Source organism: Opisthocomus hoazin, chromosome 8, assembly GCF_030867145.1.
Source record: "Opisthocomus hoazin isolate bOpiHoa1 chromosome 8, bOpiHoa1.hap1, whole genome shotgun sequence".
In the NCBI taxonomy this organism is placed as follows: Eukaryota; Metazoa; Chordata; class Aves; order Opisthocomiformes; family Opisthocomidae; genus Opisthocomus; species Opisthocomus hoazin.
The window spans coordinates 39,826,601-40,070,025 of record NC_134421.1 but is presented as its reverse complement, the minus strand read 5'-3'; the positions used below and the strand labels follow the sequence as shown (position 1 = coordinate 40,070,025).

General features: G+C 39.9%; 2 protein-coding genes across 6 annotated transcripts; one reads left to right on the top strand and one right to left on the bottom strand.

Annotated features, from left to right (window-relative positions):
- The first annotated feature begins 14,107 nt into the window (after positions 1-14,107).
- On the top strand, positions 14,108-239,722 carry TMEM117 (transmembrane protein 117). Of its 5 annotated transcripts, none has more exons than XM_075429093.1 (8): positions 14,108-14,183; positions 15,996-16,300; positions 49,653-49,785; positions 113,571-113,670; positions 160,610-160,707; positions 198,189-198,348; positions 230,074-230,203; positions 238,747-239,722. In XM_075429093.1, exons 2-8 carry the CDS (start codon positions 16,024-16,026, stop codon positions 239,385-239,387), a joined length of 1,539 nt encoding a protein of 512 aa, XP_075285208.1. In that variant the 5' UTR covers positions 14,108-14,183; positions 15,996-16,023; the 3' UTR covers positions 239,388-239,722. The 5 variants fall into 5 exon arrangements, with proteins under 5 accessions (XP_075285208.1, XP_075285212.1, XP_075285213.1 ...); XM_075429097.1 differs by lacking the exon at positions 238,747-239,722 and adding an exon at positions 237,319-238,739; XM_075429098.1 differs by lacking the exon at positions 238,747-239,722 and adding an exon at positions 218,253-218,310 and having other exon boundaries at positions 230,074-230,196.
- Positions 38,941-44,913, bottom strand: LOC104337506 (P2Y purinoceptor 1). The gene is made up of 2 exons (XM_075428334.1): positions 44,844-44,913; positions 38,941-39,962 (listed from the first exon to the last, which is right to left on the bottom strand). The coding sequence occupies exons 1-2, from the start codon at positions 44,911-44,913 to the stop codon at positions 38,941-38,943; spliced, it is 1,092 nt and encodes a 363-aa protein (XP_075284449.1).
- Positions 239,723-243,425: the final 3,703 nt, after the last annotated feature.

Sequence of the window (243,425 nt, the reverse complement as noted above, 5' to 3'; positions counted from 1 at the left end):
GGTCGGCTGGCGAGGAGCCCGGAGCTGGAGGGGCAGAGCCCAGAACCAACGGCGCGTTCAGCTCGGGCCCTTGCCCCTGGCACGGCAGTCTTTCTCCGTTCATTTTGTGTTACTTGTTGGCAGTGCATCAACACAAGTGGGGAAGGTTTCTCCTCTTTCAGCGTGGGTCAGCTCGTCTGCGTTGGCAAGGCACGGACCCAGGCAGGGAAAGGGGGTCCCTGCTGCTCAGTGGCCTGTCCACACGGCCGGAGGCTTTCGTACCTCTTCAACCCGCGCTGACAAAGTTTCCCTAAACTTTTAAAGGAGAGCCCTGCGTCAGGAGTTTCAGCAGGCTCTGAAGGCAGCTTTGCTTTGGCTAGCTGTCCTTCACAGGCACATCTGTCTGCAGGTTGAGAAGCACGGTCCTCTGACAACTAAGAGATGGCTGCTATCTCTTCTTTAAAATGGGCTTCTGTGTCCTGTAGTCAGCGTTTTTAATCTGCGCCGTGGTCTGGATTAGACTCCGCAGGCGAAATGTGCAGGCAACCATAGGTGTAACAGGGCTGCGGGCACTGAATGTCATGTCCTGGTGCTGGCGGTTCCTTCGGATTGCTGGAAGCCAGCAGGCGTTTGGTGGGGCACCACTCAACCCGAGAACATCAGAAACGCTGTAACAGGGCATACCAAGTACCCAGCCCAGTGGACCGTGCCGGAAGAGAAGAGTAAGGCAAGCACATGGTAATCCTTCCCTGACTCACCTTCCCGGCCTCCGGAGTACTGCAGCTCAGGAATTTCTGAAGTCAGCAGCATTGACAGATGCGAGTGCCTGCGCTTTGTCAGATCCCCAGTTAAAGAGGGGAGGGATTTAGTGTCCTGTTTGGGAAATGTGAAATAGCACTGCAGCTGTAATGCGTGAGCTCTGCTGCGTAACGCTAGTCCAGCAAGCGCAAAGTCGCTGTGGAGACACATCGCCAGCTAGTGAGCTGGGACCAGCTGTGAGGGCTGCAGCAGCCGGGGCAACAGAGAAGCTGCAGTTTACCTTTCTGCTAGCACGGAGGCTGAAAGAGACAGGGAATAGACTTCATGTGAAACCAAGAAGTGAGAGACAAGAGGTGCCTCCCAGGTCCCCAGAGGTCAGCTCTGGTTCCTCTATTATAAGCCTCCAAGAGCACAGAGGTTATAAAAAAAAAATAAAGCAACTACTGGAGAAGAGCTTTTCCAAGAGGAAAGGAGTACTATAGATCCAGCCAGAGTGGCAACCAAGGATGTGGTACTATCAAGATTAAATAATTTGAGCCTGAGCCTGCCACAGGTCCTGGGTTCTTGGTTTCTCTCCTGTGTTGGTGTTAGTGTTTGTAAAGGATGGATTTGCCTGAAAACTTACACAGGAGAAGGCAGTTTTCCTTGATAGACAGATGTCCTGAAAAGATAGATCAGTGTCTTGATCCAGTTATTCATGTGTCTCCAGGAGCACTACTATTGGCACAATGTGGTAATAAGGATGCGTAGCTAAGACTGTGGAAGTGTTCTTTCAATGGAAACCCATGCTTAGACTGAAAATACCAGAGTGGTATCATGTCTGTCACCATATTGAGATCGCCTTGACTATCTGAGGTCACATCGCATCGATTCCCACCAGTCTATCAAGAGGGCTCTAAAGCACAGAAGTGGGACCTGAACATCTGCTTCCTATGAAACAAGGTGGGTACACATTGACATTTTGCAACACCTTTTTGGCAAAAAGACAAACTGGAAGTCTTAACGTATTTTTCTAAAATCTCGGTATCACAAATATTTTCCTGTATTACACTGATGTTTGAGAAGAAGAGATGTTGCACAGAAACAAGCAAGTAAGGATTTTATGTCTATTGAAGATGCCTGAACTTCTGAATTGTACTGTGCTTCAGAGTCTTAATAAAATGTTTTTGATTATTAAACTCCTATCCCAATCATAAGAGTGTCAGGATAAGAATAGGGATGTTTATTTGTTACCATATGCATGAAGTAACTTTTTATTAGTTGTATTTTCTTCCCTGTACTTCAATTAATTTTTTTCCAGTATGCATTAGGTTTTGTATCTAACTAAGGCTGTGATTGTTTTCGTAGAGAGACCATATTGAAGTTTCACAAATTTTAGTAAGGTTCTTTTAACTGAATAACAAATTACATTAAAAAAAAGAGGAAATATTTTTAATAGACTTTGGTACAGGATTTTCTATGTGACTTCTGGTTCTTGTTTTCGTTTTCAGTGCCTTTATTGTCTCTCCCTATTCATTTACTTCTTCATTGATTTAACAATGCTCTATTCATTTACGCCAGTTTATTAAATGCTGTGGTTATAATCTCTATGGAATCCTCAGTTAATTGTATTCATAGTTCCATAGTGGTGTGCAAACATCTTCTCATGTTGTGATGTTGCCAGGAAGGCCTGTTCCAGCCTTGACTGTAATTGTCCACTTGTCGATGGAAATGCACGTATTTTTTTGCATACATTTTTTCTTACTGCAGTCCGTACACATCTTGAGGTGACACTTGAAACTCCAAACACATTTCCAACAGCTTAAGAGTGAAAACTTTTTTATTGGGCAATATTATGACTTTATTTTCTTGCTGTGGAGCTCCATTGCATGTAGATCTCGATCCTGACACTCTTCAAAGCTTCGGTTTAGATTATTCTTTTCCCCTCATCAGCATGTTCTCAAAAAACCCCGAATATTTTCATAAGATAATTATAGTATTAGAGAGTTAATCCATCAGCAAGATGAACTTTCTTCCATATAGAGTAAGAATGAATATCAACTGTTTTTTTCAGAAATATGTGATAACTTCATTTCTTCAACTCTGTTTGCTTCCGGTAATTTCCATTTCCATACACCCATAGGTAGCTAAACAGAGAAATTAGAAATGACACCACTGCTAGAGTCAGATTTGCTTATGACTTTGAGGATATGTGTGTGAAAGGTGTTCCTAGCAGAATGGGCTTGATTTCTGAGCATGCCAGTGTTACCTGTTTGTAAGTCCAGTGTAGCTCCAATCAACCAGCACACTATGTCAAATAAAAAGGTATAAATATAAATAAATAAATAAATAGATATTAATAAAAAGGTATTTCTTTGTGATAGCTAGAGCTTACGGACAGTCTGCTATTAAGAAACATTGCTATAAGAACTCATCGCTCTCTTGCCATTACAGCAAGTGGGTTTTATTACAGTGTGGACAGCTCTCACTTTCCATTCATCGGTCAGTCTTTATGGCGGTATGAGTAAATCTCTTTATTTCTTTATACTCTGAGGTATTTCTGTTTGTTTCTCGTAAATGAGCAAATAAATTATCTATCTCCTGTCTCTTCATAATCTGAGGGGCTTTTCTTTCTGGCTGCTTGAACAGCTGACACAATAAGCATTGTCTGTTGGTGGCCAGGAACATGCTAGACAGACAACTACTTTAAACTGAGTGACAATATAGTAGATAGAGAAGTTTGAGGTAGCCAGATTTTCCTAGCCACTGCCATAGACAAAAACAGATTTGCAGCAATAGGTCTTGCTACCCTAAAAGTTTTAGACAATTGATTCTTGTCATGTTTTGCTATGCTTTGATAATAAGAAGCAAGTGTCCTATGAAACAAACTGAAAAAACACAATTGGTGGGAATTCCCATATTTCTTACATCTTTCTGTTCTGTTCAGAGCTTTCAGACATTGTTTAGGAGTTGGTTCTGAATATGGATTGTTGATATCTTTGTCTATTTCTAGCCCTATTCTGATGCGGTAAGTCTGTAGATAGACACTAGACGTGGCATCTCTACACTCTCTAGGCACAGCACAACGGGTGATATGATGGTCAAATTGTTTCATGCTCTCAGTGATTTTTAAATTATAAAATTTCTCAAATGTTATTTGTTCTTTCATATAGTTACCCTAATAGTAGTGATTAACTAACATGTAAATACCACTGCAAAAGCATCATGCAAAATGACTTGTGATCCAGTCACCCTTTCAGCCGCTCTTTTCAGATTTTCTGTTCTGCCTCCATGGTGTGTTATCTGAATGCATTCTGAAGTGCATTAAACAGTACGACTGGTATCTCTGTGGTTCTCAATTTTGCCTTTTCTCTCCAGTGGGAAAAAATATTTTAATTATTTAAAACCTCTATGTTTGCTTTGTCAGTTATTGATGACAAGTTCCAAGAAGTTTCCTTGCGTGTAGAGCGCACAAGAGCTTTTTAGGAACCATCTTACATGATGTTCAAAGTGATTCTTGGGTCAAGAAAGCAAGAAAAACTGTAAAGACCTGGACGCCTCCCTTAGGCCTTTGGAATAGATTTATAAGTCACAATTTCCATTTTAAGCTCTCAGGACTAAGCTAGTGCATGTGTGCCTTCTTCCCAGACCATCGTATGCCTCACCATAAATACCAAGATTTTAAATTTGGCTGGGTTCTAGGGAAAGACTTTCTGGAAAATAGAAGCGGGATGTGATCTGCTCCAGTAGGCTAAGTGGCTAAATAGATGTACTAATTATTTATAGCAAGGTATATTACATTGCTGTAGCCCAGGTCAAAGATGATAACAAAGCTGCAACTGAAGCCATATTACTATCTTCATTCGACAGGAATGAAGTCTTCTTGCCACCAAGAAACAGCTCCACTCTAAATAACGCATACTAAAAATGAACATCTTGTATTGGAAAAATCACCAAGGCAAACATGAGCTGCTGTTTGTGTTCATGTAAAACCTTCCTCTGGATCTCAATGTAGAAAAATTGTTCCAATATCCATTTACTTTTGAAGAGGCTGGGTACATTGAATGTCTTTCAGCAGCCTCTTCTTTCACATTTTCATGTCAATTAGGGCTACTCTACCTCCCACTCCATTGGATTTGCTAGCTATTTCTTGATGAGAAAGAAAATGTGCTTGAGACTGTTTCAGTCCCATTTGGATGTTCATACTGACAGACCAGCACATGGTTACTGTAGAAGGACCCCTTTTAGAAAGCTAGTGAGTCGCGGCAGAGAGCAATGAAACACAATGCTGTCTAGATTTAGGGTAGACCTTACCTGCCAAGACTGGTAATTATGTCCTGCAGATGGCTGGCCAGTAGTCATGTCTGAGCATAAAGCAATATTTGAAGTTTGCATGATCTAATGAGCTGGTAGGTAGTTTTCAGTATTCTGGAAAGCAGTCATTTTCTTGAAGATTTCCTTCCTCAAATATTCCTGTTATTACAAACATTTAAAAAATAATAACAAGGCAGATACAGTGGTTAGGTGAAAAAGTGTATTGCAATAATTAGAGATTATACTTCCGTTTTGCCGAACAGGGAGGATATCATGACTCTACTGAAACCAGAAATAATTCTCTCACTGACTTTGGTACAGACAGGACTCTACCAGTAGGGAGTATGTGAACTGCTTTTAATGGCATATGATCTAGGATGATTAACTGGCGCAGCACTAGCACGGATCCAGTAATTTTCCTGGTGAACTCAGAAGAGAGATGCTGGGCAACATTCCTTTCATAGCTATTTCCACTTTCTTTTAATATTTTTTTTAGATGAGTGCATTGAGTCATTGTGAAATACCACCAGGTGAATCACCAGCACTATGCTGATTATGTGCAATTGTTTATCTTGTTTTCCATTACTACAGAGGTGGAGGTTCCTCTCTTAATGAGGTACAGTTAGTACAAACTAATGCCAGAGGAAGCAAACACGATTCTGGCCAAGGCATTGTTTGTACTCTGTGCTGAAGACACAAAGTCCTAAGTCACTTCCTCTCTTAATTAGAGTGGTCCAGAGCCTCTGGACCTTGCTAAGACTGTTTACATTGTAGCACAGGAGTATCAATGTTTGAAAATTTCAGTCTTTTGTCTTACATTTTCTTTGACATTTTTCCTATCCTTCCCGAGATCCCAGGTTCCTGCCTGTTTCTCCATAACATGTATGGCTGTGAACATATTAGATCTAACAGAATCATAAAATCACAGACTAGTTTGTGTTGGAAGGGAACTTTACAGGTCATCTAGTCCAACCCCCCTGCAATGAGCAGGGACATCTTCAACTAGATCAGGTTGCTCAGAGCCCTGTCCAACCTGCTCTTGAACGTTTCCAGGAATGGGGCATCTACCATCCCTCTGGGCAACCTGTTCCAGTGTTTCATCACCCTCACTATAAAAAATTTCTTCCTTATATCCGGTCTAAATCTACCCTCTTTTAGTTTAAAGCCATTACGCCTTGTTCTGTCACTAAAGGCCCTGCTAAAAAGTCTGTCCCCATCTTTGTTATAAGCCCCCTTCAAGTACTGAAAGGCCACAATAAGGTCTCCCTGGAGCCTCCTCTTCTCCAGGCTGAACAGCCCCAACTCTCTCAGCCTTTCCTCACAGCAGAGGTGCTCCAGCCCTCTGATCATATGTGACCATCCAACCAATTCCTCATCTGTCAAATATCAGGTTCCGTCTAATGGATCCTTGTGTGCTTCTCATTGCTGTTTTATGGTCCTATCCAAATTTCCAGAGAAATTAAGAAAAGGTTCAAACGGTTGTTTGGTAATTCCACTTTTTGATACAGGCATCATGAGGACAGCTAAGACCTTCTGAGAAATGTCGAAGCTGGAGTGAAAGAATGGGAGGACCTGGGACAAAGGATTCCTCCCACTCATGGGGTCCCACTGGCAGGAGAGGAATTCAGTCAGACAGGCTTTTCTCCTGAGTCACTCACACGTGACACCCAGTTTCTACCCATAAATTACTATTAAAAAATATTAGCAAGTAAACATGGGAAGTTTTAGTCCAAAAGGGCTCCATGAGGCCAATTAGGGATTTTATTCTGAGATGTGACAGAATAAAACTCTAACACTCTCTGTGCTTACTATTTAAATAGACAGAAATGTAGAAGAAGAGTAGGAGAAAGACTTGCAGTGAAACCTGAAGTAGCTGCATTGTTCCCTTCTACCATTTAAGACCGCTCTGTTTATGCTCAGCTCCTTGCACTTAGCTTCCAGCAGAACAAGACACTCACAAGCACGCAGAAACCCAGATGTATGCTATGTCTCAGCATAAGCTGAAGGTCTCCATTTTACTTCCAAAAGATTCTACAGTGCACTCACTGCTCTTCTTATAAATGAAAGGAACTTCAATAAACAAACAAAGGACATTTTGACCGCACTGTGCATTCTTACTTGTTCTCTCGGGCACTTATTCAAAGTGCCTGTCCATTTTCAATGGATTTCCAGCTGCTAAATAAATTATTACATTTATCATTGTAATTTTTTTTCTTTGTGTAACTATGCTTTGGCACAGTGCATTAGTGTGAACTAAAAATAACAAACCTTTGTCACAGGCTATTCTTTGGCCTTTGAAAAAATGTCTTTTTGCATAAGATATGGCATATTCCTATACCTGATGAGAAGAAGCTTTACAGAAAGGTAAAGCATAACTTGGTCTTCTCATCACTTGTCCGGAACTGAAAATATGACAGCAATAACCCTACTCTGTAGGCATAGCAGTACATATGTGATTATGTTATTACTTATCTTCAGACTATGATTAACTCTCTCATGTTTAATATTGGTGCACTCGATTATTTTCAGTGAGATTACAGTTCTGATTCACCGAGTGCTACCATTTGGACAGTTACATTGAAGATGTTATTTGGTGTAACTACCTTGTATTCCTGGGGTTTGATCCGTTGCTTGGACAAGCCACGCTTTGCACAAGACACCGGTATGTGTCTGCTTCAGCAGAGACAGATTTGCTCCTCCGTTATCTTCCCGCAGTGTGTGATGTGCCATAGCCTCTGCCAAGACACCCAGCGCAGCAGCCAGTGCCTCATAGCCCTCCCTGCCCTGGCTGCGTTTCTGTTCCCCTGATCCAGTCAGTTGTATATGACAGTGCACCATCAGCCCTCAGGCTCCTTTTAGTTGTATTAGATAACATACTCCAATTTCATCTATGCAGAGATTTGAAAATAAAGTCACTTAATTGTTTGAGCTATCATGCTGTGCTTGAGTTTAAAAGCAGTACTTTTGTCAAGATGCAAAATTTTGATGTCATGCTACACCTATTTTATTCTAATAGAAATAGGATGAAGACATAGGAAATTTATATGATGGCACAGTAAAGCCTTCAGAATTTTTTTTACAGAGAAAATGTGTTATTATACCGTAGTTATACAAAGTACAGTTGTTCGTTGCACTTTGGAAGAAGATCATGACATAGAGTACTTGAAAACACGAGACTTTTTTTAGCCCTGTGTTTTTTTCATGAGGTTAAGAAATTACCCCTCATTATTTTAAATCAAATTTTTCTTTAGTATCGAATAAACCAATAAAGCTTAAATTGTTTTCCTGTCAGATAGTAATCTGAGGCCTGCCTATATAAAAATAATATAATGGTTATAATGAACAAAACATGTGATGTTATATTTTTCGTATTAGAGTTCAGCAACATTAGAGTATGTTTTCCCAAAGACCTTCTGTTACCACTCACTATTTTTCTGCACTTTTGTCTTCCAGCTTTGCTCCTACCTTTCTGACATCTTCTTTACCGTTGCAGTAAACTTGGACGCTGTGGTTAAGCAGTATCCACGGAAGGCTGAACTCAGATTCCACTTTTTCTTAATCTGTGTTTTCTCTAATTCTGTATACGCAACTATCAATGTAGCTGCAAGCTGATTATTCCTTTCTTTTCCTGGTACAGAAGTCACATCTGGTTGTTCTATTGGTTGAAAGCATCCATATGGCCAGCAGATGCACTTAAAAGGTATTTAATTAGTGGTGTAAGTTCACCTCACTAGACAGTTCTTCAGTGGTTTTATCTAGGCTGGGTGTGGGCTGGTTGTCTGTTGAAATCAGTATGATTATTTGAAGTAGAACAATGCTTACTTGGAGTAAATTCAGTCTGGATGACCAGAAGTACTTAATTCAAGTTAAGGTTTGTTTATCATCTGATTATCATCTTCAAAACTTGCAGTACCACTTCTGCTTTAACCTCGGTAAGCCCTTTATCATTTGACTCCAGGACTGAAGTTCTGTTTCATGATATGTAAAAGGTCACTTGAAGTTCTGGCTCCACAGTTCTCCTATGGATTTTTATCCAAGTTCCATTAATACTGCAAAATTAGATATATGTATTAAATTCTGCTATTTGTGGTTTAATCTATCAACAATGGTAAACCACCACTGAACTTCACCTTGGTAAAGTAAAACTTGCTTGACAAGGATCAAAAAAACATATTAATCACCCAGATACCAAGATTCTGCTACCATTTTTAGCCAGAGCATCGTTTATATTTGTTAAAATCTATATCCAAGCTCTTTTTTCATTTTTTTCTACCTTACAGAAACAGCAGGTATGATTTGTTCCTATTCACATTTCATTTGGTTTAAAATGTTTTGGATTGTACCCAGCAAGTCAAACAGTCCAGAAGCTTAGCATCAGACATGTCCTCCTGCCGTTATATATGGTTTCTCTCATCTTAGGTAATTTGCAATCTCTTTCTTGTTTCATTGATGAAAAATGTTAAACAGAACCAGAAATAAGGCCCTTTATCGTGACTTGGAAGCCTATTAGTTCATCTGTGTATTGTGTATAATGTTGGTTTTGTGTCATTCTTTCATTGAAATGTCATTAGGCATCTGATCACATAAATACCTTGAGGAGTTCAGGCATATATCGGTGCTGACCTAACCAAACAAATGCATTATCTCTTAAAGTGACGCCAGAGCAGTTTTTCAAAGAACGTGTTCAGTCGGCTGATGCTATTGCTGGTTGTTCTTGCAGAGACGGAGGCACTGGTTAGGCCAAAATCAATGCTAAATCTGGTGAGCGCTCTGACTGACAGGGTGCGAGTGGAGGGGGGATTGCACGGCTGCACAGCCCGCACCACTGTCTGCCGTTTGGTTATTCCAGTTCTTCTCCCTTTCACTTCTTTCAGCAGTTGAGACCTGAACCTGCCTTCCCCATGTTGTTGCCCATGCTTGGTGTCAGTCTGGGAAGTCTATAATTAAATAGGTAATCCTATTTACCCTTTAAATATTGTTACAACATTAACTTTCTTCTATGAAATTTCCTCAGCGTTTCAGAAATTGTTAGGAAACAAATTTAATGATCAACATTGCTGTCTGTCATGTTTTTTATTTATTTTTCTAATAACTCTTCAGCCTGCCATTTAAAAATAAATGTTTGATTTAAATTGCTGCTGTTTACTGTCCTTTCATATTATTGATTTAATGGAAAGCATTTCAATGTTATATAATGTGAAAGCACTGTTTATGTTTTCCACATACGCAATGGAAACATTTATGCTGTGCCACACTCTTTTAAACAAATCTATTCTTCACATCTAGTAGTAAAGCAGTATGAATATTTGCAGTGTCATTGTCTCTGATTAATTTAACATTCTTACTTTCCATGGGATATATATTTTTGCTTTTTCTTTCTTCTAAGTTCTTAAATTACTTAACTCTTTAGTTATACACTAACTGTTGTCAGCTTTTGTTATTTTCTTCATTTGTTTCATGTTTTAATGTGCTGCTTTCTCTTCTTTTAGACAGTAAGAAACAAGTTGGGGGTGCAGCTAATGAATATCTTACGTGGTATAGCTGAGGTGGGTTGCCATAACCATGACTGTGAAATTTCAAAGGGGAAATCTTTTGTTCCAAGGAGCGTTTTTGTGAGTGTAGTGGGTCTGGCCTGGGATAGAGTTAACTTTTTTCATAGCAGTGATATTGTGCTCTGTTTTGGGTTTGTGGTTAAAGCAGCACTGAAAACACCGATGTTTTGGCTATTGCTGAGCAGTGCTTGTGCAGGGTCAAGGCTGTCTCTCTTTCCAACTCTGCCCACACTCCCATCCTGGTAACCAGGCTGGCGACAGGCAAGATGTTGGGAGGGGACGCAGCTAGAACAGCTGACCCCAGCTGACCAACAGGATACTCCATGCCATATGAGGACGAGAGGCAACGTCCTTAAGTTGCACCAGGGGAGGTTTAGATTGGGTATTAGGAAAAATTTCTTTACTGAAAGAGTGGTCAGGCATTGGAACAGGCTGCCTGGGGAGATGGTTGAGTCCCCATGCCTGGAGGTGTTCAAAAAATGCATAGACATTGCACTTTGGGATACAGTTTAGCAGTCATGGGGGTGTTGGGTTGACAGTTGGACTTCATGATCTTAGAGGTCTTTTCCAACCTTAATGATTCTATGATTCTATGACATCAAGCCCAGCACTAGCACAGGGTAGAGGAAAAGGGCAGGATGGTGTTGACTTCAAAGCTGCCTTTCAGAGACCGACCAGGCATTGGTCTGCTTGTGGGCCTTGGTGAGGGATTGCCTTAGCATTGCCTTTTTGTTTTTATCCTTATTTACTACATTTTATTAATTCAGACTTTTTTTTTTCCCCTCACTTATTAAGCCATCTTTATCTCGACCCATGAGTTTTTTCTCTTTTTTTCCTATCCTCTCCTCCTGCTGGGGAAGGAGGCAGGGGAGTTGAACTAGCAGCTGTGTGGGTGCGTATCTGGTGGCCAGGGTCAGCCCACAACAGCAGGATGGAAGAAAAATACATTAGGAGCACAGTCTCCGAGTAATGAGGTTTTGAGGTTTGAGGGAATGAAGTGGTTTTTTCCAAGCAGCCAGCCAGGGAAGAGGCATTTGTGCAACCACAGGTGAAATGGGAGGACAGGCTGAGAGAGCTGGGACTGTTTAACCTTCAGAAGAGGAGGCTCAAGGGAGAGGATCTTATCGATGTATCTAAAAGCCTGATAGTAGGGGTAAAGAAGGTGAAGCCAGACTCTTCTCAGAGGCAATGGGCACAAACTGAAACACGGGAAGTTCCATTTGACAGATGAAAAACCTTTTTTACAGTGAGGATGGTTGAACATTCGAACGGATTACCCAGAGAGGTTGTGGAGTCTCCAACCTTGGAGATACTCAAGACCAGCTGGACACAACGCTGCTCTGAGCATAGGCTGAACTAGAGGGTCGCCAGAGGTTGTGTCCAGCCTCAGCTATGATGTGATTCTGTGAAATTTTGTGAGTGTTACATGACCCACAGTTTTATGGATCAAGCAGCCGAGCACATAGTCAATATAGATAACATGGGGTATCAGAGAGCTTTCCCAGATGCATTTTTTTCCAATCTCCAGAATTATCTTTCGGTCCTGGATACACAGGATTTTATAATGAATTGCATTTTCTTTTTTTTTTGTTTTTGAATAGAGTGATGACACGAGTCTTTTTAGTTTGGACCTGCAGCCTTTTCACTGACGAAACTAGTACTTGTGCTTTGGCATAGAAAAGCAAAGAAACCTGTCTCCTAGTACAGCGTCATGATTTTGGAACATACTGTAGCTCAGCGCGTGTTCCTGCACCAGACAAAGCTGTCTGAGGCAGCAGAGCCTGGTGAGAGAACTTTCCAGTTACAGACTACTGTGCAGAAGGCTGATTCCTCATATTTGAGTGTAAAATGACTCTACAGAAATTGGTCCTGCAGTATTATACGTATATGGTTGGTTCAATACTCAGAGCTGTCTGCTGGAAACCAAGCGTAGAAGGATAGCCTGCACACAAGCGCAGTTTTATAGTGGGAGTGCTGGTAAAATAGTTTCATTCACAAGTATCAAAACTAGCATTTTGAGTTGACTCATTGCCCTGATTCAACCTGCTTTTTAGGTTCAACATACTGGTTTTACTGCTGGCCTGTTCAGTTGCTGACAATTTGGGAGATAAGAGTTTGTTTACAGTCTTCTGTTGCTGGCAGTTCCTGGTTTTCAGTGAGCAGGCCTGGTTGGTCTTGTCTGCTTAGATTATTTGTTAATTGTTGATATTCAGGTATGTGTATCATCAACTAAATCATGATGGCTTGATCAAATGAAAGGAATAGGAGTGGTCCAGCTTTTTTTTTTGCCTTTTTTTTTTTTACATATGAGTGAAATACTACACTTTTTGCAAAAATATTTGCTTTCTCTAAGAAAGCAATTTCAACATGAAATTTGGGAGAGGTATACGGCACACTTATGTTATTGGTTACTTTAACAGGAAAGCAGATCATTTTCATTCAATTGACTTAGTGGCTTCAAAAACTTGCTCACTGATTTATTATCTGAAAATAATGTGCGTGAACACCGTAGCTGTAGCATGGGTTTCCACCCGAGCCGAAGAGAATTTTTTTAGCGTGTAGGTGCATGAAGAGTGCGATCTCTTTTGTGGTGGGTGCTGCCTCCTCCTCTGTGGATTCTCATCTGTGGAACAGAAGGGGACTGATTTCTGCAAGCGTGCCAGCGCACAGAGAACTGTTGCGCGAAGAGGCAGTGCTGTTACTCTGTATTTCTATGCCCTCTCGTTGCACATGGTGATTTTTTGTCTCTGAATATTTTAAATTTGTTTACTGTAAAGATAGCTTGAGGGGCGTTAGTGCTAAATATTAATTGTTGCATCTTTCTACCTAAAATTGGGGGTCTCACAGGTTATTCCACTGAGAATTGCCCCCCCCGACACGAGGGCCTTCCCAACCCCTCCTGAGCGAGCTGGCTCTCCCTGCCAACCCTGCACTTTTGCTCTGGGGTAACGCGCCTACAGGTTCGCCCCGTGTTCCCCATATCCGTGATTTTCTACCGCTAATTTACTGAAGCCTGACCGGCGGGAACCGAGTGCGGCTCCGGTTTCCTTCACCTGCCCCGGGTGGGTAAGCCCCCGTGGCTCCCCGCCACCATTTTCCAGCGGGAATGAAGACACCGGCGGGAACAGCGCGCACGGGGCGCCGGTGGAGGGACAGGCAGCGGCAGGCAGCGACAGGCAGGGCGCCGGGCCCCTGCCGCAGCGGCACCGCCCGCGGCTGCCTCCGCGGCTGCGGCACTGCCGGGGCCGGCGCGGCCGCGCTCCCTCCCCCGGCGCTCGCCCGCGCCTGGCAGCGGGGCGGGGCGGGGCGGGGCGGGGCGGGGCGGGGCGGGGCGGGGCGGGGCGGGGCGGGGCGGGGCGGGGCGGGGCGGGGCGGGGCGGAGGGGAGGGCCGGGCCCCCCCACCCCGCCGCCGCCGCCGCCGCAGCTGCTCCCCTCTCCCCCGGGGCCGCCGGCGCCGCCGTCAGCGCCCGAGGGGCCGGGGGGCGCCGTGCCGGCCGCGGGCAGCTGCCGGGGCCGCCCGCTGCCGGGAGCCGCACCGCGGCAGGCGCCGGGCCGCGCCGCAGCAGCACCGCGCCCGCGGCGCCCGATCCCCCGTCGCGGTGAGTGAGGCGGGCGGACTGTGCGGGGGGGCGGCGGGCCGGGCGGACAGGTTGCGGTGGGCGCCCGGAGCGCGGCGTTCTGGTTGCCGCGGCTGGCGGCGGCGGGGCAAGGGCTTCCCGTCAGGCAGCGGCGCGGCGCTGCGCCTGCCACCGGGCGCCCGGCGGGTCCCGGGTCCCGGCCCGCTGCCTGCCGCCTCGGGGCTCCGGGCCCTCGGCGCAGCGAGCCGCTCGGCTCCGGGCCCGCAGGCCGGAGGAAGTGCCAGAACTTCTCCTCCCGGGAACGGGAACGTCGGGGAGCCGAGGGCATCCCGGTGGCGCTGGGGCGGTTTGGTCTCCCCCAGGCGCTGTTTTCTCTCAGGCTGCTGCGCCTGTGACCCTGCCTTTAAATTACTTGAACATAAAGTTTTCAAACGGCTGACGCTTCTTTGTGCATACTTTTTAACATGGGTTTTTTTTTTTTGCTTTTTCACATGTGCTTTATGCATGCATCATTAGACGTCACTGTTTTTTATTATTTGTTGAATGCGTTGCTTGGCTCTGCTGCCGGTTCTTGTATCCTTTGGATTTAATGGGTACAGGGCTTCTTGTAGTTTTACAACAGGAAATCAGATTATAGGGTTAAATAATGTTGAAGGGACTGCTTAAAGAGAGGTGCTGTCGTTCAAGCCGCTTGTAAGTTTGCAAAGTAATACTTGGAAGTCCAAGAAGGGATGAGTAATTGGTTTATTTAGGTCTTTTGATGCAGTTTGGGTTTGTTGTTTGTTTTTTTTTTCTCCTGCAGGGCATAGGACATTTACAAAAGTCTGTGCTGTTCGGTTAGGTGCACTGTATCCTTCAAGGATCCTGCTGCAATAAATAAGCAATATTATTAGATACCCTTTTCTTTTTTTCCCCCCTTCCTACACTCTGTGTCCCTTGAATAATTGCGGTGTTCCACAACACAAAGGCCTTCTATCTTTGTGAATACAAAGTGCTTCAACAGGATGAAACAGCTAATTTGTTGTGAATAAAAAAAAAAGACATCAAATGACAAACAACTGAAACGTTAACCATGCTCAGTTGCATTTTTCCATAGCAGCACTTTAGAAGTAGGGAGGTTTCAAAATCCAATTTTTGTATTCGTACAGAACAGTCTGTGCTCAGGGCATTCTCATTCTCTGGTTTTGAAAATACGCTTAATTATAGGTGTACTCCCTGAAGTCAATGAAAAGGTTTCCACAGGTTTGTCTGAGCTGCAAGTATTGTTTCGAACAACTTTTCCATGATGTTACTCCTTCATATAAATACAGGTTTCTGATGTAGCTTGTAAGCTTCCAGGAGGTGAGGCAGTAGAAGACCTCACTGGACTTATAGGAGAAGGACGGAATAAGCCCATAAGGAGAAAGATTCAATTTAGGCTTAGCATGAACATTTGTGAAATCTGTGTTGTGATTTTTTGGAATCTGTCTGGAAGGGCGCTCTGAATTTCATGTAGCTGGTGATGTGTTCCTACATGCTGTATTTTCATGCCTCATATGGAGCTGTACTTTTGAAGACGTAGTATAGAAGTGTTTGAGACTGAAAATCCTGTGCTTGTATATATATGTTTGCTTGTTGTTTTTACCTTGGAACAGGCAGAAGTTTTAGTTTTTCTCTACCTGCATCTAACAGTGTCTTTTGATTGGAACTTTTATTACTAATCAAGTCAGAAGAGTTAAAAATGAGTAATGACACTGTTACAGTGGTTTGATTTTTGTAATGTGCAGATACGTCCTAAGCTGTGAGAATTCTGGGTGTAAATATAACATTGTGCATTTCTGTCTTTACCTACAGGCAAAGAACAGTTCTGCAGTGTCTGAGGATGGATAAAGACTTCCGCTACTACTTCCAGCACCCGTGGTCTCGCTTAGTTGTGGCTTACTTAGTGATCTTCTTTAACTTCTTAATCTTTGCTGAGGACCCAGTATCTCACAGTCAGACGGAAGCCAATGTTATTGTTGTTGGTAATTGTTTCTCCTTTGTAACAAATAAATACCCTGAAGGAGGAGGCTGGAGATTTTTGAAGGTGCTTCTGTGGCTGCTTGCCATTCTCACAGGACTGATAGCTGGGAAATTTCTCTTCCATCAGCGCCTGTTTGGTAAGTTACCTGATGCACCTACCGGCTTCCCGGCGACGGCTTTCTGACTTCTCCTTTTAGCTTTCTGCTCATTGCAGTTTTGGAAGCTTTACTATCAGTTGCTTCAGCTGTTTAGAGCTCTGTAGAACTCGGTACATCAAAGCTTACATCACCGTGGAAATTAATGCTGTTTCTACTTGTGTGAGCATAATTCGCAATGGTTTCAGTCAAAAAAAGCTACAAATAGTGAAAGCTGACATGTCTGAAATACTTGAGAGGTCAGTGATTTTCAGTATTATAAAAACACTCCTTTGCATCCTCAGGACGATTTTTAGATGTCATTGTATAATTTTCTTGGCTATTTACAGAAAAGGCATTGTTCCTTGGGGCGGCAACACTACATGTCTTGTCAAAAGTCACATAAGTGGAAGCAGAGGCTGTTGTTGGTTTTAGCAGAGCTGTGCTGAGAAGCTCCCATGTGAAAAGGGGAATTCTAGAGAAGCAGGGCTGACTGACTGTCTAAGTAGAAGAGCAGGTCAGTGAAATGGAAAGCGTAGGAAATGGAAAAAAACATGACAGTAGAAAATGTTGAGTCTAAGGGCTCAAGGCTATCTCTAAGTTCTAGAGATAAGTAGAAATAATGGAAAAGATTACTTCACTCCCGCCAGCTGCACTGCTCTTTGAAACGTCTGATTCGAGGCGTGTCGTTGCTGGTCTGGATGGGCTAGTCCTGTATTTTTACCCTGGTAGGACTGCAGGATGGATGGTTACTGGAACACCTCGAAGCTCACGAGCGACAGGCCATTTCCTTAGTCTATCTCATTCTATTAAGATAGAGAGAGAGCCACTATTGTTTCAATAAATCAAATGTAAAGCTGTTACGTCAAGGAACGATCAAGAAAAGCCACATTAAGAGACTTCTCTTAATGCAGAGTTCTCTTGAAGCATGTATTCTGAAAGATAGTTGAGCATCTTGATGCCTATTCGGTGGACGTTTTACCTTAATGTAATAGTAAACGTAAAATATCCCCATAAAAAGGACATTTTACCTTAATTCCTGGGCTCTGGAACAAGCGCTGTCACAATAACGTTTTCAATTCTGGCTTCTGCAATTGAGGAGTGATTTTGTTAAATTGGAGAAGATCAGGGAAAAGTAATGAAACTGGTGATAAAAATTGGAAAATAAGCCAAGTAGTGAGAGGATTGAGAGGATAAAGGGAAGATTAGAGGGTGACTTGCTCAAATTTGTCTTGGAGGACAGAACCTTCAGTCCAGCAAATCTATTCCAAGGTCCGGTGCTTGAAAGTGGCAAATAGCCAGCGCTTTTTTTTTTTTTTTTTTTTTTTAGCTGAAAGGGTAGACAGTCAGTGGAACAAGTTATTACAGGATGCTGCTTCAGCTTCATCAAGACATAGGAGATTTTGGGAATATGTTCTAGGCTGGCTACAGAGTATTTATCTGCCTTCTATCTAGGTAGGTTATTATGATAATTCCTTCTGGATTTGTAAGTGTTTATCATAGATAGGATGTAGTTTAAAGTGTCTTGAATCAGCATTACTGCCAAAAGGAGAAGGTCTGCACAGCCTTCCGTGTCTGCTGCTTCGTGCTTTTGTGCAGTTGCTCAGTGAAACAAGATAGGGAACTTACGCACATTAGCAGTACCCATCTTTTGTTTCTGTGAAGATCATATCTCTGTTCGTAATGAAGTTTGTGGCAGCACAAAGAAAGGGTCAGCATTGGGAGGAAACCAGCAGGGAAAAGATTCCCACTCCTGATGGCAGTGCTGGCTTATGGATACTTATGGTTATGGTCTGGGTGACCGAGATGAGTGTAGATACAATCTGATTTGAGGCTAGTTGCTGCACGTTGAGTTTCATGGCAATTTAAGCGACAGTTCCACCCTCCTAACCCCAGCCACATGGTTTTGGTGCCTCCCTCGAGCCAGCGCTGCTGTTAGCATAACAGAGCAGCAAGCCAGCTCAGGCAGCCGATCCGTGGAAAACCAGCTGCTTCTGCTGTTGCCCACAGCATCTCCTTGAGCTGAGGCAATCGCTTGGGTGCCAGTGCTGGTGCGGTGGCCAAGGACGGCGCAGCCAAGCTGGCCGGGGCCCACGGCAGCCCTGCCCAGTGCTGTGGGACTGCACCCACGCAGCGTGCCGGTGGGGATGCGCCTGTCGCTCGTGATGCGCTGCGAGCAGATGGCAGCCGTGGCGTGACTGAGGATCTGGCTGTGCTGCTGGCTGACGTGGCTGTGCGAGCTGAGAACTAGCTAATGCGGGTGGCGATCGCATCGATGAGATGGTGGTGTGGGTTTGCGGCTTGAGGGCATCTCTGAGTCTCCAGAAGATTTGTACAGGCTGTACTGAAATCTTTCCTGCCAGTCGTTTGCCAGTATTTTAATGTCTACACTGCCTAGAAATCCCTCATTTTATTGAGATCTTCCTTGAGTATGCCCCCTGGATCTTCTGGCATTAAACACATTATGAATTCACCCCTGGATTATTTTTAATTTCCCTAGTTTTATCTTTTTAAGTAGCTGTTGATTCTGTCCTTTTTTTCTATTTAATCCTTCCCCCCCCCCCCCGTGTATGATTGTTTGGAACCATTCTGCTTTATAATCCTTATTCATTTATTCATATTTCTTTGCTGAATTCTGTTTGTAGAGGAAATTGCGACTGGTGTGTTGTTGTGGCCTCTGTATAACTTCACGCAGTCAGGAAACCAAATAGCACCAGTCAATCTTCCCCTGTCAGATCTTGGCTCGCAGTGTGTGCTGCAAATTGAAATTGAGAAGGATTAGTCTGCACATCTCACTTTAGATGAAGAGGAGTGGAGAGGATTTTCTTTCTCTGTGCCCTTCCTGCTCTTTTGTCCCTTGTCTTCTGTATTTCTTGCTGCTGAGTTTGCATACAAACTAGAAAAACAGCGTAGCTAGAACTACATTGTAATACAGTTTACCCTCTGCGACAGGCACTGTCTGATAGCCATGACTGCCATGAACTATAAAAACAATAGAATTAAATCCAAGCGTGTTATGTTTCTAGAAGTGAAGGAGAAGTGCTGGAAACAACATTTAGGTTTCATCTCTCTGGGTTATAGAGAGATAAGGGAGTTGGTAAACTGTATTGCTGAGAAGTAGAGACCTCGACTAGAGGACACGATGGGATGTTTTCTCTTGATAATATTCATTACAACCTTTGAACAGTAACCCCTTCAGGGACTTATTCAAGACACTGCTCGTGACTTACAAGAAGATTAGAAAACAATTGCATTTCTTGCTTTTCAGTCAAGAAATAACTTGCTTCATTTGATAAACATCTCCCGTGATAAATATTTCCAGGAAAACAGCCTTTATCTAGTACATTCTTTGTATCTTTATGGCATATGGTCAGAACAAATGGAATTTTAAAATTGCCTTTTGGCTGTTATCCGCTATATTCTTTTGATTCATCACCAAGCCTATCTTCTGTTTGGTTAGGTATTGTGTTCTGCCATGCTTTTTATTTTGCAATGGAAAATGAAAGGTCATAGGTGAATGTGGGAAGTTGGGGGAAGTAAAAAATAAAGATATATACCCCTGCTATTTTTTTGTTCTGCGTGAGAGAGTTACTTGAGGCAGGGAAAAGTGGTATCTTCTTTGCACTTACTTAGACATATCTTGATTGATATTCTGCTTTATTAAAAGCAGAAAGAGCTTACAAACTGACCCCATTTGATGACACTCTGCATTCAGAAAATGCATTCAAATCTTAAATCCCAGCTGAAAAGACGTTCCCAAATAAGCTCTTGCACATTTTTCGTATGGCTCTGGGATACTGTCTGGAAAATAACACGTATTTGGTGTGTAGAAGGTGTATGTTTTAATCAGCACCGTCTCAGAACTGCAACTCTGTATCCACTGTACTCCAACCTCAGGCACAAATTCTGAGTTCAGTGGGGGTTTTTTGGGCCCAAAGTTCAGACTGCGCATTTTGCATTGATATATATTTCATCTATCATGTAAATTTAAAATAATCTTTCATCTGAATAGACTTTTAGCAGTATGGATAAATGGGCAGTATACTTGGAGAAATAATTTCTTATTTTTCTCAGTCTAGCATCTTTACTTTGACTGTTTTCCACGTGTAATAGTCATTAGCTTATGCTGCATATCAGATACATAAATTTTTAAAAACATGCTTACTACAAAACGTGCCTGTGTCTACCTGCCCATTTTTCTGATTCTAGGTGATTATAAAGATGTATTAAAATCTGATTAAAAGCCTCTGATTACAGAGACTGGATTTTATTCAATTGCCAATGAGAGTGCCTGGATTTATATTTGTAAGTTCCTTTCTAAATGATGTGGATGGAAGCCAAATACTTAATATATTATTACAAATGATGGAAAACAAGGTATATTGAACTAAAGCCGTAGTTCTTAAAATAGGGGAATCATAATACTGCCAGTAAGTCAGAGCAATTGAGTAAATGTTGAATTTAATGGATTGCTCTTTTACAAGTGTTCACAGCCTGCAGTTTGTTTAGAGTTAAATGATAATCTGAGCTTCATAGACACTGGGGTGAATAAATAAAGCAGTCATTATAGGAATTGCACTGAGCTGTGCATACACAGTAATGTTGCAAATTTTTAAATGGACAGTAGTGCCATGATGGAAGCGATTTCGTGATAGACAGTTTCAAACAAAACACTCGCTGAGGACCTGTTGTCTGAAAGCGTCTCTCTTTGTCAAACATCGTATCTGAAAGGCTCTAAAAGATATTGCAAACCTATTATGAACAGACTCTTCAGTATCTTCTTTTATACAGAAAATTAAACTGTGTATCAACTGAAGCAGTGAATGCACACAGATTGCAAGAGGAAATTAGGCAGAATGGGATTTAGTCAGGATGATAGTGCATTACATAAGAAAAGTGAATCTGTTACGCGGCAAACAGATGTAAGGTAAATTCATACAATAGTACATACGTGATTAATTAGTATCCCGATATATTAGGGGTCACATTAATGTAAAATCGGGGCTGTGGTATTGCTGCTCATATTGCTGTGGCATATTATTGTCATAGTGGTGCTCATGCAATAGCTAATGAATCAAATGTGATCTGTTTTGCAAAAGAAAAAAAAAAGACATGATAAGATTTTTGCGTGGTTGTTTTTCAGCTAGATTGTTTCCCATTCTTGTTTGATACTAGCTGTGTGAACAGTTGTGCCACCATCTGTAGGAACAAGTGATGGGTGTATGGCAGTACTTGCATAAAATTCTAACCTGATTGATAGAGCATATTCTTTTTTGTTGTCAGCTCTGTACCTTACGTTGCAATAAGATCTGTCACTGAATAGCCAGCAATTTTGTTCCTGCCTTTTCTTTTCCATTGATGACTTCAGCCTAATAGAAAGTGACTAACGTGATAGCTGGTAAAAAAATACTGTCCTCAAGAGCCTGTTCAGTGTAAATTTCAAGAGCAATGATCAAGTTAGCACTGTTGAAGGCACTGAAGGTCTGCTGTGATTGCTCCACAGTCAATTCACCTCTTTTGTTTCCAGTAAAATGTTGAAGCAATACAATAAGGTTATTTTGGTCCTACAGAATGTGTGCCAAGGGGCCAATCTAACAGTTTGCTAATAATAACGCACAAATGGCCGTGAGCAAGCATTTCTGAGAGCCAGAATCCTCAACAAAAAAGCATGAAAAGGGAGAAGCTCACAGCTAGCCATGGAATGAGTGCAGGCTCATCAGATTCTAGCTCTGGCATGTTGCCAGTAATTAAGATGTCAGTTTAAAATAAACTTTACCTCATTCATGAGGGAGACCACAAGTGACCTTTCAAATATAAATGCAAAGCATGCTAGTGACCTCCTAATTTCTTCTTTTGCTCTTGTATTTTTCGGAGAGCTGTAACATCTGCTTCCTCTCTTCAGGCTCAATGTGAAGACTTCTGTCGCCTGCTCTTAAGGTTAGTTGTGGAATCAGTCTCATAGCGTGTTACCTCTGGGTGGTAGATTATAGAGTTTAGTTGGAGAGGTACAGACAGTAGCTGCAAAAAGATTGTTCTCTCTTCAGTGAAAGCTTTGATTCTACTGGAAACACGTATCCCATTTCCCAAGCAGCAGCATGAGACTGCAAGAAGAGCTACACGTGTTAGATTATCCGTAATGGGAAGGCTTTAGAGAATATTTAGCATCCAGTGACTGAAAACTAAAAATAAGTTCATTGCTACTTAATACTGATGTGTCAACTCTGTGTTTTGATCTTTTTTATGTGACTTTCAGATATTTCCTTCCATTTGAGACTGGGGTTGAGTTTGGAATGATGCCTGACACTTACAGGAATAATACGTCTCCATTCCCTGATTTCCAGAAATAGAAGTGAGCTTATTCCTAGCAGAAGCAGCCTGATGGGCATAGTGCAGGTGCAGCCTAGTTCACGGGCAAATTTCTTCTGTCCTTATTCCATACAGCAAGGAGAAAGAGAGGATGTTAGTGTGAAACAGCACCTCGCCATGTGCCCAATGGGGAGCCCCAAGGAGAACGTGAACTGCTTGGTCATGCCGTGTCCTTTCAGAGGTCCCCTTAGGCTGTCAGAGTGACGTGAAGGTCCTTCATGTACCAGACAACATTTCTCTTTGTGTGACTCTGCTGGTACTCCCAAGTTAGCCTGTGTGTCTGCCTTGTGAAGTCATAGATGTAGGGTTTTTTTAAAAATTCCAAAATGAAGAAAATCCCCCAACTTTCTGGGCTTTATAAAACTTTGAATACATTCTTAGCATTTAAGAACTGGTTGGCAAATAATAACTGTGGTTTATACATTTTTATAGATATTTTGCATATGGCAGAAATAAAATTAAAAAAAAGTACTCATTAACCAGAATGACTTTTGAGGAGGAGGGATCAGTAATTGTTCCTTATAAGACCAGCAGGGCAGTAACGCGCTATTTCTAAATGTGATTCCTGTGACAGACGAGGCACATAACCTCATTTTGGATGCGGAAAACAGTTCTTTGCTTTCTTCTTCCTCTCTTTTCGTCAGAAGGGGCAGTACACCTTCCCCACTAGGCAGCCCCTGCCAGGGGATGATGGCAGGAGCAGCAGACAGTTCTGCTTTGAGGATTAGGGCCACGAAGATGATCAGAGGGCTGGAGTACCTCTCCTACGAGGACAGGCTAAGAAAGTTGGGGCTGTTCAGCCTGGAGAAGAGAAGACTCCAGGGTGACCTTATAGCAGCCTTCCAGTACCTGCAGGGGGCCTACAGGAAGGAAGGAGAGGGACTTTTCACAAGGGTGTGTAGTGATAGGACAAGGGGGAACGGCTCTAAACTAAAAGAGGGCAGATTTAGATTAGATATTAGGAAGCAATTCTTCACCATGAGGGTGGTGGAACACTGGAACAGGTTGCCCAGAGAAGCTGTGAATGCCCCCTCCCTGGAAGTGTTCAAGGCTGGGTTGGATGGAGCTCTAAGCAACCTGGTCTAGTGGAAGATATCCCTGCTCATGGCAGGGGGGTTTGAAATAGGTGATCTTCAAGGTGCTTTCCAACCCTTACCATTCTATGATTCACACACTCCCTGGTGCCCCTGGGTGGGAAAGGAGTCTCCCAGGGACAGGCTAGGTGTCCAGGTAGAGGTAGCAGCAGAGCCTCAGGGCAAGGTGAGCTCAGGCAAGAACCGTACGTGTTCAGTAACTTACTGTAAGAAACAATGATCATGTGAAGCTTTTACAAACAAAGCACTTTTCATCCAGATTATCTCAAAGCTTCGTTCAGATGAAGCATTGTAATTTCCTTTGTTCTCTGAATAAGGTGAGATGTTTTTACCTGTCTGCCGTGTTTCGCTCCAGAGACAGCCGCATTTTAGTCCTAAGCGGGGTTGTTTCTGCCGTGTGTCACATACCTACGTTTTAGGAATGCTTTAACATTTAATCCACAAACACCCCTCAGTCTTTATTGCTCAAGCACCAGCATGTTATGGTTCCTTGGTGCCATTATGCAGGCCACACTGGAACTGACTTTCGCTTTGTGTAGTTATGCAGCAGCCCAAGCTCTGCAGCACTGCCTAGGAGCGGATGATTACATAGGTCTTTGGGAGCAAGACTACTCTTTTGACATTTTCAAGTAAAAATGCTGATGGTAATTTGACGGTGGTTATGATTCTGTTTTAATGACGACAGTGGTAATTAGAAAAACACTGGGTGTTTTCCTATTTGATATATATATATCCAAAAATGCTTAGCATGATTAAAGTGATGTCCTCCTTTAAGCTCAGCAAAGCAGGAATTTAAATTTTGTTAGATTATATATCCAAATAAAGAGGCAGAAAAATAATTTATTAAGACATGAGTTAAAAACTACAAGCTACAACTATGTTTTCGTGTTTTGCACGCTGCCTTATCTGCATTGATAGATGCATCTATCAATTAATCACCTGGAATGATAAAAAAAAGAATATCTTTGGCATACGCAAATCGGCCATTGAATAAGTTATAACAAAATACCTGATTTAGATGTGATTATCAGCTATTTATTATTATGATTTATAAGAAGTTAAAATATTACAAACTTAATGGGTTAAAGCAGTGATGCTTCTGGCTCAGTGTCTGACAGTAGCCCACTGTGGATGCTGAGATAAAGGTACAGGAATAGGAAAAACTGTACTGGTAACTCCCGGAATAGTTTCCCAGCCCCCAACAATTTGTTCAGAATTCAAACAAAAATATGTCTATTTTTAGCTGCCTTTGACAGTCATTATGAAGACAAATAATAAAGGTAGTAGTTAGCAGTAGTCTTCGTTCCTGCCTACCTGTTACTAAGAAGCAAATCCTGCTCAAATTTTCACATGTACTCATAAACCCCCAAATTTGCTGACTCCTTCATACTCCTACTTCTGTTAAGATATTGGGAAATTTGTTTTGGCCATTTGCCTGAAGTCTAGAAAAAATATAATGTTTAAAAAAAACCTGTTGGTTGAAAGGAGGCAGATTCTTCTGCTGAGGTCTTGCTGCCTTTTAAAATGCCTTGAATTCATCTTTCATCTACAGCACTGGAGTATGATCTTTCACAGCAGACAGCTGCTTAGGGCTTTGTGGGCTCAGTTATGCACATGCTAAATAATGTTTTCTATTTCTGGGACACTGATGCAATGTGTTTCTACTAAGAAGCACACTTTCATGTAATACTAAAGCAAAGAAGAAACTAAATCTATACAAGATTCAGCTGAAGTCAAGCATGCTAAACAAATAATGAAAAAAAGAATTGTGGTGGGGAGGGTGTAAAGAGATGAGGTAGGATCGAGGAAAATGTTCCTAGGGAGTCACAGCAGCAACAATATTTAATTTTAGTTTACTTGAGAAAAAGGGAGCAAGGCCTAAAAATTGAGATATCCCAGGTTTAATTAACAAAACCTCACAAATGTCCTAGCTTTCTTGCTAATCTGTGGTCACAGATGTAAGTGGCAAAAAATATGGATCTTAATTCACTCTTGACAGTGTAATGTGCTTTACGTACAGAAAGTGAAGGACAAACCGAAAACTAATTTTTTTATGTAGAGGTTCTGTGGAATTCCAGATTTGGGTAATTCAGGGTTTAGCACAGCATTCAATTTTGTATCACTTTCATATAGCAAATGAAAATGTAAAGACTTTGCAAATAGTTTTCTCCATGCCTGCCACTTTGCTTGATGTTCTTGATACATACCACCTTGGATTACTTTGAAGTGGTTTGGGGCTGTGCCTGTATCCCATGGCACCCAAAGGTGGAGCAATTTGTATCTAAATTAGAGGTCACTTCTGTATGACCTATCTGAATACAAAGAATAAAACAGGAGTACTGCTCTCTTGGGGATATCTACAGATTTCCATCTGTTAGGCTGCTGAAAAACCCAAACTTCTCTTGACACCGCGGTTCTGCTTGCTGCGCTAGTGGCACATACCAGCACGAATGCAGGCATGGGTGGTCTCTTGGAGTTGAAGGGGCTGCACTGCAGCACTGCTGCCTGCACACGGTGGGCCCATGACGTACCTGAAAAAGTCTTGCCCTCAGTGCTCTGCCAATACCCACGACCTCTAGAGACCCAAAACCCGGTTTGTCTCAAATGTTATGGTATTGTCATACATTGCTGCAAAACTCTCATTTGGCATTTGGTTTTGTGTCCTCTGGTGGTAATTTGTAAATTTTTAGTTTTTCTGTTTCCACTGATACTGTACAAGTTCCTCCCTGTAGATCAGCTACTTCAGACAAGACTGTTCCCCTGGAACAGTTACACCATTTGCTGCAAAGCACAGGTTCTGCACGCACCTTCTCCTCTGGGTAGTGCCCTGGAAATCAGGTTGGCACCTGATACAATTACATTAGAAGAGCAAAGCTGAGAGCAGGAATTTGCACATTAATTACATTGAGGTATATTCAGTGTAAGTGTATATTCAATCTCTCTTTTTAATTTTTACAGTTACAAACCTATCCCTCAAGGGACATGCCATAAAGCCGTCTTACACTATTTTGTCTTCATGTGGGAAGCCTGTTCCTAGCCATTTCCTTGCTGTGGTGTACTGTGGAAAGGTGAAGACCGCTTCCTCAGAGTGGGAAGAGTGTGTGTATTCCTAAGTATGTCAGTGTCCCCGAAATGTCTTTGGCACTATGAAAGGCACTATTCATTTTGTGACTGAATAATTCATGTTGTTTGAAAATGAACTTTATAACTAGACCTCTCAAGGAGTCTCAGTGGGTATTTTGTGATCATTGTAAATGCCTTAAGACAAAATTTATGGTTATTTTTCAATACATAGAAGATGTACTGAATGTAGTCTAACAAGATATTCCTAAAATAAATGCAACTTCAAAATGAGCAAAGACATTTTTCACCCTGTTGAAGAGGTTTGAATTTGTTACTCTGAGAGGGAAAGGATCTTCTTCTGAAAGAGCTGGAAATGTTCAGCAGCAAAACTGAGAAAGTGCTCCATAACTTCAAGGAAGCAAGTGCCATGTACTGTTTCTGCGTCTGTTCCTTGTTAAGACACTGGTGTCTCAAGATGGAGAGCTCTTTTTTGGCTATTTGAATATTAAGATGCTGTGCACTGCCACGCTGCACGTAAAGCATTCTGGACCTGAAAGCTGCATCATTGACATGTCTTTATTATTTCTCTTTCTCTTAGATGCTGAGCTGTATAAATTATTATCCATCTAAAAGGGGGACAGGCACACCTTTAGAGGTGGAATGCTTTTCTGTAGTAGCATCAGACGTCCCAGGAACAACCTTTTGCCATATTAACAAGTAGAGGTGGGTGGGAGAGGCTTTCATCCCAAACAGTTCACCAGCGCCTTTCTCCTTTGATTAGTTCAATTTTGATCATTCAGACCTGTACAGTGAATCAAACTCTATTTGGGTAGCCTGTAAGCTTAGTTAGCTTTGCCTCTTGCAACAGCCTCTGCACAGCGCTCCAGTGGAGGATTATACTGTGCTTGCTTCCCTTGTGACACTGAAATTTGGGAAAGGCCACGTGCGTGTCTCCTCCCCAGCAGGAAGCTTCTGGGGGGGCTGACCTTAGCTTTTAATGGTTTTAATAGTTTGAACTGCATGGTGAGTTTCTTCCTTCACCATCTCTCAGTGAAAATGGCCTTTCCAATGACTATTGTCTAAGCTAAAAGAGCTGATGAAATCCATGCTCTCAAAGTACACCGAAAGGTTGCATTCCTTAATGGCCACTTTTAGACTTTGTCCAAAGTTTACAGCTGAAGGAGTCAGAATCTTGCCTTAGCCAGTCAGTCCATCCTCATTTCCCCTTTTGCTTTCCCATTTCTCACCAAAATATTACCTAATCCTAGATGACAGAACTTAAAACTCTTCAGACGTCACGCAGGCTGAGGTTTTTTTATTAGAAAAACTGCAATTATTTCAACTCTCAGTTAAGGTTTTTACTGTATATGCGAGGAGCTTACAGAGGCAGCCTGTGTGTACCCAGGGGTTAATCAGGATGCCTTTCTGGATATCAAACTAGGTCTTAACTTGATTGAGGCTCATACAAGGTTGTATATGAGCTATGAATTATTGATCCTTCTATTTCCAGATGCAGTTTGGTGTCCTGATACTGTTGATGTGGAATTAATGTAGATTATGCTTGTGTCTGTATGGTGGTCTTAAGCCTTTTTTTAATGCTGGACCATCCTTCTGCCTGCAGACTTCAGAGAAGTGTGCGAATGTCTCTCTAGGGATGCATTCTGCCCTAAGTTACTCCAGGGATAGGTTTTTCTTAACCTTACAGAAACTGTGGCACTTCACAATGCGTCGGCTCCACCACAGTTTCCATGCCTCACCTTCCAGCAAAGCTGTGTCCTGTTCAGGTAGGATTCAGATTTGTCAAGAAAAAGAGTGATGACAGATCTGTTATTCTCATGCTGTGGTAATGGTTATGACATATGAGGTCCTGCTGTGTATAGCACGGGTGCTTGTTGCAAGTACAGTCTGTGTAAGCAACTGGCCAGAACCACAGTTATCAGGAAAATTAGCTTTAAGAAGCAATTCAGACAGAAATCATTATCTTTCAACAGAGGAGCACCTTCTAGTGGTATTGAATGAATGTGGCAGCTAGTTAAACAGTTATTTTCTCTAAATAATGAGACAGAAATGTGCTAGGCAAAAAACAGGAATGTATATTTCTGTACACTGTTTTTATGGTTATATTGATAATTCCTGTAAAGACAAAGGAAAAAAAACCAAGCCAGAGTAGGGAGAGCGTATATTTGAAAAAAATACAACATTTTTCAATTACAACACTTACTCTGCCAACCTATTAGCTTGCAAGTTTTTTATGCACTCACCGTTAAATAGTATTTTTATGTGTTCTACTGTGGAACATATCATCCTTTGGCTTTTTTTAGTAATGAACATTTCGGTTTATTATATATCTGATTTAGCTCCAAAGAAAATTTGCTGTGGAACTGTTATTTTGTCGAAAGTTCCACTGATTGTTAACACAGTTTCTCCATCCAGTTTATTTCTAGTAAAGATACATGTCTCAGTATCATATTTGCCATGGTTACATACTTCTGAAAATAGCATAGTATCAAATGATATAAAATTCAATTTTTCCAGAGTTACTACTAAATACAGTGGATATGGTAGTTTAGCTGATACTGTGGATTTCCACTCTTTTAATTTGTAACAATTGTAAATAATCTGAAATATTGTAAATAATTCATAACAAAAAGTAAATAATCCTTTTTGTGCACCATTCATAGAAATGAATGATGTGCTATTTCTAGAAAGGCAATATTAGGATTAATGAACCATGCTTAATATTGTGTCATTGCAGGAGTTTTGTTTTGTGCATTTGTGGAAGCCATTGGTATAAAACAGATATTCATACTCAGATTTTCATTGGGTTCCTTTGAATTTTGCAACTGTGTGAAAAAATGTCAAATATAAAAAGTCCAGTTTTCAGGTGGTTAAAAGAAGACATAACTATAGTTTTGCTTTTTAATTCTGTAAACATAATCCTGTGTTATGAAAGTAGGGAACTTGATCTATTTTTCCTGAAGAAATTTTTCAACATCTGGAAACTTCAGCCCAAAGTTGAAATAGGTCTTGTGAACATTTCAACCAGCAAAAGCTTATTCCGTATCGCTTGTTTTGATTGTGCCATTATGAAATAGGTTCGTTGAAATAACTAGCATTTTTGCATCCTCCATCCCATGGTAGGAGGCAAAGGGGTGGTAAGACAACTGGAAACCTGGGGCAAGGTTAATGGAGTTGGGGTTTTGTCATCTGCTTCTGTAACAGCGAGCACAATATTTTGCAAAATACTGCAAGCGCCACACAGCCCCGTTAGAAGTACGACTGCCTGACCCTGAGGCTGGTTTGGGTCTGGTAGAATAAGAATGAGCTTTCATGCAGTAAGGAATGCTAATGCTGATGCAGGACTCCCTTTTTGGTGCTCATCTAGACAAATGTCTGTCTGGACACGTGTGCAGATGCTAGTTGAGAATTCTATAGTGTATGAAACAATAGTTTACACCGAGTGTGAAAGCTCTGAGATCTAAGTGCGTTCCCCCCTGTTTCATTGTAGGCTGGAGAGCCGTCTTGGTTGTCGTTGGGATGTACTTCCTCTGGGTCCCAAGACATCGATTCTCCACTTGCCTTCTGTGTTTGAAACGCAAACACGCTCTGTGACCCCCGGGGTGCCTGTTGCGGAGGTTTAGTCATGGTGTCCAAAACAGACAGCATAGTTGCGAGTATTTATTGAAAACAAGAAATAAAACAAGACCCATGCTTAATCCGTACATGGTGAAATGAAATCAGAAAGCCATCCCTGGTCAGGGTTTCTGTTGTTGATACATATTTTACACCTCCAGTTAGAACTGGAGAGAGGGAACCTCCTGTATGTGAGCTCGCATCTACTGGGGCAGCCTAGAGAGTGGTGTACTCTGTTCTTGACCAGGAGGGAGGGAGTCTAGCTCTTTCTTTTTTTTTTTTCTTTTGAAGTATTAAAATGAGCATTGTTTCGCTTCCTTTGATACACAAATTCTTTTTGTTAGGACAGCTGCTCTCTCCTGTATTTGACTGACCAAGTGACTACTTTTTTTGCCTCAAGGAAATGTAAATCTCCGTGTTTTTTCTTGTGCTCTCTGCCAGTCTTTGATGGCTCAGCATGCAGGCTTCCTTTTGAGCCTGATGTTCTCCACACTGAGTCCCAGAGACAGTGTTGGTTGCCTTAGTCCCGTAGAAAATCTCCGGCAAAGCTTGTGGTCAGATATAAATCTCTTCTGAGTTCCAGTTCAGCACTGGGCTTAGTTGTGGGGGGCTGTTCTCTGTCGACCTCTGCTGCATGTGTTTGATAGAAAGGGGCACTGCTCATTCACATCAGACTGGAGGTTTATTATGCATATTGGCTATTATTTAAATATATTAAATTATTTACATATAAAACAGTGTTTATATTTTTATATGTTTATATTAAAGTCAGGTTTGTATTTTACTGTGCCATAATACTGCATTTTGGACCACTTACTGCAATGACAATTTGTAGACCTGTAGATGTTCCTGGATGGACGAAGATGAATTCTGCTTTGTTTTCTGACTCAAAAAATGGTTTATAAATGTTTATTTAAAAAGGCCGCATTATAGATTGTAAGCAACTCCATTTTTTGTTAAAAATAAGCTTGAGAATCAGTTTCACTGCAGTTTCAGAAGAAAAGAGCAAACAATTTGAAAAAAAATTGAAATAATTATTTTGGCAAGTCATTACAGAGTATCACTGAACTGATACTGAAAAAGAGAGATTACAGCACTGCCCTTCAGAGCTCAACAGCAGCTCTATATAGGATACAAGTACTGCTATGTTTCTTTTATCTACTGTGAAATTTGGATTCCAATGAATCCAAAGAAGGAAAATGTAGTTTCTGTTACACACCATATATAAGGTGATGAAACATTGTAGCTCTAAAAGGAGAAAAAGAGGAGGATCATGAAATTACTTTTATAGGTTTGGCAGTTAAAAAGCAGGTTTCTTAAAAATGCTGAGATTTCTTAAAGAATAAAGGGTGCAAAAATTAATTAATACCTACATGCCCTCTAACCAACTTTTCTTTTGTTATGCAGTAAGGGTATATGAAGAGAGGAAATTTTTTATCAGTCACGTTCATTTTATAACCTGGGTTACAGTGACATAGAATTAAAAAATCTGCACTTCAAGAACAAACGAGTTAGCATTTTCTATTGCTAACTCAGGGTTTAAAGTTGCTTCCCTACTAAAAAATATTCTAAAACATTATAGGAAATCAATATCTGTTTTTACAGGTTTTCCTTTTAACTGCATCAGCACAATTGTCTAAACCTGAAGTAATAACATCAATAAGAATAAAGTCTATAATTAAAATTATATGTTAAATCTCTATACTGGAAATTGACAGATGCAGAAAAATTCTGAATTAAGCCTGGCTACACACTGTAATTCTGGCATAGCTTTAAGTCTTCCCATATTACCTGCATTTTACAGCTTTTCTCATAACAGCAGCTCGAGGTATTGCATCTGGGTAATAGTAATGACATTGATGTAAAGCAAAGAGGGAGATGTGGTGCCTTTATGGATCTCCACAGCGTTCGGTACAGCAGATGGCACTGGCCATTGCCACCCTCCTCTCCATTGTCTTCGGGTAACCACTAAGCAAAAGAAAATGTCAGCCCTTTCCCTGCAGCCGCAGAAGTCCATTTTCCTGTTCTTATTCTTGTGTTAAAAGATGAATGTGCATTCTTACGAACATTTGTATTTCTGTTCTTTTTTCTTTGAGGAATAGCAAGCAGTCTCTAAGGACTATGTGGCGTTTTAGAGGAAGGGAGAATGCTCTGTGTTTCACCTGCATTTGCTCACCTGGGGTTTCTAGTTCACGCCAGGCCCCTGAGACCACCCAGGTCAGGTAAGACAGGCTGCACAAGAACTCCAGTGGAAAGATGTCTGGCTACTGATACCTGTCTGGTGACCGGCATTGGCTGAACTGGTGGGAAACTGGAGATCCTAGGTTCCTGTTGCCCTAGCACACGATGTACTTTGCGAGGACATCGCTCTTCTAGCTAGGTCGGTAGCTGAGACCTTGAATGTGTATCTTTTGTGACATTAGGCTGCGTTTCACCTTAGACTGCAAAAGCTGAGAACTGCAGTGCCCACTGACTGAGGTTCACCTTCCCTAGCCAGAGGAAGCCTCATCCATGCTGAAGAGGCAGGGCCTGAGCTGGTAAGAGGTGAGCTGGGAGAAGGCCCTGCCTCTGCGTGGGGGCCAGCATGTCCCATCACCTCTGACTGTGGGCCCCAGGCACAGCGTGAGGACGCTTGGCAGCCCTGAGACTCGGATGATTCTCTAAGGCAGGAGCAGAGGAGCCGTGTTTCCCTGCAAGGCAGGTGGGTGGACTTAGCCACATCATGTGTCTCCACTGGGGTTCCTCCAGCTGCAGAATCAGTCTGGGCGTACTTCTGCCTGAAGAGCTTCGGCTTCCACTGATGAAAGCAGTGCACAAAGGTGAAGTATTTTAACCGCCTTGTGGTACTGTTTGTCATAGCTGTTTGCCAAGTCAGGTGTTTCTGAGGTGTGGAAAAGAAAAACTTTGATATCAGAAGACATTAATTTGTGCATACTGAAGAGAAAACCAAACTTTCAGGAACATCTGAACTTTTTTGTTTTAAAAAGGTAAGCTCGTGTCTTAGTAAGTGAAAATTTCAGGTAGTTTGTCTGTGAGACAAAAGTATTGCAAAGACAAATGGAGAACAGTGGCTGTGTAAAGATGGCTTTCCTTACAAAGGCCAAAGCTTTCCCAGCATTGGGACATTTGTAGCAAAATTTACCTCTTCAACTTAGAAGTTATTGTTTTAACAATTTTTGCTTACAAAACAATGCTGAGTTTACAGCAGTAAATGTGAAAGTTGTTTCTCCGACCACAGCTGAGCACATGCGTAAACAGTCAAATCTTTCAGGCCATGGTCTATTTTTTATTAATCTAATGTATTACAAAGATGTCCATCACTGTAATATCTCAGAATCTAGATATGGTACATGAAAGCTACCCATACCTTGCAGTCAGTTTTGTAGACCAATACATTATTACAACATTCAATAATGTGTTCGAGCTCTTAACATTTTGGCATTTAATTGGATACCGTGTCCTCAGATTTAATCCAAAGATCTGTTAGAGACAAGTATTGCAACGTACTTGTCATAGTAGAAGATGTTGACTTTGGCTCTTAGTTGTTCAGTTTATTGTTCACTTATTGTAGCAAAATGGAATAAACTTATTTAATTTTATGTGTTTATGTCATTGTATCTGGGGAGTATTATAATAAAACATTTTAGGAGCATATGTTTCCAAATAAAAATATGACCAAGTAAATACGAACAGATGTCTTGTGCCTTTTAACTCTTATTCTGTGGAAAACCTATTATTTCAGTAGGACAACATTAGCATTAGTTCAGCCTAGTTGAACAAAAACACTTTAAAAAGGTGTGTTTAATTGATTATAGAATCACTTATGAACAGGCAAACAAATGTCTAGAAGCCTTGTCAGCTACTAGGGTGTATTCATAACTGAGTATCAGGGGAGACATGAATAGCGGAGGGTAAGAGAGGGAAGGGTTTTTGATGAGTTTTGTGTCCTGAATATGATTTTTGAAGATTACCTAGTGCCTTTAGACTTAGCCCAGCAGGCATGTTGTGCGAGATGCCCAGGCCGAGAGAATGGACAACAGAGGCACTGTGACACAGATACTTTTTGTAGTAATGTCCCCATCATATTTTTCCCTTCTGTTCTTCATTATTCGGGGTTGGTTGGGAATAATCTTTTCAGAAGCATAAGGTGGTTTCTTTGCTTTTCCTTCCTCTTTCTCTCTTATATGTGCAAGTACCTTGGGACCTCTGTTGTAGACGGCTTTATTGATAGAAAATTAATGAGATTTATATCCACAACAACCCTATGCAATGCACAAGAACCACATGCAACGCTATAGGCTGGGGGAGGAGTGGCTGGAGAACTGCACGGCGGAAAAGGACCTGGAGGTACTGGTCGACAGCTGGCTGGACATGAGCCAGCAGTGTGCCCAAGTGGCCAAGAGGGCCAACAGCATCCTGGCTTGTGTCAGGAACAGTGTGGCTAGCCAGAGGTGATTGTGCCCCTGTACTCGGCCCTGGTGAGGCCACACTACTGTGTGCAATTTTGGGCCCCTCACTACAAGAAAGACGTTGAGGTGCTGGAGCATGTCCAGAGAAGGGCAACAAGGCTGGTGAGGGGTCTAGAGCACAAGTCTTATGAGGAGCAGTTGAGGGAACTGGAGTTGTTTAGTCTGGAGAAGAGGAGGCTGAGGGGAGACCTTATTGCTCTTTGCAACTACCTGAGAGGAGGTTGCAGTGAGGCAGGTGTTGGTCTCTTCTCCCAAGTAACCAGCAATAGGACAAGAGGAAGCGGCCTCAAGTTGTGTCAGGGGAGGTTTAGATTGGGTATTAGGAAAAATTTCTTTACTGAAAGAGTGGTCAGGCATTGGATCACTGCCCAGGGAAGTGGTTGAGTCCCCGTCCCTGGAGGTGTTCAAAAAACGTGTAGATATGGCAGTTTGGGACATAGTTTAGTAGGCATGGTGGTGTTGGGTTGACAGTTGGACTTGATAATCTTAGAGGTCTTTTCCAACCTTAATGATTCTATGACTTTATGTCAGATTGCATCCTGCTACAGAAACAGACGTGGAGACAAAGATTTGCTTTTGTAACACAGTTTATTCCATATCTTTCTTTCAGTGGGACACAAAAAGGAGCAATGCAGAAAAATGGATTTTACTAGAGTTTCAGAGTCTGGTTTGTCCCTTGTTCTGCAGGTGAGCCCGTAACAGTGAACTGAGGAACTAGGACACCCATCTTACTCAGTCCTGCATAAGTGAACTAGAGGAGTCTCCAGGTTGCTCCTTCTTGTCCCCAGCGAAGCATTTAGAGCAGGGCTGCCATCCATGCTGCCTGGATCTCTTGCTGATATGCTTGGGGTCAGGGAGGGTCAAAGGGTACGCCGCAGATAGCAGTATCATTTTGATACGTACTATTTCATGGCAATTTTTACCTTCTGAGCTGGCTGAGATCTGGATTCTCACCTGCAACAGCAGGTCCCTGCCTGTTTGCTTCCCTGGTCCTTCCCTGGTCACTGGCACTGAACAGCAAGCGCTCCCTGATGCTCTCCCAGGCCCGGGATGGCAACTGCTGGTGTTGTTCCGACATGTGTGCCCTGGACCGTGCAGCTCTTTGGGAGGGCGATGCTGACAGAAAGTAAAAAGCATCTCATTTTGCATCTTCCGCTGTGAGTATACTGCATAGTTCACACTGAGAATATAAAGGTTGTTCAGTTAAATGTGTTTTATGTTTTGATTACCTGAGCAGAATGAAATTTTTTCCTAGCTTTTTTTTTGAGTCAGACTCTCCCATTGACTTTAAAGCATTTCCTTACTGTTGCCATAGTTTTGCTTTTTACACCCTGAAACAGACAGAGAAGCCCTAGACTTTGCTTGAGAATCTCTGCAATCTGCATTAATGCTGCTTGCAAAAAGCATTGCATGTGAATTGTGGAAAGTTTTTCTGTGAAGCTTTTTGGTTACTGTATTCATCTTGAGCTCACTGGAGGCTTTCAATCCAAGCTTTAATTGAAATTTTTAATTTTATTCTCGCCAACTTTGGGTGCTTGTGAGCACAGGCTGCATTCATAGGTGTTGTAAACGCAGCTCTTCAAGAGGAAACAATTCCAAAATTTTCCAAAATCAAGAAGTGTCTTTGATAGTGTTTTTCACAATTTTTTCTGAGGTCAGTGCTTCTTTCCTCATTAACAACAAAAGATCGTTCTGTTGACACTTGCTTAATATGTAATAGTAGCATTAACATCTATATAGTAGTTATTATACAGTGAGAATAAAATGATCTGTCTGAACAGAGGATCAACTGGTTTGCTATTAAAAATCTCTAGAAAATTTAGAGAAGCTGCTGGTCTAAGTCGTTGTTGTGTCTCCTGAAAGAGCTCACGTATTAGAAGCCCTGGCAGGTAAAATCTGAGAATCTCTACTTCCCAGAGGTGTGAAGTTATCTTTTCTAGCCCAGGACCACAGTGAGTTTTCATGTTTTAATTTTGTGTGTAGAAAAGTGCATTTTGATTTCACATTGAATTTTACCCAGCCTAAACACACATAAACTAACTTGCTGAAAAGCAGTACTGAGGTGGAGAAAGGAGAGAGAAACTACCTTTAAAGATAGATTGAAAGATAAAAAAGGCAAGTGTTTGATTTTGGAAATAGCTTAGTGTTTACAGTCTTGGGTGCAATCTGGTGGGATCAACAAAGTCATGTAGCCCAGAGCTTCACACTAATCTTCCTGTGCTATCATTTTTCATCCTGAAAGCACATTTGTCACTGAATGGCATTGACGTTGTTTCTGTATCAGTCTGATATGTAAGTGTAAGTTATAGTAGGTAATTGCTGATGGGTGCCCATTCATGGGTTAAAAAGATACACTTCTTAAGGAAGCCAATGCGTTGTTAATAACCCTGTCATGTTTCCAGCAGACAAGTCATGCATTAAAAAAAAAGTGAATGTTTTTCTTTTAAAATAAGAGAAATTGAAAGATTAAGAAAGTATCAAAGGAAAAAGACAGCACTTACAATGAGATGAGTACATAACTCCCCTGCACAGAACATAGGAAAGCAATTTTGCTACGAGATTCTGAGTTTGCTAGCAAATCCAAACACACGTAGTGTTTCATATTATCAGGACCTGGTTCTTCATTTCATCTCACAGTTATAGACAATTAAAAACCCATTGTTCTAGATATTATCTATACATATATATTTACTCAGTGCAATTGAAACATACAACAAGAGAGATTTAATATCCTCGTAGAATAGAATCATTTTCACATAAAGACGTGTGAGGACAAAGTTATATAGAAACTATGGAAATTAAAGAATTAAGACACTGTACAAAATATATTAAAAAGTACTTTGTCATTAGTAACTTCTGAAAACATGCTCACTGATACATGGGCTTTTGTAATTATTAAGGTAGTGTGTGGGACTTGGCAAGAAAGCAGGTCAGCAGGTGCTTGATTATGGAACATGATTATTTTGCTCATACAGTGCGTTGAAAGAACATGTATTTAATGACTCTTGAAGGTGGATGTTCTGATGACTGTGTATTGAGCTGTTTGAATGATTAAAATTCACTGTACACTAATTACCTTGAACTGTCCTGGAGCTGTGATGCTAAGACCCTAAATGAACAGGAGAAGGAGCACTCCTGTGTAGCAGCGTCTCTTACTCGCAGCTCAGTCACCTCTGTCTTTCAGAACTTTTCCTGTGCACACTTCTCCCTGTTGATGAGTTCAGAGTTTGTGGCAGAACCACATGCTCCCCTCAAGCAGAGCACTTACGAAAAAGAGCTGTAACTACCCGGGGTGGGGGGGACACCACTGGTGTCCCTTGCCTATGGGTTTGGAACCTGTGCTGCCTGGCGGAAGGCTTAACAGAGCTCTTCAGTCCTTGCTTGTTTGCTTCGTGAGCAGATTCACTCTGGCTCTGACTGTCCCCAGGGACTTTATCTTACTACTTATTTTTTGTTTGTTTGTTTTCGGAAATGTGCTGCTCTTATGAAGTTGCCCTGGCAGTGTCAGTGGAACTCCAGTGCGAGCAGCATTAAAATGAAGTACTTGTAGAAAGCCTCTCTGCAAATGCTTGAGAAGTTCAGCTGTAAGCATCATGATTGTTATGAATTGCACAATCCAGTCACAGTTGCAAACAGATGAAAATGTAATTAGCAGAAACTATAAGAAGGCTCCTCAACCCTGTGTGCTCTTAATCTTACTGTATTTTTCTGGCCAAGAATTAAGGTACCTACTTAAAACTTTTCTTGATTGTTCATTCTATCTTGCAAGTACATACAGGTTGGAAGTGCCATTTCACAATAAATTAAGGTATATTTATGACAAGAATATTTAAAATGCCAATTCTATAAAGCTAGGAGTTGCTAGTGTTTCTTTTCACAGTAAGTTTTACTCTGCATTGCTGTGTATTCTTGCTTGTTCAAGAGATTGCTGTACAATACAGGAGACTAAATTTTAAACGGGTCTGATGACACAAAGCCAGATGGGCAGTGGGAGGTGCGTGTCTTTGTAGACTGGTGTTTAAGTCATTGCTCTTGGGGACAGGGTGATATCCTTTACCCTTCCTGTCAGACAACAGCAGCACTGGTGTTTGGGATGACATTTTATACTTTTAATTCTTTGATAGAATGTCTTATTTGCTACCGTAAAAATGATTGGGTCAAGGCAACTGTTGATGCTGCAGATGATCTCTGTGACATTGTAAATGGCACGTAGTGTGCTTATGTTCCCACAGGGTGGTTGACAATTAATTTTGTAAATTAGTACCACTATCATCATAACGTGATAAGGTATGAAAGAAACAGCAAACACAATCATAGCGGCGGAAATCAGTAACAGAGGTCTAACGAGTCTGTTCCTTCTTTGCTGGCGTTTACTGAGTTCTAATAATGCTTTGAGAGTCAACATATAGCATGTAAAGATGACTGTGACTGGAATTAGGAATCGCAACACAATCTTGGAGAGCGTGAATGGTGCTGCAAATTGTAACAGTCCTGCAGTGCCATCCAGGGAGTCTGTGAGGCCGTATTGTCTTCCAGCTGCAACTGTGTAGTAGATCTCCGGCATTGACGCAATCACTATGAAGATCCATACTGCGATGGTACAGGACATGGCCTTTCCTTTGTCCCACCATGTTAATGAAGTGATAGGATGGACAGCACCTACATACCTGTCAAAACTGATGAGGGTCAGGAAATAGATGCTTCCATAGATATTAATACTAAAAAATAGTCTTATGATGTGATAAAATGCTTGATTGGAATAGGCATTTAACTTCTGGAGACTATAATACACTGAAAAAGGTGCCATGAGAGTCCAAGTCAAGTCACACAGTGCCAAATTGAAGAGAAATATGATATTGGTAGTCCATGTCTTCATGCAGTACACATAATGTCGTAGTGCAAGTATATTGCCTAGAAATCCCCCTAATAAAGTGAAAAGGCAAACCAGAATCAGCACATAACAGTACCACTCCATATTAGGATTTCTCTTGCAAATGAAAACAGTGCATGTGCCATTCATCATCTTTCCTTGGAGTATGCCTGAAGGGAAAAGAGAGACCAACAGCTTTTCAAATAAAAAATGAGTTAGATTAATTTAAAATTCAAAACTTTTAAGTTACATCCAGAATGTTTGAACCAGCAAAAGATTTCCGAATATGGTATGATGTACAAGCTTTCCTCTATCTGAAAAAAAGGTGAATTCCAAGTAGGTAACACTTAAAGCTTACTCCACAATGCCAGCACAGGCAGATCTTCATGAAGTATTATCCAAACCTTTATATTCATTCCTCTCTAATATTTAGTGTGATGTATGATAGATGAGAGAAAAAAAGCACGCACCCTCAGTAACAGCAGCATCCCCTTGCCCACCAGTGTATCTGTGTCTATCTTTGGAAGAAGCAGAGGAGAGGACGGAAGGATGGTGATTTCCCACGCTCATTGCATCCTTGCTTTGATTGCCTTGAGTCTCCAGACTGGACCTAGAGGCACGTGCAACGTGGGCAGCTGCACAGTGGGCTGTATCCAGCAGACAGCATCAACACAAATCAGGATGAAATCCTGCTTGTGGTGAGGGCCACAGCAACCTTTCTATCTAAAGCGCTAGACAAACTGCTGTTTTGCTTCTTTTTCTTTGACTTTATTCTGTAAATGAGTGTCCCAGGCTAAAAGCATTGTGCTTACGCTAGGGTTAGAGAGAATTCAGTTTGTCTCACTCATGGCCCAGTTTGTATCATTGCCCGTAGTGGAGTATCTAGAATGTAGGTCTGCAGTGTATTTTTCAAAGCCTGGTTTTAATGCTTGTAAAGTCTTAGGTTTAATCCTGATGATTTTGCACTCCTAACGAAAACAAAATAAAGGCTGGAATATTCTGCCAGAATGAGCTGTCACCAATTGCAGTTATGTTTCTACAACCTCTCTCCAAACAATGCGGCAGATGCCAAACTGTAAGGTCTGTCCAAGTAGGAGCTTTGTATGAGGGTCATCCAAGTAGCAGTTTATAGAGCAGAGTCCACTGCAGTGCTTGACAGGATGACAGGATAAAATTTTACTCAGTACAAACCACACTTTGAATGGAATAAATTACTTTTTCAAAATGTTATTGATTCCATGAAAATTTTCTAACATCTTCAACCATTAAGTTGATAGTAGTGGTTTGGAATGTAATGTTTTGCTTTCATGTCAACCTTAATATGACTTTTCCAAAGGTATGTTCACAGACACAGGTCAAAATATAACAAACACGAACTACAGTGAAGACCTGCTAAACAGAGACTGCATCGTTGTGCTTTCCAAATTTATGGTTCGCCCAGGCAGTGAACTAACAAAAAGCTAGTTGGGACTGTACTCAATGAAGTTAGGAAGGAAGGCTGTTTCTCTAGAAGCTCACTGACAAAAGCGGTCAAATGACTTTCCTGAAAGTGAATGTGGTCAGAAAGCCATCTGTTCTACTCACAGTGTATTTCACAGGTGGGGAATGTTTGCTCTCTAAATGCATTTTGTAAAGTATTGAAGGACTGTACTTTAACCTAGGGTAGCTGTACTCTTTCCCTACTCTTCTCCATAGCCTTTGTGGATATAAAAAATTACACAAACTTTGTGTAACCTTTTTCTTCAGCTGAATTTTGTAAGATACCCCTGTAAATTCTTTAAAATGTAGCCACCATGATAGGTACAATACAGTTAGTAACATTTTATTATAATGTGTTCAATTAAAAGGGATTTGAATATGTGTAGGAAAGTTATCTTTTCCTAAAGTCCTCTTGACTGGAGGTCATGTGCGCTTTGAATTAAATGGTTTTTGATACCTTTCTGTCTTCCTTTTCAATAATTATGAATGAAGGCAAGAAGCACTTAATTCCAAGTTGTGTTGGCGGTATAAATAAGCCCTGAAGCTGCTACAAACAGCATAGCCATAGCTGCATGAGGGAATTGTAGTGCTGGGTTCTTGATCGCATCACGCTCCTGGAAAAGGTCGACAGGTAGGTCTAAATGGAGAGAGGCAGACAGCTGTGCCACCTGCTCCACTTTGCTGTGTCTTGGCTGGATAAAGCCTGGATGTGTGGCCTTGTCACTGTGTTAGGGCAGTTACAGACCTGAACTAACAAATTGCCTGTCCCCTTCATCACCTTCAGTTTACTGGACTGCACTCAGAGTTGAGGTATATGAAGTTACTTAGGATGCTGGGGTGGACTGGAACTGCACAGCTGGATAAGGTGCATTTGGAGCTCAGAAAGTCGTTAGAAGATATGTCTGTCTTTCTGTAGGCATTTCCCATGTGTCTTCCTTGGGATTCATGTTTGGAATTTCTAAAATATTCTTACTGTCTCTTATTAATTCTTTATATTATAGTAGAGCTTAGAGGCTGTAACCAAGACTAGATTCTTGAAACAGTGTGCCTTGCAATTGGTGTGAGCGATGTACAGGGTGGATGCAGGGGAACCTGTGCAGAGATGAAAAGAACCTTTCCTGAGGTAACCTAATTAGCAAGAGAAGAACACAAGAGGTTTGACTGCCAACTTAATGCTGTAACAAGAACTCCTGGCCTGCCATCAGAAGAGTTTGAAGACTGTTCCACAGTCAGGACTCAGTTTCACTGCATGTGAGTAGACATAGTCAGCATGCCCTGCTATATCCTGAGGCCGCTGGAGCTACCCTGATGTCTAGTAGATCAGCATATGTGCTGTAATAATTTTCAGAAGTGACATGTTTTCTGTATCAGACAACAGCAAGTTTTCTGTCTACCGTCTTAGCACCAGCAGAATTACTCAAGCTATAGGATGTGACTAGATCATCTTCACAGTTCAAGTCCAAAATTTTGCATTTTGGTAGTTTAAGAAACTTGCGTCTTTTGAACATTACTGTGTTCACTTCTCAGTCCATGTATTCTTAAACAAAGCCAGCCAACACACATACACGCGTCTTAGCAGTGGCAGAATGAGCAACAGCACCATAGCATTATACTTGTCACAGATGAGGAGTTGCGTATGGTGTCAGTGCTGACTAAGAACAGACTTGCCAGACTTTGATGAAAGTAGGATTGGGCTTTCAAGGCTAAGAAATAATTCCCATTTATTGAGCTTAATTTTTCAGCTGAACAGTTTCAGCCATTAATGGAGATGACCATGAACATCAAATGGACAGAAAGAGCAATCACATGATGGGGCATCCAAAATTAAAGGAATACCTTTGATTTGATGAAAGGCTTGATATTAGAATACTAGACATATGCCTAGGAAAGGGTTGAAGTTTATGGACTCCATCACTCATAATTAAGACAAGAAAGCATGCTAAATTCATGGGTAAGAATTTTATGTTTCTCCTGTAAGAAGCAGACTAATGAATCCAACCATCTTATGGGCTGTGGGTCTTAAGATGCTAGAAGAGTTTTAATTTTTAAAAAACTGACCTGTTTGATTGACTCAGTTGTTGTACCTGCTTACTGGGTTGTCTGTTCTCTTGGACCTGAAAGAAATGTGGCTTAGGTCTGTGACCCTCTGACAATGAATATCTACAAGCTCCTCTGTTTTTGTGCCCGGCAGCATTTGCACACTGTTATGGAAAGTTGGGAGGGTTTCAGCTGATGAGCTGATTTACTGCCTGGTTTCCTGCAGAGCCCTAAATCCTGGAGTCTTTACTTCCATGTGTCCCCCTTGTACCTGTGATGTGGCCTCCAAAGCCTTGGAGTAGATAGACCTTGTTTCTGTGAAAAATTACTTTTGGAGGAAACTTATTCTGGAGCTAAGAAACATTGTGTCACTGAAAAGAATCTTGATTTGGGTATATAGCTAATTGTAGCTCACAGTTTATCAGTGGTAGTCATTCATATGGCATTTAACTTGTATGTGCAAAGTTCCATCAGGTTTAGCACGACTTTATTTAATAGATGTTTAATTTTGTATGTGTAAATATATCCTAGGAGCCATGTTCTTCCCTGTTATACCTGTGGGGTTTTTTTGACATTTTTAACAAGGTAATAGTAAGCAATTAATTTGGTCTGAAGTAAAGGATTAAGCTGAGTTAACAGCATATTATATGTAATTTTATTCCTTATCTTTGTATCTTTGCACCTCTTTACCCCTTGCTCCTTTTTGCTTGTTATTCTTTATAGTAGAAGTCCTGATTTTATGTTGACTGTTCTGTTTGTTGGCATTACTTTGAGAATTTTGTTTGCCTGTTCGCAACTGTGTTTGAATCTAGTGTAAATCTATGCCAGTTACCAGATAGGTTTTCCTCATTTCTAACTATTCATACACCAACATATTTCTGTTACATGGCCTCTCAAAGCGTACCCTTTTAGCTCATCTTATCAAATTAATACATCATTTTGCAGGTAATCCTGGGTTTTGTTATAAAAATACCAAGCATTATTTGCATAAAAATATGTACATTTTTTACTTTAATATCTGTTAGGTAATCATCTCATGCATTCCCTTTTTATGTTCAGCTGAATTGATATGAAAGGATATAATGCAATGTGAGTATTAAGCAGAACATTTCACATATTTTAGTTCAACTGCATTTAGCATATTACACATACTGGTACAATGGGAACAACAAGTAATATACAGCAGTATTTGTATACAATTAGGTAAGTAGACTGTGCTAATATCCAATTACTTTCTTCTTAATGACTCTATCTGTATTGTGATTAAGCTACTGTATCTTTCATTAAAAAATAGTGTTGCTGTGCTTGCTTGAGAGTTAATGAAGTCCTGTATGGCAAACATAAGATACAGTAGAAAGATAGGTAAGGTGTAAGAATAAGCTTACCAAAGACAATATTTGTGAAAAAGTACTTTAAAAAATATGAAATTTATACATGTGTGTATATATTAATCAGTGTGTAATAGCTAAATAGGGAAAATTATATTGCTTTGGAGAATGCAGGTGCAATTAGTACTTAATAAATCTTTCTCTTACCTGTTTTAGAAAAGTTGGAATTATCTATGTTACAGAAGTCTAGATAGCCGGCTGTGCTTTTCCTCTCCATTACTCTGGACTTTCTAAAATCACACCTTTGTTTTGCGAGGAGTGTTTTTAATCCAAGGTTTCAGTGACGTTCCGTATGCAATGGCAGCTCTTCAGAGAGCAGGTGTCAAACTGCGAGGGAGAGATCTTTTATAATTAAGCCCCTCCTCTCAGCAAGTCGGCATGAATTGCTATTGCCATAGCAGCCTCTGCTTCCTTTTTAGGGAAGGACAAACTTCTGCACATCACCGTCTAGACAGGCCTGGGACTGTCATTGTTTCCAGGGGTGAAAGAGAAGAAGAATATAGGGGCTTGGGGCATGTATGTGTGTGTTTGCACTATCGCTTCCCCCTTCTTCACTGCCAGAATCCTTGTTATTGCTGCCCTACTGCTGGACTGGTCCATGGACCTATGTTGCTCTCATCCCATCACAGGGCTTGGTTCACCCCACCTACATACCTATCACTTCTACTGCTCCACAGTTCCCACCTTGTTGCAAAATCCCCGCCCTGTCAGACAACTCCCGTCCTCCAACTCTGCTTACTTCAGAGCTCAAATCCTACCTACCACTTCAGCCTGTAGCCCAGGTCTGCTCCAGGTTCTTCAGTCTTCCTGCCCCAAACCTGCATCTCCAGTCTTCAGCGGCACAACACCGGTCCTGAGACCTTCCTGTTTCATTCCCTGAATGAACACCTATTTCTTACTCATTTCCCCCACGTTGCAGCTCCACCATGTGTCCAGCCCTAATCCATGCTGAAACTGGAGTTTTCATCCCATAGGTCCCCCTTTCCCACCCACTCTCCTGAGTATTGTATTGCTCCCAACCCAATCCCATCTCCTCACCAACCTATGCCAGAGCATCAGAGAGTCTGTTTCCCTTCTTCCAGCATAAAGTACCCATTTCTCCATCCTACAATTATGAAAGGCTTCATGCCCTCGAGTCCATTCAGGTCCATTCAAGAGCTCTGGCTTCCTAATCACATTTCCCAGCCCTTTGCAGTCTCCCTGTTTCCTTCTCACCAACCCGTACTGGAAACAGCACCTCGGTTCCCTCAGGTTTCTACTTTCGATTTTGCAGTTCAACTTCACCTCTCGGGGACTGCCTCCATCCCAGACCATTCCACTTCTCATTCTGCTATGTCACCTCTCTTGATACTTCCTGTCCAGCTCCTCATCTTTGTTCTGTTCTCCCTGTTTTGGTATCTTCTAGTACCTGACTGCACCGCCTCTTCATTAGATGCCGTCCTTCACCTTACTGCTTGAATTATTGTTTGTCTTCCTTACCCTGCTTGGCTTCTGCTGTGACACTGCCTGCCAAAAGAAACTTCCCATCTCTTGCACTGGTGGGGTTTTCAATACCCCAAACAATCAAAGAAAACATTAAAAAATCCACCTGGTTTTAGCAAAGAAAAATTCTGTCTGGAAAAATGATAGACCATCGATGGTAACCCGTGATAAAACAACGATACTCTGTTAGTTACAGGGGCATGCAAGTATGAGAGGTGGTGAGCTACACAAACTATCTACTAATATCAGTAGAGGTTAAAGGAGAGCTGCTAGAGGACAGAGATGTGAACGCAAAATGAGGTCAAGATGTCAAGAAGAGTATGAACACCTGGACTGAGGTGCATGACACTCATCCAGATGAGGAAGAACTAGTATGACTGAGCTTTAATAAGAAAGTGGTCGTTAGAAATTCTGGTGAGAAGAGATTAAGGGGCTGTACCAGGAGAAAAAAAACTCTAGACAGTAAATAAACAGTGTGCCAAAAGAGTTTAGAGATGAAAGACAAAGATGTGGTAGGGTATTCTTGCAGAAGCAAGTATAGAGGCTATTACAATGCTAAAAACCAGTAGATACGTTTGTTATAGGAAAGCAGAGGGCTGGATAAGACTGGGAGATTCAGAAGAGGAAAAGAGGGATGAGAGTAGACATAAAGAAATTCTGGAAATTGGATAGAATGAAATGGTATGGGCAGGTGGAAAGGGTAAAGGGCTACAGGAAGCAAAGAGGTGAGAAACTCCTGTGTTTATCATAATGAAGAAGAACAAAGAGAAAAAGGTAAGAGGAGAAGACACAGAAGGAAAGCTAGTCCAGGAAAAATACGTTTCTGAAGAAAACAAGACAGAAGTTTCACCCATCGCCAATAGTGAGAATAAGCAGAGCTTCTTTTCAAGTGCCAAGACATACCAGTATGCTTTGAAAATGGCATTCGCTGCAACTTAAAGTATAACACATCACATAATTGAAGTGCTTAGGTCTAGGAAAAGGACACAGTATAAGATTCTACACAGTGTCATAATTTGATTTCCTAATGCAATTGGGGAAGCGTATAATGCATGTCACGGGACCTACTTCAAATATTTCACGAGAAAAGCTTTCTTAGACATGAAAAGTAAAGTGATGTACAAGTCAGTAACATTTTTTAGCATTTGAAATGAATTGTAGTGGTCTGTAATCTTTCTTAACATGTCTGAAAATAACAGTAAGGTGGTGTTGCATTCTGTTTTTTTTTCCTTTGGACTTCATAGTGTGTACCATTTGAAAATAGAATACAGAAAAAATGTGCATAAGGAATTGAGATTTTTCTTTATGTATGAATGCTGAAAAAATATTAAGACTGTAGGAGGTTATTTTGTAATATTGCAGTGAGGCATCAGAACTCAGCATTTAACAAATTTTAGTTTAATAAACTGGTAGTTGATCAGTCTTTCTGGTGTTACCTTGGTAGTAAAAATGACCACTGTAGCAACTATATTGCTCTTAAACTTGTTAAATGTTATCTGTTGGTACAAAGCCCTTTTGAAGTCCCATCTGGGATGTTAGGTGTTGTTCTTGCTGGGAGTCAGGCACTGAAAAAAATATTTCTACACCTTTCCATGATCATTCACCCACTCCTATTTAGATCATTAATCACTGCAAATAAATAGCCTTTGAAAAAGCAGGAAACATTAAAACCAAATATAAACTAGAAAAGCAGAATGGAGAGAGTGTTGTATTGCAGTGAGACTTTTGGGGATAGGACAGTAAAATCAGTCTTGCTCTCATGAACTTGTAATGTCACATTTGTGAAATGGCAAGAACATTGCTATGAGAAACAATCATAGCTCAAATACTCCAGGGAATGCTTAGTTCTCTGTGATGCAGTGATAACTTTTGGCGTACATATCTGACTAGTGAAAGAATAGTAATTACATTGTAAGTATGGCTGTAAGCTCTGTTCTGTTTTGTTATACGAATTTTTTTTTTTGTGTTACCACTTACAGGCTTATTCAGTTTGTGGCCTTGTTGTGGTATAATGGAGCAAAAGTCTACATTGAAAGGAGAACAATATTATTCTTCACCTTTGTGGATCAAGGACTTGAGTGTAGAGTGTAAATGTTTTGTCCATGATGCCACAGGAGGTCTCTGGTAGAATTTAAAACTGATTTGCCCACACTGTTGGGTGAGGTCATCCCAGGTGAGCAGTTCAGTATTATTGGAGTCTAAGACTTTTTCAGTTTCCAGTGTTGGCATTAAATGACTGGCAGACAAGAACATGTGGCAGGCTTGTACTACCACACAAAATAGAGGAGCAATGAGATTGCACAATATGGTTATCTCAGTTTTACTTATTACTAGCCATGTATTTTTGTCTACTTTTGGCCTTAAGCAAGAGTTGTCTTTGACACTGATACGTGGAGTTTACCTCTAGTACAGGCAATTTCTTTCATCCTCAACTGGTGCTGCAGTCACCTTCTCAGAAGAGCACATCATCTCTTTTTCTCATGAGCCCAAATGTCCGGAGTCCCCCATTGTAATCCATGTTTGTGTTTTTCACAACCTAGACAAAAACGTATGATGAGATCACGATTATAATGTCCTATGATATTTGACCTGGTGCTGTCTGTAGTCAGTGGAAAGGGACAGGCAACCATCAAGACTAAATGGCTCTTTTGTTACTGATAAAGCAATAACTGGTAGTAAATAATGGTTCTCACACAGCCTGAGGTACTTAGGACATTTCAAAATTTATAAATAGACTGGTTTCTCAAAACATTGCTCAAATGCCACTAAAAAGCGGCTCTTGCCTTGAGCTCTAGACTAATTCCATGAGATTTTCCCTGCTATGGCATTTGTTTTGAAGTGTTGGGCTGTAATAGTTTCTAGGAAATGGGATGGTTTAGGCAGTTGCCCTCCCAGTCCATCACTCCTTCCCATTTTTGCACAGATTTGCCACGCTACTGTTTGTTGAAGTTCAAGGTCAGCAGACTGATGGAACTAGTTCAAATGAAAGAAAAAACGAAAAAAAGGTATATTTTCTTTTTTTTTAGATAGGTCAGTTCCCCACTGTTGTTCACTTGTGCATGGCTGCTCAGGTTACTGTGCCAGCGTGAGAGCAGAGTGGGTAGAGGTGTTAATGGCTGAAACAGGGAAACATCAAAAGCTGCTTAACCAGCATGTAGAATCACATGTAGTGTATGTAAAACCACAGATACATTTTGATCAGGTACCACAGACATGATGTGGAGCATTTCAGACCTCCACCTCAGCGGTCCTGATTGTAAGAGCCCAAACCAGTTTTTCATCAGTTTGCAGGAAGCAAGCTTGTAATTTTGTAGGAATGATGCCTGTGACAATAAATCTGCCCTCCCCACACACAGTGGAATAATTGGATATAAGAAGAAATACAGTTTAGTACTCTGTGTTGGTTTTGTTACCATGTAAGCATGTATTTACTGACGGACTAAAATATGCTTTCTTATAATATTCATACCACAGGTCAGTTGCTCCGTCTGAAAATGTTTCGAGAGGATCACGGATCTTGGATGACGATGTTCTTCAGTACCATCCTCTTCCTCTTCATTTTTTCTCACATTTATAATCTGTTCCTCATTATGGCAGGGAATATGAGGTGGGTTACAGAGTTTCTTTTTGTCTTTTTACTCTAGAATGTATTCTACTGGAAACTTTTAATATTATGCTGCTTCACAGTGAACCAGAGCTTACCAAAATGTAAACATGCTAGTATTCACCATCTTTTTTTATTCCTCTGCTTTCTGCATTTAGGTAGAACAGCAATTTAATTAGTTAATTAGCCAAGAGGATTAAAGTATCAGTTATAAGAAGTGGGATACTCCACTAATGATAGCAACTGGTACGTCAGGGTACTAATGAATATTATATCTTTTTTATTTAAAATTATTGCTGAACAAATTTGATTTGAAGTTAAGGCTGAGTAGTTTCAAGAGGAAAAATATTAGTGTTGTACGTACTGAGGAAATTCAGAGTTAAAAGAAATCAAATCATCCAAAATTGAAGAAATTCACACTCAAAACACAAATATTAAATTTATAGTATAATGTTATTTTGGTTATGCACAATAATATTTGCTGATCCAGTTTGTTAAATATATTTTTTAAAATCCATTTTTTTTCCCAAAAGTTTCTCTGACAGGGCAAAGTTATTGTTGGCTGAGGGATGAACAGCTGTCTTTTTATTATGTCTGAATTTGTTTTACATGGAGCTTTTAATATTAATTTTCTAGCTTAAGAAGACTTGCTTTCTCCTGTTATCTCAAAATTAACACCACTTTCAAGTGTTGATTTTCCTGAGAAAACCTACATTATTAGCTATCTAATACATACAAAATGAGTTCATTGGATGAAAATACAGTCATGTTGCTTATGAAAGGCAAGATAGCATCTGAAGAGTTTCTGGCAAGGAATAAGAAAACCAGTGTTCAACCATATGAGTTGAAGAACAATGCAAATAATTGAAAGACTTCTTCTTAGCAGAGTATCAGAGCCATACTGACAGCATCTGATGAAGAGTTATTTAATGGGCCCTAGTGTGGTGTGTTACAGATCTGAAGTGTGGCAATGAAAATAGGCAGTTCATAAAGTCCTGTTAACAAAGTGACATAAACTGAAAGGTGAGTAGGAGGCAGACTGGGTGTCACTGGATGAATGTAAACACAGACCAGCTGGGCTAATCATGAGATTGTGACATGAAGACTAAATGTATTCATTGGAGCAAGGCACGTAAAACAGCAGAGTTACCGAGTGTTTTAGGAAGTGATCATGATGATGATGTGGTAAATATGAATAGGTGCCCAATTAGAAGCAGAATAATCATCCCTGAAATAAGGAGGGTGAGAGCATTGCAGGTTTCTGGGTTCCCTTTTTACATAGTCGTACTATTACTGGTATTATACTAAGATTTATATTTGGTATTGCTAATGCTCCATAGACTATAACCAACTGTTAGAGCATTAACGATTTTGAAAGCTTGACTCATGTCTGGAAATCAGAATTCATTTGTCCTTGTCAACATTCCTGCTCCCCATGTCTATTACAAGCTTCCATTAGCTGCACTGAAGAGTTTGTGTGGCAAGCAGTATCCATGATCATGGAAATAGGCACAGCCTAGTACTAAAATAGCTGCTGTCAGTCAGTCTGCCCTCTTGCTTTCTGTGAGGTGAAGCCTGTCCTTTCCTGGAGCTTATGCCCCAGCCCTAGATTTGTTGTGATGGTTTTGGGAAGTGGGCCATGGCACACTCAGGAGTCGCACGACCTTTTTCGAAGTGGACTGAAGGCTTGTTACAGCCGTTTTGGGTGTCCATTCCAGCAAAAGGGCAGCAAGCAGATATGGAACAATTTCACTCTCAAACAGCACAATGTAAACCATCAGTCAAACACAGCCCTTGGATCAGTCCTCTCAAAGTTGGGGTAGAACAATGTGTAGTACTTTTCAAAGAGGATTTCTACAACAAACATCGTCAAGGCCTACAACTTCATGTTGCCATAATGAAGTGTTTCAAGGAGTGGATTATTTTTTCTTGAGCAAATGTAATCCTCACGAAGGCTATTTGCTTCATGGTTTATACTTCTGTGCAAAAAAACACCTCTGTCTACGCCTTTTGCGGCAGTGCTTTGCTGAAATGGCTGACACCAGGGAGACTGGCTTCCAGGACGAAGGTCAGAGTCTGCCTGCATGGAGGTTACAGTCTTTGTAGAGACAAGCTGACCTTCGTGTCTGTGGACTCTTATGAAACGCAAACGTCCAGAACACACTTCTTCCCAAGGGCTACGAAAGCCTTACAATTACTGTCTACAAGATAGAGTGGAAAAATGTTTTGTTTTGGTTTGGTTTTTTTTGCATGTGTTTGCTCCTTGCCTTGTCTCTGTTCAGCTTGCCCTGCGTGCTGGCAGGAGAGTGACTGACGAGTTTCTCTGTGTCCAGTGTTTGGTGTCATCAATGAAAGTCCCTTCGTGTCTGACGAGGAGGAGAGTCACGTCTTGCATGTGCGTGCCAGCATGGATGGTCACAGCAGAAGCAATGTTCTGCTGGGGGCTGGAGAAACCTGTGCCAGGAGTGCTGCAAATTTTGTGGCAGATTGGAACGTATCTTTTTATATTTAAAGTCCCTCTTCTTTTTTTGGTAACGTTTCCTTTTAGGGACTTCACAGTTTATGGCACCGCCACACTGTATGTTAGCTCATTGCTCTTGTAGTCAGAGCTGAACATCTGGTGAGGAAACATGTCTGGAAAGCAGTCAGAGTGTGGTCCGCAGCTATTACTTCTCACTGCTTCTCATCCCTGAAACCAGTAAGCAGAAGCCGAGCGGGGCACTGGGCCCACATCAGGCCAAATTTGTGAGACCGTCTGAAGGCCCAGCAGGGTTGAGGCATGGGCTTTGGGAGCGAGGTGTTTGGTCTAGCTAGTCCTTCTCCACAAGAAAGATGCGGAATAGAGAAGATAAATGTGAAAATGATCCAGAGGTGGGAAAGGTTCCGCCGTTACTCAGGTTGAGGTTTAGAGACGTGGAGAGTGTGGCAGGACAGAGCAGCAGCCATCTAGAGAGCAGGCCCAGTCAAGGGCGCTGTGAAAATAAGACAGAAAAAAGCTGTTCTTGAAAAACTCAAAGCAGCCGTAAGTAATGCTTTATACTCAAATGAGGAGAGAAGATGTGTTCTGGAATAGTTTTAATACTTGGGGAACAGTAAAACCAATTGTAGAGGATCAGAAAAAATACTGTCTTGTGTGATGTCAGGGGCTGAACTGTGCTGCGGGAATGAGACCATTGAATTTCCTTTGTAATCCAGAATTTTAAGTTTCTGAAGCAGCGAGAAGGGCACTGCTGATTAAATCTCCTTAATGGGTGTGTGTCGATGTTAAAGAGCGGTACGGCACATTGCGAGTGGGGCTCTGATACGGTGTGACGCGGTGTGACATGCGTTGGCCCAGGGATCTGCTGTTCACACTGCAAGTCCTGTGGTGGTCTTGTGCACACGAGCAGAAGGAAACGTCTGTCACGTTGCTGTCCATCACGCTTGCGCACGACGGTCCGTCGCACATGCACACAACGGTCCTCTGCACAGCAAGCCCAGGCAGCCTCGGAGAGAAGCTGGCTGCCATCTGAAGTGGCCCTTTGTGTCAGATCTGGCACTGTCACTTTGCCTGCTTCACGCTATTCTGTGTGCTCACATGGCTGGAAAAGATCCCTCCTGCCTTTATCCATCTTACAACAGATGTGGGAGACTGTTTGGAGGTCTTAGTTCATACTCAGAGCTATTTCCATCAACACAGGCCTGCATATAGTGAATAGAAGGTTTTTTCCATGATTATAGGCTATAAGAAGATAGTGGCCACTCTCTTGTGGTACTCAGCTTCTGCGTTGCAGGTTTCCCTTTTGCAGAAGTGTCTGTCAACTCCTGTCACTTCATCATAATGTTTTCTTTGACCAGTGCTCTGAAGAGGGGAAAACAGTTTGCTTGGAAGCTGAACCAGAGCATTGCCAGTGGTCACTGAGTGACGCCGAGAGGTGTGATCAGGAGACGTGATGATGAGCAGCGCCTGCACCCAGACATGCCCTGGGGTCCGGGCCTCTGCAGTGTGGCCAGGTGACCATCTGTCTGTGTGTCTGTCCAGGGAGGTTACTGCACAACCCCTCTGTGAACATTATGTGCCACTGGCTATGTCTGGGGCCCACCACCCAGTCTTGAACAGTGTGGTCCTGTTCGTACAGTCCTGGGCAGGAGATCATTCTCCAAGTACCTTAATGGTCTTTGGAGACGTGAATTGGGTCCTTTAAGTGCTTATAATACCTTGTGCTGTACATTATTAATAACACAGAGTTCCTGGACAAGACCAATAACTTGGGGCAAGGCCAAGGTTTCAGTTAGAAGCAGTAAAATTTAACAAGCAGGAGTGCTGTTGAACATTAGCAGCAAACTCAAACCTAGTATGTGCGAAAGTTGCTCAGAGCCCAGCATGCCCAGCATGCCAAAGTAAAGCCCTCAGAGGATTAAATGAGCAAATTGTTTTGCAGAGCAAAATTCTGGAAAGCTAGGATCAGCATCGCAGAGCTCGAAGAATTTCTTAAAACATTTTCAAAAGAGGAGTTCATGTAATGAATGGTGACAAGGACAATGTGAGAATAACGTAGAATTTTGTGATAATGTTTTATGGTATTGCATGGTTTAAAAAAAATAAAAGGACAAACCTCATCAGAACCCTCCTCTGCCTGCTGCTTGGAGGAGACTGGAGCAGTGTTGGGCTATTGAATTCTTAGGGCTTTCCTAGTGATTCCCAATTCACAGCATGCATATTCAATGAGATGCCAAGCTCCATGGTACTCTCCCATCCGAAGACCTTCCCTAGCTCCTCGTAACAGATACTCAATGCTACCTTGCCAGAGATCTGAGTTTTGCCCTTGCCTTGGGACTCATGGCCTTCATTTTTCAAAATATAGTGTGGCAATGGTATTCAGATCTTGGGTAGATGATCTGGCAACTTTTGTGTAGTGCCAGTGAGCATACTCAAGTTTTCTGACCCTTGCAGAAGATGCCTGGAAGGCCTGTCTCAGGGCATTCCAGTGGAACACGAGATACTGGTCTTGTACTTTGTCTCCTACATTTGGCTTTTTCTGATTGCTATTTTGGAGCTTGAGTTGAAAGACTGAAAACAGTAGATCAGGATTTCATTAAAAGTTAAGGGTTGTAATGTGCTGGTGAGAGCTGTTAGGACTTTGATGACTCTAGAATGATTTTGGCTTTCAAAGCACACACAGGTCTCTCTCAGTCAAAAAGCCAAAAGCAGTGTAAAGAGAGTAGTTCCCTCCTCAGCCTTTTATTATCTCTTGTGTGGCAGAGTGACCAAACCTGTAGATGTTTCCAGCGTCCTCTTCTTCCACATGCCCACAGCCACTGCTGAAGAACTGATCAGCGTCATCTTGATGCACTCTGTGTTTCAGTACCATGTGTCCCCATTGACCAATAGCATCCTGCATGCTGCAGGGCGTGCTGTTGGGCAGTTCCAGTGTGGTTGCACAGGAAAGGAGGCGCTTTTTTTCCTATTAAAGGTTCATTTAAATGTGCTTAGTATAAATCTGCTGTGTGGGTGTGTAAGGAAGGTTTCATAGTTTAAAAAGTGTGGATGCTGTGTCCAGGGCCCAGAGTTTTGACACTTCTCAACACTTCAGATCAAGGGCCTGTATGTAATTTGTAGTGCCTGTGTTACCTGCCCAGCAGCCTGGAGCCGTCTTGTAATCATAGAGGCCTGAATATAACTGAAAGAGCTAGTGTTCAGTATAAAGGCCTTGGTGTAATTAGAATAATAGGAGCTTGCTGATTTTACTTAGAAGAAGAATAAATATTTCCTTTAAATCGAGGAGCTGTCCTTGGAGGAGATAGGAACACTCTGAGAAGACTGCTTGGTAGTGCTTAGCTAGTTCTGGCCGGTTCTGGCTAAGAAGCAGTATCCAAAAGTAACCTATTCTTCATTATAATTCGTTATAATACTAAAAATCGTACCTCTTGGGGGAAAGATCCCCAGAGCCTTCCTCACTGAACATGCACAGTGTGAAAATGCTGACCAAGTATTATGCTAATGATGTAAGCAATCAGCGGCGTGGGACTGCCCTGTGGGCAGAAACTCATCGATAAGAAATGGTATATAGATTTATGTCTTTTGTAAATTGGGTATGCTAGTTTTATCTAGCATCCAAACTTCTACAACTTCGTAATAAATCAGTATCTTGTCTCAGTGTGGGAGATAGGTCATCGCACACCGGGGACGAACTCGCACTTTTGCGACAACAAGCTTACATCAAAGCACCATCTATTTTAGTCATAAATATTACCTGTACATGTGGTTCAGGCAGTATGTACTCTAACAGAGGTACTGCCTTGACAGCTAGCAAGTAACTCTGGCCACTGTTTGAAGTCCCATCTGGTTCCCAACCCAGTGGACTCTTGGAACAACGATGAACTTTGTGGTATCTGAGCAGGTAGGGTGAAGTGCAGGTGTTACCTGTCTTCTATCAAAGTACCTCTGAATACTTTTTTAGTAAGTCAGGGACTTGTGTGTTTATTTGTTGACAAAAGTAATTTAGATTCTTGAACTTCAGCAGCAATTCTGAGCTGTGTAACACCTAACAGATAGAGAACAGAGCTTATTTATTTAAGGCTGTATTTGAAAGATAAATGAAAGGAGGAAACCTTTTATTTTTTAATCAGATGGGAAAGCAGAGGATTGCAGAGGGATGGAAGAAGTATTCCTGGTGTTCATTCCTGGTGTGTGCTGGCCAGGCCCACGCGGTGGCAGCAAAGGGCCCATTTTAAAGGTAGAAAAGCCAAATCCAGTGGGAGTATATGGGGATCCTTCCTATCAAATTTTTCTCTGGATTTTTCTGTGCCACAAGCAAATTGACAGCCCTTAATTTATCGTATCTTTCTTTAAAGGAATTCTGGGTCTTGAACTGTCCAGGGATTGTCTCATATTTTTGTCGTTTATATGTGTAACATACTAAGATAATTGAAGTCAGTACCTACATGTGCTGAAGTTTTTCTAATTGTATTGCTTTTAAATGGAGAAGATATTGCCTAAAGGAAATCCATTCTTTCCTTTGGGAGCCTGCATCAGTAAATAATGCTTTGATATTTAAGATTGCAGTACAGTGATGTATTTTTCACATGACATCCAAGAATCAGAGTTGTGACTGCTTGTCTCACAGATGTCAGCTGTCTTGTCTTAGATGAAGTGATTTTCAATTGACCAGGGGATGTTCAGGTGCATCATTATTCAACATTGTCAAGTGTCGTTAAAATTGTAGACACAAACCATTTTCTCTTCTGATGCTAATTGTCACATTACTATAGCAATAATGCAAGTTATTGAGATTGTCTTCTTTGAGTGCTGAATGTGTCAGGAGAGGGTTTGTCGTGAATTTATTACCTGTGCTGTCAAAGGGTTTCAGTTATTCTTATAAAGCATCAGGAGAGAGTACCTCTTTCTGGTGTACTTCGGTCTTCTCTTATTGCTCTTTTCTTTCACGGAAAAAGTGTGAAATTACAACACCGTTTACATTAATAGCAGAAATTCCTTAGGAATAAAAAATATTCCTTTGATTAATTTTAATTAAGGTTCATTTTGAAGAGGACTCTGTTTAAGTGATTTAGTGAACTGGGACCCAATTACAATCTGCAGCTGACAGATACATATAAAGAGGGTTTGCATTTCGTTTAACAAGCTGAAACAGGGAAACAGCTATATACGTTTTTAAAAGCCACAATAATAGCTTCCTGTTAAAAATTTTACATTTATCCAAATTAATTACTGTTACTTTTCCTTTTCCCCAGTTGCAGCTACACAGAGATTATTGTGTCCCTTGAAATGTGTGTTTACTGAAGGCTTTATACCACATCTTATTCAGGATTCTGTGTTTTAGTTTTTTTGATTGCTTTTTAATGAGTCAAGGATTAGTCATCATTAGCATAATTTTTAGAGCAAGTTTTAGGAACAAACAGGAATGCATTTTCCTAACTACTGTTACTGTTCCACAGAACTGCAGCGTCCACAGTGAGTCTGTATTGGCCCTCCACACTACCTTCATAGCTGTGTTTCATGAGCTTTGTGTTGATGTATCCTTTGTATATATCTGTTTTAGTTATGTATTTATACCGTAGTTAAGCCATAAACCAGATCCTAAATTGTTGTTTTGGGTGTTTTTTGTGTTTCAAGTTCTTGGCTAGATGAAAGGACTTAATATTTGCCCCTACTCAGTTGGCAAAGATAATTGTGTTATACTGCAAGCTTTTGTGAACTGCTGGAAGAAAAGGTTCAAAATCCATAAGTCCTCTATGCCATTCTCAGAGACTAATCCTTCGGGGCCATCAGGAGTCTTTCACAAATAGTATGTGGAAAACAGGGACTCCCTTAGAATACGTACAGGTTCTAAACAGCGTAGGCTGTGACAGGCTTACACTATGTAAATGTGTATAGAGGCAGAAAGTTTAATACAGTCGCAAGAATTACAGATGTAAGATATTGCTCCAAGAATGCAGAGGGCTACAGTCTTTAAGTGGTCTTCAAGTGAGGCTTTTTATTGCAGGTTGTCGACCCAGCTGGGGTCCTAAGGCACAGGTGTCTATTGAGATCACATCAGCAAAAGAAACCATGTTTTCCAAGTCACTGTGACTGAAAAATCTCTTGAGCCACCATTAGAACTTGAAAATTAGAGTTTACTTAAAAATTTCCAAGCTAGTTCAAGGCGTTTCAGCTTTTATAGCTAATCTCACTCTGGTGAAAAAGTACCTCTTGGTTCCGTGTGCTAAATCTGCCATATTGTTTCTATCTTCTGTAAAGTAGACTTCAGCAAGCTTTTCCTTCTCATAAGCCAGGAAATGGCAAAACAAAGAAAATGCTTAGTTTGGATATAATTAAAAGATGATGATTCTGAAATCCCAGACCCTTTAAAGACTAAGAAATTCATTCCCCAAACCACACTCTTTGTGCAGAAAGAGGACAAATTAGGTCTTGCACATCACAGAACAACCAGCATAGAATTGTCATAGATCCCAGGGTGGATGAATGTGAACAGGATACCAAAGAGCTCCCTTATCCGTAAAGACATCCCAGGAGTAGCTTGTGGTCAGCAGCGTCAAAGGCTCCCAAAAAGACTGTGGTACAGAATATCACAGAATATCACAGAATAGTAGGGGTTGGAAGGGACCTCTGTGGGTCATCTAGTCCAACCCTCCTGCCGAAGCAGGGTCACCTACAGCAGGCTGCACAGGACCTTGTCCCGGCGGGTCTTGAATATCTCCAGAGAAGGAGACTCCACAACCTCCCTGGGCAGCCTGTTCCAGTGCTCCGTCACCCTCAGAGGGAAGAAATTCTTCCTCATGTTCAGACGGAACTTCCTGTGCCTCAGTTTGTGCCCATTGCCCCTTGTCCTGTCACTGGGCACCACTGAAAAGAGTCTGGCCCCATCCTCCTGACACCCACCCTTCAGATATTTGTAGGCATCTATAAGGTCCCCTCGCAGCCTTCTCTTCTTCAGGCTGAACAAGCCCAGTTCCCTCAACCTCTCCTCGTAGGGGAGATGCTCCAGTCCCCTCACCATCCTTGTAGCCCTCCGCTGGACTCTCTCCAGTAGCTCTTCATCTTTCTTGAACTGGGGAGCCCAGAACTGGACACAGTACTCCAGATGAGGCCTCACCAGGGCAGTGTAGAGGGGAAGAACCTCCCTCGTCCTGCTGGCCACACTGTTCTTGATGCACCCCAGGATTCCATTGGCTTTCTTGGCAGCCAGGGCACACTGCTGGCTCATGGTTAACCTGTCGTCCACCAGGACACCCAGGTCCCTCTCCGCAGAGCTGCTCTCCAGCAGGTCCACCCCAAGCCTGTACTGGTGCATGAGGTTGTTCCTCCCCAGGTGCAGGACCCTGCACTTGCCCTTGTTGAACCTCATCAGGTTCCTCTCTGCCCAGCTTTCCAGCCTATCCAGGTCACGCTGAATGGCAGCACAGCCTTCTTGTGTATCTACCACACCTCCCAGTTTGGTGTCATCAGCAAACTTGCTGAGGGTACATTCTAACTCTTCATCCAGGTCGTTGATGAAGAAGTTAAACAAGACTGGGCCCAGTACTGACCCCTGAGGGACACCACTAGTTACCAGCCTCCAACTAGACTCAGCGCCGCTGATGACAACCCTCTGAGTTCTGCCATTCAGCCAGTTCTCTATCCACTTCACCTACCACTCATCCAGTCCACACTTCCTCAGCTTCCCTAGGAGGATATCATGGGAGACTGTATCGAAAGCCTTGCTGAAGTCAAGGTAGACAACATCCACGGCTCTCCCTTCGTCTACCCAGCCAGTCATGTCATCGTAGAAAGCTATCAGATTGGTCAGGCATGATTTCCCCTTGGTGAATCCATGCTGACTACTCCTGATAACCTTCTTTTCTTCCACTTGCTCCAACAGAGTTGGAGCTCTGTTATCATGAAGTGTCCGTAATACAGATTGATCAGTTTGAGAGCAATGTTAATCACTTTGATAGAATGGCTGAAATTAATAGGAGTTTGTGGTGAAAAAGGAAAAACAAAATTATTCAAGTCGAAACATTTTCTTGTAAACTCTTTTAGGTAGCTTAGGACCAAAGGCCAGACCACAGAGATTCAGGTGACACAAATCAGTTCTGGAAGGAGTTCTTTGTCAAGGCACAGGCAGAGGATCCAGCTTGGGAGTTAGGTACTTGTCACAGGTGCTGCCTGAATTAGTCTCAGGTACTTGTAAGTGTTTAGGTAAGAACTATAGTTGTAGCGCTACTGTAAACCCCCCTTTCTCTAAGAGATTTTTTCCTACTGATAAAATTAATGACTCTTTTTAAGGTAGTCGCTGATCAGAGATGCCAGAGGGAAGAACTGTAAGTGCTGAACACAGCCAGATGTGTTAGCTAAGAGCAGCAAATACAAAGGATGCTGGAGTCTGTGGTGGGAAAAGCAAGTGAGAAGCCAAGGCATGTGCAGCACCGAAGGGGGTCATGCTCAAGGCCTGGGTTGGACAGAGGAGCAGGTAGCCGGGTGGCTGTAACATAGCTATCCTGTGGTGTTGCCATGGTGACACTGATGGGGCTTTCGGAATGTCTTAAGGCTGTACAGACTGATTCCCCTTTCCTCCTTTCAAATAAGTATCCTTTCCAGTGCTAGGGATAACTGACTAGATAGATTGAGCATAGCATAATGTAGTTAAACCGTATGCAAAAGTGAATGTGTGGTGCGGTTACATGTTTTGTATTTGTTACTGTTTTTTAAAAATTTTATGCTTGTTTAAAGTGAAAAAATTCCACAATTTGAAATATTCAAAACGTCAGTTTGTATGTTTGTGTGAACATGAAATTGTATATAAAAGAGTTCATGAAGGAACCTCTTCATTGTTTGATGGTATAGTGAAGTTGGCCATTTTTGGAGTGTTTCTGTTCGCATCACAAATACAATAACAAAGCAGATTTTTCCTCTGCCCATGCTGTGGGCACTCACTGAAATCTTTTTCTTCCTTTTTGAAGGCACAGGTAATGGCTACAACATTACTTTTTTTATTTCATACCACTCTGGATTGAAGTGACACGTAGACACTGAGAGTGTCTTTGCTTGATCATGCTATGACACTGTCACTGTGGTGTTGTCCATTAGGATTATGTGAAAATACCCTACTCCATCAGGCCTCTTGCCAGTTCAGGAACCCTAGCATTGCTACTGCCTGCGTGTCTTGTTTTTTTTGCCCATGACACACACGAGTTGAGTCTCTTGAGGACTGATAAGTGATCTTCTCTAACCCAGATTGTTGAGTTTCAAAGAGAGAAATAACCTGGGCTAACGTTAGTGGGTTACCCTGCGTCTGCAGCTCATGATGTGAGGCCATATGTCTATGGCTAATCCTGGTGTAGGAGGCTGGAAGTCCAAGGACACCTCCTGAGGCCTGTTAGGATATAGCCCTGTCAGGATGATCCGAGTAGAGTCTAGTGTCTTCTGGTATAGGAAATCAGGTCCTCAGGTCAGCTCTTCTCACCATGAACTAGGAAATCTGTAAAGCTGTAATCTGGACTATTAAGAGGTTTTTCCTTTGCCAGGGTTGAAACTAGAATAGGGGCATATATTCTGCAGGGCAATCTGAGGGTTTCCACTAGCTGAGGAGATGGTCCATTACTGTCTGTCTTTCTCCCGTTTGCTTTTAGCTCATGGGAGGACATTCAGATAAACACAAAGTTTTAATAAATAAGAATTTTATAATAAGCACTTCCATAAAAATCATTTTTTTAAGAAAGAAGGTGCTTCCTGGCACTTTTCATCCTACTTCATTTTGGCTGAAAACCCTGAAGATATCAAGTACCTGGAATGGAAAAACATGTAGCACAGCTGCCACCGTAGCAAGTCATTTGCTTGCTCTAGGTACTGCTGCTGTATTCCAGTTTTTTTATCATCCTGAGAGAACTGGGGAGTGGAGAGCCCACCTGTCCCTAGCATCTATGCCAGTAATGAGGTGGGTGGTAGCAGCAGATGGGTAGGCAGCCTCTTCCCTGTCCTTGTTTGGCTGATGGAGTGGAGGGTGCAGTTGTGATTGAGACTGCTGAGCATGAAAGCCGTGGCAGAGAAGAGAAAGCATTGGAAAATGCAGGAAGAAATTTTGTAGGTGCTCACTTTCCTCTGGCAGCAGCAGCAGCAGCAGCTGATGTGACTCAGACAAATTTGGCCCATGTTGTGCTTTCAGCTCCCAGAGGGTAACACCTGGGATAACAGTCTCTTACAGAGCCTTTCTGATGGCCCTGGGTGTTTTTAATGCCTCATGTTTGTGACTACTTGTGTGACTGGATTGAGCACCGGAGGTAGTCCTTGCCAGAGTATGGCCCTAATGCTGGGGGTTAAACTGCTCTTGCTAGAGACCGCGATCTAAATTATCTGTTTTCTTCATTTAGTAGTACAAGAGAATATGGAAGAAAATGAAAAACTAGGTTTACTTCCAGAGAAAATACAACTTGAGTTTATTTAAGCATTAATGGTTGCAGTCACCTCCAAAAGTACGTGCATTTGTAAAACATACTTTGTTGTCGTCTTGAAAAATCACTGCACAGACATTTTTATGGGAATGTCTGAGCTTAGCAAGTGATAATACATGTCTCCCCATTGCTTTGTCCGGTGTTATAACCATCAATCACCCTAAAACTACCACTGTAACAAAAATAAGTTGTCCATTTGCATAATATTTACCTGCATTTTTCAGTAATTGCATGTGTTCTCGGCCAGTTTAAAGGGAATCTATAAACGTGAGGTAAATAAAAGTGTGCTTTAACGATTAACCTGCAGGATTACTGCAGCTCTTTAAAACAGGGTATCTGGCTCACATGCAACACCTGTTTGTTACTATGTTTGTAACTCTACGAATCAGCAGATAGAGAGATGTGCTTGTACATGTGAACTGTTCAAAGTTTCATTCAATTTAACAGTAAGTTGACTACTTTTTTCTAATCTAGAAATTTTGTATTTGTCTTTAAAAATGTATGATTTTCACCCAAAGTAGTTTTAGTATTTTGATTTCAAAATGGAAACTGAACAGTTTTTGAGTTTTTAGAAAAAACGTATATTCCAGTAAAAGGAAAATGGTTGAATATCTACTTGTTTGATACAACCTTTTAATCTCCTTGGATATCACGGAGAGAGAGGAACTATTCATTTTAACAGACAGTAAAGGCTGCAAATTAAGATGGTAGAGCATTCCTGTTACTTGCATTATTTTAATTGATACTTACCTGAATTAATCTAAAATGAAACTAGCAGTATTTTTACTATGGACTTGGACCTGAATCCTTAGTCTTTTCTAAGCAATAATCATCGTATGGAAAAATCTTCATCTCTAGTTCCCCAACAGGAAAAAAAGAGAGTAAATTTGAGGAGGGAGGAGAAATTTTCAAGATCTGGTGAAGGAAATTTAGTCTACAAAAAATACTGAGGAGGTTAAAGGCTTTCTTGCTTTATTTATTGTCTTTTCTTGGTGGATTACTCAGGTACATTTGCTGTTTCTTCTCTCTGTGAGTCTTTGTGTCAAATCTTGAGTTCTTTAATCAGAAAAACCACTGGATGATCCAGGATTTTTGCTTGGCAATAGCTGGAACACTTTGCTTTCTTTTACTGGTAAACAACAAATAGTGTCTTAGAATTTCTTCAGCCTTCTTCACAGAAAGACATTTTAAGACTTTTTTCCACTACACTCATTTACAGGTTTTGAAGTGAATGTTTTTATTTGCTGTGCAGCAACAGTATGCAAAGCTTACTAGTGGTTTTTTATTTTTTTGTATTTGTGCCAAGACTGTGTATTATGTAATTTCAGCACCCAGAGGAACTTCACATTCGAATAAATAGTCAAAACACCAGTTACAGCAAATTGACACAATTATTATTTTGAATAAAACATTGAATGCTTGCTGTAAAAAGTTAATAATCAGTCCAAAATTCTCCAAGAATTCAAAGATTGTTTTGAGTAACATACAAATAACTACTTATGGCTGTACCAGATGGCAGAAAAAATTGCTAAATTAATGAAAAAAACTTTTTATAATCAATGTTCTCACAGCTTTCTCCATGTTACCATTGTTCAATTAAATTTAGTGTGAAAGCATTATAATTAACATGAAATTTTCAGTATGATTCAGATGAAAAGCAATTACATCCACTGAGATATTTACCTTGTCCATTCTGTAGGGGTATTCTGTGAAAGGAGGAATGGGCAATATATTTTAGAGTGCCTTGGTTGTGTTTGTTTGTGAATTGATACCTATGTATGTGTAGAGACAGAGGATTTTTAGTGATATACAGCTATTTCTGAAAAAATGAAAAGGCTCTTTTTTATTCTAAAGTTGTATACTTTTGCCTAAAGACGTTACTGGAAATCTATCATGTAAAGATATTTTTTCTCTTCTTTATTTTTTTTTTTTGTAAGTAGAGCTTTTAATGCAATTCACTAATTTAGGAATGAATGACCTTGAAAATATCTGAGCACAAAATTCCAAAATCACAAGCCAAAGTGGCATTCATATATGCATGCAAAAAGATTAATGTGTGTTAATGTACAAACATTTTCCAATGCAAAAATTTTCCATTAAAAGATTTCTTGCAGAAAATTCTTGAGTGTGATGCAGATAGATTAGAAATATTTTGCCTTTTACCAAAGCTCACCTAGCAAAGTGTAGGTTGGAAATTTATTTTTAGAGACGTTTTTACTGTAAAAAGAATCAGCATGACTGTGATGGAGAGCACTGCTGGTTGTAAAAGTTATAATGAAACATTGAAAATGGCACAGTTAGAACCTATCTAAATGGAAGCAACCTGTAAAAGGAATTGTGATAAAATGGCTTTCAGTGACACACACTCCGAAAAGTAGAGTGAAGATACACAGTAAGTTCTGCTTCTTTCAGGTGACCCATTGTATTCCCTCCAGTCTATCCAACACGTAATGGTATCCGAGAACATAAATTGATACTAGGTAGCAGCAGCATTTGACACCTACAATTAGTTCTCCGGTGATGAATAAATGATAATAGAATCAAAAGAACCTTTTTCTAGCATTAAAATGCTTGTAAGGCTGAGAAAGGGAATATTCCTTTAGCACTTAGCCGTCTGCACTGACAGGAGGATGACACAGAGCGCAGAGGGGGAACTTGCCAAGGGCTTTTGTTCTTGTCGTAGCGGAGCGAAGGCCAGTGCTGTGTGGACGCCCCGACGCCTCCCCGTACAGCAGCTCCACTCCTGAGCAGTGTGGCGGCAGTGGCAGAAACCTACGGTTTTGGGTCTGTGACCCCAGCTGTTAGTGACCTGCGTGTACTGTGCTGCTTGGGCTTAGTACTGAGGCTTGCAAGGCTGGCTCAGGGTCAGAAGAAAAGAAGCCTTACATTATAGACTTCAGAAACAAGCGTCACAAAAGCCTGGAAGTTTCCAGGGCTGAAAGTATTCCTCTTAGTCTCTGGTCAGAAGTAGCAATGTATAGGACTTGAGGCCGCAAAGGTGTATTTGGTCTTTTTGAGAGTTATATAGTTGAGAATTAAAAATGGCTTTCTCACAGAACTTACCTGCTGGAAGCATTCCATGCTGAAATGGTTTTCATATATGCATACAAAAAGGTGAACCTAAATTAGCATGGAAAAAATTACATGCAGCAAAAAATTCCTGCCAGTAAGTTGAAACCAAAATTCAATAAGCTAGAGCATAACACCACCATAGCCAATCCACCTATGGTCAATTCTTGTGACTCAGAAACACCCATCTTTTTAGATATTTCAGGTTTTTTTTTTTATTTCAAGCAAGAATCATCTACCTCTTCCAAGAAATGGAGAGTAAATCCTCAGTTCTTCTGTTGGCAGGGTTGATGAAGAAAACCTTATTTTTAATCTACTGCTGAAAGTATCCTGAGTCCAGAAGACAGGCCATACCCCAGGATATTTCCCCACAGTGGATATTAAGATCCAGGTTCTCCCTGTTCTGCTTTGCCTTATGTTGCAGCTGCATAAATGAAGTGATTCACAGGCAGTAAATAAGCAGAGTGCACACAGTGTCAGAGAGATTGCTTGAATTCTCTAGTGACGAACATTGCATATGATTGCATGTGCCAATCTGGCATTACTGGTTCCAGCTGCTTTTCGTTTTAAACTGAGAACAGAGTGAAAATGGCTGTAAATAAATATTTTTGGTTTTTATTTTTGTGTACTACAAGCTCATGCTAAAGAGTGATTTATACATTAAAAATTACAGTAGGCTGGGGTAGAAAATGTAAGGACCTCTGTGGTTCTTAACCTAGGTTTTCCAGTTCCACCTTTCCTCTCAGTAAATTCTTACTGTTTCAAAGAAAAACAGTGGTTGGGAAATGGGGAGGCTTCATGTCTCTTGAGGGTGCCCTGGGAACGTCTGAGGATCTGGTTGGAGATCCCAAAGTCCCTGTGGGAGGCTGGAGATCACCAGAGTAGTTGTTCATTTTAAAGCAGACTCCATGGCATTTGAACCAGCCTCTATTACAGTCACTGTCTTCTAGCTAGATTCTGTTCTGGAGGTAACAGTCTGATCTGAGAATTGCATGAGCGTCTCTAATACCATGATAAATCAGGACTGTTTCTACTGAAGTGCAGGGATTAGGATTTGTCTCTTAAAATGACCCTAACAATTGAGGAAAAGGAAAAGTCCTAGAAGTAAAATTAGAAAATATGCAAATTTTAGAATCAAGTAATAAATCAAAAGGAGTATTTTTTTATTATTATTTAAGGGCTTGGATACTCGTGCCAGTATGTCATCCTTCTGGCTCTATGCAGGAGCTGCGAACAGTCTCAGAATACCATAGGAGCGGGAAGAAGCAAATGGTGCTTCAGTAGAGCCCTTTCCTGGTTCTCCACAGTGGGCAGGAAATCCCACCACTTTTTATCAACAGCAGGTTGAGGAAATAAGTAATGCTGGCAGCAGTCCTGCACGTCTTTACAGAGCATGGTTTAGGGTGGTCAGCAGGATGCTTACACCACATGTATGCCACTTGCTAAAGAAAGTTTTTTGAGACAAAGAAACTGTGAGAGTGATACTCAGACTGTGGGCAGTTGTCCCACGTTCATGACACTTCTTGTTCCCTTGTGACACTTACAGGCAAAACTGTGTAGTTGTCAGAGTTATTAAGGGTTTTACTATGAACTTGAATAGAAACAGGCTTCCTCTCTAGATTGAAGGTTACTGCCTGTCACCCTCCTTTGCTGGATTAACATCAATATAGTTCCACATTAATTCATATTATTTATTGTATTTTATATTATTATACTATTTATATTTAATACTAATTTATATGCAGATGAAATCACAAATTATACCATACTAACATTTTGATTTCTCTGTTCAGTTCTTAATTTTAACCTTTATTTTCATTACCCTTTATATCATTATACAGTGAGCATCTTTTTTCTTAATGGAAACTTGACATTTAGTTGAACGTATACATCCGTGGAGCCGGTGAAGAACAACGTAGTATCAACTGTGAATGCCTCTTATCTATTGACTTATGTCAAGAGATAGGGGATTTTAAACAGAGCCCTACTTGGAGGAAAGATTTGAGTTTTCTCAGCTGTGGGTATTTTGTGGAGAGACTGAGTGAATCTGAAGGAACCGTGCACACAGTGAAGAGAGGCTATCCGCTGTCACATGTCAGAGGAAGACTGGGCTGGGAAAAGAAAGGCAGGGAAGGAGCTTTGCCTTGACCAAAGCAAAGGTCGGACTTCAGGTTTACAGGAGTAAGGGCACACTGGTGAAGATGGTTTGTTGCAGAATAGTTTAAACAGATCTTTTATCTTGTAAAGATCTGCAATTGTCTGGTGTTTTGTAGAAACAAAAGTGACTGTGGTTAAAAAATTCCTTGTGTGTAAGTCATCTTGTCCATTAAAGGTTATCAGAGAAGCTAAGTGTGCCTTGCTACAAAGAATGCAGTCATGAAGGAGTATTTAAGCAACACACTAAGTACATCAGGTTTTAGTGGGTTTTTGGAGGCTATGGTTTAAGAGGTCTTAAGCTGGCAAAATCTAGGTCTCAGGAAAGGAGTAAGAGAAAAGCAAGTGCCCGTCAGACAGTGTTCTTGAAAGACACAAACTTTGAAAAGTGACCCAGCTCTTTCCTAAACCATTTGGATTAAGAAAATTTGTGATAAACTGCATGTGTCTGTTTGGAGCTGACTGATGTCATCCGAGCAGAGAGCCTGGACTTCACATTTTATCTAACAGCCCAGCTTTTTGGGTCAGCCTAGGTCTGCCGCTGTTTGCTAGTGCTTTCTGATTCAATACAGACAGAATAGATTGCACACAGAAATAAGAAGTAGTGAAAGGTAGAAACCCGTTCTTTCTGTGGAGGCTGTTTGGGTCCTAATAAAAATATTAAATTAGTTTTTACTTTCTTCAGACTGGTTCCTGATCTCTACTTTTCAGGCTGGGAAATTCAATAACAAAAATACATTTTGTTCGTTCAATGTTAGAGAAATGCTGTTTTTTGGGGGCGCGTGGGGGTGTGGGACATCATGATGAGGAAAACCAGGTAGATAGATCACAGGTAGTGATGCCTGTAGTTTCTCTAGCGGTGATGTGGATTCATTTTGTACTGGTACAAAGCTGATGTTTCATCCAGGGATTTTTTTGCTTATGTGTATGGAGAACTATATTGAAATTACAAAATCAGCATTAAGGCAGCTAGAGGGCACTGTGGCTAAACATTTGTAATCTGCCTTTTAACGAGACCTGATTTACTTGCCAGACATGAGTTATAATTCAGAATTAACTATAGCTTTAAAGTTACCCCTCATGTCTTTTGTCGTTTCTAGAACACATCAAAATTACTATAAAAAAGCATTTGAAAGATATGCTGTTTGTGTCTTTCATAAGCTTTTGAATGAAGAGCCAAAAATATACAGAACAGGGTATTATTGAATTCCCACAAAAAAATATATTGACTATAAACTATATACATATTTACAGTACCATCTTCACATTTTCAGATGTTGAAATCTTCTATCCATTACTCACATTTGTCTAATTAATAAATAATTGTTAAGGGAAGTTGTTATCCATATGTTGTACTAGGATCTTTATGTGTGTAGATAAGTGACAGATGAGATATTCCTATATATGTCAAAAGTTGCTTCTCTGGTCAGGGATTCAGTGCAGTGCATAAAATGTTACTTTTTGACTTCGTTTGGTCTTTACTCTGAATGTTTGGGAAACTGAGTCAAACAAAAATGGTTTTCCGTGACCTGATCAGTTCCTTCACACATAACCAGCAATATTGCATCTGTGAAATGAGTCTCATGGAAATTTTACCCAAGAAAGATTCCAGACTTTGACTTACTGAGAATGGCAGCTTCTGAACACTCAAGGTTGGATTGAGGGTCAGATTTTGTTGTATAGATTTCCTCAAGGAATTCCTTAGCCCTCCTGTGACCTCATTTAAACCAGTAAAACAACCTATTGTGAATTGGTACTTGTGTGAGCAAAGTACACCGAGTCTGTCTGTAAGTAAACTCCTATGAATTAATAAGTCAGGTACCAGGTAACCCACTTCAAATCACAAGGTAATATTTGCTGGATATGTGCTACATGCATAGCTAATGGAGAAAATACATAGCCTTTACAAAATCTGTCTTTGATATATACAGAAAAATATCCTGAGATACTTAGGGCTATGGTGCAATTTAAAATAAGTGATTCAGAGTGCTAGCTTTTGTTTCCTATATAAAAATAGTGATAATCAAATGAAGTATTACGTTATTTATCACCATTCCAGAGTTCTTGGCTTAATATTTCATTAGGATGCAACATGGCTATGTATACGGTTCTTTAATGCAAAGTTTACATCAGACATGTCTGAATGCTTTTATCTACATAAATCATACCAATTAACTGCTGTTAATTACACCATCTATTTGATGGAATAATTTATTAATCCCACCTAATTTGGTGTGCGCTGGTAGCTATTCACAATTATGCAGTTCAGCTGGGATTAGTTTCATGCTGCGTGTTGCAGCTGCACCATGACTCAACTCCTCCCTTTTGTCTCTGTGCTGTTCAGGAAGGTGGCAAGATCAGTAACAGCTGAGCCAGTTATCAGTCTGGAGTTTATTGGTGGATTGAGTGCACACTCAAGGCAAAGATAAAATGATTTCTGCCCTTAGGGAGTGGCATTTTCCCTTTTCAGGCTGCTTATGATTGAGCCTATTGTTCCTGATTTTTGTCCGTGTTATTTTCCCATGTTGTTGAAAAATATCTGTCTGCACCTTTGTGGAAGCATGAAGTATATCCTGTAGAACATCTGAATTTGAGTAGGCTCGCAAACAGTAAATATAGATATTGAATTTTTGTCGCCCTACCAGTCGCTGTTCTACTTCTGTGAATATTGCACAAAATAGACTTTTAAAAATATTAATTGGAATCTACTGTGCTGACTTAAACAAATAGTTGCACTAAGTGTATTAAATTCATGATTTGTAAGATTTGTTACCAGTTTAACCTTCAGTACTTTTAATTAAAGGCAACTGATTTTTATCAGTTCAGTCTTTACTTTCAAGGAGAAAACTGCTATAATAAACCACCAAAAAGAAAGAAAAGTTTATTGGGGTAGGTATGAAAAAAATCAGATTGAGCTACTAGAATCCTTAGATTAAAGGGAAAATACCCAGGATAAGTGATTCCTCTCACTGAGACTCAGAGTCTCAATGTAGAAGTAACTCTCTGCATTTACACTTTGTCAATTCCAAGTTATGTTTGAGGCAACCAAACATACACTGGACCATTTTTATCTGTTTTCCCTTCCTCTGTCTGAAAGGAGACTTGTTTGGGTCCCTTCTGTCTTGTGGTATAAAGATCAAAGCTAGAGTAGCTCAGGTATTCCGTACAGTGTGTGTTTGGAGTCCTAGCAGTTCATTCTGCATAACACCTGTTTTATAAGTGTAATTTTGTATAATCTCAGAAGTCCACAGAGAACTGGTTTGTCTTTATTATTTAAGAAGATTAATGTAAACCAGGAGAAGTATTGCTCTGCACCAATGTTTTGTGACTGCTTAAACTGTGATTTCATGTGCATGTAATGAAACCTGAAAACTGCTTTTATTCGGATTGGTTGACAATCCTTTAAGCCCAGCGAGCAGTTTTGGTCCCTAGAATAATTCTTTGTCATTGTTGACAGTGTACTGTACATGTAGGTATTATAAGACCAAACACAGAGAAATGCCTTCTCTTGCACCTGTGTTTTCCTTGTCCATGCACTGTAGTCAAATAGGCAGTTAGAAAAGCAGGATGGATCCAAGTCTGATTTACACTGATAAAAGCCTGTTCTGGACAAGTGAAGACAGACAGGGACTGATTATGTGTCAGGCTGTATTTTTAATAAGGAAATGTTAGAAGAGGGTGATGTATGTCCAGTTCCCTGCTTCTCATGTACCTGACGTTTATGTGGGTACCAGTGGATGCACAGAGTTCTCACTATATGGCAGCCTGTGATTCAGACGAAACTTCTCCCTTAACCTGCTCTTAGGGACGAGCTTACTTCTCAGTCCTCCAAGCTTCGTCTGTGAAGATGATATTTGCCCTTTATCCCACCTTGCCTGCCTGTATATTGGGGGCCATTAAGCATCACCTAGCTCTGAACCTGAATGGGTTTGATAGGGCTCAGATATACTACCCCCGAGGCTCCTGCCCTCTCTTGGTAACAAGCACTAGGACATACACACTCCGCCATCTCATGGGGGAGAATCTGCAGCTCTAAAATCTGCTCGATCCGGAGAACTAAATACGTCAATGGACAGTGAATCTGCTGCTTCCTTTGGTAGGCTCTTCTGAGAACTGTTGTGCTGCTTTTCTGGTGCAAAAGTTTCCAGCTCTGACTCCTGATGTTTTTATGTGTTTCCATAATAGATTCTGTCCCCAGTGCTTTCTTTTTTTTCCGTGTGAAGTTGTGTGCATTCTGTGACCAGGTCACCTCTCAGTTCTATTTTAGTTAGTTAAACAGGCACATTTTAGAACTCACTGTATGTCTTTTCTCCAGTCTTTTTTTGACACAGTTTTTCAACATGCTTTAAAAATGTGGACTCCAGAACTGTATGCAGCATTTTGGTATCAATGCTTACCAGTGCTACGTGTAAAGGTAAAATGATTTATGTCCTTCTGCATAGTGCTGCTGTTATTGATGCAAATTACCTGCACATTTCCCTAAATCTTTTGGCTTGCATCCCTCCTCTAGTGAAGTCTGTCATTCACATCCACCCCTCAGTTAGCTAATATTGCTCCTGGTATAAGCAGGATATTAGACTGGTCTAATATACGCTTTGATGTTTCTCTCACTACCTGTGGATATTTCGAAAAGCACTGAAAAAAGCCCTGATTAATACTGCTTTACACCGAATTTTTGAGTATAAAGACCAGTGGTGGTGTTTCATTGTTTATTTCTGAAACTGCTCCCCCTATAGAGGCAATTGACCCTATGATGTGTAGTACCTGTTGCTGTTTATTCCTTTAGACATTTTCTGAGTACAGTGCTACTCTTGGAAATGCGCAGGAGAACCTACCTCACAGAGCTTATAGTGAAGGTTATGTTGGCAGCATCTAAGGCAATTGCCACATTGATAACCAATTACATTGCTCCAGAACAACTTCCCGCAGCCTGTGCTGACAACCTGAGTGAAACAGTGAGATATCTTGACACCACGTATATGAGGAGGTGGGTGGAAACTGTGACACTTAGCATTAACCCTTGTCACACCTAGAAGTATTGGAGCCATGTGAGATACTGAAAGAAAAGGTGTTTGGTGCACCTGGAATCCTTAGTGATTTGATTGGTTCCATCAGTGCTCATCCAACAGTTGGGTTTGCATTGGTGAATACCAGGATGTACCTCACACCGTGCAACTTAATTCCTTCTGTTTTTACTACGGCCAGAGCGACTTCCAGTTTAAACCTCTTCTGGCCTCTGTAACAGAGTGCCTGTGTTTTGGAGGAGAATGAGGGTTGTCTCAAGACACATGAATACATGGTATGTCACAGGCTTCCCCTGGAGCTTCAGGAAAGGGATGGGATACGGGAGCAGGGTGAAGAATGAACCTGGCAGGTTGCATAGATGAGTGCCATGGAGGCAGAGCTCCTTGTGACTCACTTTAATATATGATAGAGCAAATACTGATGTTAGTGCATTGCAAGTCAGTTGCCCTCAGTGCCCAGGTCTTGCAAGAACACCGTGTGGCACGGACAGGAGGTGGCAATAAGGTTTCTGTAGGAGGGGCTAAGTCAAAGTGCAGCCAGTAACACAAAGCTTAGAGAGGGTATTTGAATTCCGTATACTGGCACTGTGCGTGCTAGTAAGGAACTGCAGAGGTGGTGGTCACTTTTGGATTACAAGTATTTCTGTTATGATGGTTTGTTTCACATATAATTGTGCTTCCTTCATCCCTTGAGTTTCTGACCATCACAGTGTTTAGCTAAGGCCTTTTGAAGCCGTTTACAGTTACAGGAAACTACCTTGTTCCCTGCTGAGAGCATTTGTTCAATAGCAGCTGTTGGTTGGTTTAGTTTGGTTTGGTTTTCTTTGTTTATAGTAGACAGTACGTTTTCCTGTTTGCTCCATTATTAAATAAAAGTGATCATTACTAAACTCACTGAAAATTCAGTTTTCTGTCAGGTTTCTGATTGTCCTAAAACATACTTCTGATTAACAGTTCATGGGTTTTAACATATAGTATTTAGTGACATTTCTCCAAGTATCTTAAGAAGATATAGGGTAGACCTACCTTCTGGTCTGAAATCTCATGGAACACCATTGCCACCGTGCTGCATGGGGCAGCTAGGGCTGTGGGTTTTAGGCATTTTTGGATGTCACTAATAAAAGGTGTTAGTGAGGTACTGGCAAATAGATAATAACTAATATAGTTTGTTTCTGGATGAGGTAGTGGAAACATTACAAAAGATACACCTTCAGAAGAAGTATGTAAAATTTAACCTCTAACATCACACTAGACAGGCTGGCAGCTTCACAGATGGAGTATACTTTGAAAGAAACTAAATGATACTACAATGCAGAGTAGAGCTTTCCAAAATTTCTGAAAGAGTTCTGGAGAGCTGGGCCATGTAGTTCCTGGATTTTTGTCCATTTTACCAAGCATGCTTTGGAGAGGGAGTGTGTTGCTATAGTTGAAAAAGTTTTGTGGTGCAGTTTGAAAGCCAAACTAACTTAAAATTTCAACATAAAAATAAACTTTTGTGCACTTTTGCAGTTCCTGCTTTGTAATGTGCTTGGGGGAAACTGGGAAACCATAGCTGCAGAAGTCTGACATCCGTACTGGACAAGCTGGTGGGATCCATGAACTGTAAACAAATACGTTGTATTAAAGATGACTCTAAAAGATTCCTTCTGCAGAGAGAGGTCATGCCTTACAAAAATCTGTTAGAGTCTCTAAGGCATCACGGAATATGTAGACTAATAAATCCAGCTGGTGTAACTTGCTTGAATTGTCTTTCAACATATCTCTCTTCTAAGTCTTTCAAGAATCTTGGTTAGGATTAGAGTGAAGATGTTTTCAGAGGTGAACAGCTTGTTAAAAGCCAGGAGACAAAAGGTAGAAATAAATAGTCAGTTTTAAGAATAAAGGGAGATTATTAGTAATGTGTTAGAGGGTTCTGTGCTCATGTCTGTGCTGCTTGGTATTTGCAGAAGTATACCCGAAAGGAGGGTAAGGAGCGAATGGCAAAGTTTTTGGTAGTGCTGCATTATTCAGTGTAGCAAAAATGAAAGCTTGCTGCAAAGACCTAAAGAAGGATTTCACAACACCAAGTTAGTAGGCAACACTGTGGCAGATGACAAGCTATTGCCTCTCAAGGAACAGAGCTTGGAGTTCACATATGTAGTTGTATAAAAATGTCAGTGCAAAGGCAAGCAGAGGGCAAAGGAGAGAATGTAAGGAATTATTAGGAAGAGAGCAGAGAATAACAAACTTGGGTTTAGAACAAGGAACAGAAATCCCTGTGCCACTGTTCATGCCTGTAATGCTCCTGCATCTTGAATAATATACACGGTTCTGTTCCCCCTTCAGAACATAATATGGAGAACTCAAGCATACATAAAGAAGGGCAACAAGGATGATCAAAGGAACGCCTTCCATATAAGAAGCTGTTAGGTAGACTGGAGTCTATGAAAAGGTCTATAAAATCATGGTTGGCACAGAGAAAATGAACTAAGAATATTTTTTCACTGTTTCTTATGCTATAAAATTTAGGAAATATCAAATAATATCCAGTGGTAGGATGAAAACAAAAGGATGTACTTTTTTACACAACACATGCTGTGGAACTCATTGCCACAGAATATTGCAGATGCCTGTGTAGATGCAAAATTGATTCAGAAACTCATGGAACAAAAGTATATTGGAGTTTTTTACACAAAATGGTATCACCTTTGGCTGAGAAGGCACTTAAGCCTCAAGTTGCTGACAGCTGGGGGAGTCTGTGATGGTGAGCTATCACCAATAGCGTTTCCCTTTTCTAATACTTTCCTTGGTTGTCTGTCAGAGGTGAAATACTGGGACAGACAGATGTTTGATCTGGCAAAGTACAACCATTATTATATTCCTATTGATCTGGTTGCATAGGTTTCTTAAATATCAGCTCATAAAAACAGAGCCGTTTCAAAAAGTGTCATGTTCATATTAAGCCATATGAAATACATACTGAAGAGCATTACAGATCACATGCCCAGCATACTCATTCTACTGTTCTCTGAACAGAAAATTCATGCTTTTTGAGGCTTCCTCTAACTAATCGTCTCATGAAAGATAGAGATTATCTTCCAGATGTGTGAACAGCTGATAAGATCCTGAGTGATGACCTTAGAAATTTGGACATGCTTTGGAGCTGAAACAAAACTTATCAAGAAAGTAGAAAAAAAAAAAGTGAAAAGAAGTGAAAAAAAGTGAAAAGAAGTGAAGTTTCCTCTTTCATGATGCATGTATATAGACTTACAAATGGGAAGAATGGTTGGAAATGCTGGCCTGTGTTTGTTTACCCGTCTGAGATTCTGGTCTTGTGTCTAATTCTATTTGGAATTCTCTTTGTGTGCTGTTCTACTTGGAATAGTAGCATTTGATTCAGTATATATTATTTAAGAGTTGCAGCAAGTACAAGGCCTTCGTATCAACTAAATATCTGTCGGAGAATGAATATTTTCTCATTCTCACGATAACACATAGGACGGATTATAATGCAAAATATAAGAATGTTGCAAAAGAGCAAGTGAGATTATGAATTATTTAAGTGTTTTGTGCGAAACAGATGAAAGATTGGTGAATGCTGTATAAACATACTTAAGTTCTACCAGCAAGCTTATGAGTTGACTTCTATCAGGCTGTTTAATGTTTTTTATTATGAATTCTTGTCCTTTCGTTTAAAAGAGACTGTGGATGAAAGAAATACATGAAACATGGACATGAGAAAATGAAAATGGGAAGTATTTTGAAAGCCTTTTGTGGTAAAGAAGAGATAACATTGTAAATTCCTTGGGGTACACTGCGTGTTCTAGTTCTGTCCAAACCCTTCTGTTAACAAATCTATACTAGAGACAAACTGCGTATTTCATTCAGTCAGTCTCCAGTTCATTCACTCACTTCATACAGCATGTTTTAGACCCTGCACTTAGTATATTCAGTCAAATGTTTTCCCTACAGTCCTAAAATATTAGCTAAATAAGTCATCAGTAACCTGACCATAAAGAGTGACATCTTGTTATAAATACCCAAAGAAGGAAACATTTGAAACCTTGACAGGATAAATCACTCCTCTTAGTCTCTATGACACCCATGTATACATATGCGCGTGTGTCATGCAACATATCAAACATTCAAATTAGTTAATGTTAGTTAACATTAAATTAGTTCAGTATCTGTCCTCGTATTTGCAATTTTCATACTGTTTATCACCACAAGTGTACACATATTATGGTTTCCTTTTTACAAATCATGTAGATAACACATTTTTGTTGCATGTCACTAGAATAGTTTTGGTTTTGTCAGCAGACTGCTAAATGACAGTGAAGCATCTGCAGTGTGCATAAAGCAGCATCTTGTCATAGACTGCAGGTCCCGCGTGAGAACTTACAATGAGTACATTTAAAGTTGCAGCAATATAGCCTGAAAAACTGCGAACATTCATTCGATTGTGATGTGTGCATGTATTTCTTTTTGACATGCCTGTATGCATGTCAGTGTAACTCTTCCATGAAGATCAGTGACAGTATTATGAACTCCAGTTAGTGGCCCAACCTTTTACGTAGCTAAATGATGCTGGTTCGCAGAGAGAATATCAACAGTTCTGCCTTTTCTGTAGAACATGTAGAAAATTTGATGGTCTTGAAAGGCAGTATTTCAGTATCGCTAATAATGTGTACCTGTGCGTTCAGAAACACGTTGCTGAGTCTCAAGGATTTCCTGCGCAGGAGTAGGATGCAGGACAACAGATTAAATTTTAGCTACGTTCATGTAATGTAAATGCAGAGGATTAGTAAAATACTGCAGCAGTGCAGCTGAAATGAATGTGGTGGTGTTTTTTGTCCACTTATACCAGAAAGTCTGGAAGCTTTTTGCATGATACTTTTCTTAAAAAAACCACAGGTTTTAGAACTGAGGTGTGTGGGAGGCATCTCTCTTTACCGTCATAAATTCTACTGCATTACATTGGGTGGAATTCATAGACTTTTAAAGTCAGGGCATTTCCAAGGTTAATTGTTTTAACTGTTAAACATTCTGCCTTGTTTCTGCTTTGTGTTGTTTAACTTAATCTTTCCAGCATTTAATGTTGTTACTCGCTTTTTGGATGGATTTAAGAGCTCTCTACTACCAATAATCTCCCATGTAGGTACTTGTATAGTGTAACCAAGTCCCCTCTTAATCTTCGCTTTGATCAGATAGACACAGATTCCAGAGTCTGTCATTGGGAGGCAGGATTTGCAGTCCCCTGATTATCTAGTGGTTCCTGTATAAGTATTTTTCCTTTTTTATGGTGTTTTTCTTCAGAGCATCAGAACCCGAAACAGCACTCTGAAAATACACGTGCTGTCTGAAAATAGCTCCATAATTAGGAGTAATACCATCATTGCAGTCTTGATAGGTATTCCTCTGCTTATATTCCCAGGGATGTTGTTATCCATGCTGTAGTGCTGCATTGGGACCTTGTATTTTGTTAGTTGTAATGGTGCTTACAGTGTGCTTTCTCAGATGATATCCCTCGTTTTACAGATTAGCACTATTTTATTGAATATTACAATGTTATTTGAATGAACACAATGTAATAAATGATCCAGATGACATAGTTGTACCTGTGATTTGGGGTATAGCTCTATGTCATCTTCATCTGCAATTTTATTAACAGTAAACTTGTAGTGTATTCAGACCAGTGACAACTGATCTTGTAGGACACCAGGACAAATATGTACGGGACTGCATTTACAATGCAGAAGAATTCACTGCCTGTTCTGTTAGATCTCAATTTTGAAAATTTAGTTGGTTTTTGCATTCAGGCAACACGATGGCTTGGAAGGGTTGTATTCTGTTGCTGCTACACCTGCTGTATGTGTTTGAAAGATGGCCTCTAGTTGGTGGGAGTATGAAATCAGAATCTTTCAGAAGACTCACCTACATGAGTACTTTTTGGAATAATCACCCACATGAAGTCTAGTGTATGGTGCAAAGGTACGTTTCAGGTTGTTAGTGATAATCTGTGGAGTGAAATAATGATGAGGGAAAAGTCTTTGTCAGCCATTTCAAAATATGGATCCTATTTCTTTTGTGAAAAAGTTTACCCAGCTGCTTATGCATAAAATAACTTTTTCAAAGAGAATCAAATCCAATAGGCAGTATCCTTGCAGGTTGGTTGTGAAAGGTGCTGTCTTTCTTGGCTCTTCAAAAACTCACCTCTCCCATTGCTGAAATCAATGGAGCTAAGAAAATTTTTATTAGCTAAGGACCTGGCTTAGCCTATGTAATAAGTGTTGAATTCACTGGCTAGACTGACAATCAGATGTTTTGAAGCCAGCCTTTTGAGAAAAAAAAATAATTGTTGCCTTGGAGATATGTGTCTCTGCTCTATCATTCTTCCTCTTACTACCTCCAAAAATACTTCACTTGCTCTCCCAGAGTGGGTGAAGTTTCACAGAACATTAGGAGGAAAACAGAGCTGTCCTCTCCTAGGCACTGCACTGATGAAGATACCCTTTATCTGAGCGTTATGCTCCACTTTTCTAATCTTTCTTCTTGCCGTCTGTTTTTTTCAAACCCAGATGCCCTTACTGCAAAGCGTATTTTCTGACCCGAGCAATCATTAAACTTGTTTCCAGACATGTATTTTAACAATTTGGAGGTAAGCACCTGGCAACCTGTTGTTAGGGACCAAGTTCTGCATGATGTCCGGCCAAACTGACAGTAACAATTAAGCGATTTGACTGCTACCGTGGTACAGGAAGAACTATATTGGGAATTTTGTTTTCCTTTCAGTGGAACAGCAGTGACTGCTGAAGACTGCAGGCATGAAATACTTGTCTTGTAAGAGTGTTTTCTTCTTGCTACCATCTGTGAAAATTTGAAGCTTTAAACATTTGTCTCATGCATTTATGTGTGGGAGGTGTGATACTTTCAGTTTAATAAATGAGTCTTAGCTTGTTTACAATATATCAGAATTGACTATAATTTGGACAGTGTGCATCTGTTCTGGAAAATGTCTAGTGTACTTACTTTATAATGGAGTGTTGTAATGTTTATACTTGATTTCTCCTGCACAATGAACCATAATTAAAATTTAATTTGTAATCCTTTGGTAATACAATATGAAGCTGCTGTCAATTAATTGGAAGCAATTAATTCATTAGATAGAAATGAAAGTACCACAGGAACAATGGGCATAGATAGCAGAACAGTGAAAACATCTGTGGGAGACTGACAAGTGTAGTCCAAGTCTCCAGGACACAGATTTTCTTCAGCAGTATTAGTAAACCATTTGCTACAACCTTTTTTTAAAACCTGTTTTTGCTTTGTAAATTCCTCCTTGGAGTCTGACTTCATTTGTGCATGAGCTGCCATTGTGCATTTGGAAATCTCCTTCAGACTGATGAGCATTTGCTTTGGTTTGGCTGTTGCCCTGCCTTTCAGGGAGGCAGGCGCTTGAGGGAGGGTTCAGGGAAGGAGCAGGGACAGGCTAGCCGCTGAGTATTACTTGATATCCTGGTTAATTCAGGAAACATTTTTTTCATTCCTGGCTAGAGGTGAGTTTTCCAGCCTGGAAAATGGAAAAAGAGAGTCAAAGAGGGGAAGGAGCAGAGTCTGAGGAGCACCACCTCCTAGCAGTTAGGCAGGAAAGTCAAACAGAGGTAGCCAGACTACAGGGCTGTATGTCTGAGGACCAGGCAAGGCACAGATTCTTTGGATAGATCCGTTGCTCGCCACCTCAAGAGAGGAGGGGATTTAAGATGTTTCTAATATACTTAAGTAGTAGAGGACTTCATATGACTCACTTGGCATGCATTAAGTCTAGCTAATTTCTTAAATATGGAAACGATGGACTTTCTTCCTATGGTCTGACTCCTCTTCTGGGGCCACCTTGGAGCCACCAGTTATCGTCTCTTCTCCTTGTTGTCAATGTTGCAGCAAAAAAGAAGCTCACATCCGTTACCATCTATATGTTTTCCACAGGAACAATCTAAGTAATTGATGTGCTCTGGCCTGTGTTATCTTCAAGCGACCACTTTAATTGACACAGTCAAGAAGTACCTTGGTTAGTTGTGTTCCTGATTGCTACTTATTTGACGGAGTCTCTTTTTCTGCTTCCCCAAATCTGTTTGCATCTCCCAGAAGACCAGCTCTTAGGCTGGTTCTCTGTCCTGCTGTGCTTATCCATCACGGGCTCAACATAGCTCATGGGTGAGCCCTACCACTCCTGAAGAACTGGCTCTTACCGTGACATCCACTGTGAAAACTTAGCTTATGATATGGTATATATTTTTTGAGCTTGGATATCAAAACCTTTTCCTGTTGAAAGCCTAAATATATTCTAAAATAGCTTTGCCCAATTTCTCTTGTCAGGTCAAAATTCGCTCTTGCATGGAAAAGGCAAAGGGATGGAGTGTAATCTATTTCACAGCTAGATGCAGTCAAAGTGACAAGAATCGGCTCTGTGCTAAGCTAGGACTAACTGCTAACCTTCTCAAAAGGGCAAGATAAACACAGACTCATCATGCTTCCAGCTAGGCAAGAGGAACCTGTGCAGCCTATATCTATGTGTGCAAGTTATGTGGCAAAACAGGAGTGGATCTGTAGAGAAAAAAAAAAAACCCCAAACCCATGGTGCTGAGGGCTGAGGATCCTCGCTATATGGAGATTGGAGTGTCTGAGGGATTTACTTGAGCCTAGTTCTAGTCTGGTCCTGGTGTGAGCACAAGTGCTGCTGCAGGATCATAGAAGATGGGAGTTGAGTAGGAAGCTGGGACCTCAGTAGTGTGCAGCCTTCCCTTTCAATTTCGTATTTTTCATATTGCTTTCTATATTCCTCACCACTGGGAGGCAGCTTATGTCCAGGATCCAAACCAGTGCTATTCTGTAAGGCAGCCTTGAGAATGGTTTGTGTTGTGGACAAACAGATGCTTTGTGGAGAGATGTGGAACAACATCTGATCAGGTGCAATGAAAGCTTCAGTTTTGTTCTGTCTCAGGATAAATAGGGAAGCACATTGCTTCCAGGCCAGTAGGCTGGTTGTAGTATTTCATTTTCTGCGATTTCTCTGAAGTTCTGGTCATCACTAAAATGAGACATCTGTAGACCAGTGATTCTCTGGATGCAACACTGTAGAGGAGAAGTATGGGCTAAACTGAGATAACCGAGTTTTAATTCCTTTATAGTTACAGTGTGTATTTTTTATCAAAGTATCTTTTGCTCAATAGATGCACCAAGTTATGATTTCCTGTTGGCATTGTATACCAGAGGCCATTACAGCTTCAGAAGGACTATCTTGTACTGCTGTTCTTTTGGGACAAGAAGTTCTTTAGAAGGGAGAGTTGCTGGTGGAATTTGCTGTGGCTAAAATGTGCATAGTGGTACCACAGAGTGTTACAAAAACCTTCTGGGACTGTCTATACTTCAGACAAACAGTGGTTAGTTGCTCTATTAAATTTTCCAAAGTGTCCTTGGATGAAATTCTGTTGTACCAGGAGGAACATTAAGACATGAATAAATTACTTGTCAGTGTTGTTGCCAGCATATACATAAATAAAACACTGTTGCTATATGTCTGCTTTCACTGGGACCCAGCATCAACAAAAAGCTTCTGTGGTGATACTTTTTTTTTCCCACCACAGTTTAAACCTGTGTAGAGGGTCTTCTGAAAGTAACGTGCCATCACGTTTCTTATAGCTGTTTGCACACATCACAGGAGTTATTTTTTATTTAATTTTATGACCTACGAATATCTATCGTCTCATAAGAATATAAGAAAGGTTGTAATGTGTCAGAATGTCCATCTAACTTTTAGAAACATCTTATTTCTGACAGTGGTCAGACATCTGGGAAAGGAGCACAAGAGAAGGATACAGTGATGCTTCTTCAGGTATACCCTCACCTTTTCCACCAGTGCAGTGCTTAGACATTTTCTGACCCAGATGATGTATCTTTATAGTAATAGCCCTTAATGGACTTTCATACATGAATTTATAATACCCTTTTTCAAATTACCTACATTTTTTGCTACTATAGTACCCAGCAAGAAGAACTCTAGGTTTACATTATGCACTCTGTGCAAAATACTGACTTTTTTTAAGATCCTGATAATTTCATGGACTATTTCCTAGCTTTTGTGTTAGGCAACAGAATGAATAACCCTTTTATAATTGGGTCCTGTGTATGTCTTCTGCTGCTGTTTACTTTCTTTTCTCTGAAATGCCCAATTTAAGATTCAGAAATGGCATTACCTTCAGTGGTAGCCAGCAAACAGAAGTGAGGACTAGCTTGTTAAAAAAAAAAAAAAAAGCAGGGGAAGGACAAAGGCTGTCTTGAATTAATGACGTTATTGTTCATGTAGTGTCATCATCAGGTGAAATTTCAAATTACAGTGAAGGAAGAATTACATGAGAAAATGCAGATAAAATGGAATTTACTTTCTAAGGCATGCAAAAGAAAAAAAAAATCCGTAAGAGGAAATTCATAGACTAGGTAGATGAATTCCCTAAATTCTCACTGTCTGCATTTTCCTTCCTTTTGTTACATCTGCATGCAGGTAACTCCCTTAGAATTTCTTCTTGTTCCTTATGTATTAGTGCAGCAATACTAGACAGCATGTAAAAGAAAGCTAACTTTCTACTTACTGCCATTGAGAAAAGGATTGTTATTACACCCAGAGAGTAGTGAAGTGGAGCAAAGAGAATGATGCTTTTGTGTATCTCCTATATTCAGCCCTTGTTTCATCATGACTAAAATAGCATTATTCTATCTGCTGAACAACAGTGCTGTTTTGGCTCAAGAAGGAATGCTCCTATTGAAAACAATGCTTCAAATAATGTTTTGTCTGCTTTTCATCTATTGTACCGGTATATCTAACTCTTAATATACAAAGGCGACATACACTTAGGATTGTTGCTTCTTTTCAAAACACTTAAAAAACAATCTCTGTTTGTCAATAGAAAGGATGTTATTAAGGCTGTGGGACCAAAATTTGACCTGTTTCTTAGGGTTCATGTAGTGGAGATACCTACACTGAAAGCTTTTCCCCCACCTGCTTATATAATCACAGAGCATTCATTTTAAAGAATTTGATCTTGCTGTCTGCAGGTGAAACCAGTCAAGACAACAAGAAACCTTGATGAATAAATGACTTGAACTACAGTATAAGGCAGCGAAATTCAGGGGTAACACTGTGCTGCTGTTAACATTTTGAAACGGAAATAAACTGAAATAGTTCAGAGTGTGATGGACTAAAAATAGGCTATTATCTTTTATCAGATTGGTGATCAGTTCTGCTGAGATCAGTGGTTGCTCTGTGCAAGCACATCAAATGATGGAGTTTCATAACAAAGCATTAATTTTGCGTGGTATGTCCTCTCTTCAGAAGTCTTGCAACGTGACTTGAAGAGCTTTATTCTATCTGCTGTTCAGTAATGAAGGCTTTGAAAGGGACAGTCTGATTGAAAATGCTGCCATCTGCCTGCCTGTGGACCACTGAGAAAGAGAAAAGAAACAGCATGGTGAAGTTGGGATAGGAGACAGTATCTGTCTGTGGGTTTATAAATTCAGGAGAATTGTACATACAATTTTGGCATCAGCACTTGCAAAACTGGCGTAAAGCTAGAAAGCTTCCTGAGAAGCCACTTCAGACACTGAGAACTAGGAGAGTGAAAACTGGGTGAGACCAAGAGTGAAGAGAGGAGAAATGGAAGTAGCAGAGTATAAATATTTCCAAATGGGATTTCGTGTCGTAGAACGTCCTCATGTGTCCTTCTAGATACACGTGGAAACCCATGTACAAAGTATCTCATTTTCTGCCTTTAATTTCTTCTGTTTTGACCACTGGACCATAAAAAGAACAAGGTTAGCTCTGCTTATGGTTTCCTACTGACACCTTAATAATGAGACCTTACAGTGTCTTAATGTAATTCTAATCCCTTAATAAATAAACTGTGTTTGTTATAATAACAGTAATGCTCTTTAGCATTTACATAATTTCTTTAATCTGCAAGGAGATTTGCATTCATTATGTAGTTATATCTTCTGTCAGCCACTAGATCTACTGGAGAAAAGTGGCAGAGAACTTAAGTGACGTGTCTGTATTTACAAAAATTACTGCTTTCATGGGTGGGTTGAAACTCTTGAACTACTTGTTTTCAGCACTTCTGCAGGATGTCATCAAAAATATTTCCACTTTGCCATTTTTGAAGTCTTTCCCCAAATTTGTTCTGCATATGTTTCTGATTTCCCTGCAGCAGATTTTTCTTGAGATCTGCTGTCAAGATAACTGTAGCTAGAATTAGGTGGAAAATGCTCTGGCTCTTCAAGTCTGCTGCTTGACCAAAGACTGACCTACAGACGGACCCAGCAGGGGGAGAAAAACCCAACCAGCCCTCATAAATTTGTATTACAACTGGATAAAACTTTTATTTCAGAATTTTCTACAGCAAATGTGTTTTCTGCCAAATTAAAATTCTCAACAGGACAGTGTTTACTTTACTTTTTTTTTCATTTTTAAGGAAAGGTAGTGTGAAATGTTGGCTTTTAAAAGAGTTTTCCATTACTTGTTGCATGAATCTAAATCACTGTGGTGGTTTTAGGGATTATAGGAGGTATAGGTTGAATAACTTGTGTCTTCGTACTTCCCTGTTGCCAGTGCTCAACGGCCAGACTCTGCCTTTCATGATGTACTGCATCTTCTCTGGTAGAGGGATAGTCCACGGCACAGTGCAGGAGATGTGTCTGCAAAACTACATTTTGGAACTGAAAGCTTGCAGAATTCATCTTCCCTCAGAAAGTTTGGCCCAATTTCAGAGAAAAATGAGTATTGAAACAATGAATTTAGCAAAAAATTGAAAGTTCATTTTTTTGTCAGATTAAACATGCATATAAACTTAACCTTTTCTAGCTAATTCAGGATTTTTTTTCAGCCAGCTACCTGTTCTTCATTTTAATAAAAGACAAAACATAATATCCTTGGGAACCTTGAAATAAAGTACAGAGTATTTTAAATATTTGGCCTATATAGTATGGACTAGGAAACATATAATAATAGGATGTAGCACCTGTAACAACTTTTTTGCAAAATGTCTGCTTTATACGTTAGTAGTTGGAATGCATTCAGTTGCAAAGTGATTATATGGGAAGGAATAATTATAACGAATAATTATATAGGAATGAAAAATCTTTAACTCCTTATTGCAGGTTGTGCAAAAGAATATTCAGGGTCTGTACCCTTTGAACAAGTGAGAACAAGTGTTTTGTAGGCAAAAAGAACATCAAAGCAGCTGTAGGAAGATACAGCATGGCTTGTTAAAAGTAGACACAACCAGGAAACTGGGGTCAAGTTCAGCCCCTTAAACACTTCAGCAGCAGGACTACTCATCTTTAAGCTATAGACCATATATAAAATCAGACTTTTAAAGTGCTGTCAGATCAGCCATATAGGTAACATGTATAACCTATCAGTGATCTCTAGCAGGTACTTTTTACCCACTAACCAATAACTGCAGAATGTAAAAATCCTGAGACATGAGACACTATGGCAAGTTCCTAGGGAGATAACAAATAGAAAGTATATCTGCCGTACTCGGCAGGAACAAAGGCTTAATATTTTTAACCTGCTGCAAGCAGTGCAAACAGTTCATTAACACAGTTGCTTATATGAGGCATGTGTGTATTTTGTTCTTTATTAAGTTTTTTACTGGCAGTGGCTCTGAAACTAGACATTTATGTAAATAAAAATGTGGGGAAGATCTCTGGGTTACCTTATTTGCGTTACCAAAAAAATTGAACATGAGCTGGCAGTATGTGCTTGCAGTCCAGAAGGCCAACCATATCCTGGGCTGCATCAAGAGAAGCGTGGCCAGCAGGTCGAGGGAGGGGATTCTGTCCCTCTGCTCCGCTCTGGTGAGACCCCACCTGGAGTCCTGCACCCAGCTCTGGAGCCGCCAGCACAGGAAAGACATGGAGCTGTTGGAGTGGGTCCAGAGGGCAACAAAGATGATGTGAGGGCTGGAGCACCTCTGCTGTGAGGAAAGGCTGAGAGTTGGGGCTGTTCAGCCTGGAGAAGAGAAGGCTTCAGGGTGGACCTTATTATGGCCTTTCAATATATAAAGGAGGCTCATAAGAAAGACACAGAGAGACTTTTTACCAAGGCCTGTATTCACAGAACAAAGGTCAACAATTTTAAACTGAAAGAGAATGGAAGATAAAGAACAAATTTTTTATGATGCGGGTGGTGAGACACTGGAAGAGGTTGCCCAGAGAAGTTGTGGATGCCCCATCATTGGAAGAGTTTAAGGTCAGGATGGACAGAGCTTTTAGCAGCCTGATCTAGAGAAAGATGTGCTTGCCCATGGCAGGGGGGTTGGACTAGATGATCTTTAACGGTCCCTTCCAAGCCAAACCATTCCGTGGTTCTGTGATTCTCTGAAGTGTTCCCAAATGCCTAGTTACATCTGACCTTTGGCTTAGTTTTGCTCTTTTTCTTTGGATAGAGAAACCCAGGGCAGTCATTTACTGGAAGTTAAAAACTGCATAATCCCAAAGATACACGAATTCTTTTCTGTCATCAAAGTTAGTTTGGAATTGATAGAAATGTAAGCAACAACCTGAACTGTGCTGAGATAAACACATCAATTTCTACATCACATTCCGATGTAGAATTTGATTAGAACTGCACCTTTGTGCTAGTCTGTACAGAACCAATGTCTTTCTTTTTTCTGTGGCCTTAGGATTAATTTGAAATGCCTTCTGTTAAATTGCTCAACTACATTCAGTGCTTTTGTGAGAGCAAATGTCTGTCTACTAGGAGTTAAAGTAAATTATTTCTATTCATGTTTGTAACCTTGAAATGCTAGTGAGAATGTCAGCCCTTCTGATTTTGGCATTCTCTTGGGCAAGGCAAGTGATTCTAGCAGCATTATCTTATTTCTCTCTTGGCAGCTCCAGGTGATTTCCTTGGTCTATATCTGGGATATTAATTCTTAACAGAACTATTTTCTCCTCAGCCAGGCAGATTTGCAGTGTCAGCATCTCCTTGTTCACATTGTAGTACTGTAATCCACAATCTAAGCAGGCAAGATGAATGGTGGCATAAGGAGAAATAGAAAAAAACCAGAAGACTGAGATGACAGAACTAAGCAAGTAAATGAAAGGTATATATAAAGATTCAGGAATGAGAATGTGAGTAAGGAAATCGGATCATTTCCCCCACACTTATGTATTAATGACAGACAGAAATATGTACACAGTACCAATTACTGTAAAATGCTATAAAAGAAGGGAAATAAAAATGCAGTGACATCTTTGTTGTTTTTAGGTCTGAGTCAAAAATCTCAGAAGTATATGTGTTTAATTCTGAACTGTGAGGAATTACCATAAGTTAAATGTGCTGTGAAGTACTTTGCTGATGATGCTGTTGCAGTCGAGCAAATTCAGACATGTAATAGCCACAAATTTGTAGATATTTCATTCTTTATTTTATAGCAGTTTTCTTGAGCATTATTATTGGTTAAGCCTTCTTTATATGTTAATGCTTGTATTTGGTGAAATCAATCTCGGTGTAATTTAACAACAAGGTAATACGCACTGTTAATGACCACCATCTATCTCATCTCCAGATTCTTACTTTATTTCCTTGCTGGTTAATCACTATCATTAATGTATCCCAGTGAAATCAAATAAATGTGAAAGGTAGGATCAGCTCATCAGTGAATGTAAATCAGTGCAGTCCAGTTGATACCTGTGAGCTCACACCTATTTACAGCTTTCTGTAGTCTTGTGCAGAATTTCAGAATTACAGTTCAATACTTGATGTTCTTTTTGCGCCTGTTTGACTCATAAAGCTAACATGTAGCTGTAGTTCAATTAATAAGTGCAAAATACATTTGTGTATCAATGAATAATGTGAAGTTTTATTTTGAAACTGGCAATTCCAAATAGAACTACAGCTATACCTAACCATTTATTTAATAATTTATTCCACATCTACTTTTAGTAGTGAATCAACTGGGAACAAATACTGTTTCATAGTGATCTCTTGCATTTACTTACTGGTCTACTTCATGAAGTTATTTTGAAAGTAAATACTGAAAACTTGTGATAAATTTCACTGATATTCTGAATTTTGCAATTTTTTATTTTAGTCTTTGAGGTGGTCGAGAAGTAGGTAGTTTAGTGTCTGATTGATTAGATGAAAGCTTTTAGAATTGCACTTGTGAATTTAGCAGCCTGTATTCAACCTTAACCCTTTTTGTTCTAATTGGCTTTGCTGTTTGTTTTCAACTTACATGACCTTGAAAATGTAAGGAATACACTTAAAGGAGTACCAGCTGAGGTGAAACTGTGAGATGTTTAAATTTGTGAGTGCAAGGAACTATGCTGCTTTCCTTAGCTGATCCTATGCTTGCAACTTTTAGTTATGTTTGTCTTTTCTTCAAGCAAGTCTCTACATGGAAATCTTGACATCAATATGCGATGTTACATTCTACTTTGTTACAATTAATTACATCTAATTATTTTCTAATGATGAAATCTAATTATTTTATATGTTCCTAGCATGGTTACATGTTATGACTTGTTCTTAGTTTGTATTGTTTAGCTATGTGTATAAAGAATTATCCAGTTTCCTGATAGTAGTCCAGTCATCTGCCAAAGCAAATATGTGCCATTTGTCTTAGTAACTTTATATTCACTTTATGAGAAGCACTACAAACATCACACAAAATAGTGGAAAACTAGACCTGCAAATCTTGTAGTTTTATAACAATCATTTTAAAATCTTTCTGGTTGTCTGTATGTTCCCTTTGGATTTTATTCACCTTTCCTATGTGAATGTTGAAGATGCTCTGCAGACTGCATCACCTAAATCAACTGAGAAACATCTGCTGTGTAGTGACTGGTTAGAAAGGATCGCTGTTTCCCCAGAATTATTATGGTGCTTCCAAAGAACTTGGTTTTACTAGGATGCTCTTGTTCAGCAAACCACTTAGAAACATGCTTAATTTAAGTACAGACTTTCTGACACCGATAGCTTTAATAATATGCCTGAAAGTAAGTTTTCTGCTGTACCAGACTACAGGAGCCAGCATGCAGCAGAACTTATTACCGAAAGAAAAAAGATATTTCAGTACCTAGTTGCTAGTAAAATACCAAAATGCTCCCTTTCTTACTCTGGTAGCCACATAAATGTAGGGGCCAGTCATGTGTTTCAGTCCTTATGTGCTGCATCTTGTAATTGGAAATATCATTACATTGAATCCCTGCTGCATCATTTTGTCTCAGTACTTATTCTTAATTGTAGTTAATAAACCAATGGAAATACCGTAGTTCCTTGGATATTGTTTTTATGGATACTTCATGGTTGTGTTAAGATATTGAGTGTAGGTTTCTGAAATGTAAAGGTTACAGCACAGTTAAAAAGACAGTTATTTGAGAATTTCAAAACATTATGAAGCATATCTGAGATTTTGAACTCCCTGTCAGCAAAATTTCGATATTCCTCTAAGCAATTTGTGATTGTTGGAGACAGTAATACTTAAGTTTTGAACTTCTGTTTTGTTGTGCAAGGAATCGAATCTTAAATATTATTGAATCCTGTAACCTGATAGTTCTAAAAAAGCATCTTAAACTTTGAACTTATTTGTATGGTTGAGTTGATTTGAAGCTGTTAAATGGAGCTTCTAGAATTAATGACTATTGCCAGTTTGAAAGTAAATGATTCCCAATGGGACCTGTTTCATAGCTGGAATGGATCCAAGATACAAGCCCTCTGACAGAGTATACACATAAATCCCTAATCTCATCAAGCAGGTTATTTTAGGGAAGCCTAGCAGATTAGTAACATGATGCCGTGCAATTCCATTAATGAAATTGTGTCAGAATAAATTAATGAATAACATACTGATATTTCAGGCTTATTTTATGGCAATGTAATGCAGTTGTTTAAGAACTCATTGCACAAACCATGTTAACTGTTGTTGATTTTAAACAGTAACCCATGCAGTTACTACATTACTTGATCTTTCATTTTAACAGTATTATTGATTTGGTGAAAAGCAGAATTTAGAAAGCTCTTTTCCAATAAACTTGGCTGTATATGACTAAGGTTTCAGTCCTACTAGTGCAAGCACAGTGTGATTTCTGTACAAGATTGACTTAAAGGAACTTGTGTTTTCATTTGTGGTTTTGAGAAACATTAAATTTGATTCATAATAGCCCTTGTGTCCAAGGATGTTATAACAAAAGACTATTTGGGTAATATCAGTCTGAAATGAACTTAAATGCCTCTGTGTAGAAGTGTGTGATTTCTGTATCTACCTATATTAATTTGTACTTATTAATCCAATTTAATGTTTAGAATTGTAAAACAAATGAAAATGCACTATAGTCAACTTCATTAAGAAGACTGTTAAAAATATGTCAGGAAGAGGTGAGGGACCAATGCGAATGAACAGGAGTGACTTGTTCTTGTTTTCGGAAAGAACTGAAATAAAATCAGGCTTGGAATGTCTCACACACACTGATGTTTGAACGTAAGTGTGAACAGTATTCAAGTATTTAAATGTGTACTTGCCCCATTTTTGGTTTAACTTTACAAACCCACCCTTGGTGTGGAGTGTCTTTAGATTACTGTGTAAGTCATCTTCTTTATATTTCTCAACACGCTGAGAATGCTAAGACAGAAAGAGTTGGACCTCAGGAGAGGAGACAGTGACCAGCAGATCTTAAGCATGTCTGTTTCTAGACTCTGTAAACAAACAAAGTAAAAAGTCAAGGCTCTGAAATTCAGTGATAATGATATCTGCTACTAGTATTTGCATTCACTGTTTGGACTCTGGTGATTTATACTGCTTTAGATACCCTTTTCCATTGTTTTTTTTGTTACCACTGTGAGTTTCTCCTCCAGTCAGAGGAACGTGGTTCTAGGAAGCTCTTCTCCAATCAAAAGTTGAATCCTCATCTGCTTTAGTAAGAAGCATTTGTTTAAAAACAAAGCATGTTGGCTTACACCACCTACATTCTCAGAGGCAGCTTCACTTCACTACTTCACACTTTTACCTGCAGGATCTTAATTTTTGCAAAAATCCTGTGATGGGGGCTAGAAGTGTAGCAGATTGGTGTTCCGTTGTGGTGAAACTGTTGCCCCCACTTGCAGAGCCCATACTCCTCTTCTTGACTGAAATGACAGTGTGATCTGGGAAATTTGCAATCTATTATGCTAATTTTTTTTAGTTCTGGTCTGTTGTCCCAGCACTGACTTTTAAGAAATTTTTTCACCTTGTTCCCCAAAACTTCAATTTTTAAAGTTCCCAGCCCCCTTCTTGTTTGATGGCTTCATGACTGTAATCAAGAGATTTTTTTAACCATAAATCAGAATTGGGCTGGGTGAGGCTATTTGAGGCTTCTGGTTGCAGAAAGGAGAGAAACATCCACATTATGTATCTCTTAAATATGCATCTAAAAAACAGTGCAAAAAGGGGGAAAATTCTTTGATAACATTAGTGAGGCATGTGCGTGTATTGAACTTGTAAATGTGTTAGGAAGAGTGGCATCCTAGTCATTCTGTGATTTTGATCTGTCCATGCTACTTGTTTCCTTTGTCAGGCTGGATTTTGTCGGGAGACTAAGTTTGCAAGGGCTGTGGAACTAATTGTTTCAGGGACGCCACTTTGCTTCTTAATGTTTTCATCCAAATTGCAGCAATTGCCATAGAGCTTTTCACACCTCAGAAGCAATTTTGGTGGGACTGAGGTCAGCTATAATAATCTGTTTTTCTTTGTGGACTTTGAAGGAGGAAAGTAGACAAAATGGAAAGATGGAAGTGCGTCACTTTCTTTGCAGTTTTAGAAGAGAGATAGGTAACAGTATTTTATTTCAGCCTATAAGAAAGGGGCAGTCAATTTTAATAATAAAAAACACATAAACTCTCCTTCCTCCTACCTCTGATGAAAGAAATTGATCAATCAAAAGATTATCCAAAAGCAAAAATTTAAGGAGGAGAGCTTTAATTTTGCTCGTTAAGAAGAACAATGAATCCTTATATCTCAAAGATCCATCAAAACAAAAGCCTCTATTCATTTTCAGTTCTTATCTGTGTTATAGAGGTGCAAGTGCTTGCACAGGTATGTGCAGAGTACCTGAATAACACTGTAGACAGTTTCAACAGAATCAGCACATTCAAAAATGAGTACTTGTACCGGCAAAACACTCTGCTGCTGCTGCACTACTCCTGATAGAGCAATGCTAGCTTTTATTTGTGCATGGCAAGTATAATGTCATATACACTACGATGAATTTCACATGATTTTTTTAAACCTTGACCAGATTACGTAGTGTTGGAGCTTTTATACACAAAAAGGAATTTCTTCCCTGAAATAAGGAGATACAAATACAACATCATACAGATTCGATATGAAAATTCATGAGAATTCAAAAAACCCACAAAGCCTTAAGAATAGTTCGAAGCACAAAAAGCATGCTTTGTGGTTTGAGACTATTTGGTTTATACAAGAGTAGGTCAGGAAGAAACTGGATGAAGCCTTTAATTACTGAGATGGAAGATAAGGATTCTGGTAACAGAGTGTTTACGCAGAAGTGTAAAAGATGCAGTAGCTGAAAGCAGACTCTGGACAAATTCAGAGTAGGAATAAAGTGCAGATATTTCACAGTGAGATTAAGTGACCACTGGAAAAATTGGGTGACGTGTACATTCTGTGTATGCATGCTTAGACCACTGAAATAGAGATTTTCTGATGGACTCAACCTCAGCTAGAAGGAGTCCATTTCTACTAAGAATTACTACATAGAATTTTATGACCTGGATTATGCAAATCAGAATGGATTAATGTTTTTTACACTTTACAGCCTTTAAATCTGTGAATTCACAAGTAAGTACTCTGTTAAGCATCACATGCCTTACATTTTAATTGAAAATCAAATATTCTAGTCAAAACATTGTAAACAAATAATTTAAAAGTTGAAGTATGAAAGAAATTCACCTCAAATGGACAGCGTACTGGTAAGGGCAGAACTCTGTAGCAGTTATCGGCAAGAAAGTGGTAGTCAGAGCCTGAAAATCAACTGCAAAACTCAAGGTGAATGACCATTACTTTTTCTCCACTTCTCAAACTTAAAAACTATGAGTAGTTTCACTCCGTTAAGAAAAGACTGATGAGTGAGACTAGAGGCCACACTAAGTCTGAAATTACACATATACAAGAATTGCTCTCTTTCAGTATCACTTCTTTTTTTGGCACTTGCCATGCTAGTGTTTCATGGCTCTCATTCCAGTAAACAGTAGGCAACAGTGGTCTCTTACTCAGCCTGCTTTAAACATAAATTTCTTTCTGCAGCCTTGGGCATCAGCTCTTCAAAGAAATACCTATTAATGATGAAGGCCTCCCTGTCATGGCAAAAATCTCTTTCCAGTAAGAAAGCTCACTGCAGTGTCTCCGTTGGCCAAGAGAAGAGAGATTGATGACAAACTTTTTCATTACCATCTTTTCCTTACTGCTGATGCCTTCTGTATCAGGTCAGGTTCTTTTGCGGTATTGCAGGCCTGGCCAGAAGAACTTCAGGAGGAAGTATGTTCAATCTGACCATAGGGCTTATAATTATTTGAAAATGTCTCAGAAAAAGTAGTCAAGAATTCTTAATAAATAAATGAGGTTTTATCTTGCAGCAGTAAGAATGCAAATTGTCAGCATTCCAAATTTGGCCTGTCAAACCTGTGTCATCGTATATTACTTACCTTTATCATCTCTTGGGGAATTTATCCCCAGACTATCTGTGGGAACAAATGCTCCCAGTAACATAAAAGCCATTCCACTTTCTAGTCTCTCTCTGCCCTGGAGGTCATCTGAGAATATTTAAAGCTAATATTTGTTCCAAACTGGCATTGCTGGTGGCATCAAGAAAGTGGTACTCACTTGATTATTTTCTCCTTAAAGCAGTTAAAACACTGTGTGTCTCTACAGTTCATTAAGCTTTTAGAGAAATAGGATCAACTACTTAGTCGCATTCCAAAAGCAAACTTTTGTGTCTTCGTTGTTTTGAAGTAAACTGTTTGCTTTTGTTTAATGAGGAGACACTTCTACCATAAAATTTTCATAAGGGAAACATGATCTTTTTTAGTGAAAACAAATCCCTGATAAGAGAGTGCATCCAAAGCATAGCTGTTGTGTGTCTTGCCTGTCTGGCCAAATCATTTGGGGTTTTTTTACTTCCACATTGACTCAAAGAACAATCATCTGTGTTGTGACTAGATAAAATCTTGCTACTCATTTACCTAGTTTACTGTCATCCCTGTAAATAGTAATTATTGAATCACTGATTTCAGTGGAAAAATATTTGTTTCTCATGTTAAACGGATGAAAAGTCTTTAAAACTAGATTCTATATACCTAAAAGTGTCAGTAATTAAAAAATAATAGAGAAAAATAAAGCAGTACACTGCTACAGAGCTTATGTTTAATGAACATCTATTTTGCAGGTAAAAAGGCTCATTTCTATATTTTCTGTAAATAGATTTTCATTTGAGGTTTCAGTTTTGTCTCATGGTAGTCATATAACATTTTGTGAGAAATGGAAATGCTGAACCTTACGTGAGACGTACAGACAGAGATGCGTGTAGCGATAAGCTGACTGTTAGGACTGCGGTAAACAAAGGGCAATAAGAAAAGGGATATAAAACCCTCTTCTGATAGTGAGGCTGTTTCTCTGCCAGGCTGAAGGCATGATACCAGCAGAGTTCATGTACTTGTTTTCCAAACCCTAACTTATTCCTCGGTCTGGAAAAGGCCATATGGCTAGTGCTGTCTTCCCACCGCTACCTTTGCATAACAAGACAGCGCTGTACTTGCAGTTATAGCCAGCTATACTGAGTACAGTATGGATACAGGGCTGTGCCAGACATTGTTAAGCCTGCAACAGATTAGAGAGAACATGGGGTGAAACGGTATGTTGGAAAAGTAATGGAAATGTATCGTATCCACAGCACATGAAGAACCCAACTGTCCTGTGGAGGAGACCCGTATGTTCCTCATCTGTGGCATGATTCCTTTCAGTCCTGAGTGGTCTGCTTGTAAGAAAGAGTTTTCTTAGCCTGAGAAATGCTTCCTGACAATGTGATGAAGTAATGCCAAAGTCTTGTTTTCCTTTAAGGAAGTACAAAAAAAAAAAAAAATCACAAGTTACTCTGTTTCAACAGTCCATATAAAGACCAAAGTCAGCCCAGTGAAGATGCCTGCTTAACTATCCAAATGTATAGCCGTTTCTTTATCATTCTGTTAGTAAAACCTTATTTAACAATAAATCTTTGTAGGCTTTTCAGTCCAAAACCAGTTAACACATTTGTTTTTACTTAGCACTGTGTTTTTCTTTATGTAACACCATGATTACTGCCAAGATGAATGCAGTTTGTGTGAAATTTTCAAAAATTCAGTGCACTTTTTCATCAGTTCAGAAAGCTTATCAGAAAAAAACCTTAAAACTAAGCAAAATAGTACTTTTCTGGTGAAAAATGAAATAACTTTCACTTCAACTTTAACTAAGCAGAGTGTTTGTCTTTGTCTTTCCAAGTCTTGTCAGTTGAAATGTGTTTAAAGTAATTAAATTAGCAGAGAGTCGAGTAAACTTTCCTTTTTGAGTGCTTGCTGCTGTCAGTCTTCTTGAAATGGGTCATCCAATCTTCAAAAGAGGACAGGGATCTTTATACCGTTATCTTAATAAAACCCTAAATGGTTTCCCAAGTGCCATCTTCAGCACAGTGGTAGCTATCCTTCCTGCTGCTCCTCGCCTCTGACTCTGCAGTGGTTGTGGAGGTCTGAAACTTCAGCAACGCCCTGGGCTGTGCTCTACTTGTGAGGGACGATCTTGACTTCCTTCAGCCTGGTCAGGTTGAAATCAGCCCTGCCTTGAGCAGGAGTTTGGACTAGGTGATCTCCAGAGGTTTCTTGCAACCTAAATTATTCTGTGTTTTTGTAAGAAGTATACAAATATGGTAATACGTAAAATGCATTCTTTTGCTCTTACTTGTCTGATTTTTATTTGGAATAAAGAATCACCTGTAGAACAGTTGAATTCTGGTCAGAAAAGAGTAAAAAGCCATCAGCTTGAAGTGCTGGCAAATGACCACCCTCTAGTAGAACGAGAAATGTGAAAACTGGATGTGCGAAAGTGGAACTGGATTCCTGCAAGGGGCAGATCTCCTGCTGGCTCTGAGATACAGCCTTTGGGGAAGTTAAAGAGATGACTCAGTGTAATGCACAGTGTGCCTGTATGACCATTAAATCAAAAGGGACAGGGTCACAGTCCTTGCTTTTTTTTCTTATCTAGCAGAGGATTTTGTTTTCATTTGCAGTACAGAACAAGAAATGAATTTCAGTTCACAAATGTGACAGACTACTGACTGAACAGCCTTCAAATGAAGAGAAGAAAAGGTTCTTTAAACATTACAGGAGACAAATTCACAAACATGGGGATACTTTTTTAGGTTTTTTTGTAGATTGTCTGCATTATCCTGTTAATGTTAAGATTTCTCACTAAGTTGATACATTTATCATAAATCTAATTATATGACATTGTGAGCTTTGCAGTTCATAGATTTTGAACTGAAGACCTAAAGGTTGTAAAAATCCCAGACAGTGACTGAAAGTGGATGATATAAGGTTGATCTATAAATAGGAATACAGTACTTGTATCTAGATTAAGGTGAGTTGAACAAAAGCTGAAAATGGAATTTTACGGAGCTGTTGGTATTGGTTTTCTAAATAAGTAATGTTAGCAAATGAAAATCACTTTTCTTTTAAATTGTTGAGAGCTAAATATGTTGAATGCAGGTGCTGAGCATCTGTGAAAATTCTACCAGAAGTTTTGCGTTATGATTCATATTTCAAACGTTGCTTTAGTAATGTTTAAAGTAATATCAGGATGAAATCAGAGTACTGCTTTATCAGTTGTGAGCCTGTTTTGCTGCTATAAAGTCAGCATGAACAGAATCTATTGTGGAGGGTTGGCCTTGGCTGGCTGCCAGACCCCCACCCAGTCACTCTCTCACTCCCCCTCCTCAGCAGGACGGGGGAAGAAAACAAGATGGACAAGCTCATGGGCTGAGGTAAAGGCAGTTTAGTAAGAAAAGGAAAAGCTATGTGTGGAAAGGAAGCAAAAAAGAGGAAATTTATTCACCACTTCCCACCAGCAGGCAGATGTCCAGTGACTTCCCAGGAAGCAGGCCCTCAGTACACATAGCAGTTGCTTCAGAAGACAAACGCTGTAACCACGAATGTCCCTCCCTCCTCCTTTCTCCCCCCACTTTTATTGCTAAGTATGACATCATATAGTATGGAATACTCCTCGGGTCAGTTCAGGTCAGGTGTCTTGGCTGTGTCCCCTCCCAACCTCTTGCCCATCTCCAGCCCGCTGGCCTTTTGAGTGGTGAGTTGGAGAGACAGCCTTGATGCTGTGCGAGCACTGCTCAGCAATAGCCAAACACTGATGTGTTCTCAACACCATTGTAGCTACAAATGCAAAGCACAGCACTATATGCGGTGCTGTGAACAAAGTTAAGTCCATCCCAGCCAGACCTAATACCTATATCAAAAGGAGATGTGCAGCATTAAGTCTGATTTAATGCTGTGACTTGTCTTTAGATGCGTATCTTTTTTGTTCTTGTGTGAGCATTTGAAAAAGACAGTTGAAAAAACACAGTAGGTATTATATCTGACACATAGCTAGTGAAATATTTATTTTGAAAAGAAAGTTGTATTTAAATTTAAATTACAAATGGGATTTACAAGTTCTGAAATATGATAATTTAATCATACTCCACCTCTAGTCAGTAGTTCCTATTGATTAGGTGTCACTGTATTTTACTGCCTCTACCTTCATAGTGCTATGTCCATTACTGCTTGAAAGTGAGATTTTATTATCTTTATCTTCTTCTCTAAAAAACAAAATAGTGTTGTGCAAGGCTTAAAAGATATGTTTTTAACTGAAGAATTACGTTCTGTCTTGTCTGCTTCAGAGCAGGCACTTCTAACCATTCTCAAGTCCTCGGTTTGTTTCAGAATGCAGGGAGAATTTTTGCAGTGGTTTCTCCTGAGCAGAGAGAAGGGTTTATAATTGCTCTGCAGAGCCATCCAGCAACCTTCTATTTCTTCCGTTCATCAATGTAGAATATCAGTTTAATTACAAAATCTTCCACATAATAAGTAAGCTAAGGAAATACTTACTGTAAAACACACTGGCATTGTTCCTGAAACTTTGCGTGCATCCAATGTGAAGATCTCAATGTGAAGATCTCAAAGTATTCTTATTAATGACACTATTTGCTTCAGCTAGTAACGTGGATAACTTTCACAGGGTATAAAACTATTTCTGCATCAGATTATCGTTGAACAGTAGTGCTTTGAAATGTTTTCCACACTGAGCATCAGACAAAGATAGAACATTTACTCCATAGTTTATTTAATTCTGGTTATATATGTCTTGCTGACCATCTGTTCAACTTCAGATTTAACTTACTATTTTAATGAAATCTTATTTGCAGTTTACTCATTATTGTAAAGGTTTCTTACTGACAATGTTTTATCGTGTAATCTTTTACATTCTTTGGAAATGTCTTTTTCAACCTTATGTCTAAATAAAAGGTAAGTTTTTTCACTTAGAATGGTATTTTCCCAAACTGCATATTTTATCTTTAGTATCTCACTAGTTTTAGTTGTGGTTTGGGATGTGTCTAGACTTGCAAGGACATTTTATGGATGTTAGACCTTCAATTTAATGATCTAAACCGTGCCAGTCTTAAGACATAAAAATCCATATTTTATCATATCTCATAGTTTAAGAATCCAATAAAGATGGATTTAAAGTTAACCGACTACTTCTACGTTTAACTGAACTGAAATCTGCAGAAGATGATTCATCTGATTCAGAGATGTTCTTGCAAGTTAACCTTGGTAGGCAGCGTGAGTGTGTTATCAATACAGTTTTGGTCACAAATCTAAAAACACAGCACCATATGAACTGCTATAAAGAAAATTAACTCCGTCCCAGCCAGACCCAGTGCAGATGTCTAAGATAAGTCAGATTAATTACATCTGTAAAGTGCCTATTTTTCTCCATTGACTGTGGAGAGAAATGGAATCTTCTACAGGATCCTAGAATTGCCAGCTAAAACTGAGAATTTTTTTTCAAAGTCTGTAGTTAGGTGAGATGAAACCCAGTATTTGTAACTAACTGACCTTAAAAATGTAGCCAAAACCATCCAAGTTTAGTGTCTCAGTATCAAAATTGTGCGTGCACACATTTCTGCATTGTTTGATGACATGCTAGTCCTTTACTGTGGACAAATTAGGAGAATATTCTTTTCAAGGATGAAGTTCACACCACAATTTGTGTCTTTGCTCTATTTGTGTGTCTTAAAGTTGTACTACAAGTGATAGTGCCTGAGCAAACACTTCCAGTGTGTGGTTCTGACATATCTGTCTTCTGATAACTCATCTTCAAGTCATTGAAAGAAGACTGTATTATAAAACGGACAGTCTGCAATAGAGTTATGTTGATTTGAGGATAAAATCCTCAAACAATTTCTGACAATTTCCCCCATTTCTTTCAATGATAATTTTATTTAAAATGCCGAGTAGTGTAAAGGCAAGAAGATATAGCAGTCAGTACAATACGAAGCAAACTTATACCAGATCCAGTATTGGATGATGTCAGCCATCAGATGGTCAAGTAGTCATGATAAAGGTATTTGCTTTGTCAGCCAAAGAGTGGAATAATAATCTTCTCCCCTGCATTTTCCATGTGAAGGTCTCTGCCATCATTAATTGCCAGCTCTTGTCAGATGACTGGCCCTAGACCCAGTTGTTCTTTATATACCTTTTTCAAGTGATACAGTAAAGAAGCAATCTCTTCGATTTGTTAATTTGTACATTGCTTGAAGTCTAGTTCTTTTCCATCTGCTCTGCAATCTGCTGCTGATATTATATTATGAGAGAAGCCAACCAAATCCTCAGACCAGCTCCTGAGTTGTCATGCCTCGTTTTCCTTCCATTTCTTCTCAAAGGTATCTGTCGGCATGGTAGATCATTATTTTTTAACAGCTCCAGCAGTTTCTGTATCTCAGTCTGGTTTTATAGACTGCAGCAAGACTGGTATACACCAGTCATCTTCAACAGACACGAAACCAAACGTACATAACAGCAACATATTTCCTGTACTTTTGTACCTGTAAGTAGCTTTAATGAATAACTTTTTCATATGAGAGTTTGCTAATTTATTTTGGTTGAGGGACAGAGTATGTGCTATGTGTATACAGACTGTAGAACTTGGTTAACATTTTAGAACAAAACATTTGCAGAGGAAGTGTTTCAGAAGGATCTTATTTAGGATTCATTTGTGGCTGTATCAAATTGTAGTATCCATCTTCAGTCTGAATAAGCTCTTGGGTTTTTGGGCTGAATTACTGTTTCTGCTGGCATGGTTCTTTGAAAAGCCTAGTAAGGCTAATATTCTAATACCATATTCGGTCTTCATAAGACCCCTGTGCAGTTATTTGTGGCATTGCATGCTGATGTTCCAGGCTGGTATATGCTCTGAATTCCTTAACAAACTGCAGTTTCAGTCTCCTTTCATCTGCACACACCCTTATACAGCAAAGCATGTGTAAGCAGCAATAGGCAGTAAAATAACATTATAGAAAGCTTGGACCTGTTCCTTTCTTTGAAATTAAGATTGTAACTGAGTGCTTTTCAAAGAAGGAAGCACGTCTTTGTTTTTCCTCTTCCAGTAAAACTTTGTCTACAATGCTGAGATTCTAGATAGTTGAAACTTTACAAAAGGAGTAGCAACATATAGCTCCATGTAAACACTTTTCCTAAAAGAATTTGAGGATTGTGACCACATCCTTTCCATTCTGGGCTCTGACCTTTCTTCCTTTTCAAATATATTGTACTTGACATGTATTTCTGCATTTCTGTGTATGCTTATCTTGTCATTTCCCTTCCATCAACTATGTCAGTCCAGTTTCCCAGTTCTCCTACCCTTCTTCCTTCTTCTAAGTATTTTTTAATATTCTGCCTCCCCTATTGCGTATGATCTGATCTGGTTTTGGCTAATTGATGGTCTCCCTGTGGCCCTTGTCAAATTCAGCATTCAATAGCTTGGCATGCTGAGGGATCCCAGAACCCACTGGTGGAATCCATGGAGTAGGTGTGAGAGCCGTTAATGTTCATGGAGAAGTGACTGAGCAGAGATTCTCCAAGAGCCTTTGCTCCTCTTTTTTTTAGGCTTTGCCTATATACGACACAAAGGTCCTATAGGTAATAGAGTTTATATTTTAATTTAACTTTCCTTTTAGCATTTTGACTAATTCTGTCTCTGAATGTCAAAAAAATACCCTTATATTCTGCGTAAGCTATATATGTCTGTGTGTATGGTTAACTTTTGCATGATTTCTATTAATATAAAATACTTAACATTTGTCCTATTTCGTGGAGGATATTTAACAAATACTAAACTATGCAGTAATCTGGAGTTAAAAATGAAGTGTTGTCTTCCTTCTTCAAACTGTTCAGGGTGATGTATAGCAACATATACTTTATTTTATTGAACTCTAATGACAGGATAGGAAGAGGACAATCTACGCTGTTTGCGTAGAAGTATTCTGTGCCAGATCCTTGGCTGCTTTCGTACTGTGTTAAATGGAGGCCTTGGCATAAGCAAAAGAGACCACTTGAACTAGAAATCCAGAGCAGGCAATTGTAAAGTGCACTCATTCCCTAGTGCTCTTTTACATTTTGTTCAGACGTTTAAGTAATGTTAGCTTTACTTTTGATAAAGTATTTAGGTTTAAATAAAGAAGTTTAAATAAATGTGACTTAAACCAAACAATCTTTAAGTAGAAATAAGTCGTTGAACGATCTGATTTAATGCCAGTTAGCTCTGTTTAGCATGAGGGGTTGGACGGGTTAATCTCTTGAGTTTTCTTCCAAACTAATTTTTTTTCTGTGATTTTACCTGTTTTATTTAATTATTACTAGTTGCTTATTGGGTGAATCTTTCAATAATCTAATACTTAAAAAATCTTCATCTTATCCTCAAGCTTCCAGGAAGTCCAATCTCCTTTCTACTCATTCAACAAATATCCCACAAGCTCCAAGGCAGGTATTACTTACTCACTCTTCCATTTTTTTGGTAAATCTATACTTTTGTAATAGTAACAGGACTCTGCCCCACTATCCATCCATTCAGTCTCAAATGTTATCACCGAATGGTCTTGTTCCTGACTCATTCATTTCAAATATTACTTGTCTTTATAGAGAATGCTCCAGAGAAATAGAAATAAGAAATACTTATTTTAAAATAATCAGTTTAGTTGAATTGCCTGTTCTACAACCTTGACAATTCTGTAGTACTTTTCACAATTTTAACAAAGTCCCAGGTTGGTTTGAATAATTTAAAGTGGTCATTACGGGACATACGTGGTCTATTTTACTCATTCTCTCACAAAGTTGCTTACGTACTGTGGACTTGGTTCATAAGGAAACATGAGAAGTTTCTTGTGAAATAATAATATTTAAATAGAAAATGGAAAATTGGTAAATTGATTTTGATACTATTCAGATGTAATTAAGCCTTAAATTACCTTACTGTTGAAGGATGAAAGTTTTCATATCTGTAGTTAAGCTTTGAATCCTCTAAAGGAATCTGACCTTATTCTGTATTGTATTTTGAGGTAGAAATGTTTTTCTGAAAGAAAAAACTTGCACAATAAATGCTAATCCAAAGTCATTTAGACATGAAACATTTATTCAGTCTCCCAAGAATTTTTGCAGATTAGAAGGATTTCCTGTCCCAAACCAGCAAAAGAAATTAAAATAATGAAAATGCTCATGATATGCAGATTTGGGAAGAAAGCTGGAATGATCATAGAAATGGGTTAAAAAAATCAAGTTAAGTATTTCTAAGTGTAAGTAACTTAATTTCTAAATCAACCCAGAAGATTATTTTCAATTTGAGAACTGGCAAGTTTTTTGCATTTTGTAAATATGCTCATAATTTTAATTTTCCCCCCAATCTATTAAAAGCAGTATGTTCCTTCAAGTGATTGCAGGCTCTGCAGAACCTACCATTTTATAATAACAGCAAAATACTCCTGACCATTTTTCACTCCTGATAAGTTCAGAGAAAGAGACAGAGGTACCAGCAACACAGGCACTACAAGCACACAAGCCAAATCAAATCTCTTCATATATTAAGTAAGAGGTAATGTGAATGGATTTGAATTTGTCATTTAAAGCCTGTGTGTCAGGGAAATCACCTTCTAGCATATAAAGGATGTCTTCTCTGCCTGACAAGTTGCTGCAACAGAACTCTAGAAACAGAAATGTTGAAATTAAAATTTACCACACTGTACTGATGTAGTAAAAAAATAAAAAAATCATTTAAACCTATTTAACAGCAATTACACTCCTCCACCACACATTTACACACTTCAATGCAAATTGTTAGATTTCTCATGTCAGTCTCCACTGCTTTAAAAATGGGCATCCATATGCAGGTTGTATTCATCTGTATTTTGAATTAGTTCTCGAATTCAGACTCCGTCCAAGAGGTTCAAATATGGGTCCAACTTTTGCTGTCGTGAAGCATCTCACCTCATCCCAGTCACATTCCAGTGTGTTCCAGTGTTCAGTAAAACAGTAGAAGCCCCCTGGTACATACTGAAAGGAGAGTCCTTTGGCCACTCGTCATTTGGCTGCAGGGTGTCAGTGGTTCCTGAAAATAAAATATTGAGGGAAAGCACATGGTCCTTGCTTCACCCAATCACTACAGTAGACCCTTGAAATTCAAACTAATATTAGTCTTTATAAAGCCTTAATACATTATCATTAAATAAGGAAAAAATCTGATTTGCTTGTAAGAAATTATTTTTTAAAAAATAAACTTATAAGAAATTTTCACAGGTTTATTTTACATTATGGCTTTACAATTTTTTTCAGAGCCAGCTCAAATTCTTTTCAGTTATGACTGCTGAAAATCTGTCAACACAGATTCTGTGCTGGCATTTCTCTGTTCCATCAGTTCCAATTCATTAACTTACAACATGTTTGCTGTTTTCTGGCATTTAATTATTTTAATTTATTAAAAAAATTGTTTATCAATTGGTCAGGGAAATTTGATAAGTTAAAGAATGATTAATATGTAAAGTTGCATTATCTGTTAATACTTAGAAGTTTCTATAAAGTTTGCTAAAATATATTTCTGCTTCTGCTTTCTTAGTTGAGCTACTGCTTACAAGTAGAGATCGCTTGGTGATTTGTACCAACTGCAAATTGTTCTAATTTCCCCTTTCTGTACAGCAATAATACTGCAGTTACTAGTTTATTCAGCAGTGTAATAATGCATTTAAACTGAAACGGATAGAAAGAACAAAGGTTTTGCTGGAATTCACAGAAGTTTTAAATGTTATCAAAGCACTCGGTCAAAGTGGTAGAGTTCCAACCCCATCATTTAATTTTGTTTATATTCTGGCAATGGTATGAGCAGTTCTTTTTTTTTTTTTTTTTGTAAAGTGAACAGTTTTTTTTCTTGCAACTGTCAGTTCTGAGAATATTGTTGCACATCTGTCCTTATCCCTTCTCAGCTGTACTGAGACGTCAACACCGGGAATGGATGTCTGTAAGCCATGTCCCATTCTGAAGAGTTCAGCCAGTGCAGAATCATTCAATCCCACTCTTACCAGTATCTTGCCAAGTTTTAAAAACAAAGCAAGTACTTATTTAAAAGAAAATGTTTTACTGCGTCTCTCTCTTGCTAATTTACTAACTTCGCTTAATCTTTGCACATGCATTGCCTCTTCTATTCCCAAGGATCTGTTAATGTTATTTTAGTGTCTATTTTTAAAATGTCACTCGTCAAACAAATTATCTGTGTTTAAAAATAAGCAAACCTACAGCATTTAACAAAATGTTAAACATGCAAAAAAACCCCAAAACCAGTTTACAACTTTTTTCTAAATTTTAGAAACTCCAAGCATACATTTTTCTTCAATGTACATGTGCATAATTGAGCTTGCTGTTTAGCAACTTGTTGAAAATCAGCACTAGTTATCCTTCTCAGGATGCGTATGGCAAGGGCTGAGGCTGCAAACTTGTGTGTCTGCAGAGTGCGTTACAGTATGATGAGTCAAGATCCTCGTTAACCCCTCAGAACGGGTACGCCCAAGGCCACTTGTCCTATTTGTGTCCCTGGGCACCTGTGCTAGCATTTCAGACATTTATACTGTATAACTATTTTGATATCATAGTATATAGGCAAATGGAGTGAATCACATAAGGCATGTAATGTACCAGGTTGTACTACGGTCTTGTGAATTAGTTGCAGAATTTGACTAGCCTGTTAAAATAAATGCTAATAAGTGACACAGTTCTCTTAACTTGTTCGATTGTCCACTAAAACAATTTTCAATGAGCAATCCAGTTAACAGCAAGTAAATATCTTAATACTCTCCTGAAGTATCAAAAAGGCATGTAGGAGGCAACCCTTTATTTCATTGCTTCAGTAAATAAAGCTTATGTGGTGGCTATAGAGTTTAAGTGGAAGCATAAATAGCTACGTATAAACAGCTGCAGTGCTTGTGTCTGTATGAGTGTGTGGTGGGGGCTGGTAAGACTGTGCTGGGGATATTTGGATGAGCATTCATGTATTAGCACAATGGCATTAGAAGTGTTTCAGGCAACCTGTCCTTGGCTGAGTAGTTTAACCGTGATTTGCTGCAGAAAGATGCTAAATGCGCTCTGCAGCCTTTGTTTTTCTTTTGTTTGACTAAGCAGAATATACAGGTGAGGATACACATTTCACAAGAATAGCAAAAATCCTGGAAAATTTGGAAAAGATATCTCATGGATATAATAAATTTGAAACATCAGTTTGTTGTATTCTTTTCTCAGGCACCTTTTATGCTTTTCCCCAGACTGTCCTGTCTGTAGGAAGTGCTTTGCAGTGGAATCTGTAGGGGAAGTACAGCTTTTTCATCAGAGCACTTCCATAACGAAGGAGAAAGTTACTCACCCGAGAGGGGAGAAATCTGGCTTCGACTTCCAACTCAGCCGCTAGTTGCATCAGATTTTATTTATGTCATTTAAGGTTTGACTAAAAAAAAAATGTAGGTGTAGCAGATCCTGTCATTTAAACTCGCTGGGAGTATGTGCCAGCACTCACCGAAGTTTACCTTTAGCCTGAGGAGGCTGCATTTCTCCCACAGTGGAGATCTTCAACACTTTTGAATTTGCAGATCCCTATGATTTTCCTACTAGAGGTGCAGACTCTCACATCCCCTGGCAGTAGCCCTGCCATTATGAGTTGGCTTTTGCAAATCCTTTAGAAGTAAGCTGTTGACCCTTAGTGATGCCGTACATGAAAATCGTCTGTATTAACCTCCTGCTCTGGATTGCTGTCAAATCCATTGATTAGGGACACAGCCTAGGAAGACTAGCATCATTAGGCAAAAGTTAATCTGTATGAATACCACCTGGTCCCTAAAGAGAAGTCCAGACTACTGAACATCAAGTGCTGGAGGATTGTTGTCATAGGATCCACAAAAATCGACACAGGGAACAAGAAACTCCTACAATTTGCAATGAAGAAGACATGTTAAGAAAAGAAATCCATTTTAAATCCTATCCCAACTTACTTGAAGCACCTTAACTAGGACTGTATTTGTAATCTAATCCAAACTCCTGTCCTGACCAGTGGCACCCATTTCACTTCTCTGAAAGTGGAGAAAAGTGAATATCTGTCTTATGTATGAAAAATGGTATTTGTACAAGACATGGAATATACAGCTTCAGTTATCCCTTACGTAAAGGGGGCTGAAAACACACAACATTTCTCATCCTCCTGGAGAGTGTCATATACAAAAAAACCTACTGTCCTAATAGGAGTTGGTCCTCACTTTTTCTTTTCTTATTGAGAGGACAGTGAGACACAGTTCTCTAACTTTGAAAGGTGTTGAACCAGTGTCCCTTGGAATAGGGATTGGATCTCATGTGTTCCCTACCATTTAACTGAGCTGCATGCACCTTTTCTACATTAACAGACAGAAATGAAATTGCTGCATTTTTCAATGGGTCTTGTCTTCTAGGTGGGCTTGCAAAACACTTCACAGATGGAGCTCCGCAGGCAAAGCAAGTGGAGGAATAACCACTTTATGGATATCAATCAATATAGAATGTGAGCTAGAAGCCAAATAGCTTATTCCTGTGGAGAGTGAGCAGCTCCTGTACATGCCTAGCAGCAGAACTTTAAGTGGCTTGGGAGCTTTAAGAGCCAAGTCCCCAGAGTAAGTTAGCCAGCCCTCAGGCCTGCAGATTGATGAGGAGAGGTTTTCAGAATCACGGTTCTGTTGCCTGATTTCAAAAAAATGTGTACGAATAAGTTACCAACCAGCAATGCTCAGTTACAGCATCAATCCATCAGTCTCAGGTGTTCTGCTCTGTGCCATGGATCTGTCTCACTACGGCCAAGACATTTTTGCATCCTAGTTTTGTTGTATCTTGGAGCTTAGCCTGCTGAGCCTTCTGTGGCTGTTACCTCTTCGACGTCTCGTCAAGCGAACTCCCTGGTTCAGTGCCTCTTAATTCTCTCTGTTCTGGTGTCACAGAAAAAGTTTCATCCATACCTCTGAAGCGTGCACTGGAGATGGTTAGGGACAGTGTGACTAGCTGTTGTGCTCTCTGCACTGGCTGTAGGTAGCTATGCATTATGCTGTTCTCATCATGGTGTGCCAACTTAAGGACAGCAGGTCTTCTTGTCTCTGTGCATCTTCCAGTTCCCTGTGTCTCTGTCTTGGGTTTCTAGCAGTAGAGGGATAGCTTTTCAGCTGAGCAAAGTGCTGCCAAGTGTCTCATTCGCCATTCTGTTGCTTTAGAGAGACAAATATGGATCAGGAACTGTATCTGCAGTCTTTCATGTATGTTTTCAGTTATTCTGACACTCTGCCTCTGCTAAATTAAGAGTAATGGAAGCTTGTGGTGCCATGTCTGAACGCATACTTCTTTGCAGCCTGTGTGAACTCCCGTGATGTCACTTGTTGGCTGTTGTCAAGGCATATCACTTTGTCAGGTGCACCAAGGAAGATGAGTTGCTTATAGATAATCAGCTATTTAGGGTGAACGCCAGATAATAAAACTGCCTCAGAAAAGCACGTATCAGACTGCAGGACATGTACAGACTTTTTATCACTCAACAGAAAAGATAACTAGGCCTCCCCTCCTTTTCGAAGGGCCTAAAGTTACCACTCTCTGTGGGTACAGTTCTTGTAGACTCTGTGCAGAACATGCCCTGCATGCTGCGTGCCAGCCCAGTTCCTTGGATACTCTGGAGTGTTTAAAGAGCCAGCTGAAGTTTAGGTAAGATGCATCAAGGTCACTAAAATGGCATTAAAAGGCAACTGAAACCTCCCTAAAGTGTCTGTGCTCTCATTGCAGTCCATGGAGACCTAGGGTTCAGTTCAGATGCATCTGGGTTGTCAGATGTGTCACAAGCCTTACAGCAGATCCAGATCTCTTTGGATTATCATCTGTAGACCAGGATATGTCACAGCACCTGGAATTATTTAGTCACATAGGTTTAGCAATGCCTTTTGATACATGAACATGCTCTTTTGACATGCTAGCCATCCTGCAATAAGATAAGGCAAACAAATCCTTCACCCAGCACATCTACAGTAGCATAAGGACGAATCATGGTCTAATCTGCATTTACTATTCTGACCAGGCTCCACTGAGAGTTTGGATGCTTTGCTTACACTTAAATTTAAGTATCTAAATTCAAGCTGTGTGCCAGTTTTGGATTCCTGTGATGGTCAAGAAAACACCATCTCAGCATGGAGTTTCAGCCATCACTTTTATTCCAGTGACTAGAACTATGTTGGTAGCACCACAGTGGCTTGTACATCTTTGTCCAACTTAAAAATGTTCCATTTACTTTCAGACTGTGTTGTCATTTTGGCAGCTGCGAAAGTGTTATCCTTCTTTGAAAAAATGCTCTGATACCATCCTTTGAACAATTTCTCTGGGCTAGTACTGTTGTTTCTCACTTTCTGTACACGCTCTGCTGCTAATTCCAGAAAAGTGGTCAAATATATTGGGCTTGTACATCTTTTTACTGACTCACTGTTACCAACTTACCTTTTGCAACAACATGAATGTAGGCAGTGCCTTCTGACGAAGTTTTTTGAACTCTGTTTTGGAACTATCTGTCTCAAGTCTCTTTTGTCTTTTGGTTCCTCTGTTTTGTGCTATTCTCTCCAATTTGTGGTCTATCTTGCATAGGCTTTGGCCTGCGAAGAGCAGTTTCCCTGGCTTTGCAGTTTCCAGTTTTACTGTCAAAGGTTAATAGTGGGTTTGTCCCAAATCCCAATAGCAAACTTGTCCTTTATCTATAACATTCATAAGTATTGTCTCCTCAGCCTTTAATTATTTACACTTATCCTGTCGATTTCTGAAGAGCTTTTTACTCTGTTATGAGCTTTAACTGCTGCATTTTTGCACTCAATGTTTTCTTAGATGGTGCTATTCATGCAATATGAATGTACCTCGCTACAGAAGACAAGTATGGCAAAGCAAACAGTAGCCTTTTGACAAGCTATAGAAAATCTGGGCTGACCATGACAGTTAACTGGAACCCAACAGCTGTTACCCCTCCTGCAAGGTGCAGGCATGGGTCCTAGCCAGGAAGCAGAGTAACCAGTTAATGAAAACTGCTCTAATCACTAGCTAAAGCTAGAAACAAATGGGGATTTTTCGCAATAGCATGAATTTTTCTTTTGGTACTGTTAAAATATATATTGTGGTAACATCATCAGGCGAGCATGGCTTTTCTGAAAATGTCAGCTGCTCTCATTTACGTTTAAACTAAAACCTGAAAATTAAAAAAGGAGGTTTTTTTCATTGTTAGCAGCCAAAAATCCATATTTTTAAAAAGTCAATTTCTCATTGTGTTTTGAAATGAAAATAATACTGCAGAGAGCATAAAAGACACAGGATGTAATGCTAATGGTTAATAAAATAGCAGTGTATTTCATTACTGTTCCTAATAAGATAATGACAGTGGTAAAAATGTTTTTCCGGTTCCACAAAAAGTAGTAGCTATATTTTAATTAGTAAACGTAAAATAACATGTAAAGTAACTAAAATATGCACAGATTCTTAAGAGTTTCTTTATAATAATGTGCTATTTTAACTCTAACTGAAGGTGTGTCAATTTACGTGTTTAATTTAGGCATTAATTACTTACAGGCTATGATGCACAATTTGTACTAGTCTTCTTGGATGCTTTAATGTTTCAAATGTTCATGTTTCAAATTACAAAAAGGACTGTTGGAATGATCTGGTGATTTCAAGGCCTGTCTAAGTATTGCATCCAGTTTGTCCGATGTTATTATAAGCCTTCAGGTACTTTTAACATTCATAAAAACAAGTTTTTGGAATGGAGAATGTCAATTTCAGTGAGGAAAAAAAAAAAAGCTTGTGTCTGGTTTGGTATCTCTTCTACTTGTTAATACCTGCACTGAGGGATCGGTGCCCTCTTATTTGGATAGCCCGTGGTGTGTACACCAGCCTGCGGCGGGTGGCTGCGGCAGCCCCGCTGTATATGCCAGGACTATGGGAGTTACCCCAGGGGCCCGCTTTTCCGGAGTGCTGTGCACGTGGTCATTTGGTTTCTGTACACCGGTAATCATGTATAATGCATATAAGAATGTATAATGCATATGAGCAATGTGAATGAAAAAGGTGAGAAATGTGAATAAAAGGGGTAAGAGCTGTGGGGGTTTTGTATGTGTTTCACAGTGATGAAAAAGATAAAGATGTGCATTGCTTTTGGGGGCCAGTCCTTAAATCTGTCATTTATTGTCATGCCTTCTTTGTTAATGAGACACCTTTTAAGGAAGGCAGACTTGATAATTTTTGGCCTTCACAGGTGCTATAAGAGCAGCATATCCAAGATGCAGGGAAAAACGGAACTCTGAATGTTTCCCAGTTAGAAAGAGGTTGGGAGAATACATCTGGGAGGGGTGTTCTTGCCTGTTCTCACAGCCTTCCCTAGGTATCTGCTGGTGCCCTTGCTTGGAGACAGGGTGACTTTAGGCTGACCCACTATGGCTGGTCTTGTGTTCTTACACCCTTATATACAACACAGTGAATTTATAATATTGATGATCGTATTAACTATATGGAATGTAATTAAAAATAGCTTGGAAAAAAAAGTGGGGTTTTTTTCAATTCCAGCAGAAAATCTGAGCCAGCATTGATGTGGTGGTCAACAGATGAAAATAAAGGGGTGATATTTTTGTTAATGACATATTAGCTGAAAGGTCACGACATGCGTGTAACGAAAAGAGCAGTTAGGGTATGCCATTTTACATGTGTCATGAAACTATTTAATGACACTAATATTTCTACTCTAGAATGTATTAAATTGTATCTAAGAAATGATACAGTGCTGTGCATGGATTCAGGCTAGCAAGATCCTCTATCCTGATCAAATATTTGGGTTTTAATAGGACTTCCCCAGGAAGTGGGATCAGCTTGCACTGATGCAGTTGCAGGGATATGGTCTGTTAGCTCCTAGACATTACCACATTTGGTATATAATAATGGTAAGATTTGAATAATGGGTAACGCAATGTTCAAGGCAGTTTTTACATGCAACTAGGTCACTTGTGTGCAGCCTTAAATAGGCATAACATGATATAAGCAGTGCTTACAGGTATCTTGAAAACAAAGATGTCACTTTGGAAGTTAAAATATAACTGCTATCATTATTCAGTGTTTTCGCTCTTGAGGAGAGTCATCTCCTCTTAAACACTATAAAGTCTTTTAGAAAAAGATATGAGTTTATTAAAAGCTATGATTTTTTCATGATGGCTTTAACCCAGCACAAGTAACATCACCTTCTTAATTATCCTTATAGCATCTTGATGAACTTGAAAGTAGAGATCAGATTACTGCATGAGGTTTTAAGTCCTTTCTGTTGCATTATTTAAGCAGAATGGAAATGCTTCTTTTGGATTTAAGTAAAATGTAACTATGAAAATAAATTCTATAAATCAAGAAACAGTGACATCTCACTGAAATTCTGCAAAGCTTGCTTGCACTGTTGTGTTAAAAAACGTGGTTGTATAACTGGTGGAGTGAGAAGTCAAGTGGCTCAATTATCTTTTTAAAGAGAACTTAAAGATTTTCATTTTTCTTCATAAAGATTTTGCAAAGTCACCACTTCCAAGACTGTTGCAATTCCATTTGTTCACAGGAAGAGATAAGAAGTGTAAAATAGATTATATCTGCAGAAGCTGTACATAATCCTAAAGCCTTCGCCTATCGTTATTTTAGCACCTTCAAAAGAGACATGGGCTGTAAAATCAGATTCACATTTCCATTTCTAATTGGAATTGACCCATCCTGGTTCAGTACTGTGTCAAGACTCAGATAGAGCAGAAAAAGTGATTATGAAAGAAATGGGAAATCTTTCACAGCTAATCATAGATTTTGTCACTAAAGCAAGTTCTTTATAACTGCGTTAAGCAAACGTGTATAGGTTACAGTCTGTGTTCTTGTTTCCACAGTGCATACATTATAACAGACTTCATGGGTATCAGGAATGAAAATTTTATGAAGGTTGCTGCAGTTGGGACTTGGATGGGAGATTTTGTCACAGCATGGATGGTAAGAAACATAATATTACATTATAATGTAATATGTTGGTTTAATACTTTCTTGAAGTATTCAAGTATTTAAACTAGACAAGTAGAAAGTTAACAGAGGCAAAGCAGCATAATGGCAGGGTGTTTAATTAGCTGGGAGTCCGGAAAAGTTTCAGTTAAAATGTATCAGAGCAACAACTTCATTTCTTCTGCTGTGATTGGGAGTGTTGCCGTTGACTTTTGTGAGGACAGCACAGTGGCGCGTCTTTGCTATGAAATAACATCATTACTTGCTATGTGGTTGAAACAGTGAGTAGTGACTAGAGATAAACAAGTCTGATGCAAAGGATTAAAAAAGAAGAAAAAATAACTGAAAGATGTGATAAATAATGATAGAGATGAGAGAAAAAAGGCAAACCAGTTACACCTCAGACTTTGAAGGTAGTCTGTTTGAAGTGAAATGATCAGATTGAGTTTCTCTCTAATTTAGGATTTGGAAGAATAAAGTTTTACAGAAGATTAAATGCGTTTATGAAGCTGCTTTTCACTTGAATTACAGTTGTTATAAAGGTTCTCTGCTGAAATACGGGCAACCCAAAGATCAGCTTAGTGAAAGAGATCCAGAAAATGATAGCTAACTGGGAACAAAATGAAGCATGTGCACGTGTTTTTATTGTTCAGGAAAAGCATTTCTTACATACAAAGTGATAAAAAGTGAATTAATTTTCTTTTTTTTTTTAGTAAGTTTAGTGTAAGTAAGAATTTTAACAATTATGACTGTGACATTAGTAACTGAAGTGAGAATGACATTCATTTAAATTGGGAAAGGAAGTCCATGACTTTGAAGCTTGCAGAATAGGTTTTAATTAATCTAAATTAATTTTTTTCTAACGATTCACTGATACCTCTGTTTGTTTACTCAAAATAATCAAGATAATTTTAGAGGGATTCATTAACACAAGGAACATTGCCTGATGGTGAATGTTTATCACATATCACTTACACATGGACGGAAATTATTTCAGCACTGTGTGTAGCTAGTGACTGCAGTAATCTCTGATGTAAGCAAACAAGCCAAGGTGGATGAATTTTAGGACTGTGGTATGTGTTGGGAGAAAACACTATAGGAATAGTTTCAAGCAAGAATGACTGTAAAATGCTGCGAGTATAGTCTGTAAAACTGTAGGAATAGTCTTAGAAGGGTCATCTGAGTTTCTATCCTCCACGTAATTAGAACATACTGTACAACAGGCAGAAGGAAAAAAAAAGCATCAAGGATTTTTTCAGCATATTGTTCAGTATGTGTCAGTGGTTTGTCTGAGACAAATTATGCTCTGTGAAAAGGTGGCCATGAAAAGCAAGTATGGAGCAAGTGATCTGTACATATATTACAGTAAGGACATTGCAGAATTGGTGCATTGACTCATGTTGACAATTAATGTGGATTTCTTGTGAATCCGTAATAAAATTCGTGGGTAATTCTGAATATCTTTAGTTTAACCCTTTTTTTTTTAATGGGCTTCCACAGCTTCGTCCCACGGTGGGAGGAAAGATGATGCGTAAGCTGAATTGAGAGGGGTCATGTTCTGCATACATATGTGACTTAGTGCTCCAGTGACAGATTACATACAGGTTGCACTACATTAGTATAGTTTCATTTTTTCAGTCCCTCTTTTCTCATTTCCTTGAAAAAAACCTCTTACATGCAGCACTGTATAAAGCATGGAAATGGCTGGATTCAAGAGGCGTGAGAATCCTAATCCTTTTCTGTGTGCTCACAGCCCTCTCAGGTCTTTTCAGCGATGGAAGCAAAACTGGATTGTGCCACAGCAGATTCCAGTGGTGGACAGAGTTATCAGAGAAGAACGGGAGAGAGACTGGGAGAGACTGCGGAGGCAGTTTGGAAAGGGGAGGTGCTTTGCAAACTAGGGTGGTTCTGTTAGCTGTCAGGAAGAGCAGAGGACATGGGATTGGAGGGTCAATGTGGTTTAGGGCATGCTTTGATTGCAAGAGGAGAATTCAAGGTGTGGTGATTGGTGTTTAGATCCTCAGAGCGAAAGAGGATAGTGAGATTGCTTCTGCAATGCAAATCTCTAGGTAAAGTGTATGAATCAGTCAATGGAAATTACCGTGTTTAAGGGCAGCTGAGCCTGGCAACATCGAAAAAAGCTACGTCAGGCAGAGAGGTATTAGTAACAGAGGAGAGTGGACATGTACATTGGTGCATGTGCATGTACATTGGTGAAAACCTCCCCCTCAGCCTAAGTTTAGCAATCTTACTCTATATGAACAAAAATTATCATGTAGTTTACAATATCTGAATTTGTTTGACTTTCTGCATGTCAAGCCCAGCATGGAAATTGAAGGTTGTTGAGCCTGGAGAAGAGAAGACTCTGGGGAGACCTTATTACAGCCTTCCAGTACTTGAAGGGGGCTTGTAAGAAATACGGGGACAGGCTTTTTAGCAGGGCCTGTTGTAATAGGACAAGGGGTAATGGCTTTAAACTAAGGGAGGGTAGATTCACAGTAGATATGAGGAAGAAATTTTTTACAAAGAGGGTGCTGAAACACTGAACAGGTTGCCCAGAGAGGTGGTAGATGCCCCATCCCTGGAAACATTCAAGGTGAGGTTGGACGGGGCTCTGAGCAACCTGATGTAGTTGAAAATGTCCCTACTCATTGCAGGGAGGTTGGGCTAGATGACCTTTAAAGGTCCCTTCCAACCTAAACTAGTCTATGATTCTGTGATTCTATGAACTGATATCAAACTAACATGAGTCTTCTCTGGGATTATTATATTTTAAGAAGTTCTCCAATCCTTTTTGGAAACAGGAAGTAGAAACCAAACATGTAAAGGAACCGTTGCACATCTTCCTATTTGCAGCAGTGCTTATATTTTCTAGTCACAGAATCACAGAATGGTCGGGGTTGGAAGGGACCTCTGTGGATCATCGAGTCCAACCCCCCTGCCGAAGCAGGGTCATGTAGAGCAGGTTGCACAGGACCTCATCCAGGTGGGTTCTGAATATCTCCATAGAAGGAGAATCCACAACCTCTCTGGGCAACCTGTTCCAGTGCTCCATCACCCTCAGAGTAAAGTTCTTCCTCAAAGAAGTCACCCATCCTTAGACTGCAAAGAAGATGAAAAAGCAGATGTAGCCTTCAGTTCAGTGTATTTGAACCATACTGAAATTAAGATCTTATTCCCTATTTGATTGGAAACTTTGGAAATAAGGAAGAATAAAGCAGTACAGATGGGATTCCATTTTAAAAATGGCTAATCAATAAACAGTCATATTGCCTTAGTACAGCAAGGAGAGGCTTATTAAATCAGGGAAGTGATTGAAATGGGAAAATATGTTTTGGATTGCTGTTTGTTTTGGGTTTAAAAGGCGGAATTGAGCCTTCCACCTCAACACTTCCTAGCTCACTGACTAGTCTGGTGACAGGGTCTGACTCAATTCCTAATAAAATCAGCAATATGCTTTCCATTGTTAGTAGTGAGAATGGGACCATGCTATGGGTGCAGAGGAGCTTCTCCTTTATACCTTTGGGGAGAAACTTCTGCTACTAATAATCGTCTTTGCTGAAATCTGTAGTAAGTGTTAGATGTTCTAAATAAGTCTATGAAGAGGGGTTGTGTTCAGTACACTGTCTCTCTGCAGTTTTTCCTCTTTGAAGCCAGGGAAATATATTCTGCATCTGCTTTGACATGCTTTCCTGCTCTCATAAAATGTGCATTCTGTTCTCATGGAGAGTGCTTTTGAGGCAGACACCACGGGACTTGGCACAGTAGAATATCTTTGAAAAAAGGTTGGATTCCACCCAGACACACCTATAAACTAGCAATTATGGCCTGCTTCTGGAACAGTGTGAGCAGGCTGAGGAAGGGGCTGATTCCAGGGTAGAATCTCTGATGATTAGAGTCGGGTGGCCTCTGGACCCTCTCTTTAAAAATGAACAACCTGCTGCAACTGTGTTTTTGAGGAGGACGAAGTCCTAAGCATGTGTGGTGAGGCATGCTCTCAGAGTATACCTGCAGGGGTGGATTGCACTGAACATTGACACAGAGGGCAGAGTATAACCAGAGCCTCCTCTCTTCTTTACAGCCTCCTGGTGAGGTGAACAGCCTGCTATCCTCCTTCTTTCCAGGCACTGTTGGCTCTCAGACTGCCAAAACTCTTGTTCTCCACTTTAGGTGATGGCTTTGTGGACTCTCCAAAGATTACATATTCACCCTATGCTATGAATGATACTCGTACCATATTGCGAGATTTGCTTACCAACTGCCATTGCCATTTATATTAAAGACATATCCCTGCCTACAAGCCCTACGTACATGTGAAAGAGACTAAACAGTAGACGTTTGTTACATCTTGCTTAGACCTTGCTTGCTAGGATTATCAGAAGCTGAAGCAGTCAACTTCAGCCAGAGGCTAGCACTAATCTCTATGAATGTATCGGGGGCTGTTCCTCTTGACAAAGGATCGTGTTCCCATTGACCTTCCTTCTGAAAGGTAATTTAATTGAGATTCCCTTTTCCCTCGTTAGTTGCTGGAGGGAACTGAGAATATTTGAGAGATCACTGAGCAGCAGAGACTCCGCTGGCTCACATCATCAGAAACAATGATGAACTCAAGGGATGGTTTAGTTTATTAATCATCAAACTAGTATTTATCAAATCTGTATCAGCATGTTCTTTTTAACAAGAAGCCAAGAATTCTGGCTGCACTGTGCTTCAGCACAGTACTTGGCATAATGTCTTAGAATGTGAGATGAATCATTGTCACAGCTCCTGGCTGTTCTTTCTGACACCTTCACTTGACTTCGGTTTGACTCTTCCCTCGCTTTGAACCATGAAGACTCCCACGACCACTTCTGTCTTTCATCATCTTAGCAGAGGAATTAGTAGGAAGTTATGAAGTAGTGCATCCAGCGTAGTCTGGATGGAAGGGTGATAGGTCACCACTTGTTCCACTGACCCCTTATCCAGGACTGACACAGACACATCGTATCCACTTGGATGGATGGGTATGGATGTAGAGACCTTCTACCTAAGACTTCTTGTCAGGACATAGCATTGGAATTTCATAAGGTTATTACTGAGTGGTGAATCCATACCTTCCTTTCTTCATTAGTGGAACTGGATAATGACCTCCATATACACCATTTGCCTAGGCTTCTGTGAAGTTTCTCAGGGAAAAGAGTCACATCATAAGGAGATCATGCCTACACATCATGACATATAACTTGTGGTGGAATGCTTCTCCCCTTGATAAAGATCATCTGTTCTTCTGTGAGAAGGATTTTCTGTTCTCAGAGATTTTCAGTGCGAGCTGAAAAAGCTCCAGAAAATGTGCTTGTCTGGCCAAATGGACCAGGTTTTCAGTGTTATAATTCTGGAGGACAAATCTCACACCATTATGTGTTCTGGCTTTGCTAGTTGTGAAAGAAATAGATTGTGTTCTGTTCCTTTCCTTCACATTTCTTTATTAGGCTTTTTTTATCTTCATTCACTGGTGAAGGAGGCTTCTGTATTTTCCCATTTTGTGAGACTAACGTGTCTTACATGGCTGGTCACAGTGTAGCTAGTAGAGCGGCCTGTGGCTGGTTCATGAAGAATACTGTAGAGGGCTGAAGCCTGTCCACGTGATTCTGGATGCTGTTACCATCGATAGCTGACAGGTTTAAGTGAATGGTTACTGCCATGCAAGCACACGGTAAATCTGTAGACTCCTAAACCAGAACTTCTTTCTGTCATGTAGATCATGTTAGAACTCAGGGTACATCTGTAAGAACGTAACAGTTGTACCTGGTCAGACCAAAAATCCATCCAGCCTAGTATCCTGCCTCAAACTGTGACTATGGGGAGAAGGCTACCAGGAAACTAAGAACGAGCCAATCATATATGGTAGTGTCCTCTAATACTCTGTCCAGCTACATGCGGTTTTGTGTATATAATAACTTCTGATGGGTGTCTCTTCCCTGTTCTTGTTCAATCTCACGTTTAGCCCAATTACTTTTTTTAGCATCCACAGAATTATTTGGCAACAAATTCCAGAGGTCACCTCCTTTTGTTTGTTTTAACTTCTTTCCTACTAACATAATTTGATGCCTTTGGCTCTTTACTGAAGAGACAACAAACACTTCATCCCTGTACGCTTTCTCCCTGATGTTTATGATTTTGTAGACATCTATTGTAGTTAGCATAGTTTATCCCTTCTTCAGGCTGATGATCTCTAGCCTAGTAAGTTGTTGCTCATACACAAGCTGTTCCATGTATTTGATTATCTTTATTACCATTCTTTACAATTTCTCCAGTTTTGCTATGTCGTTCTTCATGGGGAAATCACAACTGCCCACAGTGTTCAAGGCGTGAATGAACTATGGGTTTTACAGTGATATAACAATATTCCTTTATTTTCTCTTCCTTTCCTAATAGTTCCTAACTTTCATGGTGGGTAGGCGTTGACAATATGGGGCACTAAAAGCGTGTTTTCATGGTACTATATTATCGTAACCTCAAGATCTTGCTCCTGAGCTATAATGATCAGCTGAGGGCCAATCGTTTCATAAATGATCCCAGAATTGTTTTGCCCCCGTACATCACTTTGCATTCATCTAGAAAGAATTTAATCTGTCATTTTATTGCCTAGAGACTTACTTCTGCGAGGACCTTTCTCAGTTCTTCACAGTCAGCAAGCCATCATCCTTATTACTGTGCATATCTTAATATCATTATAAAGCCTCACTGCTCACCTGTTTTTCCAGGTTGCTTAGGAATATGATGAACAACTGCATCCACTGCACAAATCCCTGTGGAACTCCACTAATGACCTCCCTCCATTGCAAGAGCTGTCTGGCTAACCTACTTACCTTCTGTTGCCTGTCTTCTAACCAGTTATTTATCAGCATAAAGACCTTCCCTAAAGCTCTGGCTGTTAAGTTTCCATAGAAGCCTTTGATAAGGGATATTTTTTTTTAGAAAATTCAGAGTAGGCTATTTCAACCACACTTCCTTTATCCATGTGATTTGTTGACCTCATTCAGTAATCCTGTTCAGAAGTATTCCCATGCCTGATATTTTCAGAGCCAGCCACTTAGCACTGTTTTCACAGCCTCAGTGTTTCCTGCTGCCATTAAAGAGGTGTTCAGAAAATGTTTGGTGGTCCTGAGAATGCTGTTTGCATGAAAGACAAAAAATCCCAGCTTGGGAGCTACAAATGTGTGGAACAGTATCAAGCCATCTTCATATGGTGTATCAGTGAAAGACAGTGAGCTTATTTCCTACCAGTTAAACTTTGCATGTTTATTTTACCCCATTTTCATTAATTTTCTCCGTTCTGTTCCCTCAACACCCCTTTGTCTTATGGCCTGGGTGCCATTTTGCAGGTGAACAAAAATGCAGTTGAAAATATTTTGGTTTGTATGTTCTTGCCCATAGCAGAAGGGCCAACAGAGCCTGAACATGGCTGTTAATGTTATCCTGAGGACAGAAACATCTCTGCTTGTGGTAAGACCTATATTCTGAATATGTGCCTGATTACATGTTTCAGAGAACATCAGCCATAGATACATAATCTTTCTTTCCTGAAAACTTAGTCTATGGATCTCTTAGGCTGAACAGGGAGAGCTATTTTCATAGTTAGGTGGAATTTTTGAATCATAATTTTGAACACAGGAACATGTGTCTGCTAGAGTCATTCATTGAATCTGGGCCCCTCTTGACCTTCTTGCTGAGAAACACCTTTTTTTCCCTTCCCTGCTATACAGGCAGGAGACACCATGTAATTGCTGTAGTTTGGGACAGAAGTGTTCAGTGGCCCCGAATGTATGGTTGCTTAGCTCTTCATTTTGGTCTTGCAAATGATGATGTGGTCTTTCTCCATAAATTGGAAGCATAATGGTCTAATGTATTGTACAGCGGAGGGTGAAGTAATGTAGCACGTGCATTATCCTTTAATAAATCCATCACTTGATATTATCTTCTGGTAGATACCTGGTACCTGTAGATTATCTATCTACTTCCTTCTTTATTCATTTTTGTAATAAGAACAGGTGTGTGCTTACTGCTATTAGAACATTTTTGACTGTTTGCAAGCTATTGGCAAGAATTTTAACGGTATTTGAAGATATTTACTTTTGACTGTTGCCATTGTGATCCTAAAAATGGCATTTATTTGTAGAACAGGAGAACAAGCTTTTGAATGATTTTGAAGCACATCCCTTGTGTCTATTAAGAGAGAAGGTTATTCTTGTCCTCCTTTGCTCTGAGACATAACCGTCTATGTCAACATCCTAGAGGAATGAAGGATTCATTGGTATTGTGCAGAAACTAGGTTGATTTTTCTTTCATCTCATAATGTGTTGTTAGGGCATGTTCAAACAAAGTGAGCAACATCGATGCTGCAAATACTATGATGCTGATGAAAATTGCAGGCACGCTAACTTATTGCAGTGCAAATAGATAGAAAATAAAATACTAATGTGACTAAAAAAATTTAATCTTCTTTTGTACAGGGAAGGACACCAGTATAAAAAAATATGCTGAAAGAAAACATAGCGTCATCATTAAAAATAATGCAGTTTCTGGATTTTTATATGTAACTTTTAAACTGAAAGAATAGCCACAAATGTTCACTCTTAAATTAATGTGAGTCTTGAAAAGTAATTCTTCTGTCCAGGAAATTCTGTTTAGAAAAGTGTAGTATATTGTTTTATTTCCAAGCAGTGAAGAGTCCACCATTTTGATGCACATTCCAATGTAGTTTGGAGAGTCAGGAGTCTTGAATGACTGACACCTTTTCTAACTTATGCCTCTGTCAAGGATTGGGTATGACAATTCAGATTATGATCGGTGTCAGTCTTCGTGATTGTTTCTGTTCCGCTGACGTATCAAATGACAAAATAAAACTGTAATTGAACTTGCAGTGGCATCTGAAATACTGTATAGCTAACAACTCTACTGTACTTCAGTAGTGGAAATGAAATTAAACTATGAAGCATGACGTGGAAGGAGCAAGATGGATGACACATGTTACTATACTTACTTGCCAGGACTGCACAGGAATGCGACTAATAACATCATCGATGGCAACTTGTTTCTTTCCATTCAGAGCAGCAGGCACAATGCCAGTTGCCCTTTTTGTTCAGCAGTGTTTCTTGTTTTGTTTTTCTTTCCTCTTCCTAAGGGCCAGTCCAGTTGCAGAGCCATTCTGTAGCTGGTGGTTCTGTCTCCGGGTGATAACCCACATGTAAATTCATTGACACAATGGCTGTTCATACATCCAGTCATACAAGAATGGCTAATTTTGTGTTTTCAGTTTTGTAGGGCCGAATGTGCTCACATCCTGGTCTGCTTCATGGCTGGAACTTAGTTACATAAGGTGGAGCGTGCCTGCTGTCATCTGAGTTCATCCAATCATCCCATCAAGTCAGATTGCACTATTATTTATTCATTGATTGGTGGTGTAGCCATCTGTTCATATGCTCTAGATTATAATTATCTGCTTTTTCAAGCTTGATCTTTTTTTATATTCCCCTGTTACCTTGTCATTTGAATTCTGACCAGACATTGCCAGAGGTGTTACTTCATCCCTGTCTGTTTCCCAGCCAGTGAGTTCCTTCAGCTCATTGTCACAGAGATATCTTTGTTGGTAACCATTTTCTGGGCTTTAAAGCATGCACTGGTATATCTAGCAGTAAAAGCCTCAGGATTTTTTTCTGAAGAAGGCCACAGCCAGCTCTACCTCAGAGCTCAAGAGTAAGAATTGGAAACCCCAAAGCTGAGCCCCAAAATTTAGCCTAGAGTTTCTCCAAATCACCCACTGACAGCTTTCTGTGACAAGCAAAAGTAGTTCTAAGAGTTCTTCTAGACACTTGGGAAATTTCCACCACTAATTTTTTTAAGGATTGTGAACTCATACACACATTTTTGTGACCTCGCATGCACATTTCCATACTGTCTGGATCCCTGTCTCAAAAAAGTAATGTCAGATCTTCTGCTTCTGGACCAGGCAGTGCAGCTGATGATGAATGGTCTTACTACAAAACCAGAGCTGTTCATGCTGGCTAGAGAGATTCTGTTTGTTATCAGAAAAGCAGCCCAGGTTCTCAGCTCTGTTCTCAGTCAGGTTCTTTACTCCATTTTTGATCTCAGTCCTGATGATGTGAGGTTTTGACTGGAGCCAGAAAGTCTGCAGGCGGTCAGTCAGTCAAGGTTCACCTGGTAGCAATCTTGACCAATAATCTTCTGTGGGTGAGCAATGAGTTTCTTCTACCCTACTGTAGTTAGTATTCTGGTGGAACTAATTAAAATGCTCTTGGTTGGAAGGAGCTAGTTCTCAGGGTGACTTGAACTGAGTGCTGAAGTCTCCTGTTGGCCCAGTGTTTCAGCCTTGTGACTTGTTCACTGCTGCAACTTTTGATGGAAGTAACTTTCTTGAATACTTCTTCAGTAAAGTATATGAGATACCATTATACACGGATGTTTCACTTCTCCAGTAGGGGTACTCTTTCTGGATATTGTACCTCTACAAAACAATCTTAAATTCTTTGGTTGAAGTTTCCAACTTGTATCCACAGTCAAAGAAATTAATATGTTTGTTGCTCCTTGCTTCATCTCATATCTTTGGGTTGAGCCAACAAGATGGATGTCTCTTTTTTAAGTTGACAACACCAGAAATCCCCACAATGTTTTTGAAGGATTGACAAACCCAAGAGGTTTGACCCGTTTGAGAGGCTTGCTGAGGCTGACCACGGTAACTGACCATGGTGACAGCAGGCTGCCTCTTACAAGATTGCTGTGGAGCTTCTTTCCATCGTTGGAGCACATTTCAATTACGGCTCAAGCTACATTCCAGCTGGAAATTGTCTCTGCTCCTAGCGTTGGCCAGATGACCATAAGGAGCTATCGTTTTTCTTTCATAAAGCTATATGCCATATACAGGTGTCCATAACTGATGTGTCAGTTAATTGCATAGTGTCACTGTTTCTGTATGTGCTACGATACTGCCCAGCCTCAACCACAGCCCGAGTAAACAAACATCCAAGGGTAAAAAGAGATTTTCTGGTAACTGGAGATCTTTAAGATGCTTGGGCCTTGTGTTCATTAATTTTCCATGTTTATTCTTGCCTCTCCTAGAACTGTTTCATCTTGTGTTCGCAGATGATGTAGATGTTATTTGAACGATATCTGGTTTTGGTGTCCCGCAGGCAAAGAGAAAGTAAATGGAGCTGTACTGATCAGCAGTGTGTCCCTTCAGAAGCATCTGCTCTTTTGCACTGCCATGCTCATGTAGCAATAGTAGAATTTCACATATGGACTGAATGTTTTGAATAGTCATGTGGCTGGTTATTAACCTGTTTTTAGAAGCTGCAGTTGTTTATATAAAAACAGCGCTTTGTCCAACAAGATTTACTTGTTCTAAAAAAGACTTAGTAGAACAGCAGAAATGTTAGTAAGTAGAGAGGATTGTAGTTACCCCCAGAAATGCAAAGAAGTTTCCATTAGTTTCTTGGTTGTTGGAAAAGGGAGATACATTTTTAGTGTCAGTTTTCTAATTAGCCAGAGTTAAAGACAACATATACATGTTACTTGTATGGACATTGTTCTTTCATAGTTCAGGGTGTAGGGTCACAGAAAAAGTCCAACTAAAAGTACACTGTTTAAACAAATTCAGGAATTCATTACTGGAGAATACCACTCATTCATCCTATGTACTGTCCTGCATCCTGCACTGGTTGGTGTGAGATGCTCACTGTGAAAGTTAATGCAGTGTCTTCAGACTCTGTAGGAGGGTGAAATAGACAGGAAGTAAAAGAGGATGAAGAAGTACATTTTCCGTTGAGCCTTCAACAGCTAGAACTCCAGCTGCTGTCAATGGGGGCCATGCAGGGTTTGTTTACTCCAGCTTCCTAGCTGATCAAAGCAAGGAAAAAGTTTCCTTCTGGGAAGGGACAGAGGCAAAAAGTAAATTGTGTAGGAACAAGGTGCGTCTATTCTTCACTGGAGTGAAGTTAAGTGGAGCAAGAGCAGAATGGAGGAGGCTCAGGAGGTTGTGAAACAGATGTTTACTGTTTAGATGCTACAGATTTTGTGTTGAATGCCCTGACACACACTGCATTCCTCCTGAGAATTTGGAACTCTGACTGGAAAAGTGAAGTGAATTATCTTTTCTTTTTTGATGATGTTTATTTTGTAATTTTCTGATATTGTAAAATTGAAACCAGTGCTATCTCTTGTGAGGACTTCTGGGATAACTCTTAGTGTATGATAAGATGCTGTGTTTGTTAATGCATTGCAGTTGATTTCACTATTAAAATACAGAAAGCTTATTTCTTACTTAATTGTAGTAGTGTTCTCTTATACCCTCCCAAACCCCTTAAAAACTAAATAATGCAAAAAGTAGATTCATCAGGCAAGTGAGAATTCTGCAAAAGTGGTCAAAAATCCATGGCACCTTGCAGGCAGGGAGCCTGCGTGAGCACAGCATGCCTCACAGATTTCGCTAGCCAGTGATGGTTCTGTGATGGCTTTTTCCATGTTACACATATGCCTGTGTGTAGGGTGTGAGGAATTGGGGTATTCCAGACAGAGGAGGAATGTGAGCTAGCAAGCCAAGACGTATCCACCTAGACAGTGGTATAGTGGTGTGCTTAGAAGTTAAGATCACTATCTTCTAACTGCGATGAACGTGAAACTGAGGCCTAGTACTTGCTTCCTTTTCATCTCAGATATACATGTGCATTTTATTCTGACAATAACGTTTCTTCTAATTCCAGAACAGTGATGATATCTGTTATGAAATCTCCAGTGTTCTGAGATGCTTTAAAAATGCATGAAGGATCATGTCAAATATTCATAGGAGCTATTCTCTTCTCCTAATGCTGTAGGTGAAAGATACAGCTCCATCTTTTTCAAAAGACAAGGTGTAAGGGAGAAGATACATTTTCCTGCAACTCAAATTTTGTCCCGTTGATTTGTTTTCTAGCTTCAATTAGCCATACAGTTATAAGTCAGTGAGACTCAGGTTCCTATACTTTCTTTTTATCATACTCTCCTTTGCTCTTTTTCATGTAGAGCGGTATTTGCTTCTTGACGGTATTTATGTAGCAGATCCTGGTATGTCCCGGTTACATGTATTTAGAAACTCAAGTTAGGGTACCATATAAATTAAAGTAACTATACAGCGATTCTGCATTCTGACATGATGTACTCCTTAGATATGGTGTGAATGAGTGGGTGTCAGAAGTGCTGCAGAAGTGGGACTCTAGAAATAACATGTTCTTACTGAAGATCTTTGAGTACAGATGGCAAATGTGTAAAGTGTTGGAGTCGGTAAGATGGACACTTCCTCTCTGGAACAGTCTGGTTCTGTATGAGATTGCAAGCACAAACCTTTTTCACTGACAAGCAGAAGAAAATAATTTTCTTGCTGGAACTGAAACTGAAGCCATTACCTCAATAAATCTGCCAAGATGTGCAATGGGAAGCTCTATAACGGAATGGGAAGAGATTTTTTGAGAAGTGTTAGAAGGAATATTGAACTGACCATGCAAATTCAGCTGAAGATCTTTAGTGGATTAAATATATGGTGAAATAAAACCTTCTGTATCCACAGGGAGAGATTAGCAGCAGATGGCAGTGGTACACAGCAAAGCATTTCTTTAATTCTGAATTCCTTCAGGGTCTGTAGGAGGAACTATTAGAAACTCTGTAAAGGGAAAAGAGGAAAGAAGGATGTTTTATTGTGAAAAAGCATATTACAGCACTCTTGCCTAACAAAATGATGTATAAAATCTGTACTTTTCTGTAAGGGAGAGCATGCTTGAAACGGGTAAACTAAGAAAGAAGAGACTATTGCTAGTCTTAAACTGCACTATTTTGAGGGATAAAAGTTCAGCTGAGAAACTTTATTGCAAGGTTGGAAGAAACTGCAGATGCATCTGGTGTCTGTTTCCCTCCTGTATAGACTTATGTCTTCCCTTTTTATGCTTTTCGTTTCACCTTCCCTAAAGTGTAATCATCATAACTGAAATTAGTGATAAATTCCTATTGTCTGGATTTCATCTCTCTTTGTAGAGAAAATGTGTTTAGGCTACGGTGAGAAATGGATGCTTTTAATGTCCAGGTTACCAGAATACCATTTATTTTGTGTGGAATTAAACCTGAAAATAAAAGAAGGTTATTCTCACAAAAGCTACAGTACCTTGAAAATGGTATTGACATAGGTCAGCTCAACCCACACATTCTGAAGATCAATACATCAGAAGAGCAATTAAGTAAGTGCTTGTGTAAATACAACATAGAATTAATTTTCCTGTGTGATACTGCATAATATATGAATTTGTTGCAATATGGTATGATAAGTCTTCTCTTAATCCACCTTGCTAAGAATGCTGCATCAAACTGAGTGAAGATACCTGACTTGTAAGTGAAATCACTAACTCTACCCTGTATCTATAGAAGTTGGCATTAAAGCTGAGCCTGAAATGGAGAAATCGTAGGAACTGTAAAACTTAGACTAATGATACTCTAGCCAGAAGGTTAGTTTTTCAATATCCATACTTGTGAGTGTGCTCAAGAAACACTGAAATTTCAACATGTTCAAACACAGTTTCTACAGAAAAAAATCAGATAGATCGGCTTCCAGAAGCTCTTTGTTGCTAAAGCTATAGTCTAACTTTGATGTAATTCTGCTGACTGCAGCAGACTTAAAATATGCAATTGCTTCTTAAAAACTGAGATATTAAAATAAGAAGTTTCAATGGATTTGAATTAAAATTCGTTATAAAACTTCATTTAACAAAAGGCACTCAGTAAGAGGAGACTGCTTTTGTCTTGGTCTCTTTTTATTGTTATTTTACATTACTTGAAATGGGAACTTGAAGTACTTTTTTTAAACAGAGAGATTGTAGAGTTTCACTTAAACTTTTGTAAGTGCCTTTAAAACCTCCATTAAAAAGCTATTTTTGTAATTTCTTACAGTACTACACTTCTCCAAATCACAAAAGAAATCACTGCCTCCTACACTGGCAATAATAAAAAAGGTTTTGCATTTTGCAGACATTAGGGATTGATCTGTATAGCAGCTCGTGGAGACAGGTATGCTAATATCTCCCTGTTTTACAATAGAGAACTGAAGCAAAAGAATAGGGAAGAGATTAAGCTTTTTGAGGCCAAATTAATCAGGCGTTACCCACAGCTTCTAATACTGACCTTTATATTAGTGTAAATGATGAGAAAAAGATTTATTTTGGGCAGCAGATTCTCAGTCCTTACATCTTGCATTTGAAAATGCTTTGGTGCTTGTCTGGGTCACATAGGGAATTGGTCATGGCCCTGAGACAAGAGGCTGCTCTCAGCTTTGTATTTGTCCCATCATTGTTTTCCTCAGATCTTGAAGTGAAATTGTTTTCTTTCTTCATCGATGGCAGTGTTCCAATGTAACTAAAAGATATCTGTCTCTGCAAAGATACTGAATAATTTGTTTTATGGACAATTGAAATGGCATGTATGTGCAGACACATAAAGTTAAGGAGCTGCTCTGGGTTTTTATTCTAGTTGGTGATTAAAGCATATTATAATGTTTCTCCTCAACTGTATGTAGATTAAGAGATGCTTCCAAGTGGTGGATGTCCTGGACGGTTCTTCCCTTTCTCCTGGCTTCAGCTGTGTATGAACCATAGAATACATGTTTTTTCTGTGAAGGTTTATTCTGTGCCCATTTCTGGACATCTCTGACCTGTCTTCTCTTCTGCTTTGCATTCCTTTTATGCTTGTGTAATTCTACCAAAATGATGGCGTTTATACTGATGTCTGCTTGTGGAGAACCAGGGCGTGTATTCTGGTTCTCCTAATTTGAAATTAGGTGGATCTTTGTGTAAATTTTTCACTCGTATGATGCCACAAGAATTAGGTTTACTACCCAACACCCCAATTTTGTAGTAAAAGAAACAACCTAAGTAGAGTTATTAGACAACGTAATCTACTTCATAATGGACAGAGCACTGTCAGAAGGATTATCAGAAAGAGGAGATGCAGATATAATTACATCAGTATACTACTGGCAAAGTTTTGGTGCTAGAGCAAGGTACAGCTCAAGTGACGACACTGAAGTGTTGAGTTAGGCAGGCCCATACTTCTCAGCCTGCAGACATATTTTGCACGCACTTCTTTTTACCTCTCATAGGCCTCCAGAACACCAACAGCAGATGAGGAACAGCTATTATATCCGTATGACTTCATACCGCCTAACAATAAAGTCCCAAGTTATCCATTTGCCACATGGTCTTCACTGTAGAAGAAGTGGGAAATGGAGATATTTGTGTTTTGCTTGGGTTAGCATTTGACCCAGAGAATGAAGGTAGGATTTGTGCAACCAAATGGTGGTTTGGTCACAGAAGTAGTATGATTTACATTCGGACAGCTACAGATTTTGACCTTTTAATCTGAGCTGATTTTCTGGGCTATCTTAATAACCAATGGAGAGAGAAAAGGCCTGCTAAGTCGTTGGAGTATAGTTGACATCTGAAATGATGCAAATGAACCATATTGTAAAGCCACTTACTTCTCTCTACTGGTAATAAAGCAGTTGTAGGGTGACTCAGATTTAAATGTTTACATTCAAGGTATTAAATTTATGTGTCTGGACACAGGGGATACAGAAATGCCAGAAGTTGTCCCAAAACCTAGCAGAGTTAAAGCACGGCAGTGTTTGCTGCCAAACATCCCTTGGGAACTAAGGAAGGTAAGGGAATACTTCTAGAGCGGCAAGGCTTTCCTGGTGAAACATTAAAAGAACTTCACATAAAGTCTGAGGCTCATGCAGCAGTGAATAAATTAAACCATAACACAAATAGAACATAAAGAATTCACATGCAACAGCAGTGTGAAATCAAGGATTGTGTGGACGGTAATGAGAACATGATTGTGTATCCTCCAGAACTTTAAATTTTACCTTGAAGTTAGCAAATCTGTTAAGAAGAAATGTTATTTATCTAAATTTCAAGACACATTTCAAAGAAGATCTCTGGGCATTTATAGATAAAAACATGTGTGCATCTTGATTTAGCCTATTTCCAAGGTTACCTTATTCTAGTTAGTAGATGAAGGGGCATTAAATGAGTTGAGGTAGTGTGAAAGGCCTCAATCAGCCACATGATGCTCCAAGCCAAATATTTGGGAATGACTTCAGAACATATGCCAACACTGGTTGACTGTACTTCTGTCAGGGCATACCTCTGGCATCTTGTCAGGTCAACTGTACGTCCTCTTTCAGTTTTGGAATAGCATAGAGATTTGGGAGCTGAAGATTTGGTACGGTGAGAGCTGCATGCCACTCTAATGTTGAAGGTTAAGTGCTGCTGCTCTGTTGGGTTATTGAAGGCTTGTTTGGTCCTCAGTGGAAAGAAGCCTTGTATTGCTAGAATGAAACCCGAGTTACTAACAAGTATTACAAAATTCCATTTTTTTGACACAAAGGGATAACATGGAGGGTTCTGGGAAGTTAGCTGTAATGTGGATTTAGTATTAAAAGCTCTGAAATCTAGCCATTAAACAATGGTGTCATAATCTGCTACCTCAGAAATTAGCTTTTTCCTCTTAGATTACTTTCTTCTAACTCATCCCCTGTCATTCAATTCAAACCGTAGCTGAAAAAAAGATTGTCCTTTCCTACTCTTATGTCTGTGTGTTGGCATTCTGGGATAATCCTATTGGTTCCCAAATATCTTTTGTTTCAAATTCTGCCTGTCTCCCTTCCTGCCATTCTCCTTCCTGTACACCACGCAGTGATATCTTAAACTCTTCAGATTACTTTCCACCTCTGTCATTTGTTCATTCCAAGTCTCTTGCCCAGTATTTTTAGACTGATCAGCCTCTTGGTACACATTGAACTCCAGTTCCTTCACGTGGAATTAAAAATCTGCCCACTTAATTTATGATGACTTCATTTCTTGTACTTCTGTGTTTTGTTTTCTCTGACATCTCTATGCTGTAAAAAAAGGCACTGACTGTCTTTCACTGGAAGGTTTTTTTTGCAACCTGTACAATGCTAAGGGTGTGCTGTAATAATAATTATAAACATTAGTGCTGGCGGAATTTTTTAGCATTAGCACGATTGCTTCTCTCTCCTCTTGTGTCGTGGGCAATGGAGTAAGTCCTGTACCCCAATGCATGTTGTTGTCTCTGTTGCAATGATGTAGTTTCTTTTGGTGCTCAGAGGGGACAGTGTACAAGCTTACAGCTCTCACTGGCACCAAGGACCGTGCTTGCTGTGCAGTACTGATGTATATTCTCTGATATCTATGTGCTCCTCTTCAGCCCAGGAGAGACCTCTCTGTCAAATGTGTCAATAAAATGTAAATGGTTGAATACCTTTCATTGAGGTTTTAATCAAAGTGGCCCACAGGACTCTGTAAAAGTAGCTGAAATTGGGAGATTGACAGGAACACAGCAGGAGCATGACCACAGCAATGCACTAGCCAGTTCTAATGGCTATAATTTCACAACACTATTAAAGAAAATTGCAGAAGACACAGTGGTCTGCGTTAACCCTATCTGTAACTGTTGTCTTTTACAGAGTTGCACAAGGTGGGACTTGGCGAATGTGGTCCTTTCTCTGCAATTAAACTGCATCTTTACACCTGCTATTAGATAGATGCACAGATGCTGACTGAAATCCATTGGCTTTAACACACTAATATATGGCAGACTTGTCAGAGAAAACTCAGATTGGCATTAGATACTGTGATTCATGAAATAAAATTAAGTACTAAAAATAGAATGCATTTCAGAATTAAGTGTACAATTGCTGCAAATGATCAGTTAATTTTTGGAAGAAGAGCAGATTGTATCACTTGTATTTAAATAAAAACAAATTCTAAAACATAGTAGTAGCACAGGAAAAATGTACTCACTACACTGCATTAGCTTGTCTACAATTCACAAATGATACTACCAGGCAGCGAAACAACACAGCTGCCTTACAGAAGCACTCAGTGTGCCATCCGTGTGGCTACAACTTGTGAACATCTGTGCAGTGTCCAGAGTATCAGCAATAGTACTGTAGGCACAGGTTAAAAGTACTGATGAAGTTAGAGTCAAGACATTTTTAAAAGAAGTGTGAAGACTGAATGAACACACACGTTTATACTAGTACAACTTCACCCTTATCAAAATTGGTTTGACAACATAAGAGTGATCATCCCCTAACTGATACACTTGTATTGGTATAAAAAGCAGCGTATAGATCAAGCCCACACACCAGGGAATGAGGAGGAGCCCCTTAAAAGTTTTAAGAGAGCTCCCGCTCCTTCTAGGCTGTAGTAATACTAGCGGCTGCTCCAGTTTCAGTTCACTTATAAACATTGAATCCAGCCCCCAGCATCATTTCACTGAGGTCACTTGAGATAAAAATTGAATTATTCATTGTGTTTTTAGAAGTTTTTGAACTTGAAATGTTGAAGAGTGCACAGTCTATTCTATGTAAAATACTGAATGACTTCAGAGAGCAATGTTGATTTTGCTCTTGGGGCTCTGCTGCTCTCCATAAAGCATTCAGGCAATGTTCTTGTAGTTTATGATGTCAGAAGTGTAATCCCTTGAGTGAATTGTATATATTTGTATTCATGCCAGGTCATCTTATTACCCTAAGGCTTATAGTCAGTCCAGTTGCTTCCACCAGCTGACAGGTTTTTAAAGTCTGGGCAGCACTTGTCTTCAGTAGCACCCATATCTCAGGTGAGGGTGAAGTCCCAGGCGTTAAATGTGACGTCATGATAGGATGAGGAGAAGAGTGTTAAAAGTTCAGGTCCATTCCATCTGATCCTAATAAATGTTTATGACAGCCTGAGCCCGCCCTTTTTCTTTCAGATGCTAACAGCTTTTGTAAAAGTGGGTATAATTTTTCTGAATCTGAATCTTTGTGTCGTTTTTAAAAAATACTCAAGAGGAATTTTTTCTATCCATCTCAAGCACTATACTGTTTAAAATAATACAGCACTTTTAAGCAGACTGCTTTGAATTTCCTATTGCTGTTGAGCAGTTCCCCAATGTAAAATAAAAGCACTTTATGGGAGAAGAAGAGAGAAGAGTCTCTGCTGATGGTAAGGACCATTGTCTTTCTAGGGAAACAACTTAAATTGTAATTACCTATAATTCTAATTCAACAAACAGGGAATTGAGAAAAATGACTTGAAACTCAGTTTTCAACGATTTTCATTGATCTCAATATAAATTACATTTGTGATAAATAGGCAGTCTTCTAGACATTTTTTCTAGTCTAGGAACAACACAATATGAGCAATTATGAAAGTATATTACTGATCTTATTATTTATGTCTATTTTGTATTTACGTCTGGCAATGATTATACACTGATTGCTGGTATCCAATCCATTCATCCATTTTTCCAGGTTTGGCTGAGCAGGGAGGAAACTTACTGGGGAAGGTAAGGTAAAGGTCTGAGAATTGCAGCTGGTGAGATTGAGTCATTTCCCTCTCTTCTGAGCGGTAGTGCTCTCACTGTGATTTAGCTTCTTTAAAGTTAGGTCTTCTGCATTGCCGAGCTGCTTCCCTTGGCTGACAGTTTCATTGTTCCAAAGGAACATAGCTGTCAGAGAAGGTCGTCGCTGCAGAGGGGGTGGCAGTCTCCCAGGTGCCTAAGGCCAGTGCCGCAGAGAGCTTTGAGGACTGCGGCACTGACCTGGACTCTGAAATCATGGGGGAGTTTGTGCAGAGACCAGTGTGGCAGGACGATGTGTTCATAGTGGCTTGTGTTGCTAAGCAGACTGGCAGCTGCTTTTTCTAACAGCGGGAGTTTTTTCACGTTAGATGTTTTTCATTCTTGGATACAATGAGATGCAGTAACCAAGCCTGGAGGTCATACACGTGTGGATCCTTGCTGCCAAGTCTGTGTCTGATAGATGCTGGAGAGAAGTATGTTTTTCAGTACTTCATCCAACAAAATGTTGGTGTTTAGTAAGGTGGCAGATTTTCTTCTGTCTTCATTTCGTTGTTGTCTTCATTGTGAGTGATTAGGAAGAAGTAGTGGTTTGACAGGATGAGGGAGTAGTTCTGGCACCCTGTGCATCCTGTACATCCTCAGGATACAGAGTTGCCATGCATACAGATTGAGCTTTATGCATTCCCCAGTTTGCTCATAGGGTGGCAGTTGTTGACTGGATGATTAAGAAGAATGCCCTGTTAAGAACTGCAGTTCAAAATTAGCTCCATATTCATGTCTACGTAACTAAGGAACGACAGCCCCTCTGCAGGCTGATGGCTTTCCTTGCTTCTCCAGTGTTTTCTTTAGGTTTTACTTTGCTTGAAAATAACAACAAAAAAGTGTTTCCACTGAGCTAATTGGTGCTTTAAGAAAAAAATGTTCGTATCCTTTTCCTAAATGTAAAAAGAGACTTGGTGCTCACAAGCGTATCTGACAGCTAGATGAACTGCTCTGTACAAACAGTTTTCATGTCATACTCTGGAAGTATTTTTACATAGAGCAGCTAACAAGACCTTGAAGGATTACTCAATATTGTGTTTCTATTGAGCCTGTATCGCCACATGCAGGCACTGAAAAAATGAAGAAAACCCGCTACCAGCACCACTAACGTTACTGTAGTATTTTGTGGATGTTCCTGCACTGGCTTATGTTGGTGGCAATAAGAAATTGCGTATTTTCAAGTATTTGTGCGCCTTACTGACTTTTATACACAGTCGAGCAACCCTTCATTCATCATACATGTGAAAACCAGGAGAGAGAATTATTTTGTGAAGAATGTTGGTCAGAAAGGGCTTGGAAATTGGAGGCAGAGAATCTGTCTCCTGCTGCTGTGTTTGGCATCCACCTTGCTAACTTAAGCACTTAACTGCGGCAGCTATGTGCAAAGCGTCACCACCTTTGTGCCTCTCCTCAGACAGAGGAAAGAGACTGCTACCAGCCTCTGTTCAGAGGGCAATTCAGTCTTTCCAAGGGCTGAGTGGTCTCTGAAGTTGTCTGCCTTTTCGTCTTAGTTATAGAGTTGTCAAACACAGCAGTTAAATTTTTGAAGTTATGTGGGAGAAATCAAGGCTCTTGCATGCATTATTGGTAAGAAGGAAAACATGCAAGAAGTACCAAAGTCTATCATTTTCCTTCTAAAAGAAGAGAATGCTGAGCATGCCTAAGAGGAGAATTAGCATGCACATGCCCTCACACTGTCTGCCATGGATGCTAGTTACTACAGGACAGGGCTGAACCCAGAAAAAGAAATAGATGGTTTGTACTTTTTTCTTTTCTTCTGATGTTAACCTCAGTCATTGCATGCTGTTTGGCTTCTCAGGTTAATCTCTCAGAAGCTAAGTAATTTAAATGCATGCACTGGAAAGAAACATTCTTTTTCACATCACATATTCCTTGTTCTTATACTGGTTGTTGTTAAATTATCTGAGAGCTTAAATACCCTTTGTGCTGTACAGATGTTGCAGTTTATTAGGACATCTCCGTATGTTTGTAGAATTAAGGAATACCTCGTTTTCATGTGCTGACTTTCTACACTAGCCAGACCCAACTGAAGAAAAAGAAGAGCTTTTATCATTGATCCAGACAGTTCTTTCATCCTTTCTACTGAGTGGAAACAATGTCATTATCCCTCCCAGAATTATAATCTTTTTTGTTATACCAGGGCAATTCTAGTTTAGTAATTTGCCTTGAGGTGATTGAAGAAAACCCTGACTGTTTGAGAATAGATACGTATCTGTTACAGTAGTAGGTGCCCACCTTCCTTCCTCCTTCCCTCCCTTCTTCCAGAGCTAGTACAAAGAATCACATTGGCTACTTGTGCCTTCACCAGCAGCAAGGTAGCTCTAAGCAAGTCAGAGTCCCATAATAGTCCCATAGCCTACCAAGGCCTGGAATGGGCAACCGACCACCAGAAGTGACACAAATCAAAGGGGATTGCTCTGGTTCCACCTGGGCCGTTAGACTGGCAAACTGGATCCATGATCAATTCTTTCTGTAAGAGGGAACGCTGTTGGCCTGATCGTGCAATGGGGTCGTGCAGAGCAAGTCTTCCAACAGTGCAACAACTTCTGTGAGTTCTCTGGTGGAACAGAACAATACTGGGCACTTTTATTTCCCGGTTCTTGAAGTTCAATTATAGGTTTTTATTTTAACATAAATGGAAACTTAGAAAGGAGTACAAGATTTGGCTTGTGTTGATAAGATGAACGTAATTGCTGTGCGTATAGTTTTCCTGAATTTACAGATCTGTGCAGTTAACCTTCTCAGACAAAGTATTTCTAGATGAGGTCTAATAGAGGTTGTCTATGCTGGTCTTAGAATACACGAATGCCCAGTGTTTTGATTGTATTAAAAATATCTGGAAAAAGTTGTTAGTCTGACAGGGAAGCTTCTAGGGCTTCTCCCAGGCTTAATTTAGTCCAAGAAGGTAACAGTTTTTAGGGAAAAAAAGGCTATTAGAAAACCTAAAATAAAAAGTTTGTATTTAATCTGCTAGAAATTATTAATATTTATTTAGAAACTGTTGAGATGTACTGTTTATTAGTACAGAAGAAACAGGCAGCTGATCATTTTTTTTCATCATTCAGTGTAGACACATGAAAGATAAAATGAAGTCTCATGTGAACCAAACCATTATTTTAATACTACTAATAATTACTGCCTGTGTTACTAACTAAAAGGTGTTACAAGTAATGCAGCATAGCAGCAAAATGTAGCATTTTGCCTTTGATCTGGTAATATGCCACGAGTATATTTTGAAAAACAGGAACATGGAAATAAGAAAACCTAGCCAGAACACAGCTTTGTGTGTTGAATGAGAGTTGTCAAGGTCACCTCATCAGATCATGGTGTCATGTTATATTTCTGCTGCATTCTCTTGGCTTTTCTAGAAAAGTAATGCTTGGAGACAATGAACTACAACTACTGAGGAGTTCAGTAATAAGCCCAGAAGAATAATAAAACTGTGTTTTAAGTCAGTAGCTTAAAGGAAACAGCTGTGCAAGAACAATGACTTTTGAAACAGAGTGTGTCTTGACAGAAGCTCAGATCCTGTATATTTCATCCTTGTTCATTTGTCAACATAAAAGCAACATAAAGTCTTGTGGGATTAAGTAAACTCTGTAGCTAAAAATATAGTTTGACACTTCTTCTAGACACATGACAAGCCTACACAAAGACTGTATTGGTATTCTTTTCAGCTGTAAAAGAATATGTTTTTAAGAGAGGGTGGATATTTTCATTGGATTTAGATTCAAGCAGTGTAGCGTTAGTACCTTCAAATAATTTTAGCCAGATGTTGTTACATCTTTCTTCTTAAGTTTTACAAATACAGATGGTAAGGAAATAATGTGTGAAATATTTCTAGATAGAACCCTTAATATTTGGGAACTATTTTGCAGTTAGTGTAATTTCTAAAACTGTTTATCTAATTTCTTAAATTGTGTGCCATAATTAGAATTGAATAATTTTCTTAATTTTGTTCTGTGGATGCAGAATTTTTGTCATTTTAAGTTATGCATTTCATACGTAGTTTCCAGCAACTTCATAGCATACCTGTTCCTAAATTGACCTTACCGTCCACACAGATGCTAGTTGTGCTATATGCGTTACATATTGTTCATGAGGAACAAGTGACAGACACCAAGAGTGTCAGATCTGTAATTTACATCAGACAGTTCTGGTGAGAGTGTAATAAACTGTGACAGGAAAGTCTGACTGCCTTGTGAAGCACCAGAATGCAAGAAGAACAGGGAAGTCTTTAGGTTAAACTTTGTTCTCTTTTAGGTAAGTATAAAATAATGATTCGTCTTGCCATGCATTCACATTGATGGGCTTGTTCTAAGGTTTACAGCTGTGTAATGGAGAGCAGAATTTAGCCCTTTCATCCTTTTTCATAGTAACTTTCCACTAATTTTGGCAAGACGATAATCCTGAGTCAGAACTGCTGTTAGCCTTCAGAAATGAGCAGAAGGTATTTTGGGATCCCTTGTGAATCATGAACTCCTTCATCTTTGTTTTGGTTTGGCAAACCCATTTCTATTGCCACTCATAGAACAGCTGAGGTTTTTGTTCCACGTCAAACATCACAAGGTTAACTTTGCAAAGGGCAGTTCCACGGAAATATATTATGCTTTTCATGCATGGGCAGCCTCTTGGATATGTGTCAGAAGTGTCTCACACCAGCTTATCCTCCAGTAGATATCTGAGTAGTCTCAAGACATACTTGCATTATGTATCGTATTTGCAGCATCTTGCTATTAACGTCCAAACAAAAAAGAAAAGAACTAAATCCTCAGCAAGCCACAACTAAACCTCATCAGTCCAAGTGTATGAACCTCACTGCTTCTAGAGGAGTGAGATATCTACAATGAGGTCTGCGTATTTATAGCTGGAACTACAACAGGTTGTGCCCCTTGCTTGGCTGGTTGATGGGAAGTTGCTATGATGATAATGCCTTGAGGACATGCGCAAACAACATTGATGTTTAACAGTCTGAATACTACAAGCGGAGTCAGAGCTTGAAGAGCTTTAGGAGCAGAACGGTGCAAATATGGTTTGAAGCTTTTACTGTCCTAAGTCTCAGACTAGGGATGGGCCAAGAAGTACTGTTATTTTAGAATCTTCTTTAAAATGCAAGTCACATTAGACTGTTTTTCATATGAAAGACAGACGTCATCTGTCTTCAAAGACTCCTCCAGAAAAAATAAAGCATGTCCAAAATGTGCCCATAATTTGATATTTACTGTGACAAAAAAAAAATGCTGAAATCTCCAGTATAGCAAACAGGCACAGCTGTCTGAGCAAGTTCATTTGAACTCAGATAGCTAGTGTCAAGTGGGTTGTGTTCATTTGCTTCCCTTAACATTTGTGTGGTTGGCATCATTTGTCTAGTTTTTTTTTGTATTGTACAGGAGCTACAGAACAGCATGTGCTTATTGCCGTGGCGATGTTGGGGTCAAACAAAAGTGTGGAAATTAACATGGCCATGGCCATGCAGAACTTTCTTAAGTGGCTTCTTCAGTCTTTTTCTACCATCCTTCAGCTGGAGATTACGTCCACACACACAAGTCAGCAGAACGGCTGACATGAACCCTCTCCATGCACTTCAGTGCAAAGTCAATGGGTTTAAAATGCTGCCAAAAGCTTCGTTATTTTGATCTGAGAAAGCTAACTGCAGATTTTAAACTACCCAATTTTATTCATAAGTGGAAAAGGTCACAGAGCAATATAAACCATGGGAATCTGCTGCTGGTCATGTCCCAACTGACAATTTAATCTCTTTCTAATCGTTGTACCATAACATTTATTGGTGGGTTTCTAATTTATAGTGCAATTGATAAGAAAGGAGTGTAGTCAGAAACGACAGGACTTATTTTCAAGATGGAATTTTGTTGCTATCACACTACTAACAGGAAAGAAAATTATCTATAAAACTTCTAGAAAACTGTGAAAATAATTATCATTAATGCATTTTCTCTGAAATGGAACACATTTGTACAAAGTACGCTAATAAAAATACTGTGATAAATAAGAAGCCAGAAACCTCTTGGATAGAAAAAATATGAAGAATCTAAAGTGTGATAGAAGAGAGGGGCTGAAAACAAGGTAATTTGGGGATTCATTCAAAGTGATTCAGGACAACTCAGAACTTCAGGTTAAAAAACCTTGCACTTAAACTAATCAAATAGCTAAGTGACAGTTACAAAACCAAGAAAGAGCAGGGACAAAATGTATTTTAACTGCATTTCAGTATCTTCCCACAACAGAATGAGAGACTGAGAGAGTTGGGGCTGTTCAGCCTGGAGAAGAGAAGGCTCTGGGGAGACCTTATCGCAGCCTTCCAGTACCTGAAGGGGGCCTGTAGGAAAGATGGGGAAAATATTTTCAGCAGGGCTTGTTGTGACAGAGCAAGGAGAAATGGCTTTAAACTAAGGGAGGGTAGATTTAGACTAGATATAAAGAAGAAATATTTTATGATGAGGGTGGTGAAACACTGGAACAGGTTGCCCAGAGAGGCAGTGGAGGCCCCATCCCTGGAAACATTCAAGGCCAAGTTGGATGGGGCTGTGAGCAGCCTGGTCTAGTGGAAGATGTCCTGCTCACCACAGGGGAGTTGGGCTAGATGACCTCTAAAGGTCTCTTCCAATCCAAAGCATTCTATGATTCTATAAAAGAATTTAGTAAGAGCAGCCATACATATGCCATCTGTGCTTATTGTGCATTCAGCTGTAAAATAGTTTGGATGTGTACATATCATATATTTAGGATGTCATATAAGAATTGTGACACATAAATGCCCTTTATGAATAGCAACCTTCAGAAATATCCTTTTCAGTTCTCTCACAGGAGAACTTTTGTGATGTTATGGCTAAAACCATATATGTGAATATGCCTTACTTGTTTCGCTTGGGCATACACTTAAACCTGATAGGAATACTTCCGTTTTGTACTGTAGCAACATTGCATCTTCAGCTCTGCTTCATTCTCCTTTTCTAGAAGCCCTTTCTCACTGCCCATTCTTGTTTCCTAGCATTTTGAAATTATTTTGTTGCTAATAATTACAGTGGAGTTGTGACAGTGTAGAGGCAATGCAGATTGCCAGAAAGCTTTTGCTTTCTCATTGACTCCCAAAGAACGCTTTTAGATCATTTAGTGTAACCAGAAGAATCAATGGAGAAGATCCCTCTGGAGTGATGGAACACAAAATTAATCCCTGAGCTTGTACAAAAAAAGTCTTGAGCCTTGAGATTATTTGTTTATTAATTAGATAATAGTATTTCATGATAGGAATGGGAAAATAGCCAATGAGACTAGTGTGTGAATGGCATGCTACTGGGAGGCAGGTGGCAAGCAGGAGGGTCATTCAGTAAGAGGGTGGTAGATAGTCCAGTATAACAGACCTCCCTGCCTTACAGCCTGGGGCAAGAGCTGAAGACTGACGTTATTGACTGCATTTGACTTCGGAGTCTGTAAACTGCTGCTCATACAGAAGCCTATGTGAAACTGGGACCTAAGTTCATTTTTCAGCCTGTTGGTTCCTGCCAGTCTGATCTTAAGAGCGCTCTGTTCAGGCCAGAAAGGCATATGCGTATTAAATATTTAATCCTATGTTTATGCATAGGATACGTACATAGACAAAAATGTCTGCAAAAATGCAAAACAAAGAATGCAAATGCACCTGTCATTTCTGTATAAACTTATTTTCCTGTACTACCATGAGACTTGTGACTATCACTATTAGTGCACTATTAAAAAATTCACCTTTAAAAATATACTGATCTCTAATGTCATTTTACAAATTTTAATCCCTCAAGTCATTTCTTTATCCAAAAGCCTATATCCCCCTTTTTCTGCTTGTAAGAGGGCTTAATATAAGTATCTCTGTGACACAGGAAATCAAACACTCATTTGCTGTTTTTATCCTATAGTGGTTGTTACACTGAAACAGCTAGCAAATTGTCATTTTTCTGATCATTTTCATCAATTCTATGCACCAGATTGCAAGTAACAGCTCCAAATACATCCTGTTTACCATCATTGGTAATTGCAAACATATTTTTTGAAATTGTGTAGTCAAAAATGGAAAAAAACAATTTTACTAAAAATGGCAGAAATGTTACTTTCCACTACTGACTGTGAGCGTTGTGTTGTGGTTAAAGAACTGAGACTGAAGAATGTGATTCTGCAGTCAGTCCTTCCGTTGCCTGATCATTAGCTTGCCTGCAAATTCAGTGTGTAAATTGTTTGCAGGATTGTCCCAGATCTTTCACAGCCTTATTTTTGTAGTGGAAATGATCGACAGTAGACACATTAGCGTGGAAAGCCAGGGATAGAAATCTTTACAACACAGGATTCAAGAGCTGTTCAAATTTACGTCCGACACTATTGGAACCCAAAAATTTCATAGTTTTTGGGATGGGTCTGGGCTTGGTGAAGACTCAGTGTCGGAGGTGCTCAACAGTGCCAATCACCTTCCTGTCTGTACTCCTAGTACAGAAGAAGCTCCAATGAATCAACATCTGATAGATCATCAATCAGAGCAAAGACAAAACTCAAGGGTCTCCTCATGCTAAGCTAAAGTTAATTGCTGTCTGCTGAATACAGGATTACAACATAGTTTAACCTGTTAGCCTGTTAGCTGTACTGAAGAATTCACATCACAAATCAGTTTAACTTCATTACATTTCGTTTGTCAATTGGAAAAAAACAGCAAGTGTCCAGCCCAATTCCAAATCCATAGTTGCAAACCCCAGCATAATAAGCATAAGGATGTGCAATGGATAGATGTCAGGCCTGGGTCAGAAGAACGAAAGCTGTGTTTTGTGGTACTACATCAAATTTAATATGTCTGCCTCTTAGGAGGCCAAGGCATTTCAGGTCAGCTGCCTGTGAGCCGAGGTTAAGACCATGCAGGTGGCATTGTAGACCACTGAGAAGACACACTGGTTTGTATCGATGCCAGTTGAGAGATTTCTTTACTGCATTGTGGACCAAAGGTGCTGAAAGACTCATGTAAAGTCTCTTCACATATTTATCAAATGAGATAGTAAAACTTACAAACTACTGAGCAATTATTGCATTGTTTCTCTACCAGACAGCAAAGAGATTCACATGACAGCTCTGGATTCTGTGTATTTTTAAGATAGCTTAATCATGAAAGTGACAAATGTAGAGACTACTGTAATTAGGAGTACTTTCATAATTGAGAACTTTCAGTAGTAGCTATTTTCTGCTTCCCTTGCAAGCATATGATTACACTGGGGTCTTAGACCTGAACTATCTGCTCCCAGAAACTGTCCTTTGTCTGTCTTGGCTTGGTTCTTGTCCTGTGGGCTGATCTTGAACAGTTCAGGAACGAATGGTCAATCTGAGATGTCCTAGGAAGTATTCTAATATCTAGCTTAAAGCGGTAGCTTTCTTCAATCTAGGATAATCTACCTGTCAGTGTCAGCCTTCATTTCTGCTGAAGGAAGTGTAACCAAGTACTTTGAAGCTCTGAACTGGATCTCCATTCTAACTATACATTAGTATGTTCATTTACTAAGCTTATTGCAACCTTGTGCTCTCATTTTTAGTATTTTATAATTTTCACATTTCTCTCTTGATGTCTTCCATCAATGTTGCTCTTTTTTGAGAACTTGTTTCAGTCATCTCTGTCTATTTTTTCGTTTGATTTTTCCAGCAAAAATGATCAGATTTTTCAAAGCTGATAAGGGCCTTTATTAAACTTTGGTTTTCTGTGCATAGGATTCAGGAGGTCCTATTACAAAGTAAAAATGCCTGTATTTACTGTATTTTTAGATGAGAAATACTTCATACTACACCTAAGGTCATACCAATTTTTGCTAATATAGAGCTGTAATCGTATTTCATTCTTCATCTGTTATAAAATGTTTTTGCCAATAAACACAAAGGAGCTGCAATTTTAGTAAAAGTGTTTACAGATATTACTGGTTTTCAAGCATATATAGATTTATGTTTATTTGTGTATGTAAATAAAGCCTAAAAATCCTGTTCCAATTTTTCAACCGACATGGGCATTTTCTAGAGATTCCTGTTTATGTGTCAAGATAAATCAGGGAATCTATATTCCAGCTTTATGCGTTACATGTATACCAAGCATCACCACTTATCACTTATAGTAGAAGTTTTACCGCATTAACTTTGCTAGATAGTAGTTACACCAGCAGTATACCTCCTAGGTTAATATGTACGTAGGTTAAAATGCAAGTGCATCAGCTCTAGCTTAGTTTTCCACCGACTGTCTGCACAATGTCACAGTGTTCTCATACAATCAAGCTACTCAGTCCTGGGCTGAGTAATTTTAAAATACAGTTTTCTGAGCAAGGACTTATGATTAACAATGAGAATTCAAAGGCATTGAAACTGGAGTCTAGGGACTGGTTCAAAGATGACCTATCATAGTCAAGGCAGGAAGGATGAGACTCTAGTAAAGCAGTAAGTACATATTTGATATAGAGGTGATGTAACAAATGTAAATTAACTGTAAATATGTATTTGCTTTAGCTATTGCAATAGTGGATATCCAGTAAATATAGCATCTTTATCTTTTCCCAGATAAAGTGAGTTATGTTGTCTCATACCCCTTGAGAATATGCAGGTATTGTTTGAGAACACAGATAATCTAATTGAATTTTTGCTTTCTCTTTACAGTTATAAGGCAAAGGTATGTATATAAGTCTTTATGCTTAGTCATTGGAGAGCTTTTTGTTTCTCATTTATCAATAAAAATTTCTAGAAGGTATTAAGACAATGTGATCTGGGCTCTGGAGGGGTGACTTATATTTTCCCCAAATATGGTGTTTCCCTCCTTGTGCTAAGAGAGCAAGGCAAAGAGCTAGAGCTCAGCCAAACGGTCTACTCAGAAAAGCCTAAATGATAATGCTCCTGGGTTATGTGAATGTCGTAAGGGAAACATATATGAACATAGACAGGATGAATGAGATAAAGGTGATTTGAAATCATACATTATAGCTTATTTAAGCATGTAAATATAATCTGCATTCATTTTCCTGAGAACTCTGGGGGAAAAAGCAGAATTACTTTGTCCAAAAAAACCCCCACCAAACACATGATCTGACTTAAGAGAAGGGGTGACTTAACAAAACAGTCAAAGAGAAGGGATAAATACAGTACTAAAACTAGTATTTTATTTTTTAGAGGCAAAAAGGTCAAAGCTTAAGGCAAAATAATTCTGTCTTGTTATATATTCGCCATGACATTATGCTAAATGTAAAACCGCTTAGCAGCTTCATTGGAAGCTTCTTACCAATGCTATTAGTACAGAATTTTGCAGTTATTGGAGATCATTCACTATTGCTTTGAAAAGAAAGAAAGAATTTAAGATACTGGTTATAAACCCTTCAAAAGTTATGGAATGAGAAATGGCAAAACCTAACTAAGATGTTGAGAAGTCAACTGGTTTTCAACTAAATGCCAGCCAGACAATTTTCAACAGAAGGTGCACAATCTTATGCAAAACACTGATTAAAATGCTTAATCAAGTAAGCCAACATAACAAACAAGACCAGCTGTAGAGCAAAGATTGTACCATATCAGCTGTGCACACAGTATGGCTCAGTGTTGAGAAATGTCCTCATGAAAAGTAATAATTGACCAAAAATTGTTGTTCAAAAGAGAATCTGATAATAATATCTACTTTACACCATGTTGATACAGCAGCATTTTTTAATTTATAACATCTGAACTTTTAAGAAAAGCAACTTTCCGTTTCATGTAAAGTTGGTCTCCTTTAAATTTTTCTCCTTTGTTCTTTTTTAAAAAATATATTGGCTTTCTCTACAATGTGTCTTATGAATATGTATAAGGTAAGACTATGTTTTAATGAGTGACCACTAGCTGACTTTATATGGCCTTATGTGTAGACAGTTGATAAAGAGTAAACATGTCAAACAAATGGCAAATAACTGTGCAACCGTGATCTAATGTTATTTGCTTTCTTCTAAATTATATCAATCCTGCTTCCCCATGGGATGAATGTTTGCAGATGTATAGTGATGCGTATGAAGCCAGGAAAGAAAACCTGAAAAAGTCTTGATTCTTTGTTTATATAAGAGACTCAATTTCAAATGAAAATATAGCACGGGCACAGACTTTATAATATAGCAGGCTGAATAACAACTGTATATTAAGGACTGTGTTCTCAAGTATGCTTAGAAGTAGAACAAATTTTCTTCCATTCTCTTTGAATGTTCTGTTTGCCCAGAGGTCCTGGCATTCTTTCATTCCTTATTGAACTAAAGCAACAAATAAAACAAGTTCTGCCTGCGCTCAGGTTATTAAGTATTTTGGTTAAGACTGCTATTTTCCATAGCCGAGTGGATGCAAGAAAGCAATGTTACTACCAATCATTTCTAGCCATCCTTGACTTCCCAGCCTGCAAAGTCAAGTTGGCTGTGGAACATCTTTCAGCACAAGTCCGGAAGGAAGTGTAAAGTCCTGTCCCTAGAGTTATAGCAATTTCTATCAGCTCTCATCTTGCTGTACCTCCTTGTCCAAAATACCCTCTAGCAACCCAACTAGTGCTTAAGAATTCTTCCCAAACAATTATCCCGTGTGTGTCTTCAATGTTCTTCCCAAACAAGGATCAGTATGAAACATTTTCAATTGTATCCATTAATGTTTAATAACCAGCTTTTCCCTTTGGTGTTTATTATACAAAAAGATATCAATATTCTCAGTTGTTAAAAATTGTAACATTTTGTCTTGACTCTGCAGTAGAAGGAATTTTATCTGAAAGCTGAAGTTTGGAGTTTTGTGTGACTATAAGTGTGTCTTATCTTCCACTTCATTTCAAGGCATCATATTTGGGGGGATGTCTTCAAAAACATAAACCTTAAAACAGGAATGCGAATAAAAGGAAACTTAATGATATTATGTTTCTTAATTTGGTATATCTGAGCTGAGCCAATCATGGCATTTTAAGGGAATAGCAATATCACTATGCTTGAAACCCTAAAGACCTCCAATATTATGATTCTTTAATAGAGACAACTAAAGTGATGATCTCAATTTTCTGAATAATTAATCCCCAAAGTTCCCTATTCAGGGAATAGGGACTTATTTCATTTTGTGTTCCTCTTTCAGCACTGAGAATACCTTGAACAATCCCAATACAGTTTAAGAGTAATCATTATTTCCCTGCTTTCTGAGAAGATCCTGCATTCCTTTTGTGCATTTTTGGATGGCTATTTTTCCATTTTCATTATAATTTGAGATGTTGAAAAAGTGACCACGAAATAGTGGAGTTCAAGATCCTTTGGGCAGTGAGGAGGGCACACAGCAAGCTCACTACCCTGGACTTCAGGAGGGCAGGCTTTGATCTCTTCAGGGATCTACTGGGTAGATTACCGTTGGATATAGCCCTGGAGGGAAGAGGGGCCCAAGAAAGCTGGATAATATTCAAGGATCACCTCCTCCAACCTCAGGAGCAATGCATCCTAACAAAGAGGAAGTCAGGTAAAACAGCCAGGAGGCCTGCATGGATGAACAAGGAGCTCAAACTCAAGCACAAAAAGGAAGCATACAGAGAGTGGAAGCAAGGCTAGGTAGCCTGGGAGGAATACAGAGAAACTGTCCAAGCAGCCAGGGATCAGGTTAGCAAAGCTAAAGCCTTGATAGAATTAAATCAGGCCAGGGATGTCAGGGGCAACCAGAAAAGCTTCTATAGGTAAGTCAGTAATAAAAGGAAAGCTAGGAAAAATGTGGGCCCTCTCCAGAAGGAAACAGGAGACCTGGTTACCCAGGATGTGGAGAAGGCTGAGGTACTCAATGACTTTTTTGCCTCAGTCTTCACCGGCAAGTGCTCCAGCCACATGGCCCAAGTCACAGAAGGCAAAGGCAGGGACTGGGAGAATGAAGAACTGCCCACTGTAGCAGAAGATGAGGTTTGAGACCATCCGAGGAACCTGAAGGTTCACAAATCCATGGGACATGGTGAGATGCATCTGTGGGTCCTGAGGGAACTGGTGGATGAAGTTGCCAAGCAACTATCCATCATATTTGAGAAGTCATGGTAGTCCGGTGAAGTTCCCAGTGACTGAAAAAGGGGAAACATAACCCCCATTTTTAAAAGGGGTAAAAAGAAAGACCCAGGGAACTACAGGCCAGTCAGTATCACCTCTGTGCCTGGCAAGATCATGGAGCAGATTCTCCTGGAAACTATTCTAAGGCACATGGAAAATAAGGAGGTGATTGGTGACAGCCAGCATGGCATCCCTAAGGGCAAATCATGCCTGACAAATCTCGTGGCCTTCTACAACAGGATTACTGTGTTGGTGGATAAGGGAAGAGCAATTGATGTCATCTACCTGGACTTGAGCAAAGCATTTGACACTGTCCCATATGACATCCTTGTCTCTAAATTGGAGAGACATCGATTTGATGGATGGACTGCTCGGTGGATAAGGAATGGGCTGGATGGTCACCCTCAAAGAGTTGCAATCAACAGCTTGATGTCCAAGTGGAGACCTGTGACAAGTGGCATTCCTCAGGGGTTGGTTTTGGGACCTTTGCTGTTTGACATCTTTGGTGGTGACATGGACAGTGGGATTGAGTGCACTTTCAGCAAGTTTGCTGACGACACCAAGCTGTGTGGTGCAGTCGGCACACTGGAGGGAAGGGATGACGTCCAGAGGGACCTTGACAGGCTTGTGAGGTGGGCCCATGTGAACTTCATGAAGTTCAACAAGGCCAAGTTCAAGGTTTTGCACATGCGTAGGGGCAATCCCAAGCACAAATACAGCGTGAGTGGAGAGTGGATTGAGGGAAGCCCTGAGAAGGACTTGGCAGTGCTGGTTGATGAGAAGCTCAACATCACCTGGCAGTGTGTGCTAACAACCCAGAAGGCCAACCGTATCCTGGACTGCATCAAGAGAACTGCAGCCAGCATGTCGAGGGGGCTGGTGAGACGCTGGAACTGGTTGCCCAGAGAAGTTGTGGATGGTCCATCATTGGACGAGTTTAAGGTCAGGCTGGAAGAGGCTTTGAGCAACCTGATCTAGGGAAAGGAGTCCCTGCACATGAGAGGGGGTTTGGAACTAGATGATCTGTAAGGTCGCTTCCAACCCAAACCATGTTATGATCTATGATTGTATGACTGTCTGAATTGTCTTAAAGAACACAATCTGACACAAAAGGTAGTTGGCTGACTTTATCAAAGAGAAACATTTGTTATTCAAATAGCAAGTGACTTTGCAACACAGTCTGGAGATTTTCCTCTGCTGAAGTGGAACTGGTACTAACCACTTTCCACTGAGTACCTTCCATGCACACTCTTTATTCTGGAAGTAAGACCAAAGTAGTTTATTTTAAAAGAGATTGGACAAAACTGTGACCATGCTTCCACTCAAGCAGAATTACATAGGAAATGTGGACAAATGGAAGGATTTCTAAATTGTTGATGGATTATGTTCTCAATGTGGTTGTAGCTTCAGTATAAAAGGGTAATTAAAAACAATTAATGAGGTTTCCCATAAATCTGGCAAAGGACCAGAAGCTGAGCAGAACATTCTTTTAGTTGTATAATCCCCTATAATATGATGAAGAAAATACTGTAAAGAGCCACGGGAAGTTTTCTCAGAAGTGCTTCATGAATTTTTGCGGTTTGTTTTCTGTTAACAGTTTCCATTTATGAGTTCGTATTTCTAGAAACTATGAGAATCTTGTTTTGTGCGGAATTCTTTGCATTCTCTGGAGTGAAAATATAGTCATGTAGTAGCTGTGTTTGCTATGCATGCAGAACAGAAAAGGTCATGTAAAGTAAGTTTCAAGTTCCAGTTTGCTTACTCTGAAACTATGGTTTCTCTGTACCAGTCGTCATAAAGAAGTGACGTGGTTTGAAACCACTCCGAGCTGTCAGTATATAACAGCTCTAAATCAACTGGAAAAGCAGCACGGTGTCAGCAGCATGGTGATGGATTTTCATGTAATTAGGCTCTTTGTTCTGGCAAAAGGAAGCAGGCAGGTGTCTCAGCAGAGTGGCCTGTGTGCCTCCTGCACGGCACTGGGGGCCTCTCAGTGTTCAGATGGTTCTCCTGTGTGGCTTACGTGCCTGGGTGTGAGAGAGTTGTGGAAGACAGAGGGTAAACATCAGAGCTTGAAATCATATCCTTCATTTTTATTTGAATTGATTAACTCATTTTTACCAGATTCTGTGTGATGTAGACACCAAACCAGATTTCTGAAAGATGTGCTTATGCTCCTTCTGTTTTCTCTAGTTAACATATGCTGTTGATCTAGAACACACTGTGTAAAGTAAAAATAATCCCAACAATCAAGTGGTAAAACACATCCATTATAACTCACATTCATTCAGCCTGCTCCACAGGATGCTTCCTTAGTAGTCATTAAGTGGAAATTAAATAGAAAAAGCATAAATTAAATAAATAGAAATAAATTAAATAGAAAAAGAAAAAGCAATGACCCAAATTCATTTGTAAAGTGCTATTGTTACAGATTATTGTCACAAATGTTTCTTCTTTCACTCCCTCACCTGCCGTAGAATCACCCTAATACTATGTCTTCACTGAAAGTTGCTGGGCTTCTCTCATCTATTAGCTCACCAAATATAATTAAAAAGTATTAGTGGGAAAGCGAAAGGCAAGTGAAAAGGCACCAAGTCGCATATGTGTTGTCATTTATGGACACCACCTTTTTTCTGAAGAGCCAGAACTTCAAAACTGCAATTGCTGGAACAGCAAATAATGACCTTCTGGCACATCAAAACATAGACTACACTGAAGAAGTTGCATTGATAGTGTACAAGTCTAACTGTGAGTCTCTGAGGGCACCAAGATGCAGATAAAAACTATGCTGCTGCCCAAGAGTAGTGGTTAATGACCCACGCAGAAATCTGTCTGCATCTGTTATAACACATGAATACATGCAAGTCTTACCGAGAACATTGTTAGATGGAGATGTTGAAAGAAGAAAGGCCTGACATTAAATTCCATCAGTAAAAACCTTTGTCTTGTGAACATGTCTTGCATGGGACTGCTTCATGTCTTAGGAATTGACATTTGGTTTTTTTTAAATACATACCTAAGCTGGCAGCACGCTCCACAGCAGGTACTCAGGCAAGCTTCCTGTTTGCAAGGTCCAGAAGAACTGTCTTTAGAGACAGAAGTACTCCTTGTCAATATATCCAGAACTGGTGGCAATCTAGCCAACACAGCTCAGCATCTATATTGTATTAAGCCGAAAGGAACCAGATCTTTTTCTGAGTTTTCTGAGATATTATGGATCCCACGCTAACTTAAAAATTACTGCTTGCATTTTGCATAAAAATTCCCTTTTGGCATGAACAGATTTTGAACATTCTGTCCTTTCCATCAAGGTAGCGGAGGCTACCTATATGCTAATCACATGCTGGCTCTATTAGTTCTTCAGTGCTTTGCTTTGTAGCTAGGTGTATGAGATTCATAGGCTGAAAGAAAGGATAAATTGCTGTCCCGGTTTCAGTGGGGACAGAGTTAATTTTCCTCTCAGCAGATGCTGTGTTTTGGATTTGGCACAAGGGGAATGTTGATAACTGATGGTTTTAGTTGTTTCTAAGAAATCAAGGACTTTCTCCAGTCTCCCATATTCAGCTAATGAGCAGGTGCGCAGGAGCTGGGAGGGAGCACAGCCAGGCAGCCAGCCCAAGCTGGCCAGTGGAAATATTCCATACCATGGACATCATGCTCAGTTTATAAAGGGGGTTGGCTGGGGCACAGGAATCCTCTTTTTTAATTCACTTTCTGAGGAGTTCGAATACTCTCTTGTCCGGGCGTTCAAACTTTTCTGGAAGTTCAGTCTTTTTTTGGAATTTCATGAAATTCACGAAATCTGCCAGTTCCAGGTTCCACGATTGCTGCTCAGGGACTGGCTGTGAATCAGTCTTGGGGCAGTGAGAAAATCATATTGTGTATTGTTTGTTTTGCATATTCATTATTACCAGTAGTAGTAGTAGTAGTAGTAGTAGTTCATTTCTTATCTTATCAAGTTGTCGTTATCTCAGCTCCCGAGTTTTACCTTTTGTCCATTTCTTCTCCCCTTCCTGCTGAGGCGGAAGGGGAGGGGTGAGCGAGCGGCTGTCAGGTGCATAGTTGCTGGCTGCCGGGTTAAACCACAACAGTTGCGAAAGAGTCTGATTCTGTAGCTACAGGAGATGGGGAGTTCTGGAGGCTGGTTCTTAGCCTAGGCACTTGGTGTGCCTTTTGCGTTAAAGTCAATGGACAGACCCTATAACATTGGTTAAACTTGAAGAACCGGGAAATCAGAGAATACTAGATGATGAGGTCCCTTTCAATCCAAACCATTCTATGATTCGATGAATAAAAACAGGCACTCCCATTTGATTGCTTTAATCAATAGTCTATTGTACAAAAGTAAAACAATGCATCTATGGCATCATTCCCTAGAGAGTTCTGCATTTTTATTCACAAAAATACAGAAACACATCCTGTGGAAACCTGAGTCAAGCACCTAGTCAAGTACCTCTGTATCTGGTATTTGCATTGGCTGACTCTGCTCGCTGGGCTGGATCACCCTTATGTGATATGATTCGTCCATGAGCTACAGTCTTTTGGCTGTGCATCCTCCTCGCCAGGACCTGCCCAAGGAACGTGGATTCTATAAGCTTGTTTGTCTGAATCAGCCCGCTGAGGGCAAAAGCCTAATTTTTAGGCATAGGATATGTGAACATGGCCCTTTGCTTATGACAAATCCTCATCCCTGATGAACCATCACATATTTCATTGACTGAGTTAATGACAGTTTGATGAGAAACGCCAACTGTAGGAAACTAGGTTGGGATTCATGTTACCAGACCTCCATTGTCAGTAGTGTGAACATCTGAGCAGGTCCTGTTTTAGAGTGAAGAGAAACAAGTACAACTTTAAACCAGAAACTATTTTGAAATGAATTGCACCCCAGAAATGCCTTTTTCTTTTCACTGACTCTAAAAAGAATCTACACTGGTCTAGATTCGTATAGCATATGTACGCTAAACATAGGATGACTTCTGTCTCTGGCCTTTTACCAAAACCGCCAAGCTCCCTAAATGAGTAAAGCAAGCTCTGCTGCCATGTAAGATGGAACTGAGTTGAATGCCTTAAATAAAAATCATGGTGTGGCTTTATGTCTCACACTTTGTCTGTAATATGTGATATTACTCAGACATCTGCTTCTGCATTTGTAACACTAATAAGGAAGCAGTAAAGCAAGAAAAAATGGTCTTCTGAAAAATGGTGTCAATGGTTATATAAAAAGCAGGTGCTTGCCACATGGCAGTCAGTATATCTTATTGCACTTAAGCAGTGATTTGTGTGCGCAGTAGGGACTTGAAACATGGTAGAAAGTGACATGGCATAGCTTAGAATTTTTTTGCAGAAGCCCTACTTCAATTGTACAGTTGTTCCTAAACAGTAATTTATATTTATGAAGTATCATAGAATTTCCATTTAAAATAAAATTATTTTTCTTTTTTGTTTGTTTTAGCTGTGTTTGTTTTAAACACAAAATTTATTCAGGAATTATTTCTGCTGGTATTGAAAGACAAAGTATAATTTCCAGAATAGCTTGAATAGACCTAAAATAATTGCAGACCAGATTTCTTCCTTAGTCACCTTTTGATATCCAGAGAAGTTTTTCACCACAAATTCATTGTGGGCTAGACACCGGCTTTATGGAGCATTCTGTCCTAACTTGATTTGGAAATTGAAAGTAAGTGCTGGCGGGGTGACTTCTCTAAAGTTGAGCTTAATGTGTATTTATTTTTAGTTGATCTTGTCTTGTTATCTCTGTATGGGTTGTGATTGTGGCAGAAATGGCTATGATAGTATTCAAAAAACAAATCAAGATCTGCTGGCTAAAAAATAAGAGACTTTCTTCTTCCTCAGTGGGTGAAGAAATAAATTTGCGTGGATCAGTAAAGATGGCAATAATTAAGATAAGCCACCTCAGTGTCTGTTCAAAAAAAGTTCGTTAACTGGTTTTGGTGGAAATCCAGATATAGGACTGCGTGTGTGCAAATGCTGTGGATCAGAAGAATAATGGCTCGTAAGAGCAACACTCTGGAAACATTTTATTGGCAGGAAACATGCAAATGCAGAAAATGATACTGGGGGCTGTTGCGGAAGCAACAAAGGTGAACCGTAATATTACTTATCATTCATGTTGATCACTGCATTGTGACAGCAAATTAGTGTTGTTTTCCAGTATTTACCTATTGTTAAAACAAGACATGTTGGTAAGACAAGAACAATGTGCTGGCTCTGATTAAAATGAGAAAACAATTAAAAAGTAGATTCAAGGGGCCATATTTTGTCTCTGTGATTGCTGTTGCTTTGCAAATGCGAATATAAAAATAATTTCTTACAATTAAATAGGAGGACAAATAACCTAAAATGAGCTAGATTGTTTTCAGAGTAAGAATGAAACTACATTAGGAATGTTTGAAAATGTAGAAAGCAGACAAAACTACTTTAAAATCCAGCAGTGTATTTACAGCTGGCTATTAATATTTAGCTTGAAAAATATCATCCCCCTTATAGGTCAGTAAGCCTAGGTACAAATATTTGTTACATTTGTTTTCAAACATTTACGCATTTTGTATATCCCAAAATGCAGCAGAGTGGATTAAAATAAATTAACAGTTATTTCTGAAGGATGTGTAACAAAGTTTTCGACACTTCTGCTCAACTGCCAAGACAATTTCATAATTAAAGGAGACATTTCGTATTACCATTGTGTAAGCCATGAAAGTGCTGAAGTATGATCTAGAGAAGACAGTTTTCTCCCTAGCATCCAGATGAAAGAAGCATAAAAGCATTTTTCATATAAGTTGCTTTTGTACATCAGATGAACAGCTCTGCAGGTTTTAAACATCTCAAAGAAGATGAAGACAAAAATGATGGATAGAAGCTTTTAATGCCTGAATACTAAATGTTTTGCCTGGTTTGGTATATGAATACCATGATGTAGTATAGTACTTGAAGGCTGGGATTTGATAAAGAATTCATGTGTAGTTAGTGGGACACCTATATATAGCTCTTACCTAAAAGCACAGAACAGCAAAGCAAAGGGAGTGTGTGCACTCAGCGGTATACATTAGCTCTCATTGACTTCACAGTCTGACTTCAGGAAACATTATAATTACTTTAACCTGATTTAGCCCCTCTCTCTAGAAAAAAAACCCCACATACTTTTCAGAAATGCATAAGCAGTGTTGAGCCTTTGCAAAAGACAACACGGGTTCTTTTGATGAGGAATGTTGTGCTGCACGAAACCAAGGAATGCACATGCACCTGCCCTGGGAAACTGCTGTTGGACCTGCCCCGATGCTAAGGCAACCTTACAATTTCTGAAAACTTTTAGAATTTATGATACTCATTCTTATCAATTAAGTTCCTCAGTTGCAGGTCTGAGAATAATGTTTCTTGTGTAACAGTTTGGGGAGAGTGGAAAAGTGCTACTTACAAACAGTTTAAGGGCTGAGTTTCAAATTAAATTAATTTAGTGCTACTTATGAAGAGGTTTATGATTTAAAATAAGATATTTTGAAATTTTAAAATAATAAAAAATAGAAAAAATTAACACTTATAAGACTTGAGTCATATACTTGACAGTGGTAGATACATGTATTTTGCCAAATGCAGAGTTATTCAGGCTACTTCATTTTCCAGCAATAGCACCACAATGTCGGGTCCTCCTGGCTGAGTAGTTGTGTATGAACAACTTCTTTACTGATACAAGATGTTGCAGTTGTACTGTCCATTAGACCTTTCATTGTTCATTTTTGTATCAAAATAATAAAAAGATTTCAGAGTTCACCATTTGGTTTGTATTTCCAGGCTTTTCTTGTGGATCTCGGCTGCTTCTGCATTCTGTTAAATTCTGGAGGGCTGCTCTTACCCTGTTTTGATGATTTATCCAAGAGTGAATAAAGCAATGAAAACCCTCCACTGAGGGTTGGTCTCCACCTAATGAGTGTTGCAGCATGGAATACATCACATCCTGGAGAGCTTGTCCAGAGTCCATTTCTCTTTCAAGACAGAGTTTCTGCAGTTGCTTATGTAGAGAAGTACTACTATGAAACTATTTGATATACCTTTATACTTCTAGGTTTCTAAAATGCAATTTGGCAGATGAAAAGAGCTTGGCCAGAAGCCCGTGCCACATTAGTTTTCCAGGAATGAGCTGTTTGCGATCTGAAGATTACAGCATAGTTCCTGCTGGTGAAGAATTTGGAAGATACTTTGAAGGCATGACCAAAGTATTAGGTCATTTTCTTTTTTTTTTTTAAAGAAAGGTTCACTTGCAGTTATCTTATTAATAGAAAAGATACTTAGCCTTACCTGAAACTCCCGCTGCAGGCGTTGCCTCTGCTGGGAAGGATCCTGTGACTTACAGTGTAGCACCATTTGACATGACTGTCTAGGGAGGAGAGATCTGAAGGATGTGCCAAGCATCCTGAGAAATACGCTCAAAGAGTAGCTACATTGAAGGAGTAGATGATCCTTAAGGTGTCTTACTGCTCCACTTAGTATATCTCACGTATCTTAGGTATCTTACTGTTTTGTTGGAGTGTTTTTGAAGTTCTTATGATTTTGCTTTCTGCATTTGTTGTCTGTGTAGGTTGTTTGCTCTGAATATGGCTTTGAATCCCAAGTTGTTTCTGCTATGTGATATGACATAAATTTTCAAATTATTGTATATCAAAAGGAACATTTTAATTTTCTGTAACAAAAAATTGGAAACATAACATTTCGCTATTAATTTCACGATGGTAATATTCCTTTTTAAAAGCATTGTAAGTTGTCTTCATAGTTAATGTGAAGTGAATAATGTGAATAGTTAATAAAGTCATATCATCAGGACAAAGTTAAGTTTAAGATTCCATAATATATACAAGGCATACTGATTTTTAATGCAAATATTTTGCTGTGGGATTTGTGTAACTTAACTTGAAAAGTCAGACAATGTGTATCAGGCAGTTTTGTTTCTGCACTTTAACACAGTAAAATATTTCTCTCATAAGACGCGATGTCCAATGAAAGAGTATACAGCCATTATATGCAGGGAACATTCCTTTCTGAACTGAAGCAGCATAATTAATTGATCAAAGTATATTGCATCTCTTAGTTCAAGAAAAAACCACATTCTTTAATTACATTGTAAGTGGCTGTCCTTATTTTATCTTGATTATGTAAGATGCATGCCTACAGAGAATTACTGAAGTGATCAATTATTTTTTATTCCTAAGTATCAGCAGTGTTTTCAAATATGGTCCAGTAAAACAGAGAGAAATGTTTGCTGGCCAGCTATTGTGTTGTGAAATACAAAGAGAGAGAAAAAATACACACTTATACATCTCCTTATACTAAGTTGTGCAAATTAAATTAAAATTCATGTATTTTTTTCTAAAAGCATTATTCTAACAGCAGCAATGAGTTTTTGATGTTCCTATCTAAAACTTATTTACACTATGACAATGCTGAGTGCTTTTCTCCTGTGAGCCATTTTCCACAGTGACTGTCCTTGACCAAACCAGAAAATGAATTTGATTTCTCTAATGCAAAAGGTAATTGGATTTTCTTTATGGAATGCATCCCTTAATGACTGTCTCTGCTTCAGCCAATTTAGCTGCTACCGACCTGACATTGATCCGGTGATATGACTTTAAATAAATGCCAAAGCTGGGAGATGAAAGACCAACTGTCTGATATCAGAAAGAACATTTGCTGCCCCGTCTTGCCGCTTTCCTCAGAAAATGTCTCCTTCTTGAATGTCATTCTTATGAAACATGCTACTCTAACAGTTTGCCATAGTGCAGCAGATTGCACCCTTCTACCAAATATAATAAGTATTTCCCAGGAGACATCTGGAGAAAATATTTTGAAAATTGAATAAAACCTCTCGAAATACATGTTCTTCCTTGCAAATATTCATTACTATGTAGGCTCTTCCTAAGACAAAAAGTTGTTGCTAAAGCAGTGGATTAAATCTTTACAGAGGTCTTGTTCAGCATTAAATATTTATTGAAATATTTATGTATTTAATGGGGATCTTATAAAAAAGTATCATGGCATGCTGGTCTGTGAAAAGTTTTACCTACATAAAAGAATTAGTAAAGGTGCTATTTTGGGATATAATCTGTTCTTTCTTCAGGCTAGGCTTAATGAAATCATGAAATCCTAGATTATATTTCTATTTTTTTAACATATTCATAATCTTTTGGACCCAGCCCTTCAGGCTAAGATGCTGAGCACTTTTAACCCCAAATGGACTTGGAACCAAAACTAAAAGTTGAATGTAGTTTTAATTTAATCATGGGCCATGTGAACTTTTTGATAAGTATTGTTAATTTCATTGATTGAAAGTGGTAGCTCACTTTGGATGGTAAACTGGGTTTTAAAACCTCTGTATATCAAAATAAATGTAGAGGAAAATTTAAACAAAATCTTTACTTCAATTTGAAGTTATTTCCTTCTGCAATCTTATCTAGTTATTTTCATACTAATCAAAGCAGTTAGTAATTTCCCACAGTGTATTGATACCACTGACAGTAAGAATTTCTTTTACTTATCTATATTTTGAAGCAGGTGCTCGCCCCTATTTCCTTCATCTGTTCAATTGTTTCTTAATCTTTATGTATGGGTAGGTTTTCCACTCTTCTGAATCTTTTGCACAATGGAATTGGTGAGTTTACTGTAATGTAACTTTCGGTGCTTTATAGTACATTTAACTTGAAGTAAATGGATACGAAAACACAGCTTCCCAGAGGTGCAAGTGCCTGAGGGGTATTCACTGTCCTTGTTTGGCTGAAAGTCATTTTTAATACTTTTGTGTACCACCCAGAAGTAGTGCATGTGTACGAGTCTCTGGACAGAGAAACAGATGGTCTCTTTAGATAGGAATTATGAAAATGAGATTAAATATTTCATACTTCTTAAATTTTGTGCAAGTTTTAAGGGATTTTCGTGTCTCTAGTCCCGAGTGTGCTTTTTTTACTGATACCAGGAAGTGAGAGGAGATGATAAAAGGCAGATAGTGCTTAATTCACAGGCTTGCACTCCCTGGCTGCAGTTGTGATTTCAAGAGTGGAAATTCTGCTGATGCTGCTCTCAGGGAAGTGGGTCCCCACTCCCAGGCTGGACTGGAAAGCTTCGTAGCCATAGAGGAGCATAGCTTAGGTACTGTAGGTTGCTGGAACTTTTAGATGAGTTCCTCTTCTCTTCTTATCTTTGGATCTCCACAGGTTTCCTTGTTTCTCAACACGTGCAATTCTAGGGCCAGAATATGTAGGCCCATATACCTTATCTTGATTGCAAATGACACCAGAGATACTATTTTTCTATTGTCTAACTTTTAAAATTATCAGAACTAAAGCAGGTGTGTCATGTTTTTGCGTTAAAGGGGAGATAAGGGGAGTTTGATAAGCGTCAAAGGGAGAGCCCTCCCATTGAGTCACAAGGTTCAGAGAAGATCCCCTTGCTTTCTAAACTCTCTCTCAGAGGAGAGTCTAGGTGCAGCTGGATCGACTCCTAGTCCCAGACTTGGTCAACGGTTTATGTCTAAAGGGTTAAGTGTGTAGCCACTTCTCAGATTCAGCTTGCCTGTCAGAGCCCCTCCAAGGACTTTCACTGAGACATTTTCGCAAAGTTGAAGCAACAGGTAATTTATTCGAGCAACAGATATCACAGATTTGGAATTGACGTTGATAAATGCACTGTCTACAAAAGTTGAGCGCAAAGTAATAGTTCAGCGCTTTAGTTAACAAAGTGTTCCTGGGGATACGTCTAACAAAGTCAGAGGCGCGACTCTTACCAAAAAGGCGTCCATTCTTGGGGGGGGAAGAGAGGTTCAAGCCCGTCGGCCTGTCCGTCAGGTGAAGTTCTCGCTTGGCTCCTCCTCCCAAAGAGAGTTTTCAAGGGCCAGTTTTTATATGTTTGGAAATCTTTTTGCGAGGTGGGACTAAGTCAATTATTGTGTATTGATTGGCTCTTGGCATGGAATGTCGTGTTGTCAGAAGCGGGACTCAGCAGTGTGACGCGCCTTCGGAGCGGGCATCTTGGTATGTGCATCCGGGGGCCATCTGTGCTTTATCCAAAGCAATCTCTGAAGCAATCTCTGGCTGCGCAGCCTCCACGACGTCCCACAGATCACTTGGTTTACAGTGATGGGCTATCCCCCCTTACTTTTGTCTGATAAGATAAGCACCAGTTAATTACTTCCTTTGTTTTCTCTTCGGCTCTTGACACCTCAGTCGAGAGACGCCTCAGTCCAAGTTTGTCTTTCATCTTGCATTTAACAAGTCCAGCAAGGCCATCGATTACACATGTGTAAAATAAATTTTTCATAAAGTCCTTGTTAGTACTTTCTTTTGTGACACCAGTTTACCTGTGTACTATTTCTTCATTCCCTGTAGGTCACAGATATGATGCTTCAGGACAAACCCTACCCAGACTGGGGAAAGTCTGCCAGAGCTTTCTGGAAGAAAGGAAACATTAGGATCATTTTATTCTGGTAGGAAAATAGTAAAATCAAATTATTGTAAATGAACCTTTTGCAGAACATCCAAAAATATATCTTCTGATTGTCTGTGGCAGGAAGAGATATAAACAGAATACATGGTTGGAAAAAAAATGAAACTTGGTGTGACAAAAAATGAAACATTACAAACACTGTACGTGAGTAAACAATTCCTAATCAAAATAGTTGGTGTAAAAATACGATTTTAAGATTGATTTATGTTGTTCCTCTTCTTATATCTTTGACATGGTTTATAATTAAGTAGCAAAATTTTTCCTATATGTGATTATATTTGAATGTCTCATTACCAGTCCTTATAATTAAGGTAAGTAGATATGTGAATGTCCTTTTGTGACCTGGAAATAAATTAGAGTAGTTCCTTGAATTAACACATGTGTAGGATTTCAAATGGTGAGTCAGCCTCAGCCTATTAAGAAAAATATTAAAAAATCACTGTGAAGAATTGTGAGGGGTAAGCATTTATTTGACCCCAAATGTAGCCTCTACTGAGTAAATTCAGTCCGAGTGTAACTGTTGAAACAGAACACAAATTGTGGCAGAAAAAATGGAAGATGGAAAACGTATATTCTAAGATGAAAGAACTTGCAAAGATTTTTTTTCAACTACATCAGAAGCAGAAAAACTCATGAAAGTATCAGAAGACTTGCTGTTTTTTAAAGGGTAGATTTAGAAGGAATTGTTACAGAAAAGCTGAAAGATTTATTTACATAGAAAATGCAATGAAATATCTATACTTTTAAAGCAGTAAAAATGAGATATTAAATTGAGGCAATTAAAGGAAATAATAAGAAAAATTTAAAGACTAGAAAGAAAGGAGAATCAGATGGCTGATGGGCTACAAGCAAGGCTTATAAGGAACTGAAAGGGCTGAGCTGACGCAAATTTTATTAGCATTTAATTGCCGGTTGAAAAACTGAATGTTAAAATTTGGCTATTGTTTTGCTTTTGTTGCTTTTTTTCAGTAAACTAGAATTATCCTACTGGCCTGTAAATCTGAGTTCAGTATTAGCTAAATGGATTGAATACATCACCAGTAACAGAATTATGAGCAAACCTATAGATTAAATTCTGCTAAAAGAAGCCAGTGTAGCTTTGCTGAAAGAAAGCCTTCTCTGATCTGTTAGAACTCTTTGAACGTGTCATGAAAATAGTGGATGAGGAAAAAGTGCTTGATCTAATTTATTTGGACTTTCAAAAGGCTTTTGACAAAGTTCTTTACTGAAGGCAATTAAGAAAACTGGTAAGCCCCATGGAGTGTGCTGAACATTTAGGAATCATCTCAAAAATGTGCAACGAAAAGTATAAATAAAATAATAATTTTCTGCTACATTGAGAAGCCAAGACAGTCCCATCATTTAATGTTAGAAGTAATATTCATTATTTGTATACATCATATATATTAGTGACATGACAGAATTTAAAGATGAGGTGAATAATTTGACAAATGCAAGCATGGAAGAGGGATCTTAGAAAACTAAGTGAAAAATATAACATGATTGAAAAGTTGGGGTGGGACACACTCAAACAGCTCCTCGTCATCATTGTGGGATGTGCAGAGGAAAATTCTGCCTCAGTGTGTTGGGATGGGCAGAAGGGTGAAGCAGGTGAAGAAAAAAATGCTCAGATAGGTACCAAGTGGACTAGCAATGAATACAGTGTCATTTGGTTAGGTCAGCGAAAACCTCAGTCTAGAACATCACTGATTTTTTTTACCCTTGTCTGAAGAATAGCCTTGTCTGAAAGACTGGAAAGGAGATCAGTTAAGAGTCAAGAAAAAACTTAATTGCACAAAAAGACTGGAAGAATGGAAAAAAGGGTTAAAAGCAAGGTGACATGATAGGGAGATTTCAAATTTATATGCCAGACAGGGAGAACAAAAAAACACTATTAAAAGTACTTAATATTGTTGCGAGAGATGTTTTGTCTTCTTGCAGTCTGAAATGCTACAAATCCATGTTTTCTTTGACATAATATTCACATTAACCAAACCTACCAAAAGTTTACATGGAGACAAAGTGAAAAATGATCGTTCTTCTCATGCATGATTCTCATATGAATGAGGATTTCAGAACCTAAAGGGTGACATAAATGCTTTTGTTGTTAGCTTTAAGCAGTGAAATAAAATAGCCCTGGACAACGGTCCAAATTCTGTAGAGACATTATTTAGACAGCACACAGAATCACAGAATCACAGAATAGTAGGGGTTGGAAGGGACCTCTGTGGGTCATCTGGTCCAACCCTCCTGCCGAAGCAGGGTCACCTACAGCAGGCTGCACAGGACCTTGTCCAGGCGGGTCTTGAATATCTCCAGAGAAGGAGACTCCACAACCTCCCTGGGCAGCCTGTTCCAGTGCTCCGTCACCCTCAGAGGGAAGAAGTTCTTCCTCATGTTCAGACGGAACTTCCTGTGCCTCAGTTTGTGCCCATTGCCCCTTGTCCTGTCACTGGGCACCACTGAAAAGAGTTTGGCCCCATCCTCCTCACACCCACCCTTCAGATATTTGTAAGCATTTATTAGGTCCCCTCGCAGCCTTCTCTTTTTCAGGCTGAACAAGCCCAGCTTCCTCAGCCTCTCCTCGTAGGGGAGATGCTCCAGTCCCTTCATCATCCTTGTAGCCCTCCGCTGGTCTCTCTCCAGTAGCTCTTCATCTTTCTTGAACTGGGGAGCCCAGAACTGGACACAGTACTCCAGATGAGGCCTCACCAGGGCAGTGTAGAGGGGAAGGAGAACCTCCCTCGTCCTGCTGGCCACACTCTTCTTGATGCACCCCAGGATTCCATTGGCTTTCTTGGCAGCCAGGGCACACTGCTGGCTCATGGTTAACCTGTCGTCCACCAGGATGCCTAGGTCCCTCTCCGCAGAGCTGCTCTCCAGCAGGTCCACCCCAAGCCTGTACTGGTGCATGAGGTTCTTCCTCCCCAGGTGCAGGACCCTGCATTTGGCTTCGATGAACCTCATCAGGTTCCTCCCTGCCCAGCTTTCCAGCCTATCCAGGTCACGCTGAATGGCAGCACAGCCTTCTTGTGTATCTACCATACCTCCCAGCTTGGTGTCATCAGCAAACTTGCTGAGGGTACATTCTAACTCTTCATCCAGGTCGTTGATGAAGAAGTTAAACAAGGCTGGGCCCAGTACTGACCCCTGAGGGACACCACTTGTCACCAGCCTCCAACTAGACTCAGCGCCGCTGATGACAACCCTCTGAGTTCTGCCATTCAGCCAGTTCTGTATCCACTTCACTGACCAGTCATCCAGCCCACACTTCCTGAGCTTCCCTAGGAGGATATTATGGGAGACTGTGTCGAAAGTCTTGCTGAAGTCAAGGTAGACAACATCCACGGCTCTCCCTTCATCTACCCAGCCAGTCATGTCATCGTAGAAAGCTATCAGATTGGTCAGGCATGATTTCCCCTTGGTGAATCCATGCTGACTACTCCTGATAACCTTCTTTTCTTCCACTTGTTTGATGATGGCCTCCAGGATAAGCTGCTCCATCACCTTTCCCGGGATGGAGGTGAGGCTGACCGGCCTGTAGTTCCCTGGGTCCTCCTTCTTGCCCTTTTTGCAGATTGGAGTGACATTGGCCTTTCTCCAGTCCTCGGGCACCTCTCCTGTCCTCCAGGACCTCTCAAAGATGATGGAGAGTGGCTCAGCAATGACATCCACCAGCTCCCTCAGCACTCGTGGGTGCATTCCATCGGGGCCCATGGATTTGTGGACGTCCAGATCGCTTAAGCAATCCCTCACACAGTCCTCGACCAAGGGAAAGTCATCCTCTTTGTAGGCTACTTCTCTTACCTCCGGGGCCTGGGACTCCTGAGGGCCAGTCTTAGCACTGAAGACTGAAGCAAAGAAGGCATTCGGTAGCTCTGCCTTCTCCGCATCCTCCGTCACCAGGACACCCGCCTCATTCAGCAGCGGCCCCACATTGTCCCTAGCCTTCCGTTTGCTGCTGATGTAGTTGAAGAAGCCCTTCTTGTTGTTTTTGACATCCCTTGCCAGCTTCAATTCCAGGTGGGCCTTGGCCTTCCTCGTCGCATCCCTGCATGCTCTCACCATTTTTCTGTACTCTTCCCAAGTGGCCTGCCCCTCTTTCCACATTCCATGGACCTTTCTCTTCTGCCTGATCTCCGCTAGAAGCTCCTTGTTTAACCATGCAGGTCTCCTGCCTCCTGTGCTCGGTAGCACACACGTTAGACATCAGTAAAAGCAGACATTTTTTCCCCCTAATAAGTGGGAAAGATAGAGGAGGGAGTATTGATAATATTATGTATGATCTTGTGGGGTATTTGTATTTCACCTATTGTTGCTTAAGCAGCGTCATGGCAGCAGCCTCATTTCTGAAATGTCCTGAATGAAGCATCCTCAGTAGCATGTCCTACACAGATACTGGTATGCCAAAATCCATTTATTCAGGACGTTTCCTAGTGGCACACCTGTTAAGCAGAGATAGTGCAATACAGTGCACTGTATTTTAATTATTCCAAGTACTAGATGTGTGATGCACGGTTTAAAGTGGTTGATGAAACTAAAATTTTAGGTACACACTGGACTTATTTTTCTGTTAATGTCATTTTTATTTTCAACTTTACTTTGTAAAACTGGAAAATGTCTATAAATGTACCAAAGAGAGATGGATTGTCATGGGGATGAAGGCACCATCCACTTGTTTATAACAGTTGATCATGTGCCTGCTTTGTGTTTCTCATTTGGAAATGTTTTCAGCTCTCCAATGCAACTAATTAGCAAAGATTTTGATTCAGCTTATCATCTCCTGTTTTAAATCATTCCCTGGAAACACTGTCAGCAACTGGTTGGTGGTTGTTCCTGAGGATTCTGGCTGCCTTTTGAATGTCTTCACAATATCGTTCTGCCATAAACAGCTCAGCTAGCTCAAAAATTTCTATTTGCTAGTTGCTTTTGTCTAGCCCATCACTAAGGAGTTCATTGAAGTGCTTTCTACTTTGTTTACGGTGGTGAGTTGGCATTTTTTTTATACAAAAATCTTCATTTTGGTCATTTCCAGCCCTGCTAAATGGCTTCTTCCACCATCCAGATGCCCCTTTGCTTAACGCTGTTACAGTCTGTGTTACATTGCATAGGGATACAATGCAAATAGAAACACACTTTCTTACAGATTGAAGTAAGCGTGTCATCAAGATGGCTTTTAGAAGGCAATGAAGTATCTGGAACCCTGCTGGAATTACTGGGATGGTGCAGACATGTTTGTGGGTTATGAAAGAAAGATACCTACAGGGAGTTAAATATCCACTCCATCTGGCAGTCGGATGAGGCTGCGGTAGAGAGACATGCTCTGGGGTTGCTGTCGCTATTGCAAAGTTACAAGCACGAATTGAAATAGCCTGATTTGTATTTTTTTGATATGCTCGTAATTTGGCTGCTTTAGGAGGAACAAATTAAATATGACATGAGAGGACTGGCATTTAAAAGAAGCAACAAGTAAAAAAGATTGCTAAATTAAGCCAAATAAAGATCTTGGGCAAGACAGATGACAAGTCAATAGCAGTAGCTACTGATAAGTTAAATAAATAGGAGAGCATAGAACAGTAGTTATTTTTAAAGTTGGATGTTAGAGGAAGCAGAAAGGGAAGTACAATGTGAGAAGACTAGCTATTTTGCAAATGGATTTTTTATTTCACTTAAGTCCAACAAATACTAACGGTCTCTTTTTATAAGGATTTTTTTATAAGGAAACCGCTTGTTGAGACAGAAGAAAGACAACTAAATACCTTAGAAATGAACTAGAAATGGAAGAGATTAATGTTAAGAGAGTTCATGAAAAATCACTGAACACTAATTTAGTAAATAGTTATGGCATGTCTGCTTTTATGGTAAGTAGGGTATTTTTGCAAGTGAACAAACCTGTGCAATACTGGCTTTCTAGCAAGTACCGTGAGGTTTGCAGAGAGCGTTATGCTCTTACACATCTGCCCAGGAGCAAGCTCTCACAAGCAGTGAGAGGTGGCCTTGTTAAAGGCAGTGCGTACTAACGCTGCAGTGTGTGCTCAGGTTGTATAGTCGTCGCCGGTGTTAACATACGGGTCTCTGCCACCAAGGCCCATGGTTAACCTCTGCCTAGTTTGTGCCTGAAATCACGGTCTCCTTGTTACAATGGCTTCTGCAGTGGCCCACCACCTCCTGTGAAGACTCAAGCATAGTAGAATAAAATCACCAGGACATCTCTGGGCTGTACGTGCGCTTTGATTAAGAGGGAAGACCTGAATACTCTCTCGACAAACTGTTCCAATATTAATTGTCCTCAAAACTTTCCTAACAGAGGATGGGGGGATTATAATGAGCAGGACAGGAAGAGTTCTTCCTGTGAACTTTTGGCCACAGGGAAAAAATGAATACCAACAAAAAGAAATAACATTACTGGAAGAGAGGATAAGAGCTGCTGAGGTTTGTGTAACCAGGGAAGAGAAAATTGATATTCAAAGGTAGATTATCAAAATGGGGGAGTGTAGAGATAACAGTGGATTGTGCAGCTGAATATTGATTGCGGACGGGGTGACAGAATAATATATACAAGCTGAATGTTTGAATATGCAAGTAGCAGACTGGAATCCATTTCCGTGGTGTCCCTGGCTAGACATTCATTGTACGTGTACACAATGATCAATCTTCATTGGTGCAATAATGTGTCTTTGGCATAGGACTCTTGTCTGAAATAATACAAAGGACATACCAACATGAAGAAGTAATAAAGTAATATAGAGAATTGTAAATTTGTGATTCCTTATGTTTGCTGTGTTTGACTTTGCAAACTAAATAATGTTATTTTAGTATGTATTTCCATAAGCTCTCTCTAGATTTCTTTAGAAAAAACAAAACCACACATGCTTGGAAATGTACGTTATTAATCACAGTACTTTGATTCAGCAAGTTAGTGACACAGGTTTAAAAGCTGTTATTCGAATAAAATGTTCAGAATTGCTACAGACTACTAATTTATGTATATATGTTACATTTATAGAAGATTGTATTAAATATGGGTTTGTGTGGGATTCTTAATTGGACAATATTTTTTACCCTGCAAATAGAGGAAGCTTCCATATAAGATAAATAGCCACGAATCCCATACAGAAATAAAACATGGTTTCTTTAAGTGATTTTCTATTATGCACCTATTTGAGTATTTGTTTTGAGAAGTTAGATTTCTGTATTCTGTGCTTTCACAGTCAAGATGATAAATGCATACTGAAGAATAAAGTTCTTTTCACATGTATGAAAGTAGTACATACATTTGTTTCGAAAGACAGTGTCTTAAAACATCCATTCTCTTCATTATAGGCTGCACTGAAAAAAACCTAATTAGATATTATAGCTTTGTCAGCCCAAATTATATACTAACCCAAACAAAATAAACCTTTCATTAAGTTTGAGTAAATGTTTTTGTGATGCAGTCCCACAAATACAACTGCATGAAACAACAAAATAATTATATCTATAATATGCATGCATATAGATGCACTTACATTATTCTCTCCTTATTTTGGAGGTTAAGTTCATCTGTTCATTTTTCCATATTTAAGTAATTTATCTTGTGATAAGATGCTGACTACTGAACTGAAACCTGGAATCATCTAGAAGATGAGGCAGATTTCCTGGTAAATAGTATAAAGACTATAAATAGTATAAATAATATAAAAGAACATAAAAATATTTGACAATATTATTGCTCCCAGTAAATCTTTTATGCTTATGCTGTAATCAAAGTGAATAACTTCAATTTGGATAAGCAAGACAATAAATAAATTCCTTACTATTTCCTTTTTGTCTCAATTCAAAATATTCACTAAGGTCCTCCACAGAGGATTTATGTTGAGTAATCTGACTACTAATCTGGGCAGACATTGTTAAATACATTATGAGAGGATAAACCTCTCCATGAATAGTTATTGTTACATTTAGTCTGGCAGTCAAGAAGTATGATTATCATTTGTCAAGAGACAAGTAAAATGTTTTTGATAGCATTTATTTAATTTCTCTGCTGGGTACTGTTGTTAAAATCTGCTGTGAGATTACAGTTGATTAACATGAAAAAACCTTAAAAATAAATCATCATAATCCAGACCACTGGACCTTCTTTCATATAAATGGTAGTTGTTTATGATTTCTACCTATTTTTATTTTTTCGTTTAACCATTCAATACTATGTTATCTGATAATATTGTATTGTCTAAAATATTCATATGAAAGTTTTTCGTTCAAACCTAAGTTTGATCCTGTGCAAACTCTCTGGTTCATGTCCTAGGGAATACTGTTCCACTTTGATAGCAAAGTGCTTTTACAGGGTCGAGTATAGGGAAGTGACAGTGGTCAAGACTCACCGGAATGGTTCCAGCTTGACAACCACAGAGTCAGACCCATTTTGGAGACCTCATTCTCTGATGCCTTCCCCCCACTCCTCGGTGTATGAAAACCACGGTGTCAGTAATTCAGGGTTCTCCCATTAATCTGCTCTCCTCAGTGAGCACTTGCTTTCAGCTGGAAGCGTTAGTCCTCCTCTAAGATGGTCCTGCCTCCCCAATGATTTCCAGCACAAGCAATCATTCCAGTCCGTGGCAAAACATGTCAGTCCTTTTCCTTCTTCCCTTCCTCTCTCACTCCAGCACAGCGGTAGCCCAAAACACTGCCAGTGTGTGCAGAAGCAAGAGTGAAAGGGCAAGGCAGACCTCGGACCCCAAGCCAGCTGTGGCGTGGTTGGCTTCCAAGATAGCATTCACTTCTCTAACATCATGGCTTGTATCAGCCTTTCCCTGGCTTTTCTAGGAAAAAGCCAGGGAGGTAGGAGCATCTCGGGAGATGCAGGCTGTCCACAGGCCACTGGTGTGGCCACATGGAGCATGTTATTCATGGACTACTAATGCACTGCATTAGAGGTAGATGCTTTGCATGACATTATTTATATATGAGCAGAGAGAACGTATCCATATGTGAGGGAGTGCATGTGAAATTCTCCCATCTGTCTCACCTGTCGAGGAAGAAATCTGTCTCGCCTATGCCAGTCTATATTTGGAAAGGCTGTATCATGCATTTCATGTGATAGAATGGTGAGACAAATCATTCCTCATCTCACTTTTCTACTCAGAAGGAAAGATGTTCGAGGGAGACAAAATCAAGCTTAGGGAGCTTTGAGATCTCAGATTAAGAAAAATTACTATAATTGTGAGATCACTTTAGCATGAAGATTAGGTTAGTTATTTGTCTTGTAGTCTCATCCTATTTATTTTTTTCTGATGGGAACTCCTACAGATCAAAGAAAGACATATGTTGTTTCTTACTTGTATTTGCATGAATAAGAGAAGGGTTGGCAGGGAGGGAGAGAGAGTGCAGTGTAGCAGCTTTCCTCTCATGTGAAGTAGGACACGTGCACATCCATGTCCACACATGCAACCACATGCTCGAGACAGCAATAGAACTGGGGGAGGGAGCTCCTAACACCCCTGCACAAACACGGTTCCTCTGCTAAGTTCTGGTGTGAAAGTAGTTCATGTCCTGGGTGGTAAAAAAATATTCAAATAGCAATCTGGCTGAAAGGTAGTTATATTGAAGAGAGAAAATGATCATCTGTTAGCTGCAGTAGTGTTCAGGAATGGGCCCGCACACTTGAGTTTTACCTTTGGCTTGGCTTGAAATTCTTTGAACTACTGTAATACCCGTGTATTTTACAGCATCTCTTTTCAGTTCCTCAGCCTGTTTAAGCTTTTTGAGCTATATTTGGTATCTACTAGCAATTCAATAGCTGATAGCCTGTTAGAAAAAGAGGCTGGTTTTATTGCTACATAATTGCTAGATCCCTAAGCAGAGCCCACGTAATTGGATGGATATGGCAACCCATCTTCACCTCTTTGAAAAAGCAGGTTTTATTCTGTCCCTGTTAGTGAGCAAGAGGTATATCACGAACAGTTACTAAAAATACTTTATCCAGTGTGTAGATTTAATAAAACTTCTTAAAGTGCTGTGTCTGCAAAGTTTCAGTAATAATGGTCCTTCCAAATGAAAATGCTTTCACGAAATCACATTCTATGCCAAAAACTGAAAAGCTCTAATTCTTAAATGAAGATCTTCCTTAGCAGGTGTCAGAAGTTCTTTTCTTTGAAACAGGCAGATGCAATCCTCAGTTCAGGCACTGGGCCAGTGTAGAAGGGGTGTTGCAGCAAGTCCTCTTTTAGCACCTTCTCTTCGCTTTCCACAGAGTTTTTGCTGACTAGGAGACACCTTTGCCTCCACTCAGGCCCCATGGAAGATGTTGTGGAAAAAGAGCAGAATCACTGATGTGGCTGCTTGTTCTGTCAGTGCCCTCTTTCTGCTTAAGTGTTTTCCCTTCCTTCCTCTTCCATAGTATAAATCCTTTCTGTTATTAGCAAAACCATAATTTTCTATCTTTAGCATTTATAGCTAGCCTAGGCCGCATTCTAGGTCCACTCTAAAAGTAGGATGAGTACGGTTGTCAGATAATATGCATTATGTGATCATGTAGGCAGAAAAAAATGCTGAAAGTTAAATTATAACAATATATAATCGGATAATTGTGACAGCCACCCCCAGACAGAAATTCCAAATATTGCAGTTAGATCAGTGTGCACACTATGGACTATTATTCATACAGAAGAGTGATACATTTTAGATTATCAGCGTTGAAATTCACTGTCTTGCATCCTTGCTTCAGTGTGCAGAGGCCTGGCAAAATCAGAGCCTGAAATGCGGTCAGTTCGACTCGAACTCAAGTCTCTTTGGGGAAGCTTTAAAGAATCCATCACACAAAGACATCCTGCATGGAGAAGATGCAACCTCAGCCAGTGGTTTTGCGCAAGACATGTACTCCAAAAGCCCACAAAGTTCAGTGGAGATCAGAAAATTTGTGCTTCAGCTGCTTGTGCTCACAGCCAGAGTTCATAGACTTTGCCATGGCTGGATTCCAAAAATCAATTCAGTTTTGTAAAATAAATGTGATGATTAAAGCAATTAAATTATTTCCCTTCCTGGAATGCTGGAGTACTTTTTTTAAATTGTATTTCTCCATAATGGCATGTTTAATTTTGTGCCTTCGAATCTGCTGATGTACTTAGCTGAACTCCTGACTCATCATCTTTCACATATTCCCGTATTGCCTGTAAAAATTATTTACACATTCTGGACTGGAAAGCCCATAGGAATACACAAAACTACAAACTTTTTTTATCATGGTAAAGACTGCAAGAAATGCTGATCTGATCCAGTATTTTTTGGCTTTCAGATCCACGTGAAGAAACTGTCTGGTTTTAGGGCCTATGGATTTCATGTGTAACTGGAAGCACTAACACAGCAAAACTGTTCCACCGAACTTAACAGGGTTTGTTAACAATGGGGAATGAGAACGCTCTCCCTGAGAACACTTTGAATGAGTTCTAAGTCTTCCACTGGTTTCAGGTTACAGCAGTTGTCATCCGTAGAGCATCTGATTAAAAAAGTTGTATTCCTCTTGATTTCCTGATAACCCTTGATGATGTGACTTCTGCTGTGTCTTGGACATCAACAGAATTTTGCAAACAGACAAACAAACATCAGTAGATTGACCATGGTTCCAGTGAAATCATGGCTTGAGATCTGAAGTGTTTACAGGACTAGAATGTGGTTGTACTGATGGTGAGTTACTTTCTGATCAGTGACACTTTAAAAGAAGGAAAAAAAATAGCTTGTTACATCCAAATTCAGTTACTAAGGTCTAACAGAAAAATGATCAGACTCTGTCTTTTGCAAAGACTGGACTTATAGGTGGTGTCGGAAATTATTATTTAAATGCACTGGACTTCATCCCCTATCCCATTCTGTCCCTTTCAGATTCGTGTACCCTATGGCCATTATCAGAATAGACCCATTTCAATAAAAATAAAAACTTAATTAAAATTAATGTTTCAGGACTTGTGTAACACAACTATAAACATGAATGTACATATGATTAATTAGTTGTTGTATAAAACCTCCATTTAGATGTAAGAAGCATTTCTTTTGTTTCTTAACTTGCTTTTCTACTTTAAAAAATCAGTAGGGTCGTAACATTAAAAGAATTTGCTGACAGCTATTTTAATCAAGACATTCAACTATTTTTTTAGGCTGGATAATATAATGAGAATATTGTGGCTATATTTTTATTTCAAATAATTGTGTGTTGTCTGTCTGTGATTGTGACAGTAGAAAAAAGCAAAGCCTAAAACAAAGGGTAGATTAAATTGTCAATAAAATCACAACAAAAGGTTGTTAATAATAGGTGCCCTGCAGGGCTCTTGGTTTCATAATGTATGTTTTGATACTTTAGCATCTTCTCTGGATTTTTTTTAACAACACAAAAAAATCGTGTTAACAGTTAAGTCCTTACAATAACAGATACCAGTTAAATTTCATATTTGAGGTACTTTGTCTAGCGGGAAGTTATCCTTATGAAAATAATGAATTTGTTATACTGACTAATCAAAGTCAAGAGCTTCAGTAAGCAGTGTGTAAACAAAGATATCATTAATACAGTACTAAACATTTTCTATCTTTTCAGATTCTTCACCTACTGAAATGAATTATCTTTTCTTAGAAGAAAAAACACTTTGACTGCAGTTTGCTGTTGTTTGCTTTGTATTGCTGATTGTGTTGGTACATTGGTGAGCACAGTGCTGCTCCTCGTGCAGACAAAGAGTAAATCTTCATGGATTTCAACAGAAAAGGCATCAGCCCTTCCTGTCTGTGGTGGCTGAAGGTGTAAGGCAAAGCCAGTGACAACAGTTGGAAAAAAATCTATTCAGCCTTGAGAAAGGCCCGTATTTTTGGAAGCTTTGTTCCTCATACTCATTTGCTGCATCCCTGATTCTTTTTTACACACATTACAAGAATCCACTGGTTCTGCCATATATTAATTTGAATTTACTTTCATTAAATAAAGAATATATCTTGCAGTTGGGAAGGTAGAGGACAAAGGCCAAGAAATTGTCAAAATATTACATTAAAACGGAGGAGGTTTGCATTTCAGTTTCATGACTTGCCATGGCAGTTTTAGTTTATTCAAAGATAAGCTGAAAATAAAAAGAAGAATGTATTTCTTATTTTAAAGATACTACATACAGCTTTCTCTCAGTGCTGAACAAACACTCTCTTTGAGATTGTGTGGCTGTGTTAGCTCCAGTGCAAGTTCCTGGGCCTTTCTACTTTTTCATACATTAGGGAACTGCATAGTGAGTAAAACGCGCAGGGTATTTTTTTTTCTTTTTCTTTTCTTTTCTTTCCTGTTCTGGTTGGTTAGTTACTTTTCATTTAGATGGGTTGGTTTTAATTTTTATTTGAATTTATACATAATTGTTGGAACATTAAATAATCAAGTGCCCTGAGGTATCTCTACTTCAAACTGAAACAAATAATAAATTTATAACTTTTAGTAATTAATTTCCTATGAACAACCACCCATAGCCATTGTTTCAAAACAAAAAGCTATTAAAAATGCTCTCACTTGGGCCCTCCATAGTGCCAGCATTGTGCAGCCCAAGAGCAAGTGAAGTCTCTGCCCTAAGGAGGTTACTGTCTGGAATTTCAGTTTTAAAAAGAAACATGGCACAGAGATGTGCTAAATGTCTCATCTACAAATGCATATTTGCTGCTCACAAAAGTACTGTGTCAGTAAAAAAAAGGCCCTTGACACATGCTAAGCTTCCAGTTATTTGCATGCTTTGACCTGACCTCATTTACTGAAATATTTGAGGCCAATTGACAGAGCGCAGGAAGCATAGGTCTTGGGCAAGGCATTAGACTCAGGCATGTTTTTAATGACAGTAAACAAGCTGGGAGTATCTTATTTGACTTTTAAATGATGTATTGAGTTGAAAGAGCTGGAATTTAGGTGGGAAACAATCATCTTTAAATTGCATAAATTTCATATGGAGGCTCTGGAGGAAGACAGCACATCCAATAGCAATGTCATTTTTAGTGCATTAGTTCTCAGGATGAAACTCCTTTCAAAGGCAGGCCCAGACTTCTTGTCTAAACTTCTTTGCAGTGTTCTGTCATGTGAAGTCTAGCATACTCATGCTTCTAAACTTTATAAATAAAGTATAATATGAATATAAGTGTTTCCCAGGGATTCTTCTAATGTCTGATACAAACTACATGAACATACCTCTGTTGTAAGGAAGTGTATTATGAATGTCGCCATTTTTCAATCAAACTGTGATACAACTGGTTGTAGTTTTAATGTCTTAACTACTAAAAGGTTTAAGACCGTCCATAGTTTTCAGGTTAACCCAGAAGCCAAGTAGTGCTTATGGAGATCTTCAGGACTGTTTCCTCAGTGTTGCTTACTTAAGATTTGAGCTGCCACCATTTAATCATAGAATCATAGAAATGCTTTGGGTTGGAAGGGACCTTCAGAGGTCATCTAGCCCAAGCCCCTTGCGATAAGCAGGGATATCTTCAACTAGACCGGGTTGCTCAGAGCCCCGTCCAACCTGGCCTTGAATATTTCCTGGGATGGGGCCTCCACTACCTCTCTGGGCAACCTGTTCCAGTGTTTCACCACTCTTATGGTAAAAAATTTCTTCCTTGTATCTAGTCTAAATTTACCCTCGCTTAGTTTAAAGCCATTACTTCTTGTCCTATTGCAACAAGCCCTGCTGAAAATATTTTCCCCATCTTTCCTGTAGGACTTCTTCAGGTACTAAAAGCCTTCTCTTATCCCCAGCTCTCTCAGCCTTTCCTCACAGGAGAGCTGTTGCAGCCCTCTGATCATCTTTGTGGCCCCCTTCTGGACCCACTCCAACAGCTCCATGTCTTTCCTGTGCTGAGGGCTCCAGAGCTGGACGCAGGACTCCAGGTGGGGTCTCACCAGAGTGGAGCAGAGGGGCAGAATCACCTCCCTCGACCTGCTGGCCATGCTTCTTTTGATGCAGCCCAGGATACGGTTGGCCTTCTGGGCTGCAAGCGCACATTGGTGACTCATGTCAAGCTTTTCATCCACCAGTACTCCCAAGTCCGTCTCAGCAGGGCTGCTCTCAATCCTTTCATTCCCCAGCCTGTATTGATAGCAGAGGCTGCCCTGATCCATGTGCAGGACCTTGCGCTTGGCCTTGTTGAACCTCATGAGGTTCACACGGGCCCACTTCTCGTGCCTGTCCAGGTCCCTCTGGACGGCGTCCCGTCCTTCTGGTATGTGAATTGCACCACATCTTTAGTAACTTGAACATGAAAAATTTTGGTTCGTAGTAGAATAATTTACACTTTATAACAGTATCTTGGTTTGAATAAGGCCTTAAAAACTTCAGCTTTATTTTTGTGGAATGTAAAAAATTTGTACTTTCTCCCAAAGCAAATTAATTTAGAAGATGCAAGCACAGACCAAAGCATCTGGTGCGTGATAATAATATTTCAAAGAAAGATTGTGTTATGTTTCAGATAGGTGGAGCTTTGCAGTTAGGATTAAACTTCTATTTAAACTGTTGTTTAGCAGAGTTTTTCAACCCGCTGTATAATTTCTAGCTCTTCCTACCTGAAACGTTTCTGTGAAGCAGTATTTTGGTGTCTTCAGTTGGAAGTACCACTTTCTTCTTGTGCCATAAGATATTTCAGTGACTACAATATATTTTGGCTGGTTTCAATAAGCATACACTTCCTTTTAATCTATACACAACCTCAATTAGTGTTCAGGTCAGTAAGTGAGAAGACATTTATGGAATCAATCATTTTGGGTTAAGGAGTACACATACTGCAAGTGTACTAATGGAATGGAAATAATGCCTGGAACATCTCCAGAACAGTCTCAGTCTCAATGGAGCAATTAAATATGTATGAAGAATGTTTGCAGTGAAGTTCAAACACATCAGCCTGAGGCTTATATTTTTGGTTTAATTTATTCACAGCCTTTCTGTGTACTGCTGCTTGATGGTCCAAAAACACTTCTGCACACTGCCTCCTGCATTGCCTATGTATCCACAGACTGACAGATAAAGTGACAGTTGCTATTTTTAATCACCATCTCAGGAGCAAGGAGTAGACTCTGTAGTAGAAAAGTTCAGTTTTAGTATTCAGGTGAACAGTTTTTATTCATTAATGGATTTGACATCATTCACAGTATGGGACATAGTCTTCAGAACTAATTCAGACAGTGTTTGAGTATTTAGCAAAACTTCTTAGCCTGAATGTCCTGGCATTATTAGGTCTTCAAATTAGAGTATTGTATTGCATGATCTGGCCTATATTCCGTATCTTCTTATCACTGCTTTTATTGTTGATGAAAGACATGGTAGTACTGTAGCTAGAGGCTGCTTTTCTGTATCATCATGAATGCTGGAGCTCTTTAAAAAGTTAGTGGTAATATTTCCTGATAATTATTGTTCTTTGCAAAATGTATAAAAGAACACATGCTGTTTTCAGGGTCAGTAATTCTTTTCTCTATTTTCAGTAATAAATACAACCAAACTATTTGGGGCTTTGTGAAGAGAGTTTGTTTCTTTTGGTGGGTCTCAGTTCTACAATTTGTCACTGATCAGAGAGCACCAGTGTGTTAGTTGCTTCATCTCTTATCAATTCATACGAGTAAGTGGGATTTGTCATATAACCAAGCTTAGAGCTGTTGGCAAAGCAGCTGAGCAAAGACAGCCTTTTAAAAGGATTATTGGTAATATACTTACTTGTGGAAGACGTATGGATATCTCCCATATGAAAACACCAGCATCTTAATACGTTCTTTAAGCAATAACATTAGTGGAATGAGAGCTTGTGTTCCAGTAATGGCATACGATATGGGTGGATAATGGCACGGTGAAGCAAAGGAATTTGTGCAAAGTAAACACTGAGCTGCTAAAGCCAGAAACATGCTTTTGTTTCTTTAACTAGTTTCAAGCAAAGCTTGCTTTCTAGTGACACTGGAATTCTTTTATTAAATGCAGTGGAGTTGTGGGGCCTAGAAAGCTCACAGTATATTTTCTTCTGGTCTGGAGAAAAATCTCTGTTTATATCCATAGTTAAATCTATAACTGCTAATAATATCAATAATGCTTACAAAACATGTGGTGTTAATATGACCCCTGTTACTGGAGATGCCAGCGATATGTCATGAAGTGCCCGCAAATCATACAATTTTTTAGAGAAGCAGAATTGATTTAGGACCTTCCATCCAGGCATAGGGTAAGCAAACTTCGTAATGTTGCAAAATTAAGGAAACCTCTGTGCTTGTGAACAGTTGTAGTTGATGGCTTTTGATATCCACTTTAACCATCAAGATTGACTTTTCCTAGTGAAAAAGAACATCTGCGCCAGTATATTGAAATAAGCACCTGACCTTCATCTCTTTGAAATCACTGGTAAAAGCCTGGTAGTCTCCGATGAAACTCTAATACTCTTAGATATTGGCGGCTTTTTTTTTTTTTTAGTTAGTCCTAGGGGACATTTTTCCTGCAGTATTTAATAAGCTGAGTATCCATACAAACAGATTTCTGAAGCATAAAATGATAAACATGCTGTTTGATTAGTTTAGTCTTAGACACTTTCTTTCCTTACCTTTGAAAATATTTCCCGCTTGCAACTTCTACATTTCTTTCTTCACAGTGTTGATTCATATCTTCCCATTATTCAATAAGAAAAATTCTGGTGCTGGGTGTATGTTTCCTTTTGTATTTTTTTGTTTGCACTTCATCGGGCTGCTTTTGCCATCCATTTACTGAGTTTTGCTGTTGGCTTGTTGTTTGTGTTAAAGGCTTATTTTCTAATTTTCAGTAGTAATAATATATTGAAGATTTATATTCTTATCATTTTTGTATCAGAAACCAGATTGGATTATTTCTTATAATAGGTGGGCAAAAGATCTGGCTTTATGAGTGTCAGAAGAAGTTGCATGCTTACCTTTTGTAGTGTGGCATTCTGAAGTGTAATGTGTCTTGCGACAGCAGGTTATGCCTCACAGTAACAAGATCAGATTAATGAAGGAAGCTGACACTAAGACCCAGGTATGTGTACTCAGAAGGTGGTGTGTATGAAAAATGCTTTACCCTTCCAGGAAAATGAGTCACGGCTGAAATACTCATACCTTAACAACCAGAATTTGCTGCCCTATGTTTATATTTTAAGCATCTAAATATATAAAAATGTCCCTTGAATTTGACCTACATGAGATTTGTGGGGCTTGCGGTACTACAGAAAATCAGACCATTTAAATATAATTCCGTGGCTATGGATTTAGGATCATAGCTTAAGACACAAGATAACATTGTGTCATAAGGTCTTTCCCTGAACCATGTGAAAATTTCACAAATTTTAACTATCTGTCCATCTTGTCAAAGTTAGTAAGTTCATTTTTGTGTTTTCTGATCAGTTTGGAAATAGAGACGAGTTAAACACTTTTAGGAGACTTGAACCACTACTTTGTAACACCGTTATTCAATTTATCTCCTCATTTTTATCATTTTAGTTTTTAAGATCACTCATGCTGTTTGGATATCTGCAGTGAGGTGACTTGCTGTGATTGATTGAGGTAATTCCTAGCATAAGGACAAAACCAGAGTGCCTTGAACTCAGAGAGGCAGGATTCAGCTTCGGTGTCTCTCCCTGAATAAGCAGAAAGAGAAAGAAGATGTTATTATCCCATTTGCAAAGTCTGATTTTGTAGACGTGGTATAGATGATGCGATCTAAGGTCTGGGCTTTGGATTGTTTGGCTTTATGGTACGGCTGTGCTCGTTAGGACATCCACTGCCTGTTAGGGCTGTTTTATCATTCTCTTTGCAGCATGAGCAAACTGGATGAGCATTAATAAGACTCTGCTTTGGCAGCAGGTGTGACTATATTATAGATCAGCCCCAAAATTAAAGAAGCATTTCAATTTGCTACATTTTATTAAATTTTACAGTAATAAATGGACCAACTAAACAATCATTAGCAGGCCTTCAGTTACAAAAAGAACAGGCTTAACAAATCATTGCTCTGTAATACAAAGTATGATAAAGTAAGTAGAAAGCTCTTGGAGATGTTTTTAACATTAAAGTTTAAACATTACATTTTTAAAGAGCTCCTAGGGCAGAGCTGTTTTGAATGAAATTGATGGCAAGGGCTAAGGTGGGACAAGCTGTCAACACAGCAGGCACACGTTACCAGATTAGTATCTTAAGCAGGAGCTGAGATTTTAAGCAGCTTTCACCTGTGATAAGGTAATTGTTCATTCCAAATTTCTTGATATCACAAGTTGTTCTGTTACCATCTTTCTAAAAGAGATTTGTCCACACGGTAAGTCCAGCTAGAAAATAGTCTTCATACTTCAAACTAAAAATGCAAATGTTTGGGTTTTTTTTTCTTAAGAAACAGGTGATCTATACATTATCTTTGAATTATGCCTTGAAACCAAAAACCTTCATATGCTCAGTTCTTCCCATATGTGTAAAGCAACAGAGCCTTTGCTAGTGTCATTCATTACAGAGCCACACATCCCGTCTTTTAAACCAATTTGATGCAAATGTAATTCCAGACATCTAAATAGAATTAAACATGTTTTGTTCTGGCATTTAGATTTATGCAAATTCAGGGAAACTATAATTTGAATGACAGAGAAATTGATAACCGTGTTAGTCAGTAGAAGCATTGTTTAAATTTATTCTATGATGCAGCATTTTCTCAAGAACTTGTGGGCTTATAAGAATAATTAGAAGATCCCACACTGAATGCAGCTATCAACATTTTGCTTTGAGGGCAGCTGGCTGCAGAGGAGATGTGGCATTCTGCAATTACTGTTCATAACACAAGGGGTGGTTACCCCGGTCCTGTATAATCCATCTCTGAAGCCGCCTTTGAATGTTGAATGACGTGCATATATAAGCAGTTTGTGAACACCTTTCAAACTCGAAAAACAGTATAGTATTTCACAATATTTGGGGAGTTTTAAATGTAAAGTCTGTTCCTCCCTAAACAGAGCATCAAAATACCCCCACAGCTAAGTGAAGACCTACTTTAATTTAGTGAAGGTAGCCACTGCCTCAGATGAAATAGATTTTCTTTTTTTAGTAGGCATTGATGGGGCTATCAATAGAGAAATCTATGTGATGGATTGCCAGTAATGGCTGGAAAGGCCCAGGAATGATTGTAAGTCACATTCATCTTTCAAGGCCTCCTGGCTAGAGATGACAGTTATTTTCAAGGCTCCCAGGAAGAACGTAAAGCCAAAAAACTCAGTGAAAAACTGGCCAAATTCATTTAATATCATCTCTGTACAATGACTGAATGACCTAGGAGAAGAGTGAAGACAATACTAACAAAGTTAATCAAAATGACTAAACAAAACTTTCCGAGAGACTATATCCAGTCCCAGAAGCTGTTCTCCATTTTACAGCCTTCGTGACGTGGATGCAGTTATTTGCTCTGCAGATGTCTGAAAATTTGGCTGATTCTGGTCTCCCTAGTGGTTGTTGATCAAAGAAGCCAAGTGCATCCATCTGTTCCAAATGCTGATTTCTTTCAAAGTGTCATTAACAATATGAAGGTTTCCTGTTTTGAGAGGAAGTGAGGCACTGCAAAATATAGCCCTTCCAAAAGTATTCCTCTAGCTGCTCTCTGCAGGTGCTTGCTGGGGACTGACTGAGCAGTCATAGAAGTGATGGGAAGGCAGGCTATAGGCTTTTGTGCTTGTCAAACACATATGTTGAAGTATTTCACAGGAAGGAAAAGATCATATAGCTGTAAAACCGGAGAGGACTTAATCAACATTGGGTACTGTAAAACTGGAGGGGACTTAATCAGCATTGGGTGAAGTGTTTAACAGAATCACAGAATCACAGAATGGTAGGGGTTGGAAGGGACCTCTGTGGGTCATCTAGTCCAACCCTCCTGCCGAAGCAGAGTCACCTACAGTAGGCTGCACAGGACCTTGTCCAGGTGGGTCTTGAATATCTCCAGAGAAGGAGACTCCACAGCCTCCCTGGGCAGCCTGTTCCAGTGCTCCATCACCCTCAGAGGGAAGAAGTTCTTCCTCATGTTCAGAAGGAACTTCCTCTGCTTCGGTTTGTGCCCCTTGCCCCTTGTCCTGTCACTGGGCACCACTGAAAAGAGTTTGGCCCCATCCTCCTGACACCCACCCTTCAGATATTTGTAAGTATATACTAGGTCCCCTCGCAGCCTTCTCTTCTTCAGGCTGAACAAGCCCAGCTCCCTCAGCCTCTCCTCGTAGGAGAGATGTTCCAGTCCCCTCACCATCCTCGTAGCCCTCCGCTGGACTCTCTCCAGTAGCTCTTCATCTTTCTTGAAGTGGGGAGCCCAGAACTGGACACAGTACTCCAGATGAGGCCTCACCAGGGCAGTGTAGAGGGGAAGGAGAACCTCCCTCGACCTGCTGGCCACACTCTTCTTGATGCACCCCAGGATTCCATTGGCTTTCTTGGCAGCCAGGGCACACTGCTGGCTCATGGTTAACCTGTTGTCCACCAGGACACCCAGGTCTCTCTCCGCAGAGCTGCTCTCCAGCAGGTCCACCCCAAGCCTGTACTGATGCATGGGGTTGTTCCTCCGCAGGTGCAGGACCCTGCATTTGGCTTTGTTGAACCTCATCAGGTTCCTCTCTGCCCAACTTTCCAGCCTGTCCAGGTCACGCTGAATGGCAGCACAGCCTTCTTGTGTATCTACCACTCCTCCCAGTTTGGTGTCATCAGCAAACTTGCTGAGGGTACATTCCAACTCTTCATCCAGGTCGTTGATGAAGAAGTTAAACAAGGCTGGGCCCAGTACTGACCCCTGAGGGACACCACTAGTTACCAGCCTCCAACTAGACTCAGCACCAGTGATGACAACCCTCTGAGTTCTGCCATTCAGCCAGTTCTCTATCCACTTCACCGACCACTCATCTAGCCCATACTTCCCTAGGAGGATATTATGGGAGACTGTGTCGAAGGCCTTGCTGAAGTCGAGGTAGACAACATCCACGGCTCTCCCTTCGTCTACCCAGCCAGTCATGTCATTGTAGAAAGCTATCAGATTGGTCAGGCATGATTTCCCCTTGATGAATCCATGCTGATTACTCCTGATAACCTTCTTTTCCTCCACTTGCTTGATGATGGCCTCCAGGATAAGCTGCTCCATCACCTTTCCCGGGATGGAGGTGAGGCTGACCAGCCTGTAGATCCCTGGATCCTCCTTCTTGCCCTTTTTGAAGATTGGAGTGATTAAACACAGAATGTGTATTTAACAAAATTTAGGTCAGCACAACATCTATTAAAATCAGGGTGTCTTTAGCAGTGCCTAAACTATTTTGAGCTCAGTATAATCGTGGAAGCAAAGCAAAAGTTCGTGTGGCATGTGGGTCTCTGGAAGGTAAACTGGACAAATGCCTAACTTGGCCTAAATGTGGCCCCTTGTTCTGACAGTCCACCTATTCCTTGGGCAAGAGCTAAGGGCTGTCCCCAGCTTGTAGCCTGGCTCTTGTATACAACCTTCTTGTATAGGCAGAAGAGATGGGATGTTGATTATCTGCTCTTTAATACTTTCTGCAAGATGGTTATAACCCAAAAGGAAATCCATAAGGAGAAAGCTGTGGGAGAAGCAACAAATACCACTGATTATATCCCACAAGAAATGAAAACTGATCCCTTTTTCCGCTTGCTGTCAATCTCTACTGCCTGAATTCTGCAGTGTCATCCAGCACCGGACTGTGCCCCTGCCTTCAGTCCTGCTGAGGCATCCTTAGCCATTTGCATCAATCCTAGATCACCAAAAGATGGTCAAATCTTAGAGCCAGGGAGGCCAAGTTACAGGTTACAGACCACATTGAAATTCATCCAGGACTGAAGTGAGGTCAAGTGGACAGGTCAGGAGGAAGAAGCAGGTCTAAGACTGAACAGGGAAGAGACTGAAAATGACAGCAAACCACAAGAGTGCTAACTGCCAGGTAAGAACATCAGCTAAAAGCAAATGGAAGGAGAGCTGCTTTTTAATCTAGAATTACATGCAGCTGAGCTGGCAAATTCTGAGCATCTTCATATCTGAGTCTTACTTGTTAGGACATTAGAAGTTGAAGAGACCACAGCTGGAAATTAAAGGACGACAAATTATTTCAGGAGGAGAGGGACCCTTGCTTACACCTTGTTGGGAATAAAATTTTTTTCTTATTATTATTTTTTGAGAACACTGAAATACTCATAAATGCATCATTTTTTTATTAAACTTTCATTGAGAAAAGTTTCTCATCTGTGTGAAGGAAGTTCTGATCAAAACTGGTGAGACACTCAGTCTCCTCAGAGTAGCCAGTACCCTGGTGATCAAATCCACATGGACAATTGTTAATCTGAGCCCCTGCCCTTCTCAGTGAGCGGGAGTGGGTGGAAAAGCCTTAGTCTGGGTTTACTGTATCTTTGCTGAGTGCCCTGAATATTGCTTTCAGAATTTATCTGTTTGCTGATTTCTGTTTACTAAAACAAGGTGGAAAAGAGTGCAGATTACTCTCAGGATAGAACACAGGACTTTTTCTGAAATACTGAAAAGTTTCTGTTTGAAAGGGATAAGGATTTCCTGAGAAGCTCAAAGTTGAACCAAATATATATCTGGGCATCTTAGTGAATTTAGCCATAACAATTCTCAAGTTCTCTTGTGGTCCTTGCTTCTTGGAAGTTCCTCATGTTCATCTATCACTGGAAAAGTGACAATATTCATATTGTCATGGAACTGGGCTTATAATTATCAGAGTAGCACCAGCCTTCAGCATGTGTTCTGGTGAGTCTCTCTGTTAGCCTCTTTTTGCTCATTCTTCTTTCTAAACCTGTTCTATTCTTAGAAAGGTTAACTTTCCAGGAGATCAAAATCATAGTAATTTGGATGTGATTTTTCTTTGTCTTCTAACAAGACACGAGTCAGCCTGATACTGGAACTGGCTCAACTTGTGGAAAAACATGAATATTAACTTTTATTTCCTGAGCAACTTCTGAGTTGGAATCGATTCTTCTTGAATAATCTGCAAAAAGTATTATATGTTGCAATTACTGTAAATGTCAAGTGAAGTTTTGAATGCTTGCATTTGTAAAGTCTTAGTTGGAGCAACAATGTCATCTGAAATTCAGAAGTCCTATGCACAAGAAAAATCCCTTCCATTTTGATTGCACTTTTTTCAGGAGGAATCATAATACTTTTTTTGGTTGAGACTAGTGCCATTACTGTTCACATTTTTTTAATAGGCAAATAGGATTGCTTGTTGGATGATAAGATCATATGTCTTCCATAAATGTTAATGACGTGTGACTTATATGCTTGGCTACTAGGATTCTTTTACTGGAGGGAAAATATCATAGGGGCATAGGATCACAGGATACTTCAGGATCTCAGGAGGTCTCTAGTCTCCTACTCCAAGCAGGGTCAGCTCTGAGCTAAGACTAGGTTGCTCACAGCTTTATCTAGTTGGGTCTCAAAAAGCTATAGGGATGGAGACTGGACAGCCTTTCTGGGCAGCCTCTTCCACTGCCTGATGGGACTCATCCAAAATAGTTTTTCCTTATATCCAGTCTGAATCTCTCTTGTTTCAGCATATAGATTGTCTCTTGTCCTTCTGTCATTCAGTGCTGTGAAGAGGTTGGCTCCATCTTCTTGCTAACCTCTGCAGAGGTGCTGGGGGATAGCTGTTAGGTGCTCCCAAAGCCGTCCTTTCTCTGTGCTGAACTTGCCTGTGTCCCTCAGCCTCTCCTCACAGGACAAGTGCTTCGGGCCCCAACCAGCTTGAGGACCCCCACCTTAGTTTTTTGGTGCTTTTTTTATGTACTAGGGGGCCGAAAAAATGGGTCTGATATTCTGGATATGGTCTAACAAATGCAAAGTAGAGGAAAATAATAATTTCCCTTGATCTACTGTCCGTGCTCCTGTTCGTACAGCCCTGAACACTGTTGGGACCTCTTTGCTGCCAACGCATATTCCCAGCTCATGCTGAGCTTGCTGTCTACTATTGCCCTTTTCTTACTAAGGTAAGACTGACGTTCTTTGGAAGATTTTTGACATGAAAATGCATTGCTCAGGAGGCAAGATTAAGCTTTTTTTTTTTGGTTTGTTTTTTTTTTTGTTGGAGTTGTTTTGGAAGTACATTTAATCAAAATATAATCAACTTGTTAGATGAAAGAGCCTGCATCTATTCAAAATGCTTTGGAAAAAAACATTAAAGAGCAGTTCAAAACAATTATAATTATATTTTACTTTGGTAAGGTTTGCACAAATGTAATTGTAAAAGGCACATCTTGATGAATGAGAAGTTATATCCCATAGATACCATGGTGTATGAAACCTAAAATAATGAGAAATTTCTTATTCCATCAAACTACTATATAGCTAAAATATACAGTGAATCTAGTCCAGAACACAGAAAGCTATTAAACTGTTATGATTAGCTTATTCTAAATTTGAAGTGTATTTTTAAATTTTGGTTGTGGCTATGATACGTCGTCTGAAAAGCTGTGAGAATAGAAGTGTATACTATACAGCCCTCCCACTTACTCTTATCAAAAGCTTTGTTTAAGAGTAGCAACGTGACAGCATCTGGGGAAGGACAATGTGTTCCTTATGTTCTACATAGATAAAATCAGACTCCATTTTCATCCTTAATGCTTTGTAACTCATGATCACAAAGACAGCAAGAAATTTTATGGTTTTTGTTCTTGTTCTTCGGAAAAACTTGCAAGGATAATTTTAAGACTCTGCAACATCAAACTGCTCTGCAAAGTCACTTCAGTTTCCTGAAATGTGTTTTAAAAAGCAAATAAACCCCAACTTTTCAGTGGCATTTTTCATTTCACAGTTTCTGTATAGAACTTTTCCATTGTTTTATTCGAGATGAGTTTTTACAGTTCCTAAATAAAATGTATTTGTTTTCCGAGTCACGCAGGCTTTTCATTATTTTGTTGAAGAAATTAAAACATTGAAAACTGAATTCCATCTTGAGGTTCAGCTCTGGAGTCAGATGCCTGATATTCACATCTTGATTACAGCTATCGACATGCCAGCTCCTACTACAGCCTATGGAGCTCTAACCAATGCAGGTGACGGTCATTCAGTTTACCTGGAGTAGAAACTTGCATTTGGTCACCTGAATAATTTTCCAAACTCCACCACCTGAATAAAGGTGGGATTTGGGTACCTAAACATAGGCATTGACTACAATTTGAAATGTTTTAGGGTAGTGAAGAAGTGCACAGGCCTGGTAGACATGACACAGGACTCAGAGGAGATCTTTTATTGCAGGGTCTGGAGGCCAGCCAAGGTACTCCACGGTGCCCCAGATCACACTAAACACATATGTTTAGGCAACCAAATCTGTGTCGACTGTAATGGCAGATTAGATATGTTAGCACATGTGTAGATTTCTCAAAAAAATCCACATATGGTTAAGTTTCTGGCTGGATCTAAATTCTTTATAAAATATTTTAATTGTACTGAACTAAACCATATGTAAAATACTGTATGTTAAAAAAATTAACTATCAGTTGTTTGCTTGGCTCTAGCCAAATTGTAGCAGACTTCACATGTGATTTGGGAAAAAAAAATTGAATACTTGAAATGCAGAAAAGAAATATGAGTCTCTAATATCCTGAAGAAAACATTCAGACTGTTGTCTATGTAGTAAAACTTTGATCAGGGCTAAAGATTCATAAATTATGAAATAAATTGTGAATACAAACAGTGCTAGTAAATTCAATAAATGGGAAATAATGAACAGAGTTTTTTATTAATGAAAGAATTGGTTTATTAATTCATTGATTTTTACCACCTTTCTGACTTACATTTTGTTAATTTGGTTTTCTGAAAATCAATCACTTTGTCTTAAATCAACTATCTAGAAATCCAAGTAACCCAGATCATAGGTAGGCTTGAAAATGTGGTGTTAAATTCACACTTATGCTCTTGCTGGTTTCTGAAACTAGAATTTAGTAACAGGTTTCAACTCAGGAAGATCAAGGAGGTGTTGGGATATACTTGTAGCTCCTGCTATAGATCTGAAGTGCCTAATTTTAGGATCTTAGAGTAGCATTTCAATTGCCATCTAAACGCATTTGAAATGGGAGTTGCCTTCTAAATGTAAAGGCATATGTTTTTTCAATTTCAAAAGCTTTTTCCCGTTCTGCATTGCAAGGAATTTAAGACTTTGCTGAGTACTTCATGATAACTGAGAAAAGGAGGCCAAGAATGTTTTCTTTGCATAACCAGTTTCTGTGACAGTTAGTGGGGATGCTGGAAACACACGGAAAGACAACATTCCCGTTGTTTTGGCATGTGATCCTGTGTCTTCCCACTATGCTGAACAGCAATCCTCTACCTCACGCTTACCAGGGAAGGAGAATAACATAAAGACTTAATAACTAGCCACTAAGACACTCAGATGGGTGTGGGAAATCTGTGTCAAGAGAGTTGTTGACTTGTTTATACGAAGTAGAGCAGCTCCAGCTAGAGAGTCTGAACAAATAGTACCATGTAGCATCCAAAAGCCCGGTTGTTATGGCCTTCAGGTGGTCTCTTTAAGACTGATATTCAAATACCTAGTCTGAATCACACCAAACAGGTATTTGCTCCTGGTCTGTTTGCCTCATCTCGTGCAGCTGATATGCTGCCCTAACTCCTGCCTCCTCGACCGCAGTGAGTTGCAGGAATCATGCCCAGTTCTGACACAGCTTCCCGCACTGTCTCAATATAAACCATTTTCACTGAAAAATTGCCAGGCCCATTCGATGCTCTGAAAAAAATTTTGAAAGTCTTTTTTCTGTTGTTTCTTGAGCCAGCTGTCTTCCACCCTCCATTCTGATGACAGAGTAAATGATATATCCAGCTGAAAATAAAGCAGAAAAATGGCTTCCTTTTACCTTGTATAAAATGGTGGGGGTGTTTTCAAAATGCTTTCTACAGAAGTTAGGCAATTAACTTCTAACTTTGGAAGTTGAGTAGAGTTCCTTGAATAGAACTCATGTGAGTCCTGTGCTACCTTGCCTGTGATAGGTGTTGATTGAAAATGTCTTTTACAAGCAAGAACACAAACCTTCTTAAACTGTTTTTCCTTTTCTGTGTCACAGATAGGAAATGGCATTTGAAACTTAAAGCTTATGGCTGATGAGTTTAATTTAAATGAGCTGCTGTTTGAAATAGATAACACTTTCATTTTAGTAAATTAATGGTGTGGCAAAAGGAAACTCAAAGATGCTTCTACCTATAATAAAAAAATTATGCTCACTAGAATTCTAATATTTCACCATGTGATTACATTACCTAATCTTATTCATTCTATTACATGAAACATACTAAAATGTTTCCTCTGTGTATTAACATAAATGTAATTTCAGGCTTTATACAAATCTTTGTGCAAAAATCCCAAATAGCTCTGGAATCACATTGGTACACTCCAATAAAATTGCAAGTGTTGCAATCAAAGGATGGAAGTAAAACAAGGTTTGTGGGAGAGGTAATATCCTTTCTTTGACAAACTGATATAACTGGAAAAAAGAAACTTGCACTGTTTACATTCACAAAAATGTTTTTTATTTTTCTAAGTAAAATGAATGTATAAAAATGCAAAATATACAGTTCCAGTTTTGCCAGACTTAGAGCTTCCTTTATACTCTGCAGTGCCTGGTTTCTTCAGCTCACCAGGCAGAGTGACGACAAGCACTGACTAGAATAGTTAACTGGGAAAGCAAGGTTCTCAAAACGTGCGGTATCTGCTATTGATAAGCATTTATGAGCCAGTCCCAACATAGAGATTCCTTTGCTATTCCCTGTTTGAAATTGAGAGTATTTCAGAACTTGCAATGTCAGAACAGATGTTTTGGAACTGGTAGTTACTGGCAAATACTGAATTACCCGTTTCTTCCTACTCTAGGATAGAACTCATTAATACACTATTGTGGTGGCAAGTTTTTTAAAAAGATAATGCAATTCAAAGTTTGAATTTAAAAACATTTTCTTCTAATTGGTATTTAACTTCATATAGTTAAGTCTTTTTGATGGTAATCTACATTAGTATACTTTCTGCCCCTTATTTATGCCTGCGGAGCATGTCATGGGAGGTGTGGTGCTCTGAAATCTGGGACCAGTATTATTCCATCTCTCTACCATGTATTTGTCCCCATCAGGGGAACAAGCACCGTATTTTAACAAAAGAGATCCAGTGTCATTAATTTACCACATATTCCTAGATATTTATTGCGTGTGACTTGCTCTAGGGTTTGCCTGTATTAGCAGTTCACTTCAGTCGCACGCTTCTGAAGGGGATCTATCTCCCAGTCCTCTCTCTCCCTGCCACCTGGTTCACAGCATGGATTGATCTTGGGCTGCACAAGTGGGATTTCTTCTGGGTGCAACTGAAGTGGAAGCTGCTCTCTGGGGTCTCACCTAGCAAGCTACAGTTACAGGTGGGTGCTCAGCTCAGCCCAGCCCACAAGATGCACACACTGTGAATATGGGCTCCTCAACACTGACTGTGTCGCTCCGTGGCACTGCGGTAGCTGCTGAGAAAGGCAGAGCTCTGGAGTCCCTGCTCGCCCTCCTTCTAGAGCACTGTCCTGCCAGGGCAGAAGAGCTGTGGCCAGCTGGAGGCTTGGATCCCTGCTGCTCCAGAGAACCCAGGTGCTTTTCACCAGCAGAGCATCTGTCCCTTACACTTGCTTAATTGCAGAAGTGGTGCTGACACCAAGCAACAGGCAGACAAAATATTTTATTTTAAATGGTTTTAGAGTTGCTGTTTTTGACAGATTTAATAACAGAACCCATCTTAATTAAAACAAGTGAATTAAAAAGTGTTGGCATTTGCATATGAACATCTGCAGTAGCATTGTTCTTTATAGTTATTGTACACTGTGGGACAGTATGTTTGGCCAGTGCTGATTCTGGGATTAAAAATTATGGAAAGTATTTAACTTGATTGATGATCTTTCTTTCCTGAGGACTGGAAAGCACTTTTAAATATCAAGAGGAGTAAAATTTGTTCCTCTCTCTCTGTATCTGTTTTCCCAGGGTTTTTTTAACTAACTTGGTACGTTCATGAAAAAAATGACATTATAAACCACTGCAACTGAAAACATAAATAGTAATTTATAAAACATTGATTAGAATTGCATTTGTTCCCTACAGCACCAGCTGAAGCTGTGCTGATTAACTGCTAGGTGATTTTATAGAGAGTTTAAATATACCTAAACTATATGCTAGTTAATTTTCTTTGTTTAGTAGTTCACATATATATTATATATTTTATTAAGCATATATGTTCATTTCCTTAATGTACAATAATAGGAATACAGAATTTATGATCTCGTTTCTTTGTTAATGTCTCCCTCTGTCCCAAATGTACATAGTATCAAGCAATATCTGGAATGCTTATTAGCAATGTTTAGCAGTTTTTAAATAACCTGGCTTAGTGGCAATTATGTGTGAAAGTGTGATGAAATGTTCTCACAGTGCTATGTCATACAAATCTAAGAGCTACTTTTGACTAAGCACAGGTAAGGCTTTTTTTTCTGGAAAAGGTGTAGTCAAAGGGCATGATATGCTTTTTGCCTTTTGGAAAAGACAAAAGAAGAGGAAAATATCTAAAGTTTGTCTTTCATCTCTTCGGTCGATCTTAGCAGAACTCTTGCTATCTGATCATCAAAGCTGCAGCTTCATAAAAGATTTGGCAGAGGGTCATGCAAGACAGAAGAAAATTCTAAGTAGCTCTAACAATGAGCAGCTCAAAGTTGCTGGTAAATTGAAGGTGTTATTATCTTCCCCATACATATGGTTGTGCAAAGAATTGTACTTGATATCTGAGCAGTGAAAAACTTCACTTTCACTGTGTGACAGTTGGAGAAATGAGATCCTGTCATAGACCAAATTTGGTTTTGGTACACTTTAGCCTGCTGATTTAGACATGAAGAATCAGGACAATCAGACTGGGAAAAGCTCTTGTTTCTAACGTTAAATGCTTTGAGAACTTGTATACATTTCTTAGCTTGTCTTTATCTTTCCAGGGACAAATTCTGTTTTGTTCAATTTTTGACTCAGTACAGATAACTAACACAGACTGTTTCTTGAAGATGTGGGTGGATGGAGTCAAAGATACATCTGGCACAGGTCTGGAGGAGATGTGCTATGAATGGTTATGTGGTACATCATTGGGGCTGAAAGAGGATCAGTCAGGGCCTCGTGAACTCTGCCTAGGGAAGTCCTGATGTGGGAAGTAGTGCATGCAAAATGGCAGAAGAGGGTGTCCCCAGGCAGCCAGGACCTAAGATCACTGCGGCACGTTGTGTCTTCTCTCAGCCAAGACTTCTCAGAACATCAGTAAGTTCATGCCTGGCATACTGATTTAATGAAGCAAGACAGGCAAGCCAGCCTTTGTCATGGCCTGTAATGTTACTGAGCGATTACAATACGTGCACTTGCATGGGCAGTTTACAGATATAGCCAGGAAAACCTTTTGCCAGTAGGACTGGTGGCAGTGCTGTTATTTTGAAATTAAAATAAAACTAAATGATGTGCCCCCTGGCTGCAAAATAAAGCCAGAAAGTCTTAAGTTTGCATCACCACTTGGCATTGCTTGTGGTAGACTGCAAAGCATGCGTATTGCCTCCCTCTCCCTTTCTGGCTCAGTTTCTCACACCCGTCCTCCAGAGCCCAACTTTGTGTTTTGGAGGAGCCCATCTGCTGCTCTGGCGCGCACTGCTCTGTCACGACAAGGAATGCACAGGCATGGGATGGCACTGGTGGCATGTCAGATGGCAGTGGTGGGGTTTCCCTTTGGGCAGACAGACTGCAAACTCTGGTATGGCAGGCAGTCTGCACTGAGCTGCATGCAGCGTTCCCTGCTGCACTCTTCAAAAAGGAGTTTCCAACCTGCTGGCTTCTGATCAGAGAAGGTCTTTATTTCTTGCTAGTTATGGATCTAGAGAATTATTGATGTATCTGAATGCGACTACACATTCAGAGGACAGCAAACTGCATTGCAAATACCAAGAATAAGTGGCTTTTTCTTTTCTCCACAGACAAATTTAGGCTCATCCCATTCATAAAGAACTTGCAGTTCATAAACTCAGGATTGTGCAGGTGCAAGACAAAGGGAGAAGAGTTACAGATCGGTCAGCCAGGGCAAGGACAATGTCTGCAGTAGGATGAGGGCACTGGCAAAACAGCACTGTAAGGGAGTCTGCAGAGTCTTGAGAGTCTTCCGTGCCAGACTGAGCTTACAGAACTCCAGTTATGTCCAGCATGCAGTGTGGCAGCTCCTGCTCCTCATATCCCAGAAAGCTGAGTATCTCAGGTTGTCCCTGCCACTTGGAAATGGAAAGAAGCCAGGCTTGCTTGGAGGCAATGGGAAAAGTCATCTTTGTTTTTTTTTGCCACAACTGAGTGATGTTACCCATGAAGCAGCCCAGAGCATAGAAATGGAAACATCTGTTGGGGAAAGATTCTGGCAAAGAATCCTACAAAAAAAGTTATGCCCTCGCAGCACTGGGTGGGTTACTCACTCCACTGGGTTTTGTGTTTTTTGTTTTCTTTCAGTGAACATTTAGGATTTATCTTAGAGTTCTGGAAGAGCTTTTTAGGAAACCCCACCCTATCCTCCATATTTTGGAGTGGATGAAGGCAGGTGGCCCTGGCACTTTGGAGTATTGTCTGCTGAAGAAGGACACAGCTCTGCTCACCCAAATACACCCTATTCTCACGTTATTTTCTAGGGAATGTGTTGGCTTCAACTAGCGCTATTCTACTTCTGGTACTTTTTCTTACTGTGATGGAATGAGTTACTGGCTTTGTGTCCTTGGTGTTTGTGTCCAGGTTATTTTTTTCATTACACTTTGTAAGTATGTCTTGTTTATTCAATGTGCCTGTGTTTCTCATTTAAGTTTTCTCAGTTCTGATTCACCCTTTGGCCACAGCTGTGCCAGAGTGCGGCGTGTAGGGCAGCTGGGCACTGGGACAGCAGCGGTGAAATTTCTCAGAAAGCCCCATGAGAAGAGCTTTTCTCGGAGTGTGAGGGGAGAACACTGACAAGGGAGGGATGATGAACAGCGATTTTCCTTTATGACAGGATTTTTATTTGAAGAATCATTAGGAAAGTCCAGCCTGATCCCTGGTCATCATGTGCCAAGTGACAGCTCAGGCATTGCGTACAAGGGGCAGAGAGACAGAAAGTCTGGGGAAGAAATTTTGTTGTGATTTTTGAAAGAGCAAGTGGTGTTTAAGAGAATGGTGCAATATTTTCAGCCCAACAGGCAGAAAGAAGTAGGGCTGAGATAATATGCATGATGGCCATTGTATGTATGGGCAATGAAGGTAAGTATGGACTCTCACAGCAAAATGAAGCCCACTGTTTCCAGTGACAGTCTTGCTAGCAAAGTTCCTTCTTTCGCAGAAGCTATACAGTGTGCTGTGTGCTGGCTTAATGTGCACAGGTTTTTATGAAGCTTGTATCTAGGTGAACAAATGAAGTCTGTGATCTGGCATAGAAGAGCAGCCCAATGCATGCTCCATTAGCAAGCTGTGAAATTTATGGACATGTAAAAAAAAAAAAAATTCTGGACTGAGACAGAGACAGCAGGGACATCAGGGAATATGCAACACTGCCTACAGTGCAGGCCAGTACCTGTATACTGAACTTTGCCCCAAAGCAAAAATGTCCTGTTTTTCTAAATACTACATGCAAGCCTGTTAATCCACCAGAGTCTGCATCGTGGTGCAGTGATAGCCATTTTCAGTTCACATAACTGACCTCCACTGAGCAAACGGAAGTTTCGTATGTGACCAACATCTCAGACTTTTGCAAAGTTCAAGAGATCACGCGGAGCAAAGCTGTGGATTACACTTGTGATGCGAGCTTGTGACAGCAGATCTGAATTTCTCCACCTCTAAGTGCTTTCCAAACAGCTCGTCGAGGTTGGGTTGTCCGGATCTCACAGGATGATGGCTACTTTCTTGAACACTAGGATGGCAGTTTGGAGAGATTGTAGGTAAATTAACGCCGGGTTCTTTGCATAGTTTGTTGAAGATGCCCCATTACATGTGGATGTTCTACACTTCCTATTGATTGTACTAGTGTAGAGGAAAAAGAGGTGTTATGGCCTTTCTTCTCCAAAAATGGCATTTCTCCGTGCTAGAGACTGCAAAGTTGAGGTTATGACCCTGTCTGCCATGAGGGATTGTCTGCAGCCACCACCAGTGATAAAAACCTGCTCAAGCTTCTGGCCCATGTTGTACATAACCTCTTGTAGCATGTAGTATGCTGGGTGCTAAGTGGTTGGTCAGCTTGGTCAAAGTTTATGGTCCAAGAAAGTGTTGCTGTGGGAAGGTGCAGAAGCCAAAGACACCTGGTTTGGCCCTTGCTAAATGTGCAAGCATAAAATTAATGTTGTGTTGGCAAGTGAGGCCCAGCAGTGTGGATTCAATTTGGCATGAGTGACTTGGTTTGACAAATTCAAGACCAAACTCAGTCCTTACTATCAAACATTATAAAGATACAGTCTAAAAATCACCTGCTTCCTTAGAGGTTCCTGGCAGTAATAAGCTCCTCTCTTCAAGCGCTCCTTCCATTTGGTGTAGAACTGGGGATTTTAGATCATCACTGGCAGTGATAATCATAGTAGTGACTTTTGGGGACCTACCTAATAATTTTAACTTCTCAGTGTGCAATTGCCCTGGACAGTGGTTTTTTGCAGACATTTTTTTTATTTTTATTCTTCATAGCAGCCTTGTATCTTGAAGATTATGGGCTATGTTGTAAAATGTGTGTTACTGTAGCTGAATAGGTGCCCAGGGCACATAATAATTCAATAAAGCAAGCTAGAATTAGAAGTGAAATATAAAAATGTATTTCCTCTGTGAAGTAGAGAAAGAAGTTGCATTTCTTAATGTCTGGTACAGAGAAGCGTCAATCCTTTCTTGCCTTTCCCCTCGTAGCCCTTGTATAAGCAAACAACGGAGAGGTCGTTCTAGCAATGTGGTGAATAGTTTGATGGCGTAGCTCTTTCTCAGTAATGTGCGTTGCGGAATAAAGGACACTGGCCTAAATATTGCAGGGTAGCTCACAAGGGTTCATCTCATACAAGTTATGTCAAGTTAAATGAAATCCCCAGGACATGGGGGCAATGGTGTGCTTTCAGAAGCTTTGAACTGCACTCTAACCCAGACAAACTCAGTTTATAATAACTCCAGAAGCATGTATTGAATATCTTGCTGTGTTCCAGTGTCATGGGTCAAAAATACAACTGAGTGCTAATTATGCTGTTTAACGCCACCATTTCGAAAGTCTATTTCTAACCTTTTTTATTGGTTTCACATTTTCTTATTCTATTAGCAGCCCATTTTCTGCTCCCTTCCCTCCCTATTTGACATTTCAGAATGAATAACGAAGCAGTTTTTTAAGTGCATATGTGTTTCCTCAAGGAAATCAGGGCTTGAGCACACACATTGGTCTTTGCATGCATGCCGATGAAGCATGCATAAAAATATGTCTGCCTTTGTGGGCCTACCTGACAAAGTCTGACCTTTCATGCTTTGAACTCTCGCTCCAAAATGCAGATGCATAATTCAAGAGGACTGAAGCAGAACAGTGTTGAGCATAACGTCTGGGTACATGGTTCCCATAACAAACTACACAGACTTGAATTACATTTCTAAACTGTACGTGCACCAGGAGATGTGGGTTCCTCAGCAGGAGGACAAGGAAAATCAGTGCACCCAGTGGCCAGGGCAGTCTGCACTGGCCAGCAGACAAGCACTGAGGACTGTGTTCTTTCTGGAGAACTTCCCAGCTAAAGCAGGAACATGTACCTTCATGTGAATTTCAGATATGAAGGTGAAACAGGTGAGAAAAAACACCTTTGTGGGTCTCATCAGACTATATGCACGAGAGAAGCACCGTAATGAATCACCTCTCCAAAGTAAGCCATTCTGGATATGTGCCAAAGTGGAGCCTGTAGAAAAGTGTGTCAGGTTCAGGAACTGACAGGTGAGATGGTAGCTAAGCAAATGTTTTAGGGATAAGCAGGCTTGAATATTGCTTAGGTCTAATTAAGTCTAATATGCCTCATTTGTTTCTTTCTGCCCCAGATGCTGGTAATACACTCAAGGGTGTTATGGTGCCAACCAGAGTATTGAATATAACTAAATTAATTTATTAAGAATAAAAACAAATGTTCAACGGTAAAGGTGATAGCAATCAAGTCATTTTGTGTCTCATTATATTGTGAAGAAGCACAGCCCATCGTGTCTCAGAAGAATGATGTTTAGGAGTCCAAATGTGTATACTTCTGCTTATGTGCATATTTGTTTTCCCTTCCTACATAGACATAGCTAAGGCTGATACATGAAAAGAAATGCATACAAACTGGTAACCTGTGACTGCTGGTGTACAGATTTTTTCTTTTACTCTTCTGAGCATTTGTCCCATTTGGAAGTGTTGTGGGAAATATTCTTCACATTGTTTTACAGCCCTTGGTAGCTGAAGAAAATGAGACTTTATTGCTGTAGAAAAAAACTCTACTCTGCCACAATTTTTTAGCTGTGTGCATGCATTTAGATGTTGATATGCCTCGATTATAGCACAGATTTACTGACAGCTATAGCTTCTGGGAGAAGTCTTGCTCCTCCTCAATTTACCAGCTAAATTTGCCTGCTTCCACGGAACCAGGAATTCAACCAGTCATCGCTGCCAACTCTGAAGGATATCACCAAAGTGCTGTTGGAAATGATGCAGAATTATTTTGAGAGGATAGCTTAGAAAGATATTTTCTTAAATACCATATTGCAAAATTGTATGAATTAGCCAAATGTGTCTTCGGGAATTCTCATAGCATTCATATGAAGGCTTTATTACTTTTGTAATTCACTCTTCACTGACTTCTCAGAAATGCTGTGAGATGCGTTGAAAACTTGTACAAGGGACATCTTAGGAGATGCAAATCAAAATCTTTCTACAACTCCCAGAATCTGTTAAAGATTAATTTAGTGCAATGAAAATTTCTTTCATAAAGACATGTTTCTATATAAAAACTAGACTTCACAGTTAGTGTTCTATAGCTCCTGCAGCTGAGAAAAGACTTTTCAAAGGTTCTAATGTCCTTGGTGCCTCAGAAAATGTTCTCTCAAATTGCTCATGTGAATTCAGTGTAGATCATAGAGTCCTTGGTACACTATTATAGTTTGCTTCTTTCTTATTTTTCTTAATTGATTTGCATCTCCAGTGAAAAATATGGAAAGAAGAACAAGAGCAATACACTCCAGCCTAATTTTGCGACATGCTTAGTGGTAGCTACTAAATTTCTCTTTACTAAGGATACAGATGACTGTTTTTCTATTTTGAGTTAAATGATTTGTTTGTACACTTAATTTTCTTCAATCTTTTTTTATCAGTGGAAAAGTACTGATAAAGCGCTAGCTGACCATTAGAAGACAGATAAAATAGAATGATGCATCTTCATTACTATCATATTCTCTCTAAACTATTGTTTTTTTCCCCTTGCAGGACAGTTCTGTTTACTCTGACCTCTGTAGTTGTGCTTGTCATCACTACTGACTGGATCAGCTGGGACAAGCTGAATCGTGGATTTCTGCCAAGTGACGAGGTCTCGAGAGCCTTCTTGGCTTCTTTCATCTTGGTGTTTGACCTTCTCATTGTCATGCAGGTACACTCTCCTGATGTTTCATTCAAGCTGCTGAGGCTGCTTAGTCACTCTATTTCCACTAGAGCAAATGTTGTTTAGCTGAAACTACATAAAGGTAAATAAATGTTTACTTTGCAGTTGCTATTAGTAGGGGCATTTTATAACACCATTCTCAGTGACTTTGCAGAAAAACCCTGACCTTTTATTGTTAAAACATTGCTGATTTTTCTTCTTAGACTGCCAGGTAAGAACTCTGTGACTATCCGAATTGGAAGGTGTTTTCTGCAAAATGACATCAGAAAAAGAAGCAGAAGCTAGCTGACTTTATAGGAGAATGAGAGAAATTTAACCAAACAAGAAAGAAATTCTTCCATATTTCAAGCATTTACAATATTGGGTATACATACATTAAATTAGTATTTGCTAGTAAGTTTCCACTTTCCACTTTCACATGAACATTTCTGTATTTTAATGACAAGTCCTTGTACTGTAATGTCTTCTGCCACTAAAGGTTAACTGGGGAGATGATTCCCTGTAGTTTGCCCAGTGTCTGCTCCATTGAATCTAGCTGTTAAGAAAGGAATCTGGGTCACAAGTATGTGGCCAAAAACCTCTTTCATGTGATGCTGTGCTCTACCTTTACATTTGTCTGTGGTTTGAGCCTTGCGTGAATAACTCGCCCAATGCTCTGTGAAGAATTAAGTCATTTGGGCCAGTGTGACTTTTGCTATTAGTCCTAGACATGTTAGACTGTTGAACTGAAGTTTAGCAAAGAATTTGAGAAGAACTGATGGGTCCTTTCTCTCCTATATATTACTAACTAACTCTGCTAGCAAAGACCATTTCTGAGACACTTAGTTCTCTTTAATGAGATCTCTATTGCTTGAGTAATTATCATAGAGGTGACACTGTCATGGCACTCAGAATTTATCACTGCTGTACTAGGACATTAAAGCTGCATAAAGTCCTATAGTTCAGTTTTATTTTCCAATGTCCACCACTGTTCAATGCTGACAGCGGTTCATGGTTAGAACAAGGAGGATAAGAAAGGGAATATTGTTTTTCTAGTAACATTTTTGGTGCTTTCTTTTCTCTCCCATTGCATTTTACATTTTGTTTGCTGTTTCAAAAAGATTCAAAAGAATGTATAATAAATGATTGTACTTCACAGAGCTGTACTGAAAGCATGAATGAAAATACACGCTGTATCAAGCTACACTGAATTTGATATTGTATGCAGGGTAGAGAAGCCTTCATAGCAAATAATTATTAAATCATCCTTTTGACTTTGAAAAATGAAGTTCCAGTACTTTGACCTTGGAGCTGCTGAATGTAGGGAAGAATATTATTTGAAACAGCCTGTCCTGAATACTATTTCATATTTTTACAACACAAAGCAAGAAGCTGTTTCTAATTACATTTTTGAATGCTGCTTGTGTGATTGAGTTATTTATTTATTTAAAGTTATTTGGACTGTGCAACTAAGCTGACATGTTTTATTTACAATGTCATTCTGGCGTCATTGCATTGCTACTGCAATAAAGTCAAGTTGAGAGAGCAAGGTATTAAATCACAAGTGAAGACCATCAGGATCATGATCCTTTGACTGAATGCTTTAGAACTACTTGTTTCTAGAAATTCTTTTTTAGTGTTGTCTGTTTCACAGATTTTATTTCTAACTTAACAAGCACTAGCAGCAAACTGGTAAAATCAGAAAAAAAATTTTAAAAATGCATAGTTTCAAGCAATTTCTGTTTGAGGCTGATGCCAAGAGCACAGATGAATTCTTATCTGATTTTTGAGTACAGGCATTTTCTGTCCCTCTGAATGGTAGCATGAATTCTGTGCTTAGCAACAACAGAAAACCAACTGAGTTTGGAAACTCATTCTTAATGCTGTGAAAAATAATCCCATAATTGTAAATAGGGCAGCTTTGCCTTCTTGGTATTATTATAATGTAATAGTTATAAATGCCCTGTGTAGAGCATCAGAAAGAAATAAAGGACTGAGTGCTGCCTGCCCTGAAGATCTACCTTTTTTCAATTAGACATAATCCAGGCAGATATGTGAAGAGGGGAACACAGAGAGCTGAACCTTAAACAAACAGTTGTGCATGAGTGATGCTAAAGGGTACGTGCACTTTTTAGCTTTGGTTTCCATCCTGCAGCAAACCTCAGCTGCCTCCCAGCCCCACTTCTTCTTCTGGTGTGCAAAGGCTCCTCCAGTCTGAGTGTTCGCCAGATATGCAGGGGAGAAAAGCACAGATGAGAGGCAGAGTAGAAGGCAGAGACTTGTGCCTGAAATGTAAATGTGGAAGTTATGACTGTAAAAATATTAAGACAATCTGAGAAAACAGATCATGGAGAAGGCTGCAGGACTACAGTAAGACCTCATGGATAGTGTGGTTGGCTTCTGGCTCAGGCAGTGTTCCTACATCTTCTGCCAACCTCACTGTGATGCATCACCACATCCACCCTCCTTGGAATGAAGGGGCCCGGAGTGCCTGTTTTAGGTGGCTGCTGTGTACACATCTCCACTTGATTTTAATCACTGTGTGTTTACTGTCAATGGAGAAATCGAGGTACAGTTGGGGTGCTTTTAAACATCTACAGTAGGATGAGATGCTGCAGGCCCTAGAGGTGCGTGTTTCTCTCCACGGAGAATAAACAGACCCAGTATGACAAGCTGAGAGGAACCGTCCCCTAAGCCAGACTCAAAAGAAACGTAATGAGGGTGGCATGGCTTGAGTCCAGAGCTGCAAGGATCCTGCTTACCTATTTCCACAGCTGGTCAAGGGGCCAAAGTAGCATTTTTCTGCTAGTGTTTTGTCAAAGAGATGTTCTTAGAGCATGGCTGACTCTTGCAGGCAGGGTGATCTTCACTTCTCCAACTGCTGCCTGGCCGCGGTTTGCAAGGAATTTAAGTCTCACTGGGTCTAGCACAGCGTATCAGTGATGATACTCATTTCAGGTGGTTTGAAAGGCAACACAAGAGGTCTCTATTCCAATCCTGGTTGTCAGGACATTTTATCCAATGCAAATGCAAACAGTGATTTTCTGAAATACAGAGCTTGCATGTTTTCTCACTGAAAAACAACAAATCAAATTCAGTCCAATACAGGTGATCATTAATGCATTTTAAAGGACATGTGCTTGCTTATAGTAAGAAAGTAAAAGTTCTACAGGTTTGTTAATTTTTCCACAGTATGGAAGTGATGAAGTTAGTCACTTTCGTAATGTGTTTAATTATGCCTGCCCTGATAATTGGGATGGCAAGATGCTAACATATGTGTATTTCTGGCACTTGTAGCACTCACTGCTGTACATGGGCATCATTATATTTCATTATATTTTTAGCCTTAGTTTCAAACTGAGTGCAAGACCACACATAGTAAAGCTGGATATCTAGTAGTGCTATTAGCATGTAATATAACTTTTTACTATTTTAATGAAAAAGTCACATATTTAGTTCTCTTTCTCAAAGATGTAATGGAAAAGCTGTTAATTAAAGGACTAAATACGAAAAATGCAACTATAATCCCACATTTCAAATACCGCTATTTGAGCAAGTAGATACTAACTCATGCTTTAGCCTGTATACTGCTTTGTTTTGGTTTGGTTTTTTTTGTGTCATGTGCTTAGTGACTTTCACAGAATCACAGAATCACAGAATAGTAGGGGTTGGAAGGGACCTCTGTGGGTCATCTAGTCCAACCCCCCTGCCAAAGCAGGGTCACCTACAGCAGGCCGCACAGGACCCCGTCCAGGCGGGTCTTGAATATCTCCAGAGAAGGAGACTCCACAACCTCCCTGGGCAGCCTGTTCCAGTGCTCCGTCACCCTCAGAGGGAAGAAGTTCTTCCTCATGTTCAGACGGAACTTCCTGTGCTTCAGTTTGTGCCCATTGCCCCTTGTCCTGTCACTGGGCACCACTGAAAAGAGCTTGTCCCCATCCTCCTGACACCCACCCTAATGGGTAGGAACCTGTGATGGCTGGGTTATTAAACCTTGTGTGTCCAGGGGAGATGAATTGTGTAATCTCTTTAGAGTCTTTTGTGAGCATTTACAGGTTTCTCCAGACTTCTGAAAGACCATGGAGTATTTCAGCATCACTGTGGAGTTACACGCTCTAGCTGCCTTGTTGAGCACTTTGCAAGTCCCACAGTGTAAATTCTTGCAACTCTTATGACTTACTGCAACTTTTTATCTGACAGTACAATCAGATGCAATGTCTGAGTGATTTAAAAGCTACCTGAAAGTACTATTTGATTCCAAAAGGAGAATTTATTCTTCAATAAAGTGAAGAAATTCTGTAGCGGCTGAGTGGAATAAACAGAAGCCAGGCAGTGCTTAAGTCTAAGATTCTTTAAGAAAGCTCTTGTATGTGAATATTTAACCAAAATAGCAAAATAATCCCATTAATACCAAACGGGAATTCTCTTGTAAATAAAGAGAACAGAATTTTGTCCTTTTGGGTAACTTGGAAGAAAATGAAGGTCAAAGAGAGTTAGATAATTAACAACGTTCCTTATGACTAGTGCTAGATCTCTGCTGAAGTAGGTATTAGGATATCAGCAGACAGATTTTTTTTTAATAGTAACCATTTTTCAAATGTATTTTTCATAATATTTTTGTCTGTAAATTACTTGAACATTTAACTGTGGAGCACTCCTTGCTACTGCAGTTGAAAATCAACATATTTAATGAGTGGCCTGTCACTTCCTATTTTGTTTCATTTTCTGGAGAATGCCTGGTCTTCTGTCTTTTGTAGAGTTTTAATAAGGGAATTAGAAGGTTAACAGATTGAAGAAAATCTGTATTTAGGCACTCCAGTGTTTTTGCTTCTAGTTCTTCGTAATTCCCTGAAAAAAGTAGTTAATTTATCTACTTTGTAATGTGAATAATGTTTTATATATGTCATTGTTAAACAGTAACACAGAAACGTTATCAGCAAAAGGGAACAGACTCTGGTCTTGTTGACAAATACATAAAGCGGGGACATTTCCCTTTCTTTTTAGTTTTGCACTGATGGAGAGACTATTTTAATTAAAATCTAGTACGATGTGAGAGCACATTAAAAAAACACCACCCACAGCATCAAGTGCATAGAAGAAGATATAATTTGCTTGAATACTATAGAGTAGAAATACGATCTTGTCCACACAAACTGGATAAAGACTTGATTTTTTAGAGGGGTTCTTTTTGTTTTAGAAAATCTGTTTAACTTTTGCAAACATAATTCGGTTAGGGTCCTTTCTATCATACCTTTGCTGGGTTTTGTAACATTTGAAAACACAGGAATAAAATACAAGTCAACACCCATGAGAAACATCTGTGTTAGTGAAGTTAACAAGCAGCTTTTGCATCTTCTCTGACATTCAGGATTTCTATATGTGGGGAGTTACTACGGTTTTTTATTGATGTACTACTTGTCCTTTCAAGATGGGAATGTAGCCATAAAGACAGGTGACCAGTGACAGGTTTTTCAGAGGAGTCAGGGTAAGTGTGAATTCACCTCTAATAAAACTGACGGCAGATCCAGTTCCATTGCTGGTGTCCCCAGCCATTACCATGTGGCAAGGTTTTACAGGGAGGAGCCATATGCCCTGGACTACGTTTTTCAGATGTCATGTGGAGCGTTTCATTCCGCTTAGAGTACCTTGCTCTTCACTAGCAGATTTTAGACATGCCTGTCAAAGAGCATTACAAAAAAGGGTAAGCATTTTGAACACACGCTTGTACTCAGCTAATTGTGCAATGTTTGCCGAAGAACCCTGCTGTGAGGGTTGGCTCTGCAGTACTGTACCTCCCATGGCCTGCAGAGCTCTGAAGGAGAAGGGAACAAGTTCAAGTGAGGTGACTTTGGGAGAACCTTTCTGCATCAAGTAACTGATTTTCCTTCTTGCAGTCTCTCACATAGGAGAGAATTTCCTTGCTTCTTTGTCCTTTCTACACTCTCATCCTTCTGTGGATCGTGGAAATGTTCCTTATTAGCATTGATGTAAAACATTAAAAAATAATCCTGAAAAATAGAAGTGAATTAGAAGGAATAGAAAGGAACAGCCCTTCATTTACAGCTTTGCTTTGTTTGTACTTACTATGAATTCAAATGACAGACTTGAGTACATCCCTAAACACTCTTTAACCAACATATTTACAATATTTCTCATAGCATTTTTGCCACTGTAGCACTCGTTCCTGATGGGTCAGACACAGGTCTCTCTTGCCTATCCTAGAATTGTTTCTTTTATTGAATCTGCCTCCACAGCTGCTGCTGTTGCATTTATATCTTCATTGAATTTCACAGTCCCAAAGTGCTTTATTCTATTTCCCTGGTCGGGGGGTATTAGGTCTTACTCCTTTCTCTTCTGAACACAGAACAGAAGCTCTCCTGAGCTCTGCTTTCATCCATCCCATCAGACATCTGTCTTCTGCTAGCTTTCCTGTACCCTCTGTCTGTGTCTGGTATCAAGGGAGTGGGTTATTTCCTGGGTGTCATGTACTGAGAGGGACAAGTTAGTGTGGTCCCAGAAACGGCCCATTTGACAGCTCAGGAACGAGCAGCTAGAAACAGAGTCAGCGTCCCACAGAGTGAAGCTGTCCTTGTCCCTCTCATGGCAGGGAGGTGAGGCTCTGAGGAACTGGTGCGTGGACTCTCCACACCTCCTTTCCATCTGCCTCTGCACGTTGTTGTTTTCTGTGGCCAAGGCAGAGAGATTGGAGATGTACCATATTTATAGATCAGAGAAGAAAATAATGCATTTGAAATCCACTACTTTTATTTTGAAGGGAAACACCTTTCCAGTTTGACGGAAGTGCATGTTAAAGGGTGATAAGGGGGGGAAAAGTACAGCATTGTTATGTGTAATTAAAACCCAGAAGTTTCTCTTGGAATGTTTTCAAGATCCAGCTGGATGTATAAATTCCTTTCAAAAATCCCTGAAACATTCCTTCTTCCCCTTGCCAGATCCCACTGTAAAGTACAGTTTATTTCTTCAACTCTTTCAGTTACTTTGGGACTAAGAAAATGATAAAATCCTTTTCCCCTGAGAAAAGATGGGCGTATTTTGTCCTTTCTTGCACATTACGTACCCTACCTTTTTAATGAGCTCTCTGGTTTACATTGCAGCATTTTCATTCTGTGCTTGTCTAGTCTGATAACCGTCACCATCATTTTATGCTGCAGATTTAGTGAAATAAGACATGCAAAGTACAGTATTTTTAAGTACATTTCGTCCTTTGCACTGGCTGCAGATGGCTAAGTCTTACTTGGATGCATTGTACTTGTCTCGAGTATTATAGATTCAGTTCCAGGGTTTGCTTAAGCTGCTGTAACTTGGTGTATTTGTGCTGACCTGGATGCTATTGTGCCAATTTTTACCAGCTGAGGGCAGGGCCCTTTTTTTAGCTCTGTGACTCAGTTCCTCATTTGCTGAAAAGGAATGATTGTAGTTCTTTTCTTTCACTAGTTGTCTGGTAGTCTGCATAGCCCCTAAGGTGCTCAGAGGAGGATGCTGTCTGACTTGGTACAGCTTCTAGCATAATCAGGCACCAGTCCCAGCTGGAGCCTCTTGGCTCTGAGATGACTACACACCAAATGAACTAGCTGAAAAATCTCCTCATTTGTCACAGTCGTTCCCATGTACCCTGACAATGGGTACGTGCCATGCTTGTGACACTGAGGCCCTTCTTTTGCAGTGCAGGTATTTGTCTGACGTAATGAAGCAGTTCTCCACAAGCAGACCTGGCATTTTCATTGTCCCCTGATACCACCGCATCTGGCCCAAATGCACAAAAAAAGTGGAGTTCTAGGAACAGGAAAAGGTGGAAATGGTTTGTAAGTCTTTAACTGGACTATTTTAATCTTTTTTTGCAAGGAGAGTCTTTTTAGAGATTTTACTGTAATCAGTGTGTGGTGGGCTTTGTTGCTGTGGGATGTACGTCTGATGAGTGTTGCATTGCTTAAGATTATATTGCAGTGATATGTGTTGGTATAACAATAATGGTGATTTCAGATAATTTCAGCTCTCCTTGAGTTGGAGTTGCTCTAGAATATATTAGTTGCTCTAGAATATATTATTTGATTGTAGAAATCTGGTTTGTAACAAGCATTGTTACACAGTTTTTTATCAAAAAATGAAAAAAATGAGATGAGATTGAACTGGTTCAGCTGCTTTGTAAGTGAGAGAATTGCATGCAATTTGTAAATGCAACCATGTGAGTTAAAAAAAGAAAGATAAACCTCAGTTTGCTGTCACTATATCGAGTGTTGCCTTAAGATAAGTTTTATGCCTATCCGTATTTTACATCTAGTTATGTGACATAATGAATCTACAGGACTCAGTGACAGGTAGTACCTGGGCATACTGATCTACCTAGCAACAATACTGAGTTCAAGTAAGGAGAAGAAGCAAAACTAGCTTGGTTGCTCTTAATCAAGCCTTAGAGGGGAACAGAAACAAGAATATGCCTGATATTGTTGGTCTAACTGCATTATTTCTGCAAAGCTGATTGAATGGCAGTTGTTTATACTTCCTTGGAAAGTTTGAAGGCTGTTATATGAGACATTAACAAAAAGACATACTTACTTTTATTGTTTTTGAGTTCTTCTAACATGCTATAAAGCTGCTGCAATTCTTTGTATAACAGAAGGGACATATGTAGTTAATCACCGAGTGTCTTAAGATACTGAGTACAAGAGATATTTTTGCGTCTGCTAGAATCAGACTTTATTGAACTCATCAATAATTAATTCTCAGACGTATAGAGGAGAGGAAGTATTTCCTAGTGCTTTTAGTGATTTGAAATTATACTTGCAGTGATTTCTGATTTTGAATGAACATTTAATTACTCAGCTATATTGTGTTTGGAGTCATGTCCCTGTGGTTGATAGGTGTTGTGTAAGGGGGGGGGGAGGGAGGAAATAGAGAGAGATACACATCTCGTGAGAGTAAACAGTTTTCTCTTTCTGGAATCTGATGATGTTTGCCTGCCCGTCCTGTAAACACTCATTAGGGAGAGGAGATTCCCCAGGATAACACTTACCAGATCTGACAGATAGATTGGGGACCAGCATTGCACGACACAGTGTGAATCTGTGTTTCCCACTGGAGCAGCGAAGCAACTAAATCAACATGGCTACAGAGTCTCCCAGATAGTCTCAGCAGTGTGCTGCGGCTGGATTTGAACTGTACTATGTCTCAGCTGGTCCCCAAATAATTAACCTCTTCACTGTCTCTTCCGAGTGCCTAAATGGTGTTTGCAATACAGTTTTTTCATTAAGATTCCTTAGAGCCCTGCATGAGCCAACGGGTGCTGTAGGTGCATTAACACATTGTCACTATTGGTGAAATGGTATGAGCAGAGACAAAACCCAATGTTAATCAAACTGGGAAAGAGCTGTGTTCTTCACCTCCCTCCCCCAACACTTGTTCGATTGCTGCAGTAGCCAGCAATGCTGAATTTGTCTTGATAGCTCTGATGCCAGAGCAACACAGCGTCGGGTAGTATGTGATAAGTACAGCTGGCTCCCTATGCCTTTATTTCCCACTTTGTAAGCGGGGAGGGCAGCCACAGGCATGGAGGGGACTATCCGTTATCAACCAATGCAAGGTGGAGCTGTCAGGGTCTCTCAGCTTGGGTACACCAGGCACTAAATCTGTTTCCCGCGCATGAAGGTAGGTGAATTAAAGAGTAACTTTCAGGACTGGCTCTGGGCAAGGCAGTCTGTGTCCTAAGGTTGCTGGGGGTGGTTTGAAGCACTCATGGGGGCTGTAAGGGGGAGAGGGACCTGGGCCCCGCAGCCTCAGCTGCAGCTCCATGCCTGGCAACCTGTAGCTCGAAGCAGCCGTTTGCAAACAGTTCCGTGTCTCTGAAGACAGCTACTGTGGTGATAGCTGGCCGCTCCTGCCATGCTGGGTGGCATGGCAGAGGGGAGAAAGACTTGAAACTGGCTTGATCCCCTGAAGTTCTCTCCCTCCAGCCAGCAACGCTGTGTGGTGCATCAGTGGCACAGAGGTAGGTGCAGAGCAAAGACAGATGCTGGTGGTGGAGCTCTGCTCCCTGGGTGAAGTACTCACATGGTTTTCATGTCCCAAACCTGGCAGAGCTGCGTTCCTGGTGCAGCCAGCCACATTTCACTTGCACCTTCGAGAAGCTTTTATTCTGTCTTGGCCAGCTCTGTTTCCATCTCTTTTCCAGCAACCATAGAAGCCTATGAGTACTGCGTTTCTCAGTGCGTTTATAGCTTGCACCCCCACCAGCATTAATTATGTGACACAATAATCCAGAAGACTGCACTGTAGCTGATTTCACTGGTACTAGTCATTTTGGGCTGTGATTTTATTTTATCTCTTAGGAGAGACATTCTAGCCCTTCCTTACATACAAAACCAGCTTCGATTTCCCTCTGCATCAGTTCTCAGTGAGCTCTGCCATAATGTTGTTTCCCGTATCAGGTACCACAAGAGGAATTAAATGACGGAAATTTGTGGCTAGGTAATCCATTTTATAGCCTGTAGATGAAAATGAGAAAATGGTGTACCTCTCTGTCTAATGTATCTCGTTATGGATTTAAGGACATAATCCAATAATCCTTCTTGAATGGCTCTTTGCTTTTAGTTTCTCTCAGGTGGTCTTTGGGCTTGACTATATACAACGTGCAGCACACATAAGATTTATAATGAATTTTCCTTCCACTTCAGAACTGTGTGCCCGAAGTGGAGAAACAAGCAATCCTCAACAGCTGCAGTGATACCATGTACAGCACACGATCTGTTTAGGAGTAGGTGGCAGAAAAGAAGTGATCAAGTGATCTGCTTTATCAGGCAGCCAGAGTCAGAGGAAGCAAAAGGGACTGTTTTTTTGTCAAGTCCACAAGTGTACTTTTTAGTGGCCTGTATTCAGCCCGGTTTCTGCAGACTGTGCATCGGAGAAGGCTGCTCAGGCTGTCCAAGCTGTGCCCCGCAGCGTTTCTGCAGGCAGCCTGCTCAGTGCTGCAGCAGCCACCTGAGGCTGCCGCCTCCTAGGCTAGAGCTGCAGCATGTTCTCTTGGCTGCGAGTTGGTGCTTTTGTCCTGACCTTAAGTTGTGAAGCAACAGCTACGTCTTCTGAATGAATGTTAAATACCCTTGGGGATGTTTCTGGCATCTGGGCCAAACAATTACTGCACTAATCTAAATTATACAAACTCCTACTATTCCTCAAGGTCAGGCTGCAAAGATTTGCATATCTGGACAAAGTGTTCCAAATACGGGCATGAGGGAAAGAAAAGCATCACACAAACAAGCCTAACATCAGAAACGAGCAGATGATGATTTAAGCAACACAAATACAGTTATACATAAAAGTGGTGTTGAAAATGAGACAACACTACTGAGGCTGCAGAGTCATGATGCCAGAATTAAGGTCACTGGAATAAACTTTTCAGCCCTATTGTGTGCGTGCATTATGATACAATCTTTAATTATCTATTCACATCCCATTTTTCCACAGGACCTCTGTCTCTCTTACTGCACTGTATGAGTGGTGTTCACTTAATGAGAAGCTATTCAATATTTTGGTTTACCCTTTCTGTGCAGTGTGTGGCCCAAGGCCTTACTTACTGCACACTGTTGAAGCCTTGATATGAGGATGAGATCATTCATTTCCTTGTTGGCTTTTCTGTGATGCTCATCACTGTACGTCCTAAGGACTTTTCAAGCATTAATGTATTTATCTTCACCATGGCCTTCACAATAGGAGTATTATTGTCCGTTATTGTCCACATTTTATACTGAGGCACAAAGAAATTAAAGTCCAAGGGTCCCTAATTTGAGATGTCTGAGAACATTATTATGAAAATTTATGTTATTACCTATCTTTTAGCTAAGCAGATAACTAATTAGGGGAGGAGGGTCTAGCATATTCTTTCGTTAGGAGCAGACAGAGCCACATATTTACTTGGTGTAATCTTTATATTATTATACCCACAGCCTTGTTTCCCTTGTAGAATTCAAATGGTTGTAAAAGCAATTTCTTTGCTTGTTTTGAGTGATGAATATAACTGTGTCATATATTTAGCTCCATAGAAAAGACCAGTTACTTTTTACGCTGATCTTAAAGGAGTACAGAGCAATCCTATTTAGGCAGTGCACTACAGGACTCTTGCTATCCCTGTGGATATTTTGTCAGCCCTTCCTGTTCTCCCCAGTGCCAATATATTCAGGTCCAGCTCTCACTGATTTCAATACCCACCATGGGCACTTGTCATTTGAACAAATCTGAGCTTAGTTGGGATGTTGAGGCAATCACACAGGAAAAAAAAAAAAAAGGCAAACAATTTATAACTGCTTGGGAATAGTTTGCTTTTAGAAATTCACAGAGTATCTCACAGACATGTCATGGCAGAGTTGGCTGAATTCAGTTCCTCCTGGCAGCAGTGACCTCTATAACAAGAGGTAAGTGTTTTCAAATCTGCTGCTGTCTCTTGCATTTACACCCTTCTTCCCACACACTTTCCAGCTTGTGCAGCAGATGCAAGTGCAGGAGAACTACAGGGGTCTCTGTCAGTATATGTTCCCACCTCACAATTACAAGTTAAATCCTCTTTAATGAAAAAGGGTCATGTCCTCTGGAACAAGCAGTGTGTGGTCATGTAACTAAGTAAGGATTGTACCATGCATACACACGCAGTACAGATAGCCTCAGTTATCTGTAAGGCATCTCCTATGAAGACTCTTATGCGTCTTCGCCATTGAAACCTCCAGACTGTTCCTTTAATGTAGAATTTTCTGTGTGTATAATTCCTTCAGGTTTTACAAAAAGATTGCAACCTCAAAATCATAAGTCTGTCTCATGAATCCGATGTGTCTTATCAGGGTGCTGGAACCATTTGCTCACCTGCATGGATGTTTGCCATATGAGCTACCTGCTAATAGCAGTGTGTGTTTTTTCTTCTTGTGAGCCACTTCAGAAGGAGGAGGAGACGTGCTTTGCCTCTGGGATTCACACCGGCTTCTTAACAGCAGAGGGTGGTAATAACTGGACTCATGGTGACCAGTCCAAACTCCAGAGCCAAAGAGGCACTGACACTTTCTGACCATTTCCCCAAACTTGGTTTTTTCCTTCCTGTCACTTCCAAACCCTCATTCACTGTTTCACTCTGTGTCCCCATCGTGGGTCCTCCTCGTCCCTGGTTCTTTGACATACCCCATTACTTTTATCCAATTTCCACTTCCAGTCTTGGAGTCTCTCATTGCTAGTCTCCACACCAGTGAATCCTAGTTGTCCACACCGACCCAGCTGTCCAAATCAAAATCTCTCTTTTTCTCCATTCTGGCTCTCCCCAGGTCATTCCCTTTTCCTTAGCCAGCCAGTCCCAACCTCCAGCTCCCATCCACACCATCCTCTCTGACACTCTACCCTCTTGCCTGATTCAAGTCTCCCCTCTCCTCCCTCTCCCTTCATTTAAGCTATTCTGATTTTCCTATCAAATCTTTCTCTCTCTGCTCTCATTCCCCTTCACAGCATGGCCCAGGTAGACACATCCTTCATTGAACTCTGTGGCTGCACACGGATATGCCAATCCTTCTGCTCGGCCTCTTCAAGAGCACCAGTGGGGAGGGAGGAGGACAGGGCTTGGACCACTGCATCCCTGCTCGGCTCAGATCTGGAGCTGGAAGGCCTCCTGCCCCCATCATCACTCAGCTCTGGGCGCCTGGTGCCATTTGCATGCAGGGTACCTGGGATCAGTAATTCCAGGAAAGCTGGCTCTCTGTCACAGAATCACAGAATCACAGGGATTGGAAGGGACCTCTGTGGGTCATCTAGTCCAACCCTCCTGCCAAAGCAGGGTCGCCTACAGCAGGCTGCACAGGACCTTGTCCAGGCAGGTCATGAATACCTCCAGAGAAGGAGACTCCACAACCTCCCTGGGCAGCCTGTTCCAGTGCTCCGTCACCCTCAGAGGGAGGAAGTTCTTCCTCATGTTCAGACAGAACTTCCTGTGCTTCAGTTTGTGCCCATTGCCCCTTGTCCTGTCACTGGGCACTACTGAAAAGAGTTTGGCCCCATCCTCCTGACACCCACACTTCAGATATTTGTAAGCATATATTAGGTCCCCTCGCAGCTGTCCCTCAGTTGCTGTGCGGGGCCAGCTCAGTCCCTCTTTAAGAGCAACTGAGAGTCATGCCAGCAGCATCAGTGGGGATTGAAGGCAAAGGGGGAATGGAGGATGCTCTGTCTCTCTGCTGAGAGTGGCATTTTTGTAGTCTGATGAGCTCTAGGAGCTGAGAGACACTTTGGCATGCTGAGCGATGCACAGTTTGTGAAGATACTTGTTTCTGAACCTTTAACTAAATTCTTGCAACTACGAAAACTAAAACTATTGACTTTTCAAAGGCACCTTAAACTCTTCCAGTTTGGGGCAGGTGTTCACAGGGAAGAAAAAAGGCACATCTCTGACACAAAGTTACTCCCTTGCTAAACTGTATGTTTCTATTTCAAAGCATGAGGCATTTCTACAAAGCAAAGCAGCTTATTTTCTCATTGGTCTCACTCTCAGAAGTGTTCGAGTGGTGCTAGCTGAAAATGTCAAAACCCTAAAACAGAAATATAGAACCAAACAGAAGAAAAAACAGCCTGAGGCAGACACCTGGCATGGGCTGCGTTAAACCCAAGCAGTTAAATTTGGAAAAGTTGTAAGCAGCTGAAAGCAGCATTTCGTACACAGGCACACTTGAATGGTAAGCAGCAGTGCTGTGATTTTTGTCTGTCCTGTATGGTACCTGCTACAGTGGTAACCGGGTGCCCTTGTTGTATGGGTTGTGTGAATTCCTCTAGTGCCATTTCAATAGTAAAATAAACCCCCAAAAGATCTCTGCTTGTAGTGCAGTTTGTTGCACTTCTTTCTTTTGCACTTATACCTAAGGACTGAGAAGGGCGAAAACTGCCAGCATTTCCCATACAGAGTTTGCTTGCTGTTTCAGTCAGTGAATCATAGAATCACAGAATCATAGGTTGGAAGAGACCTCTAAGATCATCAAGTCCAACTGTCAACCCAACAACACCATGCCTACTAAACTATATCCCAAAGTGCCACATCTACACGTTTTTTAAACAGCTCCAGGGATGGTGACTCAACCACCTCCCTGGGCAGCCTGTTCCAATACCTGATCACTCTTACAGTTAAGAAATTTTTCCTAATATCTAATCTAAGCCTCCCCTGATGCAACTTGAGGCCATGGAAGTGTTCAAAGCCAGGTTGGATGGAGCTCTGAGCAACCTGGTCTAGTGGAAGATGTCCCTGCTCATGGCAGGGGGGTTGGAACCAGATGATCTTTAAGGTCCCTGCCAACCCAAACCATTCTATGATTCTATGATTTCCTCTCATCCTATTGCTAGTTACCTGGGAGAAGAGACCAACACCTGCCTCACTACAACCCCCTTTCAGGTAGTTGCAGAGAGCAATAAGGTCCCCCTCAGCCTCCTCTTCTCCACACTAAACAGCCCCAGTTCCTTCAGCTGCTCCTCATAAGACTTGTTCTCTAGACCCCTCACCAGCCTTGTTGCCCTCTCTGGACATGCTCCAGCACCTCAACGTCTTTCTTGTAGTGAGGGGCCCAAAACTGAACACAGTACTCCAGATGTGGCCTCACCCGGGCCGAGTACAGGGGCACGATCACCTTGCTACTCCTGCTGGCCACACTATTCCTGATCCAAGCCAGGATGCCGTTGGCCTTCTTGGCCACTTGGGCACACTGCTGGCTCACGTTCAGCCGGCTGTCGACCAGCACCCCCAGGTCCTTTTCTGCCGTGCACCTCTCCAGCCACTCCTCCCCCAGCCTGTAGTGTTGCATGGGGTTGTTGTGACCAAAGTGCAGGACCCGGCATTTGGCCTTGTTGAAACTCATACAGCTGGCCTCAGCCCATAGATCCAGTCTGTCCAGATCCCTCTACAGAGCCTTCCTACCCTCAAGCAGAGATCAACACTCCCACCCAGCTTGGTGTCATCTGCAATCTTACTGAGGGAGTACTCAATCTGCTCATCCAGATCATTGATAAAGATAGTAAACAAGACTGGACCCAAAACTGAGCCCTGGGGAACACCACTTGTGACCGGCCGCCAACTGGATTTAACTCCATTTGCTACCGCTCTCTGCACTTGGCCATCCATCCAGTTCTTTATCCAGTGAAGAGTGCACCTGTCCAAACCATGGGCAGTGGTTGGGAGGGGTCCAAAAGGAAGAACAACCTCTGCCCCCTTCACCTGCTGAATTTCAGATCAACAGAGATGAGGCCCTTCCCAGCTCTCCAGGACTGTGTTCCAGGATCCTGGCTCCACTTTCAGCCTTCGCTCAGACAGTGGCTCCAACCTGACGCAACTTTGTTAATTTATGGGCAAAATGGTGATGCTCAGAGTTTCAGCAGAGTTTTAGTTAGCCACTTCATTTAATAGTTTCTCAATCTCATTTTCATAGTCATTTTTTAAGCAATAATACTCTTGCTTTTCCTTTACATAGCACTTGTAAGTACATGCAACTTTAAACACTGAAAAATATCTGAAAAATGTTTTCATTCACCCTACAGAGGTAGTCAGTAAATTTCCACAGTGTGTCCCAATGCAAATATGCACAGTTATGATGTTTCTTCTATAAAGAATGCCTTAGTGAGTATTGCTGAAGGGACTACCTGTCAGGACAACATTGTCCATCAAATGAAATTATTTACTCTGTCAATTACCAGTATTCTTAGTTTACAAGACACAGATTGCTATTGGAAATGTGGAAAAGCAGTGAGAGTCTAAAAAGACAATAGTTAAACTGCAGATTCCCTTGGGAATGAGATAACCATGTCTGTATAGTCACACAGAACCATACTGGCATACAGGCTAGATGGGCATCCAGGCTGTAAAAGAAAATTAAATGGCATTATCAATATATTTTATGTAAATTTGTAAAACATTGAAGTCAGAATGAGAACATGAACTCAGTTCTCATTAGTGATCTAGTTCTAAAAGGGGACAGATTCTGGCAGAAATCCTTGTGCAGAATCATACTCATAAAAAGAGAAATTCAGAGTTCAGATATGTGATTGACTTTATGTCACGAAAATCAGTGAAAGCTTTTGGTGTTATTTTCTGGGAAGTAGAATGTTGTCATTAGTGCTAATTAAGTAGCGGAGCCTTGAATAACTGTTTTCTGTGAATAACTCTTGTTTTCTCTCAAATTAACTATTTCATGAGGCTTTGTTTATTTTTATTAACAAGAGGATTTCTGTGTATCTAGTAAGGATTCATAGAAGACAATTAAGTCTTTAGAATTAGTTGTGACAATATATACTGGAATTAGTGTACGTTTATCAAGGAGATAATAGTACTGCTTGCTTCTTAAATGGTTGTTACAAAATATGCAAAAGTGACATGAGTGATAATATAGTTGTAATTCAACTCAGCATTTAAAGCAAGAAGTTTGGCAACGGACTGCAGGAAAACTCAGAGAAGTTGAGAAATGCAGATGATTTGAGAGGGGGAAAGTCATGAACATTTTAGGAAGGAGCAGTTAAGACCTATTCCGCGAACTTATTTTGAGTTTCTTATGAAAGGTTTGATCATTCTAATTAATTGTTAAGGAGTAGGCGATACTTTGATCAACGTTTGTATTGATCAAGATTACAAGAAGATACAGAAATGTTACGGTGAGCTTTATGTCCTCAAGCCTCATGGATCTCCTACGCTGTGTTACTACAGGAGCTTCTAATCTTCCACAATGCTTACCTGAGCCATGATTAAAAAAATTTCTGTTCTGGTCAGTATTTTTTATAGCCCTGATCAGGGGAGTCTGTATTTTGTGAATATCTGTGATTTGCAGTAGAAACACTATGAGATGGAGCTCTCAGATCCGTTCAGCATCTTCAAGGTCTAGCAGGGACTTTGTCAAAGTACATTAGCAAATGTTATTTTATTAATAGCTCAGCTTTTGAATTTTTGCTTGTAGAAGCCAGTGAAATTGCTTTTAGGCCAGACCAGAGCATTTGGCCAACCTCTGCTGTCAGGCATGCTGATGCAGACCAATAGCACAGTAGTCTTTAATTCCTTAATAGTACATTGCTATAATAATAACCTGTGGTGTGGTTCTAAATTGCTTTCCTGCATTATACCTCTCCACCTCCGATTATAGATTCTTGGAAATTGCAGAAGTACTTGCTGTAATCTGGATTGCTCATATTTCTTTCATACTTGCATGCTTTGCTGCTATGCTTTGTCCATGCGAACTGGATGAACCTCAGTAAAAGTGTAATGAGTCTGAGGATACATGAAAGCAATAGTCTCTGTTTTCTTTTAAAAACATAGCAGCAAGAATATTGCTCTCTGGGCTCCAAGGGGATTTACATGTTTAACAGCAGAAGTGCCCAGCCAGTAGTCATCACATGGTAGGCAGCACTGCTACAGACTAGCATGCCCCTAAATATATTTTGTAGTGCATTTCTCATATACCTGAACTGCTACATTTAAGTGTGCAGGTTTTATCTGTTCATTATTTTGGTAAATGTAGGTTGCCCAGGACCCTCTGATGTATAATTATATGTTTGAATGAGCACAGCGACTTCACTAGCAGACATTTGTTCTGTAGACATGCTAGGAGAATTATAATTGATGCCTTTTTTTATCACTGAATGAAAAAAGATAGAAGTGCTTCTATAAACTGAAAGTTGAAATAAATTATGTAAAATACATAATTCGCATAATGACTGTCCCTTTATAAATGTTCGTATTAAGTAACCATATCATTTGGGATAATTCCTCCTTGAGGAATGCTGTGACAGAACAGCTCATTCATTATCTTGACTTGGTGAATTGCTCTAAAACAGCTCTTCTGATGAGAAAATTGATTTAGCATTTCTTTAAACAATTGAAAATAATGCTTGAATTCTATATTTTCCTGTCCAGAAAATTTTAGTAACTCTCTGCATTATATGGCTTTGACTAGTTAAGCTGGAACTCCCCCCAAAACACACGCATCTACCTCTCCTCTACATGCATATACACATGCGGAACCTTACTTTGGAACCCCACCTGGTCTATTAATCAACTGAGAGAATAATCACTCAGCTGCTGTAATGTAGCTCCCTTGATTCATTGATGCCAGTAATTAAAAGTTTCAAGTCGTACTTGGAAGTTTGGAAGCCATGCATTTATCTACAGGCAGCAAACTGCATCTGCTTACTGCCCTCATTAACAGCATCTCTGAGAGCAGGCAACATGTCGTTTCCCAAAACTTTTTTCAGGAAAGTTCGTAAAATTAAAAATATAAACTACTGAATAAAGTCTGCCACTAGTAGATTTTAAGGAGAAAGTTATGGAAGAAAATACAGTAAGGGGAAAAGCACATAAGTGCTTTTGTTAGTGGCAAAGATTACAGAGGTGTAAGGTTATGTGGGTGGGTGGGTGGAAGAGAGCCAAATTTCTGAAAAAACAGATAGTGGAAGAGACTGTCTTCCCCTCCAAAAAGAGCTGCTCATGAGGCACTTACAATTGACCCCAAACAAAATGCTCTGTAGAAAGAAATTAGCAAGTTGTGTTCCAAAAGTAACATTGGCAGTGAGGTGGAAAAGGGATTTCTTGCAGATCAGAAGCAAAAACTGAATAGAAGCATTGCAGGAAGGCATCCTTCAGCAGGGTCTGTTAGTTTGGATAAGCTTCTGCCAAGCGTTGTATATATGGTTTCTTATCTACACTGAATTCCCAAATCTTTTGAGGTTGTCCACCCTGTCTCATCTGTCATTTTTTAAAAATTATAATTCAGCCTTTCCTTGTGATCAGCATAGTTGCTATATTTAGATTAAAATCTCACTAGAGAACACTGTAATTCATTCGAGGCACACCACCAGCCTCTGATTTTGTCTTTGAGATTCAAAAGGACACCTTAACAACATTCTCTTTGCTCCCACAGATTTTGATGGGGAGAGTTTTGAAATTCAAACCAAACTGTTGTGTTTGTCAAGACCACGGTGAGTTTGTGCAATTAGAGCTTGGTTCAGTGTGTTTTTGACAGGTTGTCCCAGGAGGTTTCTAAACATTGAAAACCTTTTAGGATGAAGATCATGTTTTGTTCATGCGCTTGGCAAAGGAAGATAAATTACTCTGGTGTAAGAAGCTGAAATTACATTTTTCCTCTCTCACATTCAGGAATTGAGCTTTTGCACTGGGGTCAGGGAAGAGTCTGCAGACAAAAGTTGTGTTCCCTAATTTTCCTTCACATTGGAGGCTTGTATTTTGGGGTTTATGATTTGGTTCATTCTTTAAGGCGTGTAATTTATGTATGCATAATGTACAGAGAGCACTGGCAGCATTTCCCTAAGGGATAAGGAAAAGAATGGATTTTTGGAGAGGAGAGGGCAGATGGGAAATGGAGAGAGTAAGTAAATAATTTCTGCATCTGTTAAATTACATACACTCTCTGTAATAAGAGGATATTTCATGTCACAGTGAATGACAAATGTAAGGCTGTGGTCTATATGGATGATGTAATATAATAATCCAAGCAGCACACTAGTTTTATGTAGCCTCTTATTATTACTGAAAATAATAAAGCTAGTAGACCTGTACTTACATAGGGAGACTATTGTTTTCTTATTTTTCTCAAAGTCCCGTTAGTCAAATGATGTACAATACAATGAAAAATAACAAAAAACTTATAGTGGTTCTTAGCAGCTGGATTTTCCTATAATTTTGCTTTTGTGTGTTGATGAAGTTGAGTATGTTTGGTGTCTGATGCAGTAAATTATTTTGTAGTTAAAGAATGTCTTTTTTTAGAATTTGGAAAACTATATAATCTAATAGAATAATACAGTTAAAATTTAATGCACTTATAAAAACACACTGCGCATCGCTTTGAGGCCTTGATCCAGTGCTGAGATCTGTACTCACCAGAAATCATCTGAGAAGGGACCACTACTGGTGTAAGAACCTCTCATTTTATCTTTCACAGTCTCTTTGTTAAACTGGGGGGCACCTTTGTGTTCACATCCCTTTGACCTTATCTAGATGACTGGTGAAGACACAGTTGCTGTTCAGCATCTCTGTCTCTGAAGGGACACTGTAACACAGAAAACCTGCTGGGCTGAAGACTCTGAGCTGGAAGTTTCAGTTCTGTGGTCAAACACAGTTTCCTGGGTCCTGGAATTTGGCAGTCTGTATCTTGTGCCCCGGACTGAGCCTGTATTTCACACCAGCACAGTTAAGAAGGTTCTTGCCTTTTGTTTTAATGGATTTGTACTTTCCAGGAACTCTTCCAGTCCATTTCTGTCAGAAGAGTGGGCCATTGTGTTCAAATTCTGTTGAAATAGGTAGTGGTTTGTGCTGAGTTTTAATGTCAGGTGGTGAAGCGAGATGCTCCTATTTGATGAGGATGCACCCCGTCAGAGCAGTTCAGATAGCACGCTGCTGTTTAGCTTCCTGACCTGGTGAGGGAGTCAAGACAAACTGTCTCATATGATGATTCACAGAGAAAAAGTAGGTAGATCATGACAAACACAGAAAAAGTATCCAGAGGTCATTAGATCAGCCATTGTTGCCAGTTAGGGCTTAGGTATTCTGAAGAACTTCAGTGTGAGAAAGGACATCTGCTTGGTCAAGCCATGAATGGCAATCTAATCCACACAATAAATGTTAGAGACTGATTTGGCAGCATGTATAATACAAACAAAAATGGACAAAATAAATGCCTGTATAACATACCCATTTCCACTTGTGTTCTAGATGGTTGATGACAGTTTGAAAACACATCCCAGAGATACTGATAGGCAAGCAAAGCTGATTTTAATTTTACATGCACACCTCCTAAGCTTTATGTGTTTCCTTATATCCTCTTTTGCTACCCAGATGTGTTCACATAATGGCTATGCAAACACAATGTGTGCATTTCCTACTGCCGCCCCAGGTGGTACCAAACAAGCCGCTGTTGCTTTGGGAACAGATGTGCCTAATAGCCACGCCACAACATTTGAAGATAAAACTGGGGGTAGAGGGGAGCATGGGGGAGGAGTTCAGGAATGGGATATGTGGCCTTCGTTTCCTGAAGGCAACTCGTTTGCAACTACAGTATGCTGCCGCTGCTAATCCTGTTAGCAGGTAGAAGCTCAGGACACAGAAAATTACTTTAACTTCAACTAAAAAACAAGAGAGGGAGCAGGGAAGACCAAATATATTCCATATTACTGCTGTCCCTGAAACAAGACCTTAAGTGCAGATAGCCACATTTTGCAAAGTCAGCCTTTCTTCTTTCAACATCTACACAGTTTCCTTTTTCTTTCCTTATATATTAAAACTAGTATATTAATTAGAAGAAGTTACAAGGAGGAAAATAATCTTGGGAAAAAAGTTACTACTGATTTTTTTAAAGGACAGGGAATTTGCACTGACTTGTTTGCAAACCCCATGTTTAGATTTATGAGACACATTTCTCTCTGCGTTCCATATGTATCCAGTGTTTTAACTTTCTATCTTAAGCTCTGATAATTCTCTCAGTATCAGTCAAATGCAGCATACAATCCTCTCTTTTTCTTCAATAGAAAATTAATATTACTGTTTCACTACTTTAATCACATCAAGCTGAACCCTGCACAAGCACATATGTAGTTTACAGCTACAGCTAAACCAAAACAAGTTGGATGAACATTTCAAACTGAGGCCATTGGTCCAAACCTGTGACTTCAAATCGTGCTTAATACCAAAGGAAAGGTTTATAGTTTTGTTTGTAACCCTCCCCAAATTTTCTCAGAACAGGTGATGGTAAAACTCTTCAGAGCACATGTGATGTGAAGGAATTCTGTCCAGAACAGAATGGCTCCTCAGTCATCCATTTCTAACATTGAGGCAGCTGATTTACTTTCCATCTACAGTGAGCGATATATGGTAATCCGCTTGCTCCAGATACTCTTCATTTCTATAACACCATTCTTACTACGTTGCAAAGCTCATAGCGAGGAAACTATCTACTCAGGTATTTTGCTGCAATTCTATCTTCCTGGGTTTGGGCAACACTAAAAAACACTGTTAAGATTTAAATATCAGGCAACAAGGAAATTCATATATATGGGTATTTGGAAAAAGAAATGGACAATATACTTCCAAATGCAGCTGAAATTAGCTGGAGACAGTTACCTTAATGCAAAATGACTTCAGAACTCCAAGTAGAGCTTACTGTTCTCAAATAGGTACAAATGTCATTAGCAGTCTTTACAAACCCTGAAATGCTCCAGATTTCATACTACTGTTCAGCTGCAATGTGGGTATATTTTTCACAATGCAAGGGTGTGTGTATTAGTGTGTATATACTCATATTGTTGAAGATGATTACATAGTAATGTGTTTATAATTTATTTTTATTCTCCACATCATAGTCAGATATTTGGTCTTCTAGGGTACCAGAAAGATTGACTGCTCTGTTGTAAATGATTTCTCTTGACAGCAAGCTGTAGTCTTGGTAAATCTCTAAATAGAAGTATTGCATGTTATTAGCGAATGTTCATTTCTCCTATTCACCACAGAAATGGCTTTCATAAAGTGTGTTGCAGAGGTGGTTAGAAAAACCATGACAGTTTCACATAGGGAACAAGGCACAGTTGCTTTGCAGCAGCGGATTTCTTTGTCTCTTACAGGTGCACAATATTGTAAAATTATCACTTTATTTAGCAGCTTATCAGCCTCAAGAATTAAGTAGACAAGCTCACACTGGTGTTTCTCATCCAGATGAATTACCCGATAGCCACTTAGCTCAACCAAGGTCAGACATGAGTGAGACAGTAAAGCAAGAGTAAAAGCTTATAAAACTTGGAGAAACTCAGAGGCAAAATAGAACATTTACTTTTGAGCAGCATTTTTTTTAATCAGCATTTTCAGCAGTTGTGAATAGCTAATCAACAGGCGAGAGTGAGTTACAAAGAGGAACTTCACAATGGCACTGAGATGTATGAGACCTCACATTTGCCTGATGGAAAAACTGGTGGACTTGCTCCTAGGACATCCTGGATCTGCATAGAGACTGTGCTTAGGGATGTCTGCTGCACCTCTGGCATGGATAAAGTTGTTTCACCTCGCTCCTCTTTGACTCTCATGAGTAACTAAAACTTAAAGGGCAGCTGCAAGAAAGACCAGTCCTTGCCCTCAGCGGGGAATGGTGATTACTGTTGTTCCTGGTCACTGCATATCTCAAGACATGAGACCTTCTAGTGTCTGTCCTTCCTTGTGCACTGGCTTATTTTCAAAGACAATTTGTTCCTAATGTAACAGAAGGAATGGATAGCCATTAATTCTTCACACTACTAGCAATATTTGTCTTACCAAGGAACTAGCAATGGTCACTAAGAACTGGGGCAGTGTTATGCTAGGTGATGCTCAGAGACAACCAAAATACAACTGCAGTCCTAGAGCATTCCGTTGCTAAAGAAAAACCAAGAGTTATGGCTGGTTATACAGGCAGGTATAAGCAATAGTGACTTCACTGGTGAGGATGACAGGTAATCCAGGATACCAAAAGGAGAAGGCTCTGCAGCTATAGGGAACTGCACAGGGGAAAGTTTCTTTAAATAGAGAAAAGATCCATAGCCTGAATTTATAGACTGAAGGAGCAGCTGTCGTATAGACAGTCTGTACCTAGGGTAGTGAAAGATCTGAAGGGATTTGAATAGGAAAGGAAGTGCCCTATGTTTTATTTGATCAAATAAAGAGTGACATGGTCAAAGAAACAGACTAGGAGAATGGTTTTTGCAGCAGCATTTCAGTATCGGTGGAGAACAGCTGTGCTTGTGAAGACCAGAGGGAAAGGTGCCAATGTCACTGAACAGCAGATGACAAGAGCCTCAATACAAATATTAGCTGTGGTGTTTGATAGGAATTGTCGTATCTGTTCTACGTTTTGCAGAACAGATCTGCAGTATCAAGGCACTACCGGGTTGTGAGGAGTGAATAGATGATACCCAAGCTATAGTCAGAGGGGAGAGAGAGGCAGTGCTGTCTATCACAAATCAGGCATCTGCCGGTGTGTATAGGCACGGATATGGATTTCTTACTTTATGTGGTCTGAAATTTTGAGATTACTTTGAGCTTCGTGTGGAAAAGACAAATTTGGACATTTCAGTAGCACTGAATGGACAATTTGGACATTTCAGTCACTGTTTTGAGGACATGTGCATACACAGCTTTGTCTAGGCTCAAAATGCATTAATGTGTAAATTCAAACTGTAGAGACTCAGGGCTTGTTTGGGACCTGGGTGGCCTGGGAATTGTTGCCTTTAAATAAGCAGAAATGGATAATAGACTAAAGGATTCTGTAATGATTTTTTAATGGAAACGGTCATTCAAGGCCAAGCACACACATAAAAAGAGGCTGTATTGCTGCTTTTAACTCTCAAGGAGGGAGTTATTGCTGCCTTATTATCATTTTCTCAAATAAGAGAGAAAATGAGCAAGACTTGCAGTGGTGGTTCTAGAGAAGGGCCAGGGGCTTGAAGAAGCTAAGCAAAGACTGAGTAGAAGAGCACAAAGGTGATGGAGAATGGCAGCAAGGTTGTGGGATGTCAATGCTGTATATTGCCGTATAGTGCAGGGAGAGTCTTTCTATACCCGTGTCTGGTCCTGAAAGCTGTCTTCAGTCTTCCATCTCAGCAGTTTGAAGCTCAACTGAAGCCATTATTCCACTGTTATAGTGGATTTTCCATGTTATGAATTCTTTAAATCAAGACTAAGAGAAAATGTGTAGCTGTGCTGGAATTAGGGACTTTGTGCAGCAGTTCCTGATGAGGTTTTGTGATTGTTACTGCCGATAACAATCCAAGCAGGTGAAGCCAAAACAGATGAGCAGATCAAATAAATCTTTCTGTACTTGAAAACTGTGAATAGATTAGCACTGATAGTACCAAGGTGAAGCAGCAGGTCTTTTGAGGAATAATGTGTCATCTTTCACTGCGGGAGCTAAGCAGCCCCACTGATGCCATACAAGTATACGGGTGGTAATGTTAAGAGTGGATGTATATTTTTGGTTTAGTGAGGGCTAAAACTTACAGTGTCTATCAAACTTCCTTCCTTTTCAGATAAGGTATTGGCAAAGAATAGGAGGCCAGAAACTGAGCTGTAGATTGAATCTCACAGGCATGAAAGTGAGTTCTAGTCATGGCTGCTGACTTCCCTCCTTACATATGTTTGAATGAGATACTAAAATGATGTTTGTACTTTAGCAGCTCACAGCTGCAGAGATCTCAGCTGTAAGTTGCTGCACTGCAATGAAGTTAGAGATAACCGCAGCGGGACTGGGCCTTTGTCTCTGAATTCCAGCTGTTCATTTCTTACTTCAAACACTTGCAAAAATACATGGCCATTGCCTTGAATTAAATTTCCTCTAGCTCTCTGCCTGTCTATCATGTTCTGAGAGTTGAAACAAAGCTATCTAAGAGATGCAAAGATACCTGAAAATACACAGCCTTCTACCTCATAAGTTAAAAGGATTTTTATAAATTAAATAAAAACTGCTATAGGCAGTTTCTGGAACAAGCACACATATACACATTCATATATGCATGTTCTCACTTCTTTCCCTCTATCTTTATATATTTATTCTGAGGTGTTTAAAGTACAAGTGTGTTCCTAGCATTACATACAGCATATAACATCACTAAAAGCAGAAATATTCAGTATGTGTTTGTCTTCTTTCATGATTGTATCTGGGCAGTGTTTATATTATTTTTGGTGTTATTTTATATTTACTGTGCACCAAACACCCTATGAGCTACACTCAGACAGGAGGAGAGATGAAAGCATGACACATTTGTTTGCCATGAAACATTACTGGCTTTTAATCCCGGTCGCACCTTCTCTATGTCTGTTTTCCCTGGGCGGAAAGGGGCTGGTGGCTGAGGGATGTGGGGTCCTGTGTGCATGAAGCGTGGGATGCAGTCTGCTGAGAGCTAGCATCGCCCTCCCAGACAGCTTACGATCCTTGCTGAATCCTGCCAACACCTGGTCCTGGTCCTCTGGGGTTGGGAGGCATGGCCCAGAGCCCACAGTGAAACACACCAGGCAGCAAGGAGCAGTCCTGCAGCCATCCAGTGCCCCAGCACTGGGGTCAGGACAGGGCTTCCCCAGGCAACACCATGTAATGGCAGAGAAAGGCCAGATCATATCAGAAAGTGTGGCTTTGATGCTCAGTTAACATTACTAAAAATATCTTTACCTAAATATGCACCAAATCAGTGCTGCCAGCTCCACTGTAGGGTCGTAAACCAATGTCTGGCATTGCAGCAGAGAGTGTCTGCATGTTGGCGTGCAGAACTAGACGCAAAGGGGAGAAAATCAAAATACCACGATCTCCTGTTTTGCAGCATCCAGTTTTGTCTGTGCTTCTGGGTTTGATGAGCTAGCTGATGGAAATTAGAGGTGCTCCCGTTGCCCATTGCAACACTAGGATGAATCCCTCAGCGATCTGAAATTCATCCTCTGGCTGCCCTTTCCTCATGACTGGAGTGAAGTGAGGCAATAACCTCATTTGATTTGCACATCCCACAAAACTTGCCAGTGAGGTTAGAGACCTCTGTGCAGCTGATTTAAGCCTGCTGGTTCTGGGTTGGTTTCTTCTTCATAAACTGCGCAGAGCTACGCTGCAGACCCCCCAGGTTGGAAACCACCGAAGTAGGTGAATATTAGAAATTTGATGCTGATGGTTTTAAAGAAGAAACAGTCTGTTCATGCAGTGTGAGAGATACAAATATGAGCAAACAATATGGCTTTATTTTTCAAAATGCACAAGTAGAGATGTGTTCTAAATATGGTATTTTGGGCCCAGTTCCTAATGAGATCCTAGATACGGCAAGGTGCAGGCACCTCAGCAATAAGGACTAAAGCTGATCAAGTGAGCTCCACATAATTAAGAGCTGAGAACTTAAAGAACATACTGTGTGTCACTCCTGTCCCAGAGGTGAGCACAGACTGACAGCACAGACTGATGTCAGAGACCATGGAGACAAAATACCGTGTATGAAAGCATGATGCAGACCTGAGCTGTGATCCAAAGAGGGAAGCAGTTGGATTTGTGGGCTTGTACACTAGTGCTATTAGTGTACCTATGAACAAATGGTGTAGGTTATTCCTACTAAGCACCCAGAATTTCTTGGAAACATGGTCTTTTGTTTGTCAGTAAGAAAAAAAGTGGTAACAGTCAAAAGGTTTTGGACAACACTTTCTTAGAATCTAGATAGCAAAATGGCCACTTTGTTAGGTTTGGATTTGACAGCCTGATATTGGCATTAGCCTGAAAAGTTCATATTTGTCTGCTCGTCTCCTGCACAATAGTAAGAACACAGCTATCTGTTCACAGGTGATAATGTCACCTAGACAGTACATGCTCACACTTACCAAAACTGTGAGTCAAATGAAGCCCCGAACGGTATTTAATCACCTAGATTGAAGCTTCATTTTCCTGAGTGCTGTGGCTGTATTGACTTTCGTGGAAGTCAGTAGGTTTAACTCATTATTTTAGTTTCCTTTTTTTTAATATTGCCTTCAAACACATTTTATTTGTGTTTTGTTTTCTTTTCTCTTTTTTTTTTTATTTCTCTTTTTCCAGTGGGACTGTTCTTAAATAACAGACTTTGTAATCACACTGACAGAGGTGTTACACTCAAAACGTTGTTTATGGGCAAAGAAGAAACACCTTACAGATAAAGCCAAGAATTTATTATTAGTATCATTTAAATTTTAACAGTGTAATCCAAGAATCATTATTAGTTGAGATCTAATTATTACAGAAAATAATACTTCTATGCAGAAAATATTTCAGTAATAATAATAATGGCAGGATTGTTACACACACACTTCTTCGTTTCTACTGCTTGTCTTGGTGTGTCGCCTGCCCTCCCCCTGCTCCTGTGGGTCCTGAAACGGGCAATTTCGGGCTGGTGGGGGTTGGTGGGTGCATTATGGTGTGTCACTGGCATCTGGAGTCCTTTCCTGGGAAGGATATGATGTTCATCTTGATGGTTGCTTTTTCCTCACTCTAAGATCAACCTGGGGCCATTTTTATGCTTGCTAACATGCTTTTAAACCTTGCTTTTTCTTCATTGATCTGGAGCTCCACGTTACAGCCAAGTTTGCTTTATGCAGTACCTTTCATATATATTAGGTACTTTTTTGTTCTCTTTGTTACCCCTAAAAGCAGGTCTGCATTTCTTTAGCTGACCGCTGATGAGCTGTTTATAGCTGTGGGGTCTCCGGTGCCAGCATGTGCCCATCTCTTATCCTCCCATGTCTGCCCTCCCCTGTGCCGCGTCCCAAGCCTCCACTCCTCCATGCTGCTGCTGTCCTACCAGGCTGGTATTTCTGTATACTACGGAATAGTATTACAATTGTAAAGCCGTGGTGATACCATACAAAGGAAAAGCAAAAAACACAACAAATAAACTGTAGCCAGCTGGTCAATTAGAAAAATCGCTGTTGTAGCTGAACCGGGTAAAGCAAAGCTGCAGGCAGGTCAAAAACAGTTCAGAGAGAGCACGTCTGATAAGCCTGGGTCCTGAGACCTTGCAGACTCAGTACTGTGACCTGTTACTAGCAATGTCTATACCGTATTATGGGGCTACAGAGCAACAGAGGTCATGATACAGTTCAGGCATGCTTCACAGTATGGGGTATATGTGTAGAAAATGTGAAATAATGTACTCATGAAAGGTAGCTGTGGTTTGGAGTGTCACATGTTTTTGTAATGGACTCTCCACTCACTTGTCTATTATAATGCAAACAGTAGCACACTGTTGGGGTAGGATCTCTCTGTTTTACTTTTGTTTTATGAAATACTTTCCAGTCTCAATAGTTGTTTGCTGAGACAAATAATACAGTAAACTGCACATCTGACAGAGCTGGCATTCTAGTTACTCATTATCAGGTAATATTCATACAGATCAGAAAAAATGCTGAAGTTTTTAAAAGACTCAGATGCAAAGACAGTCCAGCACAAAATTCTGTATGGTGGAATTTTATCTGTAAATCAGTGAGAGGCACAGTAGGAGCACTGGGACAAGGCAAGAGCAGGAGGCGGGATTTAACGTCCCTTGTTTACTTATTTCTAATGCAGAGTCCACAGCTCTCCATTCGTTTATCTTCAGGAATACATATAGTATTTCTTCCTGTTTATTCCTGGGTGAAAGTATGTACGAATTAACATGAGACACAAAGCCAGAGATGTATGTTAGATACTGTGAACTGAGAATGTACACCCATAAATTTTTTATCTTTGGGCACTTTTTGAATGTCTGCCACCTGTAAGTGGATGGTTGCAGATGCAGTGTAAGGGACTGTGCAGCTGGGCAGTTAAAACCATGCCTCGTGACCAGGAGCGCGTGCATTGCATTAGTGATAAGGGAAAAGGAGAGCATCCTTATTTCTCTTATCTTCTGCATCTGTAAATTGGCACTTTTTGTATCACTGTGAACACTGAGAACCAGGTACATGGGGTCAGGTTTTCTCCTTGCTTGTACTCCTGTTAATCCATTTAACTCAGTATCATGGTATGTTATCACAAATCAGCTGCTGTTAGTGTTTGGGCCATGCTATTCCCTGCTCATAAAACTCTTCTGTTTCCCTTCCACTGCAGAAAATGTTGGAGCTGCTTAGCAATTTTTGGAAGTCATATATAGTGATTTATCTTTCAGAAATAATTTCTTAGTTTTGAATAATTTCTTTTTTCATTACCCTGGTAGGAAACTTTCTAGCCTTATAAAACTGAAAAGAATTGACATTGGTTCTCTTGGGGAGATGGCTGCACTGGAATGGTTTTCATGTGAAGGAAGCACAAGCCACGGAGCTCCTCACATTTCAGATTCTCTTATTATACTTTTAGCAATCCAGGTGCTTCTTGCACTGTCTGGTGGGATACAAATCCAGGTGTATACATGAGAACAGGGCCAGTATGTTTTAGCAGCAGATCACCGTCTGCAGTGCGCCGAGTAACCACTCTGTCAGCAATCGCACTGCTTCTAGCACTATTGCTAGACTTTCAGTTTTGGCTGTAATGAGCCATGTTATTATACCCTTTTTCAAGTGACCAATGGTGGGTGCAGATAAGCAAGCGAAAAATTCCTTTAAATGCGGCTCCTCTTCACCTGGGTTACCACATGCTACCAAAATATGCATAATGGTAGGTAAGAGCTTCCACATTTCCCGCATTGTCATCTAAAATATAGCAGTGGAGAAAACTGTGTTTGGATTAATTCAGGCAGGTTATGTTGAAGGGCCTGCACTTGCAGGGAGTGTTTATTTAGATGTATTAAGGCCAAATACAGAAAACACCCTCTAAGCTGAACAAGTAGAATACAGATGTATGAAATGTTAGAAGCGGTCAGGCCTTCTTTGCTAGTTTCTTACCCGTTAACTGTTTGCCAGATTTGTAACAGAAGTTGTAACCAGTATTGCAAGGCTGCTGTATAGGTATTCATATGCTTAGACTATTTTGTACTATCAGCTGGTACAGTGGATTCAGTATTGTGGTTCTGAAGTGAACTTAACCATAGCACATAATTACATGGAACTGAAGTAAAAACCATATTGCAGTATCTAATATAAACAAGGTATTCTATTTCAAACGGTTCAGTCAAACTGGAAGTAAGAAAATCCAATAATGGGAGGCTTAAAAATAGAACCTTTCCCTTTTATTAATTTGAGCCATTTTAAAGGGCAAAAATATACCATGAAAGCTTATATTTAGGCTCTTACTTTTCTTTTTTTAACAGGACTGGGAGTTTCCACATTTTATGGGTGATGTTGAAGTGAATCTTCCAGGCTTGCCATCTGCACACATGCAGTTCAAAGTACCTTATTTCCAAAAGATCTTCAAAGAGGAATATCACATACATATAACAGGTAAGTAATCTTATCGACAGTGACACAGTCACACAGTGAACTGCTCCTGTGTAATAAATGTATGCTAACATGTTCTTAACCACATAATTTTGTGTGTGTGTGTCCCAGATTACTATTTTTCTATCTGTTTATCTGTCTATATCTGTGTCACCCATATATAAACATCTCAGGGAAATGAGGAACCTATATCTTAAGAATTGGAGAGACCTGCTGTTTTTCATAGATTTCAGCAACTTCTTGTGACACTAAGTAATACCTAGTGTAGCTTCAGAGATATTTTATCTAAAATTACTCTCCAGGGGAATTAGCGGCTTATTTAATTTCCAAATCTCTTATGTGTTCAGATGCCTTTGCTGTGATTTATGCTAATATCTTTTTATAACTTTGTTCATTCTCATCTGGCAAAGGCCATTCATAACCATGCTTCCATCAGTCATCTAACCAGAAGCAGACAGTTAAATAACCTCAAATAAAATAGAATTGCAGTTATTCAAATGGATGGTACATATAGATAAAAAAGCACCTGATCCTGGCATATTGTGAGACAGTATTTTAATAACAGTACGGAATGAAAAAGAGAAGAAGGTTAAATAGGGATAAATATTTTGGTTTTACCTTCAGGCTATGCAGAAGGAGCATGGGTCCTCTCTTTATATCAGGAAGAGGTGGATAATAATGGATAGCAAAAGAATGCAGGTGTGAATTGACAGGAGTCTTTAACTGCTAATATAAACAGTCAAAGCACATGATACTGTACTGTAATAAGATAGATGAGAGCATCCAATGACACAGCCATATGAAACTCCTACAGAGCAGGCACAAAAGGAGCATTCAGAGATGATACAAAGATAAGGCCGAAAGCTAGCAGGTGAGTCACAAGCTCACCAGGCAGCAAAAGCCAAGGGACAAAAATGTGCCGAGGAGGAAATGATGAACCCAGGACTCAGTCAAGATAGGCTTTTGGCATTTTCAGCAGAGACGGCAGAAATCTGAGTGATCAGATTAAAAAACATAAAAGGAGAGAAAATGAGTGCAAAAGGTACCTGCTGGCTATTGAATGAGGGAAGGCAAATGGGCCAGTAGGAAGTACAGATGGAGGGATGGAAAGTTTTTCAAAATTGGATGTAGGTGCCCCCCTGGAATACTGAGAGAGAGCAGACAGCCAGCAAGGAGAAATAAGGGCTGGGGCACGTCTGAGTGAGACCGATTGAGCCAGTGGTGGTTTGTGGAACAGGATGAAGTAAATGATCTCATGGTCAGTGACTGAAGGTGTGGGGTGAGAGAAGATGGGATGTGTACATGATGAACACATTTTTATCTCCCAAGTGAGCAAAAAGGGGAAGGAGAGGGGAAAAAAAGAGTATAAGCATCAAATATTTGATGTGAATGATAGGCATGGTGTTCAGGGATAGTGAAAAAGATTTTTTTTTCTACTTCTGAAGACTAGAGCATGAATTTGGAGGGGTTCAGTCCCACAAGGCTCCCAGATGCTCTGCAGTTATTCTACTGTATAAAGAGAAGTGTGAACACCGGCTGAGGCATGGTAGGGTGGGCTGTGCCATCAGATACAGAAAATCAGGATATAATTAATGTAGATGAAAAATAATGGCTAGTAGAAGAGAGACTGAAGAGCAGAGAATGGTTTTGCATTGTAGAAGACACAGGGATATTGATGATAATCAGGGAAGAGCAAAGAATAAGCAACAGCAAAGAACATAAATTAGGGATCAGAAATACAACTGCTAGCAGTGCTGCTGTTTGAAAACAGACCAACCCAGAGAAACCAATATTTATGCATTGTAGAGTCTTCTGCAGAGAGGACTGGAGGCCTTTCTGATTTTCTAGCGAGAAGGCATTCTTTTAATGAGGATGAGCTAATGAATAGGGACTGAGGAATATTTTTCCCTGCTCAGCATGAACAAGATCCACTTATTAGATTCACTAGACAAATCAATCCATTTGACTGCACATCACGTAGTCTGTCTACTGAGTGCCTGTTTTATCTCAGTGCTACACCACCCTTTAGGAGATCTAATAAACAGCCATAACACATGGCACAAGAACCTCCCTTTGGGTAAGTTTTACTTGAACCATCTGTTCTTACCATCAGTTCTTTTCTTAGGTTAGGGTATTGTCTTGGATCATTTTCAAGCTCTAGTTATTGTGGGGATGTGTATATACTTGTAATTTTCTACTCCAATCCAGGAGCTGATAAAAGAAAGAAAGAAAGAACTGGTTCAATATATTTATGACAAGATGAATGTAATTCAGCCTCAAATGAGGGTAGAGAGTGATTCACACGAATGCAACTGCAGCAGATGACATGGGGTTGGACATTGATAAAGGCAGAAAGTTTGCTGTATTTAAGCCCTGTTTAATATGTGGGATCCAGAATGTTGAATTTAACCATAAGGCCTGAATACCGTTTGGTTTAGTACTTGCTATGGGGATAAAGTCAAGCTGTAAATCTGTGACCTGCGCCCTGATTTGTAGAAACTGGAAACCCTTTTCTCCCAAGTAGCAAGGAGAAAGAAAGCATGGGTGAAATGCCATTTACTGTCATTTTCCTGGCAAATTTTATTCCTCATAAGTTCTTTTACAGTCTATTTTGGTTGCTGTTGATTGATATAAATAAGAGCAGCCCTAGGATTCCCCTGAGCAGCCCTGTTTGGTGCTGGGTTCTCTAATGAGGAGTAAACGACTTCAACCCACCTTTCTGTCGGTGTGTGTTTAATGGCTTCATACAAGTTCTGTACAGATGAAGGATTTCACAGTCACATGATCTGTGTTACCAGCTTTCCTGATTTTATCACAACTTTTAAGACAGTTGAGTTTTTTTGGGGGGAGGGGGGAAGAGGGTTGCTATTTTGTCTTAAAGTCTTAGCTCCTGAATTCAGTGACTGTGAGAATTTTGGCTTTCATGTTTTTTGAAATAAAGCTCATGATTGCAGACAGGAAAAAAAGAAATGTTGCTTTTGCATAACTCCATGTCTAAAAAAGCAGATAAATAAAACAGTATGAAGTGTATTGTTTTTAAGCCATCTTACTACTTTAAACCAACAACATGCTTTCGTAAGCCTGATTTCTGATTTCTAAATGTTGTCAGTTGCCAGTAATGTTGAATTAACATCTGCAGCCTGTAACTGATATGCTTCAGTTTCATTTTAAATATAGTAAAGCATATCTTATTTTCACTGCTACGGTACCACATTTTGCTCAAATTTCTTTGCGTCTAGGAACTCCTAGCAAGCACTACTCAGTATTAAATATTTTTGTCCTGTTTTGATAGCTGCTTTTATCTATGAACATCAAAAATAACTTGAATTCCTGCATCTGCTTAACTCATCTGGATTTCCCCTGACAGATGGTTCACTGCGATGTGTGTGTTTTCCTTCTTGGACTGCTATTTATGAAAATACATAATCTATCCTAGTTTCTATAATATCCAGGGAAATTTGTAAAATTTAAAAGTAGATTTTGTTACTTTAGATTCTTTCATGGTTAAAAGGCAGTAGGGGGCCTGGCTGGTAGCCTTTAGTAGTAGCACTGGAGATCCAAGAGCATCTGCTGTCAAGTACGTGCGTAAGTTTCAAATAGGAGACGTTAAGGTTTAGGTGTCAAAACAGATGGGAGAGGTTTTCTGGCTGTTCAGAAATGTATTTCTGAGTGCTGATCTATCAGGAGTACCCTTCCACCCAAAGGAGAAATCATGACCTCCATGGCTGGCGAGTGCCTAGCATGGCTGGCTTGTGGAGTTAAACCAAATGTGTGTCTATGTTCAGGCCAAGCATGGCCTACACAGGGAAGCCTGAGGGAGCCTGTGGGCAAAAATAGAAAGGTTAGAGGTAAAACCAAAGCTGTCCATACACACAGATGTGAAAAAACCTCAGAGGGTTTGTGGCTTAGTTCAGCTGTGAGGGGTTTGTATGCATGTATCTAGCTAATAACACTAATGTGACAGAAGATATGAAGAATGTTTCAAAGAGACCTGAATGTTTTACAGAGGTGTCTGAATGTTTTCAGACACAGATTGTAAATGAGAAAAGAGTCTGAAGTCAACATTTCCTACAGCACAGCATAAGGCTACTTGAGTCTATCCTTAATAAACGGGATTTTCACATTTCCTCTTGACCTCAGGAGAGATGCTGAGGACTGGCTTCTACATGAGATCCTTTATTTAGGGCATGACTGCTCTGTTACAGAATGGACATACAAAAATGAAAATGCTCCAGAATCAGCAGCTGGTTTGGGATCTTTGGACCTGCCTCAGTTGCCCAGTGAATCAGTTGCATGTGGGATTGTGGACTGGTTGCTGAACACCTCGTAGGCCTTATCAGCCCCTTTAAAAATGAGCACTGCTCAACCATCTTGTTCAGATGGCAGAAATAGGTGCCTTTCTGGAGAAAGGAAAAAGAAAAATCCATACCTCTTTCACCACGACAAAGCATCTGGCATTCATGTGGGATGCACGTTTGTTGTTCAGCTTCAGTAGGGAGGGGAGAGTTTCTAAGCAGAGTCCTGTATAGGCTGGTGTTCACAGCATGGTCCTACGGTGAAGGTCCAAACTGCTGTAAATGGAGATACTTCTAGTGTCAGAGTTCCCATCTGCTGAGTGCTCTAGCCATGAGGATACAATGTCCTCAACGGCCGTGCTTTCTCAGAAAATAAGGATTGAGTTTTCAAACCCAGATAGTGGTCGTATGTTACAATGCCTAGAAAAGGGCTTCACATTCTGCATCACAGCCTCACAGAGACACCAAGCATATGCTCTCAGCTTGCTGTGTACCTCTGATTTTTCTTTTGGGGGATCCTTATTGCACCAAATGTCAGTATTGCACCACATTGCCCAATACACCAAACCAGATTCCTGGTTCTCCAGATGTCGTGCACAGCATGAAAAGATGCCAACACTGTGAAAGCCAGTCAGCAGCCAGGTCTTTTTTTAGGTAGTGCATGGCTGAATGACACAGCCTTATTTCCTATGTAAGCTTGATTTATGACTTAAAGTTTGCAATAAAAAACATTATGCTAAAATTAAGTTGCAATACATGATCATTTCATATATGTAGATTATACATGTGTAAAATGTTAAAGGTTGGTGTGTATAAAAAGACTCAAAAATTACTTGTCATGGGGAATTACCATCAAATTGATGTTTCTGAGTGGAGACTATCAGGCCTCTTGGTTCAGTCTGTTTCAATACATTTATCACTGATCTAGAAGGGTTGCATGCCTGATAGAACAGCAGTAAAGTACATGTCTTGAAAGAGGGATGGACAGCAGAGGACACTGTATTCCAGAAAGAGGCAAATCCTTTCTGTAGGTAACCAAGACAGCACTAACTCCCCGTCATTTTGTGTCTAAGGAGATTAACGCAGCCCTTGGCTACAGGGAATACTGAGTAGGAGTGGGAAGATGTCATTGTGTTCATATATGGTTATAGTGAGACTGTTACTCTTACACAGTGTTTGGTTCTGGTCACAACAGTTTTCAAAAGAAAAGGAAAAATCGTAGAGCTCATTGAGCATGACAGTGATGCAGAGGATGGAAAAATTGTCTAGAAATAAGAGATCTAAAGAGTTTTGAGAAGATCCACTATAGAATGGAGGCAGGTCTCAGGCAACTAGCTGCCACTTAGGCATACAGGCTGCAATTTGTCTGAGCTAACTGGGGCATCTGCGTCAAGCTGTTTGTCTAAGCACCCTTTACAGTCCACACTGACCCAACAATCCCAACAGCAGAGCTTAAGGCTGTGCTCGTGCCTGCCTAATGCTGTCCAGGAGCTGAATGAAGGAGTTTCAAGTTCATGATTTTTATGAAACAGGAATAGTTGAAATGTAGATCTCTCATATCAGGTGAGCACTCAAAGTCTTAACATAAGAGGGGTGGAGCCTTTTAGAATCTTAGAAGAGATTCACAATTATGAAACCACAGTGTAGGATAGATACTGCATGAAGCCTGAGATCAGTATTTACCTCTATTCAGCATTGTCGGTGTTTTCTGCTAGCTTCTTAGTCAACTTCTTCACCAGCAGCAGGCTGCCATCTGAAGTCTTACTCCTTAAGTGATTTTCTCTACACGTCACGTTTAGGAGAATGTGGTCACAGAGGTGATTGCTGTGAAATCCACTGGGTGCCATCATGCCTAAAGAGGCAGTAGGTCATAGCGCAGCACTGCAACCTCTGTTGCCTTTGTCAGTCATACCTGAAGCCTACAGTCAGGGAAACCCTAACCATGTCTTTTGGCCTGTATAAAGGCCATCTCAATAATGTCTCCATTTCATTACAGTTCGTATTTTGATCTCTCAGTAGTCTTTTTTCTCCCTACAAATCTTCACTCTTGCCATGTCAAGCTGATGGGAAAGAGCAATACTGGGCCTACATGAGTTTTTCCCCTCCCTACCATCCCTAGGGTCTAGCAGATCTCTCTGAAAAGTCACCTCTCTTGGCTCTGCAGAAACACAAAGTACCATGGATATTTTGATGAAGCCAATAACAGAAGAAGTGGAAGTTTTTTCAGATGGGCTTATGTTGCATTTTCCTGGGAAGACAGTATGGCTTAAGGAATAGAGTTTGGAGCAATGCACCAAGGGGTTGCTTTCTGGTTGAAACAGGGAGTAATATTTGATGACAAGTCGTTGTTTCAAAAAGTGTCCAAGTGAACAACCGTAACAGAGAAAGGAAGTTTTGAATGCAGTAAATTATGTTTTGTTTCAAACTGGCCACAGAAAAACAGATAATGGTTATAATATTTGTTGCATTGTCATTTGTGTTTATCCTGTTTTCCGAAGGAAGTGAGGATTATGTGATCATGTCCTCTGACAGGGTTGGTCTCTCTCTCTATCTACCACTCAGTCAGCATCAAATAAACTTTGAACCCACAGACAGTTTCAAAAAACATTTTTCAGAGGGTGGAAATCTGAAAAATAGTGACATTATCATTGTGTCCTAAGAGATGATGATTAGGTAAAGGAGAATCATCGAAGTTATTGCCTAGCTGAGGGCATATTTTATTCATATTTTAGCATCATTTTCAGTGACTTGGTGTTGTTTTAAGGAACTTAAATATTATAAAATGTGGTGATAATTTTCTAAAACCCTGATTTTCTTTAACAGGTTAATTATAATATTGATGAAAACCCAGAAAAAAGATAGAGGATCTATTCAGGAATTATGTGAACAGGACTGGCTGCAAGGTCTTTTCACTGTAGTTTGATTTCTGGATAGTGACAATAACACAAGAGAATGAACATTCTTGTTCAATTTCAGTCTAAGTGTAATCCAGACTGAAGAGGACTGTTAAACACAATTGCTGAAACACAGGATGTTACCCTCCTTACCCTCCTGGAGTATTCTGGTCGTACAATTTGAACACACAGACTTTCAGGAACTGGATTTGATTTATTCTTTACCAGGCCAATGACATGCATCATTTGATAGATACTCTGATACGTTAATTTTCTTTTTCACTTGAAACATACTCAAATACGATTCCAGCATAGACCAATATCGTTCATCACCAGGAGGAACATTCCTCCATTAATATCCTTTTACAGAACGCTGACATGTAGATTTGCTGGGTTGTTGCATGATGCCAGTCATCACTGCACAGGTGATAACATCCTAACATATGTGCAGCTAGAATGTAAGAGATGCTTTGACTGTGAAAATAGTATAATTTGTTTTGTGTATTCATAGAATAATTTAGGTTAGAAGGGACACCTGGAATTCATGTGTTCCGACACCCTATTCAAAGCAGGGCCAACTTTGCAATTGCAGAAAGTTGTTTTTTACATCTTTTGGATGCTCGGAGGAAGCATGCAAAAGAGCAATTTTAAATAGTAAAAGGAGAAAGGCTTCCTCCTCCAGTATTGCAGGAGCTTAGTGTTAGTCAATGAGTCACTCCTTGAAGGAGTTTCTGCGACACAGACTAGAGGAAAAGCTAAGCTGACTAGCCTCCCAAGACTAAAATCAGCTCTTGCTATTTCTCAAAGGTGTGGTATCTCTAAATAACAGTTTATCCAATTGCCCCCACCCGAATATGTCTGCACACCATGGTTGGTATATCAAACAATATATGTACGTACTCTTAAAATTTACATAATTATCAACCCCAGAAACTTCAGGCATTTCAGTCATTCCTGTCATATAAACAGTTCTATCAAATATGGCTTTTTCATGGAAAATTTCCACATGAATATTTTTTAAGCCCTGGAATTAATGCATTTTTAGGTTTATTGATCTATACCACATCATCGAGTGGTCTAATCAACAGGTCACCTACAAACTACAATGTGAATTCAATTGATATACTGCTCTGCTTGTGTTGCAAAGTTATTTTATTATGTGCCCAGACCTTACTGTGAAATACTAAGGGATGTTCAGCATAAATCTAATTTATGGTGGAAATGTTATTATAACTTTGCTTTATAGATTAATTAAAAAATGATTTTTTTGTTTTCCGAGTAGCTTTCGTATGTGACTGTATTTGTACTGCTTCTAAAATGGATATGTCAGGTTACAGAACTTTCTTTTTCCAAACAGGCAAATGGTTTAACTATGGAATTATCTTCCTTGTTTTAATCTTGGATCTGAATATGTGGAAGAACCAAATATTTTACAAACCTCACGAATATGGTCAATATATCGGTCCTGGACAGAAGATCTACACAGTGAAGGACTCAGAAAGCTTGAAAGACCTTAATAGAACTAAGTTATCGTGGGAGTGGAGATCCAATAACACTAACCCATTGACCAACCAGACCTACGCCGAAGGAGACATGTTCTTGCACAGCAGATTCACAGGCTCTAGCCTTGATGTCAAATGCCTGGCTTTTATTCCAAGTTTGCTGGCTTTTGCTTTGTTTGGTTTCTTCATCTGGTTCTTTGGGCGATTTCAGAAAACTGACCAAGGCATGGAGAATTTAGACAAATCATACACAAGAATGAAACGAAAGTCACCGTCAGATATGGGAATGACAAGGGAAAATACACAGGTGTTAGTTGAAGAACCATTAAGTTTTCAAGAACCACATCTTGTATCCATAAAATCAGACTTAAGTGAAATAGTTTTTAACTCTTCTCTCCTAACTTCTGAAAACTTGAACGCACAACTGAATGAACAAGATAGCCCGTTACAGCCAGTACCAGAGTCCTCTGTCCCTAAGAGTAATCCTGTGACATAGAGGCAAATACCCAGGAAAATCAGTTTAAATAAGCAGTTACTATAAGATTTCAGTTTTACCTTTTGTAAGTTAAGATTTACATAGTGTTTAGAAGAAGAAACTCAACCTATACCAAAAGGTGCTCCGCATGCTTTTTCTAGGAACTTTGTTTTCTATTTGTATTAGTACGTGCCTACTGTATATCTAACATTCCTTTATAGATTGCTTTCCAAAATTGCACAAGCTATTTATTAATGCATTACCTTAACTGTATAATAGTGTATTAGATGATTACTTGCAGGTATAAAATTCTACCGTGGTGGTGCCTTGAGACATTAAACTGTTTTTTAACTCAACACCAGATGTAGAGCACAATTCTTCTGATCTGTTTTGCAAAGCTTTTTGTATACAGTTATTTCAAGTATCATTTGATGTCTTAACAGAGGAGATAAATACAGTTATTACTAAAGAAGGGTTTCTGTTAGGACATCACAACTTGACTTTGTTATTTACTTATCTGTGAAGCCAGGGACTTTGATGACCGGACTGCAGAGAAGCATGTTGATTACCTTTTAATTTTTGCTGGCTAGCTGCCAAACACAAATACAGATTCATTATGCGGTAAACAGCAGAGTGATAATACAGCATGGGTCACTACTTGTGAAAATATGGCTTTCTCCATCAGTAACAGCAGTTAGGTGATAATGCCTAATTATATTTTTCCTAATTAAAGATAAACTGCTCCTTGATTAAAAGTTTTGCCCTTCACCTTTTAGAAACAGAGGTGAAAATACATGGTTGAAGCAACTTTTTCCATCATCACACCAAACCCACGCAACATCAAAGAGCCAATGGAGTGATTACAGCAGAGGACACAAAGCCCATTAAATCCAGTATTTGTGCAGTTCAGTGCAGATATGGACTGGGCATGCGCAAAACATACATATGAAACATACCATGCATAGGCCTTCTCCAACTACTGAAGAAATGTTCGGGAGTTTTAATTAAAACAGATTAATAGCTGAATTTTATTGTACCCTTTTTTTTTCCTTCATTCATTATCCATCAATAAGTGAAACCAGGAAGCAGAAACGTAAAGAAACTGGGTTTTTTGCTTTTTTGAGGGGGACTTTGTGATGTGGATTGCTCTGCTGTATGATCATACTATAAGGACTAGAGAAATTGCATATCTAAAACATCAGAAAGATTCTGATTCATTTCTAATTTAGTTTTATAAATTGTTGGTACAAGTTACTACATAATAAGTAATTTTTAAGTCTGAATTATTTCTCTGTCATTTACTGGTGTTGCTGTATTTTGTCTTTGTGACTTTTTTATCTCTGCTCTTTTGATCTATCTGCTTTTAATTTTCTGGAATGCTGAATTTAGCATGCATAATAGAACTATGCATTAATCAACTGTCACTTGAGAGCCAATTGTAATAAACATCACTCAACAGTTGTTTATTATGAGGCAGTAAAACATCTGTTAGTTTTGCAATTTTTTTAGACATTTTGCCCATGCATTGTCCTATTTAAAATCGTAAATATTTCTGACACTAAAAATGACAGGCGGTATCACAGTAATGTCAAAATCAAATATTTTGCTTATGGAAACTTTAATGTTTCATCAGGAGAAAGTTCACTTTATAATCAGACTAAATTTTTATCCATTAAAAATTATGACTAAAAATAAATCTATTAGCTTTTGCCTGCTGCAGCCTATAAATTTATTTCACTGACTTAAGATATAGTAAAGACAAGCCATGAATTATTAATGGTAAAATACTGTGAGAACCTGCTTGTACTATGTAAGAGGTGACTGTATTGATGTTTGACTTTCAAACAGCATTTGATTTGTTCAGTAGCTTCAGAAATAGCTGATTAATTTTGCAGATACATGCTTCTCTGTATGTTTTGGATACTGTAAACCCAAGTACTGAAAATCTCCTGTTAACTCATTTCTCCTTTTTGTGCATGGGAGTGGTTAGATCCATTAATATGTAGGCAGAAAATGAAAGAATTACTTGAGCCTTACAGCTTGCATGATTACATGACTCTGAAAAATCTGTTATTAAGCAACTGACCACAGCTAAAATAATTCTGTGACCTCACACTGAGTTAATGCTTTTAAGGTCATTATAAGCTTGCATGAAAGAGAGAAAAACATCAAATAATCCTAGATTTTGCCTGAATTTTTAAATTAATGGTCAAGTAGAGAGACTGCTTATATCATGAAACCATAAGAAGTTAAAAGATTCAGTCTGACCAGTCACCATGGTCAACTGATCAATTTAATGAAAGGAGAAAGGACTCCTCAGTTGTATGGGAATATCATTTGTAAACACCGACACAGATGGGAGAATAGAGGAGTATTTCCACTCTCCACTTCCAGCGCTGAGTTTGAGAAGCCTGCGTTAGGTGGCTAGGCTTACCCTGAGCTCCTTCTGAAGCAGGCAGAGACTGGGGAGCTGAACACCCTAAAGGTGATTCAGTATCTAACTTAGCCATTTATCTCTGCATTAGTAAGTAGCACAGCTCAGCAGGAGTGGGTTTGTGGAGTGAAACTGTTGGTGCTGAGCACCCAGTGCCCACACTTTGTGCATTTCAGGGTTTTACTTCAGTTTAGCTCTTGTCTGGTGCTTATGAACTGAATGCATGATAGTGGCTGGAGTGTGTTTCCGACAGATCTCATCCATGTGCAGAGACCATGCAATTTGAATCAGGAGAGAGTAAGCGCATTCCTGAGCTGAGCTACTAATGCAGTCATCCTCAGTCTTCTCCTGAAGCAACTTGTGTTCCTCCATGGACTGTAGAAGAGTCTATGGGAGACTGGGTGGCTAAGTAAGAGGTCTAAATCTGGTTACTCAAAATCATAGAATCATAGAATCATAGGTTGGAAAAGACCTCTAAGATCATCAAGTTTAACTGTCAACCCAACACCACCATGCCTACTACACAATATCCTGAAGTGCCACACCTACACGCTTTTTGAACACCTCCAGGGATGGTGACCCCACCACTTCCCTGGGCAGCCTGTTCCAATGCCTGACTACTCTTTCAGTAAAGAAAATGGAAATATGCCTCCTCCAAGCACATTCATTGTTTTCAACTGTTATTCATTATTAATATTCTGAACTGCTTTGCCAATTCAAACCACTCTGAAATGCTTTCCAGTCTGGTACCCATCACTGGGACCTTCATATGGATGGTTGACCTTTTCCTGAACACCTAACTATTACACAAATTTTTTAGGTTTTTTTTCTTTTCCTGAAGAAGTTTAAGAATACACAGAAGGGAAGAAACTTGAGGAAGTGTCATTTTTTTTCACACACTGCACAAGTCTCTATTCTGCCTTCTATAATAAACCATCTAGCAGCTGCCATCACGACAGGGCTGGCCTGTTTCTGCTTTGTCAGAGATCAGATTTGGTACAACATTTCTTTTTTTGCCATAGTTACACTGTACAGTGATGGATAATAGATACTGCCTGAAATAGCATACATAGAAGAGACACCTCTAGGATAAGCACATAAGATTTATGAGCCCACAGGTGCCTATAAATTGCCTTAGCATCCTCGGCAATTACCTTTGCTGAGGTGGAAATGACATGGAGCAAATAGAATGTAAGAATATTTGTACAAAGTACATTAAATATAATATTCATGCTTATGAAAGTATATATGGATGTCTAAAATCCAGTTGTATAAGACATGTATGTGTATGTATGTTAGGAGCCTAGGGATTAGTTGATTCTGTTGGGGGAAACTACTGAGCCTCTCAAGCAGACAATTTACTGCTTCCCTCTTTATTCTATCTTGCTCCATGAGTTAGTGACTCCAGGTTGCTTCATCTCCTCTGCCTCCACTTCTATTGCCTAAAAAATACAAAACCAAAAAAGAACATTCAATAGCACTATCTGTTTCCCCAAATCACATTTCTGTCTAATTTGTGCAGAAAGTAAATTTGTTCTGTTTTAAAAGATTTCTGTCCTCTCCAGCTAGCATTGTCATACTCTGGGCCACTGCACTGTATTACGGTACATGTTAAATTATTGCTT

Coding starts and splice junctions, on each gene's coding strand:
- TMEM117 (XM_075429093.1), top strand. CDS start 16,024: ATGGATAAAGACTTCCGCTACTACTTCCAGCACCCGTGGTCTCGCTTA. Junction 16,301..49,652: donor CTTCCATCAGCGCCTGTTTG/GTAAGTTACCTG, acceptor TTCATACCACAG/GTCAGTTGCTCCGTCTGAAA. Junction 113,671..160,609: donor ATTTTGTCACAGCATGGATG/GTAAGAAACATA, acceptor CATTCCCTGTAG/GTCACAGATATGATGCTTCA.
- LOC104337506 (XM_075428334.1), bottom strand. CDS start 44,913: ATGGAGAGGAAAAGCACAGCCGGCTATCTAGACTTCTGTAACATAGAT. Junction 39,963..44,843: donor TTCCAACTTTTCTAAAACAG/GTAAGAGAAAGA, acceptor TTTTCCCTTCAG/GCATACTCCAAGGAAAGATG.